The sequence below is a fragment of the Saccopteryx bilineata genome, chromosome 3, assembly GCF_036850765.1.
Source record: "Saccopteryx bilineata isolate mSacBil1 chromosome 3, mSacBil1_pri_phased_curated, whole genome shotgun sequence".
Taxonomy (NCBI): Eukaryota; Metazoa; Chordata; class Mammalia; order Chiroptera; family Emballonuridae; genus Saccopteryx; species Saccopteryx bilineata.
The window spans coordinates 272,297,258-272,585,615 of record NC_089492.1 but is presented as its reverse complement, the minus strand read 5'-3'; the positions used below and the strand labels follow the sequence as shown (position 1 = coordinate 272,585,615).

At 42.5% G+C, this 288,358-nt stretch overlaps 6 protein-coding genes, 1 long non-coding RNA gene, 2 other non-coding genes and 1 pseudogene across 18 annotated transcripts in view; 5 read left to right on the top strand and 5 right to left on the bottom strand.

The window, feature by feature from the left end:
- The window catches only part of XKR8 (XK related 8), a 9,039-nt gene extending 5,797 nt beyond the window's left edge, over positions 1-3,242 (top strand). The window contains exon 3 of the mRNA XM_066269927.1: positions 1,739-3,242. Coding sequence (XP_066126024.1) covers positions 1,739-2,445 — 707 coding nt within the window. The 3' untranslated portion in view covers positions 2,446-3,242. The remainder of the gene's footprint in view (positions 1-1,738) is intronic.
- Positions 3,243-6,989: 3,747 nt separating this feature from the next.
- On the bottom strand, positions 6,990-112,810 carry EYA3 (EYA transcriptional coactivator and phosphatase 3). Of its 5 annotated transcripts, none has more exons than XM_066269908.1 (18): positions 112,701-112,810; positions 72,653-72,753; positions 68,333-68,376; positions 66,016-66,095; positions 65,486-65,552; positions 63,781-63,917; positions 51,873-52,010; positions 44,803-44,888; positions 40,302-40,485; positions 39,312-39,451; positions 32,765-32,848; positions 31,478-31,567; positions 28,235-28,293; positions 23,273-23,433; positions 21,079-21,193; positions 19,458-19,579; positions 15,340-15,440; positions 6,990-9,313 (listed from the first exon to the last, which is right to left on the bottom strand). In XM_066269908.1, exons 2-18 carry the CDS (start codon positions 72,683-72,685, stop codon positions 9,233-9,235), a joined length of 1,722 nt encoding a protein of 573 aa, XP_066126005.1. In that variant the 5' UTR covers positions 72,686-72,753; positions 112,701-112,810; the 3' UTR covers positions 6,990-9,232. The 5 variants fall into 5 exon arrangements, with proteins under 5 accessions (XP_066126005.1, XP_066126006.1, XP_066126007.1 ...); XM_066269909.1 differs by having other exon boundaries at positions 39,312-39,448; XM_066269910.1 differs by lacking the exon at positions 15,340-15,440.
- A 23,458-nt stretch (positions 112,811-136,268) lies between these two features.
- On the bottom strand, positions 136,269-139,258 carry LOC136330069 (large ribosomal subunit protein uL4 pseudogene; annotated as a pseudogene).
- Positions 139,259-150,617: 11,359 nt separating this feature from the next.
- Positions 150,618-188,144, bottom strand: PTAFR (platelet activating factor receptor). 6 transcript variants are annotated; one of them, XM_066269922.1, is made up of 5 exons: positions 188,033-188,144; positions 186,980-187,035; positions 182,185-182,276; positions 175,322-175,385; positions 150,618-154,809 (listed from the first exon to the last, which is right to left on the bottom strand). In XM_066269922.1, exons 4-5 carry the CDS (start codon positions 175,349-175,351, stop codon positions 153,739-153,741), a joined length of 1,101 nt encoding a protein of 366 aa, XP_066126019.1. In that variant the 5' UTR covers positions 175,352-175,385; positions 182,185-182,276; positions 186,980-187,035; positions 188,033-188,144; the 3' UTR covers positions 150,618-153,738. The 6 variants fall into 6 exon arrangements, with proteins under 6 accessions (XP_066126019.1, XP_066126023.1, XP_066126022.1 ...); XM_066269926.1 differs by lacking the exon at positions 175,322-175,385 and adding an exon at positions 172,374-172,641; XM_066269925.1 differs by lacking the exon at positions 175,322-175,385.
- Positions 188,145-194,788: 6,644 nt separating this feature from the next.
- DNAJC8 (DnaJ heat shock protein family (Hsp40) member C8) lies at positions 194,789-226,505 on the bottom strand. The gene is made up of 9 exons (XM_066269901.1): positions 226,403-226,505; positions 223,090-223,191; positions 211,301-211,357; positions 205,083-205,149; positions 204,472-204,566; positions 202,914-202,985; positions 197,882-197,973; positions 196,692-196,767; positions 194,789-195,611 (listed from the first exon to the last, which is right to left on the bottom strand). The coding sequence occupies exons 1-9, from the start codon at positions 226,478-226,480 to the stop codon at positions 195,489-195,491; spliced, it is 762 nt and encodes a 253-aa protein (XP_066125998.1). The 5' UTR covers positions 226,481-226,505; the 3' UTR covers positions 194,789-195,488.
- TRNAS-AGA (transfer RNA serine (anticodon AGA)) lies at positions 214,265-214,340 on the top strand. The gene has a single exon. It is a non-coding gene; the product is annotated as a tRNA-Ser (tRNA).
- TRNAT-GGU (transfer RNA threonine (anticodon GGU)) lies at positions 217,819-217,894 on the top strand. Its single transcript has one exon. It is a non-coding gene; the product is annotated as a tRNA-Thr (tRNA).
- A 2,866-nt stretch (positions 226,506-229,371) lies between the features above and the next one.
- ATP5IF1 (ATP synthase inhibitory factor subunit 1) lies at positions 229,372-231,785 on the top strand. Its single transcript, XM_066265111.1, has 3 exons — positions 229,372-229,531; positions 229,625-229,716; positions 231,518-231,785. Exons 1-3 carry the CDS (start codon positions 229,445-229,447, stop codon positions 231,663-231,665), a joined length of 327 nt encoding a protein of 108 aa, XP_066121208.1. The 5' UTR covers positions 229,372-229,444; the 3' UTR covers positions 231,666-231,785.
- A 2,952-nt stretch (positions 231,786-234,737) lies between these two features.
- On the bottom strand, positions 234,738-256,135 carry LOC136331429 (uncharacterized). Its single transcript, XR_010730482.1, has 3 exons — positions 255,969-256,135; positions 249,743-249,796; positions 234,738-234,901 (listed from the first exon to the last, which is right to left on the bottom strand). It is a non-coding gene; the product is annotated as an uncharacterized lncRNA (long non-coding RNA).
- Positions 256,136-256,312: 177 nt separating this feature from the next.
- Positions 256,313-275,664, top strand: SESN2 (sestrin 2). The gene is made up of 10 exons (XM_066269900.1): positions 256,313-256,746; positions 265,850-265,915; positions 267,596-267,793; positions 268,184-268,366; positions 268,461-268,673; positions 269,194-269,344; positions 269,866-269,984; positions 270,231-270,421; positions 273,168-273,312; positions 273,900-275,664. Exons 1-10 carry the CDS (start codon positions 256,654-256,656, stop codon positions 273,984-273,986), a joined length of 1,446 nt encoding a protein of 481 aa, XP_066125997.1. The 5' UTR covers positions 256,313-256,653; the 3' UTR covers positions 273,987-275,664.
- The last annotated feature ends 12,694 nt before the right edge of the window (positions 275,665-288,358 follow it).

Sequence of the window (288,358 nt, the reverse complement as noted above, 5' to 3'; positions counted from 1 at the left end):
AGGTGGCCTTATAAGCCAGGGGAGAAGTTTGTGCACCGAGGAGCTCTGTAAAAGGGAAGTAACGTGCCCACGGTCGCAGACAAACTGGCGGCCCAGCTAGAACCCTAACTCATGTCTGATTCAAGGTCCAGGGCTCCCCCTTCTGTGCCACACCCCTGCCCCCTCCCACTGCTGCTGTAAAATGGCACAGCCTCCCAAGAAACCAGTCTCCACTCTGTCATCACTCACTTTGTGACCCGGAGTCTTCCCCCCTGTGGTCAGTTTACACAGCTGTACAAGATGGAATTGGACTCGATCTCCAAGGACTCTATTAGCTTGCTAATTTGAGTCTGCAATATTAATTGAAAAACAACAACAATAATAGCAGCCATCATGATTGAATGTCTGCTATGAACCGGGCACTGTGGAGAGTGCTTTATTGTCAGCACTCATGTTCACAGCCCTGTAGGTTGGTGCCGTGTTTCTATTTTGTACAAGAGGAAAGAGTTGAAGTGATTTGTCCTGGGACACACAGCATTCATTGGGCACACATTTTTGTCAGTTTGAGGGCAGTGCAGTGTGTGTCTAGCACCAGGGCCAAATGGATACAGTCTATACTATATGTTTATGGCCAGGGCAAGGGGGAAGAGCAAGGGAAAAGACAGATTTTCCCAACTTTTTCTATTTAGCAAACATTTCTTTAGCTGCTATTATGGGCTTCCTAGGGATCCCAGGGGGAGAATCTATTTCCTACCCTGAAAGAACTTAGAAATGAGGAAATAGATAATTACTCCACACAGAAGTGAGTGGGGCGGGGTCCGGATGGGTGACTATGGGGGGGGGGGCCTCAAGCTGGAACTTGCAGGGCAAGGAGGAGTAGGCCAGGAGAAATGGGGCAGGTGCTTCTGGCCTTCCTAGCACCATGGGCACAGGTTGTCCATGTCAGAGAATGCGGCATGCTGGGCAGGCTGGAGAACACTAGCCAGCTGAGACCTAGAGTGTGGGGGCGTTAGAAAGGACCATGGCCACAGATGTGATTCCACATCTGGCTGTGGGTTCCTGGCTCATAACAGGTTCCCAGCAAACCTGTTGCACAGATGTGGTGGGAAGGGGCCAGGGAGGAAGCATCCTGGAGACATTCCAGTGCTGTTTCCCTCCCTCCCGAGAGGCCACAGCAGACAACCAGGAGGTGGGAGAGGATCCCCACCATAAACTTCGAGCTTTGGAAGATCAAGACCAGGGTGCAGTCTGAGCACGGAGGAGAGAGAAGGAGCACGGAGGAGAGGATGTGTCATTCACAGAGCAGGGCAGCTTCAGCCAGAAGCCACCTCACGGGGCTTCCAGCTTCCTTTTCTGAGACTAAGAAAGGGGGAACCGGGACTGCTCATTTTCAGACCCAAGATAGCGTTGGGCTTTTCCGGAAAAGGAAGGGCTAAGATGCTCACGGTGTGGCTAAGACCCCAGAGTGCAGATGAGTGTGTATATGTCACCAACCCTCTCATTCTTGAAAAGTATCACTGTGGCAGCACCTGAAATGTACAACTTTGTGGTGAAGGGCAGACTCCATCTTTGAATCCCAAGTCTGTTTTTGGTTTTGGTTGCGAGAACAACATTCTCCAGCTGTAGTTTCCCCTTCAACAATTTGGGGGTTCTAATACCCACCTCAGGGTGAGTATGACGGCCCCCAGATCCTGTGAGCTCTGGGGAGAGGCAGGCAGGCGCCGCACAGGGCTCAGCTGTTTCCTCTTCCTCTCCCTAGGGGTCAGCATCTGCACGTCCTTCCTGGGTATCTCGTGGGCTCTGCTGGACTACCACCGGGCCTTGCGCATCTGCCTCCCCTCCAAGCCAGCCCTGGGGCCGGGCTCCTCCGTGACCTACTTCCTGTGGAACCTGCTGCTGCTGTGGCCCCGGGTCCTGGCTGTGGCCCTGTTCTCAGCCCTCTTCCCCCGTTACGTGGCTCTGCATTTCCTGGGCCTGTGGCTGGTGCTGCTGTTCTGGGTCTGGTTTCAGGGCACTGACTTTATACCAGATCCCTGTTCGGAGTGGCTGTACCGGGCAACAGTGGCCACCATCCTTTATTTCTCCTGGTTCAATGTGGCTGAAGGTCACACTCGAGGACGCGCCACCATCCACCTGGTGTTTATCCTGAGTGACAGCATTCTTATGGTGGTCACCTGGGTGATTCAGAGTGCCTGGCTGCCCAGTGGGGTCCTGCTGCAGGTGATGCTGCCTGTGGGTGGCATCAGCTTCCTTTTGGGTCTGGTTCTACGGCTTGTCTACTACCGCTGGCTGCACCCTAGCCGCTCCTGGGAGCCTTCCCAGGTGGATGGGACCCCGGCCCTCCGCTCAGAGTGGTGTCCACTGCCTCAGAACAGACGCATGGTCCATTTGGCTCAGAACTTTTTCCCCAAGTCTAGGGATGAGGCTGCTTTGCCATGGGAGGGAGAGGTAAATGGGGTCCTTTGAGGCAGAGGCAGACCCAGCCAAGGGACATTAGGACAGATGGTAGAATGCAGGATAAGCTAAGCTAATTATGCTGCTATTGGGCATTGATTTGCTCAACAAGCACTTGATGTCTGATCTTGCCACAGCTGAGTAAGACAAGATGAGAAGGCCAGGCCCTGGAAGGTCAATTATATACCAAACACTTTGGGAGGAAAGAAGAGATCCCCTTTCCTCTTCCTCCTAAACCACTATATCTGGTGCCCAAAGCATCCAGGTGTTGGCAGTTTTACCTCTAGCAGAATTGGTGGAGGTGCTGTCTCGCCCCTTAGTTACCCTGTCCTGGGCTGGAAGGCCCCGAGACCTCCAGGGTGTGTTTTCCAGAGTTCATGTCCCCCATCCCACCTCATTCATTCATTTCATTCACCAAATGTTTACTGAGAGAGTTTTATGTGCCAGGAACATCATCCCATCCTTGGAACCCGGGACAAGATCAGCTGTCACTCTTACCATCTCTAGTGTCTCCTGCAGAGGCCCTCATCAACCCCTCCACAGCCTCCGTGCAGCTAGCCCAGCCTCTGCCCCTGTTCTCAAGGGGCCATCTTTCAACCAAGTGCATTGTGAACCTGCAGTCTGTTTTTGGTTTGGGGCCATGGCTCAGCCCGTTGAGTATTTTTTATACTTTTAGGCAGTGTCCTTTTCTACCTCAAGAGTTTACTGTGAGAGGGAGAAGTATGTGGATGTGTCTCTGCAAGTGAGACGTGTGTGTGATGTTTTGTTGAACAGTATTATTATTAGGTTATTATTAAAACCTTATAAAATCCTCCAAACTAGTTGCATCATTAAACTAAATCTACAGAATTCAAAGCTACCTGGAAAGAAGGGGTCAGGGACACAAAGTCCACTGCTCAAAATCGATAAAGGCCCTGGAAGAGAAGAAGAGGGCTGGCTTAAGCAGAACTTCTCAGCCTTGTTTCCTAAACTTCAGGAGCTGGTGCTTGGGTCTGGTTCTGCGGGGCTGATCGTTCAGGTGGCCATCAGGTCTGGACTGACTCGTGCTTTGCTGCTGGGCCCAGCTGGAGTAGCGGCCAACACCATTAGTACCAGGAAGTGAATATGAGAGCCCGGGGGCAGGTCTTCTTGCTGGGGGCTCAGGGAGGGTATAAGTGCTGAGTGGCTTAGGAGACATGGAAGTGGCAGTGGCACCAGGAAGTGGAACCTTTCGCTGCTCTTGGGAGTCTGTGGTTTGGAGAATCAAGAAACAGGAAAAGGGTGCTGGGGACAGGAAAACAGTCACCACTGGATGGGATGCAGGGTAGTCTCAGTTCCATTATTCATTCATTCTTGTAGAGACATTAAGAAATAGGAGAAGTCTCTATCAAAAAATAGGATAAGTATCAGAAAGTGTTACGTGCTAAAGGAAATTAGGGAAGGGGACTGGGAGAGTGTGTTTTTGTGTCTTGTATGTGAATGACCATCTTACATAGAATGGCCAGGGAAGGCCTCCCTGAGAAACAGCCCAATAGGAGATGAGGGAGAGAACCACACATGAATTTTACCCCAGACAGCAAGGCAGCAGTGACTGTAGGAAGCAGGGCTTGTAGCCGCTGTGCTGGCCAACAACCAGGGACGACACACAGGTTAGAGCTGGGAGCAGGGGAGGCGCTGGGAAGATGACGCTGGCGCTCTTTTACATATAGAGAATAGTGGAGGCAGAAAGGATTTCCAGACTTGAATTTCACGGACCAGTAAAATGGCCAATGTGGTCACTGACTTAATTTTAACAGAAAGGGCAATAAAAACTATCACCATCATTATCTTCATCATCTCTAAAAGGACGTAATGAACTTAGGAAAAGGACCATTCTTTTAATCGAATACATTTAAACACAAACACACATACACAACAGTGAAATCATTATCCTTTTTCTCAACTCAGTAGGAATGTCAAGGGCTGAGACCCCAGAAGGTGGGCTAAGTGCCCAACCTTGCCTTGCCATAAGTCCTCCGTTTCACTAAACCAAATATTCACTTCATTTACTTTTCCACATTTTCCCCTGTCACTATGTGGAGACTAGCCTCAGGCGAGATGCCAAACATGTCAACAGAAGATACAAAGTTTTAGGCACTATCCTATTTTCCCCTGAGAAAATCTAAAAAGTTTTAAATTTTGTGCTAAAGTTCTCATCAATACTCTAGATGTTGTCAAATGATGGCAATATGTATGCAATGAACTCCAAACAATGGTCCAAACTCTACGACCTAGAAAACCATAGAACAAGTTTCATTTGTAATGCACTTAAAAGTTTACAGCATGAAGAACTTTAAAAATGAGTGACATCATGTGCCATTAGACATTTCTTTTAAAGATTCCCATAAATTATTTTTAAAAAAACGGAATTGCCTGATACCAGGTTTTTTTTGAGAAATGTGCAGATGTCATACTTACTATAGTAGGAGATGGAGATGTTTATTCTTTAGACTTGAGAAGCACTCAATATGCTAATATTTATACTTATGAGCAAGTAAGTATACAGCAACTCACAAGTCTGCTTCATCTACAGTGTGGTCCAAAATGTGCGCCTTCTGATGCAAAGATTTAATTCCTAGAATACATGGCAACCTCTCTTTTTTGGGGTGATGAGTTTGGGAAAAAATACATCTTGTCTAACATATATGCTATTTGGAAGCTAGACCTGAATCCTGATTTCCTCCACTGGAATAAAAGGCAAATGAATTCCTTACTTTTTCCAGACCAGTAATGGACCGTCAGACCCAAATGTGAAGAAAAAGAGAGAAAAGGGTTGACGTGATATGGAATCAGGCCAAATCAAGCAAGCTTTGATATCAGTTTGTCAGTTTTATTGCTTTTGCGTTTTAAGCCCAGCACAGCAAGTGATTCTCTCTTTAATAAATTTCCGCAAATTTGACAGCGAATGAAACCTCTTATCATACCAGTCCTCAACTTTAAAAGCAATATATTTTAGAGACAATTAAGAAATCAACTTTCCCTTGTAAATTATTTAAAATATTTTTCTTTTCCCATGTACATTTAGTCATACCAAATGGTTCTTTTGTTTTTAAATTTTTTTTAGTGAAATTCATGACTTTGCTTATTGAAAGGGTGCTATCTTTCTAATGAGCTCTTCAGTCTGGTATGAAGCTTACTTAGGTGCCCACACAGCTGGGCAATGGGGCTGATCCTATTCAGAAAAGAAAGACACAGGAGCAAACTGTATAGAAAATAAAAACTTTATTTTTTTTCAAGTTTACAAGATAGTTCCCATTACATATAACATTATGGTCAAAGACTCTACAGCCACGAATGCCCGCAGTCACATAAATATATCCAATTCAGTCAATGCCTTTTCCTGCTAAGTGAGGCATCTGTACTCCAGAGGGTCGGGTTTTGAATAGAAGTCGTCCGTAAAGGGATGGCTCCCGTCAGTGCATGGAAACGAGCCGACGAGCCTGCGTGCTAGAGCTGTCTGACTCGGAGGAGAGGGGAACAGAGGGCCTGCTGATCGGGGATGGAACAGAGTTAGATGTTCTCTCTTGTGGTTTAAGATATTTTGGAACCTCAGAATTCAGATTTGGCTTGTATAGTGTGAATCTGGGGAGTTCCAGCTTTTGGATGAAAAAGGAAACCGATTCAGTGTTAAGAACTAGAAACTGGCTTCAGAGGGGCCCTCCTCGCCCCTTCCTGCAGGAGGAGAGGAATGCTCCAAGCTCACCGCCCCTTGGCTGAGACCGCAGCTCTCCTAGGAAGAGGAGTAGTTCTGCCCCTCTCCCCGCCGGCTTCGGTGGCACTGGCACCGTTCAGGGACCGAGCATCCCGGAGCTCCACAGGCTGCAGCTGGAGTTTGCCAGTCAGGTTCCACTCAGGAGCTTTAAAGCTGAGTTTGTGTAAACTGCAAACAAGCTGTGGCACGAGACTCCTGGGACACTAGCTTTGGCCCCCACACTTGCAGAGCAGGAAACAGGAACACCCCAAACCAAATAAAAGCATCTAAATCTGGAGCAGGAATCCGTTCTCCTGGACACCACCAGCTGCCCCAGGGGCACTGGACAGGGTAATGCTAAGGCACAGTCAGTTTTACATTCGAAAGTCAAGCTACCTCTTGAACCCAAGATACACGTGACAACGCCATATTCCTTAGTAGAGACGGCCCTCATCACGAAGAGTGCAGGCCCAGCTGCTAGAACCAGTCCCCAGCGGGGGAAGGACTCATCATGTGCCTAATTTCATGAGGACTCTCTCTAGTAAAGAGGGCTCCCTCTTGACAAAAGGACCCCCAGCATGCGTCCCTGGGCCCTTGGCTTCCAAGAGCTCCTGGTGCTGTTACCCACTTACTTGCCTTTTCAGATCTGTGCTGGGGAAGAGGAAAACGGGGAGAAGAGCACTGTGTTCCCCGGACAATTCATTTTGGCAAAGAGGAGCCAGGTCCCCTTCTCTGCCTGCCCTCTGAATGAGGGTGGCAACAGCCAGAAAAGAGCAAAGGCTGCTCTGCTTAAGAGAGCTTCCTCACTTCTCTTGGTCAATTTCAAGTTCCTTTTGCAAAGATCTAGGCTGGGCAGTCAGGGCAGGAGGGAAAAGGCCGTTGAAAAGGGGTGCAAGTCATATTCTAGGACCGAAGAGCTTCTCCCAGAGGGCAGGAGGAGGAGGTGTTTGTGTGTGGACCTGGGTACATGGTGGAGATACCACTCCACGGCCTCACAGGCCTGAAGCACAGCACCAACCGGGTCGCCTATGTCCAGGGCAGGAAACCACTAGTTATACTGACGGTGAGTGGAGGGCTTGCAGCCTGAGAGTAATGAACCACTGTAGAGCCTTCTATGATCAACTATCAAGCAAGACAGAGCAACTGTGTCTGGGCAACTGTGTTGAACTCAGGCCAAGGCAAGGTCTGCCTCCGACTATATAACCCCCACGCCCACCCGCCAGTGAATACAAGGCCAAAGCAGCAAAGTAATGTACACTGACCAGCTCCTCTCCAAAGACCTCTTCACTAAAACTGGGAGTCATGAAGCAGTTTCTCAATCAGTCTGAAGGAATGTATCAACAGCCTCTCTCTGCTATGAGTGACCTGGCCTTGGGAGGAGTCTGGCCTCTTGTGCTGCCGTATCTCTGGAAATGGATACGCAGGATCTCTGGAGACAAGGATCGCTGGGGTTGGTCCCAGATGCCTCCTACTGAGCACCCAGACTACATCTCTCTGGGGTGCTTACACATCACCCCTCTCTGCAGCCTGGGAGAAACAACTTCAACTCTAGGAAGTAGATCCTGCCCAAGCTGATGCCCAGGTTGGTCTTGGAAGGATGAAGCATCCACAGACACAGTCGGACCAGGGTCTGGGACCAGTCCTGGCACCCACCAATCTTTCCAGAGGTCAGGCTGGGAGAAGTTCCTACATTTGGCCTACGATTAAGTTTCTAGGCATGGAGATGGGGGTCCAGCAATTTCATTTAAAACAGAAAAGTCTTTCTGGCTTCTGGTTTCTCATTTTAGAATGAGATTTGAGAAACAGGAAGGGTGTACCATGGGAAAATTGGGTTTTGAGCACAGTAATCTCCTCTTCAGTTTCAAATAGAGATCTGGGTGAATAAATGCCCAGAATACCCTTCACAGGGCTTAAGGGCTTCAAAGGAAGTCAACTACAATTGGTTGTTTTGGCCAAAATGTAGTTATGAGCCTGTTCTTTGACTTAATTTGACTTCTTGGGCCCAAAGCCTTGGGATTGGCCAGAGCTGCATGGAGGTGGCTGTGAAGTACAAAGGGCAGGAAAGGGACAAGAGCCTAGTGCTGATGACTAAGAAAGAAGAGAAAGCTGGTGGGGTGAGTGTCTATTGGGGGAAGAGTGCTTCTCTGCAAGAGGAAAGTGAACCTTCCCGTTTCAAGAACCAAAGCAGCAGAAATTCACAAGAAGCCTTAGTCCCTTCTCTCCAGTTAGGAGGTAAGCCCCCAGCACACAGCCTTTGAATGAAAGAGTCAAGCTAAAGGCTTAGCATTTACTGTCTAAGAGAGGGGTTTCCAGGATTGTGCTATTTGGTTAAAAGAGGAGAGAGACTGGAAAGAGGACTAAGGCTGCTAAGGATGGGAAATACCAAAGTCTAAATTTAATCAGTGTCCAGTGCCCCACAGTTCGGCCAACTAGGAGATGGAAGAATAGGAGACAAACCATCCTAGAGAGCAGACCACTGGAGCAGCTAAAGAGGTGCTACTGTCACAGAGAGGTATTTTAGATATTTCAGTTACTATTTTCCAAGGAAACTTTATACACCCCTTTCTTGCTAGAAAAAGAAAGGAGGGAAAACCTGTTTCAGAGACCAGACCCTTACCTATAAAAATTACATATACATTCACTGGGAATATGTTCTACAGCTAAGGAGATTATAAAGACTGCAAGAGATGTTATTACAAAAGTCTGCCACATTTATCCTACCCCAACAAGTTAACAGCAGTTCTCAATCAGGACATGGATGAAGAGTGCAACACTGCCCCAAGAATTTCCTTTTTTTTTCTCTTCATTTTTTGAAACAAAATAAAACAGAAAAACAGAAGAATTAAAAGCACTGTTAGCTGCAGTGAGTCTATTGTTCTCTCAGTCCAATTGTCTCCAGCTTCTGCACGAGGATGAACACGGGGCTGCAGCTCCCTCTTAGCAAAAATAAGCTTCATCCCTTGCAGCTGTTGGTTCTGATTGTGTTCTCGCCAGTATTCCACGGAGAGAGAGAGTTCCCAGTAGGTTCTGGTCTCCAGCTCCCTTCAGCAGTGAAAAGGAGCTCACAGGGAAGGTTCTTCATCCCAGTTCTTAGAGAAAATCAAGCTCCAAAGCCTGGTGGAGTGACACCAGGTCTCCATGGTTTGTGATTCTCCAGAAAGGCATGTTGTGCTGAAAGACAGCAGGGATAGCTGCTATTACCCCAACTTTTTGGGAGGTTCTACTTAACCAAACCCCTTTCTCCACAGATCTCTCCCCAAGGTACTTGGTATCCTCTCTGCCCCTGCCTACTTCATGGGGCTGTCGTAAGGATCCAATAAGGCATATGTATCAGGACTTTGTACACCATAGGACAAGACTATAAATGTGAGATTTTTCTTAAGTTCCAGTAGTAACTCTGTCCTTTTATGAGAGATATACTTCTAGCTACTACATAGGGTCTTCAGGATCAAATAAAATCTCCATATAAGAAATGAGTATTAATATTACATTTTCTTACAAATGGTCAATTTCCTATAAGTTGCAGGGCTACAAGGCTCAAATCTTTTCCATGACCAAGATTAAGAACATAAAATCTGGGAAATAATAATCTCATTACATAATGCAGTCAGAGTTATGTCCAGAATACCATGTGCTATTCTGAAAGCCTTTTAAAGGCTTGACAAATGCAAGTGTTAGAAACCATGTTCCATGAAGCTGAAGGAGACTAGCTTTACTGATCATCTTGTTCAAACTGGTTAAAAATGATCAGGAATTCTTTAGTTCTAGAACAGTTCTTTTGCCATGTAACTTAGTGTTTTTTCTAGCTTGCTGTTCATACATAACATTTAAAAGGCTTTTAATATATAGAAGAGGAAGCAGAACTCGTTACATTGTGCTCTGGAGTGCCAGACTAGGACCAAGATATGAAAGTTAGGTAAATTTAAGTTCCATGGAAGGTGGAACATCCTAACAGTGTGGACAACCCCAAATTAGGATAGGATACTTGCTAAGCAGCCTCCTTATCCTTGTGTATGTTCACACAAAATGCTTCTGAATGAAGGTCACTACCTCTCCAAGTAGACAGATGATACAAGGAAGTACCCTGAAGGTCAGGTTCAGATTCTCCTTAGAATTTTTTTTTCCTTTCTAAAGCATACACAAATAAGAGCTTAGGCCCTCCCCTTTCCACAGTCTGGTAATACGACTTCAACAATTTCAGCCCGCAAAATGAGAAGGCATTCCTTAGGTTCTAAGCTTTACTCAGTTAGATTAGCAGGTGGATTCTAAGCTAACACATAGTTAGCAGTATATGCAGAAGGTAGAAAATTAACTGTACCGCTACTGTGAAGATTAAGACTTATAAAATGCATCACAAATAGGAAGCTGGTGAAATGAAACTTGATCATTGTTTTGTTCCTTAATTTCTAGAGATTTCAAATAGAATTGAACAAATTCTGCTGTTGCACCTATTTTTTTCTTTAACAGGATCTATCATTTTCTTCTGAATTCCTAGAGTTCCTTTAGGATTTTCAAACAAAATTCCATTTATTAGATATTAGAATGTAGATAATAAACTTTAAATTCTGTACTTAAGTACTTAAGATTCTGCACCTTTGGTGTTTTTCAGTATTTATCTGGTGCTTTCTCAACTTCTCTAGACATGTTGAGATTCCTGTGCTAATGAATCCTGGCTACTGGATTAAGGAGATATATTTCACTCTTTCTGCATCTTCAGAAATGAGTTATGTCATTTTAGCTTGCAAAAGATTATCTTTTTTACCTGCTGCAGTCATCATTAATTCCTCCAATTGTCAGCTCTTCTCAGCACATATCTGGCCCATCTGTTATGTCATTATCAACCTGTTGTGTTCTAACCAGGCTTCCTAACCTCTCCCCTTCCCAGGTTCTCATTTCTGTAAGCCAGAGCACAGTCATAGCTTCAAAATACAGTCGAAGCTTATTCAAGTCCCTCTCTTTAACAACAAAAAAAATTCATTGATTTTTATTTTATTTTTTTGGAGAGGGAGAGAAAGTGGGGGGTGGTGTAGAAACATCAATTTGTTGTTCCACTTATTCATGCCACCATTGGTTGATTCTTGTGTGTGCTCTGACCTGGGACTGAACCACAAGCTTGGCATATCCTGACAATGCTCTAACCAACTGAGCTATCCGGCAGGGGCCTCAGATCTAATTAAGAGAGAAAAACCATTTCTCCAAAGAAGCAACATAATTACACCTAAAGCCTATCCTGATCATCTGTATGACAAGTTATTGTTTTTGCTTTTTAAATTATTTTTATTTTTTTACAGAGAGAGAGAGAGTCAGAGTGAGGGATAGACAGGGACAGACAGACAGGAACAGAGAGATGAGAAGCATCAATCATTAGTTTTTCGTTGCGACACCTTAGTTGTTCATTGATTGCTTTCTCATATGTGCCTTGACCGTGGGCCTTCAGCAGACCGAGTAACCCCTTGCTTGAGCCAGCGACCTTGGGTCCAAACTGGTGAATTTTTGCTCAAACCAGATGAGCCCACGCTCAAGCTGGCGGCCTCGGGGTCTCAAACCTGGGTCCTCCGCATCCCACTCTGACGCTCTATCCATTGCGCCACTGCCTGGTCAGGCACAAGTTATTATTTTAATTTCACATTCTTATACTGTTTATGAGGGTGAGCATTTTTCATGGTTACTGGTCATTTGGTGAATTCCTGGCCACTGTCTTTCCCCATCAGAAGTGTGTTTTTCTTTCTATTGATTGGTACATGATCTTTACTCATTAGGATAGCAATCTATATTTTCCCCTAATCTGTGATTTATTTTTAAATAGAGAAGTAGAGGCCTGACCTGTGGTGGCGCAGTGGATAAAGCGTCGACCTAGAAATGCTGAGGTCGCCGGTTCGAAACCCTGGGTTTGCCTGGTCAAGGCACATACGGGAGTTGATGCTTCCAGCTCCTCCCCCTCTTCTCTCTCTCTGTCTCTCCTCTCTCTCTCTCTCTCTCTCTGTCTTTCCCTCTCCTCTCTAAAATGAATAAATAAAAATAAATAGAGAAGTCGAGAAAAATCATAACTGAATATATCAAAATTACTTCAAATTAAACTACTGCAACTGAGCTCAACATTCTGTTATCACAAACTGGCATCTTTTTAATATGTTCAGAAATCTGCCCATACTATCACCTTTCTCCTAATCTCCAAAGCTAGAATCTTCTAAATTATCATTAACTCATAGCAGATTCTGTGATTTCTTTCTTCAAAATAAATTCTTCTGGCCCTGACCGGTTGGCTCAGAGGTAGAGCATCGGCCTGGTGTGCAGAAGTCCCGGGTTCGATTCCCGGCCAGGGCACACAGGAGAAGCGCCCATCTGCTACTCCACCCCTCCCCCTCTCCTTCCTCTCTGTCTCTCTCTTCCCCTCCCGCAGCCGAGGCTCCACTGGAGCAAGGATGGCCCGGGCGCTGGGGATGGCTCCTAGGCCTCTGCCCCAGGCGCTAGAGTGGCTCTGGTCGCAACAGAGTGACGCCCCGGAGGGGCAGAGCATCGCCCCCTGGTGGGCAGAGCTTCGCCTCCTGGTGGGCGTGCCGGGTGGATCCCGGTTGGGCGCATGCGGGAGTCTGTCTGACTGTCTTTCCCCGTTTCCGGCTTCAGAAAAATACAGAAAAGGCCCTGGCCGGTTGGCTCTGCGGTAGAGCGTCGGCCTGGCGTGCGGGGGACCGGGGTTCGATTCCTGGCCAGGGCACATAGGAGAGGCGCCCATTTGCTTCTCCACTCCCCGCCCCCCTCCTTCCTCTCTGTCTCTCTTTTCCCCTCCCGCAAGCAAGGCTCCATTGGAGCAGAGATGGCCCGGGCGCTGGGGATGGCTCCTTGGCCTCTGCCCCAGGCGCTAGGGTGGCTCTGGTCGCAGCAGAGCGACGCCCCCTGGTGGGCAGAGTGTCGCCCCATGGTGGGCGTGCGGGTGGATCCCGGTCGGGCGCATGCGGGAGTCTGTCTGGCTGTCTCTCCCCGTTTCCAGCTTCAGAAAAATACAAAAAAAAAAAAAATAAATAAAAAAAGAAAAATACAGGAAAAAAAAATTCTTCTTTCATTCCCCACAGATGAACTGTCTTAATTACAAAGAAAATCTAAGTTTAACATGTTTTTAAACACGAAAAAGAAACCCGATATTATCATTTAAAAAATGTAGACATAGAGGCCAAAAAAAGCATCTCTAGGCTTAGAAGTATAAAATCAAAGAATTTTCAAGCAAGTGAAGCAGATTTTGTAATCAAAACCATTCATTTTACAGATGAGAATACCGGATTCAGATTGAGTAATATGTTCAAGAATATATCTAATTATTATATATTTTGTATACTTATAAGTCACTCTATTATAAAATATAGATAAGCATTTTATATAAAGAAATGCTTTTAAAATAATTTTATTTTATTAATGGTACAAAACCTTTTTGCTTTTACTATTAATATTTTTTGGTATGTGCTAAATGAATATGCATAATTATTTTTTAAAATCTCAGGTTATTACTTTTTGGTATTTGAGTTCTAAGTTCAGTTTACTTTGATACTTGGTTATTTAAAAAAACAAAAGATAACTCAAAGAAATGCAGATACAATACTTAGTTTTTAATAATTCCATTCACTTATTCAAAAGCTTTTACTGAAAATTAGTAAATTTCTACATTTTCTACTGCCAATTAACTATTTTAACAACTGAAAGGTACCACACATATTTTCAAATTTAAAAAGAAAGTGTTTGGCCCTGGCCGGTTGGCTCAGCGGTAGAGCGTGGACTGGGCATGTGGAAGACCCAGGTTCGATTCCCGGCCAGGGCACACAGGAGAAGTGCCCATCTGCTTCTCCACCCCTCCCCCTCTCCTTTCTCTCTATCTCTCTCTTCCCTTCACACAGCCAAGGCTCCACTGGAGCAAAGATGGCTCCGTGGCCTCCGCCTCAGGCGCTAGAATGGCTCTGATTGCAGTGGAGCAACTGTGGGCCAAGCATCGCCCCCTGGTGGGCATGTGGGTGGATCTCGGTTGGGCGCAGGCGGGAGTCTGTCTGTCTGCCCCTCCCTTCTTTCTCACTTGGGGTGGGGGAGGGAAAGAAAGTGTTTGAATCCCACTGAAGTGCTTCATTTTAAAGTGATGAGTTTAAAATAAGTTAGAAAAATAAGTGTTTAAGTGTGGAGAAACAAAAATTTTTACAGATAATATATTTATATCTACTTCAAAATAAAAAATATGATTATTTTAAAAAAGGCACTGCCCTTTCTGATGAAGATGAAAGATGGGTCCCACATCATGTTCAATGATGGGGTCCCTGTAGCAGGGTTCAGAGTTTAAGATTTCTGAGTGGCATGGAATACTATGGGGCCATGAAAAAGAAGGAAATTTGACCTTTTGCAACAACATGGATGGACATGGAAACTATTATGTTAAGTGAAATAAGCCAGGCAGAAAACGATAAATATCATATGACCTCACTCATTTGAGGAATCCAATGAACAGTGTGAACTGAGGAATGGAATTGAGACAGAGGAGGGATCAAAGGGATCGGAGGAAAAGAGGACAGAGGAAAAGGGGATGATAGGAGGGGATAAACCTGAAGGGAAGGGGGGAGGGCACTGTGGGGAGGGAGGCAAGGGAGATGTTGAGGGGAATATGGGAGAGGGGGATACATTCGGGGCAACACTAGAATCTATGTATACACAATAAATTAAAATCAATTAAAAAAAAGATTTCTGAGTGGCATTAGGAGGGGGAGTGGGAAGATCTAACAACTTACAGGGAAAACCCCATTTGGGGGGGAAAATGACCCTTGTTCTTAAAGAAAAATGGGAGAGGAAGAGGACGAAGGGAAACAACACTATAAATACACAACAGATTGCTAAGATTTGAGTATACCATTTTCCTAATTGCTGGATGCATTCCCGCATAGACTTTTTTTTATGAGAGAGAAAAAGAGAGAGACAGACAGAAAAGGAGATGAGAAGCACCAACTCATACTTGCGGCACCTGAGTTGTTCACTGATTGCTTTCTCATTATGTGCCTTGACGAGGGTGGGGGGCAGCCGAGCCAGTGACCCCTTGCTTAAGCCACTGACCTTGGGCTTCAAGCCAGCGACCTCAGGATTCTGAATCTGGGTCCATAGTGTCCCAGGCCAACACTCTATCCACAGCGCCATGGCCTGGTAAGGCACACACAGACTATTTTTACCATGGTTACCTGTTTGGCTGCAATTTCTTCATCTCGTCCATCTCCAATCACTACATATGTGACTTTCTTTCCAAATCTTGACACAATTCTCTCAAAGCAGCTCTCTTTACCTGATGAGAGAAAGCAATCTCCTATCAGGACATTCTGCCCTACCCTTTTTTCACACCAAAGAAAAGGGCTGCTGCTAGGTTTACCAGCCTGTGCTTAGATGGAATAAGTGGCAGCCCCTGTAGTTTGCTTGGTGGGGAGTAGGCCCTCTGGGTCTACAGATAGGAGGCTGAGTAGCCAGGCAGCATGAGAACTGTGCACACCACCTCCCTTTCCACATCTCCTGTACTTCACAGCTTACAGAGCAGTTTTCAAATTATTCCTTATTTAATTCGCAAAAAAATCCAGTGAGATGAGTACCATACCCTATTTTTTAACAGATAAAATGGGACTAGTGACTTGCCCCAGATCTAAACAAGCTTATAACTAACTGTACTTTGGGCTTCTGACTTCAAGTCTTGACTCTGGACATTTTGCCATGATGAAAGGATATTTCTGAGGGAAACTGTTTTAGTGTAGAAAAAGGAAGTGGGAGCATAATGCCCTGATCTCTTGTTAGGAATAAGAAATAGACAGACAGCCATTTCCCTCCATTCTCCACTTTCCATAAACAGTCCTGGACTTAGGTCTTTCAGAGGGGGAAGAGCCCCAGAGTACCAATGAATATGGCAGCAATATTTGTCCTATCTGGAATTTCCTATTATATTTTGTAACTGCAACTGAGATACGGTATCACTGACCTTGACATCAACTTGGGAAATGCGTGATTTCAATCTGCTGCACTGTTTTTAGATATATGACAATATGTCAAAATTCCTATCCCATCTGCAACCTACACCTAAAACAGGCACAGTTGATACTACTTTTTATTTGCAGCTTGCTTTTCCTTCACCATCTCTTAAACTTTATTTCCCTGCCTCTGCTACCTTCTTTGTTAACCAAGGTCCTAACTCTGCTCCTTCTTCATCATGCTCCATTAACCTTCTCCTTTTTTCTTCTTGCCAGATCCAGTGACTTAACACCCACGTTCCTGTGTGGATAAAAGGTGCTTCTTTCTCAAGGCACTTGCCTGCTATCTGCTGGAAAATTGTAATAAATGTACAAATTCACAAATCTAAGATGTCCATATCACAACTGACAAGAACTTACATACCCAAACTCAGAAATCCTGCTTGGTACATCCTAACTAACAGCAGGGTATGGAGGATAGTCATGTCTTACACTTGTAGTTTCCGTGACAAAGGCCAGTCTTTAACTTTGAAACTGTTGGCTTTGTGTATCTAAGATGGTAACATACCTTTGAAATGACAGAACAATCATCTTTTCCAGACTCCTCGAAGGCACAAACCACCAGCACCAGAATATGAGACCACACTGTTATCTTGTCCACAGACCATCTCCACGCACTATACATGTTAACAGTCCTGTACCCACCATTATAAAAGAAGTGTGTCTCTCCATTTGCTTTTATCCAGCCTCAGAGATTTCCCTGCTTTGCTTTCTCCTGTCTCCCTAATGTAAGACCAATGAATATTGTGTAACCCTCATAAGTCTTCTACTTTTATTCTTTTTTTTTTTTTAAATTAAGTGAGGGGCTGGGAGGCAGAGACAGACATCCGCATGCGCCCCAACTGGGATCCACCAGGCAAGCCCCCTACCCAGTGATGCTCTGCCCATCTGGGGCCACTACTCTGTTGCTCAGCAACTGAGCTATTTTAGTGACTATGGTGAGGCCATGGAGCCATCCTCAGCACCTGAGGCCAACTTGCTCGAACCATTCTCGAGCCATGGCTGCAGGAGGGGAAGAGAGAGACAGAGATAGAGAGATAGATAGATAGAGAGAGAGAGAGAGAGAGAGAAAGGAGGTGGGGTGGAAAAGCAGATGGTCGCTTCTCCTGTGTGCCCTGACTAGGAATTGAACAGGAACATCCACATGCCAGACCTTTGCTCTACTGCTGAGCCAACCAGCCAGGGCCATGAAGCACAATAAGCAATAAACAAGGTGTGCCTGTATTTGGTACTGAATACACTTTTAGGGGTTAAACAGTACCTTTCCATACAGTCTCATTTGATTTCCACATCTCTGTTAGTTTCTCATTTTACTGAGAAAACTGAGGTTTTGGAGATAAATTTGTCTAAGGAAAGTTCCAGAAAATGGGGGAGCTAGTCCTTACTATTATTATTATTATTATTTTTGACAGAGACAAAGAGAGTCAGAGAAACGGACAGATAGGGAGAGAGATGAGAAGCATTAATTCTTCGTTGCAGCACTTTAGTTGTTAAATGACTGCTTTCTCATCTGTGCCTTGACCAGGGTAGGGGGTAGAGGAGGGTGGGCTACAGCAGAGTGAGTGACCCCTTGCTCAAGCCAGCAACCTTGGGCTTAGGCCAGCAACTCTGGGCTCAAGTCAGTGACCATGGGGTCACATCTATGATCCCACACTCAAGCCAGTAATCCCACGCTCAAGCCAGATGAGCCCGTGATCAAACCAGCGACCTCAGGGTTTCAAACCTGAGTCTTCCACGTCCCAGTCTTTCACTCTATCCACTGCGCCACCACCTGGTCAGGCTTTTCTTATTATTATATTTTAAGTGAGAGGAGGGGAGATATACAGACTCCGCATGTGCCCCAACCAGATCCTGGGTTCCACCTGGCAACTCCCATCTAGGACTGACGCTCGAATCAACCAAACTATCCTCAGTGCCCAGGGCTGAAGCTCGAACCAACCGAACCACTCGCTGCGAGAGGGGAAGAGAGAGAATGAAGAGAGGGAGGGAAAGAGAAGCAGAGAGTTGCTTCTCATATGTGCCCTGACTGGGGATTGAACCTGGGACATCTGCACACTAGGCTGACGTTCTATCCACTGTGTAAACCGGCCAGAGCCATCCTTATTTTTTTGCCTTTTCAAAATATTGTAGTAAAAAAAACTATATAATCTAAGATTTACCATGTTAACCATTTTCAAATGTACATTTCAGTAACATTAAGTATACTCATATTGTTGTACAACCTATCTCCAGAACTTTTTCATCTTATAAAACTGAAATTGTATACCCATTAAACAACTCCCTATTTTCCCTTCTCCTAAGCCTTGTTAACCACCATTCCAATTTGTTTCTATGAATTTGCCTATGTTAGGTACTGTATGTAAGTGAAAGACATAGAACGTCTTTTTATATGGATATATTATTGTAGGCCATTGGCAAGAAACAGAATAGAAACCATACAAAAGACAAAAGATTACTTTACTAATCTTAATGTCTTCCAAGTTCAAATGAGATAGGATGGGACAGGATGGGACATGATTTTGTTTCCGTCTAAGGTTGAATAATGTCCCACTGTATGTATATACAACGTTTTATTTATCCATTCATTTAATGGACATATGAGTTGCTTCCACTTCTTGGCTACTGTGAATAGTGCTGTTATGAATACAGTATGTAAATATTTCTTTGAGATCCTGCTTTTAATTCTTTTGGACATATCCCCAGAAATGGGACTGCTGAACCATATGGTAGTTTTATTGTTAATTTTTGAGGAACTGCCATACTGTTTTCCATAGCAGTAGCATCATTCTCCACTTCCACTGGAAGTACACAAGAGTTCCCATTTCTTCACATCTTCACTAACACTTGGCATTTTTCTGTCTTTTTGATAGTAGCCATCCTAGCAGGTGTGAGGGGTTTAACCGTTTTAAAAATATACAGCTTGGTCCTTGATTTTTATAATCTAGTGACTTTTCTATTATACTATACTGCAGATCTCTGTGAAAAGAAAATCTAAAATGAGGCAAAAGTAGATTTCTGAACTAGATAGTATGTTCTTTCAAATATTATAAAGGAAAAGAGCATGATAAGTTTTAAGTCCCACAAATCTGGATCTGAATCCTGTGTACATAACTTCCTATCTGTGGAGTCTTGTGAAGCTATATAACTGTTACGTCTGGACAGCCTCATCAGTAATATCGGAAGCCTGCTGTGCGTGTTACATTAACAAAGGAACTAGTAAATAGTAAGTGCATCCTAAGCAGGAAATATTACTGTAAGACCAGTGACAAGAAACAGAATAGAAACCATACCAATTTTGGTAGCACTATAGATGTTTTCAATAGGAAATATTTCTCCAAGCCCATATAGAAGAACCTTGGCCAGAGCTGGAACCAGCTGGGTTGTAGTGATCAGAACATTCACACAATTCTTTCTAGAAGGGAGAAAGAAGGAAAAGAAAAAGGTAAAACCAAACCAAGCAAGAGCAAGTATTCAAATGGATCTTCTCTTTATGATCTAGTTATTAAAAATTATATTATAGAATAATTTTATTAACCAATGTCACCCCAATAAATTCAATTAAAATATATAAAGAGAAAAGAGGAGCTGATTGTCTTGGAAAGCTGTAATCATTTAAAATTAAAAAAAAAAAAAAAGATTTTCTGGAAACAAAAATCTTAAAGGGCCTGGTATGCTATTTTTTCAGTGCCAGTGTTCAGTTATTGCTCTGATTATTTCAAGTCTATTTAGTTTCCATATTAAAGGACAGAGATTCTATAGTGAGGACATCAGCAACTTGATTCCTGCCTTACTTCCCTCCGACCACTTCACCTTACTGCACTTGTTAGCAATCACCACCAACCCAGTTATTGACATCACTCTCTAGAAAACAGAGGACAAAGACTTTCAGCTACAGTGCTATTTCATCTGAATGCAAATCAGCCCTTAAATGAGATAGATTTAAGTCCTCTCTGCTCTTTACTCAACAGCAACATAGATTCCAGAATGCACATTAATTTCACACATCCTTTATATACTTCAATAAATAACCTCGGTGTCTGTTTTACTGTTGCTCTATCAGGTTATAGATCTGGAGATCCTGCTCTAGGGAAGGAAGCAGTAAGGGATATCAGTACGAATATGGCGGTATTTATCTTCCATTATAAGCTTCAAGCTGAAATCTCCTTAATCTGCTTAATATATCCTTTTCTTTTAAATCCCGCCTTCCTCAGTAGGTTTTAGTTCATTTCTTTGTAGCTTTCTGTACTTAGGATATTTTCTGTACTTAGGATATATATTTGTATATATATTCTTTTTTTTTTTTTTTTTTACAGAGACAGAGAGATAGGGACAGACAAGAACGGAGAGATGAGAAGCATCAATCATTAGTTTTTCATTGCGTATTGCGACACCTTAGTTGTTCATTGATTGCTTTCTCATATGTGCCTTGACCGTGGGCCCTCAGCAGACCGAGTAACCCCTTGCTGGAGCCAGCGACCTTGGGTCCAAGCTGGTGAGCTTTGCTCAAACCAGATGAGCCCACGCTCAAGCTGGCGACCTCAGGGTCTCGAACCTGGGTCCTTCCGCATCCCAGTCCGACGCTCTATCCACTGCACCACCACCTGGTCAGGCTCCTATATATATTCTTTGATGTCATCAGGCCCATCTCCTGGGCTGGAGTTACTGAGTTTTAATTTTGTGAGCAAAAAATAAAGGGAAAGAAAAAGGCTTTCATATATATTCTCTTAAAACTATAAGGTGTATTGTTAGCATAAAATGATCTTGCCTCCTGCCTGATCTAAATACTTTCTTGCTTCATTTAAACTCCTCACCCCTATCCGAAATGCTATTTTAGGGAATGACCTGTCTAAGACGAGTGTAGGAAAGAGTGTGTCTCTGAAAGGCTGAGATCTAAAAAAACCACGTTCATACCTGGACTGGATGAGAAGTAAGGACTTTAATGCAGTTCCTAACCAGGAATCTGTTAAAACTTCAATTTCTGCTCTTAGTCTCTGCAGTGCTTCCTTTCTCTGGGGACTGAGAAGGCCTTTGGGAATAAAAGCAAACACATGTACATATCACTTAACAACATATCCTTGATAACATTGAGCAAACAACTTCAAATTCAAATCAGAAAGAGTATGCCATTGAAATACTCTAGCGAGATAATATATTTCTCTTCTTAGTAAAACTCTAGAGTCACCTACTGAAAATGCCTTTTGACTTTATAAGAGTATTTTGCTAGAGGGCACAACAACAAAATCAGCTGATCAAACTCTGACTAAATTCTGACAACAAGCTCTTCCATCATGAATGAGTAGTACAGTGTGCAGACTGGTGGGCCATACCTTGAGCAGCAATGATTTAGACATGACCTCCACCCAGAACCAAAGGAGGAAAAACAAATGTTATAGCTGGAAGAGTCTGCAGCATTTCCAATCTCTTTCTAAAGAAACCAGAACCCAGGGAGGAAAGGGCTGCCAAAACTACACGGAAAATTAGTGGCTTTTGGTCTCAGAAGTCTTTTCACCATCATACACTATTCCCTTGGTGGCTCTGCTTTTACCTCTTTCACAACACGTCAACATGAGATTCCAGGTTGAATGACCAGCTCTCTGAACGCCATTTATTTGTTTTGTACTTACTTCTAAAACAACTCTAGCTGATAAGAGACTAAACACTACTTAAGGTCAAACAAGCACAACAGAACAATTTATATGTTATAAGACACTTGAGTTATAATATTCAAAAAATAAATCAGCCCCTGAATTTTCTTTAAGGAAAATAAAAAGAGAAATCCTATAGTCTATTACCAATATTCTATAAAAATAGAAGAACTACAATAATATGAGGACTACAACTGTGTATAATTTGTTTTCAGACTGGAGGTTTCATAATGCAAGCCTAGAATTCAATGACTCTTGATAGTCCTAACAAAACAAAACCAACATATATATATATATGTCATATACTTAACTAATAAGACATGGCACTTTAATAATTCAAAATTTTTACAAAATACAGGTGGACGTTACTTTAAAAATGTTCCCCAGGGTAGGCTTAGGGGATTCTCACATAGGGTTATATTACTTTTTTCAGGAAATTAGGTCCAGAGAAACTAGGCAGAGAAAGAACCACATAATTAAATTAGATCCCCAAAGCCTAGATGCCCGTGATTTTTACCTGATATTGGAAGGCAGTAACAGAAATGAACCAAACTAACCTTCAAAGTTCTATTTTCACTTTCTGCATCACAGAAAGTGGTGGCGCGGTATGGAAGGAGGGTTCTCTTGACTAGGCAGTTCGTGGAATTCCTGAAACTTATGCAACACTTTGTGTGTATGTAGAAATTTGAGGGTAATGGTGCATACTGTAGTTTTAAATATTTTCTCATAAGGGTGTATTACTAAAAAAAGAACTGCATGAATGTAAAGTAGACCAAGAGTTAAGGGATGTGGATTCCAGTTGTGGAAGGTCATTAACTTGCTACGGTAACTGTCCTTGTTACTTTCATGATGGAAATCAAATGCAAAATACGGAATTAGGATTAGATATCTAATGTCTCTCTGAATTTGGACATCTATCATTAATTAATTCCAAACAATAGAAATTTTGGGCCTGGTGGCATCTGACATGAGATATTTATAAGTAGAAAGAATTCCCAAGGTCCTTCAAATCACAACACACAGATACTGCCAACCTATACTCCTAGGCCTAGTTTTCCATCCACTATAAACTGAGTTACTAGTTCTATGTGACTTGTCCTGATATATTAGTAAAAAAAAATACGGCAACCTGTTAACCAGTATTGACAGTAGTTTTGACTCCAGAATAAAATATATTATCAAATGTGATCAATGGAACACATTTCCTTTAAAAAGGCATTTATCTAAAAAGAGTAAGAGAAGTTTGCAAAGTTATGCTAAGAGAACTCCATGAGAAATGCAGAGCTTCCTCCCCAAAGGGTTTTAAACCAAACCTCCATGTTTTTAAATACAGAATGAAAATGTTACTGTGGCACAATTCAATTCATAAGCAGCTGCCAGGACTCCTAAGAAATATCTGGAAAAGAAATCAGGAAATCAGAAGGAAATAGAAAATCAGACTGGTTGTATGCCACACTTACCACCCACGTTGCTTTTATGCTTATCATAGATTTCTCTCACTTTCCGGTAACGAAAAGCCAGTTTCCTCATCCAGTCCACACCCCCCTGTACACCTACAGAAGAGCCGTGGCTGCCACTGCCTCCTGAGCCACTGAAACCATCTGTTGAGAAACTGTAGTTGCTGCAGAAAGAGAGGATAATGAAAATGAAAATATATACCACATGGGGCTTTGGATGATTGCCACCCAGGATTCTCTGTCCTATCTGTGGCACCTGACACCAAGGCTAATGGCTTTGAGAATCTTTTCCTTAATCCCTGTATGTCAGACTCCATCTTTCACTAGTCCTCTGTCATACCTCTATTACTTCCATCAAAGAAAGGATGAGGAGTAGGTAAAGAGAGGTAGGAACAATTCAAGCACCGGAATCCCATAGAGGTTGGCTTGAAATAGAGCATCCTTTCATTAATGACAGAACATTTTACAGTGAAAAACTAAAAGGACATAAAATTTTTGTGTATGTACATACAAAATGATTGCAACTATAGTATGTAAAAAAAAAAAGTGAAAAAATAATGAAAATAAGTAACCCAAAATACTAATAGTAAGGTAATGGGGATGTTCTCTTTCAGTGCTCTGTTGGCTAGTTTATTAAAGTTCATGGTTCACTGTGGTGGCTTTAAAATGTGCCAAAATTTTTTTTAAGCAGAGGGCAGGAAGAGAAGGACAGACAGGGATAGACAGAAAGGGAGAGAGATGAGAAGCATCAATTCTTAGTTGCCACGCCTCAGTTATGCACTCATTGCTTTCTCGTATGTGCCTTGACTGCGTGACCCCTTGCTCAAGCCAGCGACCTTTCGGCTCAAGCCAGTCATCATGGGGGTCATGTCTATGATCCCACACTCAAACTGGCAGTCCTGTACTCAAGCTGGTGAATCTGTGCTCAAGCTGGCAACCTTGGGGTTTCAAACCTGGGTCCTTAGCATCCCAGGCTGATACTCTATCCACAGCGTCACTGCCTGGTCAGGTAAAAATTCTTTAATACCCCTCTCTTTCTTCTAATCTTGCTCCCACTGAGTATGTACTGTACTTGAATGTAAATAAAATGTCATAGAAAGAATTCAGAGACTAGGTTTCTCTTGCTCTGTCTTGGAGCATTTGTTCTGAAGGAAGCCAGCTGTCACATGAGAACACTCAAGCTACCCACGCAGAGGCACACAGTGAGGAACTGAGGCCTCCTGTTATTAGCCACAGCTGAGAGCTGAAAGCAGGTCGTCCAGCTCCAAACAAACCTTCAGATGATTTTAGCTTCATCCAATATCTTGATTTCAATCTTAAAAGTACAATTCACAGTGGCTTTCTTGGGAACTAAATATATTTAAAGTGCATTCTTTTATTTATTGATTTTTTTTTTAAGAGAGAGAGAAGTGAGAGAGACAGAGAGAGAGAAGGGGGAGGAGCAGGACGCATCAACTCCCATATGTGCCTTGACCAGGCAAGCCCAAGGTTTCGAACCAGCGACCTCAGTGTTCCAGGTCGATGCTTTATCCCACTGTGCCATCACAGGTCAGGCCGGGAACCAAATATATTTAATGGTTAAGGGGACTTGTCCTAATCTGGCAGCCAGAGCATCAGACAAGGCCAGTGGCCCTCCCCCACAATCTTGTACCTACTCTAGGACTGGGGCCCAAGGGTAGTTTATCTGCATCATTGACTCAGTATAGTTTAAAAACCTACCACCTGCACAGATGGCTTTGAAAGGAAAAAAAAGTTTTCTTCTTTTCCCTTGTAATAAACAATAAACTTCCCAGTCTTTATCACTGCCTTTCTCTTGGAACCATGTTTAGAAGAGAGTAGCGTGTCCTATACTGGTCTACACTGGTTGCTGAATTTACCTGTATTTCTAACTGTTTTTATATTTTAAAAAAAAATTAAAAAAAAAAAAAGTACAATTCAGAACTACCTAGCTAAGTCACTTTCAAGTTTCTGACTTACAGAAACTATGAGATGATAAATATTGTTATTTTTTTATGTGTATGTGAGAGAGACAGATAGGGACAGACAGAAGGGAGAGATGAGAAGTATCAATTCTTCATTGCAGCTCTTTGTTGTGGAAGCTTAGTTGTTTGTTGATTGCTTTCTCATATGTGCCTTGACCAGGGGGCTACAGCAGAGAACTGACCCCTTGTTCAAGCCAGTGACTCTGGGCTCAAGCCGGATGAACCCGTGCTCAAACTGGCGACCTCGAGGGTTCAAACCTGACTTCTCTGTGTCCCAGTCCAACACTCTATCCACTGTGCCACTGCCTGGTCAGGCTGAGATGATAAATATTTATTATTTTAAGCTACTAAGGTTTGGAGTAATTTGTTATACAATAGATAACTAATACAGGTATATGCGAATAAAGCAAATATTGCAAAAAAGCAAAGCTGGTGGAGGGTCTTGCCTTTAATTTATAAAAAATGTAATGTGATACACAATGAAATGAGGTGTGCCTATATAGTTAAATAGGCTGGAAGGAATTAATACTTCTTAAGTAATGATTTTTAAAAGCTTGAGCTTGACTAGTTGTGGTGCAGTGGATATAGCATCGACCTGGGATGCAGAGGACCCCAAGTTTGAAACCCTGTGGTCTATGGCTTGAGTATGGGCTCACCAGTTTGAGTGTAGGGTTATCAGTTTGAGCGTGGGATCATCAATATGATCCCATAGTTTCTGGCTTGAGCCTAAAGGTTGCTGACTTAAAGCCCAAGGTCACTGGCTTGAGCCCAAGGCCACTGCTTGAGCAAGGGGTCACTTGCTCTGTTGTACCTCCTCAGTCAAGGCACATGTAAGAAAGCAATCAATGAACTAATGTGCTGCAACTATGAGTTAGTTGATGCTTCTCATCTCTCTCTCTCTATCCTGTCTGTCTGTTTCTGTCTCTCCCTAAAAAAAAAAAAAATTAAATTAAAAAATTCAAAATAGAGTTCAATATGTTATGTGATATTGTATATTTAAGAAAATAAAACTGCCAAGACATAAGCTGCATAATTACTGTTTAGCCACATATAGGAGAGAAAACAAACAAACAAAAAAACCCTTAAGGTTCAGCCTGACCAGGCGGTGGTGCAGTGGATAGAGTGTTGGACTGAGATGCGGAGGACCCAAGGTCAAGACCCCAACGTCGCCAGCTTGAGCATGGGCTCATCTGGTTTGAGCAAAGCTCACCAGCTTGGACCCAAGGTCGCTGACTTGAGCAAGGGGTTCCGCAGTCTGCTGAAGGCCCACAGTCAAGGCACATATGAGAAAGCAATCAATGAACTAAGGTGTCACAAGGAAAAACTAATGATTGATGCTTCTCATCTCTCTCCCTTCCTGTCTGTCCCTATCTGTCCCTCTCTCTGACTCACTCTCTGTCTCTGTAAAAACAAAACAAAACAAAACAAAACAACAACAACAACAACAAAAAACCCTTAAGATTCAAAGCAGATCATAAACTGCTTCAAACCAGACATTTTCCTTAAAAGATCAGTAAAATCTCCTAAGAATAGTGCCCTCCGCAGCTGTGCTATGTGAGACATGTGCAACTGGACGCTGCGCCTGAAGTGAAACTTTCAGTTCTTCTCAGCACCGCAGTACCAGGTCCTTACTAAGTGATACATCCAGTTCTGCTCTATATTTAAGAGTTGATACACAAAATAATTTTAGCATAGACACAGGGAAGAACTTTTTGTCTATGAAAAAGGATCAAGATTATCCTGGCATGTGGTGGCGTAGTGGATAAAGCATCAACCTGGAAAGCTGAGGTCGCCGGTTCAAAAACCCTGGGCTTGCCCCATCAAGGTACATATGGGAGTTGATGCTTCCTGCTCCTCCCTCCTTCTCCCCCCCCCCCCCCGCTTCTATCTAAAATGAATAAATAAAATCTAAAAAAAGGTAAAGAAAACAAATTAATTAAAGATTGAAACAAATTAACATGGCCTTGGCCAGTTGGCTCAGTGGTAGAATGTTGGCCTGGCGTGTGGAAGTCCCGGGTTCAATTCCCAGCCAGGGCACACAGGAGAAGCACCCATCTGCTTTTTCACCCTTCCCCCTCTCCTTTCTCTCTATCTCTCTCTTCCCCTCCCACAGCCGAGGCTCCATGGAGCAAAGTTAGCCTGGGCACTGAGGATCGCTCCAGGGCCTCTGCCTCAAGCACTAGAATGGCTCCAGTTATAATGCAGCAATGCCCCAGATGGGCAGAGCATCGCCCCCTAGTGGGTATGCTGGGTGGATCCTGGTTGGGTGCGTGCAGGAGTCTGTCTCTCTGCCTCCCTGCTTCTCACTTCAGAAAAGTACAGGGAAAAAAAAGAAACAAATTAACAAGAAAAGATGCGACAGTCTTTTTTATGAAAGTCTTTAAATAAATATAAGCTAAGTATTGTTAGATTGTTCTTCACTAAAACTACTGGGCTAGAAAATAATAGTTAAGAGAGAAATGGGGAGACTGAAAAGCAGTCTGCCACTGAGACCTCCTTAGTTTAGCATTCACTGTGATCTAATGTTTAAGACTGTCTTCCATAGGGCTATTCCTGATACCATCAGACCTCCACAATTAGTTTCCTTGGTAAAATTCCTAATGCTTATCTGTATCTAAAACCAGTCTAGAAGCACACTTCTGACTGAAAATCTGACCAAAGAGAAGCCAGTATATCCCTTTACTCTGAAATGCTTTTTCCTTATCCCATCAGTGTTACCCTTCTTCAAGGTTATACTCAAATAAAGGCTGCTCTAATATGGCAGCCACCTGCCCCCAGACCCATCAGAACTCTTTCGTTCCTGTGCTCCATCCCATTTCCTATCGTCACCTCATACAGCATGCTGTGGTTAACCGTGTCTCTTCCAACAGATTGTGAGCTCTTTTAAGGCTGTATCTTATTCATCTTTGTTTTCCTCTAAACCCAGACAGTGTCGTGTGCATAAAAGGTGTGTCGATGTTTAAGGCATCATTGTTCTAATCACCTTAAGTCTTGGCCATTGTCATCAGAAGCAACATCTTCCACATGCACCTGGTCACACTCCTGTTAAAAGACAAAATAAAACACTATTTCAGTCCAGTGAGTAGAAGTGCTATTACCACCGTGACATCTGTAAAAACACCACAAACAATGGTGGGATGATGAAATACCTTATGGCTTCTTACGGGTGGAGGATTACTTTCAACCCCCTTGCTGTTCAACTTCTTTTAAAGCCTGATTCATATACTACAGCCTTCATAAAATCTTCCTTAACCATCCCAACCTTCATTTATGTGTTTATCTCAGTAGTTCACTTTGCCAAAAGCTCATGGATATGAGCACAAGCTCCCTTATATTGTCAGGTGTGTCTATGTTCTATATTAGACTGGAAGTTCTATTACACTGAAGGCCTCTTATGGCCCGAGCCCCATCTGACATCTCCTTTGTATCCCTCTAATCTAGGCCAGTGACCATATGCAGCATGCATCCAATAAGTTCTTACAGATGAAACAGATGTTGGTAGAGTGTGGTATCAAAACTGAGAGTGACTAAAACAGAAATTTACAAACTCAAACTTGGTATTTGGAAGAGGTCATCTAAGTCAATCTCCTCATGTTATAAAAATGAGGTGAAATGATTTACCCAAGTGAATGACAGAAAGAAAATGAAGAGCCTTCGATTCAAATGCAAGGTTCTTTCTACCACACTCAAACTACTGACATAAAATGCCACCCACTGCCTAACTCTAACAGAATCACTCCTCTGATACCAGCTAGGGCAGTGTTGCAATGTCCACCTGCATCAGAATCCTCTGGGGAAGTTTTTTAAAAATGCATATTCTTGGGTCCACCCCAGACCTACTTGAATCAGAATATCTGGGAGTGAAGTCCTAGAATCTTCATTTTTAACATGGTCCTCAGGTGATTCTTATGCCCCCTAAAATTGAGAACCACTGACCTGGGGGGCAGGAACACATTCAGGTCAAATTCTTCACAGAACTTTCAGTCCTGAGTGAGGACTATGTCTAGAAAATCATTACAAATACAATTTGGCAATAATTATTGGCACACAGTAGGTTTTCAGTAAATGTTTGCTGAATAAAAACTGATGTCTAACTTATCAACATGTGAAGTTGAGGAAAGATTAAAGCATTGTGGAGCTTAGACAAAAGTATTGAAGTTTAGTACCCTATTAATTTGTTGAAGAACTGGCTTTTAAGTAGAACTAGCCTGTATTTTAAAAGGAAAAGAATTACTTCATGTTTATAAAATGCTATCTTACATGGATTTGTTGTCCAATTATTTAATCATTCATTGATTGATTCTCTCTTTCTCTCTCTTTTTTTTTTTTTGCATTCCTCTGAAGCTGGAAACGGGGAGAGACAGTCAGACAGACTCCCGCATGCGCCTGACCAGGATCCACCGGGCACGCCCACCAGGGGCGATGCTCTGCCCACCAGGGGGCGATGCTCTGCCCCTCCAGGGCGTCGCTCTGCCGCGACCAGAGCCACTCTAGCGCCTGGGGCAGAGGCCAAGGAGTCATCCCCAGCGCCCGGGCCATCCTTGCTCCAATGGAGCCTTGGCTGCAGGAGGGGAAGAGAGAGACAGAGAGGAAGGAGGGGGGGGGGGGGTGGAGAAGCAAATGGGTGCTTCTCCTATGTGCCCTGGCCGGGAATCGAACCCGGGTCCCCCGCACGCCAGGCCGACGCTCTACCGCTGAGCCAACCGGCCAGGGCTCTCTCTCTTTTTAAAAAAAATTTTTCTGAAGTTGGAAATGGGGAGGCAGTCAGACAGACTCCCACATGTGCGTGACCGGGATCCACTCGGCACGCCCACCAGGGGGCGATGCTCTGCCCATCTGGAGCATTGCTCTGTTGCAACCAGAGCCATTCTAGCACCTGAGGCAGAGGCCACAGAGCCATCCTCAGCGCCTGGGCCAACCCTGCTCCAATGGAACCTTGGCTGCAGGAGGGGAAGAGAGAGACAGAGAGGAAGGAGAGGGGGAGGGGTGGAGAAGCAGATGGGCACTTCTCCTATGTGCCCTGGCCAGAAATCGAACCCAGGACTCCTGCATGCCAGGCCAACACTCTACCACTGAGCCAACCGGCCAGGGCCTCTTTTTCTTAAAGTGAGAGGAAGGGAGGTAGTGAGACAGACTCCCGCATGTGCCCCAATGGGGATCTACCCAGCACCCCCATCTGGGGCCAATGCTTGAGGGCTGATGCTAGAGTGCCAATGCTCGAGTACTGAGCTATTTTTTTAGCGCCTGAAGCTGACACACTAGGACCAACTGAGCTACCCTCAGTGCCCAGGGTGGAGGCTTGACATTGGTTGATTCTAGAATGTACCCTGATCAGGGACTGAACCTGCAACTTTGGCATGTCGGGACGATGCTTTAATCAACTGAACTACTGGGCCAGGGCAAAATTTTCACTATTTTTTAAAACTAGGTAATATATGTGCTGTACAGTTTAAAACTCAAAAGAACATGAAGTGACAAATCTGTTCCTTTCTACTCCTGTGTTACAGCAACACATTGCTCTCCCCAGGTAGAGGTTACTAGTTTCTTGTATAGAATAACTGAGGCCCAAAATGGGAAGATAACTTTCCTAACTTGGGACTCACAATCTAGTATTCTGACTCCCAGTTCTATGTTTCCTCCAAACCATGTTTACCTCAAAGGTAAACTCAAATGCCAAATCCAAAAAATTCACCAAGAAGCTCTCAGTGTTTCCTACTTTTCCTTGTACCTAACTAAGCTGACTCTTGATATCAAGGCTAACCTATACATGGAAAGTTAGCATGTATAAAATGTAATGAGTTACAGCAGTCATTTATAGATTTGACAAGTCTAGAGATTCCTTTAAGAAGGCAAAATTGAAGAACAGTCAAATAGACTTAGAAACACAAATAATCAAACCCACCTTATATATTACTTAATATATATGAATAAACTGAAATGTTGGTTTATATATCAGTGTTTTGCCTAATGGGTTGGCATTTCCCTTTGAGCCAGATCCAGAACAAAAATCAAATTTTCTGAGCCAACAAAATTGAGGGCCAGAACCAAGACCATGGTGATTTAACCAAGGCACCATTCGTGCAAGACTGTATAGATCTGAATGGCCTCCTGACCTCTCCATATCCACCCTAACTGCATTTCCTCTACATACAATAAGCACAGGTACAAGAAATAGTTACTGAACAAAATGTTTCACTGAAGCACAGAAACAATTTTAAATGCTTACCTCTAAGTCATTGAAAAATAGATGTGTATCAGCCACTTCAAAAATCATTTCTTCCATAGTTAAACCTGAGCCAATCACTACTGTTGGGTCCTAGAAAACAATAAGAGAAAAATCTGCTTAACTTGGTACTCACAGCACTGGTTCTGAATCTTGAATGTTTCACAGTTATTTTGGGTCAAGGACAAAACAGCACATACACAATAGTGCTTCCAACTACTACTAATGCAGTGTCGCCCACAGTTTTAAGAATTAGGAATCGTGAAAAGGTAAAAATTTCAGGATTTTAATTTCTAGAAAACTAAATCCACTTAAAAAAACCCCTTAATTTTGGGGGGAAATTCTGTTTCAGGAGAAATTCTAACTACTGCTAAAATAGTGGTACTGTAACACCCGTTCTCTTACACACACACACACAAATATAACATCAGAAGTCAGTTATCTGAAAATCTCAACAACCAGGAAATAAGTAAACAAAGATTAAAGAGTCAAAATATTTGCAGGAAAAGCAATGCACTAAGCTTTTCCTTTTTTCCCAATGTACTTAGAGCGAGGCTCTATGCTCTTATTTTATATACATTTATAAACAGCCAAACTACATAGTGTATGAGTTTGCCAGTCTATATACTGAAAGCCTATGGAAATTACTTTGAACAGAAACATTAGTGACAATAAGAAATAATTGGGAATCGTAAGAGAGCAAAAGCAGATATTTTTATAAAATGTATTCATAGAAACAAAAAAATAGCAGTCTGAAGGTTATTTAGTGTAGAAATATATAGGTAACAGCTCAAAAACAGCTCATCCTTCTATTAAAACTGATGTTTATACTGATGGCTAAATAAGTTAAATTCTGCTTAGTCTACCTAATTTAAGAAAGTATATAATCTATTTTGGAAAGATATTTTATATTTTGAATTTACATACCTGGCATATACTCAGCTAAATGAAGTGCTCAGTTTGGGCTGCTGAAGTAACCTAAGGGACAACAGACTGGTCTCTGGAAGACATAATCCTGAGCCTCTACTCTGTTTTGAGTAGCATTCCCATATTTCATTTATACAAAATACTACTCTCAAAGAACTTCTGCTTGCAGCACTTGTCCCACATCTAGTCTCCAGTTTTATCAACTGCCTGACTATGTAGACTGCCTGGTACAAACCATTATAAATTTAACATGAAAAGTTAAAGGCCAACAGAGTAAGCTGGAGGTAGCAGAGAAATTGATTTTGGTTACCTGCCCGTATAGTAAGGAGAAGGACGGTTACAACAAAGGAAGATTCAAATTACCTTTCCATACTTCTGGGCATAGGATCCAGTAAGAAGGGAGTGGAAGATGATGATGGTTTCATCCAAGTCCCACAAAAATACCCGCTGAGGGAAAAAAAGACATAAAAATAATGAGTGATCATCTTTTCTAATCACAATGGAATAAAGCAAGAAATCAAATAAAGCAAGAAACTGGAAAAGTCACAAATATGTGAAAATTAAACAACACAATCTTAAATAACCAAGGATGAAGGAAGAAATCACAAGTGAAATGAGAAAATACCTTGAGATGAATGAAAATAAAAACACAACTAAACAAAATTTATGGAATGTGGCAAAAGCAGTGCTAAAAAGGAACAGTACAGCTGAAAATGCAGACTTTAAGCAGGGATCCCCAAACTTTTTACACAGGGGGCCAGTTCACTGTCCCTCAGACCACTGGAGGGCCGCCACATACAGTGCTCCTCTCACTGACCACCAATGAACAGGTGCCTCTTCTGGAAGTGCGGTGGGGGGCTGGATAAATGGCCTCAAGGGGCCGCATGTGGCCCAAGGGCCGTAGTTTGGGGACGCTTGCCTTAAAGAGTAAGATCTGAATAGCCTAACTGTACAGTTTAAGAAACTATAAAAAACCAACAGAAGAAGGAAATAGTAAAGTAAGAATGGAGATAAAAAACATAGAACAGGCCCTGGCCGGTTGGCTCAGTGCTAGAGTGTCAGCCTGGCGTGCAGGAGTCCTGGGTTCGATTCCCGGCCAGGGAACACAGGAGAAGCTCCTATCTGCTTCTCCACCCCTCCCCCTCTCCTTCCTCTCTGTCTCTCTCTTCCCCTCCTGCAGCCAAGGCTCCACTGGAGCAAAATTGGCCCAGGCACTGAGGATGGCTGCATGGCCTCTGCCTCAGGTGCTAGAATGGCTCCAGTTGCAACAGGGCAACGCCCCAGATGGGCAGAGCATCACCCCCTGGTGGGCATGCTGGGTGGATCCCAGTCAGGCACATGCGGGATTCTGTCTGACTACCTCCTCGTTTCCAACTTCAGAAAAAAAAACCACACACACACAAAAAAACATAGAACAGAAAAATAATAGAGGAAATCTACTAAAAGTTGGTTCTTTGAACAGATCTACAAAATTGATAACTTTTAGCTAGACTAAGAAAAAGACTCAAATTACTAAAATCAGAAATGAACATTACTGCCTGACCTGTGGTGGCGCAGTGGATAAAGCGTCGACCTAGAAATGCTGAGGTCACCGGTTTGAAACCCTGGGCTTGCCTGGTCAAGGCACATATGGGAGTTGATGCTTCCAGCTCCTCCCCCCTTCTCTCTCTCTGTCTCTCTCTCCTCTCTCTCCCTCTCTGTCTCTCTCTCTCCTCTCTAAAAATGAATAAATAAATAAATTAATTAATTAAAAATTCATATAAGAAATGAACATTACTAATTTTATAGAAATAAAAGGGATTTTAAGAGAATACTATGATTAGTTGTACACTGACAAATAACCTAGATGAAACGAACACATTTCTAGAAAAACACAAAGTGTTAAAATGACTCAAGAAGAAACAAATTCTGAATAGGTCTTTAACTGGTAAGGTAGTTGGATCAGTAATAAAAAACATCCCAGGATGCCTGACCTGTCGTGGTGCAGTGGATAAAGGGTCAACCTGGAACGCTGAGGTCAATGGTTCGAAACCCTGGGCTTGCCCAGTCTAGGCACATATGAGAAGCACCTACTACGAGTTGATGCCTTTTGCTCCACCCTCCCCACTTTCTCTATCTCTCTGCCCTCTCTAAAATCAATTTTTAAAAAAAATTTAAAAAAAAAATCACAGGAAAAACAATATCATAGGAAAGTAAAGCCCAAGACCAGATGGCTTCACTGGTAAATTCTACCAAACATTTAAAGAATGAACAATCCTTCTTAAGCTCTTCCAAAAAGTTAAAGAGGAGGGAACACTTCCTAACTCAGTCTGTGAAGCCAGAATTATCCTGATATCAAAGTCAGGTAAAGACACTACAAGAAAAAAAAAATCCTGTGGACCAACATATTTATGAACATTGATACAAGAATCCTTAACAAAATACTAGCAAACAAAATTCAACAGCACATTATGATGAGACTGACGCCCTACCTACTGCACTAACGAAGCACCTAAAATTCAGCAGCACATTAAAAGAATTATACATCATGACCAAGTAAGATTTGTTTTCAAAATGTAAGAATGGGTCAACATACAATAAATCAATGTAATAAAAAAGTGTATGGATAGAATAGGGAAGAAAAACCACATGCAGTTGATGCAGAAAAAGCATCTGACAAAATTCAACACTTTCACGATAAAACACCCAATAAACTAGAAATAGAATGGGATGTACTCAACATAATAAAGGCCATATGTGAAAAAACACAGCTAATATCATACTCAGTGGTAAAAGACTGAAAGCTTTACCCCTGAGATCAGGAATAAGACAAGGGTGCCTGTTCACACTACCTCTACTCAACATAGTACTGGAAAGTCTAGCCAGAATAAATTGGCAAAAACAGGAGAAAAAGGTTCCAAAATTGGAAAGGAAGAAGTAAAATTATCTTTGCTTGCAGATGACATGATCTTATACATATAAAAGACAGTACTACAGAGTTCACACACACACACACACACACACACACACACACACGCATGCGCATACACAATAAAACAAACAAACCAAAAACCTGTCAGAGCTAATAAGTGAATTCAGAAATTAGTTGATTTTCTGTACACTGTGATAATTTTAAAAACAATTCCATTTACCATAGCATCAAAAGTATTTATAGTAAAATACTTAGTAATAAATCTAAAGTGAGACTTGTACACTGAAAACTATAAAATACTGCTGAAGGAAATGAAAGTAGACCTAAATAAATGGAAAGCCACTCCATGTTTCAACATTGTTAAAATGACAATACTGCCCAAAGCAGTCTACAGAAATTCATGCAACACCTGTCCAAAATTCCAACAGTGGTTTTTGTTTTTAAATTTTTTTGATTTTAGAGACAGAGGAAGAGAGAGACAGGAACATTGATCTGTTACTGTATGTGCCCTGACTGGGGATCAAACTGGCAACCTCTGCACTTTGGGGTGATGCTTGTTAGCCATCTAGCCAGGGCACCAACAGTGTTTTCTAAAGAAACAGAAAAACTCATTCTAAAATTCATATAGAATCTCAAGGGTTCCCAAACAGCCAAAATACCCGTGAAAAAAAAACACACAAAGCTGGAAGGCTCACATTCAAAACTTACTACAACGGCCTGACCAGGCGGTGGCGCAGTGGATAGAGAGTTGGACTGGGATGCGGAAGGACCCAGGTTCGAGACTCCGGGGTTGCCAGCTTGAGCGTGGGCTCATCTGGCTTGAACAAAAAAGAAAAGCTCACTAGCATGGACCCAGGGTCGCTGGCTCGAGCAAGGGGTTACTCAGTCTGCTGAAGGCCCGTGGTCAAGGCACATATGAGAAAGCAATCAATGAACAACTATGGTGTCGCAGCGAAAAGCTGATGATTGATGCTTCTCATCTCTCTCCATTCCTGTCTGTCCCTATCTATCCCTCTATCTGACTCTCTCTCTGTCCCTGTAAAAAACAAAACAAAACAAAACAAAAAAACTTACTACAATGTTACAGTAATCAAAACAATACTAGCATAAGAACAGACACATAAACCAAGAAATAGAAGAGAGACCCCAGAAATAAACCGTGACATATATGGGCAATTGATTTTTTTTTTTTTTGACAAGGAAACCAAGACCATTCAATTGGGAAAGGAAATTCTTTCCAACAACAGGTACTGGGAAAAATTAGATGTCCATGTGCAAAAGAATGAAATTAGAGCCTTACTTTATACCATATACAAAAATTAACTCAATATGGATCAAAGACCTAAACTTAAGAGCCAAAACAATAAAATTCTTGGGAGAAAACAGGTAGGTATGTTCAAACCTTGTATTCTTAGGAATAACATCAAAAGCACAAGCAATGAAAGAAAAACAATTTCATAAAACTTTTGTGCAACAAAGAATACTATCAAGAGAGTGAAAAGACAATCACAGAATGGGAGAAAATAGTTGTACATTATATATCTGATAAGGGATTAATATACAGAATATATAAAAAATTCCTAGGCCCTGATGTTTTCCTCAGTGGACAGAGCATTGGCCAGGCGTGTGAACGTCCTGGGTTCGATCCCTGGTCAGAGAACACAAAAGAAGCAATTTCTACTTCTCTTCCCCTTCTCTCTTTTCTCTCTCTTCCCCTCTTGCAGCCAGTGGCTCGATTGGTTCAAGCATCAGCCTGAGGCGCTCAGGATAGCTTGGTTGGTCATAGTGTCGGCCTCAAGTGCTGAGGATAGCTCAGTTAATTCAAGCATCGAACCCAGATGGGGTTGCAGGGTGAATCCCAATCAGTGTGCATGTGGGAGTCTGTCTCACTATCTCTCCTCCTCGCACTTAAAAAAGAATTCCTGAAACTCAATAAAAAACAACCCAATTAAAAGATGAGCAAGGGATTTGAACAGACATTTCTCCGAAGAAAATAAACAAATGGCCAATAAATACATGAAAAAATGTTCAATATTATTGGTCATTAAGGAAATGCATATCAAAACCACAAATGAGATCCCACTTTATATCTGTTAGGATGTCTATTACCAAAACAATGGGAAATAAGCATTGGTGAGGATGTGGAGAAACTGAAACCCTCATGCATTGCTAATAGGAATGTAAAACTATGGAAAACATTCTGGTAGTTCCTCAAAAAGTTAAATATAGAATTACCATACGATCCAGCAATTCTACTCCTAAGTTTTCTCAAAATAATTGTAAAGAGGGACTCAAAGAGATACCTATACAACAATGTTCATAGCGGCATTATTCATAGTAACTCAAAGGTGAACAGACTTCAGGTGTCCTTCAATAGATGAATGTATAAACAAAATGTGGCCTGACCAGGTGGTGGCACAGTGGATAGAGCATCAGATTTGGATGCAGGGGACCCAGGATGGAGACCCCAAGGTTGCCAGCTTGAGCGCGGGCTCATTGGCTTGAGCACAGGCTCACCAGCTTGAGCATGAGGTCCCTGGCTTGAGTGTAAGATCACTGACATGACCCATGATCACTGGCTTGAGCCAAAAAGTCACTGGCGTAAAGCCCAAGGTCACTGGCATGGCCTGAGCCCCTGGTCAAGGCACATATGAGAAGCAATCAATGAACAAGTAAAGTGACATAACTATGAGTTGATGCTTCTCATCTCTCTCCCTCCTGTCTCTCTCTAGCTAAAGAAAAAAAAAAGCAAATACTAAGTTAAGTACATTTTACCACAATTTTCAAAAATAAGTGAGTTCTCTCTCCATTTTTTCTTTTCTTTTTTTTTTTTAAACTTTTAACTTGATTCTTTTTTTTTTAAATATATTTTTAAAGATTTTTTTTATTTATTCATTAGAGAGAGAGAGAGAGAGAAGGGGGAGGAGCAAGAAGCATCAACTCCCATATGTGCCTTGACCAGGCAAGCCCAGGGTTTTTGAACCGGCAACCTCAGCGTTTCCAGGTTGACGCTTTATCCACTATGCCACCACAGGTCAGGCCCTCTCCATTTTTTCTGAGAAATACATAGGACTTTATTTTATTTTTTTCTTTTTCTTTCCAAAAATAAAGTGAAAGACTCCTGCCTGGCCTATGGTGGCGCAGTGGATAAAGCATTGACCTGGAACGCTGAGATTGCCAGTTGGAAACCCTGGGCTTGCCGGGTCAAGCACATATGGGAGTTGATGCTTCCTGCTCCCCTCCTTCTCTAAAATGAATAAATAAAATCTTTAAAAAAAAAAAATTTAATAAAGTGAAAGACTCCAAATACAGCTTCAGCTTACCTATATCTTCAGAACATCAATGGACTCACTTTTAAATAGAACTTTTCCCTTATTAAATGATTATAGAAAAGTTGAAAAAAGCAAAAGGATTAATATCAAAACTTCACTATTAGTAGTTTTTATGACTTTTAGTCTTCTTAATAATGAAGCCACAAATGTATGCCCATAGTAAATTCTTACAGTGCTTTACTACAGAATAAATGAGTGTAAATCTCATTAATAAGTTACCAGATCTGGTTGTATGTTTCACAGAAACTTGGCCCAAAGCACTCTTAGTCCTCTCGTTTTACTTTGAGATTTTTGAACTGCGAATAGTATGACATTACTTGTGACACTCTCTGCTTTCTGAATATGATGTACTGTTCTTTTGGATTCCCTCTGGAATATAGAGAACAGTTTGTTCTTCCCCTTAAAGAGGTACCTGGTTACTTAAATTCAGAAAAGATTTCTGATACTTTTCGTAAAAGCATCTGAAGTGACATGGAAAGCTGTGGGCATAGAGAAATATGTTTTTACATTTCTCTTTTCACTTGGCCAACTCAGTTTCTCTTGCCCAGGAATTAAAGGGTACACAACACAGAACTACATTATCTCATGAGTTTCAGATGTATGTTTGATGAACTTAAGAAATGAGGGAAAAACAAAGTAGGTAACTCAAATGAATTTCTTCCCATACTTCTAGTTCACTGTCCTGGGAAGAGCTGGCATCAGCTTTCCTCTTGCCCCGGTTCTTTCCAGTCATATTTTTCCTGGACTGGTCATCAGCATCTTTACTTGGTGTAGTCTGGGACAAAGATGGGCTTGCAGATGGGTCTACTGGAAAGGAAAAGCAAGACATCAATTGCTAGTAGTCACAGGCTATGAGAACCAGAGCAGGAAGAGGGTTAGCAGGATTCCTGCCCTTCAGGATCATACTGCAGCAAGAAAGGATGAAAAACCAAACTTTAGGTAATCTGGGAATGTTGAACTGGGCATTGAACATCAATAGCTCCTGACATCGCCAAGAGAGTTATAACTAGAATTTATAATTGCCTCCTAATGAAAGAACACACCTATGGAGTTGTTTAGCCTAAATAAATAAATAAATAAATAAATAAATAAATAAATAAACGAACCTGAATCTGATTTACGTTTCTAGATCAGTATTTCTCAACCTGGCACAATTAACATTTTGGGCCCGATGATTGTTGTTAAGTGTGCTATGCACTGTAGGATGCCTGGTTAAGCAGCGTCCTTAGCCTCTATACTCTACATGCCAGGAGCACCACAATTTTATCATACATTGCCAGAAAAAGTTAAGAATTACCTGAGGCTGAACAGCAGTCCAAAATATTCAGACTAAAACTGGAGTTCTCTAACCTTTATAAAATGTGCCATGAGTTTGAAGTTCCTTGTGACAATCATGTTAAATCTATAGGGAGGGTGGAGTGGGAGTCAAATACAGTCTTTTCATTCTTGGTAGTTTTCTGTTTGCAGTATCAGGTATTGCATTCAGCCTGCCAATGAATGTTTCTAATGTTTAAATTAGAATGGCTCTAATATTTAATACTCCTGAGAGAGAAAGCCAATAGCACTGTAACAACTTAGACCAAAAAAAAGTAATCTTTACCATTACCTGTTGGATAAAGTACCCTTAAGCCAAAGTTTTTAGAGCTGTGGTGCTTACCAGAGGAAAGTCTCTGTGTTGCAGGTGCAGAGGCCATGACACTAGGCTTCTCCGTCTGGTATGTGGTTGCTGCTAATGTGCTACTCTCAGCATCACTGTTACTTTGGCCTGTGACTCCAAAGCTGGAGCTGGGGTAGCAGGCCTGATACTGACTCTGACCAAGGATGGTATAGGTGGGATAGTCCTGTAGACCAAAGGGTTCAAGGGAGGAAAACAAGACTTTAGAAAAAGCAAAACATTAATTTCAATAGAAGAGACTTTCATGTCCCTCTTATTCATAATTCTTTTCTTAAAACATTAATTTGATTTCTCATTTGCCTATCTGTATCTTCCACTTAAACAAATGATTTTCAAAATGCACTCTGTTGGAAACCTAAGAGTCGAGAGGGGATGGCTTAGGGCTGTCTGGGACTAGGGGAAGGCTTAGAGGGAAAGGTCCTAAGCATTCTACACACAATGTCCCTTTTTCTACTATATTAACTCTTCTTTTCCCTATTTTATGTAATAAATTTCTGAATAGTCTGACCAGGCGGTGGCGCAGTGGATAGAGCGTCGGACTGGGATGTAGAGGACCCAGGTTCGAGATTCCAAGGTCGCCAGCTTGAACGCAAGCTCATCTGGTTTGAGCAAAGCTCACCAGCTTGGACCCAAGGTTGCTGGCTTGAACAAGGGGTCACTCGGTCTGCTGTAACCTCACGGTCAAGGCACATATGAGAAAGCAATCAATGAACAACTAAGGTGTCGCAATGCGCAACGAAAAACTAATGATTGATGCTTCTCATCTCTTTGTTCCTGTCTGTCTGTCCCTGTCTATCCCTCTCTCTGACTCTGTCTCTATTAAAAAAAAAAAATCTGAATAAATATCTGCATGGAATTCTTTTTTTTTTTTTTTTTTCTGTATTTTTCTGAAGCCGGAAACGGGGAGAGACAGTCAGACAGACTCCCGCCTGCGCCTGACCGGGATCCACCCGACACGTCCACCAGGGGGCGACGCTCTGCCCACCAGGGGGCGATGCTCTGCCCCTCTGGGGCGTCACTCTGTTGCGACCAGAGCCACTCTAGCGCCTGGGGCAGAGGCCAGGAGCCATCCCCAGCGCTCAGGCCATCTTTGCTCCAGTGGAGCCTCGGCTGCGGGAGGGGAAGAGAGAGACAGAGAGGAAGGAGAGGGGGAGGGGTGGAGAAACAGATGGGCGCTTCTCCTGTGTGCCCTGGCCGGGAATCGAACCCGGGACTTCTGCACGCCAGGCTGACGCTCTACCACTGAGCCAACCAGCTAGGGCCTCTGCATGGAATTCTTGAAGGGAGATCCCTTTAAGAAGTTTATAAACCACTGCACAAAATGGTTATGCTTTTAAGGACAGAGAACTTAAAAAAAAAAAATCACATATCCTATATTAAAGTTTCCCAGTTTAAATATTGAGCACCTTTGCCTGACCTGTGGCAGTGCAGTGTATAAAGCTTCAACCTGGAATGCTGAGGTCGCCAGTTTGAAAGCCTGGCTTTAATCAGTCAAGGCACATAGAGAAGCAACTATTACAAGTTGATGGTTCCTGTTCCTACCTCACCTTTCTCTCTCACTCTCTTTTCTCTAAAATCAAAAAGATATTTAAAAAAAACAAAACCCTGAGTATCTTTCTAAAATAATCAAGTTTTCTTTAAAATATTAGAGTAAACCTTTTTATGATTTTATGAGCACATACTTTTCAAAAGTTATCAAATTGTACAATTTAAATCTGTAAAGTTTATTGTATGTCAATTATACCTTAATAAAGTTATTTTAAAAAATGTACGACAAAAAGCTCAAAAACACACCATAAAAAATTCCACTGATAATGATGTTAGTGACAGTAGGAAGACACTACTAACTGATCAGGCCAATTATTTATAAAGAGTACACATCCATCTACCATGGAGAGAGAGAGAAAGAGAGAAAGAGTACATGGGTGGGAAAAGAATATTAAAGAAAAGACTAAGTCATACTAGTACTCAAGGGAATTAAGAATTTAGTAGAGGCTAAGACAAAAACATTTCCAACAAATTGGCAATAAATGATATGCCAAATGAGTGAAGTATGGAGGAAGAAAACTATCACTGAAGATGTGGTAGTCAGGGAGCTTTCTGAGATAAATAGGCAGAAGGGATAAATATATAAATAGGCTCTGAAAGCCAGATCAGAAAGTGGCACAATGGGTAGAGCATCAACCCGGGACGTTGTGAACCCAGGTTTGAAACCCTGAGGTCGTCGGTTTTAGTGCGGGGTTGCTGGCTTGAGCCCAAAAGATGCTGGCTTGAAGCCCAAGGTCACTGGCTTGAGCAAAGGGTCACTGGCTCGGCTGGAGCCCCCCAATTAAGGCACATATGAGAAAGCAATCAATGAACTAAAGTGCCTCAACAACAATTTAATGCTTCTCATCTGTTCCTTTCTGCCTGCCTGTCCCCCCTCTTAAAAAGGCTCTGGAAAGGTTTTATTTAAGGGGTCAGAGATGTTGAATTTGACTGAAAGGATCTCTGTTGGCTTGAATGACTTCTTAAGGAATTTGACTTGGTCCCAGGTTCGATTCCTGGTCAGGGCACACAGAGTGACTATCTGCTTCTCTACCCTTCCCACTCCTCTTCTCTCTCTCTCCCTCTCTTCCCCTCCTGCAGCCATGGCTCAATTGGTTCAAGCAAGTTGGACCTGGGTGCTGAGGATGGCCTCAGGTACTAAAATAGCTCAGTTGCCTAGCAATGGAGCAATGGCCCCAGATAAGCAGAGCATTGCCCAGTAGGGGGCTTGCTGGGTGGATCCTGAGTGGGGCACATGTGGGAGTCTGTCTCTCTGCTCCTCATCTCTCACTTACTTAAAAAAAAAAAAGCAATATCACTTGGATTCTTTAGGCAATGGTGATTAGCTTATGCGGGGACAAGGAAAAGGGGATTATCAAACTCAAATCAATAAATAAAAATACAAAAAGATAATAAGCAGGTGAGTGCAGGATAAAAAGCGGTATTTAGAAAAAAATTTGATAGTGTTTTAGAAAATGGACAAACAGCAAAAATGGGAGATGAGATGAATAGTTAAATACAGTAACTCAGGATTAAAGAGGGGAAAAACAAAACAAAACACAGAAAATGGTAGCACCAACGCAAGAGAAAGAATTCCAGAAATGGCTGGATTAGGGATGAATGAGAAAAAAAAACTGCAAATGACTGGTTTAGGCCTAAGTTTATTAAAAAAAAATTATTTCATTGCCTGATCAATGGTGGTACAGTGTATAGAGCCTTGACCTGGGATGCTGATGACTCTGGTTCGAAACCCTGAGGTCATTGGCTTGAGTGCAGACTTGTGGGCTTGAAGCCCAAGGTCATTGGCTTGAGCAAGGGGTCACTGGCTCAGCTTGAGACCCCAGGTCAAGGCAAGTATGAGAAACAATCAATGAACAAAATGAACAACTAAAGTGAAGCAACTACGAGTTGATGCTTCTCATCTCTCTCCTCCCTCTCTCTCCCTTCCTGTCTCTCCCTCTCTCTCTCTCTAAAAAAAAGATCTCATTGACAAGAACTGAGAAGTAGTTTTACTGTTGGAGAACAAGGAGACAGAATAAAGGGAGAATGAAAGGCTGATTTTAGATATGGCAAACTTAGCAGGACATTAAAGGAAAAATGTCCACGAATCAGCAGGAAGCCTATAGATTCCATAAGATTATGACTAAAATCTTTATTTCAAAGGTAGTAAATGGATATTATGAATGTGGTTAAATATTCCAGGAGATGAAAAACATGTGGAAAACTAAATAGAAAGATAGAAGATAGGACCAAAAGGAATAACTAAGAAAGAGAGAGAAAGGTGTACCCTGAAGAATGCCAGGTACATAGAGGGAACTCAATATATATTTGTGGACTAAAAGAATAACAAATGTAGGAATGAACATTTAAAAAAATGAACCAGAATAGCAGTATGTTAACTGCAACCAGAAAAAAGATCCATGGATACAGTGGTTGATAATACTAATTGCTGCAGATACAACAAATAAAAACATAACAACAAATGCACTGAAGATATTACCAGTGATCTGAGCATAAAACATTAATAGAATAATCAAAACCAGACCCCAAAGAATTCGCAAAGGAATGAGTGCCTAAATAAAAAAGTGGAAGCAATAGTTTTTCATTCCACAAATATTTATTGTGTGCCTTTCATGTGAGGGTCAGGCATTTTCATAACTCTGGGAATATATAAATGAACAAAGTAGAAAAATCTCTGCCCTCATGGAGGCAGAGACACGCACAGTAAAAGGGAGCAGGTAAAGCCTTATCACTGAGAGGCTTTGCAGAGAAATGAGAGAAACTGGATGGTAGCCCGAGAAACCACCCACGGTATTGGTTTTCAGGGCATCCAGAAGGGTCTCTCCACAGTCCACACTGGTTGTTTCTTAGATTGGCAAACTGACCAGGAAAAGAAGAGAGAAAGAGCTAGCTAGATAAACCATATCAAATAGGATGAATAAAAGGAGCACCATACCTGGTTTGAGATGCTGGAAACTGCTGCTGCTGGAATATTGGCAATAGTAGATGAAGTGGATATCAGGCTGGCATTTGTGCTTGAAGCTATGAAGGATGAGTGTTAAGAGATATTAAAGATATAATGTAAAAGGCTAGAAGAAATTAAAAATATATTGTATCTTAAACAGATCTACAAGAATATAGAGAATATTAGCAAAGGAAATAAATATTGGTTTTGTTCTTTTACATGCTATAACATAATTTAGACTTTATTAGATAAAACAGTTCAAACATTATTCTGTTTTGACTTGAGTTTTCAACTATTCCTACTAAAGTCCTAAAAGGATATATATATTTATACAATGAACTGGTTCATGTTAATGATACCAATAAAATCAAAAGCTAAACGAAATGACTGCAGTCCATATTCTCTGGCAGTTGAAAAAGGACTCACCTGCAATGTGGCCTACTGACATTCAGGAGAAACAATAGAGCTCTGGTAAATCTATACATAAACCCTACACTACGGTATTTATTGTCACTTGTCCCAAAGTATGCCTTTCCTAATGCAACATAATTACTCTGAGAAAGAGACATGGTCCTCCAAATTCTAAATTACTTGCAATTACTTTTTGGGCACTACTCAAATAATGAATTATTAATGTAGATCAACAAACAACATGATCTGGCACTTAAAGATATTACCAATGAGCCTGAAAAAATTCAGAAAATTTTAAATATTTTTCTGGCCAGGCAAAAATGTACCTGTAAGTTAATTAGGCTGTCTATCTTTAGATAAGGAATTTGGGGTAAATTTTCCATACTCTTCTATCACAAATTCCACTAGGGTTTTAATCAAATCCTCAGTGACTAGTATGTGCCCCAGAGGATTTTTTCAGGTGGACAATGTAACTGAGATTAAGGTACTGGTCTTGAATTACTCTTACTCAATTATTATAAGCACTCTTAGACATGGTTCCCATTGCAGTCACAAACACCATAACAGTTCAGCATCAGGTAGACCTGACTATCTGACTACCTAGGCCATTAGCAACAAAGTCCTCAGGAAAGTTAATAGAAAACCCTCCATTAAGCATAAAGCAAGTGAGGTGCACTCTCCCTCTTGGAAGCACGCCCATACCTTTCTTCCCTATCAGGCATGCATCTCCTAAACTCTAAGGGTTCCCAAGAAACTTGCAACCAGGGGAGCAATGGTCAGCAGCAGCTTGTCCCAGGCTCACCCCCTGAACTTACTATCTTCAAGGTCCCTTTTCTCTGACTTCCCAGTGAGCCAAAGCAGCCCGGCCTAGGCACTGTCCTGTTGCTGCTTCTGTCCTAAGCCCTTCCTTGTTTCACTGTCCCCAGCTTTAATAAATGTACTTTCAAAATTAAAAAATATTAAAAACAGAATTAGTTGAATAAACACAGCAAAAACTTTAGCGTACTGGTCAAAAACAGAGGAAAATTTTTATCCCTTTCTTCAAGGGAACTTTGCTTAGAAGAAAGTATATAAGAGATTAAGGTAAATTAGATATGAAGAACCTGGGACAAAGAAGAGTTAAAGTAATTTGTCCACAGTCATGGAGCTAGTGGTAGATAGTCGAGATGACAAAGCTGGGATCTCCCAATTCTTTATCAGTTGCAGATTTAAAAATAAAAGCAGCCACAATAAGATATGCAACAAAAGGTACAAATTTAGAGGCTCAAATAAAACTCAAGTGGTAACTCTTATTGCTATATAGCTGAAGGCTATTAACTTTCCAAATGACAATGGCATACTCAACTGTTTTTGGCTAAGTCTCCACTCCTGTTTTGACAATGGAGCTGTGAAATCATAGGACAAAGCATCTGAGAACCATGGCCCACTAGAGGTCCACCTAATACAGTCAATACAGAGAGCTCTAATCAGAAGACTTTAGTTATAGAACTGTGAGAGGCAGAGTTGAATTCAATGACACTGCACCAAAGCTGAAGGGTTTATGGCAAAAAAAAGTTGCTGCAAGAGTTAAGTTTCTACTCATCCTTTAATTTTATATATGTCTCTCCACCACCCTTGCTCACCCTTTCAAGTCACTCAAAACCAGAGAGGCTCTTCCTTACTGGGGGACCTTTGCAATATTCTCTGCCTGGACTGTTGTCCTTCTGTGTCCCCTTTCATCCTCCCAGCATGATGGCGTCTCCTCCCTAGAGAGACTCTCCCTGACTCCTCTATTAAAACTAACTCCTTTCTTGTTAACTCAATCATAGAAACTTCTTCTTTATTCCTTTCAGAGCACTTTTCAAAATCTATTTATTTACCTGCTTGTTTTCTATCTCCTCTACTCATCTGTAAGCTTCATGAAGGCAGAATCTTAATATCTTATTCATTATCTCTAATATCTGCGCTAAGCACCTGGCCTACAGAAGGTGATGCTCAGTAAATACTTGTGGGATTCATTTACATCTTGTATACATGTATAACTTGGTAGAACTCGTGTATAGCATGTCAAGGTCATCAAAAACAAGTCAAATCTGAAAAACTATAATCAAGAGGCGCCTAAGAAGGCATGGCAATTAAATGGAATGTGGTATCCCGGATTCTGGAACAGAAAAAGGACATAAGGTAAAAACTAAGGAAATCTGAAAAAACTATGGACCTAGTTAATAATAATGTACCAATATTAGTTCACTAATTGTAACAAATGTTCCAATTTTCTCTAAGATGCTAATAATAGCAGAAACTGTGTACAAGGTGGGGGATATATGTAACACTCTGTACCATATGCTCAATTTTTCTATAAATCAAAAACTATTATAAAGAAATAGTCTATAAAAACATAAATCTGGGGCCTGACTAGACGATGGCGCAGTGTATGGAGTGTTAGACTAGGATGCCGAAGACCCAGATTCGAGACCGCGAGGTCGCCTGCTTGAACGCGGGCTCATCTGGTTTAAGCAAAAGCTCACCAGCTTGGACCCAAGGTCGCTGGCTCGAGCAAGGGGTTACTTGGTCTGCTGAAGGCCCGTGGTCAAGGCACATATGAGAAAGCAATCAATGAACAACTAAGGTGTCGCAACGAAAAACTAATGTCGCTTCTCATCTCTCTCTCTGTTTCTGTCTGTCTGTCCCTGTCTGTCCCTCTCTCTGACTCTCTCTCTCTCTCTCTCTGTCTGTAAATAAATAAATAAATAAAATAAATCTGGTCAACAAAAGACTAGTGGGCATTACCAACAACATCCAAAGACATTGATTAAAAGTCAGGAATGAGTTAAAATTAATTTTAAAATTTCTGTAATTATTTTTTCCACTGAATAGTAATTATTTAAAGCAGTTATTTTCAACTGCCAGTTTGCAAAATAGTTAACTGCCCTGGTGTTGTAGAAAGATTATGGTCTATAATCATTGGGTCTATGATCTTCATACAACATCAGGGTGGTTAACTCTTTTGAAGACTAGCATGGAATTTTTGGTGGACTGGTGGTTAAAAAACAATTATTTAAACCATCTCAAATGAAGAAAATAACCAGAGACTGGGCCACATATAGACAGTCTAAGAAAAGATTGATATAAAGAAGCCAGATCTGGCATTGGCTGGTTTGCTCAGTGGACAGAGCATCAGCCCAGCATATGAACATCCTGGGTTCTATTCATAGTCAGGGCACACAAAAGAAGCAACTATCTACTTCTGTCCCTCTCCCTTTCCCTCTCTTTTTCCCTCCCACAGCCAGTGTCTCCATTGGTTTGAGTGTCAGCCCAGGTGCTGAGGATAGCTCAGTTGGTCTGAGCATCAGACTCAGGCACTAAAAATAACTCAGTTGATTTGAGCATTGGCCCCAGCTGGGGTTGCTGCGTGGATCCCAGTAGGGTAGCTTGTGGAGTCTGTCTCTCTATCTTCCCTCCCCTCACTTTAAAAAAAAAAAGAAAGAAAGAAAAAAAGAAGCCAAATCTACTTAATCTAAGGGTTTTCCTGAGCACAGAGGTTAAATTAAAGGTTTTGACCAGAGTTGATCAAGCCAGAAGTGAAATTTGTTTTTTGAGATAACCTCCCTAACTTCCCCAGGAAGAAGGGCTGTTGTTAACTGTAGAATGCTTTGGGGTGGACTGAGGAGACACTGTTGTTTTAACAATTAAAAAAAAAAATCAATGCAATGCTCCTTGTTTTTATTCTGTGGAACGACTAGGTTGTTACATAGGGAATGGAAGAAACCCACACAGCTAACATTAGTTAGTTGTCCATGCTAAAGGAAATGAAGAGTGGGGATGAGGAGAGAGGGGAGAACCCAGGTAATTTAAATGTGCCAATAATACCCATATTTCATTTTAGCCAGTTGTTTCAACTTGTTTTCTACTACTTTTTTTTCCTTCAAAATAAGTAGTCAACTTAATGGTAAACATCTTCTTTTTAATTAAAAAAATTTTCAGTTACAATTGACATTCATTTGGTGAACTTCTGCCTTAATTTTTGTGCCAAAGTTCTAATGAACAGTACAATGGACTAATAGGTTAACAAGAAAAAGAATAAAAAAATAAATTTAAATATTTGCAACTATAGGTTATTATGAGAGTTGATACTGATACCATGACTTCAATATTAAAAATCATAAAATTTAAATCATAAATCACTCATGCTCTGGGGTCAGACTGCCCAGCTAACATCCTGACTTAAGTATTTACTAACTTTGTGACCTCAGACAAGCCACTTTGCTTTTCTGTGTCTTATGTTCCCCTTCTTTAAAATGAAATGAATGGCCTGACCTGTGGTGGCGCAGTGGGATAAAGCGTCGACCTGGAACACTGAGGTTGCCAGTTAGAAACCTTGGGCTTGTCTGGTCAAGGCACATATGGGAGTTGATGCTTCCTGCTCCTCCTCTCTCTCCCTCTCTCTCTCTCTCTCTCCCCCCTCTCTAAAAATCAATAAATAAAATATTAAAAAATAAAATAAAATAAAATAAAATGAAAAGAATAATAGTACTTCCCTCCTAGGTTTTTGTGCAGATTACCTGAGTAATACCTAACTATTGCTTAAAACAATGCTAAGAACATAGTAAGCACTTAATAGACATCAATAATGATCATTATTAACAAAATGTGAGGAAATAAGGTTAATCCATCAAAAGGGGGAAAATGTACTAATAGGTAAGTTAGGATAACGGTTAATAGAGTTTAAAAGGTATACTTTTTTCACCTTATGGTACACACAAACTACTAAAGTTCTGCAGCACACCAAAACAATATCTTTTGCTGATCTGATCTGCATATCATATATATATGTATAATTTTGATTCATTCACACTGATGGCTATTGTCATTTTTTTAATTTGACAATCTAAGAAAAAAGAAGTTAGTGCCCCTGACTAAATAGCCAGGTACTGCATGTTTTAAAAATACTTGTGGCACACCAGTTGAAAATCGCAGTTATAAAGCAGTGAGTTCTAAATGACCTCCAAAAGGTGGTGGTTCTTGTTTTACAAGGAGGGAGAAATAAACATAGCAATTATTAGGTTCCTCAAATTCAAGATACAACTACATAGGAGTGGTGGTTCTACACCTTGGGAGAGGGTTATTAATATAAAAAAAAAAGGCCCTGGCCAGTTGGCTCAGTGGTAGAGCATTGGTCCAGCGTGTAGAAGTCCCAGGTTCAATTCCCGGTCAGGGCACACAGAAGAAGTGACCATCTGCTTCTCCAGCCCTCCCACCCTTTCTCTCCCATAGCTATGGCTCAAATGAGCAAGTTAGCCCCAGGTGCTGAGGATGGCTCAATGACCTCACCTCAAGTGCCACAGAGCAGCGACCCCAGATGGGGTTACCAGGTGGATTCTGGTCAGGGTACACACGGGAGTCTGCCTCTTCAACTCCCTGCCTCTCATTTGATTAAAAAGGAAAAAGAAAAAAAAAAGGAGAATTCCGTTTTTCTTTCACAACCTAGCTGTAGTCAACCTAGGTGTAGTTATCAGGGATATATCCAGTTTAGAGGGAACTGGCAACTAGATTTGTCTGTAGTTTGACTCAAAAGGCCTATCAATCTAGAGAAATTCTTTATAAAAATCAAAAGGGGTAGAGGGAAAAACAAAGTCATGCTCTTTGAATTTTTCCTCCTGCTTTGTTCTTATTTTACAAAGAAAGAAGGAGGAAGGGACAAAGAAGGGGAAATAAATAAAAGACTCAGTAAACAACAGGAGGTAAAGGTAGCTTGGAGCAATGTCTTGGAATGTAGTGACCAGTTCTGTTCTCAATGGACCAACCAAGCAGTAGTAGTTCTCGATCACTTAAAGTATTTTGTTTAATATACTCTACATCAAAAAACTTTTCATCACCAAAGTTTGTATCTTCAGAATACCTCAGACCAGCTTTTGCTGTCCCACCCTCACCTCTGGGCACCTGTTTTATAAGGAATAAAATTGAAAAGCTAAGGGAAATCAGAAGAAAGGAGACAGATGAGAAGCTAGGTATATATATGGACATTAATTCCTAATCTGGATCAATAATAAATTGCCTTCATTGCATTTGGAAGGATTGGGAATTAATTCAATAGTGCCTTTTAAGTTTCTTTGTCTTCATTTCCAATAGTCCTATCACACTTCCAACCTTTTTGGGAAAGCAGGGATGCTTCAAGTTCAAGCTTTTAATTGTGAAATAGGAAAAAGAAAACTTTTTGAGCAAAATAACTGCTCCCACCAAGAAGTGGTAAATGGAGGCAGAGGTATGACAGAACCACAGCAGAAAGCAGCATACCTCTCACAAAGCAGCACTCATCACACATTCCACTCTATCTGGACTTCATATAAAAGAAGTCAGCAAAGTTCTAACCGAGTCTTCTGCTCATTTACAGGACAAAATGCCACTGAGAACAGACAGGTTTTCTGAACACCAACATGCAAAAGGGAAGACTTCAATTCTACTAAGCAGTTCACATTCAAAGGTTGAACTACTTACAAACCACACTCCTAGGTTTTGGTTTGCCTAATACGAAAAGCATGCACAAATGCATATATCACCCCCTTCTATTTTTGAAGACAGAGCTCCTATTACCCAATTTGTCTAAAGATATAGGTAGATTAAAAACAAAAACCAACAATAAAAAGAACATACACACAACCATGCCTATTTACCTTGAATGGGATAAGAATAATGTGCTGGGCTTGGCTGGCTTGTGGTTAACCCTGTAGTGCAGGTAAGAACACTGTGTTGACTTGGAGATGGAGTCTGAATTAAACCACTTTCAGGTTTCATACCTGGCCACAATGCACCTGAATCAGATAAATTGGACCAATTACAAACAATTCACTGGGACTGAGGAGCATGGTTATGCTTTCAAATATCAGCCAGTATAAAATCTAAATCTTTAAAAGAAAAATAAATTTGCTTGTATAAGAGAAAATTACTAATTGTCCCACTTACAATGTTACCACAAGCAAATACAATTTCAAAGAATTGGGGATTGGGGCCATAAAAACAAAAATCTTGTTAAAACCCCAATAGTGATACTTTATATATGTATATATTCATTTCAGTGGTTGGGGAAATTGATCAGGGTTAAAAAAAAGAGATACCGACATCCAACCAGAGTATTTGTTGTAAAGAGTGCCTAATGTTCATGTACAGCAATAAGTCATTTATCTGCATTGTCAAGGTAGGAGACATTCCACATAAGTTTAAAATTCACTTACCCATTAAACAAGCACCAAATATTTCTAAAATGTATTAATTACTTCTCTGCCTTCTTAAGCTGGTTATTTTGTTACCTTTGTTTCTTCTGATTAAGACAGACACACCTGTTTATTTTTATAAATTAAAAACATTACAGAAATGTATAATTTAGAAAAAGCAGTCATATGTAATCCCATCATCCATATTTAATCACTATTAAGTTTCCACAAGAGTCACTCAGGTTTCTTCTACATATTTACTAATCTTTTTCTCCTTTTTAATAAAAATTAAAAAGATGTTATACATACTGTTCATAATTGCTTTTCCACATACCTCTAAGGGACATCTTTCCATGTCAGAACACATAAGTCTATCCATATTGATAGGCATCATAGCTGTTCACTGTTATTTTTATCACAATGCTCCTGAGTGACAATCTTGCTAAAATATATTTATATCCTTTCTTGCCTTCTTGGCAGGGAGGAAATTGTAATCATTCTTTTAGATTTTCTCTGAATTGTTGCTACAAAGATCAATATTGTGCTGTGTTATAGATATATATTACAGAAACAGAAGCTTTTGTGATATGTGAAGACATTTACTTATTACTAAATAGAACTCAATTATGGTTCTATGATTTTTAGATTCTTGTATCACTTTATCTTTTCTCTGTGATTTGTTACTTCTTTTTTTTTTATTTAATTTTTCTGAAGTGAGAAGCGGGGAGGCAGATAGACTCCTGCATGCACCCATCCAGGATCCACCCGGCAAGCCCACCAGGGGGCAATGCTCTGCCCATCTGGGGCGTTGCTCCATTGCAACTGGAGCCATTCTAGCACCTGAGGCGGAGGCCATGGAGCCATCCTCAGTGCCCGGGTCAACTTTGCTCCAATACAGCCTTGGCTGCAGGAAGGGAAGAGAGACAGAGAGAAAGGAGAGGGGGAAGCATAGAGAGGCAGATGGGTGCTTCTCCTATGTGTCCTGACCAGGAATTGAACCCAGGACATCCACATGCTGGGCCTGAGCAAACCGGCCAGGGTCAATGTTACTTCTTGACAACCTACTGTCTCTGGTTGTATGTCTCCATTTTCATTTGTAGTAAACTAGGAAATCATAAAGAAAGCTTTGCTTCTACATGAGAGCCTAAGGATGTCCTTTATGAGTGAATAGTTTTTGTGATAATTTTGGCTAGGCAAAGTCTGTTTATAAAAACCTTACTGGGCCCTGGCCGGTTGGCTCAGTGGTAGAGCATCGGCCTAGCGTGCGGAGGACCCGGGTTCGATTCCCGGCCAGGGCACATAGGAGAAGCGCCCATTTGCTTCTCCACCCCTCCGCCGCGCCTTCCTCTCTGTCTCTCTCTTCCCCTCCCGCAGCCAAGGCTCCCGGGCACTGGGGATGGCTCTGTGGCCTCTGCCCCAGGCGCTAGAGTGGCTCTGGTCGCAACATGGCGACACCCAGGAGGGTCGCAACATGGCGACGCCCAGGATGGGCAGAGCATCGCCCCCTGGTGGGCAGAGCGTCGCCCCCTGGTGGGCATGCCGGGTGGATCCCGGTCGGGCGCGTGCAGGAGTCTGTCTGACTGTCTCTCCCTGTTTCCAGCTTCAGAAAAATGCACACACACAAAAAAAAACCTTACTGTCTGGTTCACTATGTTCTGAATAGCTACGGTTGCTGGATCAGTGTAATTGAAACTAATAATTTGGTTCAAGAGATTCATCAGTCAAACACATTCCAGGTAAGAAGTCAATACCAATCAGCCACAGCTTCAAGTCAACATTAATTCATTTCATTTACTCCTATTCTGATAAGGAATTTATAGAAATATAATGCTTTAATAATAAGAACCTCTGCTTCACCAGTACACTGATATCTTAGAGCAACTTGAATCTGTAAAATTCGTTGAAAAATAAATAAAAGAATAGTAAAGGGAGAGATACACAAATCTTAAAAGGTTGCAATGGGGCATGGTAATTGCCTTGGCCCAAATTCAAAGCTTTAAAAAAAAAAAAGTCATATTCTTTTCTCACCATGAAATACATGAAATGACTTATTTGAGGAGATTGAGGAGTATCAACAGCTAGCATGAATTAGGAAGATTGGCCCCCCACCCCAATTTGTGATCATTTAAAAAATCTTGTCCAGGTTAGCCACAGATACAGCTGAGTTTGTGCTATGTCTCATTTTCAACAATAAAAAATATTTGAGAATATTATTTTTTAAACATTTATGATGTGAAATTTATTAGCACCATGATTCTGGGTGTTATCACAATTTCTAGTAAGTGAATCACTATTCCAATGTCATAATTTTCAAACTTATTGTGATCAATGTGAGTTACTTCTAAATAGGTTCTGAACCAGAGGTGTTGGATTTGTGAACATGTTTATTATTAGACTGTACTAAAATACTACCTTATTAGTAAAAATGGTATTAACTGAGAAAGGTAGTCTCATTTAGATTTTTTTAAAGTTTCAAAATGTAAAATGTCTATAAACTGGTCCTTTGTATAAGGTCAAAAATGAAGGGAAAATGTTCAAGACAAGTAGGGAAATAGTTTTGAATATTTTGGGCCAGAAACATAAAGTAGATATTTAATATAAAATTATTTTATGAAGACTAGAGGAATAAAAGATAATATGAACACTGCCTCCAACATTACTGTAGCCCCGCTCTTTAAGCATATAAACCTCTTCCTGTAAAAGCACCCTTACAAGAATTCCAAGTAATAGGCAGTATGATTTGACTATAGAGCACTACCACCCACAGCAAATGATGAGACCAAATCCTAGTTTCCTGACTACTAGTCAGCTGCTCTATGCCTACATCTACAAAGCTTCTCAAGTCATGTTAAGCACAAAAAGACTAATGTGGAGCAACAGTTCTGGCTAATAATGGGAAAGGAAGTCTGTCTCTGAATATTACCCTTTTGCTGCCCCACACCGGGGTCTTATCGTAAACTTTACCCAAGTTTCTGAGCACAAATATGTGTCACTATGGGTTAGTCAATAACCAAACTAATCTGAGCAGTTTGGTTTATAGTAACACATATCAGAATAGTGGATCTTTAGAGATTAGTTTGGTTAGAAATTGAAGGACATGTTAATACTAGAAAAAAAAACACATGGAAGAATATCCTGGTTTGTTGCATTAGTAGCTCACTGGGATGATCTGTTATAAATACTAAGTAATTTAATCTGAGTACTTATCCTAATTATAAAGTAAACAGATGTATATTACATAAAATTAGGAAAATATAGAACATAAGGGAAAAAATGCACATAGTCTCACCACACAAAAAATACAGGCAGTTCTCACTTTGCATGGTTCTAGGGTAACTGAGATAAAGTCTGTATACTGCCTGTACTGTTAATTTTACATTTTTTCTTCCAAATTAGTCTTTATTTATATATATTAAGAAAATACTAACTGGGGATTTTATATAGTATTTTTAGCTTTACATATTGCTTTTTTCAATTAATCTGTTTTTTCAAGATGCTAAATATTCTTTAGGAATGTGACTTATAATGGCTATAGTTTTCCATTCTGTGGATACACTATAATTGAACACAAACCTTTCCATTGAATATGGACATTGTATCCAATCTTTTGCTATTATAAATAATGCTGCAATGAATATTGTAGTTTGCTAAGTTTTGTGATTATCTATAATAATTCCATAGGATAAATTCCTAGAAGTAAAATTACTGAGGGAAATTATATGAACATCCTTAAGGCTTTATGTATAGTCAAATCTCCATCTCACATTCAAGTTCTTTTAAAAGAAGTTAGAACAGTGGCAGCTAAGGCAGTCTTTCCAAGCCCCTAAAACTAAATGACAACCCTTTCCCTCACACATTCAGGTCTCACTGGAAGTTAAACTCTCCTCTTTCTGCCATCACCACATTCCTATATAACTCTGAAAAGAATATGACCACTATTCCTTTACTTTTAAACATTAGAGTCTTCTTAGATATCCTCTAGTCTTTCCTCCTTTCTTCAAGAAGAGTAAACTTCTAAATTTCAAATGGGACTCTGAGACTATCTTTCCCATATAGGCCTAAACTAGCAATTTTCATCCTTTAATATCTCCTGGCACACATAAACTAATGACTAAAATTCTGTGGCACACCAAAGAATATATTTTTTGTTGATCTGACACAAAAAAATAGGTATAATCTTGATTGATTTACAAAAAACAAATACCTACCCTTTTTGTTCCAGAATGACTTTTTAAAACATCAAGTGCCTATACTTATATATAAGGATTTCTGGAACCAAACCAATCAAATGCAACCTTATTATGGAACATAATAAAAAAGATGCAACTTTATTATTATATGGCCTCTATATATATTTATGGTTCAAGATAGGATGTTCTCAACTGGCCAGCTATTGTTGTGTTGACTGTTGTCATTTTTTTTTCCTTAAAAATTTTTCATTTTTTTGAGAGGGGGAAGAGAGGGAGAGAGGGAGAACGGGAGAGAGAGAGAAAGGGAGAGGGAGAGAGGGAGAGAGGGAGAGGGAGAAAGAGAGAGAGAGAGAAGCATCAACTCGTTGTTGCACTTATTTCATTTAGTGTGCACTCACTGATTGTTTCTCGTACATGCCCTGACCGGGGATCCAACCTGAGACCTTGGTGCACAGGAACAAGTCTTTATCCACTGAGCCACCTGGCCATGGATATTGTCATTTCTACCCCGCCCCCACTGATTTCCTGAGAGAGATGAAGGGGGTAAGGGGGATAGGAGAAAGAGAGAAAGTGGAGCATCAACCTGTTTCACCTAGTTGTGTACCCACTGACTGCCTCTCATACATGCCCTGACTGGGGCTCAAACCTGTGACCCCAGAGTTGAGCCAGCAACCCTGGAATCCAGCTGGTGACCCCGGGATCAAAGCAGCGACCTCAGCACTCTGGGATGATGCTCCATCTGCTGTGCCAATGGCCAGGGCTGTTGTCATTTCTTTATTTGACAATTTAAAGGAAAAGAAGTCAGTTCCACTAACTAAATAGTCAGGTATTACATGAGTTAAAAATTCTTTTGGCACACCTGTTAAGTTGTTAACCTAAACTATGAGTACTTCTAGAGTTAAACAGATCTGGGTTCAATTCTAATCCTAGGCATCTACTAATTGTATAACTTCAGGCTAGTTACTTAATCCTTCTAAGCCTGTTTCCTTATCTATAAAAAAGGATAATGCTAATATTTACTTCTTAGGACTGTTCAGAGGATTAAATAAGACAATAATGTAAAGTGTGAAGGACTGATTCTTAGTATACTGCTTGGTATAAGTGAGCACTAGATACATATCAGACAATATTATTACAATGAGATTTTCTGAAACCCTTTTACATCTGAAGTAAAATAACAGTCTGGCCAATCTAGTCTTAGTGCTAACAGGCAGCATTAAGATTAAAAAATTTCCAAAATCTTCACAAGAAGAAAGAAACGAAGTGTTCTATATTTAAACAAAGACATAAAAAAAAGCTATGTTGAAACATATTAAAATGTCTTAAAAACAGTCACTTTAAAAAGTACTGTCTGTGGCCCTGGCCGGTTGGATCAGCGGTAGAGCGTTGACCTGGCGTGCGGGGGACCGGGGTTCGATTCCCGGCCAGGGCACACAGGAGAAGCGCCCATTTGCGTCTCCACCACCCCCCCTCCTCTCTGTCTCTCTCTTCCCCTCCTGCAGCCGAGGCTCCATTGGAGCAAAGATGGCCCGGGCGCTGGGGATGGCTCCTTGGCCTCTGCCCCAGGCGCTGGGGTGGCTCTGGTTGCTGCAGAGCGACGCCCCCGGAGGGGCAGAGCATCACCCTCTGGTGGGCAGAGCGTCGCCCCCTGGTGGGCGTGCAGGGTGGATCCCGGTTGGGCGCATGCGGGAGTCTGTCTGACTGTCTCTCCCCGTTTCCAGCTTCAGAAAAATACAAAAAAAAAAAAAAAAAAAAAAAGTACTGTCTGTGAAGTATCAATTAGAGATTTTTATTTATTCATTTTAGAAAGGGGGAGAGAGAAAAAGAAAGAAAGAGAGAGAGAGAGAGAGAGAGAGAGAGGTGGTGTAGAGGAACAGGTAGCATCAACTCATAGTTGCTTCCCTTTATGTGCCTTGAACAGGCAAGCCAAAGGGTTTGAACTGGCAACCTCAGCGTTCCAGGTCAATGCTTTATCCACTGCGCCACCACAGGTCAGACTGAAGTATCAATTAAAAGTAAGAAATAAATTACTTTGGCCAATGATAGCACAGTGACTAGGCGGTGTTTCCCAACGTGGGGCCCACGTCCCACAGGGGGGCAATTCGATAGTTAAGGGGGGGCAATTTGAAAATGAACTCAACACAACTTTAACTCTTTCGCCCTGGGCCATTTAAATGCAATGCTAGATATCGGTGCCACATTTAATAAAAAATGCAATTCTTAAATAATTGCGGTAAATAATTATTAAGTATAATTTCGTTTGACGAGGCCAAAATATCAACTGGGTGATTGGCGTCGTCAAGTAAACTTCGTCCTGGGTTCACCGCGGAGCGTGCCGTCTGCTGCGGGGAACCCCGGACGTTTTAAAAACTCGCTAAACAACGCAGTTATTCTCACCTAATTGGCCCATCGCAACTTCTGTAGTGTTTCACATCATTCAGTTGGTGAATATTTCAAATATTCAATTTGAAATAAATGTCAGTCAAAACTGTTGTAAAAGCTCGTTGATTTAATAAATATACATATATATATTGTATAGATATAATTGGTAAGTATTTGATTTTATTTTTATCAATATTAAACTCTTTATTAAGTACTTCTTGCATCAGGGCTAGAAAGCAATATTTTATAAATATTATTGGGGCTATAATAGTGCATGCACAACAATTTTAATTTTAGAAGCATAACTTTCCAGAAAATTTTGTCAAGTGGAAAAAATATAGATACCTTTTGATTTGCGGTGGTAGTATAGTAAATGTGTTATATACATTTAAATAAATATGAATTTTTAGTATACGTTTACTCTATGTCACATTGAATATATTTTAACACATATTTTAATATTAGTTTTTAATTGATCTTATTTTTATTATAGCCCATAGTAAAATGAGTGGTGCAAGCAAGAAAAAAACTCGTCAATATTCGGAGGAATATTTAAAATTTGGGTTCATACCCGCTGTTCACAATGAGCGGATTCCTTTTTGTCTTTTATGCCAGCAATGCTTGACTAACGAATCAATGAAACGAGGTCGTCTTGAGGCGCATTTGAAGGCGAAACATAGTGCTCATATTAATTCAGATTTGAGTTACTTTAAAACTTTAAAGAAAATTTTTGAAAAAAGAACAACATTAAAGTCTCTATTTACTGCTCATACTTCAACTAATAATCGTGTTCTTGAGGCTAGTTATCAAATTTCTTTATTCATCACTAAAACTGGAGAAAATCACACTATAGGAGAGAATTTAATAAAACCGTCAATATCAGCATTTCTTAAAACGGTTCTTGAAAAAGATGACAAAGATGTAAAAGCTATGCCACTCAGTAACAATTCTGTTAGCAGAAAAATAGACGAAATGAGTGAGGATATTGAAAAACAACTTATTGAAAAGCTGAAAACAAGAAATTCTCCTTGCAAATGGATGAATCAACTTTGAGAGACAGTGAGGCAGTATTGATAACTTACATAAGATATATTGATAAAGGACATTTTGCTGAAGAAATGTTGTTCTGTAAAAGATTAGAAAGCACCACTACCTCCAAAGATATATATAATAAGCTAAAAAACTACTTAGATGTCAATAATATACCAATGAAAAATATAACATCTTGTGCTGCAGATGGTGCTCCCAATATGATGGGCAAGAAAAACGGCTGCTTAAAATTGATGAAAGATGCGAATCCAGAAATGATTCTTGTGCATTGTGTTATTCATAGGGAAAACTTGGTAGCTAAAAACATCTCGCCTGTTCTGAATGAAGTATTACATACAGTAATAAAGTGTGTTAATGCTATTAAAGCTAGTGCCAAATGTGAGCGTCTTTTCAAGCTATTCTGTGAAGAACAAAATGAAGACCATGTGAGACTTTTACTTCATACTGAAGTAAGATGGCTATCTAAAGGAAACTGTTTGAAAAGATTTATGGAACTGTTTGATACTCTTAGTGATTTTTTAAGCGACAAACCTGAAATGAAGTATCTGTTAACAATAGATGGTAAAGCATTTGTGAGTTATTTAGCCGATATCTTTGAAAAACTAAATATATTAAATAAGCAACTTCAAGGAACAAATAAAACTCTTGTCGATGCAAAAGCAAAGATATTTGGTTTCATTACCAATATTGAGTTGTGTCAGAAACATATTAACAACAAAAACTTTAAACGGTTTCATTGGCTCCAAAAATGTGAAGTAACTGATACCGCTTTACTTGTTACTGTCAATCATTTGAATATTCTATAGGCTGATTTAAAAGAAAGATTTTCTGATTTAAAACAAATTGATTTCCCAACATGGATGATGCAGCCAATGTTAGTGGATTTGTCTGATATATCAAATATGCAGTATCAAGAAGAACTCACAGAATTGCAAAATGATGAGTCAGTTAAAGCTTTATTTAATATCAAAGGAGTGATGGCATGGCTTTGTGAGGAAACAGAAATCAAATACCCAAATTCAACCAAATGTGCAAGAAAACTATTGCTACTGTTTCCATCTTCATTTTTAGCTGAATGTGGATTTAGTGCTGTAAATGATTTACTGGTAAAAAAAAGAAATCGGCTGGATATAACACAACGTGGAGACTTGAAACTAAAGCTAACCAAATTGGAACCTAATATAAAATCTCTGTGTAGCAAAGCACCAAGCGCAAGGATCACACTAAATTAAAATAATAAATTAATATAGAAAAATCTGTATTAAAATTATTTGGAATTTACATTTCTGTTTTTCATTATATGTTTTGAAATTTTACTTACTGTGTTTTGTTAACAATTTCCTAGTGATTTCTTCCTAGAACCTATCATTTATGTTTATTAAGTGAACAAATCAATTTTTTAATGTTAAAAATTATGTATGTTACATAGGGGGGGACATAAAAATTTTAGAAAGGTTAAGGTGGGGCATGGCACAAAAAAGGTTGGGAAACACTGGGCTAGAGCGTCAAACTGGGATGCTGAAGACCCAGATTCAAAATCCCAAGGTCACTGGCTTGAGCACAGGCTCACCTGGCTTGAGCGCAAGCTTGAGCACAGGGTCTCCAGTTTGAGCATGGGATCCTAGACGTGACCCATGGTTGCTGGCTTGAGCCCAAAAGTTGCTGGCTTGAGCAAGGGGGTCACTAGCTCAGCTGGAGCTCCCCACCCTGGTCAAGGCATGTATGAGAATGATGCAACTATGAGATAATGCTTCTCATCTCTCTCTTCCTGCCTGCTTGTCTCTCTCACAATATATATATATATATTTCCAAACAAATCTTTATAATGTCCTTTATAAATAATGAGAATATGTTATGTCTATTATTCATATTTCCCCAACCTAAATCTCTCTCCAGTGAATCTCATACATTACTTAAAGTCAAATTAAACTAATGATTACCTCTCTCTGAATTACAGATAGATGAATTTATAAAATAAGTCTATCTGGCCCCCAACTATTAAACAAAAACATATTAATAAAAGAGCCTATTATAACCAATATTTCTTCACAATATAAACACTGTTTCCTTAAGTGTTTAACAAGGATTAATCTATTTTACAGAATTTTCTTGTTTTCTTTAATGCAGTCATCACAGAAGATAGCATAACATCTAGGACCTACAAGTACACGGCACTACAGGTACTTGTTAGATACCCCATAATTTAAGTGTGGAGATGTAATAGAAGATTTATTTAACATTGAACAATAAGAATGATCAACTGTTCAACAATATCATAAAGGGCTTTAGACTTGCTAATAAATTTAAATCAAAACAGTTTTAAAAAATGTGAAAATAGGCCTGACCTGTGGTGGCGCAGTGGATAAAGCGTCAACCTGGAAATGCTGAGGTTGCCGGTTCAAAACCCTGGGCTTGCCTGGTCAAGGCACATATGGGAGTTGATGCTTCCTGCTCCTCCCCCCTTCTCTCTCTCTCTCTCTTTCCCCCCTCTCTAAAATGAATAAATAAAATCTTAAAAAAAAAAAAAAAAAAAAATGTGAAAATATTTAATTTATACTTGCTAGCCTATTTATTAGCCAGCTAATAAAAATTCAGCGTTAATATATACAAATAGAAAGAACACAAACATAATCACAGAGAGTTCTGCTTCCAAAAGGACTGCCCAGTCTTGGCTAGTCAAATATATCACAAACGGAAGATTTTACTGTACTGGTTGAAACTGGCAGGCATGGAGGCATGGGCTACAAATGGGGAAACAAGAGCATTTCTGTTTTTCTTCTCTTGTGAAGTTACAAACAACTACTATTCTGAAACATAATCCCCAATTTTTGTTTCTAGTTGTTATCAGAAGCCAAAGAATGCCTAAAAGTAAGAAGGCTGTCACTACCGTAAAATATTAGCCAAATGGTCCAAGAAGAGTAGCAATATACAAACCAAAATCAGGCAATACTAATACATCCATAATCTGTGGATACATCCAAATCTTCTGTTAGGAAGATTTTTCTAATTCCCAGCTAGTTTCAGTAAAGGCTACAGAGATAGAATTTTGTAACATATTGTATATTTTAAAACAATACCATATTCTCTCAATTTTCTGACAGTTCTAGGAAAGCAGGGAAAGGTAAAAAGCACACTGTATCTCTTGATTTACACTCACAGAGAAAAATCTGCAGATGTTAAGTGTCCAAAGAATCTCAAACTATCTTCTAGTAAATCATTCTAATTTATAGTTAATGGCAAAGATACCTAAAACCAAAGAACAAAACTTTCCATGCACATAAGATTGTACAAAATTGGGGATTTCCCCCATTATAAGTCATATTCTATCTGGATATTTAGATTACCTGGCTTTAGCAAGAAACTGGCCACCTCAAAATATATTTATTATGCTTATCTAACCAAGGCACCATACTTTATATAAAGTACATAAAATCAATATTAATTCCTCAAAGATTTTCCACTTACAATCAAGACTTAGTACCTAGGAAATTTTGGTAGCTAATTTTGGCAAAAACCCCCCAAAAAACGAGTACCAAAAAATTATGATTCTTGTATTACATGTATCAAATATAATGCTGGAAAGTTGCATATCCAACTTCTATCACACCTGTAACTGAGTAGGTGCTCTGCAAAGAACAACTCATCTCTCTGCTTCCTGATAAGCTATGCTTGCTTTTTGGGGAAAGATCAAAGTTTCTGGGGAATAAAAATCAACATTCTTAGAAACTGCTTATAATAGGATGCCTTACCAAAAGGAGGTAGTCCATACGTTTGGGTTGCCTGAGGGTAGACAGCATACGGTTGAGACTGCTGTATTGTTTGGTACTGAGTCTGCCCAGGATAAGCAGTTTCCGAAACAGGAACTGAGAGGATATGTGCATAAGGTCTAGAAAAGTTCAAGAAAACAAAAATTTGTGTGTGTCATTTATTTCAGTAACGAAAAATAGGGGAAATAGCTAATATCACTAACTGCAAAGAATCAGCAATGAAGAGACTAACCTTCCACAAAATGTCTCTTACTGTGGTCAATAAGTAGAGCTAGTATTTCCTTTTCAGGTTCTACTACATCCTACCTAAGAAACAATTTTATGGAAAAGTTCATATTTCCAAATATGCTCTCAAGGTCTAATTACTATGCTATATAACATTTGTGGTAAGCTATATGTATGGCCCTATGTGAGATAGAAGGATGGATTAAACTTGTGTATGCCCTATGTCTACATATAGAATAAAACCATAAAAAAAAAACCCTAAATAACAGACAATTGGATAGAATAGGATTCACAACTGGTTCTCATTTTCTATCCAGTCCTCTGGGCCAAACTAAAGTTCTAAGAGGAAAAGTAGGATTTGGAAAAGAAGATGAAGGCTAGTAGAGAAAAAGCAAGCAACTACGTTAGAAAACAGGGAGTAGGACTGGGCCCCAATAGCACAAGATCAAGCCTATAAGCCAGGAACCAGGTAACTAAGAAAATCTGGGAAGAGACAGACTCCCGCATGAGCCCTGACTGGAATCCACCCAGCAACCCCTGTTTGAGGCCAATGCTCAAATCAATCAAGCTATCCTCAGTGCCCAGGACTGACGCTGGAACCAATCGAGCCACTGCTGCCAGAGGAGGAGAAAAAAAGGAGAGAGGGAGGGAGAAGATAAGCAGATGGTTGCTTCTCATGTGTGCCCTGACCAGGGATTGAACCCGAGAAGTCCACACGCTGGGTCAACACTCTATTCACTGAGCCAGCTGGCCAGGGCCAGTTGGTGGATCTTAAATGCTGATCTTAACCCCTGAGAGCTCAAAATGTTGCCTCTTAGTGACTTCAATGCACTAAAATCGTCTAACTTCAAGCCTACTTACAGTGGTCGGCAAACTCATTTGTCAAGAGAGCCAAATATCAACAGTATAATGATTGAAATTTCAGAGTCAAATTTTTTAAACTTAAACTGTATAGGTAGGTACATTGTTATTAACTTAATTAGGGTACTCCTAACCTGGCCTTCGCTAAACACTCAATGGGCCAAAGAGCCGCATGTGGCTTGCGAGCCGCAGTTTGCCGACCAAAGTACTAGAAGAAACTGAACATAGATTAGGCTAAAAAATCACAGTATGAGGCTGGCTTGAGTTGTTTTTATTGATCTGTCTATTAAGGTAAAGGAAAGAGAAAATAATCAGAAGTCAATCAGCGATATGCTATGATCACTAACAATATTCCCATTTTCAGTGCCCATTCATTTAGAGCAAGCTTCCAGGTATCAATGATCTATCTATTCCAGGCAACCAACTACTTTTGAAAAAGATATTACATAGACTTCATATTTGGAGGGAATAAACTGAAGTAGGAACAGAGAGAACAACAGAGGTGAAAATAAGTTAAATGTCAACTTAAGTTAGATCAAGTTGAATTTTACAATGAACCTAGAAAAAAGCATATAGATTTTTAAATAATTAGTCAACTTACTTTGTGGAATACATTTGTGAGGTATAATCATTGGATGAGCGAGGGATGTAATCGGTGCATGTCATAACTAAAAGAAAGATATCACCAGGTAAAAAGTTAGAACATTTCAAAAACGAAGTGGGAAAATTACATCTCACTGTATAGTCTTTCAAACTAAATTACAGAATATAGCTTGGATACCAGAAATTTAGAAAGACTATGGAGTAGAAAATACCTCACTCTTCTAATAATGGATTTAGAGACTTTTAGACAGTAAAGAAGCTAGAATGTGAGGGTTATGGAAAAGAGCTGAAGGTTAATACCAACTGATCTCTACCTTCATCCTTCAGCAACATAAACTCTCAGGTATGCTCAGAAGCAAACTTGAAAAGCAAGATCCTTATGTATGAACACACAGACACACAGGGAAAGGAAAAGTTTCTGGGAATTCTGAGACAAACAAGGCAATCGGTGAAAACCAATTACAAAAGAACAACATCAGCTAGTTTATAGGAATACCGCAGCTGTCGTGCACAGAATATGGTACTTACTTTCCTCTGACATGGTAAGGTTTGAAGCAAGGCTTGAAGTTTCAGGTTTCTGATCATTGACTTCGGGGGCGCTTACTTGACTAGGAAAACCAAAGTGAATACATTAGCCCCTGACTGATGTACTGCATTGCTAAAAGTGATTAAATCAAACCCATTTCTTCTGAGGCTATACAATAAAGAGGCAGAGTAAGTCTTCATGATATCCTTATTCTTGGTTTTTAGCAGCTACCTGAAGAGCTATGGCCTGGGTAGTACCCACAGCATTCTAATGTTCTTTCTCATATCCCTAGGCCCCTTCAGGTTTGATATCACTCAGATATTCCAGCTTAGCCAGAAGCAAGTCAGATTTTCTCAAAAGACAATGTGGTAAAGGAAAAATTCCACACTTCAAAATGCCTTTAAGACAATGGTTCTCATAATAACTTGAGTTTTTTCAAGTTATACATGCTTGCTTCCAAGAGGTTCTGAAGCTCAGTCTACTGTATTTCTTTTCTCCCCAAATTAAAAAAAGGCAATTTTATATTTGTTATTATATCCAAGACTGAGCAACATCTTTACTTGTTCTTGTTTAACTTATATAGAAAATGAAGAGAGAAAGGCAAATCATGTAAACTGGGAGGGCAAGTCATTATGTTAGACGCATTAACATCAGGAAGATTCTCACTGAAGTTCTGGTATGGAGGTTATACTGACTTTCCTCACAATATCCTTCCTCTTCCTTCTACCTTAATTTCCACTACCAATTTATTCCCTCAACTACCAGTACAGCATAATCTTTAGGAGTGCAGATTCTATAGCCAGACTGCTTGAGTTCGGATTCCATTCTGCCAAATGTAGTTTCATAACTTTAGGCAAGTCACTGAACTTCTTTGTCCCCTAGTTCTTCAACTGTCAATAAGGGGTAATAATAGAACCTACCTCACAGGGTTGTTATAGAGATTAATGAGTTAATGTATAAAAAGTACTTAGAGCAGAGATCAGAACAGAATAGGTGCAATAATATAACTATAGGTAGTATTATTATATTACAATTTCTCCCCAGTCCAGGCATCCTTCTCACATTCATGTTCCCTAGAAAGCAATCTGCTTTGCTGTTCTACACTCCAGGGAGAAATGGAGGACATTCTACTAGAGGCTCCATATATCCAGAAAGATCAGACTGGCTAAGAGTAGTTTCTACACAGAAAAAAACTTTTTAAAGAAATTTTACTTGTATTTAAAAATCCATAGCACCAAAATTCTTAAAGTTTTCACATCACTTCTGAGCAAACCTCTAATATTCAAGTATAGTATCAATAAAGTTTTTTCCCCCTGGTATATTCTGAATGTTCACACAATTTTCCCTCAGATGAGAAAAAGAAAGATAATTTTAGAGACTGGGAAATAAAACACACCAGGAAAGGTGGTTGGACCACCAAAATAGTTTAAGTGCCTGCTTGAGATGTAATCATGACTGAAAACTGAGGTCAGTCAGCAGTTTTACGTTTTTCTCTCACAATGTTCAGGTGATTGGAAATCAGTATGGAATAGGTAGAGAGTTGAGTCTAACTAGGGTTGTTGGGAAGCACAGGTTGCTAGGAAAATACAACACAGAGGAAAAGGGGAAGAAGTTAAGACTATTTGCAAGGGACTGAGTCAAGTAATAGATCTTATCATTTAAGGAGCGTAAGAAAGATACTAAAGTCTTTTTGAGAGAAGGCTCAATGGCTAACAGTGAAAACATGAAGATCACTTCCTTGGAAGTGCAGAGTAAGACAGATGGACAGTGTGGCAGTAGAATAAATGAACTGGAGTATAATGTGTGGTAGTAAAAGAGTAGCATGAGGGAAATTAAGATGTTAGAGGTGATACAAATACTGGATGATATGGTTGGTGGACAAATGAGAGGAGATAAGAACTGTGAAAAACTAAAATACGTGGTATTGTGGAAGCCAGGGCATGAGGTGCATAGAAGCTGCCTCTTTTCTATAAGGCGAGTGGAACTAATGACTGAGGCATCCCACATTCACTTGGTAATTAATGCCAAATTTCTTGCATTTCCCTTACTTCTGCTTATTCTTCCCATTTCATATTCTGTACATGTGACTATAGAATATTCACCATTGTGTCTCCTCCATGTAACAGAGGCTCTGATAGATAACATGAGTTTGGTACATACTGTTGAATAAATAATGAATGAATAAAAAAATAAATCAAGTAATTTCAAAATGTGAAGACAGGTTAAAAACCAAGAGGGTGGTCAACCTGAATCACGCTCATCATCAGCATGTGAAAAAACTTTAAGTAGATCATTAAAAATAAAGTCAACTGTACACACCTTAAAGTTTGCTCTCCAGATTCTTGCATCTTCACTTTTTTAACCTGCAAAAGTAAATACACAAAGGAATAATGTAGCGATCTGTTTTTGAAATAATCTAGCTATTCAAATACCAGGCTAATATTAATAAATTTCACAGTAACTGGCTTGTCTTGCTTAGATTTATTTAATTAATCCTTATTGTATTTTTGAGTTAGAGATGAACTTCTTTTTCACGTTTCCTTTTGAATGAAAAAAAAAGTATCAGATTCAGGGCAAAATGTTTATCGAATTTTTACATAAGATAAAATAGTTACCAGGATAAAATATCCAAACTGGGATAAAAACTAGTGAGTTTTAAATTTTAACATACATAATTATATCATCAAACATGATATTCCATAAATATGGAATTCTTGAAATCATCTACTCCAGTGGTTTTCAACCACTGGTTCACAGAAAAGTGGTCTGCCAGAAGTTTTGTGACACGTGCAAAATTTCTGGTGGACCAGTAGTTGTCTGCAGATAATCTTTATACAACATCAGGGTGGTTAACTCTTTCACAGACCAGCATAAAATTTCTGGCAGACGGCCATTGAAAACCACTGATCTACTCAAAATTTATTTAATAGAAATGTCTTTAAACTTAAATTACCTACATACCAAAAATAAATTCTTATTAGGGTACTAGTAATTAAAAAAATATTCCTCACGCTATTCTATTTTTTCCCCCAGATTTTCATCTTTTCCAATTCCTTCTGAGGTAAAAAGCATTTACATTGAAACAGTTTAATCTACAAATGAATAATTGATGTCTAACATACTAATGAATTGCCCTGCTTTCATATTACAAAAGAACCTGATTTTAGAGAGCTCTCTGGTTAGAATAGGGGTTATAGTAGAAACATGTTTAGTATGCTTAGCCATACAAATTATGAATAGTTAAAAGTATTTCCAGGCCTGACCAGGCAGTGGAGCAGTGGATAGAGTGTCAGACTGGGATGCGGAGGACCCAGGTTTGAGACCCCAAGGTCGCCAGCTTGAGAGCAGGCTCATCTGGCTTGAGCAAAAAGCTCACCAGCTTGGACCCAAGGACGCTGGCTCCAGCAAGGGGTTATTTGGTCTGCTGTAGCTCCACAGTCAGGGCACATATGAGAAAGCAATCAATGAACTAAGGTGTTGCAATGAAAAACTAATGATTGATGCTTCTCATCTCTCTCCGTTCCTGTCTGTCTGTCCCTATCTATCCCTCTCTCTGACTCTCTCTCTGTCTCTGTAAAAAAAAAAAAAAAAAAGAAAAAAGTATTTCCAGCTAACAAAAGAAGGTAGAAATGCTGCTAAATAATTTTAAACAAACAACAGGAATATAGCTATTGAATATGATTAAATTTCACATTTCAGATACTGTTTGCCTTAATGTGGACAATTATGTCCCTATATAAGTCAGGGATAGGAAGCTTGTGCTACCTTGGCAACAGAGGCAAGTAAACTAATTTAGATACAGCCATATTCACTGGATTACAGAAGTACAGGTTCAAACAATGTAATCCAGAAATTGACAGAATGTAAAACAGTATAGCTACTTTACAACTAGTTCTCAAAAGGTTAAACACAGAGCTACCACACAATATAGCAATTCCACTCCTAGATATATTAATATATGCAAGATATATACTCCTATATAACCAAGAGAAATGAAACATATGTCCACACAAAAATTTGTGCATGAATGTTCATAAAAGCATTACTCAATATAGCCAAAAAGTGAAAACAACTCCAGTATGCATGAACAAATAAAATGATGTGTATGAATTATATATACATTCTAATATTTTTTCATATATATATATATGATATATGTATATGTAATATCTTTTCAAAACTTGAGTTCAGAGACCACTCCTGAGAGCCATAAAGGAGTTTTTTAAGTGCTTCTAGTCTGCCAGAACTAGTCTTGGATTATACCTCTTATTTCAAACTGAGTCCGGTTAGTGTTCCCTTTCACTCTTCAAAAGAGTTCTAATTTGGACAAAATATGAGCTGCTACAGAGTAGTGGGAAAAAACAAAGACTGGGAGAAAAAGACTGAGTCAGGTAAATGGTGACCTCAAAGGCTGATATTTACTCTCCTAATTATTTTTAAGTTAATAAGTGTTTTATGTTTTCTTAGAGTTCGTATTTATTTATTTGGCATCCATTAATCACAGAGCCAAAGTTGTTTATGTCTCCCCTGTGCCCATACTTTGAAACACCTCCTTTATCTAATTCATACACAAGTCAATATTTCCCCTACTCTAAATTAACTCAGGGCAGGATGGATACCAGACACCTAGTGACAAGCCCCTATACCCCAAATCCCCCCTGGAATTATTCAAACTAGCTAATCCTAAACTGTTTACCCTGCTTTGCCTGTGGAAACCCTATAAAGGCTGTGACCTGTGCACTCCCCTAGCTTTTTTCTGCCTGGTGATCAAACTGGTGCTTCTCTCCGCTCCCTTCCCCTGGCCCAGGCCCTGTGTAAAACGCCATACTTCTAATTTCTAAGGGAACAGTGATTAATATTAAACTTTTCTTTCAAATGGCACTAACGCTCAGTGTTGTCACTCCGTCACCTTTATAAATTAAGACCCAGGCACAAATCAAAAAGAAAATAATGCCCCAAGACAATCACCATTTATAGTCAGCAGAAAGTTTCTTTTTAGAGTGCTTTAATTTCTTACCTTCCTCTGGAACATCAATCAGGTTTTTGTACGTTATGTTACAGAAATTGAGTAAGAATGACAAGAAAATGAAGCAGAGCAGAAAAGATGACTTGCCAGCAGGTCAGCCTCAATTCTCACTACCTTAAATAGGTAAGGAGTAACTAACAACAATACCTATTTCAACAACCCTTTTGAAACTATGACTAGACTTTTTACTACATTAAAAACTCAGTAATGTAAAAAAAAAAACAAAACAAAAAAACAACAACTCAGTAATGTAATTTTCTTTCATACACCTAGCATCCCTAATTCAGCTATTTGTTCTCACAGTGTATATCCAGAAACACTGCTGAGAATGATTTTTAACCTTACATTTCCCTTTTTACTAATGTCTCACCAGGGATAGAAAATGGCATTTCAGATGCTTCAAAAGGTTGTTTTACCAACTGCTTATGCCTTCCTAGTGTTATACTTAAATGAAAGGGCTAAAAAAATAATGGCAAAGTAATCAGTAATCAGTATAAATTTCTCAACAAAGAAAAATGTTAAAAACATATTAAAGGACTTTAATATTTAAATGGAAGCTGGTGTCTATTATTCTGTAATGTAAAGAATACATCTGGAACATGAAAAACATCCCGAGTACCTGCTTTCAAAAGTCAAATTTTTCTATGTTGAATTTTCATAAAAAATAGTAAACATGTACCACTCTATATTCTCTTTTAACATGAAATACAAGAGGGTCACTCAGGATTGCAAACTGCATCAGTATTATCTAGCTTCGGAAAAAGAAACTAAAGACAAAAGAAAACAATTTTTTAACATAGAAGTATCTGAAGAGAATGGCAATTCTTGTTTTCCTTTTTGAAATGCTAAGAATTGAAAACAGACAAAACAAACAAACAAACCAAAAAAGCCATGGCACGGCAATAAATCTATTACTTGTGAACATTTAAAATTATTTTATTTATTTATAATAAATATTTAAAACAAATTAAAATTTCAGCCTAGTCTCTAGGGTCTTATCTTTTTAAGAATTAACTAGTGGTCAGATTATACTTTCTTCAACTACTATAACTTCTTTAAAAATCAGGTAAGTTAGGGAAATCTAGGTAGAGCTAAAACTAAAATTTCTGTCAGAAGTGATGTATGCTGTTTGGTAAATAGATGTCTTCTTTCATTTTTCTAAAAACTGTAAGACTACCCTTTTTATTTTTGCTTTCTTTTTTTCCCTTTTTCTCTTTTCTGATCTGTCCCACAACTGACTGAGACCCACAGCACATCCTGCTGCAATCTCACCAACAAGGATGCCAATTGCTCTGCCCTTCCCTGATAGCTCCCCAAGCTACAGATCAGACCTAGCAAGTGTTCTAAAGGGAAACATCCATTGATTTTTTTTTAAATGACATTTCCAAACACAATACTTACTTTGTAATGCTGAATTTTCTAAGCAGAACTCTTAGCATTGTTAGCAAAGTATGCATTTAAGAATATATAAAATTATTTTCTTAGAAGTCTAAGGAGTCTTTTCCTTATTTTTATTTCTAATTTGGAATCTGTATAATAACTGAATAATATTTAAAATCTCTTAGGATTAGCTTTTCTACAATCAACTCTAAATTGTTAAAGGAAATACTTACTGGTTGTTCTGGTAAATCTTGTTCTTCTTCCATGAGGATCAAGATTTCCTTATTACACTTGTGCGACTGGATTGCAAGTGTCTCTCAGCAGCCTTCACAGTCTGTTTAAAAAGGAAGGGGAATTCAAAGCTTTATATACTCTTAAGGTATTATCATTCAGGCCATCAGAGAATAATTTTTAAAATATTGTGCTACCCCAAGCTTTCCACGTGAGTTCCAATCTCAAAATCTCAAACTTGCACGTGGCTTTTCAAAATTGACATGCTGCACCAAGTCAAGATAGGTATACACAATGATTTTTATAATACCTTGCAAAAGCCAACACGTAGAACCATTTCTGCTGTACTTGAAACATGGTTACTATGGTGCCTAACACATTAAACATTTAACAATAAGAGCTATATGTGCTGATAACTAGAACATTTGTTTTTTAGGATTCGGGTTAGATTTTTTAATAATAAAAACTAGCCTACCAAGTCAGTAAGTGAGAACATCTAACCTGCTTTCAATGTGGAACATTTACATAACTGTTAACACAGACACACAGAATCACTTTAAATATAACAATTGAAATAAAATTAAATACTTTCACAACTATCTGTATGTATCATTAATTTAAAGGAAAACTCAATTCTCTGAAGCTACTTTAATAATGCAATTAAGTGAAACTTTGAACTTTAGAGTTAAGGGAAAATAATCACGTAAAGCTGGGTCCCAATTTTAGTCTGAAATAACGAGTTCCACTAAATATACTGTGTAGTCAATCATTTATGGAAAATCTTTACTTTCTTAGCTCCTGTTTCCGGTACTGATTTTCAAACTAACAGAAAAATAGGGCTCCAAGCCCCACATTTACTGGTAAAAACACCTTATTGTGCCCTTATCATGAGACAGACAAAAAAACTTTAGAAAACTTAAATACACTATAAAAATAAACTCCACTACTACTCAACAAAAATGAAACTAGTACTTCTCTGAAACATATTATTGCTTATGCTTTTAATTAAGGTTATACCTGTTCACTTCCACCAATCTGTAACCAACTTAATACATAAAGCTAAAGCAAGTATAGACTCTTCCTGCAGAAGTAATGAAAATAGATAAATTACATGAAAAGAGAAACGAAAAACTTCAGTTATGCCAATATACCTCCACTTTACTTCTATTGCTCTATCTTGGTTCAATAAAAAACACTTTTAGAGCCACACTCCAGAATGGGAAAAGGAGAGAAAACACGTGTGAGGGAGACAGATTAAAAAATGTCCAACACTGACACAGCTTTACTTCCTGCCCTGATCTAGAATGTCAAAAGAAAAAAAAAGTTTAAAGATCAGAAGCACTGGATGCTCAATGCACTCACGTGTAGCTCATACACAGAGCCTCAAAAGCTAAGTTCTCATACTACCTGACGTAGGTAACTAGTGTTGCAGAATTACAGCGCGCAATAACTAAAGCTCACAGGTGCTATCTTCCCTGCACTTGTTTTGCTCTATCGGGACCAGCATAATCAATGTGACGTGAAACTGACTCACAATTATGAAAGATGAAACACTTTTATGTTGCATCAACTTGTCTCTTAGTTTTAAATTGAAATGTCTTTTCTTTATTTGGGGGTTTTAATACTACCTACATGAACATAATGTACATCTAAATCCCATAAGAAAAACCGAAATAGGGCCAAATCATCAGGAAAATGTAATGCCTTTAATACCTCATTTGTTGAGTTTTTGTGTGACCAGCTCTCACATAAACAAAAAGTGATAATATTCTATGTTTTATTTAATTGAAGGCCACAACTGTAATAACTGCAGTCTCTAGTTAGTAGATTCTCAGCAAGAGGGAAAGGATATTCCTTCTCATAGGGGAAAGGTTATAAAATCTATTTGTAGGAGGAAGGTAAGAAAAATTGTTTTGTTTTTTAAAAAAGGATACTCAAAAAAACATACTTTAATTTTGTTTTTAAACACAAAAACTAATTTATTTTTAAAATATAAACAACATTAAAGGAAAACAGATTTTTATTGCTCAAAATAGTTTATGGGTTTTAAAAGGCAAGAAATACTGCTTGCTCTAAAAGTGGAAAATAAATTTTTCAAGCCATAAAAAACTAAATGTTAAAATCTCGAATTTTGCTTTTTTTAGAAATATGGTGATATTACAGTGATTTTTATAATGGAAATGGACTAATTTTCTATTTTTCTTGAGATAAATGCTATCAAGAGTAAGATGTAAAAATAAATACCTTTAAGAGAACAATTGGAAGATATTCCTTTCTATCTCTCCTCTTTATTCTATAAAAATAAGTATCCACCTGACCAGGCGGTGGCGCAGTGGATAGAGCGTCGGACTGGGATGTGGAAGGACCCAGGTTTGAGACCCTGGGGTTGAGTGTGGGCTCATCTGGCATGAGCCAAAAGGTCACTAGCATGGACCCAAGGTCACTGGCTCGAGCGGGGGGTAACTCAGTCTGCTGAAGGCCCACGGTCATGGCACATATGAGAAAGCAATCAATGAACAACTATGGTGTCACAACAAAAAACTGATAATTGATGCTTCTCATCTCTCTCCGTTCCTGTCTGTCTGTCCCTATCTGTCCCTCTATCTGACTCTCTGTCCCTGTAAAAAAAAAATTTTTTTTAAAGAATAATAATAATAATAAAATAAGTATCCTTTGTTTCCATCTTTAACAATTACCTTTACCATTATTTTCTCAGCTTTTATATGTAGGGGAATGAAAGGGGCATAGATAATTTCTATATTTAGAAAAATGCTTTAAAAAATCAAGTAACTGGTCAATGATCACCAATAATTTTGATCATTTTAAAACAAAAAAAGCAATATACAAGCAAAGTATATGATTTATAACAGAATCTTCTGGGATTCTGCTGGCTATATGTGATATGTGTGAAGTATGCAAGCATATATTCTGGTACATTTGTGTATGAAATATATTAATACTGACATAAATCACATCATCCCATCACAACATGCAACTAAGATACTACTTTCCATCAATACAGTATTCTTCCTTCCTTCCAAAAGTTTGTATTTTAAAAGACCTGAAATATAAAAACATACTAAATACAGGAATACAAGTACTTACCACATTCCTAGCATTTATCAATCAATGTGCTAAAACTTTTAATATTAAGATGTCACACCATTTTCTACAGTGGCACATGCTTACTGGTAACTAGATGAAAGCATTATATAACACAGACACAGTGATCTAATACCTGATAATAAAAACTTCGGAATTACAATGCAAATCTTAGTATTCTCATGTCCATGTACTAGTTTTAGAGTTTAATCTAATTGCAGTTTGGGTTTTTTTTTGGGGGGGGGGGTTGTTTTTATCATTAATAAAAACAGACATTATTTTGCATCAGTGAGATTCATCTTTTAAATATCCAATACTATAATGGCTTGACATAGAAGTGGAAAGTGGATTCTTAATGTAATGTAAATGAGTATAATTACAATTTAGCCAAACAACTGATGAAATTACAAAACTCTCCGAATTCATTTTTGTTTTAAACGTCTTTAAGGCATTTGGATAGTAATGTCTTTTCATAATTTTCTAGTTTCAATTTTTATAATTGGTTTCTAAATATAGCTGTTTTATCACCTTTTTTGGACTTTGTTAGTATCTATATGCCTTCATAGCCAGAAATCTGGGAAAATCTTCAATTGAGAACAGAAATAGTATTTCCCTACCTACAAATACTGACAATGAAAAAAAGGAACTCTGGTTTGGATCATAAAGGCCACACAATTTTTAATATTGTGCCTTCACATGCTCACAAATAAAAACACGATCCTTTTGTATTATGGCAGTCATAATTTTTAATCCTTAGAAATTAGAAGTAAAATAATTAGCATCAAATAGTTTATTTCAAAATTGTAATGAGATTGCAACTTCATAATTTCTGTTTTGTACCAAGTTCAACATACTATTTACCCTGCAGTTGTAAATGGCCAGAAGCAAGAACTCAGGTTACTTCAATGTGTTATTATGGCTCTTAAATATAGAAAAAGAAATTTAAAATTATATCTACATCTAAATATTTTAAAGTACAATATAAAGGTCAATTTTTTTCAATGAAAACAAAGTATAAATCACTCTTAATTATATCATCAAGAGAAGTGTCTAAATAGAACAAAAACAGTCTGATTGTAGGTCCTAAAAGGGTTCTTGTTTGCAGCCAAGTGTGCACAGTGATATTCAAGAGTTAACTAAATATCTTTGATAAAGTTCTAAGTAGAAAACAGGTAGCTCATAAATTTGATTATTAACTACACTGTATTTTAGAAGTCTATTTACTGCTCCTTCCAGAACCTTATATATATTTTCAGAGCACACCCAAGAAAAAGCTACAGAAGTTTCCCTGGAGAAAATTAATAGCATCACTTTCCAAATTAAATATATCTCAGCAATAATAGTTATTAACAACAGTAGCCTAAAGAAGTATAAAAAAAGTGGTCTATAACCACTTAAGGTTTTTATTAATATGTGAATTAGCACATATTAAAAAAATTAAGTAATTAGCAAATTTTTACCATGGTACCCTCAAATATAATTATGTATATGATTTGAAGAATGAAAACAAAAAGCAAAATATTCTCTTCTAATGGTGTTCAGATGATTGCTTCAAGTATTATTATTCAGCAGTAACTGATCTAAGGGGATCTATCAAGGAATTCAGAAATAAGTAAGTGTCCTAAACAGCCAACACCCAACGTACCAAACATAAAGAAAGCCTAAAGGGCTCTCTTCAAAATAAATCCTAATTTATAAACAAGGAGGCCTAAAAGACAAAAATCTGAAAGATGTCAGGAAAAATGGTAAAGCATCAGAAAAATTTCTGTGGTCTTTTATGCAACAGTGCTAATTAGCAGTAAGCATTAGTGGGGACGACACTAACTAGTAATTTGGGCTTCATAAGAAGTAAACAAAAGTTTATTCCAATACCTACAAGTTTCTTACTGAAAATTAGGCAAAAATAACAATGAATATTTTGGAGAGGAGAATAATAGAGACAACTCGGGAATACCTGCCCTACACCAGTCTTAAAAACCAATTATAGTGGGAATGATAAGAGAGCTATTGTTTATCAAGCCCTTATAATACACAATATATTTTTAAATTCACTGTCTTATCTAATTTTATCTCCACAACTATCCTAAAACAGAGGTGGCATCATCCTCATTCTATGCACAGGGCAACTGGCATTCAGAGATTTAAACAATATACCTCAGATTAATAACAATCATGTTTCAGGTTTAAGTATAAAGGTATCAAGTAAAGAGACTAGAGCAGTGGTAGTCAACCTGGTCCCTACCGCCCACTAGTGGGCGTTCCAGCTTTCATGGTGGGCGGCAGTGGAGCAACCAAAGTATAAATAAAAAGATTTAACTATAGTAAGTTGTTTTATAAAGATTTATTCTGCCAAACTTAGCGAAAATCCAACATAAAGTACTTGGTAAGTAATTATTATTATATGCTTTACCTTGCTGTAACTCTGCTTTATAAATTTTATAAAGTCAAGTTACTTCCCTACTTTATAAATCACCATTACTGTGGAACCGGTGGGCAGTTAGAAAATTTTACTACTAACAGAGATACAAAAGTGGGCGGTAGGTATAAAAAGGTTGACTACCCCTAGACCAGGGGTCTCAAACTCGCGGCCCGCAGACTAATCCACAAAGTTCAAAATATTTTGGATAAAATTAAGTAAGCCTAGGGGCCTACTTGTATTTTTCATTTCTCTAGCATCCTAGCTAGATATTAGCTTAGTTAACAGCAGTTGTGATGCGAACTACAGTTTCTGGTCGTTTTGTGGCACTGAGTAAACTGCATGTACGATTGTGCTTGTTGTACTGATTTTTTTTTGTTTTCAACTGCAGTGAGAAAAGTGTTGCATAACAGTTGCCTTTTGTAGACCTAGTGCGGCCCGCCGAAAGGCTGTGATCTTGCTCTGCAGCCCACATGCTGAGTTGAGTTTGAGACCCCTGCCCTAGACGATAGTGGTGATGGCTGACTTTAAAATGGTTAAAATAGCCCTGGCCGGTTGAACAATGATCAAATCTAAAAAGTGCTTATAAGCATAGAAAAATCAGTATTTAAAAAATATTGTCAGAAAAAACTGAATATCAATGTAGAGAAAACCATATCTACAGAATACACTATGATTAATTCGAAATATATAAAGAATTAGTAGCATTAAAAAATATTGGAAAAATATAATAGCATTATTTATCTCATCTGTAGAACGAGATAAATTTTGAGCAATTAAAGCATAAGCAACAAACCAACAGATCCAGTTATATAAAATATACTTTCATGCAATAAAAAATAACAAATCTAAACTTAAAAGGAGATAATAAATGTAAGCGATACCTGCAATAATTATAATAGATAAAACTTAATGTCTACAACATAAACCCAACCAATTCAATATTTACCTACCATCTGTTATGTGGCAAACAATGACTAACACACACATTCATCAAAGGATACAGTTTAAAATCAAATCAGCATTTGGGAATAAGGATTTTCACTACTAACTAAATTTTAATATTTTTAAGATTATCACTTCATACCAATTAAACTACCAAAAATAAATCTAACAAAACCTAGCATTATCTGGACTCTAACAAGATAAATTTCTAAGCACAGCTTTAAAATCAGATTGTTCTCCAGTTAAAGAATATAAAAGAGGTCATCAAATTGCCCATAATCTGAATATTTTGGGGGGTTTTCCTCCTAAAATTGAAGACTAGGATAAGAATTCAACTATTTTAAAAAGAGAAAGTCTGTTGTTTACAGAATTGAAAAATTAGAAACAACCAACACATGGAGAATAGTTTACCTATGCTGTAATTCTACAATTGAACATTTATATTAAAATGAAAACTATACCCTATTTCAATACAAGTTCATTTAAAACATGAAAAAACTTAAGATTTTACATTAAATATAGACTACTAATGTCTTCAATATAATTTGGTGAGAATCAAAAGCAGATACAAAGGAATACAATGCTGGATGCTTAAGGTTTGTGTAGTAAAATGTTTAGGCACATTAAAAATGCTTCTACAAAAGTGTTTCTGAGGTATTAAGCTAAAATTGGACATAAATTCTACATTCTGGCACACCCATTTTTCTCAATAAAAAACTTCAACTTTGAGGGAAACGTAATTTAAATTTCAGTGACCCTCCCTTATACCCAAATCTTAAAGAAGTTCATGAAACACTACAGGCAGACTCATTTAATTTTCTTGTTCTGTCATCTCTTTCATAAGAAGTCAAATCAGAACCCACATAGAAACCCAGGGTTGCTTTATTTTATGGTTCAGAACAAAAGTGTTTAACTTCTAATAGCTAAAGAATTTGGTATTAAAAGATAGTTCACATTTAGTTTTTACTCTTCTGTAAACTATTCACTCTGTGAATACAAGAAAATTTACAACATATGATTACTACAAGGAATAGAGTATTAAATTGTTTGAGGTAATCTTTATTTTAGGGTTAAGCAAACTAAAACCAAAGATGTGAAAGCATTGCTTCATGAAGTCTGTAAGTAGCAGAACCAGTAGCAGAACCCAAGATTCTGAACTCCCTTGTCTTTATTCCCCTCCAGGTAGAACTGAGCATACAACTTTCCCTTTGGCTATTTATTTCTTTTCCATCATTAATTCTCCAACTATTCTGTTATTTTACTTTGACCTTGTGGTATAATAGCATGATTTTAAGTTTTAAAACATTTTAAATTTAAAACCTTTTTTTTTAATTTTTTAAATTTTTTTTTAAAATTTATTCACTTTTAGAGAGGAGAAAGAGAGGGAGAGAGAGAGACAGAGAGGGAGAGAGAGGAGAGAGAGAGACAAAGAGAGAGAAGGGGGGAGGAGCTGGAAGCATCAACTCCCATATGTGCCTTGACCAGGCAAGCCCAGGGTTTCGAACTGGCGACCTCAGCATTTCCAGGTCGACACTTTATCCACTGCACCACCACAGGTCCTTTTAAAACTTCTTTTCTTTTTTTTTTTTTTTTTTTTTTTTTTAAATTTTTATTTTATTTATTCATTTTAGAGAGGAAAGAGAGAGGGAGAGAGAGACAGGGGGGAGGAGCTGGAAGCATCAACTCCCATATGTGCCTTGACCAGGCAAGCCCAGGGTTTCGAACCGGCAACCTCAGCATTTCCAGGTCGACGCTTTATCCACTGCGCCACCACAGGTCAGGCCAAAACTTCTTTTCTTAATGTGTTATTTGCACTTTAAGGACCTCCTAAAAATCCTAAAATGAGATTATTTTTATGCTACTTTTTAACTTCTTTTACAGTCTAGCAAAAATAACAATTTGATTTCTCTTTATAACCATAACTCTTTCATTTACAATGTATAGACTTGATCTACTTTTAATGAAACAGGTCATTTTAATTACAAGGTATATGAAAAGAAATCTTTACCATTAGTCAGAGATAAGTATGATTTCAGAAAACAAAATACCTCTCAACCTACTAAAACCTCAAAGTTATTAGTGAAAGAGTTCCCTGCTTCATTATTAGTTAATAATTAGGAATTCTTCAAAACTACTCCTCTGACCTCCAGTATGGTCTCTATATATGGCAACAAATTCTGTTAAAACTATTTATATTAATTTCCCCTTGGTTCTAGGATTCTTAGGAATTTAGAAACTTTGATCCTAAATTCTACAATGGCAGAGACCACCTTCTTCTTTTTAGTATCTGATAGCACACAGCGGGCATTCAATAAATATTCATTCAATCTAACACTATTTTTAGGCTCTTGATTTCTCTAAACATTTACTTAAACCAGTTCATTAAGAATCTTTAATATATTTAGAGGCACAAAAGATTAAAATCTTCACTTTTCCCATCTCTTACCAGGGATGCCTATATCAAAACTTGAATCCTTTACAAGGTTTTGTTAACTGACTTGGAAAACATCATTTTAAAGTTTGTGTTAACTGAAAAAGCTCCCTTCAAAAAAAACAACCTAGAAGTGATAAACTTTATTTCAAATTTTAATATCATATCTATAGCAGGGATTGCAGTAGAGGTATTACTTAGACATTTGGAGCCCTTAGGTTTCCCTTCCCTCTCTTAACAGGCTAAATTAATTAAAAAAAATTTTTTTTCAATTACAGTTTACATTCATTATTATTTTGTATTAGTTTCAGTTGTATAGCATAGTGGTTAGACAATCATATACTTTACAAAGTGTTCCCTGATAATTCCAGTACCCAATTGGCACCATAAGTAGATATCACAATATTACTGACTATATATATATACTTCTTATGCTGTACTTTACATCCCTAATAACTATTTTGTAACTATCAATATGGTAGGATAAAATGAAAAACAAAGAACGGAAAGGAAAGAAGGAAGGAAGGATCCACATTCTAATTCCCAGAAGCAGTGAATGCCACTTTACTTGGAAGAGACTTTGCAGATGTAATTAAGGATTTTGAGATGAGATTATCCACAGTTACCTAGGTAGGCCATAAATGCCATCATCTCATGTCCTTATAAGTGAAAGGCAGAGGGAAAATTCACACACACACACACACACACACCACACACTCTCTCTCTCTCTCTCTCTCTCTCTCTCTCTCTCTCTCTCTCTGATATAAAGATGGAGGCAGAGAGGCCCTGGCCAGTTGGCTCAGCGGTAGAGCGTCGGCCTGGCGTGCGGAGGACCCGGGTTCGATTCCCGGCCAGGGCACATAGGAGAAGCGCCCATTTGCTTCTCCACCCACCCCCCCCCCTTCCTCTCTGTCTCCCTCTTCCCCTCCCGCAGCCAAGGCTCCATTGGAGCAAAGATGGCCTGGGTGCTGGGGATGGCTCCCTGGCCTCTGCCCCAGGCGCTAGAGTGGCTCTGGTCGCCCCTGGTGGGCGTGCCGGGTGGATCCCGGTCGGGCGCATGCGGGAGTCTGTCTGACTGTCTCTCCCCGTTTCTAGCTTCGGAAAGATACAAAAAAGAAGAAAAAAAAAAAAGACGGAGGCAGAGATGGGAGTGATACTGCCAGACTGCCAACAGCCCATCAGAAGGTAGAAGAGGCAAGGAAAAGATTCTCCCCCTAGAGCCTATGGCGAAGTGCATGCAGCCTTGCCAACTCCTTGATTTCAGACTTCTGGCCTCCAGAATTGTGAGAGAATACATTTCTGTTGTTTCAAACCTCCAAATTTGTGGTAATTTATTAGGGCAGTTTCAAGAAACTAATACAAATAGCAAAGAAGTTTATTTTGTTTTTTATTTATTTTTTGCTATTACCTCTCTCCTTGGGTCAGTTGGCCATCTGGCCACTGAATGAAATACATAGCTGGAAACAAAGGTGGAAAATTAAGAAAAAAAGTATGTGAAGAAAGACAGAACATGATTATACATACAGCTGCAAAAAATGCATTCAAATATTAAGAATAGGGTAAACATAAAACACTCAAAACCTGCCCTGGTCAGGTTGTTCAGGGGATAGAGTGTCAACCTGGCACACCAAGGCTGCAAGTTCAATCCTGGTCAGGGCACATATGAGAAGCAACAAATGAGTGCACAACTAAATGGAACAACTAAGTGGAACAATGAGTTGATGCTTCTCTCTTTCTCCCCCACCTCCCTGCCCTCTCCACTTTCTCTTCCTTCTCTCTCTCTCCCTCTCTTTGTTTCCCCCAATCTCTCTCCCTTCCTCTCTCTCCAATCAGCGAAAACCAAAAAAACTTATTCAGAAAATTTAATTTAAAATTTTAATTAAATCAAATTAAAAAAACTCAAATACTTCTTAAATAATTGGACAATTTACCTAACAGAATTGTCACATAACTACAAAGTTAGCATTCTCAAGCTTTCACTCTGGACCACACCCTAAAACTATAGGGAAGAAATTCCCAACTAACACAGTAATAACACTGGCAGTCCCAGGTGTTTCATGAATCTTGCAAAGCCTTACTGATCTAAGGCCTTGAGAACAAATGAGTACAAACAGTCCCTGACTTATATGGTTCGACTTAAGATTTTTCAACTTTATGATGGTGCAAAAGTAATACACATTCAGTAGAAACCGTATTTCGAATTTTGAATTTTGATCTTCCAGGAGAGCAATGTTGGGTAGCAGAAGCTCCCAGTCAGGCATGCAGTCAGGAGGGTAAAGAACCAATATTCTGCACTGTAGTATCTTGCCAGTGTCTCTGAGATACTGTGTTATCAGCACATTTGAGGTATGCAAGATTTACCTACAATGTTTGGTAGGTTAGGTACATTAAACACATTTTCAACTTATGATGGGTTTACTAGGATGTAACTCTATTGCAAGTTGAGGAGCATCTGTACTACTATTTATAAGATAACACTTAGAATCAGGACACAATCACTATACTGTTTGATATGTTCACTTACAAAAAAAATTACTGCTTGAGTTTAACCTGAAAGATGCACAAGTCCTCCTTTTCAGTTGATCTTAACTAACAATCATTTTCTATTTTGATTGAAGTTCCTATTTTGTATTTCTCTCACAGTTACTTTTTATAGCTATATAGTTACTTTTTTATAGCTATATGGCTATTTATACCTTTTATGCTTCTCCATAAAAGTATTAACTAAACATTTCATTTCAAATTTTGTAACACTGTGCTAAGCACTGTATCAGAACATAATAAACAGATCATAGAATGGTGGTAATCAGAAATTTGTTATTAGAAAAATGTGACTTTTTTAACTCAGTAAATGACTTTTTGTGTGTATGTGTTTAATTTCTTGGGGCTTTCTTTTTTGTATGTCTTAAATAGAACCCTAAAATCCTTTCTAAACACTAAATATTCACAGAATATCTCAAACGAGGAGAAGAACACTAAAATAGAATACAGGGTAGACTATGCCAGGAATTAAGGACATAATTACTTAGGTGTGTTATGGATGCTGTTTGTCAAAAATTTGTCAGTGTTGAAAATGCCACTTAACTAAATACTAAAATGTATAGATTAAAAAGAATAAAAATATAAAGGCTTGGCTAACTTAACCAATAAAAGCTGTTAATGCTAACTTTAAGCAATAAAATACATGAAAAGAGTAAAATTTAAGAATTTACTCTTCTTCCTGATGAAGATTCTAAATTGAAACAATTTCCCCCGGGATTCTCTGTATTGTTTTCTGGTTGGTCTAAAAAGAAAGGATTGAATCTACAGAGGCCAGCAGTCTCAAACTGTAATCTTCTCTGACTGCAACTTAAAAAGGACTATATGAAAATGGAACTCGTTCACCAGAAGAAGAGTGTATGACAGAAGTAGCATTTTGGCATAGATATGAACTGAAAAATATATTTGTGCAATAAACAGAACCAAGACTAATAGTGGTATCTTAGATATAATTTGGTTATGACATGTTAGAGTCAGAAATAAAAATTAAATGCAATGTGGTATCCTGTAATAGAAAGAGGACATCTGTGGAAAAAATAGTGAAATCTAAACGTTGTGAGGCCTGGATTTAGTTAATAATAATGTACCAATTTTGTTTTCTTTAATGTACCATAGCTATGTAAGATATTAACAGGGAAAACTGTCTAAGGGGTATATGGAAACTCTGTACTACCTTTGAAACATTTCTGGATATCTATTCCAAAATATTATTAAATTATCCCCTATTTAAAATCATTCCAAAATAATTATTTCATAATAAAAAGTTTATCTTTAAAAATGAGGTATCATTACACACTTACTAGATGGTTAAAATAAACAAAACAAAACAAAACAAAAAATGGCCCTACCAAGCTGACAATGATGCGGTCAACTAGAACTGTCTGTCATACATTGCTGGTATGAAGACAAAAAGGAGTAGTACTACTATATGGAAAGTTTGGCAGTTTCCTTTTCTTCCCCACAGAAACAGAGAGTCTGAGAGAGGGATAGGTAGGGACAGACAGGAACGATGAGAAGCGTCAACCATAAGCTTTTCATTGTGACACCTCAGTTGTTCATTGATTGCTTTCTCATATGCGCCTTGACCATGGGCCTGCAGCAGACTGAGTAACCCCTTGCTCAAGCCAGCGACCTTGGGTCTGAGCTGGTGAGCTTTTTGCTCAAGCCAGATGAGCCCGCGCTCAAGCTGGCAACCTTGGGGTCTAAAACCTGGGTCCTCCGCATCCCAGTCCGACACTCTATCCACTGTGCCACCACCTGGTCAGGCTGGCAGTTTCTTATAAAGGTAAACATACTTACAATATGGCCTAGCAATCCCACTCTGAAGTATCAACTGAAGTAAAATGTAAATTTATGCTCACCAAAAATCCGGTACATAAATGTGTGTAGTGGCTTTTATTATATACATACCAAAGACCAGAAGCAACTCATATGTCCCTCATACTGGTGAATGGATAAACAATTGCTGTACATCTATACAACAGAATACTACATAGCAATTCATGGAACTTCGATGAATCTCAAATGCATTCTGCTAAATGGAAAAAGCCAGGCTCTTTTTTTTTTTTTTTTTTAAGCCAGGCTCTTTCTACTGTACCTCTTCTATGAAAAAAAGAGAAAGCTAGGCTTAAAAGTCTACATACTATAAAATTCCACTTATATGATATTCCTAATATAACTACAGTATATTAGAACAAAATAACAGATCAATGGTTGCCATGTGCTAGGGATTGGGGAAAGGAATGGCAGAAAAGGGCTTGAGGGAAATTTATTATGGTGATGAAACTGTTCTGTATCTTGATTGTATTGATAGTTTACATGATTATATGCACTTGTACAACTCACAGAGCTGTACGCTTAAAAGGATGAACGTCTTATATATACATTATATCTTAAAATTTGTAGGATCTCTAGCTTTTTAGAAAAAAATAATCACATGAAGTTGACTAAAATTCTATGACTAATATAAATAAGCAAAACTGTAAACATAGTTGGATCAATAAACAATTTATGAGTAAAGAGATCTGAAATGTTAGCCAATAAAATTATAAACATAGTTGGGTCAACAATTTATGAGTACGGAGATTGGAAATTTTAGCTGTATTACCTGATATCATAACAAAAATTTTCCCATTAGTTAAATGACTTAGGTCAAACTATAAATTTTTTTATACAGTTTTATTTTAAATGGTACTACCTTCAAATAGACACTTTCTCCCTACCAAAATGAGAGTTGGAAGAATTCTACCCCTATGCTAATCCACTAAAGGAGACCTATACAATATACAATTCAGAAACAATGACAACTAAAATAGCTGGTATTTATTGAAAGACAGAAAAACAGAGAGGACAGGAGAAAGAACGAAAGAAAACCTGAGACAGGCAAGGCCAAGTAAAAGATCTCTTTCCAAAACAAATACACATTTATCAAACCAGAATTATTCTATAGCAAAATACTTTGCAAATCCCATGATACCATGAAAACGTGTATCTGAGAAAAACAAAGAGAAAAAAAAATCCCAAAGAAAACTTTGCAGTTTTAAAAAAGAAAAGTCACACAAAATCCCACATCACTCGGCCCTGGCCGGTTGGCTCAGCGGTAGAGCGTCGGCCTGGCGTGTGGGGGACCCAGGTTCGATTCCCAGCCAGGGCACATGGCTCCTCGGCCTCTGCCCCAGGCGCTAGAGTGGCTCTGGTCTCGGCAGAGCATCGCCCCCTGGTGGGCAGAGCATCGCCCCCTGGTGGGCAGAGCGTTGCCCCTGGTGGGTGTGCCGGGTGGATCCCTGTCGGGCGCATGCGGGAGTCTGTCTGACTGTCTCTCCCCGTTTCCAGCTTCAGAAAGAAAAAGAAAAAAAAAAATCCCACATCACTGACTAGACTCTAGAGTAACATCATGGTTGTTAACATTGAACATTGTTTTCCTTAAAAAATATTTAAAGGGCTTTTTTATAGACATAATACCAAAAGGGTGCAAAAACTTAAGCAACCTTGATTTTAGACATCTATTTAAGAAGTTTGTGATTATAAAGTCAATCATTCCAAATTTACTATTGGGACTTATGATTTAATGAGGTGAATTAGTACAAGGGAAGGAGATTGGGATTTGGGGTCAAAAGGGTTCATTCAGTTCTATGACCTACCAGCTATAAATCCTTGGGCATATCAGTTTTAGTTTCTCTTGTACATAGAGATTGATTTTAAAACTCAACCAATACTTAGAAAAAGGGTCTAGTACCAATGACAGTGCCTGACATAAATTATAGGTACCCAAAAATGTTAGTCCCATCTGACCAGGCGGTGGCGCAGTGGATAGAGCATCAAACTGGGATGAGGAAGGACCCAGGTTCGAGACCCTGAGGTCGTCAGCTTGAGCGTGGGCTCATCTGGCTTGAGCAAAAAAGCTCACCAGCTTGGACCCAAGGTCGCTGGTTTGAGCAAGGGGTGACTCAGTCTGCTGAAAGCCCGCGGTCAAGGCACATATGAGAAAGCAATCAACAACCAAGGTGTCGCAACAAAAAACTGATGATTGATGCTTCTCATTTCTCTCCGTTCCTGTCTGTCCCTATCTATCCCTCTCTCTGACTCTCTCTCTGTCTCTGTTAAAAAAAAAAAAAAAGTTACTCCCCTTTGCATTTAAAAGCATCTTGCTATAAGGCATGGAGAGTGGAAGAAGAAATCAGAATCTTCTCCATAAGGCATTCACAGTTCAGTGGATTTCTTAGGTATGACACTGCAGCAAATCCACAAAAGGGGGCAAAAAAGGATAAATTTGACTTCATTGAAATTAAAAACTTAAAATTTTTATATGAAGTCATAATTGATTTTTTCACTAATGGTCTTTCCTTAGTCCATATCCTATTTTGCATTTTCTGCAGAATTTGATAATCCTGAATAAATGCCCCATCTGTACTATATTCCTTTTGAGGTACCAGAAAATTGCCTTCTTCACCCACAACAGTAAGCCCTTTAGCTCTTACATAAACACATACATGCACACTTATAAATGTCCTTTTATTTTCTCCTAAGTAATTCCACTTCTCTCATGAATCCTGAGACCTACCAGACTGAAACAATCCTGACAACCTTTAAAAAAAAACTGCAGGCCCTGGCCAGTTGGCTCAGTGGTAGAGCGTCGGCCTGGTGTGCAGAAGTCCCGGGTTTGATTCCCGGCCAGGGCACACAGGAGAAGCGCCCATTTGCTTCTCTACCCCTCCCCCTCTCCTTCCTCTCTGTCTCTCTCTTCCCCTCCTGCAGCCGAGGCTCCATTGGAGCAAAGATGGCCCCAGCGTGGAGATGGCTCCTTGGCCTCTGCCCCAGGCGCTGGAGTGGCTCTGGTCGCAACAGAGTGATGCCCAGAGGGGCAGAGCATCGCCCCCTGGTGGGCAGAGCGTTGCCCCCTGGTAGGCGTGCCGGGTGGATCCCGGTCGGGCGCATGTGGGAGTCTGTCTGACTGTCTCTCCCGGTTTCTAGCTTCAGAAAAATAAAAAAAAAAAACCACAAAAAAACCCCTGCAACAATTAGTGCATGCTTACTTGTGCCTTAACTAGTACCAACTACTGTACCACCAACCCTTTAAATTTTTGCCTAATGCAATAAGTAAAATATGATCCCATATCATTAATTATAAATAAAAACAAGTGTTATCAGTTGTTTGACTTTCTGGTAAATTGCCTAGTCATATCTTTTGCCCAATTTCTACAGGGCTGCTGATCATTTTCTTAATATTTGGTATCAACTTACTGTAAATTATGAAAACTAGCCTTTTCACTTATATTATACATTTCTCTCACCTTGTCATTTGTCTTTTCACTTTGTTTATAGCATATTTTGTCAAATATATATTATAATTTTTAGGAAATAAAATTTGTCAATCCTTTTCCTTTGCAGTTTCTAGGTTTTGTGCCTGAATTTTAGGCTTCTCCAACACCAACCTGGACATTCATCCTTCCTTCTATAACTTTGATGGATTTATTATTTACATTTACATATGTGCTTAGAGAGACAATAATAGCATAGTGATCAAGAGGACATACCAAGGATCCAGACTGCCTAGATTTGAATCCTACTTTTTATGCCACTTGCTTGTGTGACTACATCAATCTCCCAATTTGTAAAATGGGGGCAAAACAGTACCTTATCTCCCAAAGCTGTTGGGAGAATTGAATGTTAATAAATGTAAAGAGCTTATGATAGTAACCCTGATGCATAAGGGTTAGGTGTTATTTGATTGATCTACCAAATATTTAACCACTTGTCCTAACACTACTTACTAACTCTTGCCTTTTTCTCCAATGATTTAAAAATGCCAATTTTATAATGCATAAACTAAAATTCCTGTGTGTGTATATGTGAGTGTGGGTGTGCGCGCGCATGCGCAATTTCTAGATTTTGTTCACTAGTCTATTTGTTGCATAGTTTATTTGGTACTTCTTCAGAATCCAACTTGAATTATTAAAATTTCATAACATGGCCTGACCAGGCGGTGGCGCAGAGGATAGAGGGTCAGACTGGGATGCGGAGGAACCAGGTTCGAGACCCCGAGGTTGCCAGTTTGAGCGTGGGCTCATCTGGCTTGAGCAAAAAGCTCACCAGTTTGGACTCAAGGTCACTGGCTCGAGCAAGGGGTTACTCGGTCTGCTGAAGGCCCATGGTCAAGGCACATATGAGAAAGCAATCAATGAACAATTAAGGTGTCACAACGAAAAACTGATGATTGATGCTTTTCATCTCTCTCCGTTCCTGTCTGTCTGTCCCTATCTATCCCTCTCTCTGACTCTCTCTCTGTCCCTGTAAAAAAAAAAAAAAAAAATTCATAACATGTTGTAGAGGCTTTTTTACTTCAAGTGTTTTAATACTTAAAAGGTTAGCCTCTCTATTCTCCCTTTTCACATTTTATGCTTTCCAAATGAACTTAAGTAATGTCGTTTCAAAAAAAACTAATAATATTTTAATTTAAATTGCATTAAGTACATAAATAATTTAGGGAAAACCAGTATGTTTACAATATTAAGCTCTCCAATCTAAAAGCACAGTATGTATTATCAGTTAACCTTTTTAAAATGTCTTCTAGTAGAAGTCCCTGGCTGGTTGGCTCAGTGGATAGAGCATCGGCTTGGCATTCAGACGTCCCAGGTTCAATTCCTGGTCAGCACACATGGGAATCGACCATCTGCTTCTCTTCCCTTCCCTCTTCCCCTTCTCTCTCTCTTCCCCTCTTACAGCCAGTGGCTCGACTGGTTCCAGCATCAGCCCCAGATGGTAGATGCCAGCTGGATCCCAGTCCGTGCGCATGCAGGAGGAGTCTATCTTCTATTCTTTCACTTAAAATTTTTTTTCTTTAAAGTCTCCTGGTAGAGCCTGACCTGTGGTGGCGCAGTGGATAAAGCATCAACCTGGAAATGCTGAGGTCACCGGTTCGAAACCCTGGGCTTGCCTGGTCAAGGCACATATGGGAGTTGATGCTTCCAGCTCCTCCCGCCTTCTGTCTCTCCTCTCTCTCTCTCTGTCCCTCTCTTTGTCTCTCCCTCTCCTCTCTATAATGAATAAATTAAAAATAAATAAATAAATAAATAAATAAAGTCTCCTGGTAGAGCCCCTCCATTTATTTATGTTGGTATTTTATCTTTTTGTTTGTTATATTTTTCATTATATTTTCTAAAGAAGTTGCTTTTTATATATAAGAAAACTGCTGATATTGGTACATTCATTTTGTAAACAGCCATGTTACCAAAGTCTCTTATTGTTTCTAATGAGAACAGTAAGACAGTAGATTCTTGGGTTTCATTTATTGACTTCCCCCTGCTGCATAAAAAGTTTCCTTCCTCTTTCTCCAATATGAACCTCTTCATTTCTTCTTCTTGCCTAAGGATATTATTGGCTTACATGTACACTATATTAGGTAACAGTGCTAAATGTTGGGCATCCATTTATTGTTCCTCACATTGAGAATACTTCTAGCATGCCACTAAACATAACAGTGGTTTTGTTTTGAAATAAGTTTTTTTCTTAATCATGTGAAACAAGAATTCATCAATTTTAATTATACAGAGAATGCTTATCAGGAATTGGTATTAATTAGGTCAAATGCTTTTTTGGCATCAAAAGATGATCATGTGGCTTTTCTCTCACCTATTAATATAGCATGTATATAGATTTTATCATATTAAACCACATATGCATTCATTTCAGAGCTGAAACCCTGGGGTTGTAGATTATTTTAATGTACTGTTGAATTATTTCCTAGTATTGAACTAAGATATCTACATTAACATTTGTAAAATTTTCCATATTTTCCTATTTTGTGCTGTCCATGAAGTTTTGGCATCAACATTTCATTGACCTCCTGAAAAGAACTGTCAAGTTTTCTTCTTTATCCATGCTCTAGAGCAGCAATTTTCAATCGGTGTGCAACAAGAAGTTTTAAAACATGCAATAATACTTGACTAGTCAGGGGCACTGACCTCTTTTCCCTTAGATTGTGAAATTAAAAAAAAAGATAACAAGCAACACAACAATAGCCACCCAATATGAATGAGTCAAAACGATACCTATTTTTTTTCCAGATCACCAAAATATATATTTTTGGGGTATACCACAGAATTTTAGTAATTAGTTTATGTATGCCAAGAGATGAAAAAGGCTGAAAACTGCTGCTCTAGAGCAAACATAATTATCTGTTTCTTGGTAATTTGAAATAACATACCTATGAAAATATCCGGGTCTAAAGATTTTTGTGGAGCAATCCTCAGACAAATTATTCTCTTCATTGTTATTGGTCTATGAATTTATTTCTTCTGGGATCAAATTTGGCAAAATTATTCCAAAATGGCTACTTCATGCATGAGAAAATAATTACTATAAAAGGGGGTACACCAAGGCACTGCAATTATAACAGACTACATTTCTAGCATGATCACATGTGTCTACAGAAATACAAACCAAGTAATTTTAACAAAACAGTGTCATAGGAATAAGAGATGGTGATGAATAAAATCTGAAAACCTAAATAAGTAAAATAAAATAGCCACTTCATCTAGACTGTCAAGCTTATTTGTATAGGGTTTTATACATATGTATGTATGTGGTTATTTCATTTGCTTCTTTAGAATGCTGATTTCTACTACATAACCTCTTCAACTTCATCCAAATTATCAATAGTTTACTCTCAGTGAACTTCCTGTTGATCAAAATCAGGAATTGGAATGTTCTGGTTCAAGAAAGCTGACAAAGAACACACATTTACCATATATACTCTCTCCAGAAATTCACCCTATAAAAATAACAGTAAAGGAATAAAATAGATAAAATATTAATACATGACAACAAAGAAAATAAAAATAGTGTTTTCAGGGGGCAAAAGACAACAAAGTTTTAGAAGACACAAAGTGGACAGAGAATTGATATCCAAATCACTCATTTACTCATTATTTCCAGAAATATTTTATGTACTAGGCATTGTTCTAAGCACTGAGGATAAAGCACTGTGCAAAAAGGACAAAGTCCCTGCTCTCACTGTTTATATTCTAATTGGAAAGAAGAGACAAGATAACAGTGGTAACAGTGAAGCAGTGCTAAGAAAAATGACAAGGAAAGAGAGAAACTAATTCTGTAGAGTTTACTGTTTTTGCTGAAATTCAGTCATTTTAAAAAAAATAAATATTCCCAGCCTAACCAGGCAGAGGCACAGTGGATAGAATGTCAGCCTGGGATGCAAAGAACCCAGGTTCAAAACCCTGAGGTCACCAGCTTGAGCAAAGGCTCATCTGCTTGAGTGAGTGATGGCTGGCTTGAGCATGGGGTGGCTGGCTTGAGCATGGGATCACAGACATGATCACTGGCTTAATCCAAGGTTTGTGCAAGGGGTCACTGGCTCAGCTACAGCACTCCCCACCCCGCCCCGTAAAGGCACATACGAGAAAGCAATCAATGAGCAACTAAGGTGCTGCAATGAAGAATTGATGCTTCTCATCTCTCTTCTCCCTTCCTGTCTGTCCCTATCTGTCCCTCTCTGTGTCTCTGTCTCTTGCTAAAAAAGTAAACATAAAAATAAAATAAATATTCCCAGACTGCTGCAAGCCTGTGGTTAATTTTCAGAGTTCTCAAAAAGTTTATTCTATTTTTACCATTATTCTTATTGCTCTAAGGAGAAATTTTTCAGAGGTTCTTACTCTGTCATCATTGTTGACATCCTCTGTATTTGACTTGAGAAACTCCTTCCATTCAATGTTTATACTTATTAATTTTCTATTCAGTCCATTTTTTGTTTTTAAATTTCAAGCCCTGACCAGACAGCTTGGTTGGTTAGAACATCATACCAATACGCAAAAGTTACCAGCTCAATCCCTGGTCAAAGCATATACAGAAACAGATTGATATTTCGGTCTGTCTGTCTCTCCCTTCCTCTCTCTCTAAAATCAATAAATTAAAAAAAATAATAAATGTAAACATGACCAGGTGGTGGAACAGTAGATAAGAGTGTCGAACTGGGACACACAGAACCCAGGTTTGAAACCACAAGGTCGCCAGCTTGAGTGCGGGCTCATCTGGTTTGAGCAAGGCTCACCAGCTTAAGCCCAAGGTCACTGGCTTGAGCAAGGGGTCACTCGCTCTGCTGTAGCCCCCCCCCCGACCCCCACCCCACCAAGGCACATATGAGAAAGCAAATGAACAACTAAGGTGCCACAAGGAAGAATTGATGCTTCTCATCTCTCTCCCTTCCTGTATGTCTGTCCCTATCTGTCTTTGTCTCTGTCACACACAAAAATAATAATAAAAAATAAACATAAAATTTCAATCTTTACATTTATTTCCTCTGAAATTACTAATAATGCTTATCTTTAAAACCACCTTCAGTTTATACTAGTCACTATTTCCTTTAGTGTTGGTTGCATTTGTACCTCTTGTAATACGTTTCTCAAATGACTAATTAATATAGGTTATTAGTTCATATTTGTAGTTGGAAGTTTCAACTAAACAGTTTTTCCTCAGTGTGGACGAGAATATTTGTTCATCTGTTGTTATATACAGGTTCTAGTTGTATATATCTACTTGTAGTGCCTATGGAAAAGGGGTGAATTATGCAGTTAGGCAGTATCTACAGGTAACTTGCTTTCTGGATATGTATCCTGATCTCTTCTGACCATCATATAAATTATTAAGGAAATATCTGGTCTCTTATGCCAGGCCTTTGACTTATGAGATAGTAGCTATCCAGAGTTTTATCCTAGAAAGAAAGACTAGAGTTAGAAACTCCCTTTGCTTTCTGCTTCCTCTGCTTTTGTAACAGCAGTCTATAGTTGCTTCAGTCTATTTTTGCTTCTTTTTCTAACCTCAAAATTCATTCATTCATTTATAAAATATTTATTGAGAGTCTATGTGCTAGGCACTAGTTTAGATACTGGGAAATTTAGAAATGGACAAAGTCCCTAGCCTCAAGGAAATTTATATTCTAACAGGAAGATAAATAAATACATAAGGTAATATAATTTCACAAAGTATCAAATACCATGGAAAAATAAAACAAAGTATAGAGAGTGACTACAGGAAAGCTGTTAGATACTGTTATACTTCTCTGAGATGGTAACATTTCACCAGAGATCTGAATAATGAAGAGGAAAGAGCTATGGGAAGATGTGAAGGAGGTCTCTACGAAGGAAATAAATGTGAAGAAACTGAAAGGGTAACAGCTAGGCCTGTTAAAGAAACAGCAAAAAGGGGACCTGGCCGGTTTGCTCAGTGGTACAGTATAGGCCCAGCGTGTGGATGTCCTGGGTATGATTCTTGGTCAGGGCACACAGGAGCCCATCTGCTTCTCCATCCTTCCCCATCTCACTTCTCTCCCCCTCCCCCCCCACCACCGTGGCTTGATTTGAGCAAGTTGGCAAGTTAGCGGCGGGCAGCCTCAGGCGCTGAGGGGCCGGCTCCATGGCCTCTGCCTCAGGAGCTACGAGTTCGGCCTCCGAGTAACAGAGCAATGACCCAGATAGGCAGAGTATTGCCCCATAGTGGGCTTGCAGGTAGGATCCCGGTCAGGGCGCATGAGACAGTCTGTCTCTCTGCCTCCTCTCCTCTCACTGAATTAAAAAAAAAAAAAAAGAAACAGCAAAAAGGCCAATGAGGCCTGAGAAGCAGATCACACAGCCTTGTAACATACAATACAGAGTTTGGGAAGGCAATGGGTGCTTCAAGCAAGAGAATGACATAATTTGATTTACATACACTAAATACTATGGGGAGAATAGACTGTAAGAAAATATATGCCCTCTCCAGGCAGACTGTTCAATGTGGTTGGAGAGCATTTCTCTGGGCTTTATCCAGGTGAAAAACACCAGATAATCAAAATTGAGAGCAACGTCCAGGAAACTGAGGAATACTCCAGGCACCCTTCCATTCTTCATATTTGTTTACTTAGAGCAGTGGTTCTCAAACTTTCTGAAGTCGGGGTACATTTAAAATCCTAATTGTAGGCGTACTATATACAAATTTCTGAGAAATATGTTATAATAATTAAGTCAAATATTAAAGAAAAAATATAAAGTCCAAGCGTGCTTTTATGGTAATTAAACAAAATAAATATGACAAAATTAATTTTATTTTGACATTAAAAAACATTTTTGTTACTTTTTTTGAGTTATACTTTTTAGAATTCATAAAAAAGAAAGGTTAAAAAATAAAAAAAAAAAACGACAAAAAAGTTACCTTTTTATATATATAGATACATTCTTAGTAAGATTTAGTAAATTTGGCAGGTCCCAGCGCAAATGTGTTTTTTCATTCTTGTGTTTACGAGAAACATGAGCCTGATGTGTCCTAGTGATTTCTTCAATGTTTGGGCATATATTTGAAAGGCAAACTCTCATTTCCTTGTCAATACATTGAAGAATCCCTCTCTTTTTACTCTTGTGTTGAGGGTAGAAAATCCTAATTCACATAAATAGGATGTTGAAAATTGTAGTAAAATGTTCAAAGCTTTTTTAGATATTGCCACATATTCTTTTTTTTTTTTTTTTTTACAGAGACAGAGAGTGAGTCAGAGAGAGGGATAGACAGGGACAGACAGACAGGAACGGAGAGAGATGAGATACATCAATCATTAGTTTTTCATTGCGCATTGCAACACCTTAGTTGTTCATTGATTGCTTTCTCATATGTGCCTTGACCACAGGCCTTCAGCAGACTGAATAAGCCCTTGCTAGAGCCAGCAACCTTGGGTTCAAGCTGGTGGGCTTTTGCTCAAACCAGATGAGCCCACGTTCAAGCTGGCGACCTCGGGGTCTCGAACCTGGGTTCTTCCACATCCCAGTCCGACGCTCTATCCACTGCGCCACCGCCTAGTCAGGCCACATATTCTTTTATAGAAATCCAAAAGGCTTCAAGAGACAATTCCTTATGTTTAATCATCAATTCAAAATCCCCACCATACATACCGTCTTAACTTTACACCAAACAAAGGATAGAAGAAACTTGCCTCCAGTCTTTCCCAGAACATGAGGGGTAGTGTAAACAATCCAGCACCACAGCTTAACAGCCTTTTGCAACCTAATCAGGCAAGTGAGGTGGGGTTTGGTCAGACTGTCAGCTTATAGCCAATTCCCCACACCTCTGTCCCCCAAAATTCTAAACTCCAAAAACCCTGTTGGTTTTTTGGTCTCCAACAGGCACATATTTCTCTGGAATACCATAGGGCACACCTGGAAATTTTCTAGGGCACACCAGTGCGTCCTGGCACACACTTGGAGAACCACTGACTTAGAGTCTAGTGCATTTCTAAAACTTCTACATACGCTTTCAGCTGTGATTTCTACTCCTAGTTTCTCTACTGATCCAATCTCACCGTTTGTTATCTTTCAAATAACACTCAAGTCTCATCAGCTGATGGCAACCTTTTTTGATCTACTACCTTTTAAAAACTTGTAACATCTAACTAATTTACTTAGAGTCCTTTTTACTCAGAGAGTCCTGATAAAGTAGACACAAATATCGAGCAGACCTACATTAAGGCTCTTTTTTAGTGTAATTTTTAAGAGAACCTTTTAGTTCTCATAATTCAGACATCAGCACAAATCACATTTCTGTGGCCAAAAAAATTGCAACCAATTACACCTTCCTTGCTGGACTTTAAAGCCATCATCATGCTGGACAACCCCCAGTCAACTGACTGTGGTAAGGTTGAGGAATTCTTCTAGCTTCTTTATTTGGCAGGCATGACTGATAACATATCATGGTTTTGTCAGCTGTAGGACTATTTATAGTAACTTTACACTTAAAAGAACACTATCAGAACTTACTGAAAAAGAAAAACATACACTTAGGCTGTACCAAATTCTAAATAGGAAAAATATTTTACCAGGAATAGATTCTCTAAGTAGAATTGTTTTTATAATTTTTAATATTACTTCTTGGAAAATCATCCTTTCAAGTTGTCTATAAAACGATCATTAATAAAAATTAACACAAACATTTCCCCACACACATTCATTAAAATAGAGAGGTATGTTCCACAGGAAAAATTCCAAAACCACAGTAAAAAGTATTGAGAAAGAATGAGTTAATCTGATTAGATGTGTCAGAGTGAGCTTAATAATAATCCAGTATTTCTATTACAATCCTTCTAAACCTCCTTGGATGGACCTCTCTTTAGTTTTTAGTAACTTGTCAGTCACAGAGCATTAAAATTTCTCTAATGTGTGCAGATCCAGACTCCACAGAACTCACAGCCTCCAAAACTTTTTCACCCTTCTTTAATATGTGAAGTTAGCATTTCTACAAGAATCACAATATTTTCTGTAGGTGCTATGGCCTGACATATGACATACTTTAACATGAATATTCTAGAACTGTGCTGCTTCCAGTAATTCCCTATTTCAACCATTTTTAAGGTCAAAATTCTATATCATTCTTAATATCTATATATCGATTAGCTTTTCAGTAATTTGGATAAAACTTACTGTATACTATACTAACAGAACTTAGTCTTTTAAAATGTATGTCTCTAATGTCAGGAGAACTATAAAATCTAGGTTCAATTCTTCTGTTTTATTTCTCTGAACTTACTCCTTCAAAAATCCATAATTTCAGTGCTGTCATTTCAGTACAGAAAGTCAAGAATAGTGAAGTAAATTTTAAAACTTGTTATTTTACCCTTTTCAACATAATTCATCTCAGTTAAGAGGCAGGTTTGGCAATTGTGGAACATTAACTCTGGAGCCAGACTACGTAGGTTCAAATCCCAGCTCTGACACTGATTAGTATGGGAACTTAGACAAGTTATTTAACTTTCCTGGGCCTCAGCTGCTTCATCTGTAAAATGAAAATAATAATAATGTCTTTCTCATAAGCTTGTCATAAGGTTTAAATAAGTTAATATCTGTGAAGCGTAGAATAATAGTGCCTGACACAGTATGCATGACTTAACTATTTGTTAAAGAAAAATAAAATTAAGTACCTTAGACATAAGATAGACTCAGGAAAGAAATCTGGTCTTGAGTAAAAGTCAATTCATTAACTAGTTCCTCTTAGTTTTTCAAAGGACAAAATATTAAAATGATTAAGGGTAAGGTCCAAATAACAAGAGATTCCTAAGAGAGATTAAACAAGTTGGGCTTATAGCCCTGATACCCTTAGTCACTTCATTTTGATTCCCAATACTCTCCAATGTTTTTCAACTGCTGGTCCAGGTACTGCTGCCAGTCCATTAAAGAGTTGTATAAAGTTGCTGTATGACTTTTCCTACAAGTCCTCAAGGAAAGCTGTTTTCAAACTTCTGGGCAATATAACATTGACAGTTAATCACATCCTGTTACTTAGCAAATATGAAGAACTCATCATGGTCACACACACTGTTAGGAGATCCAACTGTGAGTTGTGAGCTCTTCATAGCTAACATTTATGTAATGCTTTTATGGGTCAGGCACTGTTCTTAGTACTTTACATATATCAAATCATTTAATTCTCTCAATAAGTCTATAAGCTAGATACTATTTGTTATTATCATCATTTCACAGATGAGAAAACTAAAGCACAGAGAGTAACTTGCCCAAGGTTATATACCTAGTAAGTCAACAACCTGGAATGTAAGCCCAGGCAGCCTAGCTTCAAAGCCTGAAGTCAAACCACAGCTACATACCTCAATAAGGAACACAGACAGGACTGATTTTAAAAAGCTGACCAAACAAAAAATGTATGCCTTGCCATGCTATAGTCACCAACAGCCAGAATTCACAAGCCAAGTAATAAAAAGATACTAAAAAGTTTTCTTCTTTATCCTTTCTCATTCTTGTTCTCCTAGGCCTCCCAAGTAAATATGAGTTAATACAAGTGAAATGCTTTAAGTAGTACCTGACACATAGTAAGTGCTCATAAGTGTTAAGAGGTGGTAATGGTCAAAATCGTCGAGTACGCCTACTGACCCTGTCTCACTCTAATGGCTATGATATATAGATACTGTTGGCATATCAACCTTCTTTACCCCTTTGTCATTACAGGAAATGAATCAGGACAATCAATAAATGCAATCCATTGTACAAACCCAAATGACTCTTCAATCTGTTACTTTCACCTGACCATATACACAGGAACAAACGACTCCACTCCTCACTTTTCTTTTCTTGACTTACAAAGACTGGACCAGAGCCAGAAGAAAATAGAATAAAGCAGCTTTGTAACCTTTTGACTAGTTGCCAAAAGCCAAAGAAGCAAAGTTTAAGTTTAAGTTTGTGAAAAGCAACTTAATCCATGAAATCTTTGACTATTAGACGGAAACTAGCAAAGAATTCTAACCACAGAAGCTCTGCATATGACAGAGCATTTTCAGCCTCATGGTTCTCTATTACTGCAGTTTTAAAAACAATTGTGTCTCAACACAGTGAAGAACAGAGATGAAAGCAGTAGGGTCTCCCTCTCTCAACTGTTCTGCACAATTATTTAACAGATACATTTCAGAGGAAGAAACTAGCAAACCCAAACATTTTCAATTCCAAAAGACAATATTGGAAAAAAGTTAGTAATCACTAGAATTTTTCAAACTGCAAGCATAATACATTAAAGGGTTGTATCAACTTAGTGAAGACCAACAGTTTGTTCTGAATAAAATACAAGAAAACAGAATAGAAAATACCATAGTGTGTCACCAGTAGTAAAGATAAATATTGTGCCTGACCAGGCGGTGGCGCAGTGGATAGAGCGTCGGACTGGGATGCGGAGGACCCAGGTTCGAGACCCCAGGGTCACCAGCTTGAGCGCGGGCTCATCTGGTTTGAGCAAAGCTCACCAACTTGAACCCAAGGTCGCTGGCTCAAGCAAGGGGTTATTCAGTCTGCTGTAGCCCCACGGTCAAGGCACATATGAGAAAGCAGTCAATGAACTAAGGTGTCGCAACGCGCAATGAAAAAAAAAAACTAATGATTGATGCTTCTGTTCCTGTCTGTCTGGCCCTGTCTATCCCTCTCTCTGACTCTCTCTCTGTCTCTGTAAAAAAATAAATAAATAAAATTTTTAAAAAAGATAAATATTGTTTCAATTTTAAATATTAATATGTGTGTAATTATTTTGTGGGTAACATCAAAATGCATCTTATAGGGTTCTGATTTAAAATGTTTAAAAGCAGCTTCTGGTCCGTTGGCTCAGTGGCGGAGCATCGGCCCAGTGTGTAGATGTCCCAGGTTTGATTCTCAGTCAGGGCACACATAGTGCCTATCTGTTTCTGCACCCCTCCTCCTCTCACTTCTCTCTCTCTCTCTCTGTCTTCCCCTCCTGCAGCCATTGCTCAATTGGAGTGAGTTGGCCCAAGGCACTGAGGATGGCTCCATGGCTTCTGCCTCAGGTGCTAAGAAGAGTTCGGTTGCTGAGCAACAGAGCACACATCCCCTCTCCATGGGCAGAGCATCACTCCCTAGTGGGCTTGTGGGGTTGGATCCTGGTCGGGGCATATGAGAGAGTCTGTCTCTCTGCCTCCTTCCTCTCACTGAATTAAAAAAAAAAAAGTTTGAAACCCTTTTTATCAAAAGATAAAAAACTGGACAGTCAAAAAGGAGGAAAATAGGCCCTGGAAGGTTGGCTCAGTGGTAGAGTGTCAGCCCAGTTCCTGGTCAGGGCACACAGGAGAAGAAACCATGTGCTTCTCCACTCCTCTTCCTCCCCATCTCTCTCTCTCTCTCTCTCTCTCTCTCTCTCTCTCTCTCTCTCTCCTCCTTCTCCTCCTCCTCCTCCTCCTGCAGCTATGGCTGAATTGGCTTGAGTGAGTTGGCCTCGGGTGCTGAGGAGGCTCCCTGGCCTCCACCTCAGGTGCTAAAAAAATGGCCCGGTTGCTGATCAACTGAGCAAGGACCCTAGACAGCAGAGCATCACCCCCTAGTGGGCTTGCCAGGTGGATCCTGATGAGGGGGGGTATATGTGGGAGTCTCTTTCTGCCTCCCCTCCTCTCACTATAAAAAAAAAGGAGAAAAATATTTACTTCAAACTACATCTGAAATAACGTTTGCAGTTTTGGTGATTGTCGGTAGTGTAGCTTTTTTAAAAGGCAAGCTTCTGAAAAAAGAACAAAAAAAAGGAGATCATCTGGGTAAAAATCAATAGTTTAACAGAGTTATCCAAATAAACAATTTCATAGGATGTGAGGTACAAAAACTAAATATTTACTAACAAGAGATACACAGAAATGAGAGAAAGCTAAGATTTTCAGTTCACTTAGCTTCAAGTGCCACATCAATATGAGAGATGACCAATTGATTCTCTTCGCAAAAGCTCTCATTCTCACTCTCAAGGAAACTTATTCACCAGCGTTATCTAATCACTGCTTCCTAATACACAGCAAAGACCTGGTGAAAAGCAAGAGTGGATGCTGAAAATTCAGTGAAGTAATAACACACTGATTTTAAGGTATTTTTTTATATGATGTGCATGTACTATTTTTTTGTCAATATTCTCCAAGTTCTGAAATAGTCTAAGACAAAATCATACACATTCGGATTATGTGTCAGTAAAAAGAGCAAGATGATCATCAACCTAATAGAAAAAATTAACATCACTGTACTAAATTAAAATTCCCTCTTATTTTGAAAAAAGGAGGAACTACTGGTAAATCTGACCTAAATCTTTTTCAACTACTATGGAAACTAAAAAATAAAGTTCAATTCCACCTAAGAGCTAATCATTCTAATTTATTCCCATAGTAACAATGTTTGTAGCAACAAACTACCAATTTTTCCAAATTCAGTACCTGCCATATTATTAAATTTCAGGTGAAAGAAAACTACTGAAATTTTAGAAGATAAACTGATTATCAAATCCACACATAAAAAAGAGTTGCTTTTGAAACAAAAATTAAATGTTTAAAACAAAGTAAAGAACAAAATCATCATGGCAAAGCTTATACTTTTCAGCTCTTCATCAATACATTTCCCACCAAAGGGGGATCCCTAGACAAAAGTTGCTATTAAAAAAGTGTACTTGATTAATGTCTGAATTAATAAGAGCTAATATGTAAGAATTAAAATAAGGATTATCCCTAACCAAGCATTACTTTTGACAGAAATAATTAGTTTTTTTCTTTTAATCTGATTCCATAATTCTCAATTATTTTCAAAATACTTAGAAAAATAATTTCTCATCACATCTGAGTTCCAGTCTCCTGCATTAAGCTGTACCTCAACTAACATAAAATCATCTTCTTCCCTTAGAGGTGCACCAATTATTTTTTAACTTGGGAATAATAAAAGCATAAAAGAATATTAATATGATGAATAATTTATCTGCTTTTTTTTTTTTTTAACCAAGAGAGACAGAGAGAGACAGTAAGGGAGAAAGATGAGAAGCATCAACTCGTTGATATATCACTTTAGTTGTTCACTGATTGCTTCTCATATGTGCCTTAACTGGGGCCTCCAGCCAAGCCAGTGACCCCTATCTCAAGCCAGCGACCTTGGGCTTCAAGCCAGCCACCTTTGGACTCCAGCCACTGATCATGGGGTTATGTCTATGATCCCACACTCAAGCTGGCAACCCCATGCTCAAGCTGGTGAGCCTGCACTCAAGCTCCCAGGTCAACACTCTATCCACTGCTACAGCACCAATCAGAAGCTTTCTTTACTTTCTTTCATTTTTATTTTTTAAGAGAGAGGAGAGAGACATGAGGGGAAAGAGTGGGAAGCATCAACTCATAGTAGTTAATTCTTATATGTGCCTTGACTGGGCAAGCCTGGGGTTTCAAACCAGCGACCTCCGCATTCCAGGTCAAGGCTTTTTATTCACTGTGCCACCACACAGGTCAGGCAATGCTGCATTTTTTAATTAAAAAAGAAAATGATTTGTGAAAGTTCCCCATCTCTTTTCTAAAGTAAAAATAAAAATGCTAATTTAAATATATTACTCTAAACATGGTAATCCTAAAAAGATTAACATACTTAATTTTGCACAAATTTTCCTATTTGGAAATAAGAATGGAGACAGGTCAGAAATTTCAGTTTTAGTTTTGTTTTTTATATTTCTAAGTTGTTGAATTCATATTGGAACATTAAGATTTCAGATTTTTTTTCTTTCAATTCAGCTTCCTAGTTGATTAGGTTTACTATCTGATTCCCTTTGCTCCCTTCCTTTATTAATACTAACTAGCTACCTATGCTAACAGTGACTCTCTTTTTCTTCTTTTTTCTTTCTCTTTCTTATCTAGAAATTAAATGTAATGGGGTGACATTGATCAATAAGAGCACACAGGTTTCAGGTGAACATCTCCATGGCATTTGAACTGTTGATTGTGTTGTGTGCCCATCACCCAAAGTCAACTCATTTTCTGTCACCATGTATCTGTCCCTCCCATACTGCCCTCCCCACAACAACCAGCTCAGTTTTATCTATGTCCATGAGACTCAGCTCTTTTTTGCTTTGTTTCATTTTTATTTATTGATTTTAGCAAGAGAGGAATAGAGAGAGAAACATTAAGCTGTTCATGCATGTATCTTGACCAGGGATCAAACCGGCAACCTCTGTGCTTTGGAATGATGTTCTAACCAACCAAGCTATCCAGCCAGGATCATGAGTCTCAGTTTTATATTCCAGCTATGTGTGAAATCATATAATTCTTCACTTTTTTTCTGATTTATTTATTTCACTTATTATAATGTTCTCAAGGTCCATCCATGTTGTTGTAAATGGCAATAGGAATTTCAGGATTTAAAACTATTACATAAACTTATTTAATATTCTACAGATCAATAAAAGGAAAATAATTTAGGTCAAGGGGTAAAACATTTTAGTAATATAGAATACATTTTATTTATTACTGCCTGTTCTCCAAATAACACAAAAGTAACTAACTTCCATAAGATAATTTTTTTTAAGAGGAAAAGATCTGGTCCTGTTTTGCTTTCTTACTATATGATTTTGCCACCTAAGAAATGTAGGTAGTAAAGGGTTAGCAATTTGCCCTAAGCCAGTGTTGATAAAAAGCCCACACACCCTGCCCCAAGATTCCCAAACAGAAGCAGTATTTTTTTGTTTTTCTGAGAAATTGGATTTTTTTCCTGAGCCTATAAAGAAATCACTAAATTAGTAGAACTTTGTACAAAAAGGTCATGAACCCTGGAGCGAGAAAGATTAAGTTCCAACAAAATCCAGCTCTCCAGCTAACTAGCTTTATTACTTTGGGCAAGTTAAGTAACTTCTGTGCCTTCATTTTCTCTTTTGTAAAATGAAGGTAAGAACAGTACTAATTCATAGGGTCATAAGGATTAAAAAGTTAATATATATAAACCACTTAGAATAGTTTCTGGCACACAGTAAGTGCTATGTAAGTTGGCTTTTATTTTTACTGTTTACCATTATACAATAGATTTACAATTCAGTTGTGGAAGTTTCTTAAATGAAAATGATTTCATTGTACTTACAAAGAACATGATTTTAGCCACACCGGTGGTGATGCAGTGGCTAGAGCATCTACCTGGGATGCTGAAGTTCCAGTTCAAAACCCCAAGATTGACCCCAAGATTGCAGGCTAGAGCATAGGCTGGTCGGACTTGCAGCTTGAGCCCAAAAGGTTGCTGGCCTGAGCTCCCCTTCCCCCTTCCCCAGACAAGACACATATGAGGAGCAATAGATGAAAACTTAAAGTGAAGCAATTAAGAGAGTTGATGCTTCTCATCTCTCTTCCCTCCCTCTTTCTTACTGTCTCTCTCTCTCTAAAAAGAAATAAATAAAACCATTTCATATTAATTAAGCTATGATGCAGATAATATAAGAACCTTAAACTCAAATATAGTAATCATGAGAAATCACTGAGTGCTTTGAAAATAATAAAAAAATCATAAAATCTAGCATAAAAATCATATACCATTGTCACTGATAAGAAGCAACTTTTTTAGAGTTAAACCTTTTTAAATTCTAATTGTTATCTTTTTTTGGCTACACCCTCAAGATGCAGTTTTTTGTTTTGGGGGTGTTTTTTGTTTGTTTTTTTACAGAGACAGAGAAAGTCAGAGAGAGGGATAGATAGGGACAGACAGACAGGAACAGAGAGAGATGAGAAGCATCAATCATCAGTTTTTTGTTGCAACACCTTAGTTGTTCATTGATTGCTTTCTCATATGTGCTTTGACTGCGGGCCTTCAGCAAACTGAGTAACCCCTTGCTGGAGCCAGCGACCTTAGGTCCAAGCTGGTGAGCTTTTGCTCAAACCAGATGAGCCTGCGCTCAAGCTGGTGACCTCGGGGTCTCAAACCTGGGTCCTCCGCATCCCAGTTCGACGCTCTATCCACTGTGCCACCGCCTGGTCAGGCTAAAGATGCAGTTTATACTAAATCTTGTAGTTTAATTCAGATATGTATAAATAAAATCAAGTTAAGTATTTAAGTGTAAATGTCAGTCCTGTATAATGTCACCTACTTTACATGAATAGCTCATTTATGTATATTATAATTGTACATAGTATGTATCCAAAAGAAATATGCTGAAAGAAATGTACTATAAAAATTACAATTTTTGCCTGACTGGATAGAGCATAGAACTGGGACGCGGAAGACCCAGGTTAGAAACCCTGAGGTCACCAGCTTGAGCGCGGGCTCATCTGGTTTGAGCACGGCTCATCAGTTTGATCCCAAGGCCGCTGGCTTGAGCAAAGGGTCACTCAGTCTCCAGTAGCCCACATCCCCACTGCAGTCAAGGCACATATGAGAAAGCAATCAATGAACAACTAAGGTGTCATAAGTAAGAATTGATGCTTCTCATCTCTCTTCCTGTCTGTCTGTCCCTATCTGTCTCTCTCTCTCTCTCTCTGTCTCTGTCACACACAAAAAAAAATTACTATTTTTTAGAGTGAATAAAAAGAAATCTAACTAGTACAAATATTAATCAAGCTAACAAGTTAAAGTGTATCCACCACAATCTGTAGTAAGATCTCTAAGATATTTAAGTACTGACTCCCTTGGGTTGATCTGTTGACTTACAATAAGTCAGCACTATTTTCACATTTCCTTTTCTAATTTAAAACACTGCTACATATGACAAAGGAAAAACAGTAAAGATAAATTTTATGAAAACCGTATTTCAAATGTTTTTTAAATATACCATAAGCAACAGAGAAAAGACCCTAATTATTTCTACATTTAACAATTAAACACTCCAGTACTTAGGTTTATAAGACAAAAACATCAAAATGATAAGCCTGGCCTGTGATGGCACACTGCATAGAGTGCTAACCTAAAACACTGAGGTTGCTACTTCAAAACCCTGGTTTGCCCAGTCAAGGCACATACAACAAGCAACAAATGAAGAGCTACAGTAAAGCAACACTTCTTGTTCCCCTGACTCTCCACTCTCTGTAAAATCAACAAATAAAATCTGTTTGTCAAAAATAAAAATCAACATGATAATGTGGCTGCTGTTCCATTATTTGCTAAGTTTTTTGCCAATAAAACATATCAATATGTCAGTTTATGGTTTAAGACATATATTCTGTACAAGAACATGTACTTGTATTTTTAAGTTAATCTGCAGATAGAAAGCCCACCCAATTTCCACTTTACTATAAATACAATTCAATCCTTTAGTATAAACCAATTAAGTGAATGTATGGAAAGAATAAACTATTCCTAATATACTTTAAACTATCTCTACGTTAAACTATACTATGTTGAACTAATTTGCACTATTCTTCTGCTATTTAAATCACACAAAAGTTAAACTATTCTGTTTTTATCTACAGAACACAGAAATCTTTTAGACAATCTACCAAAAAAGAAGTTCTACGAACTTTTACATGTAAGCAAAAGAGAGAATGGAGCCGTGAAGTGACTTAGGCAGATCACAGAAACCAATACCACAAGGTACAGCGAGGACGTGGTGGAGGTATAATTTGTTTCTTAAATTTTTATTTATTGATTTTTTTTAGAGAGAGAGGAGTGAGAGAGAGAGACAGAGAGAGAGAGAGAAGGGGGAGGAGCAGGAAGCATCAACTCCCATATGTGCCTTGACCAGGCAAGCCCAAGGTTTCGAACCGGCGACCTCAGTGTTCCAGGTCGACGCTTTATCCCACTGCGCCACCACAGGTCAGGCTGTTTCTTAAATTTTTAAAACTGCTATTTCCTTAAAATATATCCTAGGCTCAAGGGTAAAAATCAAAACGTGTAAAATAAAATAAAGAAAAAGGTAAAATGACAAAAAACAATTAAAAAATAACCAAACCAAATCAAATAAAAAAACTAACTGGTAGGCATAAAACTAATATGCAAAAATATATTTTAAACTGAACCCTCAGAGTTATAAACTAAGACTTTGCTAAACTAAAGTAGAAATTTCTATAACAAACGTCTCCTGAGCTTTAAAAAAGCATGCAGCTGGTCTTCAAATGTCACTTGGTTCTAACATTGAGGAGATGCACAGGAACTTAACTCTTGTTTATATCAATTAGCCTATGGTAAAACTGGTTTCATTATATGTCATTTCAATTAAAGTCACAGGGTCTATAGATGATGTTAAGTGAGGACTTACCGTCCTCACTGGGGAGAAGATACTGGTAAGGAGCTTTCAAAGGGGCTTCCCTCACACAAAACTGCCTCTAGTAATTTTGTTGTTGTTTGGCAGCTAGGTAAGAGGTACAGGCTTTTCAGTAATTAGAAAGTCTATGAATGTTCTGTACAAAGACCAGAAGCATGGCATGACCAGGTAGTGGTGCAGTGGATAGAGCGTCAGACTGGGATGCGGAGGACCCAGGTTCGAGACCCGAAGGTCGCCAGCTTGAGTGCGGGTTCATCTGGCTTGAGCAAAAAGCTCACCAGCTTGGACCCACGGTCACTGGCTCGAGTAAGGGGTTACTCAGTCTGCTGAAGGCCCGTGGTCAAGGCACATATGAGAAAGCAATCAATAAACAACTAAGGTGTCAAAATGAAAAACTGATGATTGATGCTTCTCATCTCTCTCCGTTCCTGTCTGTCTGTCCCTATTTATCCCTCTCTCTGACTCTCTCTCTCTCTCTCTGTCCCTGTAAAAAAAAAAAAAAAAGGACCAGAAGCATGAACACAACTGCTCCAATGAGACCATAGGATATTCGTTTCGTGTAGGGATTTTTATGCAGAATTTATATAATAGGCAGAAGTGATTTTAGAGAAAAACAGAAAAGAAAGACTCCCTAAGACTTTCAACTTCTACACAAGTTTCTTTCTAGAGTCCTTCTTTGAAGACAAAAGCTTTGAAATTAAAAATCTGTCATAGATTTATTACCCTAAAACTTTCATTCCTATGACATAAATTTATTAAAACAAACCAAACCACTATATACTATATTGTGTTCTCCAGTCTAGAGCTTTGATGGAACTAAAACCCACTTCTCTGCATGCACAGGACTTCTTTATTTGTAAAAAAGAAAAGACTTTGGAGAAATTATCATCAATCTTTTAAACCCTAATTCCTCATTTGTAAAACAGAGGGGTAAGCTTAAATGCTCAAAAATTAAATGTTCAGAAATGCAAATGGTTGAAAGAAGGCCATACATCAAACCAAATATAGATCTATCTATGGAGTTCCTATGGTTTAAAAAAAAAAAGTCCACAAACCTGAAGGGAAGAAAGTGGATAGAGTCAGCCCATATTCACTGGAGTTAGTTAAGGGTGGGAAATAATGAAGCCATGATGAACAGAAGCTCGAGTTTCCAGCATAGATGCTGGAGAGAAGATACTGGCAGGAGCTTTCAAAAGGGGCTTCCCTCAGCAGTTAAGTCTTTAAAACCAACCAGATGGGTCCTTCTCTGTGGCTTCAAGGACTAATATAGCCAAGCTCTAAAGTCCCTTCCTAAAAATAGATGAAGGGAGCAACCCAATTTTGAAATAAGCCAAGGTCTAAAACTATGCTCATATATGTATATGTATCATATAATGAGGGACACTCTTCTATAACTCATTAGTCAGAGGAGAAGCAGAAACTAAAAGCTGTATTTATTCTGTTCGCTGAAGTACTAATTTTAGAACATGATTGTTATGATTATAGAAACTGATCACACAGAAACATCTGCAATCAAATGCTAGACATACACCATAAAGATTAGAAAAACAAAAATAAAAATTTTCCAATCCTGTATCTCAAAATATACCTCGGATCACAAAATCTGAAAAACAAGACATTTACTAATCCCTTCATTTTAGAGATGACTAAAAGCCTCCAGATAAATTTAAGAGAAACTTAAATCTCAAAATGAGAAAAAAAATGGTTTTAAGACTGGGGTGGAAAAAAAGTAAAGAAAAAATAATGTTCTGAGAAATAAAGTACTGTAATGTCTGGCTTATGAAGGAATAGAAAGAAAAACAGCCTGACCAGGCGGTGGCGCAGTGGATAGAGCGTCGGACTGGGGCATGGAGGACCCAGGTTTGAAATCTTGAGGTCGCCAGCTTGAGTCCAAGGTCGCTGGCTTAAGCAAGGGGTTACTCGGTCTACTGTAGCCCCCAGTCAAGGCACATATGAGAAAGCAATCAATATACAACTAAGGTGTCTCAACGAAGAATTGATGTTTCTCATCACTCTCCTTCCTCTCTCTGTCTGCCCCTCTCTCTGTCTCTCTCTGTCACACACACACACACACACACACACACACAAAATAGAAAGAAAAACAGAAAACTGTCACTACAGTAAAAATGAAGAAACAATGTATAAGAGGCAAATAAAGACACATATGCACACTGAGTTCAACTAAAGAAAATGTATTTTGGCCTGACCAGGAGGTGGCGCAGTGGATAGAGCGTCGGACTGGGATGCGGAAGACCCAGGTTTGAGATCCTGAGGTCGCCAGCTTGAGCGCAGGGTCATCTGATTTGAGCAAAAAGCTCACCTGCTTGGACCCAAGGTTGCTGGCTCAAGCAAGGGGTTACTCAGTCTGCTGAAGGCCCGTAGTCAAGGCACATATGAGAAAGCATTCAATGAACAACTAAGGTGTCGCAATGCGCAACGAAAAACTAATGATTGATGCTTCTCATCTCTCCGTTCCTGTCTGTCTATCCCTGACTCTGATTCTCTGTCTCTGTAAAAAAAAAAAAAAAAAAAAAAGAAAAAAGAAAATGTATTTTGAAATGACTAGTGAACTTTTTTTTTTTTTAAGTCAGATACTGATAGAGAAAGGAGGGAGGGAGAAAAGGAGGGAAGGAGGAAAGAGAAAAAGAGAGAGAGAGAGAACAGCAGTCATTTGTTACTCCACTTAGTTGTGCATTCTTTGGTTGCTTCCCATATATGCCCTGACCAGGGATTGAACCCCTGAAACCTTGGTCTTTCGGGAAGATACTCTAACCCACTAAGCTAACAGTTCAAGGTCTATAGTGAACTTTTTTTGGTGACAGAGACAGAGAGAGGGACAGATAGGAACAGGCAGGAGAGAGATGAGAAGCGTCAATTCTTTGTTGCAGCACCTTAGTTGTTCATTGATTGCTTTCTCATATGTGCCTTGACCGTGGGGCTACAGCAGAAGACCGAGTGATCCCTTGCTCAAGCCAGCGACCTCAGGGTTTTGAAGTTGGGTCCTCCGCGTCCCAGTCGGACGCACTGCGCTACCGCCTGGTCAGGCTATAGTGAACTTAAGCAGAAAACATTTCATTAACAACAAACGAACTTGACCTGTGGTGACACAGCGGATAAAGCATGGACCTGGATTGCTGAGGTCGGGTTCCTAAACCACGCGAGGTCAAGGCACATTCGAAAAGCAACTACTATAAGATGATGCTTCCTGCTCCTCCCCCCTTCTCTCTCTCTCTAAAATTAATAAGTATAAAAGCCCACGCAGAAAACAGCTGATCGCTCTAGAACACCGCATTTTTACCCCAGGGGTGCACGTCTCCATTCTCACAGTATAGAGAACACCAAAATGACAGGACGCTCTCACAGTCTGTCAATTACCAGGATCACTCAAGCCCAATCGCTAGTAGTTACGTGTGCCTGCTACCTGTTAGCCTGTTCTAGAGCGAGTCCCCAGATCTGAGCCCCAGCGAGGAACTGGGAAAGCCTTTGTTGTCCCCTAACTATGGAAGCCACCACACTTCAGTCTACCCCGGAGCCTCAAGGCAAGATTCCCCCCTCGGCCCGGTACATCTGCTCAGATTGGGGGTTTCGCACAGCCCTCCGCCAAGCTAAGCAAAAGCGGGAGAAACCCAGGCACAGCACAAATGTGACCTACTAGTTCCAGGAGGGGTCAAAGTGGGAAAAGTTGGAGGGCAGGTACCTAGGGCCCTGTTTCGCAATGGAAGATGATCACAATGAGGCGGCAGGCCGTCCTGCTGGGGGAAAGGACGGCGACATGCTGGGGTCAGGGGTCGGGGAAGAGAGATGCTCAAGTGAGAGCAGGGGCAAAAATGAGAGGTGGCGGCGTACGGAAGCACTGAGGCAAGAGGCGAGAAACCCGGGATTGTAAGGGGCGGGCGAGGCGGAGGGAGAACTGCGAGGCGAAAGGTGCGCGGAGGCGAGAAACGCTAAGCTGAGGTAAGAGAGGAGAGAGGCCAGCGTGAGGCAAAGGGCTGAAGTGAGGAAGCACAGCAGGGACAAGGGACAAGGAACAAGCAAAGGAACCCCTATCCACAGGGACCGGGACAGAACTCTTGACCCGTCCCTCTACCGGCTGTACGCGTCCAGCCGCACTCACACCCTGTCGGCAGCGAAGACTCACCGAAAGCCTGCAGGGACCCCACAGCAGGACATGGGGACCGGTCCAGACCCACAGTAGAACCAAGCGGGTGGAGGAAACCGCGGCGTTAGCGTGACCCGGATGCGCATCCCTAGAAACCGGAAGTCACCGTCCAGGGTCACCTCACAATCCACACCTCGTTCCACCAGAAGCCTCGGGGCGCATGTGTCAGGCCTCACGGGCGGGGTAGCGCGTACGCGGCTCCGCTCACTCAGGCGCCCCGGCGAGCCCCTCCCCTGGCCACACCTCTCTCGGGGCCTCCACGTTATTATTGGTCTTTGCTGCGCCCCGGTGCCGGGTAAAATATAACGAGGCGCTCATTTTTCTAGAATGTTTTTTAAAATGAGTTTAATCCCTGCCTCCTTAAAGCGAACCTGAGGTGAAGTGCATTTGGTACATTTTAAAAAACTCTGGAAGAGTGGGTAGGAAGTTTTGGAAGACACTTAGGGAGAGGCTAGTCCAAGGTGATTTTGTCCCCAACATTAGTTCTAACTCTTACTGTATTAAGTTCACAATTAACTTCTATTTCGTGCACGTTATGTTATGTAATTACATTATGTTATGAAACAACAATTTGAAATTCTTTACGAACTTTACTGCCCAGCTATGGGTTGAATTCAGGTTTTGTGGTGGCCTGAAATCTATTCAGTTTGGAGGCCCTTTTTAAGAAAATTCAAATTACAAATTAAAAAAGTTTTCATTGCCTGACCAGGCGGTGGCGTAGTGAATAGAGCGTTTGACGGGGATACTGAGGACCCAGGTTCGGGACCCCGAGGTCGCCAGCTTGAGCACGGGCTCATTCTGGTTTGAGCAAAGCTCACCAGCTTGGACCCAAGGTCGCTGGCTTGAGCAAGGGGTTACTTGGTCTGCTGAAGGCCCACAGTCAAGGCACATATGAGAAAGCAATCAACAGACAACTAAAATGTCGCAATGCGCAACGAAAAACTAATGATTGATGCTTCTCATCTCTTCATTCCTGTCTGTCTGTCCCTGTCTATCCCTCTCTCTGACTCTCTCTGTTTCTGTAAAAAAAAAAGTTTTCACTAACACAAAGTCCAGAAAAATTGCACACTACTAGTTTACTGCTTCATATCCCTCCAAAATAGTTGTCTTTTGTTTTCGTTTGTTTTTTAGGGGGTAAATAATTTGGCTGTGGTCTTTGATCACCTTTACTTATGGCAACAATTTACTAAATGATATCACTAACGTAGTAAGATCTTTGTCTCTGCCTGAGGGGTGGTGGCACAGTGGATAGCACATAGACCTGGGACACTGAGGACACAGGTTCAAAACCCTGAGGATAAGGGCTTGAGCACAGGCTCATCTGCTTGAGCGTGAGATCATAGACATATGCCATGGTCGCTGGCTTGAGCAAGGAGTCACTGCCCTCCCCAACAAGGCACATATGAGAAGCAATCAATGAACAGCTAAAGTGATGCAACTACCAGTTGATGCTTATCTCTCTCCCTACCTCTGTGTGTGTGTGTGTGTGTGTGTGTGTGTGTCTGTGTTTGTCGCTAAAAAAAAGAAAGGAAAAATTCACAGTAGATTCGAGCTAACAGAAGAACAGACCAATGAACTTGAAGATACATCAACTGAGATATCTAATCTGGAAAACAGTGAAGAAAAAGGAACAGTCTCACAGGTCTATGGGACATCATTAAGTGGACTACCACAAAGAGAAAAATAAAGGGCCAGAAAAAAATTTTAAAAAAGATCTTTAACTCTTCTCTCTCACCTCACATTCATCAGCAAATTCTGCAGGATCTGCCTTCAAAATCTGCTCAGAATCAGACCATTTTCTGCCTCACTAAATGTGTGACTGTTTGCCCTTTTATACCATTGCCCTCCCACACTCTATTAATGGCACTGGGCATCCGTTAAAACGTTAATCAGATCACCTTGCTCCTCCAGTGGATTTCTATTGATATTTCAAAGTGAAAACCAAAATTTTTATATTGGCCAACAGGATCCTCAAGATTTGACACCACCCCTTTCCCCAGTACAACTAACCTCATGTCCTACTCTCTCCATTATTCCTCTATTCAAGGTGCATTGGTCTATTTGCTGTTCCTCAAACCTGCACATAGACTCATGGACTTTGTGTTTGCTGATCCCTCTGCTTGGAATGCCCTTCCCCCAGAATAGCATCATTTACCCTGTCACCTCCTTTACATCTTTGTTCAAATGTCACCCTGTCAATGAGGGTGACCCTTTCCTGACAGTATTTTTCCCCTGAAACTATATTTAAAATGAAGCACCACCATCCTCCCTGTACTTCCTAACCCAGTTCCCCTCTTAATTTTTCTCTTATTAATTCCATCCAACAATTTGCCAGTGAATTTGGTTTAATGTTGCTCTCCTCACAAACACACACACCAGAATGTAAGTTCCATGAGGGCACATATGTTTGTTTTGTTCATGGATATATTTCAGCACCAGAACAGAGCCTGACACATGATAGTCACCCAATAAATATTTCTTGAATGAAATATTAACCTTGCTATTACTGATCTGAAACCATGCAAGCAGAGCTCCACCAGGGGGCGCACACGAGTAACTAATGTGGTATTCCCAGAAGTTACTCCCAAATCATATACATATTCATAATTCTAAAACAGAGCTACAGGCAGGCACACAAATTCTTCTCCAGAGCAAAGATTGCTGTACCTATTAGCAATAAATGTCCTCCAATGTCTTCACAGTTCCTTTAACTTCATAGTTAAAGTCCAAGTTTTAACTATGGTCTACAAGGCCCTTATTGGCCTGCTCTTCCTAACTCGGATATTATGCCCTCCCTTCTTCTCAGGTACTGAGCTCTAGCCATCCTGTCTTTCTTTCTTCTTCATGTACAAACCTAAGACCTAAGAGTGTTCTCCTTGAACACTCTTCCCCAAACTTCAAATGACTGGTTTCTTCAACTATGCTTCATACAGGCCTCCCATGATCTCCTGTCTCCTGTCTAAAGGAGCTCCCACCACTTACTTTGTCAAACCTTATTTTTTCTTCTAGTCCCCACCACTATCTGAAATTGCTTTATCTGTCACTAGAAAGTAGGCTTCATGGGGGTCTTTATCTCTCTTGTTTACTGCTGACTTCCTAGCCAGCACTGGCATAGTTGACATATAGTAGTAGGTGCTGCTTGGTAAACAAAATAAATAATTACAAACATTTATTGAATGAAGCTTTGCTGTGTGTCAATGGCTATACTTAGCAAATATATAAGAGTTCATGTTTTTCCTTTTTCTTTTTTATTCAGTGAGAATAGGAGAGGCAGAGACAGACAGCAAGTCCACTAGAGGGCGAAGCTCTGCCCATCTGGGGCATTGCTCCAGTGCTCAACTCATCTATTCTTAGCGCCTGAGGTGGAGGCCATGGAGCCATCCTCAGTGCCCAGGGCCAACTCACTCCAATAGAGCCATGGTTGCAGGAGGGAAAGGGAGAGAGAGAGGGGGGAGAGGGGGAGAAGCAGATGGGCACTTCTGTGTACCCTAAGAGTCAACCTGGGACTTCCACATGCCGGGCCAATGCTCTACCACTGAGCCAACTAGCTAGGGCTCATGTTTTCTTTTAATCCTTTCATACATCTTCAAAAATATTACGATTATCTCTATTTTGCAGATGAGGAAATTGAGACAGGGATAGATTTAGCAACTTGCTCGAGGCCACAAAACTAAGAAGAAGCAAACCTGGGAATTTAATCAAGTCTGTATGACTTCAGAGCCCATGATTTTAACTACTGGGCCATATCCTTCTCCAATTACAGGAAGAGTAATAGGTAGTCAAGTATGAATTAATTTACTTATTAATTTTTTTCTCTGATGTCATACATTTATGCTTACTCTCATGGTCAACAGGAGCAAAAATATTTGTTGGGATTTTTTTTTTTCCTACACTACTTCTGATGACAGATCTAAAGAAATATGGCAGAAAAGATGGTTTTGTTCAAGCTGGGGTAATTACTTAGATATTTGTTATGTTATTCTGTAAATCTGAACTATTTCATTCAAAATTTAACACAAAGGAAAGGCTATTGAAACAGTCCAAAAATATTACAACCAGATATTTCTAAGCAAAAGCCAAAATATAAATCAAAACGAAGTCTAGTTACACAAAATGTGTCTAAAAATAAGCCCTCTATGTTCTCATTTTTAAAAAATGTAATGAATGTACAATCAGTGTTTTATAACAGTTGTGAATTTAAACTCTCCTGATTGACTTATCTGAAGTACTTTGGTCAGGGCTTTATTTCCGTTGGTGTCCTCTTTCCTCTTCTGCACCTTAGACAATATTATTACATACATGGCAGTGAACTTCTAAAAGCACTCTATAATTGGTAGGATTGTATAATGGTTCATATGGAAAACAGTATGGGAGTTCCTCAAAAAAATCAAAATTAAAACTACCATATAATCCAGCTATCCCTCTTATTACTTCAAAAGATTAAAGTATCTAGGAATACCTGTAATAATAAACAGTGAGAGAGGCATTACATTGATTCCCTCCCTGAATTATAATCTCACTTTTCTACCAAAACTGGCAGAGGAAGTGAAGTAAGTGGAAACTAGAAAAAGCTTCACCTGCTCTGCTGAAGAGGGAATCTCACAATAATATGGCTGCCATTTACCAGGCACCCACTGTCCCAGGCACTGTATTAGTCCTTCAGAACCATCAACTCACTGAATTTCCCCAACAGCGCAATTATTATCTATTATTTACCTATATATACTACCCTGATTATCCCCACATTACAGAAGACTGGCCCTCAAGGTTGTTAAATTACTAAGCCAAAATCCCAGAAGGTAAAGGGGCAGGATCCAAGCACAGATGTGTGACTCCAGCACAGTATCACCAGAAGGGCAAGCCAGCTCCAGGCTCCTGGTCTAGTTTCATATCAGAGTCCTTGAGGCCAAAGCCCCTCCCCGTCACATTTCTGAGCCAATCTGGAGAGAGGTGAGTGGTTACTGAGCACCTCTGCTTCTCTCCTCCTACTTTGGATCCAAGAGATTTCTTTGCAGACACCTTACACAGCACTCAACATCTGGCTCCAAAGAGTCCCCTAAGTCACCTCTGCTGTCCACAAAAACTGTGTCTAGAGAGCCCTAGCCACCTCAATGCCATACCCTCCCAAGTAATGGCTCTTGTTAACCCCTGTTTACCATCTTAACTTCATCCACAGGAATTAGATTTCTCCCACTCCATTCTCCTTGATTTACTAAGCCTAATGGTTAAAAGCAATGGCTTTGACACCAGATGCACTTAGGTGCAAGTGTCTGCATTACCACTGCCTACTACCTGTGTGTAAGTTTCTTCATCTTCAGGCTCCTAACCTAAAAATAGGAATGATAATATGCTACCATTTTAGTAGGGCTATTGTGAGGATAAGATGCACTAACATACAGCAAGCATCTAGCACAGTATATGGCACTTTGTAAACACTCAATAAACAGTAGTTATTATTCTCATTACTTTCATTGTTATCCTCTTGCTATAGTCTGTCAAGTCAAGCCTCTCAACCCCTTTTCTGGTTTGGGTCCTGATCTCCTGCCTTTTCTTTTGTCAAGTTCTTTTTTGGGGGTGGGAGGAGGATCTTATTCATTTAGACAGATCTTCCAGAAACAAAAATCTAGTCTACCTGACTTTTTTTTTTGTAATCTATAAAAAAGAAGAAAATTTTGCCCTGGCCGGTTGGCTCAGCGGTAGTGCGTCAGCCTGGCGTGCGGGGGACCCGGGTTCGATTCCCGGCCAGGGCACATAGGAGAAGCGCCCATTTGCTTCTCCACCCCCGCCCCCCCCCTTCCTTTCTGTCTCTCTATTCCCCTCCCGCAGCCAAGGCTCCATTGGAGCAAAGATGGCCCGGGCGCTGGGGATGGCTCCTTGGCCTCTGCCCCAGGCGCTAGAGTGGCTCTGGTCACGGCACAGCAACACCCCGGAGGGGCAGAGCATCGCCCCCTGGTGGGCAGAGCGTCGCCCCTGGTGGGCATGCCAGGTGGATCCCGGTCGGGCGCATGCGGGAGTCTGTCTGGCTGTCTCCCCCCGTTTCCAGCTTCAGAAAAATACAAAAATACAAAAGAAGAAAATTTTACCTTTTGCCTGACTTTTTAATTAAACTCATTTCCAGGTGGAGTTTTGCTGCATGCCCACCATTTTTCATCTGGTACTTGAATGAAGTTGATATGCCTCTGAGAGAAGAAAGAAAAGGGGGTCGTGAAGTGGGGGCTGGAGGCTGGGCTCCGCAGTCAGCTGCGCTTGCTCTCTCTGAAGCATGCACACAACTTTTCATCTCCACACCTCAGTTTCCTCAGCTATAAAATGGAGAGTCCTGCTCTTCACTTTCAGGGATGTAGTGAGAGTTCCGTGAGATAATGGCTGGAAAGCCCATGGACCTGGCACAGAGTAAGCATGAATAATGGCGGTTTCCTTCCTGCTGGCAGACCATCACCGTCTTGAGTCACCAGCATCTTAAAAGAGAGGTCCCACCCCTAAGGAAATAGCAAGGCTCCTCCTCTTCTATTACCTCTTCTGTCTCTCCCTAGTTACTCCTTTTATTTCTCTGACTAGTCTTTTTTTTTTTTAATAAGGGAAAGAGAAAGTCAGAGAGAGGGATAGATAGGGACAGACAGGAACAGAGATGAGAAGCATCAATCATCAGTTTTTCGTTGCAATACCTTAGTTGTTCATTGATTGCTTTCTCATATGTGCCTTGACCGCGGGCCTTCAGCAGACCGAGTAACCCCTTGCTCGAGCCAGCGACCTTGGGTCCAAGCTGGTGAGCTTTTTTTGCTCAAGCCAGATGAGCCTGCGCTCAAGCTGGCGACCTCGGGGTCTCGAACCTGGGTCCTCCACATCCCAGTCCAACGCTCCATCCACTGCGCCACCTCTTGGTCAGGCTGACCACTAGTCATTTTGAAGTTGGTGGTGGGGTGACACGGGCAAAGAGGCTGTCCCTGGGACTCAGCTGGTCCCAAAGTGGCCCTGTTCAGAGGCCATTTGGTCAGAAGCCAACCTGCTGTTTAGAAAAACACATCCGTTCTGGGCACCACTTTCACCTAAGGGAAAACTTCATGAGAGGCTATAAAAATAGCAGCAAAGATGATTAAGGAGTTTGAAAACAGTGCCTGGGAGAAAAGACTACAAAACCTAGATTATGTTAAGGAAGTGAAGGCAGGAGGGGCAAAGGCTGGGCTGTTTTGAAAAAGTTAGAGCTAAATAAAATTCAAAAAAGATACTGGTAAATCCATGCTATAGATTAGGAAGGGTAAGTGGAAGAGCAGTAGAAGGATCCTGGCAGGTCCATTGAGAAAGGGGCCTGAAGTTGGGTGACCTCTTCAAGAAAAAGAATGCAAAATTATCAACGCACAACTACAGGACCCTTCCTGGGATTTGGAAGCGGGTCTGGACAAGTCAGGGGCCCTGAAGTTTAAGCTCTGTTGATTTCACAACAAATTCACTTCTATTTAAGGGTGCAACAAGTGAGCTAGTAACAGGTTGGTAAATGGTCACAAAACTTGATTGTTCTGGCCTGACCTGTGGTGGCCCAGTAGATAAAGCGTCGACCTAGAATGCTGAGGTTGCTGGTTCAAGACTCTGTGCTTTTCCGGTTAAGGCACAGAAGAGAAGCAAGGTGATGCTTCCCATTTCTCCCTCCCCCCACCATCCTTTCTTTCTCTACCTCTCCTTTCTCTAAAATCAATAAATAAAATCTTAAAAAAACGAAACAAAACAAAAAAAAACCCGAGTGTTCTGCAGACTCTATCTGGAAATACTCTCTCTCCCTTCTTCCCCTGACTAATGCCTTTTTAGCCTTCAAAATGCAATGCAAGCATGCCTTCCTCTCAGAAGTCGTATAGGGATGCACCCTTTCCCCGCCACAGTGGTTTGACACCGCACCTTCACAGGTGCACCTATTACACACTGTGCTGATTTGTACCCCTCCACTTGTGTATGAGTTATCTATTGTTGTATAACGAATGTCTCCAAAATGTAGTAGCTTAAAATAATACACATTCATCTCCCAGTTTCTGTGGATCAGACAGGCAGGCATGGTTTAGCTGAGGTCTCGGTCATCTTAAGGCTCAACTGGAAAAGATCTGTTTCCTGCTCACATGGTTATTGGCAGGATTCAGTTCCTCACAGGATGTTGGACTGAGGCCTCAGTTCCTCAAGAGCTGCTGGCCTGAGTCCTCCCTCTGTTTCTTGTCATGTAGGCCTCTCTATCAAGTAAGCATGGCAGCTGGCTTCAGCAGAACAAGCAAATGAGAGGGCAAGAGCGAGCATGCTAGCAGGCTAGAATCCACAGTCCTTTATAATTAATCACAGAGGTGATATCCCTTCACTTTTGTCATACTCCATTCATTAGAAATAACTCACTACATCCACCCCATATTCACGTGTAGAGAATTACACAATGTCATAAATATCAGTAGGCGAGGGTCATCCAGAACCTTGTCAGAAGCTGCCTACCACAGTTGTCACTCCTACTCTGTCTTATCACTGCCTGTTGTCCTCCCTGTCTCTGCCATTCTGTTCTGAGCTCCTTGAAGACAGGGACTACATCTTACTCATCTCTTAGTGCCCTTTTGTGCCTAGTACAGTCCTCTTGGACTTGTTATGGGAATGTAATTACAAGGATATGTTCAGATGTTTGCAAGTTAGTTAGTTGCAAGGATGAATTGTTTAGAAGAGCAAACTCCTTCTTAAAAACAACTAACCTGCCTGACCAGGCGGTGGCGCAGTGGATAGAGCATCAGACTGGGATTCAGATGACCCAGGTTCGAGACCCCGAGCTCGCCAGCTTGAGCGCGGGCTCATCTGGTTTGAGCAAAAAACCCACTAGCTTGAACCCAAGGTCCCTGGCTCCAGCAGGGGGTTACTCCATCTGCTGAAGGCCCGCGGTCAAGGCACATATGGGAGGGCAGTCAATGAACAACTGAGGTGTTGCAACACGCAATGAAGAACTAATGATTGATGCTTCTCGTCTCTCTCCGTTCCTGTCTGTCTGTCCCTGCCTGTCTATCCCTCTCTCTGACTCACTCTGTCTCTGTAATAAATAAATAAATAAATTAATTAAAAAAAAAAAAAAACAACTAACCTGTAAACTACCTGAATATGCAATGGTAAAGGATTAGTTAAATGCATTTTGTTACAATCATACAATAGATATTCTACAGGCATTAAAATGAAAAATGTTGAACAGTTAATGACAGGGAAAGATTCTTACAATATTGTACATCATTTTTATAATATATAACATTGCACATTATTATTTTACATTTGGAAAGCAAGTTACAAAGTAGTGTATGTATTTAACATTTTTACAAAGTAAATATACATATAGAAGAAGTCTGGAAAGATTTGATCAGTTTTGAATGGCCATGAGGTTCCGATAAACCAATTTTAAGTTACTTAAACAAACAGGTGTTGCCTGACCAGGCGGTGGCACAGTGGATAGAGCATCGGACAGGGATGCGAAGGACCCAGGTTCAAGACCCCGAGGTCGCCAGCTTGAGCGCGGGCTCATCTGGTTTGAGCAAGGCTCACCAGCTTGGGCCCAAGGTTGCTGGCTTGAGCAAGGGGTTACTCAGTCTGCTGTACCCCCTGTAGCCCCATGGTCAAGGCACATATGAGAAAGCAATCAATGAACAGCTAAGTTGTCGCAACGAAAAACTAATGATTGATGCTGCTTCTCATCTCTCTTTGTTCCTGTCTGTCTGTCCCTATCTATCCTTCTCTCTGTCTCTGTAAAAAAACAAAACAAAAACAGTTGTTTTTGATTTTTGTTTTTTTCTTTGCTTCCTCCCCCCCTTTTGTCTTTGTAACAAGATGTGTGGAGGTACGCAGCCTCTGGCCTTGGTTCTCTCTGGCTCAGTATCACCACAGTTCTTTAGGCCTTCCCCTCATTCCTGTTACCCTACTGTCACAAGATGGCTGCCCCAGCTCAGGAAATTACACCCATGTTCAAAGCAAAAAGAACAAGTAAAGGAAAATCCAGCCATGGCTGACTCTTTACCAAGAAAGCAAAAGCTTTCCCAGAAGTACTCAGTGGTGTCACATGAACACTCCAAGCTACGAGAGAGGCTGGAAACACAAGAAACAGAAATTTCAAGATTGGCTCAGAAAATCATGATTTATAGCCTGGTTACACTACTACCCAAATGAACCTGGAGGTCTGTTAGCAAAGAAAAAGGGAGAAGGAACATTGAGTAGGCAACTAGCTGCCGCCCTCTTTAGACAGGACATGGTACTGCCCACTTTGCCACAAACAGACACTTCATTCCTTCTAGTCATATACCCAGATTGCTTTACTCAATCACCTGCTAGCCCCAAAAGTCTTCTGAGCTTTCAGCACATGAATATACATACAGCTCAGGGTTAGAAAGTGTGGGAAAATTGATAATTTTCCTTCATTATCCATTATTTCCTTCTTCCTTCTAGTAACAAAGTAAGCCTCACCTTAAGATGTAGCAGGGTATAGGGCTGTCTGGCTCAAAATCCTATTTCCCAGCATCCCTTGTGGCAAGCTGGATGTGACCACACAAGTACTCACTGTTGTAAAGTGAACAGAATTGATATGAACATCACTTCTCCTATGTCATTTTATATAAAAAAAAATGTTAGTCATCTGCTTTCTCTTTTCCCCTTTCCCACAACCTAGGAATTTAAATGTAGAGGGGAAGAGCTTGCTTTGATAATGTCCTAGGAGAAGGCAGAGCGACAGCTTTCTCTGATTCTCGATCAGTAGCCAAGTTCCAGGGAAATAGACAAGACCCAGGTAAGCTCTGGGAATTCCACTGACAGGAATGTCTAGTTTCTCTAGGACAGAGTCACCTGGAAGGTGTGTTAAAGCACAGAGTACTGGGGCCCACCCTGAGAATTTCTGACTTAGTAGGTGTAGGGTGGGGCCCAGGAATTTGCATTTATTTTTATTTTTTGTATTTATTGATTTTTGCGATAGAGGAAGGGAGAGAGAGAGAGAAACAAAGACATCAACCTGTTCCTGTATGTGCCATGACTGGAGATCGATCTCCACAACCTCTGTGCTTCAGGAGGCTGCTCTAACCAACTGAGCTATCAGGCTAGGGCGGGAATCTGTATTTCTAACAAGTTTCCAGATGCTGATGCTGATGCTGCTGGTCCAGGGACCGCTGCTCTAGAGTAAATACATCAAATGACTTGGCTCTAGCTACCTTTTATCCCTACTTGTCTCTCCGCAGTTCCAAAGTCCTGAGAAAGTCTAGTGGACTCAGAGTTGAGTCACTGCTGCGGTCAGAGAGGTAGAGTCGTGTGATTGGCAGCCCTGTGAATATCACAAGAAGTGGTGGGAGGGAAGTTGCCAGAAACTTCCCTGTATGCTGGACACACAAAAACAGATGTCCTCAAAGTGGGAATGGGCCAAGCTGAATTCACAACTCTCTCCATCTGGAGCAAGATCTGTGGCAGCAACTTGTCTCAGGACAGGAAGTTCCAGAAGATGAAATTAAAAAAAAAAAAAAAGGAATTAGTTGGTGGACTCCTATGAACCATTATCACTATTTAAACCTCATTCTATTTTCCTGCCCAAGAGAGGTGATTTCTCCCTCCTAGAGGCTGGCAATCAATTTCAGCTGCCTTGGTGACTGCAGACACCTGAGGAGGTAATAGACTGCAATGGATCAGTCCCCATTGATTAGTTAGGCCACCACCTACACCAACGTGGCATCATGCATGCTGTAACTTTTTTCAGCCTCAGAGATTGGCATGAACAGATAGTTTCTAAAAAGGCTAAAATTGCATTATTTTGCATCACATTTTATTTTGTGTATGTATGTATTTATTTATTTAATTCATTGAAAGGAAGGGAGGCAGAGACAGACTCCCACATGTGCCCCAACCAGGATCCACCCGGCAAGCCCAATAGGGGGCAATGCTCTGCCCATCTGGGACCCTTGCTCCATTGCAACCAGAGCCATCTTTTAGTGCCTGTGACAGAGGCCCATGGAGCCGTCCTCAGCGCCAGAGCCAACTCGTTCCAATTGAGCCATGGCTGCAGATGTGAGAGAGAGAGAAACAGAGAGAGAGAAAGAAAAGGGGTAAGGTGGAGAAACAGGCACTTCTCCTATGTGCCCTGACTGGGAATCGAACCTGGACTTCCACACACTGGGCCGACACTCAATCTGCTAAGCCAACCGTCTAGGGCTTGTATCACATTTTATATGCTCACAATGATTTTTCTCCTTCAGAAAAATCTTTGTAAAAAAGAAAAACTTCTTATTAACCCAGGTAAGCAAAGCTGTAGTTGTATGAGTCTGGATTGTCATCTATAAGATTTTCTTAAAATGAGGCCCATCTGAACTTATAAACTAATATGATGGCTTAACATAGCAACATGGAGTAGGTTCAAAACATCATGTTAATATCTACACAACAATCAATGTAATATACCATATTAATAAGATAAAGACAAAAAACCCCACACGATTATCTCAACAGATACATAAGACACATTTGACAAAATCCAGCAATATTTCATGGTAAAAAAACACTCAACAAACTAGGAATAAAAGGAAACTTTCTCAACCTGATAAAGGGCATCAACAAAAACCCCACTGCTAACATGTTTCCCCTTGAGATCTGTTGTTAGCATCGGGGGTTGCCAGGGGCCAGGGCAGGGAGAACAGGAAGTGACTGCTAGAGGGTTCAGGGTTTCCCTCTGGGGTGACGAAAATGTTCTGAGACCAGGTAATAGCAGTAGTTGCACAACCTTGTGAATGAATATACTAAAAACCACCGAACGGTACACTTTAAAGTGGTGTTTTGTGGCATATGAACTATATGTCAAATAAAACTGATAATAAAAATGTGTGTGTGTGTGTGTACATATACAGGAGCACCTTGTGATTCTATGTAGCTAGAAGGGCCCCCCCAAAAAATCCATAATCTACGGAAGCTTGTTTGGTATAGAAGGGAACTTATTTTTTATTCTATTCCCTTTAGCTTCCTAAACACTGGTGTTAAAGGAAGCTCAGCCTGAGATTTTAATTTTATTAAAGAAAATTCCCCTGTAGTTTTCAAGTGCACTTGCCCCTTTATTTTGAAGGGCACTTTAATGAGGGTGCAGTAGGTCAGCTTCAGCCTGAAGTTTAGCCTGGGTTCTAGTACAGAGAGGAAGGTATTTTGCATTAGAGAGGAAGAGAAGCTTTGGAATAGACTGCTGGAAGCTAGGATGGGGCCAGAGAGCAGCAGGAGGAGATGGTAGCAAACTGACTCCCACGGAGCGATGGAGCTGGAAAGAAATCCCTCTTACTAATAATGGCCCATGAAATTTTAGTGATGTCTCATACATAATTTTAAGTTGGTTCCTATGCTGTGCTGAGCTTCTCCCTCTATTTTACCCTAACCTCACTAGAACCTACTAAGTGCCAGGGACACCTGGGGGAGTGAGGGAATCAGGAACATCCAGAAGGGGCTGAGAGGGCCCATGAGGAAAGATGGCACCGAAGGAGCAAGAGTAACTGTGAGAAATAAACTGTTCCCTGGGCTTTGCAAGGGGGATGTTGGCCCACCTTCACATTATCCCTTGCCAGAAGCGCAGCAATTGACGGGAGAGGGCTGGAGACCAAGTAAGCGATGGTTTTGGTTACATGTAATTAAAAATAAGAAAAACGAACAGAGATTTGACTTAGGGATGAACACATAATATAGTGTGCAGAAGATGTGTTGTACAATAGAATTGTGCAGCCGAAACCTATATAATTTTGTTAACCAATTACTCCAATAAATTATTTTTGTTATTTTTTTATTTATTGATTTTAGCCAGAGAGGAAAGGGGAGAGATAGAGAACAGGAACATCAATCTGTTCCTGTATGTACCCCGATCGGGGATCAAACTAGCAACCTCTGCACTCCAGGCCGATGCTCGAACAAACGGAGCTATCTGGCCAGAGCCCATTAAATTCAATTAAAAAAAAATATCAACCGGTGAATGCATAAGTGGAACAACAAATTGACGTTTCTCTCTCTCTCTCTCTTTCTCTTTCTAAAATCAATCAATAAATTTTAAAAGTTAAAAATAGAAAATATAAACCAATTTGAAATTAATTAACCAATAAGGAAATTTTATTATTTCTCATAACAAGAAGTTCTAAATTAGATGAGTTCTGGGGTTGGTTAAATCAGCAACTTAATCTGCTCTCCGCAGCTTACTAGCTTGTCTTCAGGCCACCATATATCCAGCCACTCTGTTTGCATATTAAAGTGAATCCATGCAATGGTTGGAATTCTTTTGGTTGCAAATGTCAGAAATCCAACCTAGACTGGCTTAAAGAAAGTGAGAGCCCTGGCCGGGTGGCTCAGCAGATAGAGTGCTGTCCTAGTACGCCGAGGTCGTGGATTCAATCGCCGGTCAGGGCACCTACAAAAGGCAGTGAGTGCACAACTAAATATGGAACAACTGAGTAGAACAATGAGATGCTTCTCTCTCTCTCTCCCCCTTCTTTTCTCTCTTAAATCAATGAAAAAATTAAAGGAAAGAGAAAGAAAATAAGCCACAGGGCCATCAGGCATGTCTGGATCCAGGAGGGCATCAGAACTCTCTCATCTCACAGGTTTATTTGACTTTGCTTGGCTTTACTCTCAGACAGGTGGCAAGATGGCCGCCGGCAGTGCCAAACCTTCAATGCCGTGTAAATCATGATGGGGGTGGGGGGGCGGAGAAAGAGAGGGCAATTTTCTTCTAATACTCATCCACATGACAAATTTCATGAAGGGACTCTGATTGTCACAGGCCCATCCCTGGGAATAAAGGATGTAGACTTTGGATTGGCCAACCTTGGGTCTCCTGCCCACCCCTGGGACTTGAGGTCAGAACCATCCAAACCACAAAAAGTGAACCAAATTGAAGGGAGGACAAATGATTTCTCATCGGAAAACAGGTTGAGTAACTAAAATGTGTCGCTGCATCCCAGAAGCCTACAGGACAAGAGGACACCAGAATTCCAATGCAAACTGGGCTTAATAGGCACCTTCTTAGAACCATACCAGAAGGAAAAAGTGAAAGTAATTGGAAAATTTGGAAAGTCTACTTTGTGCCTGACCATGCACTTAGTATGGGAAGACCAAGCAAAGGCAGAGGGGCCAAGACAGAAAGGAGCTATAGTATTGTGATAGAGAAAGATGTCCAGCAGGCATTGCAGAAGAGCACTTCGCCCAACCTAGGACTATGAATCAGGGAACACTTTCTGAAGGAGGAGATATTTGAACTGTCTTAAAGGACTGTTAATGTTTGCCAAAGGAGTAAAGGAGAGAAGCAAGAAAAGCAATTGTCTGCATGGGCAGAGGAGGCCACAACAACCAGAGTTTCAGCTTTGGACAGCCACTGTCTCCACGGGATGGGGACTTTCTTGTCCTGTCTCCTCCCAGCTCTCCCCATGCCATTGCACAGTGACAAACCATCATGTTTCTAACAGTTATTCACTTGGGGGTTTCCAGAAGCATTCTCACAGTGGTTTGGACAGTAGCCTGCGTTCTGCCAACTACCCTCTATGAATATTGGTTAATCACTTCCCCTCTTTGGGATGGAGTTATTTTAAATTGTGGGTAAATTGACTATCGTGATTGTACATATCTGTGACTAGAAACCATTGGATTTTACACATTAATTGAGTGAATTGTATGGTATGTGAATTATATTTCAAAAAAGCTATTTTGTTCTTTTTTCTTTTTTTTAAGATTTTATTTATTGATTTTAGAGTGAGAGAAAGTAGGGGTGGGAATGGAGCGGGAAGCATCACCTTGTAGTAGTTGCTTCTCAGGTGTGCCTTGACCGGGCAAATCCAGGGTTTCTTTTTTTTTTTCTTTAAAGATTTCAGTATTGATTTTAAAGAAAGAGAAGGAAGAGAGGAGGATGGAGTGAGAAGTATCAACTTATACTTGCTTCACTTTAAATGTTCATTGATTGCTTGTTATATGTTCCTTGACTGGGCAAGCCCAGGGTTTTGAACCAGTGACATCAGCATTCCAGGTTGATGCTTTATCCACTGCGCCACTACAGACCAGGCAGAGCTGTGTTTGTTTGTTTGCTTGCTTTCTATTTTTTTTCTTTTTTTACAGAGACAGAGAGAGAGTCAGAGAGAGAGGGATAGATAGGGACAGATAGACAGGAATGGAGAGAGATGAGAAGCATATATCATTAGTTTTTCGTTGCGACACCTTAGCTGTTCATTGATTGCTTTCTCATATGTGCCTTGACCGTGGGGCTACAGCAGACCAAGTAACCCCTTGCTCGAGCCAGCGACCTTGGGTCCAAGCTGGTGAGCTTTGCTCAAATCAGATGAGCCCGTGCTCAAGCTGGCAACCTCGGGATCTCGAACCTGAGTCCTCCACATCCCAGTCTGACGCTCTATCCACTGCACCACAGCCTGGTCAGGCTTTAATATTTATTTTAGAGAGAGAGAGAGAGAAAGAGAGAAGATGGGAGGAGCAGGAAGCATCAACTCCCATATGTGCCTTGACCGGGCAAGCCCAAGGTTTCAAACCGGCAACCTCAGCATTCCAAATCGATCAACGCTCTCATCCACTGTGCCACCACAGGTCAGGCGACAGAGCTGTTGTTTGTTTGTTTGGTCGCTTGGTTGGTTGGTTTTGTCTTGTTTTTCACTGTAGTGAGCTAGGGTGATGGGGAAGTTTGGCCTAAGGGCTGTAGCACTGTTGTAAGCAAGTCTTTGCTACCTTGTGGACAGGTAACCCTGGTACTTTTTTTCCCCCCTTTATCTCCCTGCTCCTTGTTTTCCTCACTACAAAAGGGGGAATCCTTATCTTGTGTAAAGGTGGTTAAGGAACAAGTGCAGTCTGGGGTCCGAAGGCAAGGTTAGAATTCTGGCTCTGTGACTGACAGTCTCTGTGCCTTCACTTCCTCATCTCTTTGCTGGGGATAATAGTACCTACTTCGTAGAATTGTTGGGAAGATTGAGTTGATCTCTACAAAGTTCTAAGAATTATGCCTGGCATGTGGTTCATCAGGTGCATAAAAAGAGTAGCTAATTTATTCTATCTATTTCAGAACCTGGATTCTATTTGGGATCTTCTTGAAAGGGTGTAACTGACCCAAGCCTACTCCTAGACTCCCTGAGAACGGAGGGCTCCCCACACCTGTGCCCCACCTAAAAGAGGGTACACAATATGGCAGTGGCCTGCCAGCCACACTTCTCTTCTCTGAAAGTGCCTCTCCCACAGGAGTGGGCTTCCACAGTCTCCAGCCATGACCAAGTGGACAGCAGTGGACCCCTCACCCAAGCTGTACCAGTCAACTCCTCTTTTTTTTGTTGTTGTTTTTTGTTTTGTTTTGTTTTGTTTTACTTTTCCGAAGCTAGAAATGGGGAGGCAGTCAGACAGACTCCCGCATGCGCCCGACTGGGATCCACCCGGCACGCCCACCAGGGGGCGATGCTCTGCCCATCCAGGGCTTCGCTCTGTTGCGACCAGAGCCATTCTAGCGCCTGGGGCAGAGGCCAAGGAGCCATTCCCAGCGCCCAGGCCATCTTTTTGCTCCAATGGAGCCTCGGCTGCAGGAGGGGAAGAGAGAGACAGAGAGGAAGGGGGGGGCGGAGAAGCAGATGGGCGCCTCTCCTGTGTGCCCTGGCCAGGAAACGAGCCCAGGACTCCTGCACGCCAGGCCGACGCTTCACCACTGAGCCAACTGGCCAGGGCCGTCAACTCCCCTTTTGAGAGGCAACACAACTCTAGGCTGGGCACCCATTCTGTATCATGTGAATGGAGATGCTGAGAAGCCCGAAAGAAACCATGGAACAGACTCACAAGGAATGACAAGGAACCCTATAGTCTCAGAGGGGGAAGGAGAGGGCTTCTACTTTGACCTTTGGTTCATTTCCATTCAGTCATTCAATGAATTTTTTAAGTACCTACTATGTGCCACACCCAGGGATACAGCAGTGAACAAGAGGGACAAATTCCTGCCCTTAGGTCTGATGGGAAACCATGGAAAGGTTTTGAGCAGGAAAATAACACAATCTTACTACATTTTTAAAAGGTCAGTCTGGCTGCTCTGTGATGACTGGGTTGTGGGGGGCAAGGAAAGAAGCAGAGAATGTCGCAACAATCCAGGCAAGTGACGGTGATGGCTAGGACTAGGGTGGTGACTAGGATTAGGGAGGGAGTGGTGAGGAAGAGTGGGAGTCTGGATCTATTTTGAAGTTTCCAGTTCCTGGTTCTAGTTCCTCATGAGATCCGTCTACTTCCTGCCCCCAATGTCATCCAGATTTCCCCCTTGTCCCTCCCCCAAATGTCTATATTGCTTGGGCTAAGCATGTGAGAAGGAATTTGTTTACTTGCATTGAATCATCTCCAACAAAGACATGTTGGTTCCTAGGGCTGCTCTAATTCACCACTATCTAGAACATGACCAATTTCATTTTCCCTGTGTTATGGAAAGTGTTTTCTCTCATTACTCTTGTGAGTAATCCATACAGGAAATTTCCTGAGGGAAACTTTTCTTTGGAGAACTTTCAAAGGAAGCAGTCAGAGGATTTATTTTATGATGTGGAAAAATGCTTATAATATAGCATATACCACCACCAGGTATGCCTACAGCATCTGATAAGGAGAACAGATAATAGCAACAGTTGCTACAGTGTGTAGCTTATAATGTGCCAGGCTTTGCTCTAAGATATTTTTTAAATACTTAAAGCATTTAAGTCTGATCAGGAGGTGGGGCAGTGAATAGAGCGTCAACCAAGAATCTGAGGACCCAGCCTGACCTGTGGTGGCGTAGTGGATAAAGCATCGACCTGGAAATGCTGAGGTTGCCGGTTCAAAACCCTGAGCTTGCCTGGTCGAGGCACATATGAGAGTTGATGCTTCCAGCTCCTCCCCACCTTCTCTCTCTCTCTCTCTCCTTTTCTCTCTCCTCTCTAAAATGAATTTAAAAAAAAAAAAAAGAATCTGAGGACCCAGCTTGAGCGCAGACTCATCCAGCTTGAGCATGGGGTCACTGGCTCAACTGGAGGCCCCTGGGTCAAGGCATGAGAAAGCAATCAATAAACAACTAAAAGTGCCGCAACTATGAGTTGATGTTTCTCATCTATCTCTCTCCCTTCTTGTCCCTCTCTCTGTCTCTTGTTTAAAAAAAAAAAAAAAAAAAAAAAAAAAATATATATATATATATATATATATATATATATATATATATATGGCCTGACCAGATGGTGGCACAGTGGATAGAGCATCGGACTGGGATGTGGAAGACCCAGGTTCAAGACCCCGAGGTCGCTAGCTTGAGCGTGGGCTCATCTGGTTTGAGCAAAGCTCACCAGCTTGGACCCAAGGTCGCTGGCTCAAGCAAGGGGTCACTCGGTCTGCTGAAGGCCCGCAGTCAAGGCACATATGAGAAAGCAATCAATGAACAACTAAGGTGTTGCAACGCGCAACAAAAAACTAATGATTGATGCTTCTCATCTCTCCGTTCCTGTCTGTCTGTCCCTGTCTATCCCTCTCTCTGACTCTCTCTCTCTGTCTCTGTAAAATAAAACAAACAAAAAAGAAAAAATATATATGTGTATTTTTTATTTATATGTATATTTATTTATATGTATATTTTTATTTATATATGTATATATATAAATAAATACATTTTATAAAATATTTAAGATAAAATGTATATATTAACTCATTTAAGCCTCAGGAAAACCCTGTGAGGTAGGCTTATTTTATAGTTCCTATCATTGCCCTTATTTGAAAGATGAGATAACTTAGGCACAGAAAGATTGAGTATAAAGTCACAAAACTAGTAAGTGGTAGATCTAAGATTCCTCCCAGGCATTCAGGCACTATACTCTTAGCTAGTATTTCTCAACTAAGAGCACTAATGATATTTGGGTGAGATGAGTCTTTGTTGGACAGGACTGTCCATTTCACTCATTGTAGTGAGTTTAGCATCCATGGCTTTGCATACATGAACTCAGTTTAATTCTCTCCACAGCCCTGTGGGTTAGGCATTATTGTTCTCATTCCAATCTTACAGAAGAGGAAACTGAGACCCAGAGAGGTTAAGCACCTTTCCCTGAATTACCCAGCTCAAAACAGGAGGAGTCAGCATTTGAACCCAAGCGCTGTGACTCCAGATCCTGTGCTTTTAACCATACTGCTACCCTACCTCACTAAAAGTTAAGAGAATAGGTGAAGGTATAAAATGTCCTGGCAGGACAGCACCTTGAAGGAGGCCTTTCAAAGTGGACTCGAGCTCAAGGGAGCCAATGCAATCTGAAAAGGCTAAGATGGCAGGAACCAGTGATCCTTTCCTTGTGCGGAACTAACTAACAGGTAAACGGGGAAAGGGATGGGATTAGGAGGAGTCTAACTTGTAGGACACAACCCAGGAACTGGGGACAATTAAGAGGGAATTGGGAATCCACACCACAGCAAGCCAAAGGAATGGACTGCTGGATGAGTGCCTTGTCAGCTCCTCCTCCTGAAGCTGTTCCTTCCCTTAAAAGTGTAAAGCTGCCTGGACTTCCTGGACACTCTTTTGCCTGTAACTCTGCTCACACCTGGCTAATGGCAGGGCTAATTGACACTATTTTGGATAAAGCTATTTGTAGCTCATACCAAGAGTCAAATTTTCTGGCTCTATATATCATCCAAAAATAATTCAACAAAAGACCAGAGACCTGGAAATACCAGAGACTGCCTCCCTGACTTTGTACCTTTAAGCCAACTGCACATCGTAAACTGTGGAGTCCGAAATGCAAAATCATGAAAAGTAGGAGTGGGCCATTGCCCAGGACATTACTTTATTCTGAATTCAACCTTCTCTTCAACTGATGTTCAGCTCTGGGGCCCTGACCCTGACCTTTACTCTGTATTCCATTCTCAGCCCTGTTTCAGGACTTTGAACTTGTGGGGAATTCTGACTCAGACTCTTCGCTCTGGTTCCTCTTACCCCCCTGCCCACTTCAGGAGGAACATCCCATCCAAGCCCAAGTCATTAGGACCTGTGCCTTGGTCAGCAATCACTTGTTTGCAAGTAGAAGAAACCCACTCAGACTGGTAAAAGGAAAGAATTTACTACGAGAACCCAGGAGTGTAATAGAATCCAAGGCAATCATTGCAGCCATGTAATAGGAGGTTGCAATGGGGCCTTTCCCTGTTTCTGTTTCTAAAGAAATACAAATGCCTGGATATCTTATCCCAAAGTGAATGCCGGCCTTCTCTTACGCAGAAGTTACAAAGGAAAAGTGTAGAACCAGTTTTACCACTCTTAGACCTCCCAACCAGATCAGAGATATTAAAAAGTGGTCACTGGTACACCTGAAACTAATATAATATTGTATGTCAACTATAATTGAAAACAAAAAATTATAAAAGAAATGAAAGGTGATCAGAATATGGAAAGGGAAAAGGATTTAATGAAGAGATATTTTTGGAGAGAGCTGTTGTCTGTACTGTGTTCCCATCGCCCAGGACAGAAAAGGAGAGAGAGCGAGAGGTGTACCCTATGTTATTTCCAGCCCAGGGAGGCATTCCTTCAGTGACAGGGTATCTCTCCATGCTGTGGCCCAGGGGCTGACTTCTCCCCAAGAAATCCTAAAGATGATTTCTCACCAACTGTTTTGGCAACACATATCAAGAACTTTCCATGTGTGAGACACTGTCCTGTGTTTTTCACACTTTAACTCATTTGATTCTTCCAATAACCCTGGGGGGTAAGTGCTGTCTATTGAAACCTGATGTACCTGATTTTTCCACATCAATAAATATTCTTCTGCCACATGGATTTAATGGCTGCACAGTCTTCTTTTGCATTGCTGCAAAGCCTCATGGTTACACACTTGGACTCTGGAATCAGACTGCCTTTTAAAAATCCCATCTCCACCAATTATCTATTTTACAGAACCATTTTTATAAAGGAAGTGAATACTAACTCCAGGCTCAGCTGCCTAAATAATCCCTATATTTCTAGCCTACTAGAATCATCTTTTAATCCAGTAATAATTCTTGAACACTTAGCATCCTTCAGAAACTGGAGATCAAACAACGAATGAGACAGATGTATTCCCTGCTTTCGTGGAGTTTATATTTTAGTAAGGAAGACAGACAGTAACAAGTGAAAATGCCAAAGGAGAATGCAAATAGAATTTCAATGAAGGGGAAAATGCAAGGTCTGCTAACATGGAGAAAGTTTAATAAAACTGTCTTGAACTCCCAGACTGGGGAGTGGGAAGCCCAGAGTCCCTCCCAATATCTCTTAAGGATATAATTAGGTGTGGGGAACTTTGACTCTATGGCTGCTGGTCTACCCGGGCTCCAATTCCCTTTTCTTGGATTCTTAAGTCTCTATCATCCTATTGGTTCCTGGGATGAACAAACAGGACATGGAGAATCACAGTAACGCTTGATCTTGGCTTAATACTTCCTCCTCCCAAGAGAGTTTTGCCAATCAAGTCTTCGCAGGTCTTTGTAGGCCCATGAGGCTGTTGTCCTTCAAATGTAGGGCCCTTTGGAGAGTGCCTCATCCCATCCCCCTCTCCCATTTTACAGATGGAGCAACTGAGTCTCATCTCCTTCAATAATTTTCTGAAGAAATTTACGTTTCTCCTCTGAGTTTCAAAGTTGTCACCATAAAATGCCTGTTCAAAGGAACATAGAAATCAGTCTGAAGTTTCATCAAAAGTTTATCTCAAGCCTGACGTGTGATGGCGCGGTGAATCAAGCGTTGACCTGAACGCTGAAGTTGCAGGTTCAAAACCCTAGGCTTGCCCGGTCAAAGCACATATGGGAGTTGATGCTTCCTGCTCCTCCCCCCTTCTCTCTTCTCTAAAATAAGTAAATAAATAAACAAACAAACAAATAAATAAGTTTATCTTAAGCTGTTAAATTGTCACCACTTTGGGGCACTTCCACATTCCAAATCTTCAAGCGTCAAAATCAAGGGAACTAAACGAGATACACACAAATGGATGTCTCAGAAAAGAGAAGTAGCAGCAGTTGAGAGGAAGAACAACATCCTCAATTTTCAAGATATTTACAAAGTGTGTGTATGTTTTTTTCTTTCTGAGTTCCCTCTTCAAAGAAATTATACCTCCCAGTTCCAACAAAGTTATTGGTGCACCCTTTGCTGTCAAATAGACAAAAACTAAGGCAACTATGAGACACCTGTATATTAGTAAACACTTCAAATAGTGATAATGGCCAGTACTAGGGAAGATATGACAAAACCAGTACTTACACAATTTCCTTGTGACATGGTAACTGGCACAATACTTTCAAATGCAATTTGGTAAAATATTTTAAGAGGTATTAATTCTTCTCCGGGAGCATTACCCTAATTAAATTTTATAAAGAAGAAAAAATAAATAAAGTAGCAAAACTTGGAAGTACCTATGTACCAAAGGTGTTTTGAGTATGTACCTCATGTCAGGTCCCATGCTACACACATGACAGGTCTTTGTTTCTGGGTTTTGTTTTGTTTTTTCATGTTTCTCACTGCCTATGATCGGATTTTTTTATTCAAAATTAGCTGTCCAAAGTGATTTGACCTTTATAGAATAAACAAATTTAAGTTTACGCCTGAGGTTTCTCTTCTTCTGCGGTGGGTTTCTTTTCCGCAGGCTTCTCAGCTGCTGGGTTCTTGGAAGCTGCAGACTTTTTTCCCACCAAAGGCTTCCTCTGCTTTGTAACGACAACAGCCGTCTTTCCCTTCTCCCCACCACAGGGTTCCTGCCTGGAACCCCTTCTCATCTGATATAGCTTCCAGTGCCGCTGCAGCTTAATCGGCACCGGAGCTCTGTGGTTCTTGGCCTGGCAAAGAATGGTGTTCCCACAGGAGGTCTTTGCATAGGGGTTTAGCCTCAACATGATTCTCAGGTTTTTCAGTGGATTCTTCTTCAAGACTCTGTGATGAATCTTCTTGCAATAGTGCTCGGAAGGCTCTTTGGATTTCTTGGCTTTTCAAGATTCTGCTAAGGTCAGTATCTTATGCATGAGGAGGTGGTAGTTACTCTTAAGGGAGGCAGCTTTGCCACACAGATCATCTAACTTGGGGAAAGCACTTTCAGTCTAAATGCAGAAAAGGCCCACATGCCCACCAGGAGCAAGTTTCAAAATGTTCAGTTTGCCTGCATTAAACAGAGTAATTCCAGGAATGTTTCTGAAGGCTTTGATGGTATCGTTGTCCTCACTGTAGATGATCCAAGGTCCCCTGTGCCAAATACAACAGTTTCTCACTTTGCCCTTGACATCTCTCACTCACTGAGAGGCAGAAACCTTTTTGATACCATTTCAGGCCTTAAGTTTCTTTTTCTTTTCTTTTCTTTTTTTTTTAAAGTGAGAGGAGGAAAGATAGACTCCCACATGTGCCTCCACCAGGATCCAACTGGCAACCACCATCTGGGGCCAATGCTCAAATCAACCAAGCTATCCTCAGCACCTGAGGCCAACACTCAAACCCATCGAGCCACTGGCTGCGGAAGGGGAAGAGAGAGAGTAGAGGGAGAAGAAGAGGAAGAGAAGCAGATGATCGTTTCTCACGTGTGCCCTGACTGGGAATCAAAACCAGGACGTCGCCTGACCAGTGGTGGTGCAGTGGATAAAGTGTCGACCTGGAAATGCTGAGGTCGCCGGTTCGAAACCCTGGGCTTGCCTGGTCAAGGCACATATGGGAGTTGATGCTTCCAGCTCCTCCCCACCTTCTCTCTCTGTCTCTCTCTCCTCTCTCTCTCCCTCTCTGTCTCTCTCTCTCCTCTCTAAAATGAATAAATAAAGTTAAAAAAATGTGTAATGCATTAAGCACATGGAAAAAAAAACCCAGGACATCTGCATGCTGACACTCTGTAACACCCAGCCAACCAGCTAGGGCAGCCTTAAGTTTCTTAAGAAGCATAAGAGCCTCCTTGATTTTCTTGTAGCTTTCAACTTTATCTTCAACCAGCAAAGAAAGTTCAGGAGCTTCCTCAATATAATGACCTTAAGACATGACCGGGTTGGCAAAGCCAAGACAACCAGGGCAGAGCAGATGGCATATTGCTTCTTGTTGAGTGTACTCTGCAGTGCCAACGACGCCAGGTTTTGGTTGGTGCCAACATGCGGCCCCTGCGACACATATTTCCAAAAGCACCCTGGCCAGAGCAATGAGTTCTACCACCTCTGGGAATTTGAGCCACAGCTCTGCCAGGACCTTAAGACTCAGTACTGGTTTGATAACCTGCCAATTCACGGACAGCATTGGGTTATCTATCGTGTTTTGTGCAAGTTGGTGTGAACAGATGTCATAATATCTGTCTGAATGGAAACCTTGAACACAGCAGGCAAAGTAGTGTTTTTTCCAGATGATTCTCCCTTTCGAAGTGCACTGACATCAGTGGACGCGCTCAACTATGGCGTCGGGAGGAGAAGGCCACACCCCTCTCAACCTGGTGGCTCCCACAGGAAAAACAAAAGCCCGATCTATTATTTCATGCAATCCTCGAGACAATTAACTGCAGTATATGTTACTATTTTACCCCTCATAAACCAGCTGGGGAAACTGAGGCTACAAGAAATCTATAATTTGCTTGTAACTTGGTAGAGTTGAAGTTGGGATCGGAACCCAAGCAGACTGCCTCCAGGGTCACACACTCCAGCACTGTGTCTTGCTGCCTTTGTCTTCAGTGACTGGCTGCTCCAGTGCCATTTCTTGTCCCCAGACCTGCCCCCCAGCACTAAGCTGAGATCTGGATTTAATCATATAGACTTATGAAAATCTTTGGGGGAAGACATAAATTTACTAGTGGAGGAATAATGATGATTTTCCTTCTACGGTAGTGTGTGGAGAGGAGGCAATGTGAGAGAGATTGCAGATAGGTCATCTCATTAAATCCTCCCAACTCCAAGGTAGGGGATTATTAGTCTCTTTGATAGGTATGGAAACAGACTCGGAGTGGGGAGGTGACCAGCTCAAGGTCACACAACAAGTAAGTGATAATGGTCTCAGAATCCCAGCCCTGAGGGTCTGATTCTAGAGCCTGTGCCCCTTCCCCAGGCTGGCTCTTTCACAAAGTCTCAAAATATAATTACTGTAGTTGACCCAGATGCAGGGAATAATGCGCTGAGCAGGGAGGATGTTTGGTGGATGGTCCTAGGCACTCTGACCCGGCTCTTGTGGCTGTACATTCTGTTCAGGAAGTCAGGCAGTCCAGGTCTGGGATCCAAAGAGGGATGAGGCATTGGCAGGTGCTCAACTGATATGGCAAAGAGGAAGGTGTTGACATAAGAAATGTCCAAACCTGCAGAGAATTTTTATGAGTCTGTTTGAGCCAAACTGACAACACATGCCAGAGAACGAGATTTCAAGTGCTCAGAAGAAGGCAGTTTTATGGCTTATTTTATACATTAGAACCAAAGGAGAAGACCTAAAGGAGGTGCATGAAATAAATCCATTGGTGGTCAACAACCAGCCAACTCCCAGACATGTGAGCAAATCCAACAAAGATCAGCAGAGCTGCCTAGCTGACCACCAAATGTATAAACTTACCGTTGCATGCTTTTGAAGCATATGATTGTTCACTGCGCATCATTATTGCGGCAATAGATAATCGATATTTCAATATTACAGTAGTCCCCTCTTGTCTGTGGTTTTACTTGCTGCTGTTTCGCTTACCCAGGGTCAACTATGGTTTAAAACTATTAAATGGAAAAATCTCAGAAATAAATGATTCATAGATTTTAAATTGCATGCCATTCTGAGAAGTGTGATAAAGTCTTGCTCCCTCCCACTCCCTCTTTCCCAGGATGTGAATCTCATGTTTGTCCAGCATATCCGTGCTCTATAAGCTTTCTTTTTTTTTTTTTTTTTTTGTTTGTTTGTTTGGTTTTTTTTTTTTTATAATTTTATTTTTTTAATGGGGTGACATCAATAAATCAGGATACATATATTCAAAGATAACAAGTCCAGGTTATCTTGTCGTTCAATTATGTTGCATACCCACCACCCAAAGTCAGATTGTCCTCTGTCACCTTCTATCTTGTTTTCTTTGTGCCCCTCCCCACCCCCTATCCCTCTCCCATTCCCCCCTCCCCCCTGTAACCACCACACTCTTGTCAATGTCTCTTAGTTTCAGTATTATGTCCCACCTATGTATGGAATAATACAGTTCCTGGTTTTTTCTGATTTACTTATTTCGCTTCGTATCATGTTATCAAGATCCCACCATTTTGCTGTAAATGTTCCGATGTCATCATTTCTTATGGCTGAGTAGTATTCCATAGTGTATATGTGCCACATCTTCTTTATCCAGTCATCTGTTGATGGGCTTTTTGGTTGTTTCCATGTCCTGGTCACTTCTATAAGCTTTCTGTCCATTAGTCACCTAGTAACCAGTCCAGTTATCGAATTGATTGTCATGGTATCATAATGCTTGTGCTCGAGTAACCTTTATTTTCCTTAATAGTACCACTTTCATATAACTTATTACAGTATATTCTTACAACTGTTCTATTTTATTATTATTGTTGTTAACCTTTTACTGTGCCTAATTTATAAATTAAACTTTATCACAGGAAAGTATGTAAAGGAAAAAGCCATACATTTATATAGGATTTGGTACAATCTGAGGTTTCAGGCATCCACTGGGAGTCTTGAAATGTATCCCCCACAGATAAATGGGGGATGACTGTAATTTCCTTTGTGGCCTTGATGGAAAAGTAACTTCAGAAGACTCATTCCACTGAAGAAGCCAAATCCTTCTTACCCTGGAGGACAGGGCTATAATGAAAGCTAAAGTCGTCAAAGCTAAACCTTCTCCTGAGAATTTGAATTTTGAGATAGTACAGCCAAGATAGGAGATCAGGTTGGAAGTCATTCTTCACCGTGGTGGTGACAGCACTTAGGCAAAAATGTGCCTGCAACATGATCCTTGGTTCTTGTCTGTCCCCAAACTGGCTTCACCAGCTACCCATTAATTCTTTGAGGCTCACCACAATTCTTCCAATTAATTCTCTTTTGCTGAAAATTGGCAGAAGGCTGTCTGTAACTACTACTGCACCGTGTGGACCCAAATTCAAGTTCCAGCTTTGCTGTTCAGCAGCTGACCATGGTTCAGGGGCTTGATGGATAGATGACCTCCCAAAGGGTTCTTTGGCCCTGGTGTCACTCAAGAAACACAGGAAATAGTTGATAATGGAAAGAGACTTGACTGGGGGTGGTGAACACAAAATATAATATACAGATGATGTATTATAGAATTGTACACCTGAAACCTATATAATTTTTTTAAAATCAATGTCACCCCCATAAATTCAATTTAAGGAAAAAGGAACACAAGTAAATAAGGCAATAGTGTCAGGGGTTGAGTGCCAACTTCACTTTTGCCCTGAAAGGGGACAGTTATCTCCTCTCCCTGTATCTGGCAGCTGGAGTCTGGCCAGGTGACCCATGCCTGGTTCATGGGATGATCCCACCTAGTCTTTGAATCTGAAGAGATAATCTTGGCCTTGACTGGTTTTCTTAGTGGATAGAGCATCAGCCAGGTGTGTGGACATCCTGGGTTCAATCCCTGGTCAGGGCACACAGAAGCAACCATCTACTTCTCTTCCCCCCTCTCTCCCCCTGCTCTCTCTCTCTTCCCCTCTTGTAGACAGTTGCTCGATTGTTCTGAGCATCAGCTTTTGGTGCTGAGGATGGCTCAGTTGGTCCGAGTATCGGCCTCAGGTGCTGAGGATAGCTCGGTTGATTTGAGCATTGGCCCAAAACAGGGGTTGCTGGGCAGATCCTGGTTGGGGCACATGTGGAAGTCTGTCTCTCTATCTCCCCTTCACTCACTTAAAAAAAAAAAAAAAAGAATCAACCAACAAATGCATAAATAAGTGGAACAACAAATCAATGTTTCTCTCTCTCTCTCTCTCTCTCTCTCTCTCTCTCTCTCTCTCTCTCTCTTTGATTTTACCTTTGCCTGGCAGCTGGATGCCACCTCTTGATTGGTTTCAGTCTCTTGAATGCCTCCTTGTATAAAAAGGTACATTTCATATTAAATTTGGACTTTATTTCTTTCACCTTGCCTTGCCTGGAACAATTGTGTGATTAATCTGTCATCTGTTTGGAGTATGTTATTTATTTATTTTTTTTGTATTTTTCTGAAGTTGGAAACGGGAAGGCAGACAGACTCCCCCATGCACCCGACCGGGATCCACCCGGCATGCCCACCAGGGGGCGATGCTCTGCCCATCTGGGGCATTGCTCTGTTGCAACCAAAGCCATTCTGGCGCCTGAGGCAGAGGTCCCAGAGCCATCCTCAGCGCCCAGGCCAACTTTGCTCCAATGGAGCCTTGGCTGCGGGAGAGGAAGAGAGAGACAGAGAGGAAGGAGAGGAGTGGGGTGGAGAAGCAAATGGGCGCTTCTCCTGTGTGCCCTGGCCGGGAATTGAACCCGGGACTTCTGCACACCAGGCTGACGCTCTACCACTGAGCCAATAGGCCAGGGCCTGGAGTATGTTATTTCTTTTTTTTTTAAAGGAAGGAGAGAGAACGAGCGAGATTGTAGCTGCTTCACCGTAATTGTTCATTGGTTGCTACTTGTATGTGGGCTTCAAACCAGTCACCTTAGTGTTCCAAGTCAATGCTCTACCCACTGCACCACCACAGGTAAGGCTCTTTATTTAGTTTATTAAGAGATATTATCCTGTATCTTGTTGGCTTGTGAAATAATTACAATTCCTACAGTGAACTTATGCTAAAAAAATTGCTAGCAAAGACAACTGAGTCTCTGAGTATAACTTTGCTGCCTCCCCAAAGCAAAATAAAACAAAAACATATTGTTATTCCAAATAAAATAGGGGTTCTTCTATTTTGGAAGAGGGAGAGGATAGATATTAGGCAACCAGCAATATTACTACAGTTAACCGCTCACATTGGTTCAATGGTACATGTAATAGTCTTTGACAGATTACAAAGTGACTTCCTCTTTATTACCTCCCCTGAACCTTCTAACACATCTGTGTAGTAGTTGTCATTATCTACATTGTTACAACTGAGGAAACTGAGGCTCAGAAACAGGCAGTTACCTAAGGCCAAGCAATAGTGATGACAGAGCTGGCAGACAAATCTAGATCTATCTTGAAGGCCCCAGTTCTTTCCCATTCCGCATCTTGCCTTCTTGAACTAATTTTGGCCCTGCTGTAGTTAAAATTCATTTGTTGTGAAATACCCAAAAAGTTAGGAACCATCATCAGGCCATAAGATCAAGTATAAACAAGAAAACAATGAACTGTGAAGAGTGATAATCAGTAATGGTCTCCTTCTTTCTAGTCCTCTCTACCACCTCCCCAGTGCTCACAGGGTACATAACATAATACCGTATTTCCCCATGTATAAGACACTCCCATGTATAACACACACCTTAATTTTGGGGCCCAAAATTTGAAAAAACAATGTATTACATAAAGATATTGAACTCAACTTTTATTCATCATAAAATTCATACAACTCCTCATCACTGTCGAAACTCCCATCCATTAACTTGTCCTCATCTATGTCTGATGACAAATCACTGTCTTCATTTATTGCCTCGTCCTCAGTTCCATCTATGGCATTTGAAATGCCACAACGACTGTATAAGCCACACCCAGTTTTTAGACCCCAAATTTTTCCCAAAAAGTGCATCTTATACATGGGGAACTACGGTAAGTATGTGAAAGTGACTCTGGACCCACTGCCCAGTCTGGACAGTCGGCAACCTGAGACAACATTGGTACCAACTAGGGAGATGGGGGACGGGTATCAGCAGTTACCTGAAGAGAGACAGGCTCCGTGTCCTCTAAAAACAACCAAATCCCCTTCCCAAGTGTCAAATTATCCTCTTCCTAGGAGAGGGAAGTGAAAAGAACTGACATTTATGATATCTATTTTACAAATAAGGAAACTAAGGTGAGGAGGTGAAGTGATTTGCCCAGGATCACACAGCCAGTGACAACTGAGATTCAAAATATTTCTAGCATTTGCTCATTTCTGTGGTGCACATACTCCCAACATAGCTAATTTCAGACTAACGTGACATCTGTGAACACAGAGTTGGGAAGATTTGCTTACAATGGATTCTCACAAGCAAATCTCTGAACAGCAAACGCAACATGCTATTGCATTTTAAACACATTTTCCACTTACTAGAGCATAAGGGCAGGGACTTCATCTTTTCTGACTTGTCCCCACAGCATATGGCAGAGTGCTACCTACAGTGGGCCGTCATTAAACGTTGGCAGAATGAAAGGACACCCATTCTCTTTCCATAGGGCCATGCTGCCTTGAATAGCCACACATACTAAAAATATCACATGTATACAATTTTATTGACTAAACTCTTTCACACCCAGCAACTCAAGCAGAATTTATTGAGTCAATGGCAGGCAATACCACCTTGAACATGACGGACACCCTGTGAAAAAGGCTCCTTTGGAAGCCTGAATTTCTCCCTTCTCACCTCACTACTTCTCACTTTACTATCGTCTTCGCCCTTTAAAAAAAAATTATGTATGTACGGTAACATAAACTTACCATTTTAACCATTTTTAAACGTACAGTTTATCAAAATTAAGTATATCAATGTTGTTGTATAACTATCCGCACCATCTCATTTCTAAGAACTTTTTTATTTTCCTAATTGAAACTCCATACCCATTAAACTACAACTCTCCATTCCCCCTCCCCCAACCCTTGGCAACCACCATTCTTCTATCTGTTTCTATGCATTTGACTACTCCAGGTTTATATAAGTGGAATCAAATAATATTTGTCCTTTGTGTCTGGCTTATTTTATGATATTTAGTGTAATGTCTTCAAAGTTTCCATGTTGTAGCATGTGGCAGAAGTTCCTTCCTTTTATTTTATTTTATTTATTATTATTATTTTATTTTTCTGAAATGAGCAGTTGGGAGACAGAGAGAGAGACTCCCGCATGCGCCCGACTGGGATCCACCCGGCATGGCCACCAGGGAGTGATGGTTGGCCCCCTCTGAGGCATTGCTCCACTGCAATCGGAGCCATTATAGTGCCTGAGGTGGAGGCCATGGAGCCATCCTCAGCGCCAGGGCCAACTTTGCTCCAATGGAGCCTTGGCTGCAGGAGAGGAAGAGAGAGACAGAGAGGAAGGAGAGGGTGATGGGTGGAGTAGTAGATGGGCGCCTCTCCTGCATGCCCTGATTGAAAATCAAACCTGGGACATCCACATGCTGGGCCAATGCTCTACCATTGAGCCAACTAGCCAGAGCCAGAAGTTCCTTCCTTTTTAAAGCTCATAGTATTCCATTGTATATATTTGCCACATTTTGTTTATCCATTCATCCTTGATGGACCTGGGTTGCTTTTATCTTTGACCATTGTGAATATTGCTTCTATGAGCTTGGTGTTCAAGTCCCTGCTTTCAATTCTTTTACGTGCATATCCAGAAGTGGAATTGCTGGGTCACGTGGTCACTCTAAGTTTCTGAGGAACTGCAGACTGTTTCCCACAGCCGCTGCACTATTTGACATTCTCACCAGCAATGCACAGGGTTCCCATTTCTCCACATACCCACCAATACTTGTTTTCTGGTAGTATCTCATTGTGATTTTGATTTGAATTTCCCCAATGATCAGTGATGTCAAGTATCTTTTCATGTGCTTATTGGCCGTTTGTATATCTTCTTCAGAGAAATGTCTATTCAAGTCCTTTAACCATTTAAAAAAATTTTCCCCATTGATTTGAGAGAGAGAAAGAGAGAGAGAGAAAGCAAGAAGCATCAACTTGTTGTTTCACTTAGTTGTTCCATTTAGTCGTGTACTCATTGATTGCTTCTCCTGCATGCCCTGACAGAGCATGGAAACCTGCTGTCTCTAGCGTGCTAGGTTGACACTTTACCCACAAAGCCACCTGGTCAGGGCCCTTTAACCAATGTTTAATTGAAAGATCTTTTGTTTTGAGTTGTAAGAGTTCTTTATATATTCTGCATATCAATCTCTTATCAGAGTCGCAAAATATTTCTTCCATTTGGTGGGTTACCTTTTTACTCCATTGGAAGTGTACTTTGATGCCTGATCCTTTCTTTTAAGGAACTGATTGTTTTTTTCCAAATGTCAAAAATCCCCTAACTCATGCATGTGGCAATTCTTAAGATACTCTCTGCGTGTATTTCAGAATGACTTAGGAAGTTAAATAAAAAGAAAGCCAGACTAGTTACACTCTGTTCCTCTCTTTTACAGTTTCACATTTTTAAAGGAAAATTCAGAATTACACAATACGAACTCTCTGAAAAGAGGCAGGGGAAATGGGGCTGTGGGCTAGAGAGAAAAGGGAGGCTTCAGGGAGATCAACACAGTCTATCAGGACAAAACATAACATCGCTAAGTACTTTTTCCTGGCCAGGCACTAAGCAATTTCAAATCTTCAAAACTATGCTATCATGTCAACAGTAAAACTACTTGCATTTTACAGGTGAGGAAACAGAAGCCCACATTGGCCAGAAAGCTCAGTTGGTTAGAACACTGTTCCAAAGCACAAAAGTTGCCAGTTTGATCCCTGGTTCAGGGCACATACAGGAACAGATGGATGTTCCTCTCTCTCTCTCTCTCTCTGCCCCCCTTCTTCTCTTGCTAAAAATCAATACAATAAACATTAAAAAAACTTGTCACTCAACAAAAAGTGGTCCCCTTTCCTCTGTACCAAGTACCTGGGAGGCAGCTTCTGTCACATTCAGTCAGCTCAGGTCCTTATTTACTTTATTCATTTCTATAGGGACAGAATCACCTACTTTGCATGAAGGATGTAAGCAACAAATAAAAGCTACGCTTAGCAATTACTAAACCAAAATAAGTACTCATAGGTGTTTGCTGGATACCTGGATGGATGCATGTGTGCATATATGCATGGATATATGGATGGGGAGATGGATGGACAGACTGATGGATGGATGACTGAGTAGGTGGGAGGATGTCTTGCTGGCAGACTGTCAGGAGAAGAGTAATTTGTACTACGAAAATATAAGTCTGCACAAAAGACAGTTATGTTACAAGAGGGTTTTATTATACCTATTTTTAGCCTTAAGTCTCACGCTGAGATATAACATAGATGAGTAAAAACAGGCATAAACATGCCCAGTCCTAGTCAGCTGTGACCTACATTTAACATTTCAGTGTCTTTGATTCACCTCCAGGGGCCAGGTCTTGCCTGCACCAACATTCTCCACCTGAGATCACTGGTAGTTCCCTGGGATGAAGGCTGGGATCGGTGGAAAATACAGACAGGGTAAAGCCTTCTGGCCATACAAGATGGCTTGGAGATCCTGACTGGTGATGTTTCTATGAAATAATTACAATTCAGCTTTTTCTTTTTTTGCTGATAATTATTTTTTTATTTTATTTATTCATTTTAGAGAGGAGAGAAAGAGGAGAGAGAGACAGGGGGGAGGAGCTGGAAGCATCAACTCCCATATGTGCCTTGACCAGGCAAGCCCAGGGTTTTGAACCAGCGACCTCAGCATTTCCAGGTTGACACTTTATCCACTGCGCCACCACAGGTCAGGCGAATTCAGCTTTTTCTATCACCTGTAATCATTGCAAGAAGTCAGAGACATAGGTTAGCAGCCAATCTTGTATTTGCTGCAGTTTCATGCTGTGTAATTTCTGCAATCACTTGGCCCCTCTGAGTCCCATGTATAAAGGGCTGAACCCTCCCACCTCCAAAATGTTCTGATCCTCTGAAAATCCCTGACATCTTCCCTTAAAATATGGACATAGACTTTGGAAGGATCTGTATTATTAAATTCCTCTTCTAGCTGTCCCCGAAGAGTCTCTTAAACCCTTTCAAAATAAGGGCATGTCAATGTCAATATGTGTATTTATGCTATACCCTGGAAAAGTACTAAGCTTTCTTTAGAGACAGACCCATCTCAATTCTAGGCCCTCTGTGAGAAACCATAGCTACACTGGTGATTAAGATTCAGTTCCTGCCCCAGGAAAGGGAAGACAAATATTGAAATGGATAAGCTTCAATAACAATAGTAATTAAGCCCTGGCCGGTTGGCTCAGTGGTAAAGCGTCGGCCTGGCGTGCGGAAGTCCAGGGTTCGATTCCCAGCCAGGGCACACAGGAGAGCCCATCTGATTCTCCACCCCTCCCCCTCTCCTTCCTCTCTGTCTCTCTCTTCCCCTCCCGCAGCTAGGCTCCATTGGAGCAAAAGATGGCCCGGGCGCTGGGGATGGCTCCTTGGCCTCTGCCCCAGGCCCTAGAATGGCTCTGGTCACGACAGAGCGATGCCCCAGATGGGCAGAGCATTGCCCCCTGGTGGGCGTGCCGGGTGGATCCCGGTGGGGCGCATGCGGGAGTCTGTCTGACTGCCTCCCCATTTCCAGCTTCAGAAAAATACAAAAAAGAAAGAAAGAAAACAACAATAGTAATTAAGGTATAAAAAAGTTAGACCGGTGTTTCCCAACGTGGGGCCCACGCCCCACAGCGGGGCAATTCGATAGTTAAGGGGGGCAATTTGAAAATGGACTCAACACGACTTTAATTCTTTCGCCCCAGGCCATTTAAAAGCAATGCTAGATATCGGTGCCAAATTTAACAAAAAATGCAATTCTTAAATAATTGCAGTAAATAATTATTAAGTATAATTTCGTTTGATGAGACCAAAATAACAACTGGGTGATTGGCATCGTCAAGTAAACTTCATCCTGGGTTCACCGCGGAGCGTGCTGTCTGCCGCGGGGAACCCCGGATGTTTTAAAAACTTGCTAAACAACGCAGTTATTCTCACCTAATTGGCCCATCGCAACTTCTGTAGTGTTTCACATCATTCAGTAGGTGTTAATTTGAAATAAGTGTCAGTCAAAACTGTTGTAAAAGCTCGTTGATTTAATAAATATACATATATATATTGCATAGATATAATTGGTAAGTATTTGATTTTATTTTTATCAATATTAAACTCTTTATTAAGTACTTCTCGCATCGGGGCTAGAAAGCACTAATATTTTATAAATATTATTGGGGCTATAATAGTGCATGCACGACAATTTTAATTTTAGAAGCATAACTTTCCAGAAAATTTTGTCAAGTGGAAAAAATATAGATACCTTTTGATTTGCGGTGGTAGTGTAGTAAATGTGTTATATATATTTAAATAAATATGAATTTTTAGTATACGTTTACTCTATGTCACATTGAATATATTTTAACACATATTTTAATATTAGTTTTTAATTGATCTTATTTTTATTTCTTATAGCCCATAGTAAAATGAGTGGTGCAAGCAAGAAAAAAACTCGTCAATATTTGGAGGAATATTTAAAATTTTGGTTCATACCCGCTGTTCACGATGAGCGGATTCCTTTTTGTCTTTTATGCCAGCAATGCTTGACCAATGAATCAATGAAATGAGGTCGTCTTGAGGTGCATTTGAAGGCAAAACATAGTGCTCATATTAATTCAGATTTGAGTTACTTTAAAACTTTAAAGAAAATTTTTGAAAAAAGAACAACATTAAAGTCTCTATTTACTGCTCATACTTCAACTAATAATCGTGTTCTTGAGGCTAGTTATCAAATTTCTTTAATCATCACTAAAACTGGAGAAAATCACACTATAGGAGAGAATTTAATAAAACCGTCAATATCAGCATTTCTTAAAACGGTTCTTGAAAAAGATGACAAAGATGTAAAAGCTATGCCACTCAGTGACAATACTGTTAGCAGAAGAATAGACGATATGAGTGAGGATATTGAAAAACAACTTATTGTTGAAAAGCTGAAAACAAGAAAATTCTCCTTGCAAATGGATGAATCAACTTTGAGAGACAGTGAGGCAGTATTGATAACTTACGTAAGATATATTGATAAAGGACATTTTGCTGAAGAAATGTTGTTCTGTAAAAGATTAGAAAGCACACTACCTCCAAAGATATATATAATAAGCTAAAAAACTACTTAGATGTCAATGATATACCAATGAAAAATATAACATCTTGTGCTGCAGATGGTGCTCCCAATATGATGGGCAAGAAAAATGGCTGCTTAAAATTGATGAAAGATGCAAATCCAGAAATGATTCTTGTGCATTGTGTTATTCATAGGGAAAACTTGGTAGCTAAAAACATCTCGCCTCTTCTGAATGAAGTATTACATACACTAATAAAGTGTGTTAATGCTATTAAAGCTAGTGCCAAATGTGAGCGTCTTTTCAAGCTATTTTGTGAAGAACAAAATGAAGACCATGTGAGACTTTTACTTCATACTGAAGTAAGATGGCTATCTAAAGGAAACTGTTTGAAAAGATTTATGGAACTGCTTGATACTCTTAGTGATTTTTTAAGCGACAAACCTGAAATGAAGTATCTGTTAACAATAGATGGTAAAGCATTTGTGAGTTATTTAGCCGATATCTTTGAAAAACTAAATATATTAAATAAGCAACTTCAAGGAACAAATAAAACTCTTGTCGATGCAAAAGCAAAGATATTTGGTTTCATTACCAATATTGAGTTATGTCAGAAACATATTAACAACAAAAACTTTAAACGGTTTCATTGGCTCCAAAAATGTGAAGTAACTGATACCGCTTTACTTGTTATTGTCAATCATTTGAATATTCTATAGGCTGATTTAAAAGAAAGATTTTCTGATTTAAAACAAATTGATTTCCCAACATGGATGATGCAGCCAATGTTAGTGGATTTGTCTGATATATCAAATATGCAGTATCAAGAAGAACTCACAGAATTGCAAAATGATGAGTCAGTTAAAGCTTTATTTAATATCAAAGGAGCAATGGCATGGCTTTGTGAGGAAACAGAAATCAAATACCCAAATTCAACCAAATGTGCAAGAAAACTATTGCCACTGTTTCCATCTTCATTTTTAGCTGAATGTGGATTTAGTGCTGTAAATGATTTACTGGTAAAAAAAAGAAATCGGCTGGATATAACACAACGTGGAGACTTGAGACTAAAGCTAACCAAATTGGAACCTAATATAAAATCTCTGTGCAGCAAGCATCAAGCACAAGGATCACACTAAATTAAAATAATAAATTAATATAGAAAAATCTGTATTAAAATTATTTGGAATTTAAATTTCTGTTTTTCATTATATGTTTTGAAATTTTACTTACTGTGTTTTGTTAACAATTTCCTAGTGATTTCTTCCTAGAACCTATCATTTATGTTTATTAAGTGAACAAATCAATTTCTTACTGTTAAAAATTATGTATGTTACATAGGGGGGACATAAAAATTTTAGAAAGGTTAAGGTGGGGCATGGCACAAAAAAGGTTGGGAAACACTGAGTTAGACCCTACCAGCCCTAAAATGTTGCTATAAGAAAATGACCCTGGTGGAGGCCTTTGGGAAGGTTGCCCATAGAAGTATTCTGGGCTAGGTAAAAAAGCAGAGAGAGCATCTGAGAAGGTCACAACCAAGAAGAAGTCTCAGGAGGCATAAACATGGCTATATTCAGAGTGGTGAGGAAGTCAGCAGGGTTGTAGCATGGGCCCTGGAAATAAGTGAGACCCTGTTCTGTGTGCTGAGGCAACATGGTGGGAGAAGCAGGGGGTGATTTGAAGTTACCATCTCAGAACTCTCAGACTTAGTCTTTATTGAGCACTTACTGAATACGGTCCCTGTGCACTTTATGTACATCACAGCAGTGTTTCCTGACATACTACGCAAGTCCCTAGGGCATATGAAGTGACTTTAGAAAGGACACCGAAAACATTTATATTTTAATATAAATGTATTTCTGTATAGTTTACCCTCTAGGTGTGGCAAGTGGCATTAGTTTTTGTTTATAATTTAGTTATAAAGCATCCTTTTGAAACTTTAAGTTTTAAAAAGTGACCCGACTTAAAGAAAAATATTTATTAAGTAAACATCCAGCTGGTACATAGATATTACAAATTTGCAAGAAGGTTACACAAATCCACTGAAATTTGAGAAACACTGTGCTTTAGCATGTAAGCATCTCATTCCTAGTTCTTTGGTTGCAAGTAACAGATAAGTAAGCTTAAGCAAAATATGAGAAAGTATTTGACAAGGAACTCTCAGGGCCCCAAAGGAAAAGTGCAGTTGTGCCTCAAGAGGGGCGTGGCCAGGATGAGGAGGGCAGCAGGCCCCTGAAGCACCGCCCTCCCCTCTCCAGGCTCCTGGGGTCTCCCTCTGCTCTCTGCCTTGCTCTGCACATCTCCAGCTTCTCTCTGAGCAGAGCCATTTTCTCTGGGACCTTCATGTAGATGGCCGCCCTCTACCACCCTCCCAACCCAGAATATATACAAAGACAGACACACACACACTCACAGCTCCAGAGTTTTTACATCGTCAGGTGAGTGACCTGCAGAGCCTGAAAGAGCACCCCTGAATCTTGCTCTTTATACCTGAGAAAGTGAACCTGGCTGGCTCAACTGGAGCCCGGTGCTCACCTCTCATCATTCAACTCCTACATGACTAAGGGGCACAACCCTCAGAAAAAGGGAGAATCTGGGATTAACAATCACCTTGACCAAGAGGCATCCACCTCGGTAACTTAAATCACTGCTCATACACGCCCTATGAGGTAGGAAATTCAGCTTGCAGCCCCTCAGCAGGAAGTGGCAATGCCGAGACTTGAACCTGGGTCTGTGTGACTCCAAAGCTGCACTATCTACCCAGTCACACAGCTACCACCGTAGACCCAAACAGATAACTGGCCCACTGGGGGCAAGTTATCAAAATCAATCCAGTGCTTGCCTAGTAGATGGACAACAAGAACCCCAACTTTAAGAGGACACTATCTGGAAGGAAAGATGATTTCTTAGAGGGCCCACAAGGCTCTGGAAACCAGAGAAGGCTTCTCCAATTCCTGGGTCTGGGTCTGCCAGATTCATACTGTGGGCATTCAGCTCAGGGTGCAAGAGGAGGCTCATTTGAAAATATTTGCTGAAAATCACTAGCAGGCATCTAGAGATCCTCAAGAAGTTTACACTTCTTCATCCAGAATTCAAAATGTCTGCTGGCCCTTAGGACTAAAACTGCTCCTCCCACCTCCTAGAAGCTAAATTAAGAAGGGTCCCCTAGAAAGCAAGGCAGGGAGGAAACCTGACAGGCTCCTTCCATACCGGGGACCTCCCCCTACACACAGACACTTCCCAGCCTCTGCTTCCACCCCCATGGAAGCCTCTGGGCATTGTGGTGCCCTGCATGGCCAGAGTTCAGCCTCGAGGGGTCTTTGCCCACCGACAGTGGGTGGCTGCCCAACAGGAAGTACTTCATCAGTCCATTATTGAGACAGACAGATGGATGTGGTGATTGTGTCTCTCCCACTCCCCCAGAGGTGACAGGCCGGACACGAGGCCCATGCAGAAAGGCACGTACATCTGCTTCAAGAAATAAGCTTCCCATCCACCGTTTGGTCTATGCACATTTTATCTTCTCTGCTCACCATTCAGGATAGGTTGTTGGATGAGTGAAGAGAAGTTTCCACTGAGACAATTCCCTAAGAAGTGTCACAGAGACCTTGTGCCAGTGGATAGAGATAGGGTGGCACCATCCTTGCCCAAAAGTCTGCCCCAAAGATACTGCCACATTACCAAGGGAGTGTCCCTTTCCTCAAACCCCCTTCTCTGCCTTTACAGTGATAAAGGGGGTGGTTTCCCAAAAGGTTACATCATATTTTCTTGGGATGCTGCCCTCGTCGGGAGAAGTGAGTAGCTCAGAGTCTGCAGCCAAGGTCAGCCCCTGGCTCTGACTTTCCTCGCAGAGCTATCAGATTTAGGCACTCGGGATAAGGTCACCAGCCAAGGTTACTACAGCAGGTGCCCAGAGGTGCTCATTCAAGGAGTTCATTCAAGTTCAGGATTTCCAGCAGTCTGGTTCTTTCATCATCTTCACCTTGAAGAGGTAGCTTCCATATCTAATGGGCCCCCAGTGCCCAGAGAGGAGGTGCCCAGGCCACAGTAAATACTGTGGAAGGGTCCCCTAGAAAGCAAGGCAGGGAGGAGGCTTCTTCCCCCAAGTCAGTCATGATGTCCATGAAAGAGAAGCCTCTGGGCCTGGCCCCATCAATCAAAGACTAATTTTTAAGGGAATTGGCAGGGACATGGTTGAGCGGCAGGACCACTTCTGTGCCTGTCTCCGTGGTGGCCAGGGGGCACTTCCGGCTGCTGCGCATGCTGTGTAACTTCTCGGTTAGGTGCTTGCGGAACTTCTTGGTGAGGAAACAGTAGATGATGGGGTCTAAGACACAGTTTGTGCTGAGGAGGCAGAGGGTGACCTGATGTGCATCGTTAATAGCCTGGTGGAAGTCGTCCCGAAAGCCCAGCTCAGCGAGGGTCCAGGGCAGCTGCACAATGTGGTGAGGCACAAAGCATATGATGAACACAGCCAGGACCGTGCAGACCATCCAGAGAGCCCGGCGCTTGACTTCCGCATTGCGCTGCAGCTGCGCGGGTTGCATGAGCAGTGTGCGGATGATGACCAGGTTGCAGAAGAAGATGATGAGAAAGACAAGGAAGAAGCCAACCACGAGGAAGATGTGAATGATGAGGACCGGCATGCTGCCCTTGTCATAATGTTCAAAGCAGCGGGTGATGTTGCCTGAGCCGGTCTTATTGGGTACTATGTTGGTGGAGTCCAGGACAAAGAAGTAGGATGCAGCGGCCACAATGGACACCCAGATGACCAGGGACAAAGAGATGCCACGCTTGCGGGTGGTAGCCTGAGCAGTCTTGATGGGCCGTGTCACTGCCTGGAAGCGGTTGTAAGTGATGACAGCCAGGAAAGCCACTGAGCAGTAGGTGTTGATGAAGAAGAAGCAGCCAGCCAGATTGCACAAGAATGCAGGAAGGATCCAATTCCCCTGGTGGTAGTAGTAGAAGATCCACAGGGGCAGGGTGACCAAGAAGAGCAGGTCGGCCATGGTGAGGTTTACCATGAAGATCTTTATCTCATTAAGTTTCTTGGAAGGGTACAGGTAGACAAAGACCCACAGCACGTAGCTATTGGCGATAACCCCCAGCACAAAGATGATGCTGTAAGCAATCGGGAAGAGGGTGTATCGGAACTCAGAGTCTACACGAGAGGAATCATTTGTCCCCATCGCTCTGGACTGAAGAGGTAGCTGGTCACAGTGTGCTGCCTGTGCCTGGAAGATCACACAGGAATTCTAGTTAGTGAAGGGCCAATGAGGGACTATCTTACTTCATCAATTCCAAGACTCCCATGTTGCACATTTTTAAAACTCTAAAGTCAATGGTAAAATCAATTAATTAACGGCATCTATTTTCTTCCTACATGAAATAATTTTTAATGAATTATTAAATTATGTGAGGTTTAATGAAATCAATGGCAGTGGAAACACTTGAAGAAACTTATATATCCTTAAACAGGTAAGTTTAAAGAAACAACTAGTTCTAACTGAATTTTTTTTCTTCCTTTTCCAAGTGAAAGTAGGGGAGATATGCCTGACCTGTGGTGGCGCAGTGGGATAAAGCATCGACCTGGAACACTGAGGTCGCCGGTTCGAAACCTTGGGCTTGCCTGGTCAAGGCACATATGGGAGTTGATGCTTCCTGCTCCTCCCCCTTCTCTCTCTCTCTCTGTCTCTCTCTCTCACTCCTCTCTCTCTAAAAAAAAAAATCAATAAATAAAATATTAAAAAAAAAAAAAAAAAAAAAAAGAAAGTAGGGGAGATAGAGATACAGACTTCCACATCTACCCCAACTCGAATCCACTGGCAACTCCCGTCTGGGGCTGATGCTCTGCCCATCTGGGCCATGCTAGTAATGGAGCTATTTTTAGTGCCTGAGGCAGAGGCTCCAAAGAGCCATCCTCAGTGCCTGGGGCTAATGCACTGGAACCAATCAAGCCTGATGCTGCAGGACGGGATGAGAGAGAACAAGAGAGAAGGGGGAGGGGGAGGGGGAGGGGTGGAGAAGCAAACAGTCACCTCTCCTGTGTGCCCTGGCCAGAAATCAAACTCAGGACATCCACATGCCGGGTTGACACTCTACCACTGAGCCAACTGACCAGGGCCAGAATTTTGTTGATTGAGACAATTTTTGTGCTTTGCTCCATTTACTGTGGTGGTGGTTGGTCTACATTCAATTAACTATAGCTTCCACTATTCCAATAAATCATTGAGATTCCTTTAAAACCAAAACTCACCCTTGAATCACACTGTGAATTACATAGTTGAGTTGAATTACATAGTTTTATGCTATGGGACCTTTTCCACTGCTAAAGGGAGGTCTACCATCTGAACCCAAAGCTCTAGGATAATTGTTCTCAATGGGAGTCCACAGAGATGAGGAGGGGAGAGGAATATCTCTGAGATGTTGCAGGGGATTCATGAGTTGAAAACTATTGTCATAATAATATCAAGACATTGATATTAATTAAGCTCAAGTCGCTGGCTTGAGCATGGGATCATAGACATGACCCCATGGTCGCTGGCTTGAGCCCAAGGTCGTTGGCTTGAGCAAGGAGGTCACTCACTCTGCTGCAGCCCCCCGGCCAAGGCACAAATGAGAAAGCAATCAGTGAACAACGAAGGAGACTAAGGAGCCACAACGAAGAATTGATGTTTCTCATCTCTCTCCCTCTCCTGACTGTCCCTATCTGTCCCTCTCTCTATCTCTCTTTTTGTCTCAGTCACACACACAAAAAAAATACCAAGACATTGTTTTCCTTTTTCACTGTGTTGACATTTTCGCTGATATTGCAAAACTGCTGGCGCCTTAGCATAAACCATGGCGGCAGCACCAAACTTCAGTAGCAGTCAGATTCTTACAGCCATGCACTCACTCAGTATTAAGAAAATATATGCCAATTTCACTTTAAAACGCTTTAAAATGTCCTTGATAAAGCAAATAAATCATTAATTTTATTACACCTTTAATAAATTATTAATTGAATAATTAATTAAATTATTAATTATTTTATTACATATTTTTTAATATTCTGATTCAAAATGGGAAATCTACATGAAACACTTCTGTTGCAACCAGAAGCAAACTAGTTGTCTTCAAAGAAAGCATTTATGTGATTGAGCTGTGAGCTGAACTTTTTGGAGGATCACCATTATCACTTGAAAAAATTACAAACTATAGTTTCTCAGACTTGAGTATCTGGCAGATATTTTCTCAGATATAAACGAGTGAACTTGTCACTTCAAGGGAAACAAACAAACAGTATTTATTGCCAATGACAAAACTCACACTTTCAAGGAAAATTAGAATTTTTAGAAAAATTGTATCTTCCAGCAGAAGCTTGACAGCTTTCCAATTCTTAAAGAATTTTCTGATGGGATTGGTGGTGATATTGATGAATGCAATTTTTTGATACCTTAAAATGAAAGGTTGACATTTGGAAGACCTACATAATTCAGTGAACTGGCGTTTTCCAAAGGAGGAAGACATGATATTTCAAAATTATGCATAGGTAAAAGATTCAAAGTGTAAGATAGACTAACACATCACAGTAACAAATTACAAAAAGTTCATTTAAAAAGTGCAGGTTCCGCCTGACCAGGTGGTAGCACAGTGGATAGAGTGTTGGCCGGGGATGCAAGAGCACCCAGGTTCAAAACCCTAAGGTTGCTGGCTTGAGTGTGGGCTCATCCAGCTTGAGCGTGGGATCATAGACATGATCCCATGGTCACTGGTTTGAGCCCAAAGGTGGCTGGCTTAAAGCCCAAGGTCTCAGGTTTGAGCAAGGGGTCACTCACTCTGCTGTAGCCTCCCTCCCCAGTCAAGGCACATATGAGAAAGCAGTCAATGAACTAAGGTGCCACAACGAAAAATTGATGCTTCTCATCTCTCCCTTTCTGTCTGTCCCTGTCTGCCTGTCTCTCTATCTCTTAAAAAAGGAAAGAAAAAAAAACTACCATTTGTGAAGCTTTGATGTAGTATCAAAGAAGAGTCTCACCAATTATCTGAAAAAAGACATTAAAATAGTCCTCCTTTTACAAATACCTATCTGTGTGAGGCTAGATTTTCTTCATATATTCCAGCCAAAATGACATATCACCACAGACTGAACGCAGAAGCAGATACGAGACTCCAGCTGTCTTCTATCAAATTCAACATTAAAGTGATTTGCAAAAAATGTAAATAAATCCTACTCTTCTCACTAAAATGTTTATTTTAAAATTTTTTGTTATTTTTTACTAAAAACATTATTTATGTTATGAAATGAGTGTTACTGGTTTTTATTTTTAAAAACAAAAATTTTTAGAATGTCTTAGTTTTAATTTTGAATATGGTAAACATTAATAGATATAACCCATGTAAACAAAAGCTCTTGGGGCTCCTCAAACATTTTTTTTAAAGGAAAGTTGATTTTAATTTTTATTTATTCATTTTAGAGAGAGCGGGGAGAAAGAGAGAGAAAAGGGGGAGGAGCAGGAAGCATCAACTCCCATATGTGCCTTGACCAGGCAAGCCAGGGTTTTGAACTGGCAACCTCAGTGTTTCCAGGTTGACCCTTTATCCACTGCACACCACAGGTCTGGCCTCAAACATTTTTTTTTTACAGAGACAGAGAGAGAGTCAGGGATAGACAGGGACAGACAGACAGGAATGGAGACAGATGAGAAGCATCAATCATTAGTTTTTCGTTGCGTGTTGCGACTTCTTAGTTGTTCATTGATTGCTTTCTCATATGTGCCTTGACTGCGGGCCTTCAGCAGACTGAGTAACCCCTTGCTGGAGCCAGCGACACTGGGTCCAAGCTGGTGAGCTTTTTTGCTCAAGCCAGATGAGCCCGCGCTCAAGCTGGCGACCTTGGGGTCTCGAACCTGTGTCCTTCCACATCCCAGTCCAACGCTTTATCCACTGCGCCACCATCTGGTCAGGCTCTCAAACATTTTTAAGACATAAAAATATCCTGAAAGCTTGGTCTGTGGTAACTCAGTGGATATAGCATAGACCTGGAATGCTGAGGCCGCCAGTTTGAAACCCTTGGCTTACCCAGTCAAGTCACATACGACAAGCAACAAGCAAGCAATGAACAACTAAAGTGAAGCAACTGTGAGTTGACACTTCTTGCTTCCCCCACCCCACATTCGTAAAATCAATAATAAAATCTTTAAAAAAAAAAAAAAGATCATGGGACCAGAAGATTTGTAAGTTGCTGCTCCATAACCTCAAGTCCTCCTCCTCTCCCTTGAGCCTAAGACCCCCGTGCCTTGGAAACCCTGTTTCAGGAGTCTGAAAGAGGTGAGGAGGCAGCCCATAGCTGAGACTGCATGGTGCTCCTCACTCAGGGCCTTTGAGAAAGTCACATCCCGACCCATCCTTCACACCCACCTCCACCCCTGAGTTAGTCCCATCCTGTCCTTGGCTTTAGCCTCCAGCTCAATAGGGTGTGGGTGATTCCCCTCCAGAAACTGTCCCTCTCCAGCCAGAGAGAGGATTCAACCCAAGACACCCTCCTGGGCTCTGCCCCCTGTGTCAGGCCTGCCCAGGCCTGTTGAGAAATATAATGCAATATTTAAAAAAATCAAAGTCAGAATTACGGATGCTTCCTTTTGCCTCAGGCTCTAATCTGGCTCTGCCAGACACTATTATGATCCTGTCTTCATTTAAAATTTTGGTATTTGACAGACTCACAAACAACAGATAGTTACCAGAAGGGAAAGGGAATGGGGGAGGGCAAAATGGGTAAAGGGGGTCAAATGTATGGTGACAGATGGAAACTATACTTTCGGTGTGTGCGTGCTATAATGGATATAGCTATCAGATTATAATGTTGTATACCTGAAACCTACATAATGTTATTAATAATGTTACCTCAATTTTTAAAATATCATTTTGTTTATGGATTTTTTTGCGTGTTAATTGATTTTTAATTTTTTTTTTATTGCCTGACTAGTGGTGGCACATTGACCTGGAACACTGAGGACCCAGGTTTGAAACCCTGAAGTCGCTGGATTGAGTGCGGGCTCATCTGCCTTGAGCGCAGGGTCGCCAGCTTGAGCGTGGGATCAGACGTGACCCCATGGTTGCTGGCTTGAGCAAGGGGTCACTGGCTTGGCTGGAACCCCTGGTCAAGGCATGTATGAGAAAACAATCAATGAACAACTAAAGTGACACAACTATGAGTTGATGCTTCTCATCTCTCTACCTTCCTATCTGTCTCTCTCTATCACTAAAAAAAAAGAAATAAATTATTGATTGATTTTAGAGAGAGAGGAAGAGAGAGAGAGAGAGAAACATGATTTACTGTTCCACTCATTTATGCATTCATTGGTTGCAACCTTGGTGTATCAGGATGGTGCTCTAACTAACTGAGCTACTAGGCCAGGCTGCATAAACTGATTTTTTTAAATTTTTTTTCACCATCTTGGCCCTGGCCAGTTGGCTTAGTGGTAGAGCGTTGGTCCGGAGTGTGGATGTCCCGGGTTTGATTCCCGATCAGGACACCCAGTAGAAGTGCCCTCTGTTTATCTACCCTTCTCCCTTTCATTCCCCCCCCCTTCTTCTCCCCTCCTGCAGCCAAGGCTCAATTAGAGCAAGTTGGCCCCGGGCGCTGAGGATGGCTCCGTGGCCTCTGCCTCAGGCGCTAAAAAAATGGCTCTGGTACAACCAAGCAAGGACCCCAGATGGGCAGAGCATTGCCCCCTAGTGGGCTTGCAGCATGGATCCTAGTCGGGGTGCATGTGGGAGTCTGTTTCTGCCTCCCCTCCTCTCACTAAGATAAAAAAAATTTTAATAAAATTAAAAAAAAATTTTTTTCACCAACTTGAATGGGGTTATCAAGCACATACACAGGTTAGCCCAACTCACCCATTCAACCATTCATTCACTGGATAAGCACTCACTGCTTCAGGCCCCGGCGGAACACTAAGTCCTCAGCAAATAGACCCAGCTTCTGCCATTCAGCGGCTCACAGACCAGTTTGCAAGAAAGAGATTCAGACAGATACAAGTGACAAATGTTAATGGACGGTAGAGGTTCCAGACATCAGGCTAATTCTGAGATGGTGTTCCTAGCCCTGACTTGAGGGTCAGGAATGACCTTCTGCTGATACTGAAGGAAAAGAAGGAGTTAGCCTGATGAGGATGCCAGGCAGGGGGACAGCATGGAAGAATAGGAGATAATATACCTTGTTCTCAGGGAACTGGAGACATTCAGTTTGGCTACAACTTAAAGTATGTGGGGATGGGGTTAGGGGGCGCTGAGGAGAGACAGGGCCTACTAAGTTACCATCTGTCAACTTAAGAAGGATCTTGAATATTAGGCTAAGGGGTTTGTTCTTGATTTTGTAGAAATGGGGAGTCGCTGAAGGATATGGAGTATGGAGGGGACAAGGCTAGATCTGGGTTTAGGGAAGATGGCTTTGATTGCTGTGTACAGAATGAACCGGAGGGGCTTCAGACCTGATTCAAGGAGACAGAAAAAAGATAATGACAGTTGTCCGCAAGGCCAAAGGGGGCCTGGACCATGGAAGAGCCGATGGAGGGAAACTGATGGTTGTGAGAGTTATTTGGGAGATCGAATGGACAGGACTTGATGATGGGTGGGATACCGGTTGATAGAAAGGGAGCAGGAAGGACTGCCAGGTTTCTGGCCTAGGTGATTGGGGCTGGGGTGTTGCCTATCTTCGTGAAGACGACACTGAGGAGGAAGAGCACGGGGACAAGGAGGATGAATTCAGTTGGGAACATCTCATATACAGAGTGCCTGTGAAACATCCAGGAGAATCCAAGGTTAAGCCCTGAGGAGTCCACCATTAAAAGATAAGTCAGCCTGACCTGTGGTGGCGCAGTGGATAAAGCGTCGGCCTGGAAATGCTGAGGTCGCCGGTTCGAAACCCTGGGCTTGCCTGGTCAGGGCACATATGGGAGTTGATGCTTCCAGCTCCTCCCCCTGTCTCTCTCTCTCCTCTCTAAAATGAATACATAAAAAAAAATAATAAAAAAATAAAAAAAAAAGATAAGTCAGAAGTGGAGGAGAAGCCTCTGAAGGAGGCAAAGACAGGACGGTCAGAGAGGGAGGAAGAGAGCCACGGGAGCGCCATGCTGGAGAGCTAACGAAGAAAGTTTCAAGGACATGGGAGCAGGTGGCCAGTGGTGTGAAAAGGCACAGGGGAATCAAGTACAACGCAGACAGAAAAGAAAATATTGAATATGGCAACATGGACATCTACCTCATGTGCTTAGAGGCAGAGCTTCCTAAGATGAGTTGAGGAGTGAATGAGAAGCAAGGAAGTGGAAGGTCAGAATCTCATTCAAGAAGCTTGGTAAGTTGAAATAAGCGGAGAGATAAATAAACACGATTTCAAATTGTGATGAATTCAATAAAATAAAGTGAAATATTGACATGATGAAGACTGGGTGGGGGGCTTTAGACTGACCAGGAAAGGCTTCTCAGAGGAGGTGACATATAAACAAAACCAAAGGCCAATTTACCATGAAGCCAATGAAGCTGGATCTGCAAGGCCCCCTTCTAGGCCTTGTATCAAATTGTGTATTTGTAATTTGGTATCTTTTCTTCAAAGAGGGCCACCAAAATTGCATAAGCTTTAGGGTCCTGCAAAACCTCTATCTTTCCCTGGCTGAAATAGAAAGAGAGAAAAGGAAGAAGTCAAGAGAAAAATCTGGAATTATTCCAGGCAAAAGGTGTCACGTGCCAAGGGCCTGCGGTAGGAAAAAGTCCATCATATTCTGAGATAAGAATAAATTTGTCATGTTCAAGGAACTGAAAGGTCAGCATGGCCCTAGAGGTGTGAGAAATGGGAAGAGTAGGATGAGATCAGAGAGCAACAGGCCCTAAATCACCATGATAAAGAGTTCAAGTTTTATCCTCTGAGCATCAAAGAGCCTCTGGAGTATGTCAAGTAGGTGAGAAACATGATCTGATGCTCCTCTGGATGCTGGGCTGAGAACAGATAGTAGGGGACAAGAGTGGAAGCAAAGAGACCATTTTGGAGGCAACAGGAGATGGTAACATGGACAAAAAAATGGCATTTTCAATTTTTTTCTTTATCTCCAGCATCTGGCACAAGCTTAGCCAGAGCAGGAGCTTGGTAAACATCTGTTGAGTGAACAAACATCTAACAACTGACAAGACAAACTCCTCTGTGATGACTACGAGAGAGCTCACCCAAGAAGGAGGTCGAAGGCTGACCTATCTAGTGACATAGGAGCAGCAATGGTTGCCTGCTCCCCACAGCAACCGCCACACAAGGCAGAGTGGGCCCTCTGCTGCCTCACTACTCAAACTGTGGGCCTTGGACAGAAGCATCTGCCTCACCTGTGAGCTGGTCAGATATATAGAATCTCCAACTACACCCCAGATCCATGCAATCAATCTGTCTTTTTTAATTTTTTTTTTTTTTTGTATTTTTCTGAAGCTGGAAATGGGGAGAGACAGTCAGACTCCCTCATGCGCCTGACGGGGATCGACCCGGCACGCCCACCAGGGGTGACGCTCTGCCCACCAGGGGGGATGCTTGCCCCTCCGGGGCATCGCTCTGCCGCGACCAGAGCCACTCCAACGTCTGGGGCAGAGGCCAAGGAGCCATCCCCAGTGCCCGGGCCATCTCTGCTCCAATGGAGCCTTAGCTGCGGGAGGGGAAGAGAGAGACAGAGAGGAAGGAGAGGGGGAGGGGTGGAGAAGCAGATGGGTGCCTCTCCTGTGTGCCCTGGCCGGGAATCGAACCCGGGACTTCTGCACGCCAGGCCGACGCTCTACCATTGAGCCAACCGGCCAGAGTCAATCTGTCTTTTAATAAGATTCCCAGGCAGTTCACGTGCACACTGAAATTTGAGAAGTGCTGTACCTCAACACACTGTCAGCCACATACCAGCCCGATCCAACACCTTCCATGGTGCCTCAGGATCCAGTCCAAGCTCCTCTCCCTCCTCACCTTCCACCAACCTCTACAGCTACTCACCCTCTACTCCAGTCACACCAAACTTCTTGCTGCTTCTTTAAAAACTACATTTCTCCTCAAACCTCTGCACCTTGGCACATTCTGTGGCCCTATGGAGCATGTCTTCTGCTTATTGCTTTACTTAGCAAAATCTTAGTCAATCTTTAAGACCTAATCTAAAGAGTGTTTTCTCTGAGCCGCCCCATGCAGCCCCCGGCAGAATGAGTCGCCTTCCTCTCTGAGTCACTATGACACTGGGCACATTCCTCAGTGTAGCACCTGACACAATATGTTATATTGTTTTCTGTCACCATTTTTTTTTTTACAGAGATAGAGAGTCAGAGAGAGGGATAGACAGGAATGGAGAGCGATGAGAAGCATCAATCATTAGTTTTTCATTGCAACACCTTAGTTGTTCATTGATTGCTTTCTCATATGTGCCTTGACTGTGGGTCTTCAGCCGCTGAGTAACCCCTTGCTCGAGCCAGAGACCTTGGGTCCAAGCTGGTGAGCTTTTGCTCAAACCAAATGAGCCCGCACTCAAGCTGGCGACCTTGGGGTCTTGAACCTGGGTCCTCGGCATCCCAGTCCAACACTCTATCCACTGCGCCACCGCCTGGTCAGGCTGGGAGCTTCTTGAGGGCAGAGTTTAGGTCTTTTTCATCTCTTAGTCTGGGGATTGAATGAATGAAGGAATGACCAAGTCCCAGATGACTATTCAGAGGAAACTGGTATGAAGGAAAGGTATCCAGTCTCTCTGGGAGAGGAATCATGGGGTGGAGAGAACAGGCCTCTGTAGTCAGAAAGACCTGAGTGTATACCTAGCTCGGCCATCTACTTGCTGTTTGCCTGTGGGCAAGTGATTTTACCTCTCTGAACCTCAGTTTCTTTGTCTGAAAATCTTGCAATCTTGACAATAGTTCCAAAGATAAGTGTGCAAAATGACTACAAATAGCCAGTGTACTCCAGCCACACCGAACTTCTCCCCAATGGCCCAGTCCCTTGGAGCCTGGGGCAGGGACTGTGGGTCACTACTGACCCCAGAGGCTCTAACCCACCACTGGATTTCCTGCCAACACCAGACAGGGCTTTAGACTAATGCCAACAAAGCTTTCAACAGCTTAGGAAAGGAATGAGCATTTGGAGGGAGGAAGAGGCAGCTCAAACCACTCAAAATGCAGGCAGCATTCCCAGGTCCAGCACTTAGCTGTGGGTGGGCTCGCTGGGCCATAAAATTCATAGAGACAAGAAGAATCCTGCCATCTGGATCTCCCACCATTTGCCCTGACACTGCCTACCATTCCTACCCTGTCTAATATTCCCAGTCCCTGGGAAACCTGAGAAAGCTGGACAGTCAGAGGGGAGGAACTACCAGGATCCGGGCAGAAGGAAGTAGTATGTGCTAATTACTTTTTGTTTTTTTCCTGAGGTTGGAAACGGGGAGACAGTCAGACAGACTCCCGCATGTGCCCAACCGGGATCCATCCGGCATGCCCACCAGGGGGCGATGCTCTGCCCATCTGGGGCTTCGCTCTGCCGCAATCAGAGCCATTCTAGCGCCTGAGGCAGAGGCCACAGAGCCATCCTCAGCGCCCAGGCAAACCTTGCTCCAATGGAGCCCTGGCTGCGGGAGGGGAAGAGAGAGACAGAGAGGAAGAAGAGGGGGAGGGGTGGAGAAGCAGATGGGCGCCTCCCCTGTGTGCCCTGGCCAGGAATCGAACCCAGGACTCCCACATGCCAGGCCGATGCTCTACCACTGAGCCAACCAGCCAGGGCCTGATTACTTTGCCAGTGCAGACCATGGGTTGGGAAATTGAGTTTACCAGTCAGACTGGCCCCTAACATTTGTGGGGCTCTATGTGGTCAAGAGTCTAAATGTTTAAATATAAGCTATAAATCAGTCACATCCAAGTTCATGTACATCCCATGTACCAGCAGCTCCTCATAGCCCAGCAAGCCTAGAGTGCATTCACCAGCAGACTGTGGGCAAGAAGGAAGGTGTAGGAGGGACACAGGCTCCAAGTGAGCTGTCCCATGTGGATCCAAGGACTTCTTGCTCTCTAGGAAGGGCATTACTGGAGGGAAGCCACAGCTAGACCACCTAAGCTCAGGGCACCCGGCATGCTTTACCAGCTAAACGTATAGACACTCTTACCCATGATCACATTTCCTCCTCAAATCAGCCTTGGGAGTTAAGCTTTACAAAATAAATGGCCATGTTTCCAGGGAAGGAAGGGAAGTCAGAAAGGGAAACAAACTTGTCCATAGTCAAAAAGGTGAACATCAGCAGACAGGATTTTGAACTCCAAGGCCCATCCTATCTCTGCTAGGCTGAGCTGTAGCGTATCTTTGGCCAATTCAGCCATTAGGAGATCCAGATGCTGAGAGGCCCCTGGAAGAGATGCCTTTATCCTGGAGCCTTGCTTTTTTCCTTTGCTACGAAAAGCCAGGAATTGAAAGGTGCAGAGGTCTGCTCTGCATTCACCTCACTCAGCCAGGCAGAGCTGGAGCTGGAATCAAATCCTGCTTCAAAAACAACTTAGCCCATGACTCCGAGTCTCTGTTTTGTCATTGGTAAAAATAAAGATTTTTTTAAATGGGCCTAAGAAAAGAGGAAATTATGAAAACAATCCCATTTATAATAGCATCAAAAAGAATAAAGTACTCAGGAATAAACTTACCAAGGAAGCAAAAGACTTGCACACTGGAAATTACAAAACATCAATGAACCCTGGCTTGTTGGCTCAGTGGTAGAGAGTCGGCCTGGCGTGCAGGAGTCCCGGGTTCAATTCCCAGCCAGGGCACACAGGAGAAGCGCCCATCTGCTTCTCCACCCCTCCCCCTCTCCTTCCTCTCTGTCTCTCTCTTCCCCTCCTGCAGCCAAGGCTCCATTGGAGCAAAAAGTTGGCCTGGGCGCTGAGGATGGCTCTGTGGCCTCTGCCTCAGGCACTAGAATGGCTCTGGTTGCAACAGAGCAATGCTCCAGATGGGCAGAGCATCGCCCCTGGTGGGTGTGCCGGGTGGATCCTGGTCGGGGGCAAGCAGGAGTCTGTCTGACTGCCTCTCCGTTTCCAACTTCAGAAAAATACAAAAAAAACAAAAACAAAACATCAATGAAAGGAATTAAAGAAGTCATAAATAAATGGAAAGACATGTCATGTTCATGGATTGGAAGACTTAATATTGTTAAAATGTCCATACTATCTAAAGCGATCTACAGAGTCAATGCCCTATAAAAATCTCAATGGCACTTATTGCAGAAAAAGAAAAAAACATTCCAAAATTCATGTTAAAGTTATCTCGAAAACATTGGATAGCCAAAACAATCTTGAGAAAGAAAAGCTGGAGGTCTCACACTTCCTGGTTTCTTCTTCTTTTTATTTTTTATTAAGTGAGAGGCAGGGAGGCAGAGATAGACTCCCGCATGCATCTCAACTGGGATCCATCCGGCAAGCCCCTACCAGGTGATGCTTTGCCCAGCTAGGCCACAGCTCTGTTGCTTGGCAACTGAGCTATTTTAGTGCCTGAGGCCGAGGCCATGGAGCCATCCTCAGTGCCTGGAGTCAACTTTGTTTGAACCAATCAAGCCATGATTGCGGGAGAGGAAGAGAGAGTAAGAGAGAGATAGGGAGGGGGAAGCAGATGGTCACTTCTCCTGTGTGCCCTGACCAGGAATCAAACCCGGGACTTTCACACGCCGGGCCAATGCTCTACCGCTGAACCAACTGGCCAGGGCCACACTTCCTGATTTCAAAACATACTACAAAGCACAAAAATCAAAACAGTATGCTATTGGCATAAAGACAGACACATAGATCAATTTCTATATAGACATATAGATAAAAAACCCCTCATATATATAGTCGACTGACTTTTGACAAGGGTGCTAAGACTGCACAATGTGGAAAAGATAAGATAGTCTCTTCAACAAATGATGATGGGGAAACTAGATATCCATATGCAAAAGAGTGAAGATAAATCCTTATCTTATACCACATACAAAAATGAACTCAAAATGGATTAAAGACCTAACATAAGACTTGAAACTATAAAACTCCTAGAAGTAAACAGGGGTAAATTTTTTTTCCTTTCTTTTTTTTGTATTTTTCTGAAGCTGGAAACGGGGAGAGACAGTCAGACAGACTCCCGCATGCGCCCGACTGGGATCCACCCGGCACGCCCACCAGGGGGCGATGCTCTGCCCTCCGGGGCGTCGCTCTGTTGCAACCAGAGCCACTCCAGTGCCTGGGGCAGAGGCCAAGGAGCCATCCCCAGCGCCCGGGCCATCTTTGCTCCAATGGAGCCTCGCTGCGGGAGGGGAAGAGAGAGACAGAGAGGAAGGAGAGGGGGAGGGGTGGAGAAGCAGATGGGCGCTTCTCCCGTGTGCCCTGGCCGGGAATCGAACCCGGGACTTCTGCACGCCAGTCAACGCTCTACCACTGAGCCAACCGGCCAGGGCCAACAGGGGTAAATTTTCATGACATTGGAATGGGCAATGATTACTTGAGTATGATATAAAAAATACAAGTAATGCCTGACCAGGTGGTGGCACAGTGGATGGAGCATCAGACTAGGACACGGAAGAGCCAGGTTTGAAACCCCGAGGTCGCCAGCTTAAGCACAGGCTCATCCAGCTTGAGCATGGGCTCACCAGCTTGAGCGCAGGGTCACTGGCTTGAGCATGGGATCATAGATATGACTTCATGGTCGCTGGCCTGAGCCCAAAGGTCACTGGCTTGAGCCCAAGGTTGCTGGCTTGAGCAAGGGGTACTCGCTCTGCTGTAGCCCCCCAGTCAGGCACATATGAGAAAGCAATCCATGGGCAACTAAGGAGCCGCAACAAAGAATTGATGCTTCTTATCTCTCTCCGTTCTTGTCTGTCTGTCCCTATCTGTCCCTCTCTCTGACTCTCTCACTGTCTCTGTCAAAAAATAATAATAATAATACAAGTAACAATAGCAAAAATGGACATAGAGGACTACACCAAGCTGAAAAACTTCTGTGTGGCAAAGGAAACAATCAGCAGAGTAAAAAGACAAACTACAGAATGAAAGGAAATATTTGCAAATCATATATTGGATAAGAGGTTAATATCCAGAATATAAAAAGCACTCTTACAACTCAATAACAATAAATAAATACTTTTAAAATAGGCAAAGGACATGAATAGACTTTTCTCCAAAGATAAACAAATAACGAACAAGTATATAAAAAAATGCTCAATCATCACTAATCAGCAGTTGGGTGCCTCACTCGGGATGGGCAGGACAGGATGGTGATAATATCTGGTTAGGGACCGAGTTCATCGGGTGGTATCTGTCTAAGTCAGCCTCGCCTCTCCTTGCTTCCTGGAAGCCAGGCAGGGAGGGCAGGAGAGAGTGGGGAGGTGCTTCCTCTTCTGGACTTCCCCAGCACAGGGCACACCCTTCTGTGATACCAGGAGTCACACTGACGTCTTCCCAGCCTCGAAACTCCTGCATCCTGCTAGTACCCTCATGAGCAACCAGGGCCTGGCCCAAGTGGAGTCACACAGACCCAGATCTGCACCTGGCTCTGCTCCTTCCTAGCTGATGTTTGGCTTTTGAAGCCCCTGTTTCTTTGTGTGTGTGTGTGTGTGTGTGTGTGTGTGTGTGTGTGTGTGTGTTTATTTTATTTTATTTATTCATTTTAGAGAGGAGAGAGAGAGAGAGGAGAGAGAGACAGAGAGAGAGAAGGGGAGGAGCTGGAAGCATCAACTCCCATATACGCCTTGACCAGGCAAGCCCAGGGTTTCAAACCGGCGACCTCAGCATTTCCAGGTCGACGCTTTATCCACTGTGCCACCACAGGTCAGACCAAGCCTCTGTTTCTTAACTAGAAAAAGAGCAATAATAAAACCTTCTTCACCAGGTAGTTGTAAGAAGGACTAAAGAAATTTTTGCACATAGCTATTGCTCAATAGCTGTGATTTCCTCTCCCCTTATTCCACTTCAGAAAATGTTTGGTGAATGAATGAGTGAATAAACAAGCAAAGAAACCATCCATACACCAAACCAGCCACACCTCCTCTTTTGGAAACAGCCACCAGGAGTGGCTGAAGAAAAATGACAAGAAGTGGGATGAGGGGGTCTGGGCTGTGGCTTCAGCAGTGCCACCTACCATGTTGAGTGAGTCTCTCAAGCTCCAAGCCTTGGGGTCTTTATCTGCAAAGTGGGGTGCCACGCCCACCTCCAGTGTTAATGTGAAAAGGAAGTAAGATCTGAGGGAGTGATCAAGGGTTTGGCAAACTGTGAAGCACTTGGTAAATTCAAGTGGACTTTATAAACTGTAAAGGAGTCCGCACAAATCTTTAACATGCTTCTCCCATCAGCCAGCTAAACTCAACTCCAAACCCAGGCCCTGAGGGTCCCGTCCTGCAGAACTAAGGGGGCAGGAAGGGGCTGCTGAGGAGTGATCTCCCCCAACCATATCCATATCCTTCCTCTCTCTCTCTCTCTCTCTCTCTCTCTCTCTTTCACACACACACACACACACACACACACACACACACACACAATCTGGCTCTGGGTTCCCTTTGGCTGAAGACACAAGGGAAGAAAGACAGACAGGTATTAACCTCTCAGCTGGCTGCACTGACAATCCCGCTCCCAGGAATGCTGAGCTGTACCAGACCCACGTGCAGGCTGGACAATGCCCCAGTGCACCCACACAACCACAGACACGCGTGCATACACCAGAGGATTCCCCTCCCACCTGCTGCCAAGCAGCCTGATAGTGAGAGCGGTGGCTGTGCGGGGCCCAGCATGTGCCCTTCGAGGAACCGGCTCCACTCCTAACCCACACCCCCGAGACCAGTCCCGGCGGGGCATGTTCCCAGGCGACAGCTCAGCTGTGTATGCCCTGATGGGCCCGCCAGGGGTCAAGGAGGAGGAACCTGTACCAGAAGGAAGGGCTGTCACTGAAACTGAGGACCACCCCCTTCTCCTCAACAGGCCTGTTCACAGGCCTGGGGAAGAAGGAGATCTCTCTGTAAAGGTCTCCCTATAAAAGCACAAGCAGAGAGAATCATGGCCTGTCATCATACACCAAACCCTACCCTAGTCCCAATCAGGAGCACAAATTCAGTCCTCAAGACACATTTTGTCAAACCTATTGACTGACTTTCTTATTCAAACCTTCTTTGGAAAGATGTCCCTATCTGTACCAAGAAGAGAAAGGATTTACCCAAAGTGACAACAGTGTCAGAGCAGAGCTGGGACCAGATGCTAGGCCTCTGGCTTGTTGTTCCTTGTCTTCCAAGTACAACATATTACTTTATCGTTCATCTATTCAATTCATACTCTGAGATAAACTAGGCACCAAACTCTGTGCTAAGTGTAAGGATAAAACAATGAATAAAACACATTCCTCATCCTTAAGGCACTTTCAGTAGGAATTACAGGATTGGCATTGGTAGTAACACATCAGTCTGCATCTGTACAGCGTCCACAATTACCAATGCACTGTCCCATCCAGCCTCTTACTTCATCCTCCTCCTAAAGCCGCAAGGTCAGTACTTTAAAATCCGATCCGGCCTGACCAGGCCATGGCGCAGTGGATAGAGCGTCAGACTGGGATGCGGAGGACCCAGGTTCAAGACCCCGAGGTCATCAGCTTGAACGGGCTCACCCAAGGTCGCTGGCTTGAGCAAGGGGTCATTCGGTCTGCTGTAGCCCAATGGTCAAGGCACATATGAGAAAGCAATCAATGAACAACTAAAAAGTGCCACAACGAAAAACTGATGATTGATGCTTCTCATCTCTCTGCGTTCTTGTCTGTCTGTCCCTATCTATCCCTCTCTTTGACTCTCGCTCTGTCTCTGTAAAAAAAAAAATTAAAAAAAAAAATAAAAAATAAGATTAAACCCCGATCCACAAAGGAGGGAAGTGAGGCTCCTGCATTGCCCAAGATCCCAGCTTGTAAGCAGGAGCTGAAATCAAAAGTCTGGTGCCCCTCTCAGACCTGGGGCCATTTCTTCACCTCCAGAGTGGATGTCTTGTCTTGGCTGTGTATTCAGTACCTAAAGGCCGGCACATCTCTTTTTTTTTTTTTGCTGTCCTAGCATCCCCCCGCCCCTCAACACACACTCTCTCTCTCCAAGCACCTGGAGCACAGTTACATCTTCAGTCACAGCTAAGTCAGAGCTGCCTGCATGCCTGGAGAGTGACTGCCGGTATCCTCATTCTTGCCAGGCGAGCAAGTGTCCGGACAACAGCCCTGGTTCAGCATGGGTACCAGCCTGTGCCCTGTCCTTACCACCTGAAACCTGCTGGGGAAACTGGTGTGGGCCAGGCCCTCTGTACCGATCACCTGGCTCTATATCACTACCCCTGGGAAGACCTAGTGTCTAGTGAGTTCCTAGGGACCCAGCCCTGTCCCAGAGCCTTCAACACTCCCAACAATCCTGCTGGGGAGATGGTATTATCCTCACTTGACAATTTAGGAAACTGAGATGCAGAGAGAGGGTGCGACTTGGCCAAGGTGACACAGCTAGTAAAGTGAACGGCATTCAACTCCCTGAGGTCTAGGTAGCCCTGCTCGCACCGTTATCACCTCCCACTGAGGTCTCTGAGGTCATGTCAGCACTGCCTTGCCCTCAAAGAACCCAAGAGGGGAGCTGGATTCCTGGGAAAGTGTGGTCCTGAGGAATTCTTTGTAAACATAACACTCTGGGCCTCAGGAAGATTCCAAAACAGTTCCTTAAAAGCAGAACCACCATGTGCTTTGCCGCAGGCTAGGGGCATGACCTCGGTCTACTGAGGACATATTCATATGCCTCCCCCTTGCCAGCCAGGACTGGGACCCCCTTACCTGTAGCAGGGACAGTGGCTGCAGCTGCAGGATCTGAGTGTCTCTGTCTGCAGACCCAGTCTCTGTGCTTTCTGGAAATTGCAGAAGTGAGGAAACAGAGGAAGCCACTGCCCCGTCACTCCTGGGAGGAAATGCTGTGACCCTAGGGCCCCTCGAACAGATGCCACAGGAACCTCCAAGTTGGGTCACCCAGGTCCTGGACACTGCTTGGGGGTGTCTCAGAGCAGAAAGCAGCGTGAGGTGGAGGCAACAGCACCATGCCAGGGAGCTCGGGGGAGAGAGAGAGAAAACGCAAGAGAGGGAAAGCGAGAAATGAGCGAGCGTGCTCTTAGGAGAGAGAGAAAGCGAGCATGAAAGCAAGGATGAGGGGGAGACACGAAGAAGAGGGGGAGACACGAGGAAGAGGGGGATGGAATGAGAGACGGAGGCAGAAAGACAGAGTGTGTGTAAACACAGAGAGCGCAGGAGAGGGACGAAGAGCTCCAGGACAAAAACCAAGGGAGTTCAAAGAGAAAAGGACGAGACAGACAGTGGCATGCGCCTGCCTGTACGTGAGTGCACGTGTGTCTGTGTGTCTGTGTATGGGCATGAGAGAAAAAAGAAAAAACAGGGAGAGGAGAAGGAAAGGGAGACAGAATATACAGAGGATGAGAAGGGAGGAGCTCAGAAGAGCTGCAGTGTCAGAGGCATGAATGGGCTGGGCACCCCTGGTGGCCAAGCCCCAAGCCCAGGGAAGCCCTGTGACAGCGCTTCGGACCTGCGTGGGTGGGTCCCAGAGGAAGTCTCAGACTAACCTGAGCAGCAATTTGGCAACACGGGAGTTAGGGGGAGTGAGTGAGAGTGAATAGGGGTGTGTGTGTGTGTGTGTGTGTGTGTGTGTGTGTGTGAGAGAGAGAGAGAGAGAGAGAGAGAGAGAGAGAGAGTCAGTTTGGTGGAAACTTCGTGCGCACATAAGTAGAGGATGGGCCAGAGCTCCCTCCTTGGTTTTCAGTCCATTTCCCCCTCATTTATTCAACCAACATTTACTGAACACGCCCAGGCACCGGGTGCTGTAGTGTAATGTACACTGTCTCCCGGGTATCAGTTAATCCAGTGCCCTCCTACACAGAGAGGGAAATGGGTCTTGACAAGACCGGGTTGCACAGTGAGGCAGGTAGAAAGCAGAGCCAAGAGTGCAGGCCCCCGACTCCCCATACAGGGTCCAGCCACTGCTCCACCCTGGGTGTCTGAGCTAGCCTCCTCTGGCTGACAGGGAACCCACTGCTTTCCCTTATCAAAGCCAAAAATAAATCTCAAAGGACAAAACACCTTTACATGTGCCTCAGGCCTAAAAACTAGAGCCAAAAGTCTGCCCCTCTGCCCCAGCTCTGCCCAAACACCACAGGCAGACATGGTCAGACCACTTATGCATACAACCTTGCACGCTCACATATTCTCAATACAGGGTACAGGCAGTACCCGGGTTACAAACGAGATAGGTTCCGTAGGTTTGTTCTTAAGTTGAATTCATATGTAAGTTGGAACAGGTACATTTACTTATTAAATACAACTTAGACATGTTTGTCTTAACACAGTATTTATTTTTACCTTCCTCTGCATATAAATACTTAAACAAACCTACTGAACTTATCTCGTTTGTAACCCAGGGACTGTCTGTATTATGCAGAGATTCTCTGACTATTATGTCCCTACACACACAGACACAGACACAGACACACACACACACACACACTCAATGCCCATATCTATTACCCCCTCACACCTACCCAGAGTCACTACCCTCCTTGTGTTCATTCACCCACTACCCTCCACACTCCCCCACTACACCACACTCTCCTCAGGTCTCCCTAGGCTTCCCACTAGGGACTTTGAAAAGGTCCCATTTGGTCATCGTCTCCTCTCTCTCAGAGGCCTTTTGAGCCCGAGTGTCCTGAGACACAGAGGACACGATCTGGTCATAGAGTTGAACCTTCACACAAAATGTCCACCTGAAATCCAAGGCCCTCACCCAGATCCTCTTCCCCAAAATTGGCTGCACCCTCTCAGCTGTTCTCCACACTCCAGGAGGGACACCAAACCAAGGAGGGACCTCCAGGATCAGCCAGCCCCCATGCAGACACAGTCTCCAGGACACCTGGCTCAAACCCAGGATGGTTGAGCTCAGCCTTTTTTCAATAGTCCCTCACTCACATATGTTCATGTAGCAGTTGCACTGCAGCACCTCTTGAGATTATCAAAGTTCTGGCCTGTGGTGGTGCAAAGGTTAAAGCGTCGACCTGCAATGCTGAGGTTGCTGATTCGAAACTCTGGGTTTGCCCTGTCAAGGCACATATGAAAGTTGATTCTTCCTGCTCCTCCTCCCCTTATCCCCTCCTCCTTTCTCTCCCCCCACACCCATTCTGTTAGTTCTACTTTAAAATACATTAAACTCTGCATTTAATCAAGCCTTTAGATCTAACCTTCAGTTTGCAGGAAACACAGGGAACAGAGGAACAATATAAAGACCTTGCAAGGAAGCAATCAGTCAAACCCAGAATGTGGAACAAAGACATTCTGCAAGGCAACTGATCGGTTTCTTCAACAGACCAACTACAAAGGGGGAAAATGGGGAAGAGACTGTTTTAGTTTGAAAAAGACTTTAGAGACATAAAAATCACATGCAACCTGTGGCTCTTGTTGGAACTTGGATCAGTCAAATCAACTATGTCCAATAGGCTGTGAAGAAGCTCTATGACAGTGGTTTTCATCCTTTTATATTTAGAGACTGGTGAAAATAGGAGAATTATTTCGGCAGAAATCACCCTAAGCATAACCGAATTCAACTAAGATCACTGGATGTAGAATCTTCATACAACATCAGGGTGGTTAACTCCTTCGCAGACCCACACAAAATTTCTGATGGACCAGTCTGTGGATCCCACGATTGAAAAACACTGCTGATACCTGACCTGTGGTGGCACAGTGGATAAAGTGTCCATCTGGAATGCTGAGTTTGCTGGTTTGAAACCCCACCTGGTCAAGGCACATATGAGAAGAAACTATTAGTTGATGCTTTCTGCTTCTCCCTCCCCTCACTCTCCTCTCTCTAAAATCAATAAACAAAATCTTTTAAAAAATAAAACAAAAAACACTGTAGACGTTGACATGGCTAAGGTCAACACCCTGATCAGGTCTGATGGAAAGAAGAAGGCATATGTTCAACTGGCTCCTATGATGCTTTGGATATTGGATATTTGGGGGAGAGGGTTATTTATTGATTTTTAGGGAAAGAGAGAGAGAAAGAAGGGGGAAAAGAGAAAAATCAGGAAGCATCAACTCATAGTAGTTGCTTCCTACATGTGCCTTGACTGGGCAAGCCCAGGGGTTTGAACCGGCAACCTCAGTGTGTTCCAGGTTGACACTTTATCCACTGCGCCATCACACGTCAGGCTGATGCTTTGGATATTGCCAAAATTGGGATCATCTAAACTGAGTCCAAGCCCTGGCCGGATCTCAGTTGGTTAGAACATTGTTCTGACCCACCAAGGTTGTGGGTTCGATGCCAAGTCAGGGCACATACAGAAATCAACCAATGAATGCATAAGTGGAACTAATCAATGTTTCTCTCTGTCTCTCTGTCAGTCTGTCTCTCTCTTCCTTCCTCTTAAAAAAATCAACAAAAAAAATATTAACAAATAAAAATAAATAAACAGCCTGACCAGGTGGTGGCTCAGTGGATAGAGTGTCGGACTGGGATGTGGAAGACCCAGGTTTGAAACCTCAAGGTTGCCAGCTTGAGCGCAGGCTCATCTGGTTTGAGCAAGGCTCACCAGCTTGAGCCCAAGGTCACCGGCTCGAGCAAAGGGTCAATCACTCTGCTGCAACACCCACCTCCCATCAAGGCACATATAAGAAAGTAATCAATGAACAACTAAGGTGTCTCAAGGAAGAATTGATGCTTCTCATCTCTCTCCCTTCCTGCTGCCTGTCTGTCTCTGTCCCTCTCTCTGACTCTCACTGTCACAATAAATACATAAATAAATAAACAAACAAACAAACAAACAAACTGAGTCTAGCTGGCTAATTCTAAATATAAAGATTTTATACTGTAAAGAAAATAAATTAATGTTAGTTGTTAGGTTAATGGTTTCACAGTTATGTTAAAAAGAATTTTTGTCTTTTAGAGATACATACAAAATATTTTTAGATAAAATTATACTTTTGGAATTTGCTTCAAAATAATATGGGGCAGCCTGACCAGGCGGTGGCGCAGTGGATAGAGCGTCGGACTGGGATGCTGAGGACCCAGGTTCGAGACCCTGAGGTTGTCAGCTTCAGCGCGGGCTCATCTGGTTTGAGCAAAAGCTCACCAGCTTGGACCCAAGGTCGCTGGCTCAAGCAAGGGGTTACTCGGTCTGCTGAAGGCCCATGGTCAAGGCACATATGAGAAAGCAATCAATAAACAACTAAGGTGTCACAATGCACAACGAAAAACTAATGATTGATGCTTCTCATTTCTCCGTTCCTGTCTGTCTGTCCCTGTCTATCCCTCACTCTGACTCTCTCTCTGTCTCTGTAAAATAAATAAATAAGCCCTGGCCGGTTGGCTCAGCGGTAGAGCGTCGGCCTGGCATGCGGAGGACCCGGGTTCAATTCCCGGCCAGGGCACATAGGAGAAGAGCCCATTTGCTTCTCCACCCCCCCCCCTTCCTCTCTGTCTCTCTCTTCCCCTCCTGCAGCCAAGGCTCCATTGGAGCAAAGATGGCCCAGGCGCTGGGGATGGCTCCTTGGCCTCTGTCCCAGGCGCTAGAGTGGCTCTGGTCGCGGCAGAGCGACGCCCCTGGAGGGGCAGAGCATTGCCCCCTGGTGGGCAGAGCGTCGCCCCTGGTGGGCGTGCCGGGTGGATCCCGGTCGGGCGCATGCGGGAGTCTGTCTGACTGTCTCTCCCTGTTTCCAGCTTCAGAAAAAAAAAATAATGATGATGATGATAATAATAATAATAATAATAATAATAATTGGCATACCACCTCTTAAAAAAAATGTGTTGATCCTGACCAGGCGGTGGCACAGTGGATGGAGCATTAGACTGGGATACGGAGGACCCAGATTCGAGACCCCGAGGTCGCCAGCTCAAGCACGGGCTCATCTGGTTTGAGCAAAGCTCACCAGCTTGGACCCAAGGTCACTGGCTCAAGCAAGGCGATATTCAGTCTGCTGTAGCCCCATAGTCAAGGCACATATGAGAAAGCAATCAATGAACAACTAAGGTGTCACAACAAAAAATTGATGATTGATGCTTCTCATCTCTCTCCATTTCTGTCTGTCTGTCCCTATCTGTCCCTCTCTCTGACTCTCTCTCTCTGTCTCTGTAAAAACAACAACAAAAAAAATGGGTTGAGCCTGACCAGGCAGTGCGCAGTGGATAGAGCGACGGACTGGGATGTCGAGGACCCAGGTTTGAGACCCCGAGGTTGCCAGCTTGAGCAAGGCTCAACAGCTTGAGCCCAAGGTTGCTTTCTCCAGCAAGGGGCCACTTGGTCTGCTATAGTCCCACAGTTAAGGGACATATGAGAAATCAATCAATGAACAACTAAGGAACCACAACGAAGACTTGATGTTTCTCATCTCTCTCCCTTCCTGTCTGTCTGTCCCTATCTGTCCCTCTCTCTGACTCTCCCTGTCTCTGCCACAAAAAAAAGGTTGATAATTGTTGAAATTGGCTGATGCCACATGAGAATCCATTAAACCACTATGTTTAATGGATTCTCGTATGTGTTTTCAATTTTTTGTAATAAGAAAGGGTTTTTTTTGTTTTTTGTTTGTTTTTTTATTCAGCAAGAGACAGACTCCCATATGTTCCTCAACCGAAATCCACCCGGCAAGCCCACTAAGGGGCGATGGTCTGCCCATCTGGGGAGTTGCTCTGTTGCTCAGCAACCGAGCTCTTCTTAGCATCTGAGGTAGAGGTCATAGAGCCATCCTCAGTGCCCAGGGCCAATTTGCTCCAATCAAGCCATGGCTGCAGGAAGGGGAGAGGGGAAGACAGAGAAATAGAGAGAGATAGAGAAGCAAAATGGGGGGGGGGGGGGATGAAGAAGCATATGGGCACTTCTCTTGTGTGCCCTGACCAGGAATCGAACTAGGTCCTCGGATATCCACATGCCAGGCTGATGCTCTACCACTGAGCCAAATGGCCAGGGACTGTTCCTTTTTTTTTTTTTTTTTTTTAATTTTTTAAAGATTTTATTTATTGATTTAAGGGAGAAGGGTGACAGAGGGGATGAGAAGTGATTGCCTCACTCTAGCTGTTCATTGGTTGCTTGTCCTTTGCGCCTTGACCGGGCAAGCCCAGGGTTTCGAACTGGCAACCTCAGCGTTCCAGGTCAGCACTCTACCAAAGGCATGTTATCAGGTACTTTACTTGGTGGCCTGCAAGGCAGCTTGGCATGTGTAATATCAGTGGCTGAATCCACACTGGATTCGAGCAGACAGTAGAGAAACAGGAGAGCCAGAAAGCAGTGGGTCATTCCCATTTAATAGAGTCTCCCCAGGGCAGACGAACAAACAGAGGAGAAAAACTACTTCTCATGACAGCAGGCGAATAAACAGCAAAAACGGACCCTCACATTAGCAATAGGCAATCCACAACCTCAGGGACTGTTTCTTTTTAAAATAATTCAGCACTTGTTTAGATTTTAGAGAATAGAATGACGATGAAAAAGGAAACTATCCTGGTATTATATAATGTACATTTATGTCTTAGGACAGGGGTAGTCAACCTTTTTATACCTACCGCCCACTTTTGTATCTCTGTTAATAGTAAAATTTTCTAACTGTCCATCGGTTCCACAATAATGGTGATTTATAAAGTAGGGAAGTAAATTTATAAAGCAGAGTTACAGCAAGTTAAAGCATATAATAATAATTACTTACCAAGTACTTTGTCGGATTTTCGCTGTTTGACAGAATAAATCTTTATAAAACAACTTACTATAGTTAAATCTATCTTTTTATTTATACTTCGGTTGCTCCACTACCGCCCACCATGAAAGTTGGAAAACCCACTAGTGGGTGGTAGGGACCAGGTTGACTACCACTGTCTTAGGATGTCATTTTCTTGTAATAACCTTTTGTTATATAACAGCATATATGATGTTAGGTGCTGTATTTCATACAGTGTAGAAGGAAATGAAAATGATATAACCTGGAGCCTGATCTTGGTGGTGCAGTGGATAAAGTATCGACCTGGAACGCTGAGGTTGCCAGTTTGAAACCCTGGGCTTACTTAGTTAAGGCACATATGGGAATTGATGTTTCCCATTCCTCCCCCCTTCTCTCTCTCTCTCTCACCTCTCTAATACGAATTTTTTAAAAAGGAGAGAACCTGAAAAACTCTGTTAAATGACAGAAAAGAGCAATGACAATGAAGATGCTGACATCAACGATGCACATAAAGGGATGAAATAAATTGGTTTCTCATGAAATGAGAAATTTAAAAATGGCATTCTATGTAAAATAATAAATTATTGACAAAAATATTTAAGTATGTGAATGACTAAAGGAATAAATTAAATGTTATAAATAAGCATTTGACTGTTTTTGACAGGGGCTATTTTGCCTTCCAGGGACATCTGTCAGTATCTCAAGACATTCTGGTTGTCACAAATGGCAGGGAAAGGGTGTTGTCTGGGGCAGCTGGCATCCGGTGTGTAGAGGCCAGCAAATGTTGCTAAGCATCCTACAATGCACAAAACAGTCCTTACAACAAAAATCTGTTTGGCTTGAAATGTTAATATTGCTGAGGTTGAGGAACTCTGGACTATATCATCTAAATTCCTAAGAGTTTATATATTCAAGTTGACCTAAAAACCTTTTTTGGGATAGTATTATGAGAAAAATAGAGGATTGCTTATTTAAGGAGTTGCCTTATGTTTGAATTTATTTTTAATTGTAAACTAAATACATAAATTTACTTTCAATTTCAAATGACGACAGATGATAGATAATAGATAGATAGATAGTCTGACACTTTCATAGTCTCAACTGCTATGGCCTTGGTTCAAGCCACCATGGACTAAGACCTGGATGCAGCCCCCCCCCCCTCACTGGTCTTCTTGCTCCCACAGTCACACCCCTTTTAGTCTGTCCTCAGCACAGCAGTGCAGTTGAGCCTCTTAAATATCATATTACATCATTCTCCCACTCAAAATTCTCTAGTGGTTTCTATCTCACTTAGCAAAAAATTCCAAGTTCTTTAGAATGCCTGCAAAACCTGATCTCATCTCCTGCCCCTAGCTTCCCCCACTCTAGTCAGACTGGCTTCCTGTTTTCTTCAACACACCAGGCACACTCCTGCCTCAAGCTTTTCCCAAGTGTTTACTATCATGCCACCTTCTCAGTGAGTACTTTCTTCTTAACCCAAACAAATTACAATCATGTCTGACATGTGCTAGGCCCCTACACTGCTTCATTTTTATCCATAGCGCTTATCACAGCTAACATGCCATATATTTTACTGCTTTACTTTCTAAACAGAAAATATCATTTTTAAGAAGACACAATTTATAATGGCAAGGAAACTATCTTGGCAAATAATGATTTTTGGAAGCCAAAATGTGCAATTTCCTCTTGATGCAGGAAATTATAAGAATTATTGAAAAATAATTAAATAAGAACTATACAAAGGGGGGATAAATAGTGATGGAAGGAGACTTGACGTGGGGTGGTGAACACACAATACAATATACAAATGTCCCTGGAAGGCAATAATAGCCCCTGACGAAAACCACTGATACAATCAAATGCTTACGTTATAGTATTTAATTAAGCCTGTATAATTTATAGTCCAATATCACCCGAATAAATTCAGTTTAAGAAGAAGAACTAGTGCCTGACCAGGTGGTGGCGCAGTGGATAGAGCGTCGGACTGGGATGTGGAAGGACCCAGGTTCAAGACCCCAAGGTCGCCAGCTTGAGCGCGGGCTCATCTGGCTTGAACAAAGAGCTCACCAGCTTGGACCCAAGGTCGCTGGCTCCAGCAGGGGGTTGCTCGGTCTGCTGAAGGCCCACGGTCAAGGCACATGTGAGAAAGCAATAAATGAACAACTAAGAAGTCGCAACGCGCAACGAGAAACTGATGATTGATGCTTCTCATCTCTCTCCGTTCCTGTCTGTCTGTTCCTGTCTATCTCTGCTTCTGTTAAAATAAATTAAAAAAAAAAAAAAGAAGAAGAAGAAGAACTAGGGCTAGCACTGGGGTGTCCCGCCCTGGGGTGCTGGGCCCTGGGCTGCGGTCTTACCCATACACCTGGCTCCCACTACCCACAGCCTGGGGCCTTGGTTCCAGACCCAGCGTGCAGTGTAGACTGGGCCTTCCCCGACCCTGCCCCTCCGAGTCGCCCTCGCAGGAGGGCGCGGGAACCTGCGTTTTCTGAGTAGAGCCCGGGTCCCAGGGTAGCCTTGCCTTCCAGCCTGGGCACACGGCAGAGCCCATGCTCACTCTCGCCCGAGGGAGGAGACCCTGACCTCGGGCTCAGCGGGGAGTGGGAAGTGGGGGCACAGGGTCCTCCTCAACACGGGATGACACTCGACCTCCACGCGGGATCGGCACGCGCTGCTGCAGCAGGGGGACTCGGGGCTCGGAGAAAAGGAGGAGCTGGCAGGTTTGGAACCCAGCGGGTGCAGAACGCACGTGCACGGGTCCGGAGGCCGTGCCTGGGCTGTGAATCGGTGCTTATTCGCGCGACCGGGATAAAACAAACAGAATGGAACCAACACTTTTGGAAGTCAGAGAAAAGGGAAGAAGCCACCAGCCCTGAAACTCTGTTAATACCTGGTATTTAGGTGGAGCCTTCCAGCGAATCCAAAGTGGTCCACGCCAATTAGGTGCGTGCACCCTTATGCAATGTTTGAGGAGCCGCTTTCCTAGGCAAAGAAAAATACGATAACCTAAATTTTTTTTTCTTTTTCTTTTTTTTTGTATTTTTCTGAAGCTGGAAACGGGGAGAGACAGTCAGACAGACTCCCGCATGCGCCCGACCGGGATCCACCCGGCACGCCCACCAGGGGCGACGCTCTGCCCACCAGGTGGCGATGCTCTGCCCCTCCGGGGCGTCGCTCTGCCGCGACCAGAGCCACTCTAGCGCCTGGGGCAGAGGCCAAGGAGCCATCCCCAGCGCCCGGGCATCTTTGCTCCAATGGAGCTTTGGCTGCGGGAGGGGAAGAGAGAGACAGAGAGGAAGGAGGGGGTGAGGGTGGAGAAGCAAATGGGCGCTTCTCCTATGTGCCCTGGCCGGGAATCGAACCCGGGTCCCCCGCACGCCAGGCCGACGCTCTACCACTGAGCCAACCGGCCAGGGCCCGATAACCTAAATATTGTCATTAACTTTGTCATTAAATAATAAATATTGCCATTAAATAATGAGGTCATTAGTGGGTTTAGCTGCCTATGAACCCTACTTTCTCCCAACCCCCAAAACATTCAGAGAGAATCTCACTTTGCCACTTCATAGGGTCTGCTATGTATGATAGTTATTTCTGCTTTATTCCCCCACCACCACCTCCAGAGCCCAGTACAACTCCAGGGGCATAATAGGTGCTCAATAACTGTTGAAAAAGTTGACCTGTGAATCATAAAAAAATAATAATACAATTTTTTTAAATTAAAGAACTACATGTATAGATAATGTGATATATTCATCATGCATGAGACTTTCAATATTATAAAGATGTACGTTCTTACCAATTTAATCTATGAGTTCAGTGCCAGTCCAATCAAACTCCCAATTAGATGTTAATAAAGTTGGGAGAGGTCACATAAATAGAGCACTTGAAAAAAATCCCAATTGGTTCTTCAAAGAACTTTATAAGCTGATTCTAAAATTCCAAATGAAAAATCAAAGATCCAAAAGTAGCCAAGACATTTTTGAAGTACAACAGGTCATATGAACAATAAGAACACATCATCAGATTTTCCCTATCGTATATCAAGTCTTATCATAAACTCACAGTGTTAAGTCACGGCAGTATTAACAAAAGATAGCAAATGGCCTAAAGAAACAGAATAGAGATACCAGAAATAGACAGCACTCATATAGAAACTTGATACATTTGGCAGAGTTGTCATTACAGATCATTAAGAGAAGAGTAGATATTGGTGCAAATCACTGGCTATCCATTAGGGGAAAAAATAGATCCCATCTTCACTGTATCCAGAATTAAATTCCAACTGGCATAAAACCTAACTGTGAAAAGCAAAATATAAAAAGTTTTGAAAGAAAATGAGGAAGAATATAATTATGAACTAAAGATAGGGAAATTTTTCTTAAATTAAGACATAGAAATCCCAAACAACAGGCTTGCTGAATAGCTTGGTTGGTCAGAGCATTGACTCGAAGCACAGAGATTACTGGTTCCATCCCCAATCAGGGCACACACAGGAGCAGCTTGATGTTCCTGTCTCTTTCTCTCTCACTAAAATCAATCAATCAATAAATAAATAAATAAATTACAAACAAACAAGGAAAAGTTGGATAAATCTGATCGCATAAAGTTTAAAACTGTGTGTTTCGAAAGATACTACAGCCTGAGATGGCACAGTGGATAAAGCATCTACCTGGAATGCTGAGGTCTCTAGTTTGAAACTCTGGACTTGCCTGGTCAAGGCACATACAAGAAGCAACTACTAGGAGTTAATGCTTCCTGTTTCCCCTTCTCTCTCCCTCTCTCCTCCCTCTAAAATCAATAAATAAAATCTAAAAAAATATATACTACAAAAATAGTGAAGAGGCAAGTCACAGACCAGGAGAAGATATTTGTAACACATGCATCGAAGAATTTTCAGGCATAATTTGAATGATATAAATATCTACAAAATAATAACTTAAAGACAGCCTAATTTTTTTAAAAAAATAGGTCAAGGAAAGAGTAGGCAAGTCACAGAAGAAAAAGCCTGAAGACTAAAAAAAATAAAAATATGATCAATGTTTCAGGCAATCAGTTAGTATTAAAACAAGCAACCGCCAGACTGGAAAAAATTAAAGTCTGCCAATTTTAAGTATTGGAGAGGATGTAGAACAATGGAAACTCTCATAACACTGCTAAGAGGAGAGTGCAAATGGCACCGTCATTTTGGAAATTAATTTCAAAATAAAGTTGAAAATAAGCACATCCAAAAAAAAGAAAAGAAAAAGAAAATAAGCACGTCTTTCCTACATTCACTGGCAATATTAATATGTATTTGTATGCTTCTACAATGTAATTCTGCAAATATGTTAGAATGAACAGAGCCACATGCAATAACATGGACAATAAACACAATGCTAAACTAAAAAAGCAAAGTGCAGAAGGACAAATACAGTGTGATACTATTTTAAAACTTTAAGACATTATTACTGTTGTGGACACAATACATATGCATCAATATATAAAAATACAATACATTCAGCATGTGACTACCTCTGGGGAGTGGCAGAATTAGTGAGGTACACAGGAGCTTCCTATTAGAGCTACAATATTCTATTTAACTTGTCAGTGGGTATACAGGCATTTGTGTGTGTGTGTGTGTGTGTGTGTACACGTGCACGTGCATATGTGTGTAAACATGAGTCTAGAATTAGCCAAGACTATTTGGAGAATAAGAAGTCAAAAAACAGCCCTGGCCGGTTGGCTCAGTGGTAGAGCATCGGCCTGGCGTGCAAAAGTCCTGGGTTCGATTGCCGGTCAGGGCACACAGGAGAAGCGCCCATCTGCTTCTCCACCCCTACCCTTCTCCTTCCTCTCTGTCTCTCTCTTCCCCTCCCGCAGCCGAGGCTCCATTGGAGCAAAGATGGCCCGGGCGCTGGGGATGGCTCCTTGGCCTCTGCCCCAGGCACTAGAGTGGTCCCGGAGGGGCAGAGCATCACCCCCTGGTGGGCAGAGCGTCGCCCCTTGGTGGGCGTGCCGGGTGGATCCCAGTCGTGCGCATGCAGGAGTCTGTCTGACTGTCTCTCCTCGTTTCCAGCTTCAGAAAAATACAAAAAAAAAAAAAAAAGAAGTAAAAAAACATGCCACATTATGTACTAAGATGTTATAAATTACAGTAATTAAGGCAGGATGGTATAAGCATAGGGTAGACCAGGGGTCGGGAAACTTTTTGGCTGAGAGAGCCATAAATGCCACATATTTTAAAATGTAATTCCGTGAGAGCCATACAACGACCCATGTACATTAGGCATTATCCAATAAAAATTTGATGTTGTCCCGGAGAATAGCTGTGATTGGCTCCAGCCACCCGCAACCATGAACATGAGCAGTAGGAAATGAATGAATTGTAATACATGAGAATGTTTTATATTTTTAACATTATTATTTTTTTATTAAATATTTGTCTGCGAGCCAGATGCAGCCATCAAAAGAGCCACATCTGGCTCGCGAGCCATATGTTCCCGACCCATGGGGTAGACAAATGGTACAAATGGACAAAATAAAGAAAGAGACACTGGAAGAGGGGGATTGCTACAAAATCTGAGACCCCTTTCTTAGGTGGCCATCCCAGATACTTGACAACCTTGAATCCTCAATTCATTCTCAATGTCATCAGCTGTTTCTCTCTCTGACCCTCTCTCACTCACTCTCTCTCTTTCCTTCTGTCATTTACTCATCCTCTCTCAAACTTTGGGGGTTGTTGAATCCTAACTCTGCCACTTGACAGCTGGACCCTTGGAACCTCAGATTTGTCACCTGTAAAGTGGGGATGGCAGCCCCACCTCACGATGAGATTAGGTCTGTGAAGGATTGTGTCTAGCAGCTAGTCCTCGGTCTCCTCTCTCCTCTCCCTCTTCTCTCTCAGCCTCTCCTTCCTCTGGCTCAGGCTGAGTCTCACGTGCTCTCTCCCTGTCCAGCCTGAGCACATGTTCTACAGTAAAGTGAGCAGTGCTTGGGGGAGAAGCCCCAGCTGACACAGGGATCTTGTCATTGTGTGCTGGAGCTTGAAAGGAAGCCTCAGGGTGTGGCCACAGCTCTCAGGGCTCAGATAAGGGGTGTTCAGATAAGGGAGGGAGACCCAAGTCCAGGGGACTCAAAGGCTGAGGGCTTCGGACAGGAGAGGACTTAGGACTTAGGTTGGAAGGAACCCTGGGGCAAACGGAGGCAGCTGCCTGTGTACCTAGGCACGGGGGGGGGGGGGGGGGGGGGCACGGGAAAGCCTCAGAGACTGGCTCTGCTCTTGGAACCCTTCCACCAGAGCACCCTAGCACCGTTGTTAAAAGGGAGGTCTCCGACAGGTAAATCGGGTTTCCTCCAGAGAGCGAATTGGGTGGCTGGCGAACAGGATCAAAGGGCGTCTTTTCATTGTGTATTTTTTTATAGCTATTGAACTTTTAGTCTGCACATTTGTTACCTCTAAAAAGTAAAAGCAAACAAAAAAATTAATAAATAAAAAAGAGGTGGTCTGGCCTGTGGTGGCACAGTGGGTAGAGTGTCAACCTGGGCTTGTCCGATCAAGGCACATACACAAGCAACAAGCAAGCAATGAACTAAAGTGAAGCAACAGTGACTGATACTTCTTGCTGCCCCACCCCTCTGTAAAATCAATAAAATCTTTAAAATAAATAAAGAAATAAAGAGGTGGACTCTGGTGTCGCGCTTACCTATGTCTAAATCTCACTGCTGGCATATTGGGCAGGTTTCCAACCTCTCTCAGCCTCTATGGAAACACAGCTATTAGATAAGGCTGAGTATCTACTTCATAAAAATACTGTATAATTAAATAAGATAATACTTACAAAAGCCTTAAGCATGTCTGACCCACAGTAGGCATATGATAAATGCTAGTAAGCTTTTTACAGTAACAGCTTGTGCTTAGTCCCAGGGCATAGGAAGCAGCATGGAGACCCTCCTATCATGCTCTGTGATGTGGTCAGGAGCCCTGGCTCTGCTCCGGGCTGCCCCACAATGCACAAGCAGGCCAGGGCAGGGGAGGGCTGTGAGAAGTGGGGATGGTGTTGCTAACTGGACCCCGCCCCTGCCTATCCCCTGCCCCAGCTAAGCAGTAGCACCCCAGGATCTTGGGGACCTGTTTGGGGGTGAGGGGAGTTTCTGTGCTGTGTACAGATGGTTGCATAGGTGTGTGTGTGTGTGTGTGTGTGTGTGTGTGTGTGCACGCACATGCGTGTGTCTGTGTGGAGTAGATTTGTTTGCAGTGAATGGAAGGCCTTCCATGGCTCGCTGTGTCTATCACTACTGTTGCACATGTTGTGTGTCTTCTAGGACATATATTTCATCCTGTCAGTATGATATACATAACATGAGGGGATTGTGTTAGTTGTGACAGTTTATACATTACCTGTAGTGTAGGGTCATGGGTTGTATCCATGGATGTTAGAGTTGGTGGGTATTGCGTGTTTGTGAAGGGCCAAGAATTATGTCTGTAGGTGACAAGGATGTATTTTGTGTGATATGAGGGAATGTTCTATCTGTTGGTGGTGTGTATGCTAAATGTTTATAACAGGTGAAAGGGTGTGTGCTGTGTCTGTTAGTGACAAAGGGGGATTGTGTGCCCGTGAATGGTTACTGATGACAGCTAAGTCAGATATAACCCGGCTCTTCAGACCCCTCTAGAGCCTGTCTAGCCTCAAGGATTCTGAGGGGCAGCTAGACAAAGCAGCCAATCCTGACCCTCACCCAGGCCACCAGCCTCTTACCTGAGGGACAGCAGGGACAGTGGTCTAGAAGGTGACAAAAAGAAGCTGTGGATATGTTGGGAGCCGCTGAGAGCATGTTCCCTGGAAGGCGTCTCAGGGAGCTCAGGAAGCTGGGCAGGGAATGAGGAGGAGAGAGACGGCAGGCCCAGACCTAGGTGTGTGACTCACATTCCTCTATGCTCCAATCCCAGTTCAGCAGCGGCAAGATAAAGAATTAGGGGACGCCTGCCTGCTGGCTCTGCCAGATGATCAGAGCATGAGTCCAAGAAGCCAGCTCCTTGAATGGGGCCTCAATATCAAGGTTACCAGGAATCCAGCCAGGGAGTCTATTTCTGCTCAGCCAACAACACAAGGCTGGTCCCATCCAATGAGTAGCCTCTCTAGAAGGAAAGGCTGGGCCTGGGCTAACAGAGGAGGGAGAAACTGGGTCGCTTGAGGGGAAGATGGATTGTGACCTAGGGAAGGTCCCAGCCTTGTCCTTAGGAGCCCCTAGTCTGAGGGAGAACACAGCCCTGTCCTCAGGAGCTCAAGTTTCAATGGACACAGTTACATCTATCTACAGTGAGCCCTCAGCTGATGAAAAAAGCCCAAAGCTGCAGTTAGAAGTTATCCCTGTATGGCCTGACCAGTGATGGTACAGTGGATAGAGCCTCAACCCAGAGCACTGAAGTCGCTGGTTCAAAACTAGAGGTTGCTGGTGTGAAACCCGAGCACGGGGTCACTGGCTCAAGCATGGGGTCCTCAATTGGACCCCGGGGTCATCGGCTCAAGCATGGGGTCACCAACTCAATCCCAGGGTTGCTGACTCGAGCGCAACGTCTCTGGTTTGATCTTTAAGTCACGTATGAAAAGCTATCAATACACAACTAAATGGAGCAACAAGTCGATGCTTCTCTTTCTTTCTTTCTCTCTCTCTCTCAAAAAAAAGGGAAGTTACCCTGTGTGAAGGGACACACAGCCAATCTTGCACACAGGAGGCCACCATCCATTGGGTCTGACATAGTGACATAACCTGCCCACAGGGCCCTCATCCAAGGAAGAGACAGCCCTGCCTGCAAGGATGCCCATTCTGCTGGTAAACAGAAAATCCTGCCTTCGGAAGCCGCCTCATCCAAGGGGGAGACACAACTATCCCTGCTCTGAACCCTCAGTCTGAAGAAGAGAAATCCTTGTTCTGAGGAAATCCACTGTCTGAGCAAAGCAAAGGACAATAGTTCAGTCCAAAGCCTAGGACTGTACCTGGAACTCCAACTTCGAGTATTCTGCACTGAAAGTTACTCCTTGTCTCTACCTCCAACTCACCCCCACCACAGACTTGATTGGGCTTAACAGGAAGCAAAGGTGTTAGGCCACAGAGGAAAGCAAACGAAGCTATGGCATAGGTGGACATTCTAAAATACCAGCTCTAAGAATCCACTAAGCCCTGGCCAGTTGGCTCAGTGGTAGAGCATCGGCTTGGCGTGCAGAAGTCCCGGGTTCATTCCCAGCCAGGGCACAGAGGAGAAGCGCCCATCTGCTTCTCCAGCCCTCCCCCTCTCCTTCCTCTCTGTCTCTCTCTTCCCCTCCCACAGCCAAGGCTCCATTGGAGCAAAGTTGGCCTGGGCGCTGAGGATGGCTCCATGGCCTCTGCCTCAGGTGCTAGAATGGCTCTGGTTGTGACAGAGCAACGCCCCAGATGGGCATGCCGGGTGGATCCCGGTTGGGCGCATGCGGGAGTCTGTCTGACTGCCTCCCTGTTTCCAACTTCAGAAAAATTAAAAAAAAAAAAAAGAATCCACTGGACTGAAGTTTGCTGTCTCCGGTCTTTAATTTGAGCCCTCCATTGAGCCTCTCTAGCCTCAGGTTCCTGGGTCGGTAACAGCAACACATACTCCCTACATTATTATACCTTGTGTTAGAAACTCAGTAAATGAAAATCACTTTATTTACCCAAGCTCCTGCCTAGTGTCCTAGAATTGGGGTATCAAATCCTTTATCCACATCAGTTGGAGAATGTGTCAAAATGAAGGTTTAAAAAAAGGAGTTTCTCAGATTCTGTGCCGAGAGATTCTGATCCAGCAGTGCTGGTGGTGCGGCCACAAATTAAATGATTTTTTTTTAAGTGAGAGGAGGGGAGACAGTGAGATAGACTCCCGCATAAGCCCCAGCCAGGATCCACTCAGCAACCGCTGTCTGGGACCAACGCTCAAAGTGAGCCACTGCCTGTGGGAGGGGAAGAGGGAGAGAAGGGGAAGAGGGAGGGGAAGAGAAGCAGGTGGTTGTTTCTTTTGTGTGCCCTGACTGGGAATTGAACCCAAGACATCCAAACCCTGGGCCGACGATCTACCACTGAGCCAACTGGCCAGGCCCTAAATGAATTTTTAACAAGCACCAAGGTAGGTGGCCCAAACTGCATAGCAGGCTTGGAGGGACTCTAGAGGAAGTCAGGGACTGGGGAAGGAGAGTTCAATTACCTGAGGGCTCTTTCTAGCTATGCTTACCTACCCCCCACCCCCAACCCTAAATAAGGGCTGCCCACTGAGTCACAAGGTATGGAGTGAGGATATTGGCACCTCTGACAGAGTCCCAAGCTCTAGTCACCCCCTGCCTCATGGAGGACTGGCTCTTCCTGCCTGGTGTTCCAGTGCTGGCTGAGTTAACCTGGGAGCTTGTTAACATTCCAGCCATCTCCCCACCACATGCACCCCACCCTGAACCCTGGGTCTGAATCTTCAGGGACAGCGGAGAATGTCTTTTTAACAAGTTTCCCAGGTGTCTTCAATCCTCTGCTCTTTCACCCAATTCTTGGAACTGGGACCACCAGGCTGGAGGGGGGGGGGGCAGGGAGCAGTCTTCACTGAGCACCCTGCTGTGCCAGGCACCTGGTTTCCTGATCTCTATACACAGGGCAAAAATGTAAGGAAACTGAGGTTCCCAGAAGTTTCAAGACTTCAGTCTATCTGACCTCAGACACAGCCTATATCCTCCATTTCCAAGGTTTATTCTTTCCACAATCAACAGAATTTCACTAGTGTTCATGGAACAAGAATGAGTAAGGTTTTTTTATCCTTGTTTTACCAAAGAGGAGGAAGCTAAAGTCCAGAGAGGGGAAGTGACTCGCCAGGATTACCAAGGTAGTAGGTGGCAGAGCAGATTCTGAGAAAAGTAGCTCCAAGCCCATTCTGTGACCGGTCCACAATACCCAGAACCAGAAATCCCCACAATTCCCAGTTTCCCTGGCGAGAAGCGCTTAATAGCCTCCAGCAGGGGGGCGATGAACCTAAGTGCTATGATGGCCATGGGGGCTCGGGCGGAGGGACAGGAAACTTTGGACAAGGGCAAATCCTGCTTCCCCGAGGTTCCACCCTCAGGCAGGCCCAGACTCATCTGCAGCCTCCCACACACTCCCACGTCCATGGAGGCTTCAAGGAAACCAGAGGGGCCAGAAGGTGTGGCTGGGGCTGCCCGAGGCCGCTGCTGAGAAACCACAGCCAAGGGGTGGGAAGTTGAGGGTGGAAGTTCAGGTGACTTGATTGCCAAAGGCAATGACATGCTTTAGGTGGCTAAGTCCCACTTTACATAGGAAGCAGAGGCTCAGCATTGAAGTCTCTAGGCCAAATGCCAGGATTCTAACCCTACCTATTCCCACAGGCAGCAGTTGGGTGCCTAATAGGAAGTGGCAGGTGTGTTTGTGTGTGTGTGTGCGTTTATGTGCGTGCGTGCGTGTGCGTGCACGCGCGCAGGCCCTCTGCTCCATTATTCATAACAAACCACAGGAAGAAGAGTCAAGTGGCTCACCCAGCCTTTCAGTCTCTCTGGGCCCTGGCACTCCTCCAGCAAGCCTTTCCTGCCCAAAAAGCCCCTTAACCTACTCACAGATGAAGGACTGGAGAAATTACTGCAGTGATAACCCCACCCCAGAGGCACCTTGACTAATGCTCTGTCAATTCCAAGCCCAATGCACACCCTTCTCCCAAGTCATCACCGAAAGCATTGCCCTGAGCAGGGTAGATAATAGGCTGGGGCCACTGCTAAATCTTCTGAGCGGGTCTGCAGCTAAAAGGTGCCAGAAGGGAAATGGGAAGACTTTGATCTAGCTGGGAAAATAGGATGTCATGGCTGAAACCCAAGTTCCTTAAAATAACCTTCTGATCTCCCTGGTCTCATTTCACTAGCTTCTCTGCTCTAGGCAAGACAAAGGACGTTCAGTTCAGTTCTGCTAATGGGCTAACCTCTGGGTCTTTGCACTTGCTGTTCCCTCTGACTGAAACATCCTTCCCTCAAGTTCTACCCACATACTTAGTCGAACCCAGGAGTCAATCCCCCTGTCTTCCTTCATGCCAACAAAACTTAAGTGGAAACAGTAGATGCTCAGCCGCAGGGACAAGTCCTGGTCTATGGCCTGCCCATTCTCCTTATTCTCCTTCAGTTTTCCCAAATTTACCATTAGAGGTAGCCATGTGACCATTTCTGGCCAGTGATGTGTTTGTTTTTTTTTTTCCCAGTGATGTCTTTGAGGGACAATTTGGCCTTCCAGATGAATTTTCTCTGCCTGGCAATTGGTACCGTGTGTGGTGCTGCCACAACCTGCTATGGAATTACGTGACTATGAGACAAGCCCTCCAGAGGGGACGGAGGGGAAGCACAGGAAGAGCCTGGTTCCCTGGTGGTACTGTTGAGCCCATGAAAAAATACCTGGAAGTGCCTGCCACGAGACTTCTTGTGAGAGCAAGTATTCCTTGTAGCTGTAAACATTCCTAACTGATGCATTGGCTTCTGGGTTCCAACTTTAAAAAGGTCACTTCCTCCAGAAAACATCCCCTAACTGCTAAGAATGGGATCAAAGGCCCTCTCCTCAGAGCAATGAGCACATGGTGACTTTTAGGATCTCTGTACCTGTCCATGAACTGTGTACTCAGCAGACTGTGAGGTAAGCAGCAGGGGCCCCAAAGTATTCACCATTTTATTCCTAAACCAGTACACTTGTTGAATGAATAAGCATACCATAGCTGATTGCTGGTACAACCTCCTGAGGACAAAGTCTGGGCCTGGCTCTCACAAGCTTACAATTGAATCATGACCACCACATAATCTCTAAGGACAGATGGTGTGTAATACACACACATGCTGGAGTGAGGTGGGTATCCCCTTGCCTCACTAGGATAGCTGGTGCTCCCGACAGAACAGTCTGGAGCCTGATCAGGTGGTGGCACAGTGGATAGAGCATTAACCTGGGACACTGAGGACCCGGGTTCAAAATACTGAGGGTGCTGGCTTCAGTGCAAGCTCATCTGGTTTGAGCACAGGTTTTCCGCTTGAGCGTGGGGTCACCGGCTTTAGCATGGGATCCTAAACATGACCCCATGGTTGCTGGCTTGAGCCCAAAGGTTCCTAGGTTCCTGGCTTGAAGCCCATGGTCACTGGCTTGAGCAAGGGGTCACTGGCTCAGCTGCAGCCACCCAGTCAAAGCACATGAGAAGCAATCAATGAACAGCTAAAATGACACAACTATGAGTTGATGCTTCTCATCTCTCCCTGTCTGTCTGTCCCTGTCCCTCTCTGGCTAAGAAAAAAAACAGTTGGATTACCTCATGACATGTATCACTCCGCAGGGTGACACCAGTTCCGTCTCTCTGCCTCGGTCCAGTTTTAACCACCACCCCCCTACCTCCATGCTCTAATTCATCAGTAGTGGGGCTGCGCTCTGCTGCACTTGGAAGGACAGTCCGACACCAGAGCTTCTGCCCCCTCCCATAGGGAAGCATATCAAATTGCAGTACCTCTTGATACTACAAGACATTGTGCCTTGTCTCATCCGCTAACACTATAAAGTCTAATTTCAGGTCACCCACATTTTAGGTGTCATCTCTGCATTTCTCACCTCATGTATCTCTGCCAAGAGCTGATCCAATCCTGTCTCTCTCAGCCAGGACACTTGAGTATGTACAATAAGCTGTGTGTTTTCATACATTATGCATTTAATTCTCAAAATGATCAGCATTTTCATTTAACACAGAAAGAATATTGGCAATAGCCACGGAGCACTGTGAAGCTACCTTATGTATGCCATAGCTAATCCTCCCTAAAAACTGGCACCGTAATCTATATTCCCACTGTGCAGACAAATAAGTTTAGGGCCCTGGCCAGGTAGCTCAGTTGGTTAGAGTGTCGTCCTGTATGCCAACGTTACAGGTTCCATCTCTGGTCAGGGCATGTATAATCAACCAATAAATGCATAAATAAATGGAATAACAAAGTGATGTCTCTCTCTCTAAAAATCTATTTTAAAAAATAGCCTGACTAGGCAGAGGCACAGTGAACAGAGCATCGGACTGAGATGCAAAGGACCTGGGTTTGAAACCCCAAGGTCACCAGCTTGAGCGCGGGCTCATCTGGTTTGAGCAAGGCTCACCAGCTTGGACCCAAGGTCACAAAAAAAATAAAATAAAAATAAAATAAATTAAGGTTTAGGCCTGACCTGTGGTGGCACAGTGGATAAAGTGTTGACCTAGAATGCTAAAGTCACCAGTATGAAACCCTGGGCTTGCCCAGTTCAGGCACATATGAAAAGCCATCAATGAACAACTAAAGTGAAGCAACTATAATCTTGCTTCCTCTTTTTCCCTCTCTAAAATCAATAAATAAATTTAAAAACAAACAAAACTAAGATTTGGCAAATAAGTGGCAAGCAGCCATAACTCCAAAGTATTTCCAGGTTGGACCAACCCAGACAGGTACCCATCTTGGAATAATACCTGAAGAAGACTACATCAATGGTTAGGGTATAAAAATTTATTACACATACAGAATATCGCCACTAATGAATGCAGACAGGCTAGGACACATAGTGCTGGGTGGAGGACAGCTAGCTGTTTGGAAAGTGGACAGGCTTGGGTTGCTCGGAGCTTCTTGCCACGCGGATTGGTCAGTCAGATGGGAGAGCACATGCCAAACACCACGGGATGTCGAGGTATGGAGCGATTGCTGTGTGTGCCCCCTGCCTCCCCTGTCTGATCTGGGGATTCGAAGGATGCCACACCCAGAAGCAAGACAATGAAACAAAGGGGCTCCCCAAGGTAGCGCAGGCTTGTTTCTGAAGTCACAGCAACACCATTTTAAGCAATATGTTTAATTGGATGATTCCCATAAACTATACACGAAGTCTCTAACCATGACAGTTCATGAAGTACAAAACATTAAGTTACAGGCTGAGAGAAGAGAAGGCAGCACCAATGGTGGCACCTTCCAATCTTGGTAGGCTTAGGGGTCACGGGTGGGGAAGGTTTCTTTTTAAACCAAGCCCCTTACTTCAATGTACAAAAGAATTACTCTGATTGATATTAAATTGTATTGGGGGGAAAAAAAGGACTAAAAAGCAAATACTATTCTATGTAAGGGTGGAAATGGGAGGAAAGAATGAGTCCTTCAAAGCAGGAGGGGAATTAGGGAAAGGTTCTCTGGCCGTGACCCTAGGTGGTCACTCACGCTGCTCCATTTTTACTTTTGGTGGTCTCAGGAAGGTCCGATTCTTCTTCTCTTTCTTGCCCTTTGTATTTGCTTGGAAGTTTCGCCAGCTGTCCACACGACCATCTCGACTTTCCTAAATACAAGAGGTTTGAGGTGAGGAAACTAGTTAATAAGAGGAAGGGCCTGAACCTACTCTGCCATCCCCCCGTGACCTCGCTCAGCCATCTGGAACAATCCAGAATAACACAGAGCAGAGCTTTTCTCCCACTTTCACAGGCCCAGGGAAGTCGCATTCCACCCCTAGAAGGCAGGATCAGCCACCCACAGGTTAGAAGAGGAAAACAAAATGAATGATACTCATCTCGACAATGAGGCCATTTGCTGGGGACCTCTGGCTAGACATTTAGCTGTGTTCTTTCTTCACAAAAAGCTGACGTGGTGTGCGTAGTGCCACCAGCATTTCACAAACGACATCATCAAGGCTCAGAGATGTTAAATCATTTTCTCAAAGCCATGTGGCTAGCCAATGGCACAGCCACTCTTTCCACTGCACCTTCCCTACTCCCCACCAAGACTCAGATAGAGGCTCAAAGCCAACACCAGTTGTGCTGAGAGGACCACTAGGATCTTTTCCTCCTTATCCAGGGCCTACTCATTTCCTCTTCTTACTCATACATGCAGCAGTACAGAAACAAAGTCATCACTTTGGATAGCCAATAGCTACCCTGAGACCTGAATGTTAGAGAAGACCAAATGTTGCTCAATTCAGAATACTAGCTGAGCATCTGAAGGATGTAACCAGGGTGTCAAAGAGGAGTGAAGTTCAAAACTCATTAAGTCTCTCCGCAGGCAGGGCACCAGGTCCATAAGAATCTCAGTTTCTATTAAAAGACTTCTAAGTAGGGCAGCACTCCATGGTTGCCCCTAAATTAAAGGTACAAGCCATTTTTCCTGAGCCTACTTGGCAGCTTGTGCCTACCACAATCTAATGGTGATTCAGCGATCCTCACTGCCCTTGCCATGGCTCTGGAGCTCACAGGTGGCTGAGCCAGGACAAGACCCACCTTCCAAAGCTCTCACTCTTCCCAGTGTCCTAGTTCCCTGGCTGTTGGCCCCAGTCAGTCCTGGGAATGAATGCCCTGGGAACCAAGTTTCTAAACTGGGAAGTTTTCTTATTCTGGAATAAGAATCCCTGGCCACCTTGGAAATTTACCTCAAAGTTTTTCTGCCACTCCCTCTCCCGTTTGGCTTTTTCTTGAGCTTCAATCTCTTCTTCCCTTTGTCGCTTCCTAGGAGGAAAGCCAGACCATAGTATTTATACAATACTTAAGAGATTGTATTAACAATTGTACGCCTGACCTGTGGTGGCGCAGTGGATAAAGCGTCAACCTGGAAACGCTGAGGTTGCCAGTTCAAAACCCTGGGCTTGCCTGGTCAAGGCACATATGGGAGTTGATGCTTCCTGCTCCTCCCCCCTTCTCTCTCTCTCTCTCTCTCTCTCTCTCTCCCCCCTCTCTATAATAAATAAATAAAATCTTTAAAAAAAAAAAAAAGTTAAAAAAAAAACAAAAAAAACAATTGTACAAGTTTAGGCATCTCCCCACAGAAACAAGTGTATAAAGTAAATCAATTTCTTAGGGTTCTACAAAGATGGCTGTTTGGAAAGGGCTCAAAGTAGTTTCATAAATATCTCATTCTATGCTGATGGGACTGTAGGCAAGAGGTCAATTCCCATTACATACACAGAAGATAAGATCACCAAAGCCCAGCCAACCCTAATCGGAGGTTCTAGGCTCAGCCAATGACAAAACTATCTCAAGAACCCAGGCCACCCTACTTCAGTAGGATGGACCATTACAGTAACAGAGGTTCTTACTCAAGAGGATCTCTGCACAAAACCCTATCCCAAAATAAGGACACTCACACAACCTCAACTAGCAAAACCTAGTTATTGCTAAACACCAATCAACACCACAAAATACCTAAACTAAATTAACCTCATGATTTCTGGTGAACCAGGGAAACCACACTTTAGGACAATAAACACTGTGTACATGATCACACTGTATAATACTATACACTCACCAAAGCTGCAGCCACTGGTCACACAAAAGGTTCCACCCTCAGTAACAATGGCCTAAATAACTGTTTCCTTCCGGTAAATCAGGAAGAAGACACACAGCACTCTTAACTATAAACTCCTTAAGGACAGGGCTATTCAGTATTTCCCAGAGTCAGAATTTCTTACCTGGTGATTTAAAACTTTGGCTGTTTCAGGTAACTATTTCAGACAATCTCTTAAATGACATACTACATCACGCCTTCATTAGGAAAATCCCCAAAGCATCATGTTGGTCAATCTAGGGAGTTAGATATGGTTTAAATGAATACATTGATATATACCTTTCATGCATCTCTTTGGCTTCTCTCTCCTTCCTTTTAATTTCCAGCTCAGCAAAGAGTTTCATGGTCTGTTTGTATACTGCTTGTTTGAACTGCAAGAAAGAACAAGAGAAAATAAAATTACAGTAAGTATTTTACCAGCAACTTGATTCAAGTACTTTCAGATGAAGCCCAAGACAAAAGCAGATCAGAATTCGGCAAGGAAAAGGCTTCTTCAGAGAATCACTTAACGATTCTCTCTCAGCAGATGAAGAACACACTGACCAATGAGATCCTTCCACCACTTTCACTTTCTGAAGACACATGGGAAACACGCTCTGGTGGAAAGCAACAATAAGGAAGACAACTCTACCAGCTCATCACAACCACGTGAGATTCTGGAGGGCCCTTTCCTTCAAAGACCTTCCAAAAATAACTCCTTTTTTTTCTTTTCACAAACATTTCATAATTACTCTGTGCCAGGCATCGAACTAAGTACTAGAGATAATGAAGTTGCTATCAAGCACCCAGTCTTAGGGTCGGTCAACTGACTACAGCAAGGCTACTAGTTGCTGCCACCTTATCTCAATGTCTATTCTCCATCTAAAATTCCTTACCTTAAGGCCCATGGTCACTCAACATAAAAGCCTGTTTCGTAGGCTTCCTTGGAGCTAGATGTGGCTGTGTAACTTAAGTTTTAGCCCATAGGCCTGACCTGTGGTGGCACAATGGATCAAGCATCCTTGACCTGGAATGCTGAGGTAGCCAGTTCAAAACCCTGCTGGTCATGGCACATACAAGAAGCAACTCTAAGTTGGTGCTTCCTGCTCTCCCCACCCTCTAACCTTTCTCTCTCTCTCTCTCTCTTTCCTCTCTCTGAAATCAACAAATAAAATCTTAAAAAACAAACTCAGTTTTATCCCATGGGATATTAGGAAAAGTGATTCAGCAACTTCCTGGATATTCTTAGAAGGAGCAGGCTTATCCCTTCTTGCCTTTTTCCTCTATTCTGAACTGAGGGTGGAGGCAACATCCTCGTTGGCAGAGTCAGCAGAGACAGAGTCTTTAGATCAGGGGTCCCCAAACTTTTTACACAGGGGGCCAGTTCACTGTCCCTCAGACTGTTGGAGGGCCGGACTATAATAAAAACTATGAACAAATCCCTATGCACACTGCACATATCTTATTTTAAAGTAAAAAAACAAAACGGGAACAAATACAATATTTAAAATAAAAAACAAGTAAATATAAATCAAGAAACTGACCAGTATTTCAATGGGAACTATGGGCCTGCTTTTGGCTAATGAGATGGTCAATGTGCTCCTTTCATTGACCACCAATGAAAGAGGTGCCCCTTCCGGAAGTGCAGTGGGGCTGGATAAATGGCCTCAGGGGGCCGCATGTGGCCCGCGGGTTGTAGTTTAGGGACCCCTGCTTTAGATGATATATGGCCCAGGGCTGCCATACTAATGCCATTTTCCCAAAGACTTTTCTACAGGTGAAAAAAGAAATTACTATCTTGTTCAAATCACCATCATTCTGCATCTCATTTGTATGTAGCTGAACTTGTATACATTGACAGCAACATTAGATAGAAAACAGAGTTTTATCTTTAAACTTTTTTGCCTAGGCCCTGGCCATCTAGCTCAGTTGGTTAGAGTGTCATCCCTATCTGCCAAGATTGTGGGTTCGATCCCAATCAGGGCACATACAGGAGTCAATCAATGAATGCATAAATAAGTGGAAGAACAAATCAGTGTTTCTCTCCCCCTCCTTTCTCTCTCTCTCTCTCTTAAACCAATAAACAAATTTAAATTTCATTAATTTTTCCCAAATATAAAGAGTTTTAAATATACAAAGAAATACAAAAATAACCCACCATGCAGATTTTATAATGCCTATATTCTAAAATCAGGGACACTGGAGCAAAGAGTAATGTATGAAGGAGAAAAGAAAGTAAAGGAGCCCAATATTTCTCACTTTCCTTAACTACTGTTACCTGTCCACATTGAAAGCAATGCTAACAAAGTTCAGTCCTCAGAAGCACAAACATTAAAGGAGTAAAGAGTCTGTAATGACTATTTTAATATCTTTAAAAGCTCTAAACTCTCATGGATGAACAATTACTGGAGATTTTCTTTTTTTTTTAACTTTTTTTTTTTGTGGGAGAGACAGAGAGTCAGAGGGACAGATAGGGACAGACAGACAGGAAGGGAGAGAGATGAGAAACATCAATTTTTCGTTGTGGTTCCCTAGTTGCTCATTGATTGCTTTCTCATATGTGCCCTGACCCTGGGCCACAGCAGACCGAGTAACCCCTTGCTCAAGCCAGTGACCTTGGGCTCAAGCTGGTAAGCCCTGCTCAAACCAGATGAGCTCGCACTCAAGCTGGCGACCTCAGGGTCTCAAACCTGGGTTGTCCACATCCCGGTCTGACACTCCATCCACTGCGCCACCGACTGGTCAGGCAGGAGATTTTCAATATTTTATATTTTTCAGCTTTTTCCAAATTTTCTATCATAGCATGAATTCTTTTGTAATCAGAAAAAAAAGACAACTGCCTGACAGGTGGTAGCGCAGTGGGTAAAAGCATCAACATGAAACACTGAGGTCACAGGCTCTGAGTGCCATCTCCTCAAAAAGGGGTAACTGGCTTGAGCAGAGGACATACGATCCCAAAGCTCGCCAGCTGCAGCCCAAAAATCATGGGTGGGAAAAGCCCAAGATCACACCAGCATAGGTCCCAATGGGTTGAGCAAGGGGACACTGGCTTGGCCCTGGTCAAGGTATACGTGAGAAGTAATGAATGAGCAACCAAAATGAAAGCAACTATAAGTTGATGCTTCTCACCCTCCTTCCCTGTCTCTCTCTCAAAAAATAAAAGCAAAAAAAAAATTACAGAAAAAGAAAAAAGGACAACTAAAAAATGTTAGAGTTCTTAACTTAGAAGAACCAAAGAATATTTGTACAAGGGTCTTCAGAAAAGACAAAAGAGAATAATTAAAGAGAAGGGAGCCTGACCTGTGGTGGTACAGCAGATAAGCCTACTGCTGAACCTGGAATGCTGAGGTCACCAGTGAGGTCACCAGTTTGAAACCTTACATTTGCCTGGTCAAGGCACATATGGGAGTTGATGCTTCCTGCTCCCCTCTCCTCTCTCTCCTCTCTCTATAAAAATGAACAAATAAAATCTAAAAATAAAAGTCCAAAAATTAAAATTAAAAATAGGCCCTGGCCGGTTGGCTCAGTGGTAGATCGTCGGCCTGGCATGAAGGAGTCCCAGGTTCGATTTCCGGCCAGGGCACACAGGAGAAGCGCCCATCTGCTTCTCTACCCCTCCCCCTCTCCTTCCTCTCTGTCTCTCTCTTCCCTTCCCACAGCCAAGGCTCCATTGGAGCAAAGTTGTCCCGGGTGCTGAGGATGGCTCTGTGGCCTCTGCCCCAGGCACTAGAATGGCTCTGGTTGCAACAGAGCGATGCCCCAGATGGGCAGAGCATCGCCCCCTGGTGGGCATGCTGGGTGGATCCCGGTTGGGCGCATGCGGGAGTCTGTCTGACTGCCTCCCCATTTCCAACTTCAGAAAAATACAAAAAATAAAATAAAAAATTAAAAATAATAAAGGGAAGGGTGAATAAAACTGAGGAGAAAAAAACTAAAATACTGGAATATTGGTGGCTAGCGGACAGCCTAGTGGTTCCAGGCTAGTGGACGGCCTAGTGGTTCTCAAGAAATGTTACCACACAGAAGATGGGACCAGTCGCTGTTAGCAAAATCACTGACGCAGGAGAAATTGCAAGAAAGTTTCCCTAGGAGCCCTGGCCGGTTGGCTCAGCGGTAGAGCGTCGGCCTAGCGTGCGGAGGACCCGGGTTCGATTCCCGGCCAGGGCACACAGGAGAAGTGCACATTTGCTTCTCCACCCCTCCGCCGCGCCTTCCTCTCTGTCTCTCTCTTCCCCTCCCGCAGCCAAGGCTCCATTGGAGCAAAGATGGCCCGGGCGCTGGGGATGGCTCTGTGGCCTCTGCCCCAGGCGCTAGAGTGGCTCTGGTCGCAACATGGCGACACCCAGGAGGGTCGCAACATGGCGACGCCCAGGATGGGCAGAGCGTCGCCCCCTGGTGGGCGTGCCAGGTGGATCCCGGTCGGGCGCATGCGGGAGTCTGTCTGACTGTCTCTCCCTGTTTCCAGCTTCAGAAAAATGCAAAAAAAAAAAAAAAAAATTAAAAAAAAAGAAAGTTTCCCTAGGAAGACAGCCTCTCATCTATAAATCTTTAAAAACAAGATAGGTATATGGATAAGTTACATATTGACCTAAATCAAGGTAAAGATAATTAAATTTTCCTGGCAGAAGAGGCAAAAAGACAAAATTTTAAGCATAGTCTCTCTCCCTCTTAACCAAGCTCCACAAAATAACCCACTGAATTATCCAATGCTCTCCATGGCTCTGTAAATTATTACCTGGAACACAGGGAGAATTCTTGGCTAGTAGACAACTGTTTAAACTATTTGTGATTGCTCCCAAAACTGTCTATCACCAGTTGCAATTACTGCTACATTTGTGTAATTTAAATATCACAGAAATTAATGAATGAGGTTATAAAAATGTTTGCTGTTTCTTTTAATACTAAGTATAATGCTTTTAAAAAATTCAATAAATGTAAGTCCCTAAAAATAATATTGTTGTTGATTTAGGTACAGGTGAGATACTTGAAAAAGACTAGAAAAAAATCACAAATATCTAGGATTTTGCTCTTGGTTTGTTTCACAAGTACCTAAACTTCAAAAAAAATTAAAAGTACTAGAAACTATGGATAATACTTCATGTGTGTGTTTCATAAAATAAACAACTACAAATCCCAGCCAGCTAACACACTCAAAGCAAAAGGCCACAACCCTATGTCAAAAAAGAGGTAAGTTTTTTAAAGGGGTAAATAATGTACATTTGACACTTTAAGGAAAAATAAAATGCATCACTCTGTAGACTTCCCCTCTTTAATCCACCCCTCAGAGAACCCAAACACACAGATAAGGTGGCTTTTCCCATATTTAACTCACTAGCTCTGGATCATCTTCCTCCACATTTGTAGATTTTCCTTCCTTCTTTAATTGTTTCTTTCTCTCTTTCACCTAAAAAAAATATTTTCATCAAAAAATGAACACTCACATTTTGAGAATATCCATTAAGCTCTATACACGATATATGTACTTTTCTATAAATATGACTGTAACAAAAAGTTTGCATTGAAAAAAGATGAACCTCCTCCTGCACCCTCCCCTCCAAAACAGCAGTGCAATCAAGGAAAACTAGGAACCAGGGGTTCTTTCTCTAACCTCGTCTAAAACCCAATCTCATCAAATGCAAAAGCCAGATCGAAAGAGCCTTTGATAAATTCACTTATCTTGTAGTTATGTGTTCACAGTAAAGAAAATATATTTGTCAAGTTTCAGAAGAAATTACAGAATGTTAAGTGTTATTTTTCTGATATTTCTACAACTGCATTCTATCATTCCACTGTGAAACCCCTTTAAACCAATAATTTTCACATGGTGTTAATTGGTTATCACTTTGACTACCATTGAGATCCAAAAAAATTAAATATACCCATTCACAAAAGAATGACACTACTCCATTAAAACAATCATTCAGTGTTGTACACCAGCAAAAAGCAAAGTGCTTTCCATGCTCAGAAAGGCCCCACTGCCACCTTGTGGTCAGAAAGAATGAGGTGGGCTCCCTGCAAGCAAAATCCAGATGAGGGATAACTACCACGATTCAAGTATGAATTGTCAGGTATTTCTCTGACTTTTCCCAGAATTGGGCCTGCACGTGCCATTTCTAACACATGACCACAGGATATAATGATGGTCACCCATATCTTTTTTACTCACTTTCCTGATCTAAACTGGAGTCACTATTATTATTGGTTATAAATTCTATTTTAGATTACAAAGCTCTTCAAAGATAACACTCATATTCACTGCCGATTGAAATAGCCCTTATACATGGTCTCAAGATTCTTGCCCCAGCACGTAAAAAATTAAAACAAAGACCTTTCTTACCTCAAGCAAGCCACCTTAACATTTCCCACCACTCAGGAGATTTCAGTAATGCAAAAAGAAAATAACACCGACTCTAACTAAACTCATTTCAGTTGAATCCTTCCCTGTTGTTAATACAGACATGGAGCCCCTCCTCCTTTTTAAAAAAACTTACTCATATCCCCTTGCCAGCCTACTTTAAGCCCATGTTCCAACCCCTTTACAGGGACAAGCATAAAAATCAAGTCAAATGTCACCATGGCTGCTTCACTCTCCCAGTCTCGAATGGGGTAATGTGACATGTAAAGAGCGGACAAGAGCCCTCTCTCCATAATGCAGGACTAGTAAGAAAAGAGGTCAGAGCAGTGACCTAGCCTCGCCTCATCCTGAGCAGTCGGGGTGAATTATAGCTTTAGGCACACACTACTCATGACTACTACAGCAAAGTGGTGGAGACCACCTAGGCAGTCACAAGCAGGCCAGTAGGCATTGCTATGTTAACATTCACCCTCCTACAAGGTGCCCACAGCTTGCTAATACTTCCTGTAAACACAGCAGCACTATAAATACTTACAGTGTGTTCCACGTATTCTTTTCCTGCCTGAATTACATCCAGGGCCCTCTTCTTTTGTTCCTGATCCAGTAGCAACTTGTAAGCTTTGTCCACAGCTAATGCAAAACATTGAAATTAACTGTTTCTGCAAACACCCTCTGCAAGTCTGAACTATACTCAGGCAGTGTAAACTGACTTGTGCCATCTAAAAGCATTCCCTACTTTGTTAAATTATTTACTGTTGTTAAACTAATTTTAAAAACATATAACTATAGCAATGACTTTCCTTGAGAGCACCAGAAAAAATTAAATATACACTCAAGGCTAAATACACCACATCTACGTTTAATTCAGCAATAAAACATTGCCAATTATTTTTTATGTTCAGAGAAAAAAATAATCCTATGTAGTAACAGTCTTTGTTAGCACACAGAAGTTTTTAACAAAGCAAACTTAAGGTCTGTTTGTTAAACAGCAACACTTTTGCTTTGGAATGACAACTGTTGTACTGAAAACCAGCTTCTTCATGACCAAAAGACAAAACTACTACATTCTTTTCTTGATCCAGGACAAGGAATAGTTTGCCCTCAACCTCGACAATATTATTCAGAAGCAGGTAAATCTACAAATACCTTCAAAAGCCTTTTGTGCTCTGTCAGCATCATCTTGATTTTTGTCTGGATGCACCAAGATGGATAACTATAAGAGAAAGGTCAGGTTTGTCAGAAAGAAACATTTAACCTTTGCCTGCACTCCTTAACCCAAAAGCTCTAAGATACTATGCAAAAAAGAGTGTTAGCCAAATGTATTGTTTTTTAATTAATAAATATCATAAAATGCCCCAAAATACTGGTCTTCAACAAAATTCAAGCACCACTTTGAAACTGGGAATGCACAACTGGGAAACATTTAGGAGTTTAATCACAAAGTTGAGAATAAAATTGCTCGGTTGCCGAGCGATGGAGCAAATGGGCAGAGCATCAGCCCCAGACGGGGGGGTTGCCAGGTGGATCCCTGTCGGGGGGTGCATGTGGAAGTCTGTCTCTCTGCCTCCCCGCCTTTCATTTGATTTTTTTAAAAATGTTGAGAATAAGCCTAGCATTATGAGAATGCTGTGACCATTTAGGGGAGGGAAGGACACTGAAAATTACCAAGTTCTTGTTAGGTTTCTTTCTGAGCAGTAAGGAGGATAAAACAGGTAAGAGACATCATCTCTTTCCTAAAAGAACTTCAAATATGAAGCTGCGGTTCTCAGTTCTGTCTGTGCTCCAATCCTGAGAAGCTTTTAAAAAATACAGATGTCAGCCCTGGCTGGTGACTCAGTGGATAGAGTGTTGACTGGGCGTATGGACATCCTGGTTTCGATTCCCAGTCAGGGCACACAGGAGAAGCACCCATCTGCTTCTCTCCCCTCCCTCCTGAATCAGTCTCTGTACTTGTTAGACATCTGCTAGACTGGATCAGCTATAGTAAGGAATTAGAGTATTAATTTTGTTAGGTGTGACAACTAGTTATGCAAAAAATGTCCTTTTTTTTTTTTCTGAAGCTGGAAACGGGGAGAGACAGTCAGACAGACACCCGCATGCGCCCGACCGGGATCCACCCGGCACACTCACCAGGGTCGACACTCTGCCCACCAGGGGGCGATGCTCTGCCCCTCCGGGGCATCGCTCTGCCAAGACCAGAGCCACTCTAGCGCCTGGGGCAGAGGCCAAGGAGCCATCCCCAGCGCCCGGGCCATCTTTGCTCCAATGGAGCCTTGGCTGCGGGAGGGGAAGAGAGAGACAGAGAGGAAGGAGGAGGGGGGGTGGAGAAGCAAATGGGCGCTTCTCCTATGTGCCCTGGCCGGGAACCGAACCCGGGTCCCCCGCACGCCAGGCCGACGCTCCACCGCTGAGCCAACCGGCCAGGGCCAAAAATGTCCTTTTTTAACTTGGGGAGATTTGCGCTGAAGTATCTAGAGGTAAAGTAACAAGGTGTCTATACTTTACTTGTCAACAATTCAGCCCAAAATATAGTTAGTTAAGGAAGCAAACTGTTCCCAGTATATGGTGAGTATATGGGTGTTTGTCACTCTATTCTTTTGTTTTGTTTTGTTTTTTTACAGAGACAGAGAGTCAGAGAGAGGGATAGATAGGAACAGACAGACAGGAACAGAGAGAGATGAGAAGCATCAATCATCAGTTTTTCGTTGCGACCTTAGTTGTTCATTGATTGCTTTCTTCTATGTGCCTTGACCGTGGGCCTTCAGCAGACTGAGTAACCCCTTGCTCAAGCCAGTGACCTTGGGTCCAAGCTGGTGAGCTTTGCTCAAACCAGATGAGCTCGCACTCAGGCTGGCGACCTCGGGGTCTCAAACCTGGGTCCTCTGCCTCCCAGTCCGACACTCTATCCACTGCGCCACCGCCTGGTCAGGCTGTCACTCTATTCTTTATTTTTAAAGTATATATAATTTTTAAATTATATCAAAATCGGCCTGACCTGTGGTGGCGCAGTGGGTAAAGCGTCGACCTGGAAATGCTGAGGTTGCCGGTTCGAAACCCTGGGCTTGCCTGGTCAAGGCACATATGGGAGTTGATGCTTCCAGCTCCTCCCCCCTTCTCTCTCTCTGTCTCTCTTCTCTCTCTGTCTCTCCCTCTCCTGTCTAAAATGAATAAATAAAAAATAAAAAAAAAATTAAAAAAAAAAATTATGTCAAAATAAAAACCAAAGCCCTGGCCAGCTGGCTCAGTTGTTAGAACATCATCCCGAAGCACAGAAGTTACCAGTTCAATCCCCCGTCAGGGCACATAGAGGAACAGATATTTGTCTTTTTCCTGTTTTCTCCCTTCTCCTTTCTAAAATAAACATAAATAAATAAATACCAAGAATCTCCACAGGTGATTCTTTTAGACAGCTATGGTTAAGAACTACTGACCTACTGTCATTGACAGACAGAAGCCAACTAGTTGGAACAGAGGGACTGTGTTGAGGGATGATAACAAGTGGGAAGCTAATGCTAAATCCTACAGTACTGAAGACAGAATCCTGGGGTCTAATTCCAACCTCAGCAACTGCTAGCTGTGAGACCATGAGTTCTGCCTCATCTTCCATCTATATTAGGTACTTATAGCCCACTGTGTTGTTTTAAGGTTAAAATGAAATAATATAAGTAAATAACTTAGAAAACTGTCACAGTGGTTTTCAACCTTTTTAAGCTTAGAGACCAATGAAAATAGGAAAATTTTATTGGGAACCACTAAGACGAAAATCACCCTGAGCACAAGCAAATTTGACTCAGGTCATTCAGTCTATAATCATCATACAACATCAGGGTGGTCAACTTTCACGGACCAGCATGAAATTTCTGGTAGACCAGTCTATGGACCCGTGGTTGAAAACTCCCGGGCTAACACACACTGACAACAGTTAGCATATAAAGAGGACATATGATATGCCAAGAACTAATCTAAGTGCTTTACGTGTATTACCTCATTTAAATCCTCATAACATCTCTATGGAGTAGACACCATTATCATGTGCATTTCACAATTAAGGTAAGAGGCACAGAAAGGTTGAAAGTAACCTGCCCAAGTTCAAAGTGCTTGTAAGAGGTAAAGCCAAGATTAAAACTCAAGTCATCTAGTTCCAGGTCATATTAACAACCTAAAGTCATATTAATGACTAAATAAGAACTCTTGTGTTATTTGTAATAGCTACATAAAAACTTGTTTTGGCTACAGATTTTAATATTTGCTAATTAAATTTGGAAAGACTAATCCATTAGGAAACTTGAAATTTTAGAAAAAGAAAATAAGCTGCCCTGGATGGTTAGTTCAGTCAGTTAGAAGGTCATCCTGAAATGACAAGGTTGTGGGTTCAATGCCCAGTCCAGGCACAAGCAGGAAACAGCCAATGAATGCACAAGTGGAACAACATATGGATGCTTCACTCCCCCTCATCCCTCTAAAATCTACCAAAAAACAGAAAGACCAAAAGAGAGAGAGAGAGAGAGAGAGGAAGGAAGGAAGGAAGGAAGGAAGGAAGGAAGGAAGGAAGGAAGGAAGGAAGGAAAGAAGGAAGAAAGGAAGGAAGGAAGGGAAGGAGGGAAAGAGGGAGGGAGGGAGGGAGGCAGGCAGGCAGGGAGGCTGAATACATGTAAATGTAAAATAGAACTTAGAAAGAAAAAAAAAACTATAAAGTTATATAAGGAGAAATTGAGTAAGCAAAGATAAAAAACACACTTAACCGATCTTAAGATGATTATGAGTGAGCAATGTAAGAGAATTTAATATATTCAAGAAGCAAACATAGTCTATAGCAGTGGTCCCCAACCCCCAGGGCCACGGACCGGTACTGGTCCATGGGCCATTTGGTACCGGTCCACAGAGAAAGAATAAATAACTTATATTATTTTTGTTTTATTTATATTTAAGTCTGAATGATGTTTTATTTTTTTAAAATGACCAGATTCCCTCTGTTACATCCGTCTAAGACTCACTCTTGACGCTTGTCTCGTAAGTTCGACAATTATATATATTTTAAAATACCACAGTTTTTACGCCGGTCGCATCATTTTATTTTGTACATTTATCCGTCCCACCCTAAAGGCTGGTCTCTGAAAATATTTTCTGACATTAAACCGGTCCGTGGCCCAAAAAAGGTTGGGGGCCACTGGTCTAGAGCCAAACCACCTTGAATGCATCTGATCTCCTCTGATCTTGGAAGAAGCAAACATAACACTGGATATTAATAAGTATGTCATACAGGAGCTGAAAATAATATTCAGCACTGGTCAGGGCATTTTAAATACATAATACATAAAAGAAATAAAGAAGCTGAGGAAAGTTTAAAAACAAAAGATACAAAATATAAAGAAAATCTAATTTGAGCCTGACCAGGCGGTGGTACAGTGGATAGAGCATCAGACTGGGACATGGAGGACCCAGGTTTGAAACCTTGAGGTCACCAGCTAGTTTGAGCAAGGCTCACCAGCTTGAGCCAAGGTCGCTGGCTTGAGCAAGGGGTTACTCAGGCTACTGTAGCCCCCGTCAAGGCACATATAAGAAAGCAATCAAGCAACAACTAAGGTGCTGCAATGAAGAATTGATGCTTCTCATCTTTCTCCTTCCTGTTTGTCTGTCCCTATCTGTCCCTCCTTCTGTTTCTCTCTGTCTCTGTTACCAAAAAAAAAAAAAAGAAAGAAAAGAAAATCCAATTTGTAAAGACAAATTCCAGGGGAGTATAATTATTCAACTCACAGAAGGAAAGGCTGGGGGGATTACTCAAATGTCAAAACTAGAAGGATCTTTAAAAGAGCTACTATGAAACTCTGTAGCTTGAGTTATTAAACGTTAGACTGAACAAGAACCAGAGGCTATGAATCGCCTTTCCTAGAGAATTTCCAGAAAGCACTTGTTATATTAAACCAGTTATCTCCTGGGTATTCATTTAAGTTTACAAAAGGAAATTATTGAGAAATGGGGTCTTAAAAATAAAGAACTGGCCTAACCTGTGGTGGTGCAGTGGATAAAGCGTCAACCTGGAATGCTGAGGTTGCTGGTTCAAAACCCTGGGCTTGCCTGGTCAAGGCACATATGGAAGTTGATACTTCCTGCTCCTACCCCCTTCTATCTCTCTCTCTCTCTCTTTATTCTCTAAAATGAATAAATAAATAATTTTTTTTAAAGCCTTCCTTACCCTAACCTCTGCCACAACAGAAAGAACGGCTTATAAAAAAATAAAAAATAAATTAAAATAACTGTTACAGGCCCTGGCCGGTTGACTCAGTGGTAGAGCGTCAGCCTGGTGTGCGGAAGTCCCGGGTTCGATTCCCGGCCAGGGCACACAGGAGAAGCGCCCGTCTGCTTCTCCACCCCTCTCCCTCTCCTTCCTCTCTGTCTCTCTCTTCCCCTCCCGCAGCCACGGCTCCACTGGAGCAGAGTTTGCCCGGGCGCTGAGGATGGCTCTGTGGCCTCTGCCTCAGGCACTAGAATGGCTCTGATTGCAGCAGAGCGACGCCCCAAGATGGGCAGAGCATCGCCCCCTGGTGGGCATGCCGGGTGGATCCCGGTCGGGCGCATGCGGGAGTCTGTCTGACTGCCTCCCCATTTCCAGCTTCGGAAAAATACAAAAAAAACAAAAAACAAAAAAAAACTGTTACAAATCACTTAAGTTGTTATCTCCTGGAAGCTAGGGGAGTTAGTGAGTATGAGTCCATATAAGCTCTACTATTCTACCTTGTATGTCTCCCTTTTTAAAAATATTTTTTATTGCCCTGGCCAGATAGCTCAGTTGGTTAAAGCACTGACTCAAGAGTGCAGAAGTTGCCGGGTCGATCCCCGGTCAGGGCAGATACAGGAACAGATGTTCCTGTCTCTTTCTCTAAAAGATCAATAAAATAAAACATTTTTAAAAATATTTTTAATATTTTTTATTTATTGATTGATTTGAGAGAGAGAGAGAAAAAGACAAAAAGACATGGATTTGTTGTTCCACTTCCACGAATCCACTAGCTGATTCTTATATGTGCCCTGACCAGGGATCAAACCCCTAACCTTGGCACATCAGGATGATCTTAAGACTAACCAACTGAGCTACCCGGCCAGGCTTGAATTTTTCCCTTTTAAGTAAGGGGCTGGAGAGATTCTGTTTGGATATAAAACTCATTCTATTCAGAGGTAAGGTGTAGTCATTAAAATATTTAAATTTTATGTCACAATGAAGTTTTTAACTGAGTTACATAAACAAGTTAAAAAAAAAATAAGGCTAAATGTTGGCCCCAAAAGCATAATAGGAAGTTCTAAGCAAATCATCATGTACATTCTCAAAATGTTCAAACTCTACCCATTACAGGAAAATAGTGCCATACCTGCCGAAACCTCTTTTTTATTTCTTCATCTGTCACTTCCGGATCTATCTGAAGAACCTGAAAGAATCAAAATCAAAGCTATAAAAGAAATAAATTCATAAATTTAAGCAGTGCCCAATAATAAACATATTATAACCAACATCTAGAATAGTACTCAGCATTTTAGAACTATGCCTAGCACACAATTCTAAAAAATGCTCAAGAAATAAAAATAAGCAACTCAATAAAAGAATAGCTATACTGTTTTAGGTTCTCAATTAATACAGTAGTTACTTTCATTCCATCAGAAAAATAATAACTTATCTTATTCCAGAAATGTATTTCCAAACAATGAAAATGTTGCATTTCTCCTTCATTCATCAAGGAAAGTACCCACCCCCATCCCCTCCTTACTTTTGCAAATATGGAGAAGGCATAGAACACAACAGGGAAATAAGGCTGGCTACCTGATTTTCACCTCAATCAAGAAATGTCCACTTGGCTCCACTTTATATCTCTAAGTTCTCAATTCAGTTCTCAACCCAAAGTGAACATCACAATCACGTAGCAGTGGTCAGCAAACTCATTAGTCAACAGAGCCAAATATCAACAGTACAATGATTGAAATTTCTTTGGGGAGTCAAAGTTTTTAAACTTAAACTATATAGGTAGGTGCATTCCTTATAGAGGTAGCGCCCGCACGTGGTATTTTGAGGAAGAGCTACAATCAAGGGGCCAAAGAGTCGCATGTGGCTCGTGAGCGAAAGTTTGCCTACCAGGGACCTATGGAAATCTGAGATCAATGCCTTGGGGCCCCTTCTAAGAATGGCTGATTCCAAATGGCAGCAATCTGTATTATTATTAATATTATTATTATTATTTTAGCAATGCTGTCTTTTTGGGGGGACAGAGACAGATTGAGAGACAGAGAGTGGGACAGTTAGGGACAGACAGACAGGAAAGGAGAGAGATGAGAAGCATCAACTCGTAGTTGCAGCACTTTAGTTGTTCATTGATTGCTTCTCATATATGCCTTGACCACGGGTGCTCTAGCTGAGCCAGTGACCCTTTGCTCAAGCCAGCGACCTTGGGCTCAGGCCAGCAACCATGGGATCATGCCCATGATCCACACTCAAGCTGGCAACTCCGTGGCTAAAGCTGGTGAGCCTGTATTCAAGCCAGTGACCTCAGGGTTTCAAATCTGGGACCTCAGAGTCCCGTGTCAACACTCTATCCACTGTGCCACCACTGGTCAGGCAAAAGAACATATTTTTAATTACCATATAATAAGTACTTTTTTAGAAAGAACGTGTTGTAAGACATACAACCAAAGCAGATGATTTCATAGTGTAGCCCATGAACTCAACACAGCCTCATCTATTAAACTGACTTGGTATTTAAGGCCAAAGGAAGGCCCTGAAAGGGCAGAGGCGGAGAATTTGTTAAAATTCAAAAGAGCAGGCCCCTTCAGTAGGCCTGCATCAGAAATCAACATTTTGGCACGCTTTCCCTTCCAGGAGCACGTTGGCACCTTTCCCTTCCCCCTCTTCTTCAGAGGCATAAATCTCCTAAACTCTACGGGTCCCTACCAGACTTGCAACCAGGGGAGCAATGGACAGCAGCAGCTCGACCTGGGCTAATCCCCTGAACCTGTTTCCAGGGCCTCCTTTTCTCTGACTTCCCAGTGGGCCAAAGCAGCCCCACCTAGGCTCTCTGCTATTGCTTCTTCTGTCCTAAGCCCTTTCTTGTTTCACTGTCCCCAGCTTTAATAAACATTGTTCTCAAAATTAAAAAAAAAAATTAACATTTTTAACAAAATCCTGTGGTGACTGAGTCATGTTAAAAGTTTGAGAGCATTAGCCTGACTTGTGGTGGCGCAGTGGATAAAGCTACTGCCTGGAATGCTGAGGTCTCCGATTCGAGACTGTGGGCTTGCTCGGTCAAAGCACATATGGGAGTTGATGCTTCCTGCTCCTCCCCCTTCTCTCTCTTTCTCTCTCTCTCTCTCCCCCTCTCTAAAATGAATAAATAAAATCTTTAAAAAAAAGTTTGAGAGCATTAGTAAGAAATGATGATGGATGTTAGAAATAGATGCTTTCAAAGTTAGGAGAGATGATCCTTTATTAAGGTGGGGGAAGGCAAAGTAGGGAAAAATTAAAATAAGTCTTGATATGAAAAATACATACCAAAGAAATTAAAACTGAAAAGTAATCTGCTAAGCTAAGTCAGATGCTTAAAGTAAGGTCTCAGAAAAACCTGGCAATAAGTAATGTCAAGATTTATAGCAAGCTTTCAAAACATTGAAGAGCCCACCTATTGCAGCAGTTATTAGTAAGCAGGGAAGCTGAATCACCAATGCATTCAATAGACTTTTGCAGGTTATGACAAGAGCATATCCATTCTCAGATGCTAGGCAACAATCGGGTGAAGGAGAAAAAAACCTTAAGCAGGATTTTTAAGTCAGTACACCCCCTCATACCTTTCCCAAGGGAGAAAGAAACTGGGAAAAAGTCACTCAAGAGGAAGAATGCAGCCATGTAAGGTTTATAGATGAAAGGAGATAACTGTATGTACACAAATACATGGCTCACAAAAATGAGATATTTTATTGCTTCATATTCATTTTGAAATATCCGCTAATTCTTCTCACAAAAATTAGGGGATATCTTATAGCTTCATATTCATTTTGAAATATCCCCTAATTTTTGTGAGCTGTTTATTCAGAGAACCTTACCTTATGTTGGTTCTGGGGAAAAAGAATATATTAGAGCAAATCAAAGTCCAACAAACCCCAAAAGGTGTCCAAAATGAATAAGAAAGGATAGTAAACTTCCCACATTCACCCTCCCCCCAAAAAGCCTCCAACACGGGGGGAAGGTGCACAATGCTCTGTGTAAGTATTATATTGAGTTGTACACTTGACACCTGAATGGTTTGGTGAACCATATCATCCCAATAAATTAAAAATAAATTTTAAAAAGCCTGGCCCTGGCCGGTTGGCTCAGCGGTAGAGCGTCGGCCTAGAGTGCGGAGGACCCGGGTTCGATTCCCAGCCAGGGCACACAGGAGAAGCGCCCATTTGCTTCTCCACCCCTCCGCCGCGCTTTCCTCTCTGTCTCTCTCTTCCCCTCCCGCAGCCAAGGCTCCATTGGAGCAAAGATGGCCCGGGCGCTGGGGTTGGCTCCTTGGCCTCTGCCCCAGGCACTAGAGTGGCTCTGGTCGCAACATGGTGACGTCCAGGATGGGCAGAGCATCGCCTCCTGGTGGGCAGAGCGTCGCCCCATGGTGGGCGTGCCGGGTGGATCCCGGTCGGGCGCATGCGGGAGTCTGTCTGTCTCTCCCTGTTTCAGCTTCAGAAAAATGAAAAAAAAAAAAAAAAAAAAGAATATAAAAAAAAAGCCTCCAATAAAGCTAGCAAATTACTATTTATGCCAAATTCATGAACCTTGACTGGTTCCTAAGTTTTAAAAAAAAAAGTTATACTTGAGATTTTTTTGGACATTGGGGCCATTTGCATGTGGACTCTATGCTGGAAGATGTTACTGAATTAATGTTGTTTTTCCTATGTGTAATAATGGTTATGTGGAAAGGTGTCTTTGTTTTGAAAAGATGAATACTCAAGTATTCAAGCATAAAGTGTCACAATGTTTGCTGCTTACTTTTAGATGATTTGGCAAAAAGGAAGATGGCATGTATACTTACATAAATACACACACACATCCCACAAGGTATTTTTCCAAGAGTTATATCACATGTGCACTGACAACAAATATTCACTGAGTAACTTCAAAGTTAAACCAATTCCTTTCCTATCTTTAAGAGTTGGAGAAAGCTTGCCTGACCTGTGGTGGCACAATGGATAAAGCATTGACCTGGAATGCCGAGGTTGCTGGTTCGAAACCCAGGGCTTACACAGTCAAGGCACATATGTCAAGCAAGTAATGAACAACTAAAGTGAAGGAACTAAGAGTTGATATTTCTCATTCCACCTCCCCCTCCTCTCTGTAAAATCAATAAATAAAATCTTAAGAGAAAAAAAAAAGAGTTGGAGGTAGCCATGAAACACAGTGAAGACAACGAGCCTATACCTGTGGCCCAAATCTCTTTGAAACCACATTTATACATTCCACACAAACTTTTAGGACGCATAGGCTTGCTAGATACAGTGCTCACAACTGTTTTCATGGAATTTACCATCAAGCAGGGTAGAAATCGAAAAGTAACAAGTAATTCTTACAAAATAATAAATGGCAGAGAGCATTTGAGATTTTGCTCCCCAGCATGTTATCAGTTTGGCTCAAACTCTTATAAATTTTTTTTTTTTAAAAGAAACCCCAAAATGATAAATGCCACATTACCAATATGGTTCTAGAAAAGCACACAGGATATTCATATTCCTGGGAGATTTTTCTGAACTGTTGTGACTCAGGCTTTGGGAATGCTGCAATGAAAAACCTAGAGTTGGCCCTGGCTGGTGGCTCAGTGAACAGAGCATCAGCCTGCATATGGCCATCTCGGGTTTGATTCCCAGTCAGGGAACACAGAAGAAGCAACCATCTGCTTTCCCCTCTCCCTCTCCACATTCTCCTCCCACAGCCAGTGGTTCGATTGGTTCGAGCATGGCCCCCGGCACTGAGGATAGCTCAGTTGGTCCAAGCGCATCAGCTGCAGGCACTAAAAATAGCTCAGTGGATTCAGAGCATCAGCCCCAAATGGGGGTTGCAAGGTGGATCTTGGTTAGGGCAAATGTCAGAGTCTGCCTCACTATCTCCCTTCCTCTCACCTAAAAAAAGAAAAAAAAAAGGGGAAACCCACAGTCTTGGAACACAAACAATAATTCATCATCACACAGCAACAAAAATGCTTGACTGTGGCATTTATATAAGTTTCCAAACTCAGATAAACTGTAATAGTCTCCTTCTTTGGGGCCCCCGACCTAAAAAAGGAATCTAGTCTTAACATCACACCTAAATTCTCTAGCATGTTATAATGTGGAAGTTCTGGAGTCCTTTGAGATAAATATTTCTTTTTTCCAAGGTGCTGAACAAGATAAACAGAAAATAAAGTCTGTGGTACTGCCTGCTGGGGCATTAAAATTAAATTTAAAAAATAAAAAGGCCTGACCTATGGTGGTGCAGTGGATAAGGCCTCAACATGGAATGTTGAGGTTGCCAGTTCAAGACCCTAGGCTTGCCAGGTCAAAGCACATACGAGAAGCAGTTGTGAGCTGGTGCTTCCCGTCTCTCCCTCTCCCCTGCCTTTCTAAAATCAATAAATAACATCTAAAAAGAGAAAAGGGGAACATATAAGGGCAGGACTGAGCAGAGGCACAGGTTCATCAAAGCTTACAGAAGAAAGCAGGGGAGGGCCCTTAACCTAGAATAATTGTAGAATGCATAAGAAAGATGATTGTATGATGGCTGAAGGTTAGAAATGTGCCCACAGAGACAGCTGTTGTAGTTGAAATAGCAGACAGGAAAAAAAAATGCTCCTGGAAAAGACCCTTCCAATTCCCAGGCTAATTTCTCCCTTTTCTACCTGCTCAGTAATGGGATATACAAAACCACTCAAATTTCAATTGAGAGTTGAGATGACAGCTATTACTGCATTACTTCTCCTTACTAGAAAAAGACCAGTCTGTTTGTAGAAAAATCTGATTCATTTAGATGTCTCAATAGTTCTTTCATGAAAAAGATAACTCACTGATTTCCTAATCACCATGAACATCTAACTCTGACTTAAGAGTCAAAAGTAACTTTAGGACGCCCAATCCTAGAGTAGCCAGTACATTTATATGAAAGAGAAGAGACAAAAGTTCCAATGAACAGTCATGGAGTCCTGCCCACTCAAACACAATCTCATGCCTTCTTGAAGGTGCCAACTTCCCCAATCTCTATGTATCCAAATATACTTTCTATAGTCAAGACAAGAGCTACAGGGTAGTGAGTTCTATTTCTAGAACCACATTAACTAGTAGGGTATTAAAATCATAGCCTTCATACTGGTCCCAATGATCTATCACTTCTCATCAAACAGACATCTACAGAAATATAATCACCTTAACAAATAAATGGCTAAATTATATGACTATTTGTCCCCTTTCCACGGTACTATGCTCAATTTAAAAGTATGGCTTAGGCCCTGGCCAGTTGGCTCAGCAGTTAGAGCGTCGGCCTGGCGTGCGGGGGACCCGGCGGGTTCGATTCCGGCCAGGGCACATAGGAGAAGCGCCCATTTGCTTCTCCACCTCCCCCCTCCTTCCTCTCTGTCTCTCTCTTCCCCTCCCGCAGCCAAGGCTCCATTGGAGCAAAGATGGCCCGGGCGCTGGGGATGGCTCCTTGGCCTCTACCCTAGGCGCTAGAGTGGCTCTGGTTGTGACAGAGCGACCCCCCGGAGGGGCAGAGCATCGCCCCTTGGTGGGCAGAACGTCGCCCCCTGGTGGGCGTGCCGGGTAGATCCTGGTCGGGCGCATGAGGGAGTCTGACTGTCTCTCCCCGTTTCCAGCTTCAGAAAAATCCAAAAATAAAAGTATGGCTTAGGCCCTGGCCGGTTGGCTCAGTGGTAGAGCATCGGCCTGGTGTGCGGAAGTCCCGGGTTCGATTCCCGGCCAGGGCACACAGGAGAGGCGCCTATCTGCTTCTCCACCCCTCCCCCTCTCCTTCCTCTCCGTCTCTTTCTTCCCCTCCCGCAGCAGAGGCTCCATTGGAGCAAAAGATGGCCCAGGCGCTGGGGATGGCTTCTTGGCCTCTGCCCCAGGCGCTAGAGTGGCTCTGGTCGCGACAGAGCCACGTCCCAGATGGGCAGAGCATCGCCCCTGGTGGGCATACCGGGTGGATCCCGGTCGGGCGCATGCGGGAGTCTGTCTGACTGCCTCCTCATTTCTAGCTTCAGAAAAATACAAAAAATAAATAAATAAATAAAAGTATGACTTAATAGCCTGGCCTGTAGTAGTGCAGTGGATAGAGTGCCAACCTGGAACACTGATGTCACTGGTTCAAAACCCTGGGCTTGCCCAGTCAAGGTACATATGCAAAGCAATCAACAAACAGCTAGAGTGAAGCAACTACTTCTCACCCCCATACCCCCCCTTATAAAATCCATAAATAAAATCCTTAAAAGTATGACTTAATAAAAAAAAAAAAGTATGACTTAATAGAAAGAACGTATCAAATTCTTTATTACGTCTCAAACAAATCATTTCCCCCTATGTGTGCCCTCCACAAAATCTTATCAAAGGTACTAGCTTTGTCTTCTTCCCTTTTGGAGCAGTGCAATCCAAGTACATCACATGGTGCCAGGCAAGTGAATCTCTGGTCTGGGTGGGGAGTCAAGATGGCCCAGAGCAGACTGTCAGAGCCTATCTGCAATGAGGAAGAGAAGACAGTGACAACACTGGGAGTGGTGGCCAGTCACATGGTGCTAGAACCCAAACTGGGTGAGAAGGGAATCCACATAGAAGGGCAGCCCAACATGGAATGCCTAAGAGGATTGAGGAGGGCATCCTGGCATAGGGTGGATGAACTCAGCAGACTGAGAATGTCAACATGGGAGAGTAGCCCAGTGTAAGGTGTGAGGGCCCAAGAGAAAAGAGGAAGGCATCCCCATGGAAGTGAGTCCAACATAGGGTTTTTGCGACCAAGCAGGGCAGAGATTGTCTTGTCCACAAGGAAATGTGACCCGGCATAGGTTACAGAAGTCCAAGCAAAGCCATCTTCACAAAGAAATAGCCTACCATGGGGTGTGGACGCTTGTGCATGGGTTGGGGTGCCCATGCAGGGCACCAATGTCAAAGTGAGCCCAGTGCAAAATGTTGGAGCCTTAGCAGTGTGAAGAGGGCCTCCATGCAGAGGGATGTGGACTCAAAGCCCAAATAAGATAAAGAGAGTAGAAAGGGTGTTTTTATGGCAAGGACCATGCTCTAGCCCAGTGCTTGGCAAACTGCAGCTCACGAGCCACATGCGGCTCTTTGGCCCTTTGAGTGTGGCTCTTCCACAAAATACCACGTGCATGCGCTACCTCAATAAGGAATGTACCTACCTATATAGTTTAAGTTTAAAAAATTTGGCTCCCAAAAGAAATTCCAATCGTTGTACTGTTAATACTTGGCTCTGTTGACTAATGAGTTTGCCGACCACTGCTCTAGCTCAAGAGGAATAAAAAGAGCACCCAAGGACTAGAGTGTGGGCACAAGGAACCAAAGCCAGGTGAGGAATGTACCACATGAAAGGGTGACCTGGCATGGGAGTTTTGAGCTGAGTTGTGGAGAGAAGGGCTTTGCAGTGAGGTGGCCTGGTGTTGATGTCAGAGTAAAGCAGGGTGAGAGGGCATTCACACAAAGGGAAGAATGGGAACAGGAGATCAGCTGCACGCAGGAGGATCAATTTAGTAAACACTTATATATTCATCTCTCACTAGAGAAGGGAACTGGGAACATGGCAAGGAAGAAAAACCTAGAATAAACCCTGTGGTATTGGATTAAAATTGGATGTAACTGGGTATTAAAATTGGAGGTAGATTCTCTCTCTCTCTCTCTCTCTCTCTCCACCAACAGAACCTGAGAGAAGTGACATCCCAATAGCAATGACTACACCTAACACTCAATCTTGATTTTAAATACTATTCTTCACTAAAAGGAACCACAGCTCCTCTATGAAATAGTTAAGTCCAGGAGTGTCTAGTAATCAAGGAATGATGATGACATATCAAAAAGACAGGCACTTACTAAAAGGTAACCTACTGCCTAAATCTGGGAAAATTTGAGCATCAAAATAAATGATATCTAAATATAATCCATTGAATAATATAGGAAACCTAAAGGCCATACTGACAAATAAATAAACTGAAACTTTGATAAGGACAGGACATTTATGTAAGTCTCAAAGTACTCCCCCATAAAATATTTATTAATTACAAAGGGGAAAAACAAAGTTAACTTCATGAACAAACCTAGCAGGCAACTCTTCTAAGTAATCAAATCAACAGGACTAGTAATGAGATAGATCAAAATTATATACTTTATAGGTTGCAAAAATAAGAATACAGTATCATTTCTTTGATATTACTGCCAACATTGTATAAACAGATCCTAACGTGAAGAAACATCAGATTAACTCAAGATGAGAGATATGCTACAAAATAACTGATTTGTAATCTTCAGAGAAGTTAAGGTCACAAAAATCAAGGGAAGACTGAGGGACATTCCAGACTGAAGACTAAAGAGACATGACAACTAAATGTAACTAGATTCTGGACTGGATCTTTTTATGATAAAGGTCATTACTGATACAATTAACAAATTTCAATGGGGTCTGAAGATTATATAGTATACAACGTTTATTTCCTGATTTTGATGTTTATAATGCAGTTCAGTAGGAAATGTTATTTGTAGGAAGAACAAAAAGTATTTTAGGTTGATTGGCCAACAATTGACAACTTAGTTTCAAATAGTACAAAAGTCTTCATCTTGTACTTGCAACCTTTCTGCAAATTTTAAGATTATTTTAAAATAATAAACAATCTTGAAAAATGACTCTTCAGGCCCTGGCCGGTTGGCTCAGCAGTAGAGCGTCAGCCTGGCGTGCGGGGGACCCGGGTTCGATTCCCGACCAGGGCACACAGGAGAAGCGCCCATTTGCTTCTCCACCCCCTCCCCTCCTTCCTCTCTGTCTCTCTCTTCCCCTCCTGCAGCGGAGGCTCCACTGGAGCAAAGTTGGCCTGGGTGCTGAGAATGGCTCTGTGGCCTCTGCCTCAGGCGCTAGAATGGCTCTGATTGCAACAGAGCGACGCCCCAGATGGGCAGAGCATCACCCCCTGGTGGGCGTGCCAGGTGGATCCCAGTTGGGTGCATGCAGGAGTCTGTCTGACTGCCTCCCCGTTTCCAACTTCAGAAAAATACAAAAAAAAAAAGAAAATATTATGTGGAGTGAAATAAGTCAGACACAAAGGACAAAAATTGTATGATTTCACTATACGCGGTACCTAGAATAGGCAAATTCATAGAGAGAAAGCAGAACAGAGGTTACTAGGAGGTGGGGGTAGGAGAAATGGGGAAGGAGTTATTGTTTAACGAATTTGGAGTTTCTGTTTGAAACGATGAAAAAGTTCTGGAAATGGATCATCTGGTGATGATGGTTGTGCAACATTGTAAATGTACTTAATGCCACCAAACTCTACACCTACAACTGGTTAAAATGGTTAATTTTATGTCATGCATATTTAACCACAATAAAAAAGATGTTTTTATAAGTGCTCAATAAGCATTATTTTTGTGAAATGTTAACATTTATTTCTAATTATTTATAATTGTGAACAATTAGAAGCTACTGTAAAAATCCTACAATAAAGGAATATTTTTAAAAGGTTTAATTTATTGATTTGAGTGAGAGAGAGCAAGAGAGAAGGGGGAGTGCGAAGCATCAACTCGTAATAGTCACCTTAACCAGATAAGCCTGGGTTTTCGAACCTGGGACCTCAGCCTTCTAGGTCGACACTTTATCCACTGTGCCACCACAGATCAGGCAGGAATTGTTTAAATAATAATTATAGAAACTTTTAAAAATGTTGTATAAATATATTTTATGTAACAGTGTACTTAAAATAGCATGAATAAATAAATAAAATAGCATAAAGTACAATCCTTTTTTTTTTGTAGTTTCTTTTAAAAAATATTTTATTGATTGATTTTACAGAAAGGAGAGAAAGGGGAGGTGGAACAAAAAGTATCAACTCTTTGTTGCTTCACTTTAGTTGTTCATTGATTGCTTGTTGTATGAGTCTTGACCAGGCAAGCCCGGGATTACGAACCAGCGACCTCAGCATTCCAGGTCTACGCTTTATCCACTGCGCCACCACAGGCCGGGCCCACCTTGTTTTTAAGTAAAACTTTTAAAACAGTTTGACTACAAACAGTAGAGTAGTTATTTCTGTTAGGTAGAATTATACATGATTATTTATTCTTGCTTTCTCTGTATTTCAAATTATAATAAGAAATATGATTTATTGGCCCTGGCCAGTTGGCTCAGCGGTAGAGCGTAGGCCTGGCGTGCGGGGAACCCGGGTTCAATTCCCGGCCAGGGCACATAGGAGAAGCGCCCATTTGCTTCTCCACCCCCACCCCCTCCTTCCTCTCTGTCTCTCTCTTCCCCTCCCGCAGCCAAGGCTCCATTGGAGCAAAGATGGCCCAGGCGCTGGGGATGGCTCCTTGGCCGCTGCCCCAGGCGCTGGAGTGGCTCTGGTCGCGGCAGAGCGATGCCCCGGAGGGGCAAAGCATCGCCCCCTGGTGGGCAGAGCATCGCCCCTGGTGGGCGTGCCGAGTGGATCCCGGTCGGGCGCATGCGGGAGTCTGTCTGACTGTCTCTCCCCATTTCCAGCTTCAGAAAAAAAAAAAAAAAAGAAATATGATTTATTTTATAAAAAAGAAAAGTTTAAAGTTATAAAACTAAAAATGATCTAATATCTTGTGATCATTTTTTGGTAATTGGGATTTTTCATATTATTTTATTGTGGTGAAACAAAAAATGTTAACAAGCAAATTAAATCTAATATCCTAAATTTATCATGGCTAGCTATCCCTTCACATCTGAAAATAAATTCATACATATTTGGGTTGCTTAACAGATGATGAAGGATATTTGATAGGGCAAAACCATCTCATTTTCCTTAACACACTGCTTCTCAGGTTCTGCTCACAATAAAACCAACCAAGTTCAATTTCAAATGTAACACAAATTAGGGGTGCGCTCTGATGTAAGTCTGCCGGCAAGTATGCAAAGCTCCTCATCATGATGCCACAGCAGTATCAGACAACTCACCTCAAATGGATTCAAATTGAAGTAGGAGGAACCAGGACGGGTCAATCTTTCAATCTGATTTTTGGATGTTAAAACTGAATCTCTCTTCTCTATCTGTTTCACCTAAAATAAAAGAAATGAACACTTCATTAGTAAAGCTCAAAAATAAGTTCTGAATTGTCATCTTAAGTTATTCTCTGACATGTTCAGCAAACATTTGCTTGTCTACGTGTGCAAGCTATTTTGCTAACCACTTTGAGGAATAATTACAACAGCTACAATTTGCTGAATTTTAATAATGTGAAAACTTAACATATACTTACTCCTCTCAACAGCCCTATACAGTAGACATTACTATTATATCCATTTCACAGATAAGAAAACTGAGACTTAGAGAAGTTAACTGACTTATTCCCAATTACTCAACTTGGAAAAAAGAATTTTATAATTTTATTCTTAAGAGTTTGATTCCAGAGCAACCATCAAGAGAATTCAAAGTCACATCCACCACCTTCAAAGAGGATCCACTACAATGACAGAAGATGTACTTGTTCACAATTTACTTTTTTTTTTTTTTTTTTTTATTCATTTTGTTTTAGAGAGGAGAGAGAGAGAGAGAGAGAGAGAGAGAGAGAGACAGAAAGAGAGAAGGGAGGGAGGAGATGGAAGCATCAACTCCCATATATGCCTTGACCAGGCAAGCCCAGGTTTTGAACCGGCGACCTCAGCATTTCCAGGTCGACACTTTATCCACTGCGCCACCACAGGTCAGGCCCACAATTTACTTTTTTAAAGAAAAAATACAATTACATTGAAATATGTATTAAAAGCAACATTAAAAAAGTATGTGGGAGGGAGCAAATAACTCTATTTAACTCTCACAGAGTTAGAAAAATTCCTGACCTGAAGACAATGCAAAGGCACCAGGAAAACATCCTTGATGCCACTATCAAGTTGGAATGCCAGTTGGAATAAATGTCTAGCATGTTATTTATCATCTTTATTCCTTTGGCCAAACAAGTTTGGAATTTCCTTTTCCTTTTCTTTTAGTGAAAGAGAGAGAGAGGCAAATAGGAAGGGAGAGATGAGAAGTATCAAGTCATACTAGCGGCACCTTAGTTGTTCATCAATTGCTTTCTCATTGCCCTGGCTGGATAGCTCAGTTGGTAAAAGCATCTGCCTCAATTGCTTTCTCATCTGTGATTACACATCTGTATATCATTTCCTATAGGATACAAGCTCTATGAAATAAAGACAGGATTTTTCTCTCTTGTTCTCAACCACATCTCCAGCACATAAACAGTACACTAGTACATGCCAGGTGCTAAACAAACATTCGTTGAATGATGAAGGGTCCTCCTTTAAGAACTTTCTCTCATGCAAGTCAAACAAACCAGGATTCCTTTTTTTCCTCCTTTTTAAACTAAGTTGGTAAGTGAAACAAGTTCCAAGTGAATTAGGCTTTCAAAAAAAACAAAATATAAAGAATGTGTTAACTTCTGTTTTTGGAATTATTTTATTTTTACTTTTTCTTTGAGAGAGAGAGAGGAAGGGTTCTTTTAAAGGGAGAGCGAGGAAGGGAAAGAGAGAAAAGGGAGAGAGGGAGAGAGAGAGTGGGGAGAAAGGGAGAGGGAGGGAGAGGGAGAGAGGGGGGAGAGGGAGAGAGGGGGGAGAGGGAGAGGGGGGAGAGGGAGAGGGGGGAGAGGGAGAGGGGGGAGAGGGAGGAAGAAGGGGAGAGGGGCAGAAGGGAAGGAGGAGAGAGGGATAGGGAGAACATCAATTTGTTCCAATATGTGCCCTGACCCGGGATCCAACACACAACCTTTGCGTGCAGGGATGACATTCTGACCAACCAAGCTATCCGGCCAGGGGGCTCTTTTCCATTCTTATTTTATATTTTTATTTTGTATTTTTGTATTTTTCTGAAGTTGGAAACGGGGAGGCAGTCAGACAGACTCCTGTATGCGCCAGACTGGGATCCACCCAGCACACCCACCAGGGGGCGATGCTTTGCCCATCTGGGGCATTGCTCTGTTGCAACCAGAACCATTCTAGCGCCTGAGGCAGAGGCCACAGAGCCATCCTCAGCACCCAGGCCAACTTTGCTCCAATGGAGCCTTGGCTGCAGAAGGGGAAGAGAGAGACAGAGAGGAAGGAGAAGGGGAGGGGTGGAGAAGCAGATGGGTGCTTCTCCTGTGTGCCCTGGCCGGGAATCGAACCCAGGACTCCTGCACGCCAGGCCGACGCTCTACCACTGAGCCAACCGGCCAGGGCCTACTTTTCCATTTTTAAATGTAGTATTTTGGAGAAACTACTATGTAACACACACTATTTCAAATACAAGAGAAAAGATGAATGTGATACAGTGCTTCACTCTGAGGAGCTCACAGCCTGGGGAGGAGTAATTCCATTCCTCAAATCCATGCCAACTTAAAGAGCTCCATCTTCAGCCTTGTCTTAAATGCTTCTACCTATGAAACCCTTTCTTATACATAATTCTATTAACACTCACAAAAAATCACTTTAATATTAACTCGTTTTACAGACATGGAAACAAGATTTACAAAATCAATGCCTTGAAAGAATTCAATCACAGTCAACTTAAGTGCCATGCACGAATCCAACCCAAAGTCCTCTTGACTCCAAATGGCATGTTTCTCTTTCATTTAATCACTCATTAATTTACTCAAAAAATATTTACTCAGTAGCCATATGTAGCAGGCGCTGGAAATGTGACTGTAATGGAGGCTCAGACCAAACTCCTGTCCTAACATGACAATCAGGATGTTACCTGCTATAAGATCTGTAAAAAATTATTTCACTTCCCTAAACGTCAGGTTTGTCATCTGTAAAATGGAGATAATGCCTACCTGGCATGATGCATAGTGCCTGGCATTCGCGAATAGCAGGAAATAATAACTAATATAACTCACTGCAGAGAATTAAGTAGAGAGTACTTCTGTTTAAAATAAAAGCGGGGGCCAGGATGGTTAAATCGGGAGGCCAGCCTCTTTGCCAGCCCATGCCAGCCCGTTGCTAGCCCTGGACGCCGCAGACTTGAGGAACTCTGCGCGCGCCAAGGCAATTCGTTGGCCAGACTCACTGCCTACCCGCAGACATCGGACCCCGGACTCTCTTCGTTGCCCAGAGGACATCCCAGCAGCTATCAGGGAGATACGCTCACACACACCCCCCCAAGCCTTGGGCCGCCCCAAAGGCCAGACAGGACAAGCCGCCCAATGGCCCGGGTCAAGAGGACTCCTGCCTTAGCCCGCTGAGAGAGTAGGTCCAGGCGGGGTCGCCCCAGTGCCACTAATCATCCCTCATAGTTCACCTCACTGTAGAAGGTCATAAATGCCTCCTCTGTGCTGCCTCCGCCTGCCGAAGCACCGCTCTCCCCTGAAGCCGCCATTTCCCCGGGCCAGCCACCACGTGACTCTTCTGCGCAGGCGCAGCCCGCAAGATTCTTACAGCCCCGCCCCCAGCCCCGCCTCTTTCCCTTGCGACCCTTAAAGGGCTCAGAGCCCAGGCAGATACCGCTAGTTAAGAACTCTTTTTATGACATACAATTAATTTTTTAACTTAAAGTAACCATTTTAAAGTGAATAACTCACTCACCTTTAGTACTTTCACTGTGTTGTGCAACCACCACTTCTATCTAGTTCCAAAACAGTTTCATCATCCCTAAAGGATCCTGGCACCAATTACTCCTTCTTCCCATTCTCCCTAATTCTCAACCCCTGACAACTAATCTGTGTTCTGTCTCTATAGATTTACCTATTCTGGACATTTCATATAAATGCAGACATAAAATATGTGACCTTTTGTGTCTGCCTTCTTTCACTTACCATGTTTTCAAGGTTCATCTGCAGTGATTCTCAAACTTTTTGAAGTCAGGGCGCATTTAAAATCCTACAAATAATTGTAGGTGCACTATATACAAATTTCTGAGAAATATGTTATAATAATTAAGTCAAATATTAAAGAAAATTATATAAAAGTCCAAGCGTACTTTTATGGTAATTAAACAAAATAAATAAGACAAAATTAAATTTATTCTGACATTAAAAAATATTTTTCTTTTGGGCCCTGGCCAGTTGGCTCAGTGGTAGAGCGTCGGCTTGGCGAGCAGAAGTCCCGGGTTCGATTCCTGGCCAGGGCACACAGGAGAAGTGCCCATTTGCTTCTGCCCATTTGCTTCTCCACCCCTCCCCCTCTCCTTCCTCTCTGTCTCTCTCTTCCCCTCCCGCAGCCAAGGCTCCATTGGAGCAAAGATGGCCGGGGCGCTGGGGATGGCTCCTTGGCCTCTGCCCCAGGCGCTAGAGTGGCTCTGGTCCCGACAGGGCGACGCCCCCGGAGGGGCAGAGCATCGCCCCCTGGTGGGCAGAGCATCGCCCCCTGGTGGGTGTGCCGGGTGGATCCCGGTCGGACGCATGCGGGAGTCTGTCTGACTGTCTCTCCCCGTTTCTAGCTTCAGAAAAAATACAAAAATATATATATTTTTTTCTTTTGAGTTATGCTTTTTAGAATTTGTAAAAAAGAGGGGTTAAAAAATTTAAAAAACGACAAAAAAGTTATATATAGATACATTCTTAGTAAGATTTAGTAAATTCAGCAGGTCCCAGCGCGAATGTGTTAAGTTTTTCATTCTTGTGTTTATGAGAAACAAGAGCCTGATGTGTCCTAGCAATTTCTTCAACGTTTGGGCATATATTTGAAAGGCAAACTCTCATTTCCTCATCAATACATTGAAGAATTCCTCTCTTTTTACTCTTACTTGTGTTGAGTGCAGAAAATCCCCACCATACATACCATCTTAACTTTACACCAAACAAAGGATAGAAGAAACTTGCCTCCTGTCTTTCCAGGGAACATGAGTAGTGTAAACAATCCAGCACCACAGCTTAACAGCCTTTTGGAACCTAACCAGGCAAGTGAGGTGAGGGTTGGGCAGACTGTCAGCTTACAGCCAATTCCCCACACCTCTGTCCCCCAAAAGTCTAAACTCCAAAAACCCTATTGGTTCTTTGGTCCCCAACAGGTACATATTTCTCTGGAATACCATAGAGCGCACCTGGAAATCTTCTAGGGCACACCAGTGCGCCCTGGCACACACCTTTGAGAACCTCTGATCTAAGTAAGGTACTGCATATATTATTATTATTTTGTTACTTTTTATGGTTGAATAATATTTCACTGTTTTGTATGTATATAGCACAATTTGTTTATTCATTCATCAGTTGATGGACATTTGGGTTGTTTCATCTTTTGGCTATTGTGCTAATAGTGCTGCTATGAACATACAAGTACATGTAGTTTTTTGAGTACCAGTTTTCAATTTGGGGGTATATAACAAATACCTAAAGTAAAATTGTTGTCATGTGAATTCTATATTTAATTTTTTGAGCAACTGCCCAACTGCTTTCCACAGCAGCTGAAATATTTTACATTCCCACCAGCAGCGTACAAGGGTTACAATTTCTCCACATCCTCACCAACACTTGCTATTTTCCGTTTTTTTTATTATAGCCATCCTAGTGCCTAGGTGAATCTTTTGCAGAAACTCATCAAGACTCTCCACTGGATGCCCAGCCTAAGAGATAATCAAGAAATAGCAATATCTGCCTGACCAGTGGCGGTGCAGTGGATAGACCATCAACCTGGAATGCTGAAGTCACCAGTCGGAAACCTGGCTCTTATGGGCTTGAGTGTGGGCTCAGTGGTTTGAGAAGCAATGAGGTGATGCTTCTCTCTTTCTCTTAAAAAAAGAAATAGCAATACCAGAGAAATAAAAAGTTTCTGAAACTGGAATGGTACTGAAAGGGCATTTAGAAACACCAAATTATCAATAGGTAGTTGGGTGGGGGCGGGGGTCGCGGGGAAGGGAACAACCTTGGTACCTATTATCCATGGGAAACTCTAACCGTTTGAGCTATCCAGCCAGAGCCTCCTTATTTTTTAAATCGTATTATTCTTATAGCATCTTACTGACGCAGGCGGGCTAGGAAATGGAAGGCTTTCTTTGGGTGTTTAATAATAACAACTTTAGGCTTGGAATCGTGAGATGGGACTAGCTCGGTGCTTCATCCTGATGGCTTCTAACCCTCCTCTTGCCCCTCCCTTCCAACCTCCTCCATTACTATTTCCCAATCCTTTGGCCCCAGGGACCTTGCGAGGGGTTGGCTAAGAAAAGGCCCGCCTCCTGTTCAAGATTCGCTGCGAACTACAGAAAGCCCGCTTCCTCCCATCCATCATTCGCTCCTCCCTAATTCATCCCGCCTCCCCATCAAAAAGATTGGCTGCTGGCTATCAGCGCCGTTTGCGCCTGCCAGGAGTCTGCACCTTGTGCGTCTGGAGCTGTACGGCACTGACAACGATGGCAGTCACTACGTTGGCGGTGCGGATGCAGCTCGGTGTGTGGGGCGTGAGGGTCATGCAAGCCCGAGGCTTCGCCTCCGAACCGGTATGCCCGCGGCAGTGTCCGCTGCCCCACCCCTGATCGTGGATGCCTTCTTCCCCTCCACACCTTTACCAATGTCCGTATTTCTCTCCGCAGCCACACGGTATCCAGGCCAGCTCGGGCTCGGTCAGGGAGGCCGGTGGGGCCTTCGGAAAAAAAGAGCAGGCTGAAGAGGAACGATATTTCCGGTGAGGACCACGGGGTCTCGAGGCCAGCCCTAAATCTCAGACCCTTCCAGGCCTTCTGGTATATCCAGTCGCCCTCCCCACACCTCCCGGGTGCCATGGGATGCCCCATCCCCCAACAGAACTCAGGTCCTGTAACGCATTACACCTCTCTCCCAGTGTCCTGCTGAGTAGTCCCAGGCCCCCGAGCCAAGCCATTTCCACCTGCACGTCTCCAGGACTTTCAAATCACGGCCTATCTCTTCCCAAATCATTTACCATCCCCATCCTTGGAGTTGTCCCCTGTCATACAAAATGGCCCTAGATTCTTTGCATTGTCTACGTCCAACAGCCCAATATTTGCAAACCCTCTGAGACCAACTTCCTCGGCCACCACCCATCACTCCTCTACGCTGTTTTCTCCTCCACATGCTTTAGCTTTGCTAGCCCCCAATGGATGGATCCCCTGACTCTTCAGACCTGTCTGCCATTCCTAGACCTCCAGAAGTCTCCAACTTGGCCAGAGAGATTGGGTCTTGGGAGCTGGGTGATCCTGGTTGGAACGTCTCTTCTTCACTTCCTGGAGACTTTCGCCCAGCTCCGCCCAGCTGGAAAGATTTCACTCACTCCTACTAATATGGAGTGGAGAGGGCTTGGCCTCTATTTACATTTTTACCAACCCTGAGTTATCTTTTACTGACTTCTCAGCACAGTGGTAGCAGCATAGAACTGATCTCCTTTATGCCTCTCTTTTGGCTTATCTTTTCACTTCAGCCTCTTTTGCTCACTCTTAAAAATCATCACCATTGCACCTGCCGTACCAGAAAGCCAAAGTTCAGCCCTTAGATACCATCTGATTGGGCCTACTGCATTTTACCGTTAAGTAAAGCTGGTTCCTAAATGTGGCAGAACCAACATCTGAATCGTTTCTTATTGAGATCTAAATTGGTCTGCCAAGTACTGCCCATACAAGTGGACTCTACTTTTCCCACCCTTTCCAGTGGGCCATTTGTTTCTCTAGGCAAAGAAAGCTGTGGATAAATTAGGATAGATTGCAGATATTTGTAACTGTAACCGTTTGTCTACCTCCCCCCCCCTTTTTTTTTTGTATTTTTCTGAAGCTGGAAACTGGTGAGGCAGTCAGACAGACTCCCGCCTGTGCCCGACCAGGATCCACCCAGCATGCCCACCAGGGGGCGATGCTTTGCCCATCTGGGGCGTTGCTCTGTTGCAACCAGGGCCATTCTAGCGCCTAAGGCAGAGGCCATAGAGCCATCCTCAGCGCCCGGGCCAACTTTGCTCCAATGGAGCCTTGGCTGCAGGAGGGGAAGAGAGAGAGAGGAAGGAGAGGGGGAGGGGTAGAGAAGCAGATGGGCGCTTCTCCTGTGTACCCTGGCCAGGAGTTGAACCCAGGACTCTTATACGCCAAGCCAATGCTCTACCACTGAGCCGACCGGCCAGGGCCTTACCTCCGCCTTTTATTTCCCCAAAAAGGGATTCTGTTTTCTTGGTTACTCCTCTAATAAGGTATTGGGGACTTACATCATATCACTCCTCTCTGGAGTTTTCTACTCTAAAAAGGAATATAAAAGGAATAGCTCCTGAATGAACTACCAGGAAAATGGAATCATTTTGGTTATCTTTAAAGAAGGATATATCTTAAAATGGAATGTTCTTTCACTAGTGGAGCTTGAGGTAGGAGGGGATGATGAGCCAGACTCCCATTAGATTGAGACTCCTTTGTCTTAGGTATTGCAGGTTATACTTAAAGATCTCTTTGGGGTGACTAGTTAGGATTAAACCCAAAACCCTTGTGTACTTGCAGAGCACGGACTAAAGAACAACTGGCAGCCTTGAAGAAACACCATGAAGATGAGATCACTCATCATGCAAAGGAGATTGAGCGTCTGCAGAAAGAAATTGAGCGGCACAAGCAGAACATCAAGAAACTAAAACAAAATGCTGATGATTAAGTGCGTAGAGTTTCCCATAGAATGGCTACATATTGCCCTCTTCTATGAAGACACAGTTCTGGTAATTAATTAATATCAATCTGTACTGCCAACAGAGTATAATAAATTGTCATCAGTGAACTGTGTCTAATGCCTTCTACCATTTGGAGAGGGGTAGGGGGACACTACTGGACTGCTAAAATGAATCAGACAGGGAACGTGCAATAGGGAGCTTGAAGACAAAGCATAGTATGATAAGTGCTATGTCACATGGAGGGTGTGGGGGAAGGCAGGTATGACATAGAAAAAGGCCCCTTTTCTTGTCTGATATTCAGAGGCTCAGAGAAAGCTTCTTGAAGGATAAACACTAATCCAAGGTCAAGAGCATCCTGGAAAACATTAATAATTGCTTAAATGCTATAATTCAAGGCACCATCACTATCTTTTGCATTTATTAAATGGATAAGAGAACTCACATGAACTAGTTATCTTTGTTCTAACTATCTGTGCAAATTGAGAGAACTGGAATTAGAAGTTACGTATTGCCTACAGTTAGTAAAATGGAGCAGATATTTGGCATCTAGGTTTTTTGACTCCTAATCCAAGTCTATTAATAGCAGAGAATCAGAATTACACCTTAGGTTACATTTTGCTTCGCCAAGTGTGCTCTTGATGCAAATTAGACTTCAAGGCCTTGTTTAAATAAGTTACGGTAGTTACACAAACTAGTTGTATGACTCCTCTAGGGAGATAAAGATTGTGATATTTTGGGCCATTTGTAAGACCTTTTCAATTCAATGGTTAATAGATCATTTGCCCCAGAATTATGATGAATCATCTGATGCAAGACCCTATAACCTATACACAAAGGCCTTCAGGGCCACTGAATGATAAAACCTTGGACAAGTTATTGACCCTGCCCTTGCAGACAAGACAGTAGATGTTTTTAAAACACTTGTCCATGATGCTGCTGATGGAATGTTTGTAGACAGTCCTGAGGTATGAGTGCTGAGATTCAAGTGGCCAGCAACAAAATAACCTCAAACATAAGTAAAGGAAATAATCTTGCTAAGTCAACATGCTTTTATTTTTAGATTTTTTTATTTATTGATATTAGAGAGAGAGAGAGAGAGAAAATAGGATGGGGAGCGAGAAGCAGTGGCTTCTCATATGTGCCTTGACCAGGTAAGCCTCAGGGTTCGAACTGGCGACTTCAACACTCCAGGTCAACACTATCCACTGCGCCTCTGCAGGTCAGACACATGCGTTTTTCTTTTTAACTTTACAACAGTTCAAAATATGAAACATAAATTAGTTGAGGAACAAGTAACAAATATCTCCCATTTTGTATTTATTTTTTATCAAAAGAAGTAAAAAGGCATACAAAATCCCCTAAGTTTTAGATGATAATGTTTTTATGACTTGCAATCAACAACTGCCTTATTAGGAATGACATTCTTGAATTGATTCCCTAATAGGGGTATACCATCTGCTCGTGACTGTGTTTTTAATAAAAGTCTAATGGTGATTGAATAAAGCAAGCAAAAAGTTGAAACTTTAAAATGAAGATGAAGAATCATAAACTTGAATTCTTAAAAAGGTAAAATGAACAATTTTTGGAGCAGCCTAATTTAAGTATCAAATATCCACAATCCAGTAGCATCTGGGAACTTACTAGAAATGGAAATTTGGCCCCAGCGAGTTGGCTACTCCTACTCGCTCTCTTCCTCTCACAGCCAGTGGCTTTACTGGTTGGAGTGTCCTAATAGCACCTTTGATTGAACTTCAGCACCAGACAGGGCTTGCTGGGTGGATCCGGTTGGGACGCGCATAGGAGTCTGTCTCTACATCCCCTCCGCTCACTTAAAATTTAAAAAAAAAAAAAGTCAAAAAGAAAATAAAGAAATGGAAATTCTCAGGCCATATCACAGACCTGAAACTGAGGTGAGACCCAGCAATCTAGTTTTGTGGGGGGTTTTTAATGGATTTTAGAGAGAAGAAAGAGAGAGATACCAGTTTGTTGTTCCACTCATTCATGCATTCATTGGTTGAGCTGTATGTGCCCTAACCAGGGATTGAACCTGCAACCTTGGCAAAGCTGGACAATGGATGCTCAAACCAACTAAGCTACCTGGCCAGGGCTCCAGCAATCTGTTTTAACAAGCTCCCCCAGGTGATTTAATGGACACCAAAGTTTGAGGACCACTGTACTACACATATAATAGTTTCTTATAAAATTTGCTGGCCTTCTTGCCTGACCTGTGGTGGCGCAGTGGATAAAGCGTCGGCCTGGAAATGCTGAGGTCGCCAGTTCGAAACCCTGGGCTTGCCTGGTCAAGGCACATATGGGAGTTGATGCTTCCAGCTTCTGTCCTCTCTCTCTCCCTCTGTCTCTCCCTCTCCTCTCTAAAATGAATAAATTAAAAAAAAAAAAAAAAAAAGATGTTAATAATAAAATTTGCTGGCCTTCTTGGTCATAGAACACTTATAAAGACATTAAGTATAATAATAATGATGCATATTTAATATAGTTCTTAATATGAATGCTTTTGAGGATTAAAGAATTAAACTGTTAAGAATTATTCTTATATTAAACAAACATTTTAGAACATAACATTCCACAGAATACAATTTGGAAAATACTATACTGATTTACTGCATTAGTTAAAATCCTTTTTGTTTACAAGTAACAGAAACCAACACTGGCAGGGTTAAAGAAGAAAAAAGGTAACTTATTAAAAGAACAGGAGCAAAAAAAAATTTTTTTAAATAAAAAAAGAACAGGAGCTATTATTGTCTTAGAATCTCAAGATCTGAGCAAGCAAAACTCAGAAAAAGCAGGGACCAGACAGCTGCATGGGCAGATCTGTCTAACCAGCTTCCTAACTACCTGTGTCAGAATCATCAGGGTCCCTTTTTAAAAAAATATTTTAATGGAATGTCACACCGTAAAATTACTTAACAATCGCACTACAATTTGTATTTGTGGAGCACTGTACAATTATTTTGCTTATTAAATCTCATGATATTTCTGGCGAATATGTTCATACCATTAGTTTGGACAGGGAACTGTGAAGTAACTTCAAGGTCACATACCAGGCTGTGCTGAACAAGGACTTCAGAACTCTTGGTCCCACAATCTCGAGTTGCAGTTCCAGTATAATGGTTCGGCTGCCTCTTAGCTCTCCCTCCTCAATGTGAGACAGGTCAGAAAGTTTGCCTGGGCATCTGGGGGTGGATGGTAAAGGCAGAGGTTCCTGGCAATAAATGTAGAAATGTCAGTAGTTGGCATTATATCAGCATTTTGGCTGTGACATGAATCCCATCAGCATGTCAATGCATGCCTACATGGTACAAACACATTTGCAATAGAACTCAGTTTGAGATTTTCATACCAGTAAATACAAAGTTGTAATTCTCAATCCAGGCTGCACATTGAAATACCTGGGGAACTTTAAAATTAAGCTGATGCCCTAGGACCAATTAAATCCAAATCTCAGAGATTGGGGCCTGGGCATGAATATTTTCAAAAAATTCCCTAGGTTTTTCCAATGTGTGGCTTGAGTTAAGAACCACCAGTGTTGTAAAGGATCCTTTAGATCTGCTGCATGAGGTAAGGGCTGCAGGTATTCAATGCATAATGACACCAAATTGAAGGGACCAGGTAGGACTGAAAATCAGACCACTCTGCTCTGTTCTAAAAAACAGTCGCCTTTTGTCATCTGATTTCCACAAAAAGGACTCTGGGTTATTATTCCACTATTCTCAGATATTCATTGCTGCATAGCCTACATATTCCATTTTCAGATTCTTAAAAATGTATTTATTAAAAATTATAGTTAGGCCTGACCAGGCAGTGGCGCAGTGGATAGAGCGTTGGACTGGGATGCAGAGGACCCAGGTTCGAGACACTGAGGTCACTAGCTTGAGCGTGGGCTCATCTGGTTTGAGCAAAAAAAAAGCCCACCAGCTTGAACCCAAGGTCACTGGCTCCAGCAAGGGGTTACTCGGTCTGCTGAAGGCCCACAGTCAAGGCACATATGAGAAAGCAATCAATGAACAACTAAGGTGTTGCATCGCGCAATGAAAAACTAATGATTGATGCTTCTCATCTCTCTCCATTCCTGTCTGTCCGTCCCTGTCTATCCCTCTCTCTGACTCACTCTCTGTCTCTGTAAAAAAAAAAAAAAAAAAAAGAAGAAAAAATTATAGTTAGGCCTGACCAGGTGGTGGTGCAGTGAATAAAGCGTCGGACTGGGATGCGGACGACCCAGGTTCGAGACCCAGAGATCACCAGCTTGAGTGCGGGCTCATCTGGTTTGAGCAAAGCTCACCAGCTTGAGTCCAAGGTTGCTGGCTCGAGCAAGAGGTCACTCAGTCTGCTGTAGCCCCCCGTCAAGGTACATATGAGAAAGCAATCAATGAATAACTAAGGTGCTGCAACAAAGAATTGGTGCTTCTCATCTTTCTTTCTTCCTGTCTGTCCGTCCCTATCTGTCTCTCTCTCTCTCTCTCTGTCTCTGTCAAAAAAAAAATTATAGTTAGAAATAAATAAATAAATAAAAATAAAATTATAGTTAGGCCCTGGATGGTTTGCTCAGTAGTAGAGTGTTGACCTGGTATATGGTTGTCTTTGGTTTAATTCCCAGTTAGGGCACACAGGAGAAGCAACCATCTGCTTCTCCACCCCTCCCTCTCCTCCTCTCTCTCTCTACCACTCCCATGGTCATGGCTCAATTTGTTTGAGTGCAATGACCCAGGCCCTGAGGATGGCTCCCTGGAGCCTCTGCCTCAGGTGCTAAAAATAGCTTGGTTGCAAGCATGGCCCAAGGTGGGTGTTGCCAGGTGGATCACAGTTGGGGCACATGCAGGAGTCTGTCTCTCTCGCTACCCTCCTCTCACTTGGAAAAGAAGAAAAAAAATTATATTTAGCATCTACTATAAGCTGGGCCGTTGGAACACACTGGGAATACAATAACAAATAATCACAGATTCTGTCCTTATAGAATTCACAGCCAATTGGTAAAGACAAGTGGCTAAACAAAAATGTGGGAATATTCTGATGGTGGTGAGTACAGAACCCTTGGAGAGGTTACTGGGTAGGCACCACCCAGACCTGGGGCTTAAAGCAACCTCGTGGTGGAAGAGGTATAATAGCCACCAGGTAAAAAGGGATAGGGGTGGAATTCAAGGCTAAGCAAAAGCATTTGAGGAAGCCCTGGCCCTGAGAGAAACCATGGGTTATTGGAAAATTAACAATAGTTTGGCCTGTCCATCTAGATCAGTGATAGTCAACCTGGTCCCTACTGCCCACTAGTGGGCGTTCCAGCTTTCATGGTGGGTGGTAGCGGAGCAACCAAAGTATAAATAAAAAGATAGGTTTAACTATAGTAAGTTGTTTTATAAAGATTTATTCTGCCAAACTTAGCGAAAATCCGACATAAAGTACTTGGTAAGTAATTATTATTATATGCTTTAACTTGCTGTAACTCTGCTTTATAAATTTTTTTTTTTTTTCATTTTTCTGAAGCTGGAAACGGGGAGAGACAGTCAGACAGACTCCCGCATGCGCCCGACCGGGATCCACCCGGCACGCCCACCAGGGGCGACGCTCTGCCCACCAGGGGGCAATGCTCTGCCCATCCTGGGCGTCGCCATGTTGCGACCAGAGCCATTCTAGCGCCTGAGGTAGAGGCCACAGAGCCATCCCCAGCGCCACGGCCATCTTTGCTCCAATGGAGCCTTGGCTGCGGGAGGGGAAGAGAGAGACAGAGAGGAAAGCGCGGCGGAGGGGTGGAGAAGCAAATGGGCGCTTCTCCTGTGTGCCCTGGCCGGGAATCGAACCCGGGTCCTCCGCACGCTAGGCCGACGCTCTACCGCTGAGCCAACCGGCCAGGGCTGCTTTATAAATTTTATAAAGTTACTTCCCTACTTTATAAATCACCATTACTATGGAACCGGTGGGTGGTTAGAAAATTTTACTACTAACAGAGATATAAAAGTGGGCGGTAGGTATAAAAAGGTTGACTACCCCTGATCTAGATCATGAAGGGGAATGACAGGGAAGGAGAAGGTAGTGTGGTAAGAGGTCTTACCAATCTTCCAAAGGTGAGGCTGGCCACTTATAAATGTAATCCCTGTCCCAACTCCTCAGTCCTCTCTCCCTCCTTTTTCTCTTCTTTTTAGCTATAGTCCGTTATTAGAGCAGAAAACACCTAAACCACTTGTACCCTACTTAAATGAATCTTTAACTTCAAGCACTGGAAAGGAACAAGAAAGCATGGGGACACGTATGCCAGTGCTCCACTTGGTGCCACTGGCATAACCTCCCCAGTAGCGATTCCACAGACTCCTCCTTGTTCACCACTCTTTTTAAATTGAGGTAAAACTTACATAACATAAAATTAATCATTAACCATTTAAAGTATAAAATTTGGTAGCATTTAGTATATTCAAAATGTTGTTGTGCAGGTCCTGGCCAGTTGGCTCAGTGGTAGAGCGTTGGCCTGGTGTGCGGAAGTCCCGGGTTCGATTCCCAGCCAGGGCACACAGGAGAAGTGCCCATCTGCTTCTCCACCCCTCCCCCTCTCCTTCCTCTCTGTCTCTCTCTTCCCCTCCTGCAGCCAAAGCTCCATTGGAGCAAAGATGGCCCAGGCGCTGAGGATGGCTCCATGGCCTCTGCCTCAGGCGCTAGAGTAACTCTGGTCGCAACAGAGCGACGCCCTGGATGGGCAGAGCATTGCCCCCTGGTGGGCAAGCCGGGTGGACCCCGGTCGGGCACATGCGGGAGTCTGTCTGACTGCCTCCCCGTTTTGAGATCTTTTTATCACCCCCCCCAAATTCCATACCCATTAAGAAGTCACTCTCCATTCCCCCTCCACCCAACTACTAGTCTGCTTTCTGTCTCTATAGACTTGTTTATTCTGAATATTTCAAATAAATGGAATCCTATAATATGTGACATTTTGTATCTGGCTTCTTTCACTTAGTGTAATGTTTTCAAGGTTTATCCATGCAGCAAGTGCTTGTACTTCATTCCTTGTTTATGGTAGACTAATATTCTATTGTATAGATATACAACTTTCAGTTATCCATTTATTCATTGATGGACATTTGGCTTGTTTCCACCTTTTGGCTATTGTGAATGTGCTGCTAAAAACAGTCATGTACAAACATTTGTTTGGACATCTGTGTTTCAGTTCTTTTGGATGCATGCCTTGGAGTGGAAGTGCTGAGTCATATGGTAATTCTATGTTTAACTTATTGAGGAACTGCCAAACTTTTTTTCACAGCAGCTGTAGCATTTTGCATTCCCATCAGCAATGCGCAAGAATTCCAGTTTCTCCACATCCTTACCAACACTTGTATCTGACTTTTTGATACTGAAGAAGGATGGTAAGAAGCTAGGAAAATTCCCTGTCAAGTGGAATGAGAGAAACTGAGACAAATAGTTAAACAAGGTTGAGCAACTAACAGCCTGCTAATAAATCATAAAATCCTGTCTTCCCTAACCAAGGACACTTAGGGGATGGTTTACACCTCTCCTCCCCACCCAGGGAGTGAGTAGCTTAATCACCCTAGTCAAGGAGATAGATAACAGAGACCCAGGTAGTGCCATTAGCGCCAGCCAAACCCCAAAACGGATGAAGTTAGGGAAATAAATAACAAAAACAAAAAAAACAATTGGAGCCAGACAAATCCAAGATCAATAAGTAAAAATAAATAAAAAGCAGTAAAGCTGACCAGAGAATGATCCCAAACTCCCCCATACGCTCATTCTGATGCATCAGCTTATTAAGGGACACACTTGGAAAGCCGGGAATATTCTGTTGAGACCCTCCCCTGAGAGCTCCCCTGAGACTCCCGCCTTTAGAAAACAGACAAAAAACCCTTAAAACAAGGATACCAGTGCCCATTCTCCCTTGAGCACACTTGTACCCCACTTCTTTCCTCAGGCAAGTATCCTTTCTCCTAAACTCTTGAGGGTTTCCACAAGACTTGCAACCAGGGGAGCAGTGGGCAGCGCAGATCATCCTTAGATAACCCCCTGAACCTGTCTCTAAGGGCCCTCCTTTGCCTCTGTAACTTGTTTCCTGAGTCCACACAGCTCACATCTTCCTCTATGACTTCCTTTCCTGAACCTACACATCCCAGCACGGCTCACTTCTACAGTGTGTCTGTAAAGTCATGGTGCAGTTTTGACCAGTCACAGGAAAGCAACAAAAGATGATAGAAATGTGAAAACTGCACCAAATAAAAGAAAAACTCTCCCAGTTTCATATCTATTCAGTGCAGTTCGATGTGGGCTCACATACAGATTTTTTAGGGCTCCTTAGGTAGCTATCCTGTATAGCCTCTACAGACTCATCACTGACTGATGGCCTACCAGAACGGGGTTTCTCCACCAAACTGCCAGTTTCCTTCAACTGCTTATCCCACCCAGTAATGTTATTCCTATGTGGTGCGCTTCGTTATAAACGTGCCGATATTCACGTTGCACTTTGGTCACAGATTCGAATTTAGCGAGCCACAGAACACACTAAACTTTCCTCTGTACCGTCCACATCTCCACTGGCATGGCCTTGGGCTGCTCCGCTGTATACACGGTGTTATGTCATCATCTGCGCACACGCACATGCTGCCACATGAAACTGGGAGGGTTTTCCTTTTATTTGGTGCAGATTTCACATTTCTATCGTCTCTTGTTGCTTTCCTGTGACCGGTCAAAAGTGCACCATAACTTTATGGACACACTGTATTACTATGACTTCCCTTTGTGAGTCTAGGCAGCTCAGCCTAGGCATACTCCTGTTGTTGTTACCTCACCTCTTTTTTTTTTTTTTTTCAGAGACAGAGAGAGAGTCAGAGAGAGTGATAGGAAGGGACAGACAGACAGGAACGAAGAGATGAGAAGCATCAATCATTAGTTTTTCGTTGCGCATTGCGACACCTTAGTTGTTTATTGATTGCTTTCTTATATGTGCCTTGACAGGGCAAGCCCAGGGTTTAGAATCGGCGACCTCAGCATTCCAGGTCAACATTTTATCCACTGCGCCACCACAAGTCAGGAGATTTTGACTCTTTTATCTTAAGCCCTTTTTTTGTTTTATTGTTCCAAGCTTTAGTAAACGTACTCTCAAAATCACCTAGACTCATGTGAAATCTTTCCTGCATGAAGTCAAGAACCCACACATTCCAGACAGTGCTGGGGCAGACCCACCTTAGTCCTAGTCCCCTTCTGGTGACAATACTAGCTATCTTAGAGGTTGTAAAGTGGTATCTCATTGTGGTTAGTTTTTTTTGTTTTGTTTTGTATTTTTCTGATGCGTTAAGTGGGGAGGCAGAGAGACAGACTCCCGCATGTGCCCAACAAGGATCCACCTGGCATGCCCACCAGGGGGCAATACTCTGCCCATCTGGGGCGCTGCTCGGGTTACAACCTGAGCCATTCTAGTACCTGAGGCGGATGCCATGGAGCCATCCTCAGTGCCCAGGCCAGCTTTGTTCCAATGGAGCATTGATTGTGGGAGGGGAAGAGAGAAATAGAGAGAAAAGTGAGGAGGAAGGGTAGAGAAGCAGATGGGCACTTCTCCTTTGTGCCCTGGCCGGAAATTGAACCCAGGACTTCCACATGCTGGGCCGATGCTCTACCACTGAGCCAGCCAGCCAGGGCACTCACTGTGGTTTTAATTTGTGTTTTCCTGATAGAATGATATTGAGCATGTTTTTATGTGCTCGTTGGCCATTTGTATATCTTCATTTTTTAAATTAAAAAATCTTTTAATTGATTGATTTTTAGATAGACAAAGAGAGGAAGGAAGAGAGACAGAGGGAAACATTCATTTGTTGTACCACTTAGTTATAGGTTTGTTGGGTTGCTTTCCAAATGTACCTTGACAGGGGATCGAACTCGCAACCTTGGTGTCTTGGGAGAATACTCAACTGACTGAGCTAACTGGCCGTGTCTGTCTGGGTTTTTTTTGTTTGTTTGTTTGTTTTACAGAGAGAATGAGTCAGAGAGAGAGACAGACAGGCACAGACAGACAGGAACGGAGAGAGATGAGAAGCATCAATCATCAGTTTTTTGTTGCACATTGTGACACCTTAGTTGTTCATTGATTGCCCTCTCGTATGTGCTTTGACCGTGGGCCTTCAGCAAACCGAGTAACCCCTTGCTGAAGCCAGCGACCTTGGGTTTAAGCTGGTGGGCTTTTGTTCTAACCAGATGAGCCCACGCTCAAGCTGGCAACCTCGGAGTCTCGAACCTGGGTCCTCTGCATCCCAATCCGATGCCCCATCCACTGCGCCACTGCCTGGTCAGGCTGGGGTTTTTTTTTGTATTTTTCCAAAGTTAGAAGTGGGGAAGCAGTCAGACTCACTCCCACATGCCTGACTGGAATCCATCCAGCATGCCCACCAGGGGCGATGCTCTGCCCATCTGGGGCATCGCTCCTTTGTGCCCGAGACATTCTAGCACCTGAGGCAGAGGCCATGGAGCCGTCCTTAGCACCTGGGCCAACTTTTCTCCAATGGAACTTTGGCTGCAGGAGGGGAAGAGAGAGACAGAGGAAAGAGAGGGAGAAGGGTGAGAGGAAGGAGAAGGAGAAGGGTGGAGAAGCAGATGGGCGCTTCTCCTGTATGCCCTGAACCAGGAATCGAACCCAGGACTTCCACACTCCGTGCTGACGCTTTACCACTGAGCCAACCTGCCAGGGCCTGTATCTTCTTTTAAAAGGTAGCTGTTGCCTGACCTGTGGTGGCGCAGTGGGATAAAGCATAGACCTAGAACACTGAGGTTGCCAGTTCAAAACCCCAGGTTGCCTGGTCGAGGCACATATGGGAGTTGATGCTTCCTGCTCCTTCCCCCTTCTCTCTCTCTCTCTCCTCTCTAAAAATTGAATAAAGTCTTTAAAAAAATAATAACTATATAAAAGCTAGCTGTTTAAGTCCTTTGCCTATTTTTTTTAATTTTTTTATTTATTCATTTTTAGAGAGAGAGGAGGGGGGGGGAAGGAGCAGGAAGCATCAACTCCCACATGTGCCTTGACCAGGCAAGCCCGGGGTTTTGAACCGGCGACCTCAGCATTCCAGGTCAACACTTTATCCACTGAGCCACCACAGGTCAGGCCCTTTGCCTATTTTGAATTGGATTGTTTGTCTTTTTGTGATTGAGTTTTAAGAACTTTTTATATATTCTGGGTAATTCAGCTGTCTGCGGACCAGCCTTTGTGCTGTTTGGAAATTGCAAAATAGTAAGTATTATAATTTATATAAATGAAACTTCCTACATATATAGGTATTTGCTACATATTTATACAAAGACATTTGCTACACATATAAATATACATGTGTGTGGCTGTCTATCTGTGTATACATACAGACACACAAACATATTCATAACAAAAGAAGGAGGAAATACTCATGCCAATTACAATCCTAATTTCTATTACTGGTCACATGGTTGTAGCTGGTATTTATAACTACCTTCTTCCACTACCCATCCACTGTTCCTTTTACCTTCAAAGGAAAGTCTTCAAGCACATCAGCTGGTTGTGATTCTTTACCTGGTGGAGCGATCCCAACCTTCATCCCTAAAGGGTCTAGGCTAGGCCATTAGTAGTAGTCCAACATGAATTGATTTGTAGTTTTATACTGACCTTAATACAAGGCACAGTAATACTAAGAGACACCCTAAGGGATCTCCTGGATTCCAGACATACTCTTCCTTACCTTCAATTTGAAGTACTATAGTTCCAGTTCCCCCTTGATAGTAAAGATCAATCACCCAAACCAGCACAGCAACTCTGTTCTTTGATTCAGACACATGAGGAGTCAAAAATGGTGAGGCAGCAAGCAGTCTTAGCTTTCACTTCAATGGAATACGGTGTTGCCCAGTAGAAGCATTCCTTCCTTTGGAACTAAGATCTCTAGGCCAGTAGAACTCAAGTACACAGGAACAGGAAGCAAAATTTTGCTAGTGGGTCACTAGGAGTAATAGCATGTGGTGTTATTTCCATTTCTGGACCTGTGAATCCTGGCTATGGGAGAAACAGCACCATATATTAGCTGCTGATTCAGAGCATACACAACCCTCTGAAGAACCATGCCCCGATCCTACTAAGTATTGCCACCCAGCAATATAACTGAATCTTCAAAACACCATCCATTCTTGTATAAGCCAGCTGCTGTAGGGTGGTGGAGAACATAGTAAGACCAATAGGTTTCATAAGTATGGGCCCATTGCTGGTCTTCACTCACTGTGAAGTGAGATTCTTGATCAGAAGCAATGCTGTGTGGAATACGATAATGGTCTATAACACATTCTGCAATCCACAGCAGTGACTTTGACAAAAGCATTGCATGCAAGGAAAGCAGATTTGTATCTAGGGTGTCTATTCCAGTCTGAACCAAATACTGCCCCTTTCATGATGGAAGAGGTCCAGTGTAATCAACCAAACAGATCATTCTGGCAGATGGTGCCATATCAGGGGCTCTGGGTTGGTCTTTACTGTTGGCACATTGGGCACTCATCAGTAGCCATTGCCAGGCTGGCCTTGGTCAAAGGAAGCCCATATTGCTGAGACCAGGCATAATCTCCCTTCCTGCCACTACAGCTACTTTGTTGAATAGCCCAAGAACATTACCAGTGGGCGATGTCAGGGGTGGTTGGGAAAAGAGGTTAACCAATATTCACATAATCGGTCATCCAGGCCACTTGATTATTAATATTTTCTCTGCCAAGGGTACTCTTTGGTGAGTATTCACATTGGACACAAATAACTTTCTGTTTGTTTGTTTGCAGCTTTAGACACATTCTGTCACCAATTTTCCAAACATTGTCTTTCCAAGTCCCTTACTATCCAGCTACACCACTAGCCACAGCCCATCTGATATATACTTACTGAATGCCTACTATGTGTCAGGACTGTGCTAGGTACCAGGAATACAACAAAAAATCCAAACAGAGTCCTTCCCTCACAGAGTTTCCATAAGGTCAGGAAGGCAAAAAATAAACAAGTACATATGTTAAGTGAAAGAAAATATAAAGCTGGGTAAAGAGTCATAAAGTGGCTGGAGGTGAACTATTTTATGTAGTGTGATCTGAAAAGGTTGTCACTTATAGAGTGAGCTGATAGAGGCCTAAAGAATATAGCATGAGCCTGACCAGGCGGTGGTGCAGTAGATAAAGCATCGGACTGGGATGCGGAAGACCCAGGTTCGAAACCCCCGAAGTTGCCAGCTTGAGTGCGGGCTCATCTGGTTTGAGCAAAAGCTCACCAGCTTGGACCCAAGGTTGCTGGCTAGAGCAAGGGGTTACTCGGTCTGCTGAAGGCTCCTGGTCAAGGCACATATGAGAAAGCAATCAATGAACAACTAAGGTGTCACAACGAAAAATTGATGATTGATGCTTCTCATCTCTCTCCATTCTGTCTGTCTGTCCCTATCTATCCCTCTCTCTGACTCTCTCTCTGTCTCTGAAAAAAAAAAAAAAATAGCATGAGCTATGAAGATACACAGTATTCCAAGCTGAAGTCTAATAACAAAGGGAAAGAGCCCTGGCCAATTAGCTAAGCTGGTTAGAGTGTCATCACGATATGCCAAGGTTTCGGGTTCGATCACTGGTTCACTGGTCAGAGCACATACAAGAATCAACCAATGAATGCATAAATAAGTGGAACAACAAATTGATGTCTCTCTTTCTCTCTCTCTTTTTACCTTTCTTCCTCTCTAAAACCAATAAAAATAAAATTTAAAAATATATATTTAGCCTGACCAGGCGGTGGCGCAGTGGATAGAGCGTCGGACTGGGATGTGGAGGACCCAGGTTCGAGACCCCAAGGTCGCCAGCTTGAGCGCAGGTTCATCTGGTTTGAGCAAATCTCACTCATCAACTTGGACCCAAGGCCCCTGGCTTAAGCAAGGGATCACTTGCACTGGGTCTGCTGAAGGCCCGCGGTCAAGGCACATATAAGAAAGCAATCAAGGCCCTGACCAGTTGGCTCAGTGGTAGAGTGTCGGCCTGGCGTGCAGAAGTCCCGGGTTCGACTCCTGGCCGGGGCACACAGGAGAGGCGCCCATCTGCTTCTCCACCCCTCCCCCTCTCCTTCCTCTCTGTCTCTCTCTTCCCCTCCCGCAGCTAAGGCTCCATTGGAGCAAAGATGGCCTGGGTGCTGGGGATGGCTCTGTGGCCTCTGCCTCAGGCGCTAGAGTGGCTCTGGTCGCAACATAGCGACGCCCCGGATGGGCAGAGCATCGCCCCCTGGTGGGTGTGCCGGGTGGATCCTGGTGGGGCGCATGCGGGAGTCTGTCTGTCTCTCTCTGTTTCCAGCTTCAGAAAAATACAAAATAATAATAATAATAATAATAAAAAATAAAAAGAAAGCAATCAATGAACAACTTAAGGTGTCGCAACGAAAAACTGATGATCGATGCTTCTCATCTCTCTCCTTTCCTGTCTGTCTGTCCCTATCTATCTCTCTCTCTGACTCTCCCTCTGTCTCTGTAAATAAATAAATAAAAACTCTTTAAAAATATATATATATATATTTTAAAAATCTCTCCTTTCCACTTTCTCTAAAAAAAAAAATCAATGAAAAATTAAAATAATAGCAAAAGCAAAAGCCCTGAGATAGTGGTTTAACATGATCAAAGAACAGCAAAGTAGAGAGAGCTGGACAATAGTGAGCAAGGGGAGTGAGAAACTGATGAGAGTTATATATGAGAGTGCACACTTCATAGCAAGTTTCCACCTCTAAGCAGCCAATTCTGTTTGGGTTTACTCAAATTGTCTGACTTTGGCCTGGTCTTATCAGGAATAGTAAACACTTCAAGTTAATGACTGAAGAACCAAATGAGGTAGTTAAAAGTGCCTGGATAGTAAGATGAGAAACCCTGGTTCTAATCTCCATTTTGTCACTGCCTTACACTTTGATCTTGAGCAAGGGTGTGTCTGAGCAAGAGTAGAAAGAAGTAAAGGTGAAAGGGAAGGCACACAACTGCCAGGAGGGCTTGAATACCATGTTAAGAAATCTTGGGCTGGGCTAGTTGGCTCAGTGGTAGAGTGTCAACCCAGTGTGTGGATGTCCTGGTTCAATTTCTGGTCAGGGCACACAGGTGAGGTGACCATTTGCTTCTCCTCCCCTCCCTCTCCTCCCTCCTCTGTCTGTCTGTCTGTTTGTCTGTCTGTCTCTCTCTCTTCCCCTCCTATAGCCATGACTCAGTTGGTTCCAGTGCATTGACCCCAGGTACTGAGGATGGCTCCGTGAAGTCTCTGCCTCAGGTTCTAAAAATTGCACAGTTGTGAGGCCCCAAAGGGGCAGAGCATCGGCCCCAGACAGGGGTTACCAGGTGGGTCCAGGTTGAGGCACATGTGGGAGTCTGTCTCTATCTCCCCTCCTCTCACTTAAAGAAATCTTGACCCTGCATGACCAGGCAGTGGCGCAGTGGATAGAGCGTTGGACTGGGATGCAGAGGACCCTGGTTCAAAACCCTGAGATCGGCCCTGGCCGGTTGGCTCAGTGGTAGAGCGTTGGCCTGGCGTGCGGAAGTCCTGGGTTCAATTCCCAGCCAGGGCACACAGGAGAGGCGCCCATTTGCTTCTCCACCCCCCCCCCCTCCTTCCTCTCTGTCTCTCTCTTCCCCTTCCGCAGCCGAGGCTCCATTGGAGCAAAGGATGGCCCGGGCGCTGGGGATGGCTCCTTGGCCTCTGCCCCAGGCGCTAGAGTGGCTCTGGTTGCAACAGAGCGATGCCCCGGATGGGCAGAGCATCGCCCCCTGGTGGGCATGCTGGGTGGATCCCGGTGGGGCGCATGCGGGAGTCTGTCTGACTGCCTCCCCGTTTCCAGCTTCAGAAAAATACAAAAAAAAAGTAAAAAGTAAAAAAAAAGAAAAAGAAAAAGAAAAACCCTGAGATCACTAGCTTGAGCACGGGCTCATCTGTTTTTAGGGTGTTTTGTTTTTTTTTACAGAGACAGAGTCAGAGAGAGGGATAGACAGGGACAGACAAACAGGAACGGAGAGATGAGAAGCATTAATCATCAGCTTTTTGTTGCTCATTGCAACACCTTAATTGTTCATTGATTGCTTTCTCATATGTGCCCTGATCTGACCTCGGGCCTTCAGCTGACGAGAAACCCCTTGCTTGAGCCAACGACCTTGGGCTCAAGCTGGTGAGCTTTTGCTCAAACCAGATGAGCCCATGCTCAAGCTGGCAACCTCGGGGTCTCGAACCTGGTTCCTCCGCATCCCAGTCCGAAGTTCTATCCACTGCACCACCGCCTAGTCAGGGGGATCATCTGGTTTTAGCAAGGCTTACCAGTTTGAGCCCAAGCTTACTGGCTTGAGCAAGGGGTCACTCCGTTTGTGTTGTAGCCCCCCTCCATCAAGGCACATATGAGAAAGCAATCAATGAACAATGAAGGTGCCCTAACGAAGAATTGATGCTTCTCATCTCTCTCTCTCTCCCTTCCTGTCTGTCTGTTCCTATCTGTCCCTCTCTGTCTCTTTCACACACAGACACACAAAAAGAAATCTTGATCTCACTAAGGGGTTTAAAACTCAGATTCAAATGGACACCAGGCAGGTAATATAAATGAGTCAAGTGTTCAGCATGTTGTTATTATGGGAACTAAGAACTGGAGAAGACAAGCTCAGTTACTTAGTCCCACCAATGGCCCCAGCAATGCAGACCCAGTGTTAATGCATCTTCCTCTTTTCTAAGAAAATTCATAAATTGGAAATTTTATGTGAATGTCCTAATTTTTAAAATCTTAGCAACTTATTCATTATTTTTTTGTTGTTAAACCCAGAGGACTGAACAATATATATCAGCAGACCAAGTATGACCCATTGAATGACCAAACACAACCTAAACAATGGGAGCAATGGGAGCCATGAAGAGTTTTATGGCCAATAGTGACTTGGTCAGACTATTTTTAGGTGTCTCTGCTTATCTGAGCTACTTATATTTGCTTCTATCTTTCTCATCTGTCTGATCCTGGCAGCCAGATTTGGGATGTTATTCAGCTTGTACCCCACTGCAAGATCAGCATCAGACCTATTTTTGGTGTTGCTGTGGATTGAATTGTGTTTCCCCAAAATTTGTGTTAAAGGCTTAAGTCACAATGTCACGATCTGTGGAGGTAGGGTCTTTGGGAGGTAATTAGGTTTAGATGAGACATGAATGTGGGGCCCCAGAGAACTTGGTGGCTAGCTCTGCCATGTGAGGACACAGCAAGAAGGCAGCCACCTCCAAGCCAGAGAAAGAGCTCTCACCAGAACACAACCAAACTGGCACCCTAATCTCTGACTTCCCAGTCTCTAGAACTGTGACAAAATAAATTTCTGTGTAGGCTACCCAGTCTATGGTATTTTATTATGGCAGCTGGAGCTGACTAGGACAGGCATCAATAATGTTCACAGAAACAAATGTTTTAAAAGTTTATATAATTGCCTGACCTGCAGTGGCACGGTGGATAAAGCATTGACCTGGAATGCTGAGGTTTCCAGTTCAAAACCCTGGGCTTGCCTGATCAAGGCACATACAGGAAGCAACTATCAATATATACTATGAGTTGATACTTCCTGCTTCACATACTCCCATCTGTCTCTCTCTCTCTCTCTAGAAATCAATAAATATTTTTTAAATTTTATATAATTAGCATTGAGAGTGTTAAATATCATATATTTATGCATCGCCTTCACTCATGAATTTGTGCCAAGAAATTTAACTTAAGGAAACAATCAGGGATATAATGCAGTATTTTTTCCTGTAAGAATTTTATCTCATCTTGATACGTTATAATTGGAAACATCGGAAAGAAAACCCTAAGTTTCCAGCAATAGGGACTAATGAGCAAATGATATCAAATGAACATTTTGCAACCATTAAATATTATGTTTAAGAAATATTTAATATTAAAAAAAATTACCATGAGCCCTGGCCAGATAGCTCGGTTGCTAGAGCATCATTCCAAAGAGCAAAGGTTCCCAGTAAATTCCCGGTCAGGGCACATACAGGAACAGGTGTTCCTGTCTCTCTCCTGCTCTCTCCCTTCCTCTCTCTCAAATTAATAAAATAAACATTTAAAAAACCTTACCATGAAATGTAGTAAGTTGAAAAGGCAGGCTACACAACCACACATTATTTATATCTATAAATATAAATATAAGCATACGTTAAAGACAATAAACATGTAATAGTAATATATAATACATAATGAATAAATATATGAATGCAAAGAATAAAAACCGACATGGTGTCATTGTTTCTCTCTTGGTAGTGGAAGTACTTTTCCCCCTCTTTCTTTAAGAGGACCTTTTTTTTATTTTTTAAGGTACATAATAATACAGATTGGCATTAAACACACACACACAATTAAAGAAATGTATAGAGTCTTAAAATTTCTCTATCCTAAGCTGCCCATAGTTCCAGACTTTTGTTACCTCTGTATAATTACATACATCTATATTTTTTATCATTCCACATATATCATCGTGCAACTTTTTTGTTTTAACCTAACATTAACTCCTACACATCTTTTCATTTCATGTACAGCAGTGGTCCCCAACCCCCGCGCCGCGGGCTGGTACCGGTCCGCAGAGAAAGAATAAATAACAACATTATTTCCATTTTATTTATATTTAAGTCTGAAAGATGTTTTATTTTTTTTTAAATGACCAGATTCCCTCTGTTACATCCATCTAAGACTCACTCTTGACGCTTGTCTCGGTCACGTGATACATTTATCCGTCCCACCCTAAAGGCCGGTCAGTGAAAATATTTCCTGACATTAAACCGGTCCGTGGCCCAAAAAAGGTTGGGGACCACTGATGTAGAGCACTGAGGAACTACCTCCTTCTCTCTATTTTTTGTCACAACAAGCTTAAGTCAGAAACCTTGAAAAACATTAAAAAACTCAAAGGGGATATACTCTGGTTTCTCTTTAGATCGCAAAAATCTTTTGCCTTTTTCTCAAAGGGGTAAAATATTTCAGGTCATTCCTTTTGTATCTTTATACACGAACACAAGCCGGAAGAAAGAAGGGGTGGGCTGCCAAGGTCCTCACCAATCAGAGCCTGGTTGATAGGCAGAGCCAGGAGAATTTAGAGACACTCCCCACCCTGAAAACCGCCTGGTGGGGCTTAGTTTTTCTAACCAGCCTGGAAACCCACAAGGGTCAAAACTGCGCGCCGCTAGGGCCCACTATTGGCTGCCAGCTAACCCCGCCCACCTGCTTGCTCACTGGCCGGGGAGGTTTACGTAAGGGGAGCCTGTTGCTGAGCAAAAAAGGTGGTGCAGCTGTCCCTCAAAAGAGATATTAGTACTGCGACGGTACTGGGAGACACTTTGGGTCAACAAAAGCCGGATAGCTCTGTTGGTTAGTGTCCTCCCAGCGTTGGGAGTTGGATCTGGTCAGGGCACATATGAGAATGAACCAATGAATGCATAAATAAGTGGAACAACAAATCCATCTCTCTCCCTCCCATCTTTCCTCTCTTCAATAAATAAACAAAAAAGTAAGAGGTACTAACCACCGTTTACGTATTCAGTTCTTGCTGAATGCCAGGCCCCTGTTTCAAACTTTTAAATATAAATGGTTATAACCACCTTTCTTGAACGCCTAATGTCTTTCTGCACTGTTAGATACTTTCAAATTAACAACAGTAACGATATCAATACTAATCATTGCAGTTTATTGAGCACTTAATCCGCATCAAGCCTTGTTAAAGGATTTGTATGCATTAGCGCTTATCCTCACAACAGCCCCAAGGAAGGTAAATTTTATTGCCCAGTTTTACATAGCAGGAAACGTGTTCAGAGAGGTGAAGTGACTTGCCCAGGTTCACACAGCTAGAAAAGGTTAGAACTGAAACCTTCCAGTCCGATATCCTATTCCAAGTACAACTTTTTTGAGGGAAGGATAAGGGTAAGAAGAGGTAGGTTAGGATGGTGACAGATCAGGAGGAGCTTTGCTCCATGGAAAGCCTCAGGGTGTTTGAGAAGGCAATGTAGCGCCTCTACAAAAGGAAAGGTAGAAATAGAGGAAGACATTGGAACAAAGGGAATTGTTCTTCCTGGAAACGTGTTGCTCCTGGGGCAGCCTCTTTCAATGCAAATGACCTTGGCCTGGGGTCTGGACCCCAAGGTTCTAGTCTCCGCTCTGTGACCAGCTTTCTGGGGGCCTTGGGCAAGTGGTTTATTCTCTCTGGACCTCAGGCTACCTGCCTATAGAATGCAGGAGTAAATCTAAACAATGGTTAGTACATTCAGGCTGGCAGTAGGGCAGTCTTCAGCAACCACCTGGTCTTTACTTAGCTGTTGCCTGGCCTCTTTTCAGGACCTTCAAGTAGTGACATGGGACCTGACAATCCTATAAACTCAAAACGGTTTGGTGCGGCCCTCAATCCACCCTTTTCCTTAGTTTGTTCTGAGCTGTAGCATGGTTCTGCCTGTAGGAGGCGCTGAGGGCTCACTCAGCAGATAAAGCTAAACTGGAATTCTTAGTGAATCATCCAAAAGCGCCCAGCTGGTCAGTTTTTGTATTTGATTTATTCTTATTAAGAGGGGTGAACTGTTTCTGTCTTCAGTATACAATGGATGAAACCGAATTACATGTATTGTCCAGACCTCTCCACAGTGGCTCCAGAGGGCTGGATGATTTCCAATTCCTTTGTTTTACAGATGAGAAAACAGTTTAAGAACTGAAAAAAATTCTCTGGATCACATAGTTAAAATCTAGGATTCCTGGGGCAGTACTCTTAAGAGATAGTTGGCTCTAAGAAAGAAAAGAAAGAAGAAAGAAAGAAAGAAAGAAAGAAAGAAAGAAAGAAAGAAAGAAAGAAAGAAAGAAAGAAAGAAAGAGAAAGAAAGAAAGAAGGCCCTGTTTCTGAGAGTCTGTGCTTGGTCTGCTCCCTGATGCACAACTCCAAGGGACAATTTCAATTTTAATTGCGCAGCTCACAGCTCAGCACCTGTCAGCTCTGGAGGACCTTCCTCAGCACCTAACACAATGCCTGCTTAATGAGTGATTGAATGGATGAATGTGTGAATGAGCCACAGAGGGTATGGCAGCTTTAGCTTTATTAAACCTTTTGGAGGTGGGCTTCTTTCCTGAAAGCTCTCCCAAGGCAGGAATTGTATCCTGAGATGGTAGTGGGGAATGTGGTTAAATAGAACAATAAGAACTCAGAAAATTATATCTGGGTGATAAATTACAGCCCCAAGTATGGTCAGAGACAAAGTCATTATAGCAAAGTGATCCCATAATTTGGAATTAGAAAATTAATTCAGCAGGAATGACTATTACAGATGAAACTGTCATTAGGGTTAAAATCTGAGTGGGTCTGTCCAATCTAGACATATCTTCAGGACTGGAATGTGAATGAGGAATAATAAAAGCTTTGGCCAATCAGTGGCCTCAGCATGGCTGATGCAAGTCAAGAGAATATGGCAACAGAGGGTGGAGATCTTTACTGAGCCAAAAATACTAGGCATAGGTGAGGGGAGGAATAAACTCAGCTTGTGCCTGACCAGGCGGTGGCGCAGTGGATAGAGCATCAGACTGGGATGTGGAGGACCCAGGTTCGAGACCCTGAGGTTGCCAGCTTGAGCGTGGGCTCATCTGGCTTGAGCAAAGTTCACCAGTTTGGACCCAAGGTCGCTGGCTTGAGCAAGGGGTTACTCAGTCTGCTGAAGGCCCACAGTCAAGGCACATATGAGAAAGCAATCAATGAACAACTAAGGTGTCAAAATGAAAAACTGATAATTGATGCTTCTCATCTCTCTCCGTTCCTGTCTATCTGTCCCTATCTATCCCCCTCTCTGACTCTCTCTGTGTCTCTGTAAAAAACAACAACAACAGGCCTGACCTGTGGTGGCACAGTGGATAAAGCGTTGACCTGGAAATGCTGAGGTTGCCGGTTCGAAACCCTGGGCTTGCCTGGTCAAGGCACATATGGGAGTTGATGCTTCCAGCTTCTCCCCCCTTCTCTCTCTGTTTCTCTCTCCTCTCTCTCCCTCTCTGTCTCTCTCTCCTCTCTAAAAAAAAAAAAAAAACAACAACAACAACAACAAAAACTCAGCTTGTATTACTTGGGCATTCCTCACTGGGCTGCAAACTTTACTGGTTAGATTTCCAGAGCCTAGCACAGTGCCTGGTACATACTAGATGGTCAATGAATATATATCAAAGGTAAGAGGAAAGGAAGAGACTGTAGCATTGACCAGCAGGTTTAGCTCTGTGTGGAGCCAGTTCAACGGTTCATCTTTTCATTGGTTCCTTTTGCTCAGATTTCAGCTGCCCTAACCACCTTCAGATAATAATTTGGTTTTTCATGGAGGCTGCCCTATGAAAAAGCATGTTCTGGCCCACCAGTTAAAGGCCACTTGACAACTGTGTTTCTCAATTCATGTATTGGAATTCTGCTTTACACAGTAGTTCCTTGTGCCAGCCTGCTTCTTACATACTCAGCTCCCTCTGTCATCAGTGGCGCATGGAGTTTTGCTTTAGTGTCATTCCTGTCTGAGTTTGAATCCTTACCCAACATATTACTAAGCTGTCTGGCCATGGCCAACACATTTCTTGAGCCTCAGTTTCTTCATCTGACAAATGGGGGCATAATGCCTACCTCACAAGGTTGTAGTGAGAGTTACATGAGATAACAGATGTATCCTGGACATTGTTGGAGTTCAGCAAATGGTAGTATCTGTGCCTCTTTCAAGCTTTCCTTCCTTGGAGACTGGGTCACAAAAGCTAATCCAATTTAGAATATCAGTATTGCTTTTTCTTCTCACAAAGTCACTAACTTTGTAAGTGAAGCCTTGGAAATGGCTTAGTCACTTCCTTGAAGATTCTAAAGGGCTATTCTACAGAGGAGAGTATTCATATTCATTCATTTAAAAATATTTACTGAGAAATCACTATATGCTAGTGGGGAATAGAGACAGACTCAGTCTCTGCTTTAAAGGGGCTCTGACATAGCCTGATGCAGTCAAAAGAAGATATTATACAACTCTGACACAAAGTTTTACTTTTCTAGGAAAGCTCAAGTTTCTTCCCTTTGCAAAAGTGTCCAATAACATTCCATTGTTTGTTAGAGGGAAGTGGTAAGGTATGTAGACATAAGGCTGCATCAAATTGAAAACCAGTGGTATACAGGGGTAGAAACATTGTGTTGAGGAGGGGAAGAGAGGCCTTTCAGCTGAGCTGAAGAAGCAACCTTTTCTGTAGGAAGTGGCATTTCAAAACCTTCATTCAGGCCACAAACACGAATGAAAGCATTTAATGCTGGGTAGAATTTCAGTGGGCAGAGATTTGCAGAGGTAACCACTAGAAGGAAAGGCTTGAAGGCCAGAACCTTGGCAGAACATTGTGCTAAGTGGCACAGGGCAGAAGACAAAGATGTCAAGATGTGGATGTTGCTTTCAAGGAGCTCATAATCATAAGGGTCAGATAAGCATGTACACAGAAAATTACATTATAAGGTGTAAAATGATAGATGTTATAAAGGAGACAGCTCAAGTGCCTTGGTTGTTCAGCAGAGAGTGAGACTAATTTCCTTCTCTCAAGAAGTTGGGAGGCAGGAGACCAAGCCATAAGGTCATTTTGGGAATTATAAGCCTAGACTTAGAAAGTCTCAGAGGGGATCTTAGAGGTCATTTAGTCCACCCTCACTCCAGCCATGATTCTCTATTCAAAGCTAACAATGACTTTTAAATTGAAACAAACAAAAAAGAAATTGGAGCTCTGAAGAGAAAACTGTGAAGAGGATCTGTGGGAAGGGCACAGAAAATGAATTCAGCTTCCTTACTGGTGCTGAGGGGCTGGTGGAAGGGACTTCCTCCCGAATGGAGAGTTGAAGGCCAGGAAATAGATGAGATCAGGGAGGGAGAGTATGTCTGAAGATGACAGATAAAAACAGAAACTAGGGGAACACCCACAGTCCAGGGAATGGGAGGAGAAAGAGGAGTAGCCAGAGAGGTGAGAAAAGATCCAGTAAACTGTCTTGTCATAAAGTTTCTAGAGAGGGGTGGCAGGGATGGAAAGGACCTGAAGCGCCCAAGGGAGCAGAAGGTCAACACGGGGCAATAGGGGTTGAGGTTAGACTGGGGGCTACCAAGGACACTTCAATGAATAAAGACTTTTCCAGAATACTCTACAAATAAGGTGGATTCCCTGTGTCTGATACATTTTAAGGTGGAGCCCTCCCAGAGGCCAGGAGAAGAAGGCTGTGCCTAGATCTGGCTCTCTCAGCTCTATAATTAGCACCATCTCTCCTAACCCTAACCAGTCCCTCCAGGAACTGAAAAGCTAAAGAACATACTTGGGAGGAATTTCACACCCGACTCTCCGGCCCAGCCCGGTGAAGTCCCGTTTCATCAGGCAGCTCTAATGACTCTCTGGGCCGTCACTCTCGTCCGGTATTGCCCATAGTGTGACTTAATCCTTTTGCAAAAGTTTACAACATTCGTCTGGGGCTGACTACAGCTCCCAGTGTTCCCGGGTCTTCCCGGTGTGGATTGGCTGAACAGTAAGCTCCTGAGGAGGTTGTCGCCCCGCCTCCCCAGGAAACAGGCATCTGATTGGTTGCAGCGTGGGGCTTTTGTGTCCCCTCCCTCCTCGGGAGACCGCAGCGGGCTGAGCCGCGCAGCTGGTGTCAGAGCTCGGCGAGCGCTGGCAGTTGCGCGGCGGGGATGCTGAGTAGCGCTGTGTCCGCGAGCAGCCTTTACCACTGCGAACTTCAGAGGCTCTCCGGGCCGTGAAAACCCGTGCGCTGCGGTCAATCCCAGGCTTCCGAGGCCGTTCACCGCTCCCGAAGCCGGACAAGAGGAGAGTCCAGCGAGGCAGCGGATTCTGGGCTTTCGGAGCGTTCTGGAACCCAGAGAGGCACGTCGCGGTTCTAGAACCTCCCTAGCGGCCCCCAGTCCCGGTTTCCTGCGTGCATCCGTCCACAACCCCCTCCGGTGCACGGGTCGTCGGGGAGCCGCGGCTGGGTCCTGGCGCACACCATGATTGTTGCGGACTCTGAATGCCGCGCGGAGCTTAAGGGCTACCTGCCGTTCGCCCGGGGCGGCGGGGGCGGCGGCCCCGGGGCCGGAGAGGTAAGCAGCGGCCGAGCCACGCCACTTTTACCTTGAACCCCGAGCCGCGTCCAGGCTTCGGGCTAACCTGAGCTGAGTCGGTGCGCCGCCTCTCACCGCCCCCCCCTTCCCCCCGGCTCAGGAAGAGGGAGCGAGCGCGTAAACCTGGAGTGGGGTTGCATCAACTAGCAGCCTCGGCCCTCTCCGCCCCTTCCCCTCCCCCCAGGCTGTAGAGCCCTCCTGGGCTCCCTCGGACTCCTGGCCAATGAGAGGAGAGCCTTCTCGAGGTTTCCTTGGGTTTAGGCTCAGGTCGACGGAGTCGTCAAGTCCAGGCAAATCCCGGCCGTAGCGGCCCGACCACTCCTCCTCCCCGCCCCCTTCCGCAGCTTCCCTTCCTCTGGGCTGGGGTTGGCGGGCAGACGACTCTAGGTTGGACACGTCCCCGCTCCAATCCCCCAGCGCGGAGAATGAGGCACCTGGGACTAGCCAACAAAGGTTAACCTTGTCCTCCACCCCCACCTGCACCCCCGATTTGAAAGGGGGGCGCGGATGCTTCCGGGCCTTGGCCGGCTGCCGGGTACGCGGCGGCAGCGGCGACCAGAGCTGTGGGGAGAGGGCGAAAACTGGCCAAGGCTCCCGAACCAAGCTCGGATTAAACGGTACAGTACCAAATGGTTTGAGGTTTCAGAAGTTTGTTTCGCAGGGATTCCCTTTGCAGTGAGACTAGGAATAAGGCTGGGTCTAATCTGACAATTCGCCCCCGCCTCTCCATCTCATCACCACTACTGTCGATAATAGACATCTAAGCATGTATAAAGCACCTACTAGATGCCAACCTTGGGTTTTTCCTTTTCTCTGAGTTCTCAGGACTAAACTAGCAAAACATGAGCTATATTATAGTTCCATTTCACAGGATGAGAAAATTGAGGTCCAAGAGGGACTGTGAAGAAGCTTCTCTTCACTAACCCCGCAGAGTAACTCATCCTTTGGCATGGGTGTCTGGGATTTCCGAATATGCTTGGCATTACAGGGAGTTTTGCTCGTTTTAGTTTCCCAGCCTGAATTGTGGCGCAAAAGTGCATTACTGGAGTTGAGAGTCTGACAATTGCTAGTCTAAATGATGACCCTGGGAAAATTGCTAGGCTTCTCTGAGCAGCATGGTTTCTGGGGAGGTCCTGCTTCCAGCAGTAGATGGCTTGTGTACTGGGTTTTCAGTTCACTTGTTCCTCCACTGAGGCTCCTAAACCAATTCTCAGCTGTATGACTTTGACCAAGCCACTCTACTCTGAGTCTGTTTCCTAATTTGTGAAAAAAAATGGAAACACATTAAGTTCTCACTTAACATGGTCTGAAGGTTCTGTGAGTTTAAGCAAAATGATGCATAAGGAAACTAATCTTACCATAGGCTAATTGATATAAACAATGTTGAATAAAACCATGTTATTTAAGGACTTGTCATATCTATTAAGAGCACCTCAGCAGAGCTCTGGGTTGGTGTACTGTATTAGCCCCCCCCCCCCCCCCCACTTAACTTGCTGTGTGACCTTGGCCAAGTGATCACTTCTCTGATCTGCCCCTTTCTCCCATGAAGATTTGATAGTATCTCTGAGGGATTGTTGGGAGAATTGACTGAGAATACCAAGCACAGTGCCTGAAATACAGTAACTGTATCAAACATGCTAGCTCTTGCTAGAATGTGGCCATCACACATTTCTCTTTTCCCCATAGTGTCTCACAGGGTGTGCCTGAGCCTGTCCCTCCTACCCGAAGTGGGAGTTGGTCCACCCTCTCTGGGACAGTGCCTGGGAAGTGGTCTGGGCAAGCTCTGAGGGAGTGGCCTTTAGATGGAAGCCACATGTTTGCAGGGGGGAAAGTGGGTGATGTCTGAACCCTTTCTATATAGTGGGTTCCTTAGAAGACAGCAGGGTGCTGAACTTACAAAGCCTGGTAACCCAAAGCCCATGGGAAGACCCACATGTAGAGTCTCCTCAACTCTTATCACTTCACCGCACACCCTTTCAAAGGATCAAGGCCTTCAGCCACTTCAATCTAGCATCAGTAGTATGTTTCAGAGCCCCATTAAGCTCTAGAATCACTTCCTCAAAAACATCGTTTCCTCAAGGAATTGTTTTCTCCCCCACAAGATAAAACCCCTCTGCATACCTTCGACTAGTCCCTCTTCTCCTTTTAGGAGCTTTTATCCCAATTATAGTGTAACAGTTGTATAATCAGGCATTTCTCTTTTGACTCCCTTGCTAGACTAGAAACACTATAGGTCACATCCCCAGCACTGTTCTTAGCACCTAATAAGTGCTTATAACTTGCCCCTGTTGGCTTGACTGACCCTTGTGAAGTGCAGGCTTTGAAGTCCAATCTGAGTTGTGCCTGTCTGGAACAGGACTCAGAAAGTCTCAATGAGCTATCTCTGAAGAAGAGATAATAGAACCGATTTAGCCTAGTGCCCAGCCCATGGTGAGTTTGTGGCACCACTTACACCTCCTGCCCCCAAGGCTGGTAAGAGGCTGCTTATGCTATGTCTCCTCCTCAGGTGTAAACCCAGCCAAGTATATGAGTTCAGCAGACCACAGCTGCCCACAGGATTGGGGTGGGGTAGTCTGCCCTTTCCCAGCTGGCAGAGTGACTTCACAGATGTCTGTAGCTGAGTCCTGAGAGTTGTAGACCATGGATAGGATACCAGGAGTAAAAGCTGGGGCTACTCCAGGATGTAGAGTATGATGTGGGTATGGACAAACCCTTTGGAAGCCAGACAGAACTGAGTTCAAATATCAGATTGGCCAGTTGTCTTCTGATACTTAACCTCTGGAACCTTAATATTTCCTTAAGTGCAAAATAGACACCCCCACCCCAAAACTGATGAAGATGAGATGGAAACTGTATACTAATGCCTGAGGTAATATAAAAATTAACATTTAGCAAAGTCCTGGCCAGGTAGCTCAGTTAGAGCGTTGTCCCAATACGCCAAGGTTGCAGGTTTGATCCCTGGTCAGGGGACATACAAGAATCAACCAATAAATGCATAAGTGGGACAACAAATTGATGTTTTTCTCTCCCCCCACCTCCTGACTCTCTTTTTCTCTCCCTCCCTCCCCGTACCTCCTTCTTTCCCTCTTTCCTTTCTTCACTCTTCCTCACTCCCCCCATTCTTCTCTCTCTGAAATCAATCAATCAATAAAATAATTTTTAAAATTATTAAATAACATTTAGTAAGTACTTAACTTAGGACCCCCCAGCACTGAGCTCTGAGGTGATTATCCTCTTTTTACACTGGCCTGATGCTCTCCCTGTGGAGTGGCTACCCAGAGGCTGGCTGACCAGTGTCCCTGCTGCCCTGCAGGACCCCTTCCATTGGACCTATAGGAGCAGTCACCATTGGTCTTCCCTCTGCCCATAGTAGATGTGTTACCTTGCATAGGTCACCTGCCCCATCTGGTTTCTGGATTTTTTTCATCTGTAAAGTGGAGGTGGGAATTTGCCTTTATCAAGTGTGCTGAAACTACACTGTCCAGTACTATAGCCCTTAAATTTCTTAGCAAAAGAGAGACAAACATTGACTTGTTCCACTTATTCATAAATTCATATTTTGATTCCTGTATGTGTCCTGACAGGGGATCAAACCCTCCAACCTGCAACCTTAGCATGTCAGGATGATGCTCTAACCAACTGAGTTAGCTGGCCAGGGCTTTAATAATTTTCCTTTATACTTTTTTTTTTTTTTATGAGAGATAGGCAGGGTGAGAGAGACAGAAACATCGAGCTGCTCCTGTATGTGCCCTGACTGGAGAATTGAACTGGCAGCCTCCACGTTGGGTCGACGCTCCAGCCAACTGAGCTATCTGGCCAGGGTTTTTTAATTTAATGAGTAATTTTTAGAGAGAGCGAGCAAGGGAGAAGGGAACATTCATTTGTTGTTCCACTCTGTCATGCATTCATTTGTTGCTTCCCGTGTGTGTCCTGACTGGGGATCGAACCTGTAACCTTGTTTTGGGAGGATGCTCTTAACTGACTGAGCTAACCAGCCAGGGCCGATAATTTTTTTAAAAGTTAAAATTCAGCCTGACCAGGCGGTGGCGCAGTGGATAGAGCGTCGGACTGGGATGCGGAGGACCCAGGTTCAAGACCCCGAGGTCGCCAGCTTGAGCATGGGCTTATCTGGTTTGAGCAAAAGCTCACCAGCTTGGACCCAAGGTTGCTGGCTGGAGCCAAGGGTTACTCGGCCTGCTGAAGGCCCATGGTCAAGGCACATATGAGAAAGCAATCAATGAACAATTAAGGTGTTGCAACGAAAAACATGATTGATGCTTCTCATCTTTCTCCGTTCCTGTCTGTCTGTCCCTATCTATCCCTCTCTCTGACTCTCTGTCTCTGTAAAAAATTAAAAAAAAAAAAAATAAATTAATTAAAATTCAGCCTCGATGGGTTAACTCGGTTGGATAAAGCATTGTCTTAATACGTGATGGTTGTGGGTTCAGTCCCCGGTGAGGCCACAGACCGGAAAAGATTGACATTTCTGTCTCTCCCTTCCTCTCTCTTTAAAAATCAATAAATAAATGTTTAAAAAATTAAAATTCAGTTTTTTAGTTCCACTGGTGACATTTCACATGCTCAGCCCCCATGGCTAGGGACTACCATCTTTATTGGACAGTATAGGTACAGATTTTTCCATCATTTCAGAAAATTCTGTGGACTGTGCTGTGCCAGAAACTGGGAGTTAACAACAGGGAACCAGTTCTGGTGTGTACGCTCAAGGTAAGGAACAACACAGTGTGACAGGTGCTGTGATTGGGGCAGTGGATTTCCAGGGATGTGAGCAGAGAAGAGCTTCCCAGTCCTGGTCAACTACAGATGGAAAGCTCGTGGGGCTTTTGAGACCTTGTGAAGTTTAGAGACTAGGAATAGTTTCTGCAGTTGCATAAACCTGGCTTGTATCCCAACTCTACTGTCTCCTTCCTGGCTGAGTGACCAGAAGTGACTAGAGGAACAAGTCTTAGAGAGATCATCTGTAAAGTAGGAACCCTAGTAATAGTAATTCCTGCCTTAAAGTGCATAATCATGGTTGTTACATATCATTATTATTGTTAACTTTTTAAAAAATTTTTATTTATTGATTTTAGAGAGAGAAGGGAGAAACATAGGGAGGAAGAAAGAGAAAAGTCAATTTGTTCAATTTATTTATGCACTCATTGATTGATTCTTATATATGCCGTGATCGGGGATCTGGAACCTACAACCTTAGTGAATGTGGATGATGCTCTAACCAACTGAGCTACTGGGCCAGGGCATTATTATTGACTTCTTATCCTAGGGAATAGGGGAGGGCTGATTTGAAGGCATCATCTCTTGGCAGTGTGATCCTGCCCTGTCTGCTTACCCTAAAGTTCTGAATGCCAAAGTCAGGGCAGCATTTAGGGTATTGGAACTCCAGAATAGATTCTACTTGGTCTTGCCTTCAAAGCTTTGCAGTTTCTAGTCTTTCTGGCTGGAATGCTGGTTCCCTAGATCTTTACAGGCACTGCTTCCTAATCAACTCATTTAGATAATTGATATCTAGGTATCAACTCAAAAGTTACCTCCTCAGTGGCTTTCCCTGTCTACTCACTACATGCAGTATTGCACACACCACCCCCTACCCCATCATAAACTCTCTCATTGCTCTGTTTAATTTACTTTATATAATCTATGATTTGAAATTCTATTCATCATTTGTTTGTCCTTCTCTATTAGATTGTAAATTCTGTGAAAGCTGAGACTTTGCCTTTTTTACTCTTCTACTGTGCTGCTGAAATTTAGTCATCAGAATCAGTATTGAATGACTAGATTAATTTCGGTTCAACCTGGAAAGCACTTAACACAATGCCTTATACATCCGGGCTATCAATTATGCTATGCCCACCCAATTAAGTTAGAATTGCTTGAGGTGGGATCTTGGCATTGGTTTGTTTTTTGTGTTTGTTTTTTTTAAAAAGAGCTTTCAAAGGGATTCTAAGTACTGCTTGGGTTGAGAAGCCATTGTTTGAAATTACAATGAGGTTAATGATAGGTGACTTGTATTAAGTGCTTATTGTGCTAGAGGTTCTGAGGTAAAGGCTACCCAGTGAAAGTAGGTGCTGTTAGCCCCATAATTTGGTGAGGAAACAGGTCGTCATAGGTAGCAGATGGTGGTAGAGATGTCATTTGAGCCCAAGCAGTTGCTGTGAAGAGTTCCTATCCTAGGCCATGACTGGTTAGTTCAGTTGGTTAGTGTTATCTCCAAAACACCAAGGCTGTGGGTTTGATCCCCCATCAGGGCACACAGGGAAAAGACCAATGAGTGCACTACTAAGTGGTACAACAAATGAATGCTTCTCTCTCTCTCTCTCTCTCTCTCTCTCCCCCTCTCTCTCCCCCTTCTCCCCCCCCCTCTTTCTATCATTCTCTCTCTCTCCCTCTCCCTTTCCCTTCCTCCCTCTCCCTTCCCCTTCCTCCCTCTCCCTTCCTCTCTCTCAAATTTTTAAAGATTAAAAAAAGAGTCCCGCCTGATCAGGCGGTGGTGCAGTGGATAGAACGTTGAACTGGGATGCAGAGGACCCAGGTTCGAGACCTCGAGGTCGCCAGCTTGAGCGCGGGTTCACCTGGTTTGAGCAAAAAGCTCACCAGCTTGGACTCAAGGTCGCTGGCTCGAGCAAGGGGTCACTCGGTCTGCTGAAGGCCCCCAGTCAAGGCACATATGAGAAAGCAGTCAATGAACAACTAAGGTCTCACAACAAAAAACTGATGATTGATGCTTCTCATCTCTCTCCGTTCCTGTCTGTCCCTATCTATCCCTTTCTCTGACTCTCTCTCTGTCCCTGTAAAAAAAAAAAAAAAAAAAGTCCCTGTCTTTTTTTTTTTTTTAAGATTTTATTTATTCATTATAGAGAGGAGAGAGAGAAGGGGGGAGGAGCAGGAAGCATCAACTCCCATGTGTGCCTTGACCAGGCAAGCCCAGGGTTTTTTGAACTGGCAACCTCAGTGTTTTCAGGTTGATGCTTTATCCACTGCGCCACCACAGGTCAGGCGAGTCCCTATCTTTTATCATACTCTGTCATCGTTGTTGTTGTCATCATCATCATCATAGCTGAAAATGTTGGTAGATCCAGACCTGCCATTTAAAAGACCCACAGGTTCTTTCCCTTGACAGCTCATGGGGCAAATTTTAGAATGAGAAGGGACTCCCAAGACTGTTCCCAGTACCTCACTAGCACCCTGGTGGGCCCTCCCTGTCTTCCCAACCCCCAAACCCCAGTTCCATCCTGCCTTTCTCCACCCCACCTGGCTGTGGTTTTCTCTCTGTCCTCAGATCCCCTGATGGGGAGGCCCTTTTTTTGGAGTCAGCAATTCTTATCTCCCACACTGTGCTGTTTGGCTTTTTCTCTTTGCTGAGGGAGGAGGGAGTGTTTGGGACTTAGGCAGTTTCTGTGCTGGACTTGACTCAGCCTAGCCTGGTAGCTCCCAGAAGTGTGGGCTGAAAGGGGCCTGAACAATCAACCCAACTACCTTCTTTGTCCAAAGTTAAGGCTGAGAGAATTTAAGTTACTTTCTCACAGTCTCACAGCAAGTTAGTGGCAGAATTGTTATTCATACTTGGGACTTTCAGGTCACAATGTTCTTTCCTTTGTCTTCTTTCAGAGCCCCGAGCTTTGCCTCCTGGATGTGTGTGTGTATGTGTGTGTGTGTGTGTGTGTGTGTGTGTGTGTGTGTGTGTGCGTGTGTGAGGGTGCTTTTGGCCATCTGAGAAGGAAGGTTCAGTTATATTTAGTTCTTGAACACCTGTGTCCATTGGTAATAAGTCTGGATTTTAATAACATGGGAAGAGTTAGGGGGATACTATTTCTATCCAGTGAGGGTATAATTTGTTCTGTTTTTGGGGGAGTTAGGGGTATAACTCTTTCTAAGGCCATTGTTGAGAGCCCTCCTCCCAGTTATCAAAACAAATAATATGTAAAACATCCTCCCTGAACCTTACCTCTAGGACTGGGGGCAGATTTAGTGAGTACATAATTGGTGGTTTGCAAAGGGACTCCAATACATGCACATCAGAGCAGCTGCTGCTGTCAGCTGTGTATGTCTTGCCCTGATTCCCTTATGCCTCTCTGTTTTCTCTGTGTTCTTCATTCATAGGCTTGTATGAATGACCTGGCGCTGCTCTCTACAAAATGTGCCCTGGGAGTTGGGAGACCTAATTCAAACAATTAGAAGACAGTGTTTTCAGAAGCAAAGACACTGAGAATTATGGGGTCACAGATGAGAGTCTGAAAAAAGTTTCCTAGACCCTGGAAGACTATAAGAATTATCTCTGCAAAAGGAGTGACTAGTGGGAGAGTGGAGTGGTGGGCCTGTTACTCCAATATATGTCAAAGGCTATGGGAGGTAGAGGCAGGGTTTTAAACCAGTTGATTATATTTGCCCTTAAGAAAGTTTACTGGGAGTACAGAAAGTTTGTCCTTTTTAGAAACCACCAGGGTCATGTACTCACTACATCTGCTCCTAGTCCTAGAGGTGGAGCTCAGGGGGATGTTATATTTGTTCATTTGTTTTGTTAATTTAGTACAGGATGGGTAGGATAGGGCAGGGGGGAGATCCCTAGTGATGCTGTGGTTGGTTGTCCAGACCAAAGATTTTAGTGGTCTATGAGGCAGTGATCGTGGGAGGGACAAAGGAATGACAATTTGAGAGACTGCCAGCTGCATCATAGGAATCTTAGGATACTTGGTAACCTGGCTTTAGGATGTAAATGAGGGGGTTTCTTGTATGGATTCTCCAGGGCTGCCAAGAAGGTGATCTCTTGGAGATGTGTAGCATGGTGGCTGTATATGTCTCTTCCCCAGACCCTTTCACCCAATACAGGGGTCTTGTGTCCCTCGCCAGTTCCCGAAGAACTAAACCTATGAGATGAGCCCTCTCATTTACCCTCTCTCCACCCACCAAACAGGTGTAGGTCTTCCACCTGAGTCCATGCAGGGTGCACCAGAAAGTAGATTTTAAAAGTTCAGTATGGCCCCTTGGGTAGGAAGAGAAAGCTGGAGAAAGAACTATCCTTTTAGTCTTCCCTTTTACTGCCAACTAACCATGATATTTTTACTTCTAGGAGCAGAGAGAGAGGCGGGCTCCAGGAGGCCTTAGAGGCCCCAGCGCCTTCATCCCTGTGGACGAGGTGAGCTTGGAAGGGTTAGGAATCATTGGTGGTTGGTAAGAGGGGACATGTGATATTGGATGGATAAGGGTCTTTTCCTGTCTCTTGAAATAGCAGTTTGAACCTACCCCTTCAGAGGTTCCTGACTTATTTAATCCACAAAACAGCTTTGTGAAGCAGGCGAATCAACCCCATTTTGCTGGGAAGAAACAGGCTCAAAGAGATAAAGTGATAATAACACAGCTAGGTAATGAACAATCTTTTGATTCCCAGAACAAGGCCTGCTTTTCCTCAAGAAGATAGAACCATCTATGTCTATCTTCTCATCATTGTGCATATATTAAAAGTTTCTTTTTACTTCAATAGTATAAGTTCATTATTTAAAATTTTTCTAATGTTTCAGAAAGCTCAAGTCTCTTGTAATCCCCCTTACCCCAGAAGTAATCAGTGTTACTTAACCATTTGCCATTGTTTTCTGGACTTGTTTTCATACAGAACCCAGGTCATAGTTTATGGCATGTTTTGGAAGGGGGGAGGTTATTGTTTCATTTTGCTTTTTCACTTAATACATCAGAGACCTCTCGTTTACTGAATCAGTCATTCATTTATTTAATCGTTTTCTATTGAATAATCTGTGTAAGGCACTGTTCTAGGCTCTGGAGAGACAGCAAAGAACAAGACAGACAAAATCACCTGCCATCATGGAGCTGAAATTCTAGTATGGAGTTGGTATGGAGGGGGTGTCTTCAAAGCACATGCATGGAAAAATTTTAAAATAGTTTTCTTCTTTTTCTTTAGCTTTCAATTAACGAAGACAAATGTTTTGATTCTTTGTCCTCTTTTTCTCCTAAATATGTAGACCAAGTAGTTAATGAGCTGTTAACAAATGTCTAAGCCCCCCAGCTCCCTCCACCCTATGTAAATGACCTGCTGATTATTCATGTCTGTAGCCCAGAATTTTAAGCTCAAGTATTGTTCTTGTGTTTTGTTTTCTCATTTTGAAATAATGACTCCTCTTTTATAATAAGGGAAAGAAGTAGGCTTTGGGGTTAATCTGGATTTCCTGGTTAATCCTGATTCTGTCATTTACTAGACCTTCAACAGAGCAAGGAATGAAACCTCTCTGGGCCTTGATTTCCTCATCTGTCAATGGGGGCGAAAGTATATAGTATTTACCTCACAAGTTAATTGGGAAAATTCAATGAGTTAATACAGAAGAATCTCCAAACTCAGCCCCAGCATGAGGAAAGCACTCAGGAAATGCGAACTATTTTGCCATGCCTTCCCATTGGCTGTACAGGTTCACTCTGTCAGCAGAGAAACTCCATGAAGGCGGAGAAACGGTATTTTAATCTCTGTGCCTGAGTTTTTCTATCTTAAAATGGAGAAAATTCTTATTTCATATCTTAAAATGGAGAAAATTCTTACACAAATGTAAGAATTAAATGGGTAAATACATATAAAGAGTTTAAACAGTGTTTGACATACCATAGGTATATTTAAGTATTGGCTATTATAGAAGGTGTTAAATAAATCTGTTTAATCCCTTAATGAAATTTCTTTTACTCTCATATTCTCTTTTGGGACATGGTGGTTGTTTTTAGTTTCTTGCTGTTACAATCCCACCACAGTGAATATATTGGTCTTTTTGGTAGAAAGGACAGGAGGGGAACCCATCCTCACCTCACCTTTGCTTGACAGGTTCTTCAGGAGGGAGCTGAGAGCCTGGAGCAGAACCTGGGGCTGGAGGCACTGATGACCTCTGGGCGGGTGGACAACCTGGCAGTGGTGATGGGCCTGCACCCTGACTACTTTAGCAGATTCTGGCGCCTGCACTACCTGCTGCTGCATACAGATGGGCCCCTGGCCAGCTCCTGGCGCCACTACATTGCCATCATGGTGAGCCTGTCTACGCCTGACTCTCGTAGGGGTGGCCACATTGGGGTGGGGGCTTCAGTCTGCAGATCTTTTTGCTGGGACCTTCCTGAACCAGTTCCATAGACAAGGAGGAGAAGCAGAGGAGAGCCCTGGCTTTATCTGACCATAGAGTTTTATATTTTGAAGCGAGGTATCTTTAGCACTTGCTCTACAGCTTGGGAAACTGAGGCATAAAGAAGTAGATGACCTGCCCAAGGTAGGACAATAAACCAGTGGTAGACTAGGGTTAGAACCTAAACTTCCCACCTCAGGCAACAGTGAAGCCTGTGATGTCTCTCTCCATGGAGTACTCATCCTGAGCAGGGCACAGAAAGAATAGTGTGACCTAGGCGTGTCCACTCATCTCCACAGGCTGCCGCCCGCCACCAGTGTTCCTACTTGGTGGGCTCCCACATGGCCGAGTTTCTGCAGACTGGCGGTGACCCTGAGTGGCTGCTTGGCCTCCACCGTGCCCCTGAGAAGCTGCGTAAGCTTAACGAGATCAACAAATTGCTGGCACACCGGCCGTGGCTCATCACCAAGGAGCATATCCAGGTGCAGTGGGCAGAGATGCAGGCCCCGAGGCAGCACAGGGTCTGGGCTGGAGCACAGCAGGCACTGAGCGAGTCTGGCCTTCTTTCCTCTCCAGGCCTTGCTAAAGACCGGCGAGCATAGCTGGTCCCTGGCCGAACTCATCCAGGCCCTGGTCCTGCTCACCCACTGTCACTCGTTGGCCTCTTTCGTCTTTGGCTGTGGCATCCTCCCTGAAGGGGACCCAGAGGGCAGCCCTGCTCTCCAGGCACCTTCACCCCCCAGCGAGCAAAACAGCCCCCCCAGCAGGGATTCATTGGCTAATTCTGGGGTAAGTCTCTGGCCTGGGGCTTGGTAGGAGAGGAAGCTGGCAAAGTTTTTCATCCCTGGGTAGAAGCCACTGCTTCCCTATCTCCCAGTGAAAGGCCTTAGAAAAGTTATTTGACTTTGAAAGTTTCATTTTCTCCTCTATGAAATGAGTATAAAGACCACTACTTCCTAGTGCATTGTGAGGATTAAATGAAGTAGATACCTGACTGGCCTCTCAACACATAGCCCCACAGGCTTAAAGTCTCCTGGATTTTAGCACTTGCAAAATACAAAGTTTGTCTCTTATTCTATAACATGGCCTTGTTTGTTTTAATATGAAAATACAGATACTTTAAAAATCCCTTCCCTGTGAGAGTGGTCAATGCTTAGAGAATGCATATCTGTTCTGTAGCTTCTTAAACTTCACTTGGGGAAGCACAGACCATCCGAGCTGCCCATTCAGGAAGGCCCAGCATGTGCGAAAGTTTCCCGGGGGTATCAAGGGAAGAGGAGTTGATGGTCATCATGGTCTCCTCCTCCAGGGCTTTGAGGCTGCCCGTGACGTGGAAGCTCTGATGGAACGCATGAGGCAGCTGCAGGAGAGCCTATTATGGGATGAGGGAGCCTCTCAGGAGGAGATGGAGAGCCGCTTTGAACTGGAAAAGTCCGAGAGCCTGCTGGTGACCCCCTCAGGTACTGATCACAGCATCCCAGTCCCAGGAGCTGCCCCCTTCTTCTGCCATCCCTGCTGTAGAATTGGCACCTCCATGCACTGCATCTCTTGTACTTTGGGGTCAGACCTGGGTTTGAATCTTGCCTGTTAGCCTTTCTGGCAGTATGACCACTGATAAGTCACTTCCTGCCTCAGGGCCTCAGTCTCCTCCCACAAGAGGGACTGATGTGTAGGGTAATGGAACAAGAAAAGCAAAGCTCTTAGCACAGAGCCTGGCCCCAGGGTAAGTGGCTCCATAAATAACTGCTATGATGATTGCTGTTGTTATTACTGGGGCCTCATTTCCGGGTCCATGGGCCTAATTTACCTCCTCCCCCAGGACTGGCTTAAACTGGAATCCTGGTTCCACTCAATTGTAGTAAGGGGCCTTCTCTGGCCTTCTACCCTGTATTGCCTGACCTCATATTGATGATTAATCAAGACTGGAGACCTCAGGGCTCCATGCCTTGGTCTCACTGTGACCTCTTTTTAATGTCCTCAGCTGACATTCTGGAGCCCTCTCCACACCCAGACATCCTGTGCTTTGTAGAAGACCCCACTTTCGGATATGAGGACTTCACCCGGCGAGGGACTCAGGCACCCCCCACCTTCCGTGCCCAGGTGGGCTCTTCCCACTAATCATGACATTGCTCTGGATTTACAAACAATCGAGAGGTGGGTGGTTTGAGTGGTTAGAAGTGGGTACCTTCTCTCCCTCAAGAAAGTGCATCCCTCTTGGCTTCGCAGGCCCAGACCAAGCAGCAGGTTAGATTGGTGGGATGGGTGGTGTGCTCCAGAAGATGGAGTCTGTCTGGCCAGCTGTGGGCCCCAAAGATTCTACTTACTGACCCTTCCCATGTTCGTCAGGATTATACATGGGAAGACCATGGCTACTCACTGATCCAGCGGCTTTACCCTGAGGGTGGACAGCTGCTGGATGAGAAGTTTCAGGCAGCCTATAGCCTCACCTACAACACCATGGCCATGCACAGCGGAGTGGACACTTCCATGCTCCGCAGAGCCATCTGGAACTACATCCACTGCGTCTTCGGCATCAGGTAAGCACACGACCCCTCATCCAGAGCATGCGTGTACTGCACATCCTCAGTCTGTACTCACAGCTATTTCCTCTTTCTCTCTTTTCCTTTCTTCCTCCCTATATGCTTTTCTAAGCTAATTTATTTCTTTGCTGACTATAAAAGATAACATGCCTGACCTGTGGTGGTGCAGTGGATAAAGCCTTGACCTGGAATGCTGAGGTCGCCGGTTTGAAACCCTGGGCTTGCCTGGTCAAGGCACATATGGGAGTTGATGCTTCCTGCTCCTCCCCACCTTCTCTCCCTCTCCCTCCCTCTCTCTCTCTCTCTCTCTCTCTCTCTCTCTCTCTCTTTCAAATGAATAAAGAAAATAAAAATAATTTAAAAAAAAGATAACAGATGTGCTCACTGTTTGAACTTTGTAAATGACACTTTAATCGCGGCCTGCCGAACAATTTTGTGCGGCCTGCAGACTAATCCACGAAGTTCAAAATATTTTGGATAAAATTAAGGAAGCCCGTGGATTAGTCTGCGGGCCGCACAAAATTGTTCGGCGGGCCGCATGCGGCCCATGGGCCGCAAGTTTGAGACCCCTGCCCTAGAGACAACTATCATATATATATCAGAGATATGTATATCAGAGGGGGAGAAATTTAGTTATGCTTATATTTCCATTCCAAGTGGCAGTTCTTCTCTCATAATAAATAAGAACAGTATAAATGCCTATCAGTAGGGGACTTTAGAATATGATATATCCATTCAGTGAAATATTATGTAGCTATTAAAAATTACAATAATGGTCTATTTATATTGCCATGGGAAAATATTCAAAATGTATTGAGAGAAAAGAAAGCTGGTCACTGTCCAGAATCGTCTTTTCTCTCTTCTTTTACTAAAAGTGTGTACATACATGGATAATGTGTGGAAGTCTATGCAGTAAATTGTTATTGAGCCCTAGCCAGGTAGCTCAGTTGGTTAGAGCATTGTCCCGTATGCCAAGGTTGTGGGTTCGCGCCTCGGTCAGGACACATAAAAGAATCAACCAATGAATGCATCAATAAGTAGAACAACAAATCAAAGTTTATCTCTCTCTCTCTTTCCTTCTCCCTCTCAGTATAAATAGATCTTTTATGTATTTTTAACCACTGAATCTACTGCATGGTGTTTTGTTTTGCATGTTATGTAATTATACAACCATTTTCCTATTTCTGGATATTTAGATAGTTTGCAGTTTTTCATTATTATAAACACCATGTGCACCGACTAACCAGTCTTAGAGCTAAGTCCTCATAGATATACCCTAGAAGTGATGTGAGATTACTTTAAGGATATACACAGAATAATTCTTTTTCTTTAAAAAGAAAAAATCACACTGATTCCACTGTGGAAAATTCTAAGAATTAAGGAAAAAAACAATTTCCCAAGATTCTATTACTCTACAACCACATCTGCACCCTGTGACATTTTTCTCCATACTTCTTTTCTTTCTTATGTAGTTGCTTTTGTATAGCTAAAATTATAATGGTCATTTCATTAAAAATATATGTGTCTGATGTTTGTAAAGAGAAACAACCTGCTTTTTAGTAAATTTAGAAAACAGATAACAAAAAGAAGAAAAAATCTATTCATGATACCACCCACTCTTATTATTGTCAGGTATTTCCTTCCTATATTTTTTCCATGCACAGGTAACCAAAACATACATAATTATATGAAAACAAGATTTTCTTGCTTACACGTTTCACGTATTTTACTTAATCAAACATGAGCATATTTTAGTGAACACATGATTTTTTTTCTTGCTTTTCTTTTTTAACAGTTTATTCCAACCATCAAAAAGTTTTTTTCTAATTTTCCAAAAAGCATAAATGTGTATCTCTGTGTATTACTAACTGATAATCCTATTTCACTGGGTGGGTTGAACTGTACTTAATTGGCAGCCATCCTGCTGGTCACTGGCAGGTTGCTAACCCAGGGGAGACCGAGGATAGATAGATAGGCACAGGCTAGTTCCTGCCCAGCTTCAGGTCCAGGCAGTTCCATTCTCCAACATGATCCTTGATCCTATACCTTTGTTTACTGACTCAGTCCTCCAGTTTTCAACCAGTCTTTTCCATCCACACTGATTTGAGATGACTCAGTGGCTCACAGGACTGGGGAACGACAAAGTAGCTTCTGTACTAGTCACTAACTTGCTCTTTGACTTTAAACGAATTAATTGCCTTCTCCAGGCCTTAGTTTGCTCATCCATAAAATGAGGACCAGCTCCTTTTTTGCCCTTTCCCTCTTCCTTCTCCAGGGTAAATATTTGTGCTCACCTCCTGCCCCATCTTCTGTGGTCTTTTTCAAAGTAGTCAATATGACTTTGGGGTTTGAATCCCAGTCTCAGCTATGTGACCTAGGGCAAAGTGACTTCACTTTGAATCTCAGTTTTATCTATAAAATGTGGCTGATGGATACAGTTTATTGTATACAACAGTTTTGTATGCAGTTGTATACAATAGTTTTGAGGGTTCTGTGAGTATGTGAGTTCATGTTCACATGGATTATGTTGATACCTAATAAAGCGTGCTTATTCTCTGTACATTCCTTGGCCTGTGGTATATGACATCAGCTATTTTTCTAAGAGGAACCAAGGTTCTAGTTGCTTCCTCTCTTCTGCCTTTTCTTGCTACGCTCTGTTCCTCCTTTTATAGGTGGGGCTGAGGGAGAGGAGCGAGTTCTGGGAGCTGAGGGTGAGTGATGCTTCTGGGGCCTTTTCCTGTAGGTATGACGATTATGACTATGGGGAGGTGAACCAGCTTCTAGAGCGGAACCTCAAGGTCTACATCAAGACGGTGGCCTGCTACCCAGAGAAGACCACCCGGAGAATGTACAACCTCTTCTGGAGGCACTTCCGCCACTCAGAGAAGGTATGGGTGTGGTCCCTGTGGGAGAGACAAGGGACCAAGGGGTCTGGGCCCAATGATGTGCCCCGGAGTGAGTCTGGACTGCCCTGTGGGATACCTGGGCATATTGTCCTGGGTTTAAGTTCTACTCCACTGTGTGATTTCAGACTCCATTGACAAAGCTATAAGATGGGAATGTGCTTCACAGGGTCCTCAATGGCAGCCCATAGGACCTGGGTTGAAGTCAGTACACTATTAGTAGCAGTATGACCTTGGGCAGGTCACTCTGCCTCCCTGAGCTTTTTATCTTTACAATGGGAATAAATACTACCTTCATTTCAAGATTGCAGGGAGGATGAAATGAGAAAATGAATGTAAATCTCCAAACCCAACAGGTGCTCAATGGCAGCTCTTGCTTTTAGCTTTGGGGGATAAAATCATAATAAAGATGAATGTGTTTTCGTGTCCTCAGCACTCATTGTACCCAACTGCTCAGAGCCTTAGAAAAGGGAAAGATAAGGCGAGTGGTCAGGGATAGTAGTAGCAATGTGGGAGGGAGGGGGATGGAGAGGGTTGACATCAGTTGTGACAAGCCCTCATCTGTGCCCCAGGTCCACGTGAACTTGTTGCTCCTGGAGGCCCGCATGCAAGCCGCACTGCTGTACGCCCTCCGTGCCATCACCCGCTACATGACCTGATTCCTGCACAGGACCTGGGCCCAGAGCAGCTGACCCTGGGGGCATCCTCCTCCCTGCAATAACTTCTCTGTCTGGAAACAGACCCAATCCTTTTGTCCCACACCCACCACGCTTGGGGTGGGCCTTTGTGTGATGTGCAGCCCCCGAGCCACACCCTCCATTTTCTCACTGGAATGGACATGACCTCTGGGATCTCAGCTTTGCCCCTGGGAGCAGGAAGAGGACTAGCAGATCCTCAGGGGCCATGCCCTTCTTTCTGCCTCTGAACCCAGAGGCAGAAGGCACAGGAAGTAAAACAGGCCGAGTTTGGACTTGTGTGCCCCCAGGTTGGGCCCCAGGAACCCACAAATACTGTGGCCTTCTGGGACTAGGAAGGTCCCTGGCTGGCCCAAGGAAGAGGGGCTAGAGACAGACACTCCGGGCAGCTTTCCTTTTCTTCTTCCCACATTCCAGTTTCATTACCTCTCACCTGCCGTTCACCCATCAATGTGAAAGTCATGGTCACAGCAGGTCTGTGCATCCAGCTCCCCAAAAACCTGTTCTGTCTGGCAGCCTGAAGGCCCTTTGCTTCCTGATTGCCCCAATCCTACTTCACTTCCTTTGACCTCCTTTGCCCTCCTACACTTTTCTCCCACACCTGGTGGTATGAGGCCCCAGGAAAGAGGGCAAGCTCATCAAAAATTATTATCTCTAGAGAATTTGAGTAGTTCTGTTGGTCACTTTGCCTTCTGAAGAGTAAGGAGTATTAGATTATAAATTCTCTGTATTCTGGTCCTTTATGGGTGAAGTTCGAACCTCTTCAGGGCCTCACCTCTAGAGCCACAGTCAATGGCTGTGACAAGGTTAGGGGCAATCTGTTCTCAAGTTGCACCTGCCTGGCACCCTACTCCTGTTTCCTGTGGCTCTGCTGCAGATATCTGCCAAAAACTTGATCCTTTCTAAGTGGCATGTGGCCCAGTAGGAGATATGGGAGACCCCATGGTTCTTGTTTGGGCCCCATCACTGGCCAGGTGACCATGGCTATGTTGCCAAACTCCTTGACCTTTATTTCCTCAGTTGCAGACTAAGGGGTGGGGCTAAATTTCCATGTCTGAGTCTTCAGTCTGCCAGCAGTGTACTTGTAGGATACTGAAGGCCTCTGGGGACTCTCACTCTTGGAGCAGTCTCTTGGCTACCTTCCAAGGACCATGCAGTTTCTGTCCCTCTCCTGGATTTTAAGTGGATTGCTTGGAGTCAGAAGCAGCCAAGGACTGATCCCAGGCACTTTCTATAGTAAATAAGCTGTGAATTACGACTACCCTTACCTTCTTCCAGCAGTATGTGCCTCCTCTCTGACCAGTGTGGAGGTGACTGAAGAAAGGCAAGGGTCAAGATGCTGCTTCCTTCTGACCCTCCTCCCTGGGCTGGGACAGAAGAGCCTGGTCAGTGTGCCACATTTCATACCCATGCAGGCATGGGGAAGCGACTGGCACCCCTTCAGGCCTCAGAGCCCTTCCTGCAGTGAGGCTGGGCCAGAGGGAAGAGGCCCCAGCCTTGGGATTTGGATTCTAGAGGGTACATGATGACTCTGTAAATGTCCCATGGGTGAGGAGGAGTATTCAGTGTTCAAGCGCAGAAGTCTTTGGCTTTGCTGTCAGTTCTGTATGAAAATAAAAGTTCTGCGAGTTTTTGTTTTGTACATCTTGTTAATGCGCTGTTTTTCCATTTCCTAAGGGTCCATGGTTCACCTCTTAGCAGGAAGTTGTGATTGCATCATGGGCTTGACCTGCTAGCCACCCCAACTGTACTGGCCACTTGTGCCCAGTAGTTGCAAGTTTGGGAATGGCTGGCACTGAAACTCGTTCTGTACCCTCAGTATCCAGCCCTTTCACTCAGTTTTGGCAGGCCAGGCACTATGGAAAAATAATGGCTGTAATTTTTTTTTTTTTTTTTCCACTAAGCCTGGCCCTTGACTGGGTATTTGGAGACTATATCTCTGTAGCAATCTTGCAAGAGAATTGAAACTCGGGTAAAGTAACATTGCTGTAGTCAGTGGTAGAGCCAGGATCCCAACTAGGATCTGCTTGATCCTGAGACCTGGGCATTTCACCTTGCTGTATTTTTCCACTACTGGGCTCCCCCTGTGGCAGAGGGAGGCTGTTTGAGAATCTGTGGAGGGGACCCCCTTCTGTTCCCTCACCACATTATGCTTGTCTGCTTTTGTTTTGTTTTGTTTTGTTTTGTTTTACAGAAACAGAGAATCAGAGAGAGGGATAGACAGGGACAGACAGGAACGGAGAGAGATGAGAAGCATCAATCATTAGTTTCTTGTTATGCATTGCAACACCTTAGTTATTCATTGATTGCTTTCTCATATGTGCCATGACCGTGGGCCTTCAGCAGACCGAGTAACTCCTTGCTCGAGCCAGCGACCTTGGGCTCAAGCTGGTGAGCTTTGCTCAAACCAGATGAATCCACGCTCAAGCTGGTGACCTTGGGGTCTCGAACCTGGGTCTTCTGCATCCCAGTCCGACGCTCTATCCACTGTGCAACTGCCTGGTCAGGCATTGTCTACTTCCCTTTACCTGCTCTAACACCAAGGAGATAGAACCAGGCATAAGGAGTTAGATGTGACCCTCCCCCCACTTCGTCCAGGATATGCCAGTGTCAGTGCCATTTAGTAGCTATGTGACCTTGGTCAAGCTTCTGAACTTGTCCGGGCACCAGGAAGTCTAGTAAGCTTAGGAAAACCACGTTATGACTAAGTTAAACCTGCTCTTGCTGTCTTCCCCATTTGCCTTGATAAAATGAAAATGACCTCCTCCAGGAAGCCTCCCCTGCCTAACCTCATGTCCCCTTTTCCCTCTACCTTCTTCATTTCTGCAGTGTTCTCAATACACTTGTTCTTCCTTCTACAGACATTTAAGAGAATATGAAAGAGTAAATCAGACTTGGAGCTGGTCCTGACTCAGTAACTTATCCTGGGCTAGGGGGTGGGAGGAAGCAGGGAGGTTATAAATCAATTCCACTGTTCCTCACATTTTCTTTCCCATGAAAACAGATGTACGTTTTCCGTTTCTTTTCCAGGTAGCATTGAGAGTGTTGCCCTGGCTGGTTGGCTCAGTGGAAGAGTGTCGGCCTGGCGTGCAGGAGTCCTGGGTTCGATTCCCGGCCAGGGCACACAGGAGAAGCACCCATCTGCTTCTCCATCCCTCCTCTCCTTCCTCTCTCTCTCTTCCCCTCCCACAGCCAAGGCTCCATTGGAGCAAAGTTGGCCTGGGCGCTGAGGATGGCTCTATGGCCTCTGCCTCAGGCACTATAATGACTCTGGTTGCAACAGAGCGACACCCCAGAGGGGCAGAGCATCGCCCCCTGGTGGGCATGCCGGGTGGATCCTGGTCGGGTGCATGCGGGTGTCTGACTGCCTCCCCCGTTTCCAACTTCAGAAAAATATAAAAAATAAAAAATTTTTAAATAAGAGAGTGTTGCCAAATCCTTTCTAATTTAACCTGTCTTCCTAACAACCTTGGGAGAAAGGAATGCTCCCATTTTACAGATGTAGAAAAGCAACCTCAAGTGAGAGCCTAGGAAAAACCAACTTAACATACTTACCTGGGTTCAAATTCCAGCTTTGACATGTAATGTCTGATCATAGGGAAGTGACTTCAATTCTCCCTCAATTTCCTTATCTATGCAATGGAATTAATACCCAGAGTCAGAGAAGGATTGTGTGAGTTAAATAATGCGTGAAAAACCCCTAACACAGTTCAAGTACCTAGCACCCAGCACTAGTGAGCCATGTAGCATTCGGATACCTGCCCAACATCAAACAACTGAGGCAGAGCTCAGAAATTTACATCTTTAATGTCACTGGTGTTCTGATGCCCGGGCCATGCTTTCATGCAATAGATGTTGTGTACATAATACGTAAGTGTCCTGGACAAAGAGCAGTGAACAAAACAGGCATGGTGCCTGCCCTCTTGGCATTTGTCTAGTGCAGGAGACAGACATTAGATCATTACACAACTAATTATGTAAATTATAATTGTGATGGCAGCTCAAAGGAGAAATATGAGACACTTTAAAAGTATTTGCAACCTAGCAGCAGAGCTTTTTCTTCTAAGGAAATATATTGAACTTTTGCAGAAACGAAAACACACCCAAGAAGAATAGTTTCCCACCCAGTGGAGCACCAAGGCCTCCATGGAACGGTTAGAAAATTCTACATTCCTTTGTGATGGTTGCTGAGTGTGCAACACAGACTGGCTCTCATTCCTTCCCACTCCCCCACTCACCTGGGAAAGACCTCAGCTGGGTCCCTCTCTGGGAACTGCCTGTGTTGAAGAGCTACCTAGCTCATGGTGATGCCTCCTCCTGGCAGTCTGCCTCCAATGACTGATTGAAGGGAAAGGGGTGTACAAAGGCCTGGTTCTTTTACCTCCATTTGAAACAACTCTAAAGGATTAGCCCAGCTCTAGTGCTCCCTTCAGAATCAGCTGAGGCCAGCATAGCAGCCCAGTTTCCCCTGCCCAGCCCTGCTTCTCACTGGGCTATGATACTGATCCCCAGTAAATCCATCTCAGAGGCTGCTTATACTTGACCTAAGACACTCTCTTATCACAGATGGTGAAAATAAAAACCAGAAAGGGGAAATGACTTGCTTGAGGTCTCACAAGCCTGGACCTTCAGATCCTTTTCATAGTTTGTCAGCACTCTGTGTCAGAGTCCTACAACTTCCTGTGTAGACTTTCTTCCTGAGGTTGGAGGCAACAGCTGCAATGGTGAAAGGGCCACCCCCAGTCCCATGGCTGGAGACCTTGGGCAAGTCACTTCCCCTCTCTGGGGAGGTTAAATGCACTGCCTGAGTGCTCCATCTTCTCCCAAGTCAGCCTGTGCGTGATGCCCCTGGTCCTGAGAAAAACCATGTATCAGCTGGTTATAGCAGCAGAAGTTCTTTCCCTTGTGTACGAATCACCTCTGACCTCACTGCTGGTTCCAGCTGCGGGAAGCCTTGACCTTCTGTCCCAATTCTGAGTTAGCTAAACTCATGTGTCAAGAAGGAACCCCTTGCCTGACCTGTGGTGGCGCAGTGGATAAAGCGTCGACCTGGAAATGCTGAGGTCGCCGGTTTAAAACCCTGGGCTTGCCTGGTCAAGGCACATATGGGAGTTGATGCTTCCAGCTCCTCCCCCCCTTCTCTCTCTCTGTCTCTTCTCTTTGTCTCTCTCTCTCTCTCTCTCTCTCTCTCTCTCTCTCTCTCTCTCCCTCTCCTCTCTAAAATGAATAAATAAATAAATAAATGATAAAAAAGAAAGAACCCTTGCCTTTGTTCACGCCAACATTATGGAGTGCTTATTTTGTCCCAGACACTGCTAGGTGGGACAAAATAAGTCCTAGGCAGGACAGCAGTGAATGAGACAAACAGTCCTGGCCCTCACAGGACTTGCAGTCCCATGGAAAAGATGAACATCACACAGGAATGTGATGAAACAGGCAAGCAGCAGCTAAAGTGGAGCAACTATGAGTTGATACTTCTCGCCACCCCCTTATAAAATCAATAAATAAAATCTTTATATATATATAAAAGAAACTTGTGATGAGTCCTGGGGGAGTAAAAAGCACCAGGAGCTATGAGAGAGTGAAGCAAGGGAAGCCCCACATTCAGAGTGGGAGTTTCCAGAGAAACTTCCAGACCTGAAGGATAAGAAGAGACTGGCCAAGGATGGGAAGAAAGAAGTGTGGGACAAAGATTCCTGGCAGAGGAAACAGCATGGGAGAAGATGGGAAGGAGAAGGAGAAGGCAGCCTGATAGGGACAAGGGAGCCGAGAGAATGGGAGGAAGGGCAAGGCTGAAAAGGAAGCCCAAGGCAGGTCTGGCATGGCCTTGCAGGGTATGTTAAGGACTTTGGACTTTATCCTATGGGCAGTGAGAAGTCTTCAAAGGAGATTTTGTTGTTTATTACAAAATAGATGTTATGGACTGAGTGTTCGTGTCTCCCTCCAATTCATAGGTTGAAACAACCCTAGTATCCAGAGGCCTTTGGGAACTGATTAGGTCATGACTGTGAAGCCCTCATGATGGGATTAAGGCCCTTAAAAAAAGTGACAGAAGAGATTCCCCTCCTTCTCTCTCCTTCCATGTGAGGAAATAACCAAGACAAGGGGTCTCATCAGGAATTGTATTGGCTGATACTTTGATCTTGGACTTCCCAGCCTCCAGAATTGTGAGAAATAAATTTCTCTTTAAGCCACTCAGTCTAAGGTACTTTTGTTATAGTAGCCCAAACTGACAAAGGTAATAGATAATATTTATTAGAAGAAGTGGACAAAGTAGTAGGACTTACCTAGGAATTCCTATGTGCCAGATACTCTACTAGGTACTTCTCAGGCATGACCTCATTTAATCCTCACAACAGACCTATATAGTAGAGCCTATTATTACCTATTATCTCCATTTTAATAATGGGCATAATCAGACCTGAACTCAAAAGTCCTCTTATCTAGCCTGATCGGTGGTGGCACAGTGGATAGAGCGTCAATCTGACGCTGAGGTCCCAGGTTCAAAACCCTGAGGGGGCTGGCTTGAGCCTGGGCTCACCAGCTTGAGCACAGGGTTGCCGGCTTGAGCAAGGGGTCACTGGCTTGGCTGGAGCACTCCACTCCCGTCAAGGCATATGTGAAAAGCAATCATTGAACAACTAAAGTGCCACAACTACAAGTTGGTGCTTCTCATCTCTCTCCCTGTGTGTCTCTCTCTATAAAAAAAAAAGTTCTCTCATCCAAAAAAGTTTCTCTAGCTCCCATCCCCACCACCCAGGGCATACTTCATCTTCCTCTGAATTAAGCTTACCAATTGCTTCTGTTTTTCCAAGACATTTCTTTTCTGTCTAATATAATCATTCGTGTGGCTCACTCATCTCCCCATTCCATTTCAAGCCCCATGAAGACAGAGGTTTTTGTCTAGTGTGTTCACTGCTATACCTTCAGAGCGTAGAGCAGGACCTGGCATGTAGTAGGGGCCGAGTAAATAAACTAGGTATGGAATATGTGTTTGTGTCCACCAGGATGCCTGGTCTAGGGCCTGGTGGTGGTGTTCCAGAACTAAGAGCCTCCCCATGTTTTGGACTCAGCCTTTGCTCTGGCTGTCTCTCCCTGGCTGATTGTTAAGTTGCCAGCTCTCAGATACTCAGTGTCAGTCTGGTGTCAGGAAAAGAGCTTGGACTTTGGAACCAGACAGATGAGGCTCAAATCTGAGTGCACCTCCATCTGGAATGAGGCCGAGTATAAATAAACAGAACCAAGTATATGACCTTTGATAGCTTTCTTTAATTTCCTCATCTATAAAATGGGAGCATTACCATCCAAAATTATTGTTAGGATCAAATGAGAAAATGCCTACAGAGAACTTGTTTATTTAATTTAGTTCCTCCCTTTGGTGGAAGATAGGGATTGGGCCAATGTCATCTTCTTAGACTAGCAGCCTCAGTTTCCACATCTGTGAAACGGGAGTTGTGAAATGCAAGATAATATAGAATCCCTATAACCTAAAATGTTCTTCTCCCAGATCTGTGTAGCTTTCTCTTGTTCTTCTTCTTCTTTTTTTTTTAGATTCTTTTGTTGATTAAATGATTTTTTTAAATTTATTTTTATAGAGAGAAAAAGAGAAAGAAATGGGAGAAAGAGAGAAAGAAAAGAAATGGGAGAGAAAGGAATGGGGTTGGGGGTGGGAAGCATCAACTTGTAGTAGTTGCTTCCCGTATGTGTCTTGACTGGGCAAGCCTGGGGTTTCAAACTATGGGCCTCAGCGTTCCAGGTTGCCACTTTATCCACTGTACCATCAAAGGTTAGGTGGCAATATATATATATATATATTTTAAAGATTTTATTTATTCATTATAGAGAAGGGAGGGGGGGAGGAGCAGGAAGCATCACCTCCCATATGCCGTATGGTTTCTCTGGCTCAGTATAATGTTTTCATAAAGATTTTATTTATTGATTTTACAGAAGGGGAGGGGTAGTGAGAAGTATCAATTCATATTTGCTTCACTATAGTTGTTCACTGCTTGCTGGTCATATGTGCCTTGACCAGGCAAGCCCAGGGTTTTGAACTCGTGACCTCAGTGTTCCAGGTCGATGGTCCATCCACTGTGGCACCACAGATCAGGCAGCATAATGTTTTTAAAGTTTATTTGTGAGTTTCCTACATCATTAAGTCTTCCCATTTTATAACTGAGTACTGTTTCATTGCATGAATACACCGCAAGTTGTTCCTCTGTTCACCAGTTAGTTAATATTTGGCCTGTTTCCTGTTTTTGGAGCTATTTAAATTAAGCTACTATGAAGTTATAAGTGTTTTTGAGGAAACATATTTGCTTTTCTCTTAGCTAAACACCTAGAAGTGGAATTTCTGGGTAAATGTATGTGTAACTTCACAAAAACTGCCAGTTTCCTAAAGTGGTGTAATATTTTACACTCACCAACAATATTCAAGGGTACCAGTAGCTTCGCATCCTCAATACTTGATAGAGTTGGTCTTTTCCATCTTAGCCATTCTAACAGGTTTGTCATGGCGTCAAAAAAAAAAATTTTTTTTTTTTTTAAGATTTTACTTATAGATTTTACAGAGAGAGAAGAAAGAGAGGGGGTGGAGCAAGAAGTATCAACTCATAGTTTCTTCACTTTAGTTGTTCATTGACTGCTTTTTGCATATGTGCCTTGACTGGGCAAGCCCAGGGTTTTGAACCAGCAACTGCAGCATTCCAGGTGAACACTGTAGTCACTGTGCCACCACAGCTCAAGCAAAAGTTAAATGAGCCTTCTTGAGGTATAATTTGCATATAGTACATTCCACCCATTGTAAGTGTACAGTTCATTGAGTTTTGACCAATGTATACAGTTATGTAACCATCACCACAATCACGATACGGAATATTTTAATCTGCCTTCCCTCAATATTTCCTTCACTGTCAGTTTCTCCAACCAGCCCTATCCCTTAGCAACCACTGATCAGCCTCTATAGCTTCACTTTTCTAGAATTTTATATAAATGAAAGTACTCATTGGGTAATCTTTTGTGGCGGGCTTTCAGTTAGCATATGCTTGAGATTTGTCATGTTGTGTGTATCAGTCATTTATTCTTTTTTATTGCTGAGTAGATTACTGTGTGTGGACACATTACAATTTGTTTATTCACTTACCAGTTAATGGACATTTGCTTACATTTTTGGCTTTTATGAACAAAACTGTTATTTGTGTAGGCATAAGTTTTCATTTACCTTGGGTAAAAACACAGGACTGAAATTGTTGTGGCATGTGGTAAGTATATATTTGATTTTATTTTTTAATTTTTTAAAAATATTTTTTATTTATTCATTTTAGAGAGAGAGAGAGAGACAAGACAGACAGACAGAAAGGAGGAGCAGGAAGCATCAACTCCCATATGTGCCTTGACCAGGCAAGCCCAGGGTTTTGAACCGGCAACCTCAGTGTTTCCAGGTCGACACTTTATCCACTGCGCCACCACAAGACAGGCTATATTTGATTTTATAAGAAATTCTCTCCCTGGCAGGATGGCTTGGTTGGTTAGAGTGTCGTCCCAGTATAGAAAGGTTGCTGGTTTGATCTGGGGTCAGGACACATACAGGAGCAGATCAATGTTTCTGTCTTTCTCTCGTTGTCTTCCTTCCTTCTTCTAAAATCAATAAAAAATTAACATAAAAAAAAGAAACTTCCAAATCATTTTCCAAAATGGTCGTATCATTTTGTATTCCCACCAGCAACATAGAGGAATTTCAGTTGCTTTGCATCCTTGTCAACATTTAGTATTGTCAGCCTTTTTCATTTTAGCCGTTCTCATGGGTGTGTAACGGTATCTCATGATTTATTTTATTTTTATTTTTATTTTTTTTTGTATTTTTGTATTTTTCTGAAGTTGGAAACGGGGAGAGACAGTCAGACAGACTCCCGCATGCGCTGGACCGGGATCCACCCAGCACGCCCACCAGGGGGCGATGCTCTGCCCCTCTGGGGCGTCACTCTGTTGCGACCAGAGCCACTCCAGCGCCTGGGGCAGAGGCCAAGGAGCCATCCCCAGCGCCCGGGCCATCTTTGCTCCAATGGAGCCTCGCTGTGGGAGGGGAAGAGAGAGACAGAGAGGAAGGAGGGTGGAGGGGTGGAGAAGCAGATGGGCGCTTCCCCTGTGTGCCCTGGCCGGGAATCGAACCCGGGACTTCTGCACTCCAGGCCGACACTCTACCACTGAGCCAACTGGCCAGAGCCTCATGATTTTTTAAAAAAATTTTAATTTTAATTTTTTTTTTACAGAGACAGAGAGTGAGTCAGAGAAAGGGATAGACAGAGACAGACAGACAGGAACGGAGAGAGATGAGAAGCATCAATCATTAGTTTTTCATTGCGCATTGCAACACCTTAGTTGTTCATTGATTGCTTTCTTATATGTGCCTTGACAGCGGGCCTTCAGCAGACCGAGTAACCCTTTGCTGGAACCAGCGACCTTGGGCTCAAGCTGGTGGGCTTTTGCTCAAACCAGATGAGCCAGCGCTCAAGCTGGCGACCTTGGGGTCTCGAACCTGGGTCCTCTGCATCCCAGTCCTATGCTCTATCCACTGCACCACTGCCTGGTCAGGCTTTCATGATTTTTAATATGTATTTCTGTGATGACTAATGATGTTGAGCATCTTTTCATGTATTTATTGACCATTTGTATATTTTGTGTATCTATCAAAATGTCTGTTTTAAAATTTAATTCCATTCATTTTGGCATTACCAAATTTTATTGATTGATATTTAGAGAGCCAAATGAAAGAGAAAAAGAAAGAAGCATTCATTTATTGTTCCACTTAATTGTGTGTTCATTGGTCACTTCCCTTATGTGCCCTGACCAGGGATCAAACCTGCGACGTTGGTGTTTTGGGACAGTGCTCTAACCAACTGAGCTAACTGGCTAGGGCTGTTGAAATGTCTTAAAATCTTTTGCTGATTTTCTCTGTAAGTGCTGCTTATTTTATTTTATTTATTTATTTATTTATTTATTTATTTATTTATTTATTACAGGGACAGAAAGAGTCAGAGAGAGGGATAGACAGGGACAGACAGACAGGAACAAAGAGAGAGGAGAAGCGTCAATCATCAGTTTTTTGTTGCAAGACCTTAGTTGTTCATTGATTGCTTTCTCATATGTGCCTTGACTGCGGGCCTTCAGCAGACCAGTGACCCCTTGCTCGAGCCAGCAACCTTGGGTCCAAGCTGGTGAGCTTTTGCTCAAACCAGATGAGCCCGTGCTCAAGCTGGCGACCTCAGAATCTCGAACCTGGGTCCTCTGCATCCCAGTCTGACGCTCTATCCACTGCACCACCACCTGGTCAGGTGAGTGCTGCTTATTTTATTATTAAGTAGAAGGAGTTCTTTTTTATACAGTGTGTCCGTAAAGTCATGGTGCACTTTTGACCGGTCACAGGAAAGCAACAAAAGATGATAGAAATGTGAAATCTGCACCAATTAAAAGGAAAACTCTCCCAGTTTCATACCTATTCAGTGCAGTTCAATGTGGGCTTACACACAGATTTTTTAGGGTTCCTTAGGTAGCTATCCTGTATAGCCTCTACAGACTTGTCACTGACTGATGGCCTACCAGAACAGGATTTCTCCACCAAACTGCCGGTTTCCTTCAACTGCTTATCCCACCAAGTAATGTTATTCTTATGTGGTGGCGCTTTGTTATAAAAACGTAGATATTCATGTTGCACTTTGGTCACGAATTCGAATTTAGTGAGCCACAGAACACACTGAACTTTCCTCTGTACCGTCCACATCTCAACTGGCATGGCCGTGGGCTGCTCCGCTGTATACACGGTGTTATGTCATCATCTGCACATGCACACATGCTGCCACATCATCCTCCAGAAACTGGGAGGGTTTTCCTTATTTATACACTGTATATTCTAGATATATGCATTGCAAGTATTCTCTTCTAAACTATGGCTTATCTTTTCATTCTATGAAAGAGCAGAAGATTTTAATTTTGATGAATCTCATTTTTTTTTTATTTCGGTACCATCTATTAAAAGAACTATACTTTCTCCATTCAATTTTAGTATTACCTTTGTTGAAAATCAATTGACTACACTGTGTTAGTTTACTTCTGATTTCTTTAATATGTTCCATTGATTTATATGTCAATACTGGCCCTAATGTTTAAAATTTTAATGTATTGTTCACTATTTTATTACATATATTTTCTGTAAGTAAACTTCATTCCTTTGTGGAACCACACACAAAAACTAAAGAGATGTTTTCTATTCATTATTTTAAAAAATACAAATAAGCAACTTGACCTGTGGTGGCCCAGTGGATAAAGCATCGACCTGGCATGCTGAGGTCACCAGTTTGAAACCCTGGGCTTTCTCAGTCAAGGCACATACAAGAAGTAATTACTATGAGTTCATGCTTCCTGATTCCCCCCTTCTCTCTCTCTCTCTCTCTCTCTCTCTCTTTCTCTTCTCTCTATCTAAAAATCAATCAATAAATAAAAAATACAAATACGCAGAAATAGTTTTGGCTGGTTGGTTCAGTTGTCACAAAACACCAAGGTTGCAGGTCTGATCCCTGGTCAGGGCACACACAGGAAGCAACCAATGAAAGCACAATTAAAAGCACATCTAAGTGGAGCAACAAATTAATGCTTCCCTCTTTCTCTCTCCCTTCCTCTCTAAAATCAATCAATAAAAAATTTTTCTTAAACAAATAAACAGAAATAATAAAATTAATAAGAAAATAAAAGTTGTTAATAACCCACCCCTATAGAATACTACTGTTATTTTTTATAGACTTTATCTTCTAGATCTTCCTTCTATGTTGAAATATGCTAACAAAGTGGCAACATATTAAACAGTCTGTCTTACAATCTGTTTTCCCCAACCACAGTATCTTGTGGAGTATATTCAATTGAATGAGTGGTGCGATGATTTGCCCCACACATTTGGCAAAGTTTGGAGACATTTTCTGGTTAGTATAAATGGGAGAGTGCTGTAACATCTAATGGGTAGAGGCCAGGGATGCTGGCAGGCATTCTACAATGCCCAGGACAGTCCCTGGAACAAAGAATTATTCAGTTCAAAGAATTAATCATCTCGAGATTGAGAAATCCTGAATTAAATAGTGTACATAATATGTTCAATACAATACTTGGCACATATTGACTGCTTTGCAAAAGTAAAACAAGTAACTTTGGGGGGAAAAATGTTTCCAGAAGCAGGAATACGAGTTTGGTGGATCCAGAGTCGCACAGTGCTTTCCTCAAATACCTAGCCATGAGGCTGTTATGCAGTGAGAGGCTCACAATGAAGTGGTTTTGTCACCACAAATTCCTGGTAAACCAAAGGTGAGCAATACCTTCAAGACAAGAGACCTGCAGCCGTGGACCTTGGACTCTTCTGTGTGGGGTAGGATGTGCAGGCTCACACATTCCCCCTCCCCGACCAGGCAGCATCTCACTTGGCCAGAGTTCCAGCTGTTGTCTGGGTTAGTGCAAACAAAGACCTTTGGGCTGTCCCAGATTCAGAATTTATCACCCACGAGCCCCTCCCAGTTTACAGAAGTGCTAGGAAGACACATTCTAGGTCAGCAGGAATTAAGTGGGGCCCCTGGGGGGGGGGTGTCACGTGGGCAGATGACACAAGCAGGATGAACTGGAGAGAGACAAACCGCAGTCCAGGGGAAAGTGCAGCCCGAGCGCAGTTTGAGCACAGTTTGATTCAATTCAACAAAGCTAAGTGTTTAGCAATATTTATTGCATTCCTACTGTGAGGAAGGCTGTTCGGAATAGTGGTTAGAAGCATAGTCTGTAAGAAAGGGACATTTCAGTCCCAGGTTTGCCAGCATTAGGTGTTTGCCTTTTATAAGGCACATCATGTCTCTGTCACGCATAGTACATATGTGCTCAATAAATCATGTATGTGTGTTGTTCAGTGCTCAGACACAAAAAAAATTGAGCTCAGGGACATTATTACACCTATTTTACAAAAGAATAAAGCAAGGCTCAAACAGGTGAAGGGTTTTGCCTGATGTCACAGGCCAAAGTAAGTGGAGAGAAGCGCTGTGACCAACTTGGAAAATAGAAAGATGAAAATGATGCAGTCCTTGTCATCAAACAACCAGAGTCTCATAGGGGAGGTAAAGACAGGTCAAAGTCTAATTCCAAGCAAAGAGATGATGAGAGAGGTGCTATCAAAGAATGTTCAGGTGGGGCCCTGGCCGATTGGCTCAGTGGTAGAGCGTCAGCCTGGCGTGCAGTAATCCTGGGTTCGATTACCGGCCAGGGCACACAGGAGAAGTCCCCATCTGCTTCTCCACCCCTCCCCCTTTCCTTCCTCTCTA

What these genes read in the sequence shown, in the direction of transcription:
- EYA3 (XM_066269908.1), bottom strand. Translation starts at nt 72,685, where the DNA reads ATGGAAGAAGAACAAGATTTACCAGAACAACCA. An exon ending in ATGCCCAGAAGTATGGAAAG is followed by an intron (nt 31,568 to 32,764) that starts GTAATTTGAATC and finishes ATTGTTTTCTAG; the next exon opens with GACCCAACAGTAGTGATTGG. An exon ending in CTATAGTGCTACCAAAATTG is followed by an intron (nt 15,441 to 19,457) that starts GTATGGTTTCTA and finishes TTCTCTCATCAG; the next exon opens with GTAAAGAGAGCTGCTTTGAG.
- PTAFR (XM_066269921.1), bottom strand. Translation starts at nt 188,108, where the DNA reads ATGCTCTCAGCGGCTCCCAACATATCCACAGCTTCTTTTTGTCACCTT. An exon ending in CTGTCCCTGCTGTCCCTCAG is followed by an intron (nt 182,277 to 188,032) that starts GTAAGAGGCTGG and finishes TTCTTTGCCTAG; the next exon opens with GAAAGCGGCTCCTCAAACAT. An exon ending in AGGCTCCACCTAAATACCAG is followed by an intron (nt 154,810 to 182,184) that starts GTATTAACAGAG and finishes GTGATCTTCCAG; the next exon opens with GCACAGGCAGCACACTGTGA.
- DNAJC8 (XM_066269901.1), bottom strand. Translation starts at nt 226,480, where the DNA reads ATGGCGGCTTCAGGGGAGAGCGGTGCTTCGGCAGGCGGAGGCAGCACA. An exon ending in AAGAATACGTGGAACACACT is followed by an intron (nt 202,986 to 204,471) that starts GTAAGTATTTAT and finishes TATTTTTTTTAG; the next exon opens with GTGAAAGAGAGAAAGAAACA. An exon ending in GCCAAAGAGATGCATGAAAG is followed by an intron (nt 196,768 to 197,881) that starts GTATATATCAAT and finishes CTTTCCTCCTAG; the next exon opens with GAAGCGACAAAGGGAAGAAG.
- ATP5IF1 (XM_066265111.1), top strand. Translation starts at nt 229,445, where the DNA reads ATGGCAGTCACTACGTTGGCGGTGCGGATGCAGCTCGGTGTGTGGGGC. An exon ending in GAGGCTTCGCCTCCGAACCG is followed by an intron (nt 229,532 to 229,624) that starts GTATGCCCGCGG and finishes TTCTCTCCGCAG; the next exon opens with CCACACGGTATCCAGGCCAG. An exon ending in GAAGAGGAACGATATTTCCG is followed by an intron (nt 229,717 to 231,517) that starts GTGAGGACCACG and finishes GTGTACTTGCAG; the next exon opens with AGCACGGACTAAAGAACAAC.
- SESN2 (XM_066269900.1), top strand. Translation starts at nt 256,654, where the DNA reads ATGATTGTTGCGGACTCTGAATGCCGCGCGGAGCTTAAGGGCTACCTG. An exon ending in TCACCAAGGAGCATATCCAG is followed by an intron (nt 268,367 to 268,460) that starts GTGCAGTGGGCA and finishes TTTCCTCTCCAG; the next exon opens with GCCTTGCTAAAGACCGGCGA. An exon ending in CCTGCTGGTGACCCCCTCAG is followed by an intron (nt 269,345 to 269,865) that starts GTACTGATCACA and finishes TAATGTCCTCAG; the next exon opens with CTGACATTCTGGAGCCCTCT.